We start from the raw sequence: 283,520 nt of genomic DNA, 5'->3' as shown, positions 1-283,520 counted from the left end.
AAGGGTCTAGTCCTAAATGTCCAAGTACAGAGTAGAGGGGTGAAAGCTAGCTCTTCACCCCTATGGGTGCCTAACCCTTTATGCAAAGAGTGCAAATAGTTAGCCGTATGCCTTAAGCCTACCCAGCACTTGTGCCCATGCCTTAAGCCAAGCCAGCACTTGTGCCCATGCCTTAAGCCTAGCCAGCACTTGTGCCCATGCCTTAAGCCTTAGCCAGCACTTGTGCCCATGCCTTAAGCCTTAGCCAGCACTTGTGCCCATGCCTTAAGCCTTAGTCAGCACTTGTGCCCATGCCTTAAGCCTTAGCCAGCACTTGTGCCCATGCCTTAAGCCTTAGCCAGCACTTGTGCCCATGCCTTAAGCCTTAGCCAGCACTTGTGCCCATGCCTTAAGCCTTAGCCAGCACTTTTGCCAATGCCTTAAGCCTTAGCCAGCACTTGTGCCCATGCCTTAAGCCTTAGCCAGCACTTGTGCCCATGCCTTAAGCCTTAGCCAGCACTTGTGCTCATGCCTTAAGCCTTAGCCAGCACTTGTGCCCATGCCTTAAGCCTTAGCCAGCACTTGTGCCCATGCCTTAAGCCTTAGCCAGCACTTGTGCCCATGCCTTAAGCCTTAGCCAGCACTTGTGCCCATGCCTTATGCCTAGCCAGCCCTTGTGCCCATGCCTTATGCCTAGCCAGCACTTGTGCCCATGCCTTATGCCTAGCTAGCACTTTTGCCCATGCCTTATGCCTAGCCAGCACTTGTGCCCATGCCTTATGCCTAGCCAGCACTTGTGCCCATGCCTTAAGCCTAGCCAGCACTTGTGCGCATGCCTTAAGCCTAGCCAGCACTTGTGCCGTTGCCTTAAGCCTTAGCCAGCACTTGTGCCCATGCCTTAAGCCTTAGCCAGCACTTATGCCCATGCCTTAAGCCTTAGCCAGTACTTGTGCCTATGCCTTAAGTCTTAGCCATTACTTGTGCCCATGCCTTATGCCTAGCCAGCACTTGTGCCCATGCCTTATGCCTAGCCAGCACTTGTGCCCATGCCTTATGCCTAGCCAGCACTTGTGCCCATGCCTTATGCTTAGCCAGCACTTGTGCCCATGCCTTATGCCTAGCCAGCACTTGTGCGTATGCCTTATGCCTAGCCAGCACTTTTGCCCATGCCTTATGCCTAGCCAGCACTTGTGCCCATGCCTTATGCCTAGCCAGCACTTGGGCCCATGCCTTATGCCTAGCCAGCACTTGTGCCCATGCCTTATGCCTAGTCAGCACTTGTGCCCATGCCTTAAGCCTAGCCAGCACTTGTGCCCATGCCGTAAGCCTAGCCAGCACTTGTGCCATTGCCTTAAGCCTTAGCCAGCACTTGTGCCCATGCCTTAAGCCTTAGCCAGCACTTGTGCCCATGCCTTAAGCCTTAGCCAGCACTTGTGCCCATGCCTTAAGCCTTAGCCAGCACTTGTGCCCTTGCCTTATGCCTAGCCAGCACTTGTGCCCATGCCTTATGCCTAGCCAGCACTTGTGCCCATGCCTTATGCCTAGCCAGCACTTGTGCGCATGCCTTATGCCTAGCCAGCACTTGTGCGCATGCCTTATGCCTAGCCAGCACTTGTGCCCATGCCTTATGCCTAGCCAGCACTTGTGCCCATGCCTTATGCCTAGCCAGCACTTGGGCCCATGCCTTATGCCTAGCCAGCACTTGTGCCCATGCCTTATGCCTAGCCAGCACTTGGGCCCATGCCTTATGCCTAGCCAGCACTTGTGCCCATGCCTTAAGCCTTAGCCAGCACTTTTGAGCCCCTTGCATGTTTTTCTGTCTTTAGTTACATGATGGTTATGCACACAGGGCAGGCTTTACGCTCTTCGCTCTTGTCCCGTCTGAATGCGCATGCACGACTGTAATTAGGGAAGAAGGCATTACCCATTTACGGAGGACAGACAAGAAGTGCCTGGTCGCTTGGAGCATGGGGTTATGGAGAGGCTCCGCACTGTACAACAAAGGATCTAGTCCCAAATGTCCAAGTACAGAGTAGAGGGGTGAAAGCTAGCTCTTCACCCCTATGGGTGCCTAACCCTTTATGCAAAGAGTGCAAAGAGTTAGACGTATGCCTTAAGCCTACCCAGCACTTGTGCCCATGCCTTAAGCCTAGCCAGCACTTGTGCCCATGCCTTAAGCCTAGCCGGCACTTGTGCCCATGCCTTAAGCCTTAGCCAGCACTTGTGCCCTTGCCTTATGCCTAGCCAGCACTTGTGCCCATGCCTTATGCCTAGCCAGCACTTGTGCCCATGCCTTATGCCTAGCCAGCACTTGTGCGCATGCCTTATGCCTAGCCAGCACTTGTGCGCATGCCTTATGCCTAGCCAGCACTTGTGCCCATGCCTTATGCCTAGCCAGCACTTGTGCCCATGCCTTATGCCTAGCCAGCACTTGGGCCCATGCCTTATGCCTAGCCAGCACTTGTGCCCATGCCTTATGCCTAGCCAGCACTTGGGCCCATGCCTTATGCCTAGCCAGCACTTGTGCCCATGCCTTAAGCCTTAGCCAGCACTTTTGAGCCCCTTGCATGTTTTTCTGTCTTTAGTTACATGATGGTTATGCACACAGGGCAGGCTTTACGCTCTTCGCTCTTGTCCCGTCTGAATGCGCATGCACGACTGTAATTGGGGAAGAAGGCATTACCCATTTACGGAGGACAGACAAGAAGTGCCTGGTCGCTTGGAGCATGGGGTTATGGAGAGGCTCCGCACTGTACAACAAAGGATCTAGTCCTAAATGTCCAAGTACAGAGTAGAGGGGTGAAAGCTAGCTCTTCACCCCTATGGGTGCCTAACCCTTTATGCAAAGAGTGCAAAGAGTTAGCCGTATGCCTTAAGCCTAGCCAGCACTTGTGCCCATGCCTTAAGCCTAGCCAGCACTTGTGCCCATGCCTTAAGCCTAGCCAGCACTTGTGCCCATGCCTTAAGCCTTAGCCAGCACTTGTGCCCATGCCTTAAGCCTTAGCCAGCACTTGTGCCCATGCCTTATGCCTAGCCAGCACTTGTGCCCATGCCTTATGCCTAGCCAGCACTTGTGCTCATGCCTTAAGCCTAGCCAGCACTTGTGCCCATGCCTTAAGCTTAGCCAGCACTTGTGCCGTTGCCTTAAGCCTAGCCACCACTTGTGCCGTTGCCTTAAGCATAGCCAGCACTTGTGCCCATGCCTTAAGCCTTAGCCAGCACTTGTGCCCATGCCTTAAGCCTTAGCCAGCACTTGTGCCCATGCCTTAAGCCTTAGCCAGCACTTGTGCCCATGCCTTATGCCTAGCCAGCACTTGTGCCCATGCCTTATGCCTAGCCAGCACTTGTGCTCATGCCTTAAGCCTGGCCAGCACTTGTGCCCATGCCTTAAGCTTAGCCAGCACTTGTGCCGTTGCCTTAAGCCTAGCCACCACTTGTGCCGTTGCCTTAAGCATAGCCAGCACTTGTGCCCATGCCTTAAGCCTAGCCAGTACTTGTGCCCATGCCTTAAGCCTTAGCCAGCACTTGTGCCCATGCCTTATGCCTAGCCAGCACTTGTGCCCATGCCTTATGCCTAGCCAGCACTTGTGCCCATGCCTTAAGCCTTAGCCAGCACTTGTGCCCATGCCTTAAGCCTTAGCCAGCACTTGTGCCCATGCCTTAAGCCTAGCCAGCACTTGTGCCCAGGCCTTAAGCCTAGCCAGCACTTGTGCCCAGGCTTAAGCCTTGTCCAGCACTTGTTCCAAGGCCTTAAGCCTTAGCCAGCACTTGTGCCCATGCCTTAAGCCTTAGCCAGCACTTGTGCCCATACCTTAAGCCTTAGCCAGCACTTGTGCCCATGCCTTAAGCCTAGCCAGTACTTGTGCCCATGCCTTAAGCCTTAGCCAGCACTTGTGCCCATGCCTTATGCCTAGCCAGCACTTGTGCCCATGCCTTATGCCTAGCCAGCACTTGTGCCCATGCCTTAAGCCTTAGCCAGCACTTGTGCCCATGCCTTAAGCCTTAGCCAGCACTTGTGCCCATGCCTTAAGCCTAGCCAGCACTTGTGCCCAGGCCTTAAGCCTAGCCAGCACTTGTGCCCAGGCTTAAGCCTTGTCCAGCACTTGTTCCAAGGCCTTAAGCCTTAGCCAGCACTTGTGCCCATGCCTTAAGCCTTAGCCAGCACTTGTGCCCATACCTTAAGCCTTAGCCAGCACTTGTGCCCATGTCTTATGGCTAGCCAGCACTTGTGCCCATGCCTTATGCCTAGCCAGCACTTGTGCCCATGCCTTATGCCTAGCCAGCACTTGTGCCCATGCCTTATGCCTAGCCAGCACTTGTCCCATGCCTTATGCCTAGCCAGCACTTGTGCCCATAACTTAAGCCTAGCCAGCACTTGTGCCGTTGCCTTAAGCATAGCCAGCACTTGTGCCGTTGCCTTAAGCATAGCCAGCACTTGTGCCGTTGCCTTAAGCCTAGCCAGCACTTGTGCTCATGCCTTAAGCCTAGCCAGCACTTGTGCCCATGCCTTAAGCCTAACCAGCACTTGTGCCCATGCCTTAAGCCTAGCCAGCACTTGTGCCGTTGCCTTAAGCATAGCCAGCACTTGTGCCGTTGCCTTAAGCCTTAGCCAGCACTTGTGCCCATGCCTTAAGCCTTAGCCAGCACTTGTGCCCATGCCTTAAGCCTTAGCCAGCACTTGTGCCCATGCCTTATGCCTAGCCAGCACTTGTGCCCATGCCTTATGCCTAGCCAGCACTTGTGCCCATGCCTTATGCCTAGCCAGCACTTGTGCCCATGCCTTAAGCCTTAGCCAGCACTTGTGCCCATGCCTTAAGCCTTAGCCAGCACTTGTGCCCATGCCTTAAGCCTTAGCCAGCACTTGTGCCCATGCCTTAAGCCTTAGCCAGCACTTGTGCCCATGCCTTAAGCCTTAGCCAGCACTTGTGCCCATGCCTTAAACCTTAGCCAGCACTTGTGCCCATGCCTTAAGCCTAGCCAGCACTTGTGCCGTTGCCTTAAGCATAGCCAGCACTTGTGCCGTTGCCTTAAGCCTAGCCAGCACTTGTGCCCATGACTTAAGCCTAGCCAGCACTTGTGCCCATGCCTTAAGTCTTAGCCAGCACTTGTGCCCATCCCTTAAGCCTTAGCCAGCACTTTTGAGCCCCTTGCATGTTTATCTGTCTTTAGTTACATGATGGTTATGCACACAGGGCAGGCTTTACGCTCTTCGCTCTTGTCCCGTCTGAATGCGCATGCACGACTGTAATTGGGGAAGAAGGCATTACCCATTTACGGAGGACAGACAAGAAGTGCCTGGTCGCTTGGAGCATGGGGTTATGGAGAGGCTCCGCACTGTACAACAAAGGATCTAGTCCTAAATGTCCAAGTACAGAGTAGAGGGGTGAAAGCTAGCTCTTCACCCCTATGGGTGCCTAACCCTTTATGCAAAGAGTGCAAAGAGTTAGCCGTATGCCTTAAGCCTAGCCAGCACTTGTGCCCATGCCTTAAGCCTAGCCAGCACTTGTGCCCATGCCTTAAGCCTAGCCAGCACTTGTGCCCATGCCTTAAGCCTTAGCCAGCACTTGTGCCCATGCCTTAAGCCTTAGCCAGCACTTGTGCCCATGCCTTATGCCTAGCCAGCACTTGTGCCCATGCCTTATGCCTAGCCAGCACTTGTGCTCATGCCTTAAGCCTAGCCAGCACTTGTGCCCATGCCTTAAGCTTAGCCAGCACTTGTGCCGTTGCCTTAAGCCTAGCCACCACTTGTGCCGTTGCCTTAAGCATAGCCAGCACTTGTGCCCATGCCTTAAGCCTTAGCCAGCACTTGTGCCCATGCCTTAAGCCTTAGCCAGCACTTGTGCCCATGCCTTAAGCCTTAGCCAGCACTTGTGCCCATGCCTTATGCCTAGCCAGCACTTGTGCCCATGCCTTATGCCTAGCCAGCACTTGTGCTCATGCCTTAAGCCTGGCCAGCACTTGTGCCCATGCCTTAAGCTTAGCCAGCACTTGTGCCGTTGCCTTAAGCCTAGCCACCACTTGTGCCGTTGCCTTAAGCATAGCCAGCACTTGTGCCCATGCCTTAAGCCTAGCCAGTACTTGTGCCCATGCCTTAAGCCTTAGCCAGCACTTCTGCCCATGCCTTAAGCCTTAGCCAGCACTTGTGCCCATGCCTTAAGCCTTAGCCAGCACTTGTGCCCATGCCTAAAGCCTTAGCCAGCACTTGTGCCCATGCCTTAAGCCTTAGCCAGCACTTGTGCCCATGCCTTATGCCTAGCCAGCACTTGTGCCCATGCCTTATGCCTAGCCAGCACTTGTGCCCATGCCTTATGCCTAGCCAGCACTTGTGCCCATGCCTTAAGCCTTAGCCAGCACTTGTGCCCATGCCTTAAACCTTAGCCAGCACTTGTGCCCATGTCTTATACCTAGCCAGCACTTGTGCCCATGCCTTATGCCTAGCCAGCACTTGTGCCCATGCCTTAAGCCTAGCCAGCACTTGTGCCGTTGCCTTAAGCATAGCCAGCACTTGTGCCGTTGCCTTAAGCCTTAGCCAGCACTTGTGCCCATGCCTTAAGCCTTAGCCAGCACTTGTGCCCATGCCTTAAGCCTTAGCCAGCACTTGTGCCCATGCCTTATGCCTAGCCAGCACTTGTGCCCATGCCTTATGCCTAGCCAGCACTTGTGCCCATGCCTTATGCCTAGCCAGCACTTGTGCCCATGCCTTAAGCCTTAGCCAGCACTTGTGCCCATGCCTTAAGCCTTAGCCAGCACTTGTGCCCATGCCTTAAGCCTTAGCCAGCACTTGTGCCCATGCCTTAAGCCTTAGCCAGCACTTGTGCCCATGCCTTAAGCCTTAGCCAGCACTTGTGCCCATGCCTTAAACCTTAGCCAGCACTTGTGCCCATGCCTTAAGCCCAGCCAGCACTTGTGCCGTTGCCTTAAGCATAGCCAGCACTTGTGCCGTTGCCTTAAGCCTAGCCAGCACTTGTGCCCATGCCTTAAGCCTAGCCAGCACTTGTGCCCATGCCTTAAGTCTTAGCCAGCACTTGTGCCCATCCCTTAAGCCTTAGCCAGCACTTTTGAGCCCCTTGCATGTTTATCTGTCTTTAGTTACATGATGGTTATGCACACAGGGCAGGCTTTACGCTCTTCGCTCTTGTCCCGTCTGAATGCGCATGCACGACTGTAATTGGGGAAGAAGGCATTACCCATTTACGGAGGACAGACAAGAAGTGCCTGGTCGCTTGGAGCATGGGGTTATGGAGAGGCTCCGCACTGTACAACAAAGGATCTAGTCCTAAATGTCCAAGTACAGAGTAGAGGGGTGAAAGCTAGCTCTTCACCCCTATGGGTGCCTAACCCTTTATGCAAAGAGTGCAAAGAGTTAGCCGTATGCCTTAAGCCTAGCCAGCACTTGTGCCCATGCCTTAAGCCTAGCCAGCACTTGTGCCCATGCCTTAAGCCTAGCCAGCACTTGTGCCCATGCCTTAAGCCTTAGCCAGCACTTGTGCCCATGCCTTAAGCCTTAGCCAGCACTTGTGCCCATGCCTTATGCCTAGCCAGCACTTGTGCCCATGCCTTATGCCTAGCCAGCACTTGTGCTCATGCCTTAAGCCTAGCCAGCACTTGTGCCCATGCCTTAAGCTTAGCCAGCACTTGTGCCGTTGCCTTAAGCCTAGCCACCACTTGTGCCGTTGCCTTAAGCATAGCCAGCACTTGTGCCCATGCCTTAAGCCTTAGCCAGCACTTGTGCCCATGCCTTAAGCCTTAGCCAGCACTTGTGCCCATGCCTTAAGCCTTAGCCAGCACTTGTGCCCATGCCTTATGCCTAGCCAGCACTTGTGCCCATGCCTTATGCCTAGCCAGCACTTGTGCTCATGCCTTAAGCCTGGCCAGCACTTGTGCCCATGCCTTAAGCTTAGCCAGCACTTGTGCCGTTGCCTTAAGCCTAGCCACCACTTGTGCCGTTGCCTTAAGCATAGCCAGCACTTGTGCCCATGCCTTAAGCCTAGCCAGTACTTGTGCCCATGCCTTAAGCCTTAGCCAGCACTTCTGCCCATGCCTTAAGCCTTAGCCAGCACTTGTGCCCATGCCTTAAGCCTTAGCCAGCACTTGTGCCCATGCCTAAAGCCTTAGCCAGCACTTGTGCCCATGCCTTAAGCCTTAGCCAGCACTTGTGCCCATGCCTTATGCCTAGCCAGCACTTGTGCCCATGCCTTATGCCTAGCCAGCACTTGTGCCCATGCCTTATGCCTAGCCAGCACTTGTGCCCATGCCTTAAGCCTTAGCCAGCACTTGTGCCCATGCCTTAAACCTTAGCCAGCACTTGTGCCCATGTCTTATACCTAGCCAGCACTTGTGCCCATGCCTTATGCCTAGCCAGCACTTGTGCCCATGCCTTATGCCTAGCCAGCACTTGTGCCCATGCCTTATGCCTAGCCAGCACTTGTGCCCATGCCTTATGCCTAGCCAGCACTTGTGCCCATAACTTAAGCCTAGCCAGCACTTGTGCCGTTGCCTTAAGCATAGCCAGCACTTGTGCCGTTGCCTTAAGCCTAGCCAGCACTTGTGCTCATGCCTTAAGCCTAGCCAGCACTTGTGCCCATGCCTTAAGCCTAGCCAGCACTTGTGCCCATGCCTTAAGCCTAGCCAGCACTTGTGCCGTTGCCTTAAGCATAGCCAGCACTTGTGCCGTTGCCTTAAGCCTTAGCCAGCACTTGTGCCCATGCCTTAAGCCTTAACCAGCACTTGTGCCCATGCCTTAAGCCTTAGCCAGCACTTGTGCCCGTGCCTTATGCCTAGCCAGCACTTGTGCCCATGCCTTATGCCTAGCCAGCACTTGTGCCCATGCCTTATGCCTAGCCAGCACTTGTGCCCATGCCTTATGCCTAGCCAGCACTTGTGCCCATGCCTTATGCCTAGCCAGCACTTGTGCCCATGCCTTAAGCCTTAGCCAGCACTTGTGCCCATGCCTTAAGCCTTAGCCAGCACTTGTGCCCATGCCTTAAGCCTAGCCAGCACTTGTGCCCAGGCCTTAAGCCTAGCCAGCACTTGTGCCCAGGCTTAAGCCTTGTCCAGCACTTGTTCCAAGGCCTTAAGCCTTAGCCAGCACTTGTGCCCATGCCTCAAGCCTTAGCCAGCACTTGTGCCCATGCCTTAAGCCTTAGCCAGCACTTGTGCCCATGTCTTATGGCTAGCCAGCACTTGTGCCCATGCCTTATGCCTAGCCAGCACTTGTGCCCATGCCTTATGCCTAGCCAGAACTTGTGCCCATGCCTTATGCCTAGCCAGCACTTGTACCCATGCCTTAAGCCTAGCCATCTCTTGTGCCCATGCCTTAAGCCTAGCCATCACTTGTGCCGTTGCCTTAAGCCTAGCCAGCACTTGTGCCGTTGCCTTAAGCCTCAGCCAGCACTTGTGCCCATGCCTTAAGCGTAGCCAGTACTTGTGCCCATGCCTTAAGCCTTAGCCAGCACTTGTGCCCATGCCTTAAGCCTTAGCCAGCACTTGTGCCCATGCCTTAAGCCTTAGCCAGCACTCGTGCCCATGCCTTAAGCCTAGCCAGCACTTGTGCCCAGGCCTTAAGCCTAGCCAGCACTTGTGCCCATGCCTTAAGCCTTAGCCAGCACTTGTGCCCATGCCTTAAGCCTTAGCCAGCACTCGTGCCCATGCCTTAAGCCTAGCCAGCACTTGTGCCCAGGCCTTAAGCCTAGCCAGCACTTGTGCCCAGGCTTAAGCCTTGTCCAGCACTTGTGCCAAGGCCTTAAGCCTTAGCCAGCACTTGTGCCCATGCCTTAAGCCTTAGCCAGCACTTGTGCCCATGCCTTAAGCCTTAGCCAGCACTTGTGCCCATGTCTTATGGCTAGCCAGCACTTGTGCCCATGCCTTATGCCTAGCCAGCACTTGTGCCCATGCCTTATGCCTAGCCAGCACTTGTACCCATGCCTTAAGCCTAGCCATCTCTTGTGCCCATGCCTTAAGCCTAGCCATCACTTGTGCCGTTGCCTTAAGCCTTAGCCAGCACTTGTGCCCATGCCTTAAGCGTAGCCAGCACTTGTGCCCATGCCTTAAGCCTTAGCCAGCACTTGTGCCCATGCCTTAAGCCTTAGCCAGCACTTGTGCCCATGCCTTAAGCCTTAGCCAGCACTTGTGCCCATGCCTTAAGCCTTAGCCAGCACTTGTGCCCATGCCTTAAGCCTTAGCCAGCACTTGTGCCCATGCCTTATGCCTTAGCCAGCACTTGTGCCCATGCCTTATGCCTAGCCAGCACTTGTGCCCATGCCTTATGCCTAGCCAGCACTTGTGCTCATGCCTTAAGCCTAGCCAGCACTTGTGCCCATGCCTTAAGCTTAGCCAGCACTTGTGCCGTTGCCTTAAGCCTAGCCACCACTTGTGCCGTTGCCTTAAGCATAGCCAGCACTTGTGCCCATGCCTTATGCCTAGCCAGCACTTGTGCCCATGCCTTATGCCTAGCCAGCACTTGTGCCCATGCCTTATGCCTAGCCAGCACTTGTGCCCATGCTTTAAGCCTTAGCCAGCACTTGTGCCCATGCCTTAAACCTTAGCCAGCACTTGTGCCCATGTCTTATACCTAGCCAGCACTTGTGCCCATGCCTTATGCCTAGCCAGCACTTGTGCCCATGCCTTATGCCTAGCCAGCACTTGTGCCCATGCCTTATGCCTAGCCAGCACTTGTGCCCATGCCTTATGCCTAGCCAGCACTTGTGCCCATGCCTTATGCCTAGCCAGCACTTGTGCCCATAACTTAAGCCTAGCCAGCACTTGTGCCGTTGCCTTAAGCCTAGCCAGCACTTGTGCTCATGCCTTAAGCCTAGCCAGCACTTGTGCCCATGCCTTAAGCCTAGCCAGCACTTGTGGCCATGCCTTAAGCCTAGCCAGCACTTGTGCCGTTGCCTTAAGCCTTAGCCAGCACTTGTGCCCATGCCTTAAGCATAGCCAGCACTTGTGCCGTTGCCTTAAGCCTTAGCCAGCACTTGTGCCCATGCCTTAAGCCTTAGCCAGCACTTGTGCCCATGCCTTAAGCCTTAGCCAGCACTTTTGAGCCCCTTGCATGTTTTTCTGTCTTTAGTTACATGATGGTTATGCACACAGGGCAGGCTTTACGCTCTTCGCTCTTGTCCCGTCTGAATGCGCATGCACGACTGTAATTGGGGAAGAAGGCATTACCCATTTACGGAGGACAGACAAGAAGTGCCTGGTCGCTTGGAGCATGGGGTTATGGAGAGGCTCCGCACTGTACAACAAAGGATCTAGTCCTAAATGTCCAAGTACAGAGTAGAGGGGTGAAAGCTAGCTCTTCACCCCTATGGGTGCCTAACCCTTTATGCAAAGAGTGCAAAGAGTTAGCCGTATGCCTTAAGCCTAGCCAGCACTTGTGCCCATGCCTTAAGCCTTAGCCAGCACTTGTGCCCATGCCTTAAGCCTTAGCCAGCACTTGTGCCCATGCCTTAAGCCTAGCCAGCACTTGTGCCCAGGCCTTAAGCCTAGCCAGCACTTGTGCCCAGGCTTAAGCCTTGTCCAGCACTTGTGCCAAGGCCTTAGGCCTTAGCCAGCACTTGTGCCCATGCCTTAAGCCTTAGCCAGCACTTGTGCCCATGCCTTAAGCCTTAGCCAGCACTTGTGCCCATGCCTTAAGCCTTAGCCAGCACTTGTGCCCATGTCTTATGGCTAGCCAGCACTTGTGCCCATGCCTTATGCCTAGCCAGCACTTGTGCCCATGCCTTATGCCTTGCCAGCACTTGTGCCCATGCCTAATGCCTAGCCAGCACTTGTACCCATGCCTTAAGCCTAGCCATCTCTTGTGCCCATGCCTTAAGCCTAGCCATCACTTGTGCCGTTGCCTTAAGCCTAGCCAGCACTTGTGCCATTGCCTTAAGCCTTAGCCAGCACTTGTGCCCATGACTTAAGCCTAGCCAGTACTTGTGCCCATGCCTTAAGCCTTAGCCAGCACTTGTGCCCATGCCTTAAGCCTTAGCCAGCACTTGTGCCCATGCCTTAAGCCTTAGCCAGCACTTGTGCCCATGCCTTATGCCTAGCCAGCACTTGTGCCCATGCCTTATGCCTAGCCAGCACTTGTGCTCATGCCTTAAGCCTAGCCAGCACTTGTGCCCATGCCTTAAGCTTAGCCAGCACTTGTGCCGTTGCCTTAAGCCTAGCCACCACTTGTGCCGTTGCCTTAAGCATAGCCAGCACTTGTGCCCATGCCTTAAGCCTAGCCAGTACTTGTGCCCATGCCTTAAGCCTTAGCCAGCACTCGTGCCCATGCCTTAAGCCTTAGCCAGCACTTGTGCCCATGCCTTAAGCCTTAGCCAGCACTTGTGCCCATGCCTAAAGCCTTAGCCAGCACTTGTGCCCATGCCTTAAGCCTTAGCCAGCACTTGTGCCCATGCCTTATGCCTAGCCAGCACTTGTGCCCATGCCTTATGCCTAGCCAGCACTTGTGCCCATGCCTTATGCCTAGCCAGCACTTGTGCCCATGCCTTAAGCCTTAGCCAGCACTTGTGCCCATGTTTTATACCTAGCCAGCACTTGTGCCCATGCCTTATGCCTAGCCAGCACTTGTGCCCATGCCCTATGCCTAGCCAGCACTTGTGCCCATGCCTTATGCCTAGCCAGCACTTGTGCCCATGCCTTATGCCTAGCCAGCACTTGTGCCCATAACTTAAGCCTAGCCAGCACTTGTGCCGTTGCCTTAAGCATAGCCAGCACTTGTGCCATTGCCTTAAGCCTAGCCAGCACTTGTGCTCATGCCTTAAGCCTAGCCAGCACTTGTGCCCATGCCTTAAGCCTAGCCAGCACTTGTGCCCATGCCTTAAGCCTAGCCAGCACTTGTGCCGTTGCCTTAAGCATAGCCAGCACTTGTGCCGTTGCCTTAAGCCTTAACCAGCACTTGTGCCCATGCCTTAAGCCTTAGCCAGCACTTGTGCCCATGCCTTAAGCCTTAGCCAGCACTTGTGCCCATGCCTTATGCCTAGCCAGCACTTGTGCCCATGCCTTATGCCTAGCCAGCACTTGTGCCCATGCCTTATGCCTAGCCAGCACTTGTACCCATGCCTTAAGCCTTAGCCAGCACTTGTGCCCATGCCTTAAGCCTTAGCCAGCACTTGTGCCCATGCCTTATGCCTAGCCAGCACTTGTGCCCATGCCTTATGCCTAGCCAGCACTTGTGCTCATGCCTTAAGCCTGGCCAGCACTTGTGCCCATGCCTTAAGCTTAGCCAGCACTTGTGCCGTTGCCTTAAGCCTAGCCACCACTTGTGCCGTTGCCTTAAGCATAGCCAGCACTTGTGCCCATGCCTTAAGCCTAGCCAGTACTTGTGCCCATGCCTTAAGCCTTAGCCAGCACTTCTGCCCATGCCTTAAGCCTTAGCCAGCACTTGTGCCCATGCCTTAAGCCTTAGCCAGCACTTGTGCCCATGCCTAAAGCCTTAGCCAGCACTTGTGCCCATGCCTTAAGCCTTAGCCAGCACTTGTGCCCATGCCTTATGCCTAGCCAGCACTTGTGCCCATGCCTTATGCCTAGCCAGCACTTGTGCCCATGCCTTATGCCTAGCCAGCACTTGTGCCCATGCCTTAAGCCTTAGCCAGCACTTGTGCCCATGCCTTAAACCTTAGCCAGCACTTGTGCCCATGTCTTATACCTAGCCAGCACTTGTGCCCATGCCTTATGCCTAGCCAGCACTTGTGCCCATGCCTTAAGCCTAGCCAGCACTTGTGCCGTTGCCTTAAGCATAGCCAGCACTTGTGCCGTTGCCTTAAGCCTTAGCCAGCACTTGTGCCCATGCCTTAAGCCTTAGCCAGCACTTGTGCCCATGCCTTAAGCCTTAGCCAGCACTTGTGCCCATGCCTTATGCCTAGCCAGCACTTGTGCCCATGCCTTATGCCTAGCCAGCACTTGTGCCCATGCCTTATGCCTAGCCAGCACTTGTGCCCATGCCTTAAGCCTTAGCCAGCACTTGTGCCCATGCCTTAAGCCTTAGCCAGCACTTGTGCCCATGCCTTAAGCCTTAGCCAGCACTTGTGCCCATGCCTTAAGCCTTAGCCAGCACTTGTGCCCATGCCTTAAGCCTTAGCCAGCACTTGTGCCCATGCCTTAAACCTTAGCCAGCACTTGTGCCCATGCCTTAAGCCCAGCCAGCACTTGTGCCGTTGCCTTAAGCATAGCCAGCACTTGTGCCGTTGCCTTAAGCCTAGCCAGCACTTGTGCCCATGCCTTAAGCCTAGCCAGCACTTGTGCCCATGCCTTAAGTCTTAGCCAGCACTTGTGCCCATCCCTTAAGCCTTAGCCAGCACTTTTGAGCCCCTTGCATGTTTATCTGTCTTTAGTTACATGATGGTTATGCACACAGGGCAGGCTTTACGCTCTTCGCTCTTGTCCCGTCTGAATGCGCATGCACGACTGTAATTGGGGAAGAAGGCATTACCCATTTACGGAGGACAGACAAGAAGTGCCTGGTCGCTTGGAGCATGGGGTTATGGAGAGGCTCCGCACTGTACAACAAAGGATCTAGTCCTAAATGTCCAAGTACAGAGTAGAGGGGTGAAAGCTAGCTCTTCACCCCTATGGGTGCCTAACCCTTTATGCAAAGAGTGCAAAGAGTTAGCCGTATGCCTTAAGCCTAGCCAGCACTTGTGCCCATGCCTTAAGCCTAGCCAGCACTTGTGCCCATGCCTTAAGCCTAGCCAGCACTTGTGCCCATGCCTTAAGCCTTAGCCAGCACTTGTGCCCATGCCTTAAGCCTTAGCCAGCACTTGTGCCCATGCCTTATGCCTAGCCAGCACTTGTGCCCATGCCTTATGCCTAGCCAGCACTTGTGCTCATGCCTTAAGCCTAGCCAGCACTTGTGCCCATGCCTTAAGCTTAGCCAGCACTTGTGCCGTTGCCTTAAGCCTAGCCACCACTTGTGCCGTTGCCTTAAGCATAGCCAGCACTTGTGCCCATGCCTTAAGCCTTAGCCAGCACTTGTGCCCATGCCTTAAGCCTTAGCCAGCACTTGTGCCCATGCCTTAAGCCTTAGCCAGCACTTGTGCCCATGCCTTATGCCTAGCCAGCACTTGTGCCCATGCCTTATGCCTAGCCAGCACTTGTGCTCATGCCTTAAGCCTGGCCAGCACTTGTGCCCATGCCTTAAGCTTAGCCAGCACTTGTGCCGTTGCCTTAAGCCTAGCCACCACTTGTGCCGTTGCCTTAAGCATAGCCAGCACTTGTGCCCATGCCTTAAGCCTAGCCAGTACTTGTGCCCATGCCTTAAGCCTTAGCCAGCACTTCTGCCCATGCCTTAAGCCTTAGCCAGCACTTGTGCCCATGCCTTAAGCCTTAGCCAGCACTTGTGCCCATGCCTAAAGCCTTAGCCAGCACTTGTGCCCATGCCTTAAGCCTTAGCCAGCACTTGTGCCCATGCCTTATGCCTAGCCAGCACTTGTGCCCATGCCTTATGCCTAGCCAGCACTTGTGCCCATGCCTTATGCCTAGCCAGCACTTGTGCCCATGCCTTAAGCCTTAGCCAGCACTTGTGCCCATGCCTTAAACCTTAGCCAGCACTTGTGCCCATGTCTTATACCTAGCCAGCACTTGTGCCCATGCCTTATGCCTAGCCAGCACTTGTGCCCATGCCTTATGCCTAGCCAGCACTTGTGCCCATGCCTTATGCCTAGCCAGCACTTGTGCCCATGCCTTATGCCTAGCCAGCACTTGTGCCCATAACTTAAGCCTAGCCAGCACTTGTGCCGTTGCCTTAAGCATAGCCAGCACTTGTGCCGTTGCCTTAAGCCTAGCCAGCACTTGTGCTCATGCCTTAAGCCTAGCCAGCACTTGTGCCCATGCCTTAAGCCTAGCCAGCACTTGTGCCCATGCCTTAAGCCTAGCCAGCACTTGTGCCGTTGCCTTAAGCATAGCCAGCACTTGTGCCGTTGCCTTAAGCCTTAGCCAGCACTTGTGCCCATGCCTTAAGCCTTAACCAGCACTTGTGCCCATGCCTTAAGCCTTAGCCAGCACTTGTGCCCGTGCCTTATGCCTAGCCAGCACTTGTGCCCATGCCTTATGCCTAGCCAGCACTTGTGCCCATGCCTTATGCCTAGCCAGCACTTGTGCCCATGCCTTATGCCTAGCCAGCACTTGTGCCCATGCCTTATGCCTAGCCAGCACTTGTGCCCATGCCTTAAGCCTTAGCCAGCACTTGTGCCCATGCCTTAAGCCTTAGCCAGCACTTGTGCCCATGCCTTAAGCCTAGCCAGCACTTGTGCCCAGGCCTTAAGCCTAGCCAGCACTTGTGCCCAGGCTTAAGCCTTGTCCAGCACTTGTTCCAAGGCCTTAAGCCTTAGCCAGCACTTGTGCCCATGCCTCAAGCCTTAGCCAGCACTTGTGCCCATGCCTTAAGCCTTAGCCAGCACTTGTGCCCATGTCTTATGGCTAGCCAGCACTTGTGCCCATGCCTTATGCCTAGCCAGCACTTGTGCCCATGCCTTATGCCTAGCCAGAACTTGTGCCCATGCCTTATGCCTAGCCAGCACTTGTACCCATGCCTTAAGCCTAGCCATCTCTTGTGCCCATGCCTTAAGCCTAGCCATCACTTGTGCCGTTGCCTTAAGCCTAGCCAGCACTTGTGCCGTTGCCTTAAGCCTCAGCCAGCACTTGTGCCCATGCCTTAAGCGTAGCCAGTACTTGTGCCCATGCCTTAAGCCTTAGCCAGCACTTGTGCCCATGCCTTAAGCCTTAGCCAGCACTTGTGCCCATGCCTTAAGCCTTAGCCAGCACTCGTGCCCATGCCTTAAGCCTAGCCAGCACTTGTGCCCAGGCCTTAAGCCTAGCCAGCACTTGTGCCCATGCCTTAAGCCTTAGCCAGCACTTGTGCCCATGCCTTAAGCCTTAGCCAGCACTCGTGCCCATGCCTTAAGCCTAGCCAGCACTTGTGCCCAGGCCTTAAGCCTAGCCAGCACTTGTGCCCAGGCTTAAGCCTTGTCCAGCACTTGTGCCAAGGCCTTAAGCCTTAGCCAGCACTTGTGCCCATGCCTTAAGCCTTAGCCAGCACTTGTGCCCATGCCTTAAGCCTTAGCCAGCACTTGTGCCCATGTCTTATGGCTAGCCAGCACTTGTGCCCATGCCTTATGCCTAGCCAGCACTTGTGCCCATGCCTTATGCCTAGCCAGCACTTGTACCCATGCCTTAAGCCTAGCCATCTCTTGTGCCCATGCCTTAAGCCTAGCCATCACTTGTGCCGTTGCCTTAAGCCTTAGCCAGCACTTGTGCCCATGCCTTAAGCGTAGCCAGCACTTGTGCCCATGCCTTAAGCCTTAGCCAGCACTTGTGCCCATGCCTTAAGCCTTAGCCAGCACTTGTGCCCATGCCTTAAGCCTTAGCCAGCACTTGTGCCCATGCCTTAAGCCTTAGCCAGCACTTGTGCCCATGCCTTAAGCCTTAGCCAGCACTTGTGCCCATGCCTTATGCCTTAGCCAGCACTTGTGCCCATGCCTTATGCCTAGCCAGCACTTGTGCCCATGCCTTATGCCTAGCCAGCACTTGTGCTCATGCCTTAAGCCTAGCCAGCACTTGTGCCCATGCCTTAAGCTTAGCCAGCACTTGTGCCGTTGCCTTAAGCCTAGCCACCACTTGTGCCGTTGCCTTAAGCATAGCCAGCACTTGTGCCCATGCCTTATGCCTAGCCAGCACTTGTGCCCATGCCTTATGCCTAGCCAGCACTTGTGCCCATGCCTTATGCCTAGCCAGCACTTGTGCCCATGCTTTAAGCCTTAGCCAGCACTTGTGCCCATGCCTTAAACCTTAGCCAGCACTTGTGCCCATGTCTTATACCTAGCCAGCACTTGTGCCCATGCCTTATGCCTAGCCAGCACTTGTGCCCATGCCTTATGCCTAGCCAGCACTTGTGCCCATGCCTTATGCCTAGCCAGCACTTGTGCCCATGCCTTATGCCTAGCCAGCACTTGTGCCCATGCCTTATGCCTAGCCAGCACTTGTGCCCATAACTTAAGCCTAGCCAGCACTTGTGCCGTTGCCTTAAGCCTAGCCAGCACTTGTGCTCATGCCTTAAGCCTAGCCAGCACTTGTGCCCATGCCTTAAGCCTAGCCAGCACTTGTGGCCATGCCTTAAGCCTAGCCAGCACTTGTGCCGTTGCCTTAAGCCTTAGCCAGCACTTGTGCCCATGCCTTAAGCATAGCCAGCACTTGTGCCGTTGCCTTAAGCCTTAGCCAGCACTTGTGCCCATGCCTTAAGCCTTAGCCAGCACTTGTGCCCATGCCTTAAGCCTTAGCCAGCACTTTTGAGCCCCTTGCATGTTTTTCTGTCTTTAGTTACATGATGGTTATGCACACAGGGCAGGCTTTACGCTCTTCGCTCTTGTCCCGTCTGAATGCGCATGCACGACTGTAATTGGGGAAGAAGGCATTACCCATTTACGGAGGACAGACAAGAAGTGCCTGGTCGCTTGGAGCATGGGGTTATGGAGAGGCTCCGCACTGTACAACAAAGGATCTAGTCCTAAATGTCCAAGTACAGAGTAGAGGGGTGAAAGCTAGCTCTTCACCCCTATGGGTGCCTAACCCTTTATGCAAAGAGTGCAAAGAGTTAGCCGTATGCCTTAAGCCTAGCCAGCACTTGTGCCCATGCCTTAAGCCTTAGCCAGCACTTGTGCCCATGCCTTAAGCCTTAGCCAGCACTTGTGCCCATGCCTTAAGCCTAGCCAGCACTTGTGCCCAGGCCTTAAGCCTAGCCAGCACTTGTGCCCAGGCTTAAGCCTTGTCCAGCACTTGTGCCAAGGCCTTAGGCCTTAGCCAGCACTTGTGCCCATGCCTTAAGCCTTAGCCAGCACTTGTGCCCATGCCTTAAGCCTTAGCCAGCACTTGTGCCCATGCCTTAAGCCTTAGCCAGCACTTGTGCCCATGTCTTATGGCTAGCCAGCACTTGTGCCCATGCCTTATGCCTAGCCAGCACTTGTGCCCATGCCTTATGCCTTGCCAGCACTTGTGCCCATGCCTAATGCCTAGCCAGCACTTGTACCCATGCCTTAAGCCTAGCCATCTCTTGTGCCCATGCCTTAAGCCTAGCCATCACTTGTGCCGTTGCCTTAAGCCTAGCCAGCACTTGTGCCATTGCCTTAAGCCTTAGCCAGCACTTGTGCCCATGACTTAAGCCTAGCCAGTACTTGTGCCCATGCCTTAAGCCTTAGCCAGCACTTGTGCCCATGCCTTAAGCCTTAGCCAGCACTTGTGCCCATGCCTTAAGCCTTAGCCAGCACTTGTGCCCATGCCTTATGCCTAGCCAGCACTTGTGCCCATGCCTTATGCCTAGCCAGCACTTGTGCTCATGCCTTAAGCCTAGCCAGCACTTGTGCCCATGCCTTAAGCTTAGCCAGCACTTGTGCCGTTGCCTTAAGCCTAGCCACCACTTGTGCCATTGCCTTAAGCATAGCCAGCACTTGTGCCCATGCCTTAAGCCTAGCCAGTACTTGTGCCCATGCCTTAAGCCTTAGCCAGCACTCGTGCCCATGCCTTAAGCCTTAGCCAGCACTTGTGCCCATGCCTTAAGCCTTAGCCAGCACTTGTGCCCATGCCTAAAGCCTTAGCCAGCACTTGTGCCCATGCCTTAAGCCTTAGCCAGCACTTGTGCCCATGCCTTATGCCTAGCCAGCACTTGTGCCCATGCCTTATGCCTAGCCAGCACTTGTGCCCATGCCTTATGCCTAGCCAGCACTTGTGCCCATGCCTTAAGCCTTAGCCAGCACTTGTGCCCATGTTTTATACCTAGCCAGCACTTGTGCCCATGCCTTATGCCTAGCCAGCACTTGTGCCCATGCCCTATGCCTAGCCAGCACTTGTGCCCATGCCTTATGCCTAGCCAGCACTTGTGCCCATGCCTTATGCCTAGCCAGCACTTGTGCCCATAACTTAAGCCTAGCCAGCACTTGTGCCGTTGCCTTAAGCATAGCCAGCACTTGTGCCATTGCCTTAAGCCTAGCCAGCACTTGTGCTCATGCCTTAAGCCTAGCCAGCACTTGTGCCCATGCCTTAAGCCTAGCCAGCACTTGTGCCCATGCCTTAAGCCTAGCCAGCACTTGTGCCGTTGCCTTAAGCATAGCCAGCACTTGTGCCGTTGCCTTAAGCCTTAACCAGCACTTGTGCCCATGCCTTAAGCCTTAGCCAGCACTTGTGCCCATGCCTTAAGCCTTAGCCAGCACTTGTGCCCATGCCTTATGCCTAGCCAGCACTTGTGCCCATGCCTTATGCCAAGCCAGCACTTGTGCCCATGCCTTATGCCTAGCCAGCACTTGTACCCATGCCTTAAGCCTTAGCCAGCACTTGTGCCCATGCCTTAAGCCTTAGCCAGCACTTGTGCCCATGCCTTAAGCCTTAGCCAGCACTTGTGCCCATGCCTTAAACCTTAGCCAGCACTTGTGCCCATGCCTTAAGCCTAGCCAGCACTTGTGCCCATGCCTTAAGCCTAGCCAGCACTTGTGCCGTTGCCTTAAGCATAGCCAGCACTTGTGCCGTTGCCTTAAGCCTAGCCAGCACTTGTGCCCATGCCTTAAGCCTAGCCAGCACTTGTGCCCATGCCTTAAGCCTAGCCAGCACTTGTGACGTTGCCTTAAGCATAGCCAGCACTTGTGCCGTTGCCTTAAGCCTAGCCAGCACTTGTGCTCATGCCTTATGCCTAGCCAGCACTTGTGCCCATGCCTTAAGCCTTAGCCGGCACTTGTGCCCATGCCTTAAGCCTTAGCCAGCACTTGTGCCCATGCCTTAAGCCTTAGCCAGCACTTGTGCCCATGCCTTAAGCCTTAGCTAGCACTTGTGCCCATGCCTTAAGCCTTAGCCAGCACTTGTGCCCATGCCTAAAGCCTTAGCCAGCACTTGTGCCCATGCCTAAAGCCTTAGCCAGCACTTGTGCCCATGCCTTATGCCTAGCCAGCACTTGTGCCCATGCCTTATGCCTAGCCAGCACTTGTGCCCATGCCTTATGCCTAGCCAGCACTTGTGCCCATGCCTTAAGCCTTAGCCAGCACTTGTGCCCATGCCTTAAACCTTAGCCAGCACTTGTGCCCATGCCTTAAGCCTTAGCCAGCACTTGTGCCCATGCCTTAAACCTTAGCCAGCACTTGTGCCCATGTCTTATACCTAGCCAGCACTTGTGCCCATGCCTTATGCCTAGCCAGCACTTGTGCCCATGCCTTATGCCTAGCCAGCACTTGTGCCCATGCCTTATGCCTAGCCAGCACTTGTGCCCATGCCTTATGCCTAGCCAGCACTTGTGCCCATGCCTTATGCCTAGCCAGCACTTGTGCCCATAACTTAAGCCTAGCCAGCACTTGTGCCGTTGCCTTAAGCCTAGCCAGCACTTGTGCTCATGCCTTAAGCCTAGCCAGCACTTGTGCCCATGCCTTAAGCCTAGCCAGCACTTGTGGCCATGCCTTAAGCCTAGCCAGCACTTGTGCCGTTGCCTTAAGCCTTAGCCAGCACTTGTGCCCATGCCTTAAGCATAGCCAGCACTTGTGCCGTTGCCTTAAGCCTTAGCCAGCACTTGTGCCCATGCCTTAAGCCTTAGCCAGCACTTGTGCCCATGCCTTAAGCCTTAGCCAGCACTTTTGAGCCCCTTGCATGTTTTTCTGTCTTTAGTTACATGATGGTTATGCACACAGGGCAGGCTTTACGCTCTTCGCTCTTGTCCCGTCTGAATGCGCATGCACGACTGTAATTGGGGAAGAAGGCATTACCCATTTACGGAGGACAGACAAGAAGTGCCTGGTCGCTTGGAGCATGGGGTTATGGAGAGGCTCCGCACTGTACAACAAAGGATCTAGTCCTAAATGTCCAAGTACAGAGTAGAGGGGTGAAAGCTAGCTCTTCACCCCTATGGGTGCCTAACCCTTTATGCAAAGAGTGCAAAGAGTTAGCCGTATGCCTTAAGCCTAGCCAGCACTTGTGCCCATGCCTTAAGCCTTAGCCAGCACTTGTGCCCATGCCTTAAGCCTTAGCCAGCACTTGTGCCCATGCCTTAAGCCTAGCCAGCACTTGTGCCCAGGCCTTAAGCCTAGCCAGCACTTGTGCCCAGGCTTAAGCCTTGTCCAGCACTTGTGCCAAGGCCTTAGGCCTTAGCCAGCACTTGTGCCCATGCCTTAAGCCTTAGCCAGCACTTGTGCCCATGCCTTAAGCCTTAGCCAGCACTTGTGCCCATGCCTTAAGCCTTAGCCAGCACTTGTGCCCATGTCTTATGGCTAGCCAGCACTTGTGCCCATGCCTTATGCCTAGCCAGCACTTGTGCCCATGCCTTATGCCTTGCCAGCACTTGTGCCCATGCCTAATGCCTAGCCAGCACTTGTACCCATGCCTTAAGCCTAGCCATCTCTTGTGCCCATGCCTTAAGCCTAGCCATCACTTGTGCCGTTGCCTTAAGCCTAGCCAGCACTTGTGCCATTGCCTTAAGCCTTAGCCAGCACTTGTGCCCATGACTTAAGCCTAGCCAGTACTTGTGCCCATGCCTTAAGCCTTAGCCAGCACTTGTGCCCATGCCTTAAGCCTTAGCCAGCACTTGTGCCCATGCCTTAAGCCTTAGCCAGCACTTGTGCCCATGCCTTATGCCTAGCCAGCACTTGTGCCCATGCCTTATGCCTAGCCAGCACTTGTGCTCATGCCTTAAGCCTAGCCAGCACTTGTGCCCATGCCTTAAGCTTAGCCAGCACTTGTGCCGTTGCCTTAAGCCTAGCCACCACTTGTGCCGTTGCCTTAAGCATAGCCAGCACTTGTGCCCATGCCTTAAGCCTAGCCAGTACTTGTGCCCATGCCTTAAGCCTTAGCCAGCACTCGTGCCCATGCCTTAAGCCTTAGCCAGCACTTGTGCCCATGCCTTAAGCCTTAGCCAGCACTTGTGCCCATGCCTAAAGCCTTAGCCAGCACTTGTGCCCATGCCTTAAGCCTTAGCCAGCACTTGTGCCCATGCCTTATGCCTAGCCAGCACTTGTGCCCATGCCTTATGCCTAGCCAGCACTTGTGCCCATGCCTTATGCCTAGCCAGCACTTGTGCCCATGCCTTAAGCCTTAGCCAGCACTTGTGCCCATGTTTTATACCTAGCCAGCACTTGTGCCCATGCCTTATGCCTAGCCAGCACTTGTGCCCATGCCCTATGCCTAGCCAGCACTTGTGCCCATGCCTTATGCCTAGCCAGCACTTGTGCCCATGCCTTATGCCTAGCCAGCACTTGTGCCCATAACTTAAGCCTAGCCAGCACTTGTGCCGTTGCCTTAAGCATAGCCAGCACTTGTGCCATTGCCTTAAGCCTAGCCAGCACTTGTGCTCATGCCTTAAGCCTAGCCAGCACTTGTGCCCATGCCTTAAGCCTAGCCAGCACTTGTGCCCATGCCTTAAGCCTAGCCAGCACTTGTGCCGTTGCCTTAAGCATAGCCAGCACTTGTGCCGTTGCCTTAAGCCTTAACCAGCACTTGTGCCCATGCCTTAAGCCTTAGCCAGCACTTGTGCCCATGCCTTAAGCCTTAGCCAGCACTTGTGCCCATGCCTTATGCCTAGCCAGCACTTGTGCCCATGCCTTATGCCTAGCCAGCACTTGTGCCCATGCCTTATGCCTAGCCAGCACTTGTACCCATGCCTTAAGCCTTAGCCAGCACTTGTGCCCATGCCTTAAGCCTTAGCCAGCACTTGTGCCCATGCCTTAAGCCTTAGCCAGCACTTGTGCCCATGCCTTAAACCTTAGCCAGCACTTGTGCCCATGCCTTAAGCCTAGCCAGCACTTGTGCCCATGCCTTAAGCCTAGCCAGCACTTGTGCCGTTGCCTTAAGCATAGCCAGCACTTGTGCCGTTGCCTTAAGCCTAGCCAGCACTTGTGCCCATGCCTTAAGCCTAGCCAGCACTTGTGCCCATGCCTTAAGCCTAGCCAGCACTTGTGACGTTGCCTTAAGCATAGCCAGCACTTGTGCCGTTGCCTTAAGCCTAGCCAGCACTTGTGCTCATGCCTTATGCCTAGCCAGCACTTGTGCCCATGCCTTAAGCCTTAGCCGGCACTTGTGCCCATGCCTTAAGCCTTAGCCAGCACTTGTGCCCATGCCTTAAGCCTTAGCCAGCACTTGTGCCCATGCCTTAAGCCTTAGCTAGCACTTGTGCCCATGCCTTAAGCCTTAGCCAGCACTTGTGCCCATGCCTAAAGCCTTAGCCAGCACTTGTGCCCATGCCTAAAGCCTTAGCCAGCACTTGTGCCCATGCCTTATGCCTAGCCAGCACTTGTGCCCATGCCTTATGCCTAGCCAGCACTTGTGCCCATGCCTTATGCCTAGCCAGCACTTGTGCCCATGCCTTAAGCCTTAGCCAGCACTTGTGCCCATGCCTTAAACCTTAGCCAGCACTTGTGCCCATGTCTTATACCTAGCCAGCACTTGTGCCCATGTCTTATGCCTAGCCAGCACTTGTGCCCATGCCTTATGCCTAGCCAGCACTTGTGCCCATGCCTTATGCCTAGCCAGCACTTGTGCCCATGCCTTATGCCTAGCCAGCACTTGTGCCCATAACTTAAGCCTAGCCAGCACTTGTGCCGTTGCCTTAAGCATAGCCAGCACTTGTGCCGTTGCCTTAAGCCTAGCCAGCACTTGTGCTCATGCCTTATGCCTAGCCAGCACTTGTGCCCATGCCTTAAGCCTTAGCCAGCACTTGTGCCCATGCCTTAAGCCTTAGCCAGCACTTGTGCCCATGCCTTAAGCCTTAGCCAGCACTTGTGCCCATGCCTTAAGCCTTAGCCAGCACTTGTGCCCATGCCTTAAGCCTTAGCCAGCACTTGTGCCCATGCCTTAAACCTTAGCCAGCACTTGTGCCCATGCCTTAAGCCTTAGCCAGCACTTGTGCCCATGTCTTATGGCTAGCCAGCACTTGTGCCCATGCCTTATGCCTAGCCAGCACTTGTGCCCATGCCTTATGCCTTGCCAGCACTTGTGCCCATGCCTAATGCCTAGCCAGCACTTGTACCCATGCCTTAAGCCTAGCCATCTCTTGTGCCCATGCCTTAAGCCTAGCCATCACTTGTGCCGTTGCCTTAAGCCTAGCCAGCACTTGTGCCCATGCCTTAAGCCTTAGCCAGCACTTGTGCCCATGCCTTAAGCCTTAGCCAGCACTTGTGCCCATGCCTTATGCCTAGCCAGCACTTGTGCCCATGCCTTATGCCTAGCCAGCACTTGTGCTCATGCCTTAAGCCTAGCCAGCACTTGTGCCCATGCCTTAAGCTTAGCCAGCACTTGTGCCGTTGCCTTAAGCCTAGCCACCACTTGTGCCGTTGCCTTAAGCATAGCCAGCACTTGTGCCCATGCCTTAAGCCTAGCCAGTACTCGTGCCCATGCCTTAAGCTTTAGCCAGCACTCGTGCCCATGCCTTAAGCCTTAGCCAGCACTTGTGCCCATGCCTAAAGCCTTAGCCAGCACTTGTGCCCATGCCTTAAGCCTTAGCCAGCACTTGTGCCCATGCCTTATGCCTAGCCAGCACTTGTGCCCATGCCTTATGCCTAGCCAGCACTTGTGCCCATGCCTTATGCCTAGCCAGCACTTGTGCCCATGCCTTAAGCCTAGCCAGTACTTGTGCCCATGCCTTAAGCCTTAGCCAGCACTCGTGCCCATGCCTTAAGCCTTAGCCAGCACTTGTGCCCATGCCTTAAGCCTTAGCCAGCACTTGTGCCCATGCCTAAAGCCTTAGCCAGCACTTGTGCCCATGCCTTAAGCCTTAGCCAGCACTTGTGCCCATGCCTTATGCCTAGCCAGCACTTGTGCCCATGCCTTATGCCTAGCCAGCACTTGTGCCCATGCCTTATGCCTAGCCAGCACTTGTGCCCATGCCTTATGCCTAGCCAGCACTTGTGCCCATAACTTAAGCCTAGCCAGCACTTGTGCCGTTGCCTTAAGCATAGCCAGCACTTGTGCCGTTGCCTTAAGCCTAGCCAGCACTTGTGCTCATGCCTTAAGCCTAGCCAGCACTTGTGCCCATGCCTTAAGCCTAGCCAGCACTTGTGCCCATGCCTTAAGCCTAGCCAGCACTTGTGCCGTTGCCTTAAGCATAGCCAGCACTTGTGCCGTTGCCTTAAGCCTTAGCCAGCACTTGTGCCCATGCCTTAAGCCTTAGCCAGCACTTGTGCCCATGCCTTAAGCCTTAGCCAGCACTTGTGCCCATGCCTTATGCCTAGCCAGCACTTGTGCCCATGCCTTATGCCTAGCCAGCACTTGTGCCCATGCCTTAAGCCTTAGCCAGCACTTGTGCCCATGCCTTAAGCCTTAGCCAGCACTTGTGCCCATGCCTTAAGCCTTAGCCAGCACTTGTGCCCATGCCTTAAGCCTTAGCCAGCACTTGTGCCCATGCCTTAAGCCTTAGCCAGCACTTGTGCCCATGCCTTAAACCTTAGCCAGCACTTGTGCCCATGCATTAAGCCTAGCCAGCACTTGTGCCCATGCCTTAAGCCTAGCCAGCACTTGTGCCGTTGCCTTAAGCATAGCCAGCACTTGTGCCGTTGCCTTAAGCCTAGCCAGCACTTGTGCCCATGCCTTAAGCCTAGCCAGCACTTGTGCCCATGCCTTAAGCCTAGCCAGCACTTGTGCCGTTGCCTTAAGCATAGCCAGCACTTGTGCCGTTGCCTTAAGCCTAGCCAGCACTTGTGCTCATGCCTTATGCCTAGCCAGCACTTGTGCCCATGCCTTAAGCCTTAGCCAGCACTTGTGCCCATGCCTTAAGCCTTAGCCAGCACTTGTGCCCATGCCTTAAGCCTTAGCCAGCACTTGTGCCCATGCCTTAAGCCTTAGCTAGCACTTGTGCCCATGCCTTAAGCCTTAGCCAGCACTTGTGCCCATGCCTAAAGCCTTAGCCAGCACTTGTGCCCATGCCTAAAGCCTTAGCCAGCACTTGTGCCCATGACTTATGCCTAGCCAGCACTTGTGCCCATGCCTTATGCCTAGCCAGCACTTGTGCCCATGCCTTATGCCTAGCCAGCACTTGTGCCCATGCCTTAAGCCTTAGCCAGCACTTGTGCCCATGCCTTAAACCTTAGCCAGCACTTGTGCCCATGTCTTATACCTAGCCAGCACTTGTGCCCATGTCTTATGCCTAGCCAGCACTTGTGCCCATGCCTTATGCCTAGCCAGCACTTGTGCCCATGCCTTATGCCTAGCCAGCACTTGTGCCCATGCCTTATGCCTAGCCAGCACTTGTGCCCATAACTTAAGCCTAGCCAGCACTTGTGCCGTTGCCTTAAGCATAGCCAGCACTTGTGCCGTTGCCTTAAGCCTAGCCAGCACTTGTGCTCATGCCTTATGCCTAGCCAGCACTTGTGCCCATGCCTTAAGCCTTAGCCAGCACTTGTGCCCATGCCTTAAGCCTTAGCCAGCACTTGTGCCCATGCCTTAATCCTTAGCCAGCACTTGTGCCCATGCCTTAAGCCTTAGCCAGCACTTGTGCCCATGCCTTAAGCCTTAGCCAGCACTTGTGCCCATGCCTTAAACCTTAGCCAGCACTTGTGCCCATGCCTTAAGCCTTAGCCAGCACTTGCGCCCATGTTTTAAGCCTTAGCCAGCACTTGTGCCCATGCCTTAAGCCTTAGCCAGCACTTGTGCCCATGCCTTAAGCCTTAGCCAGCACTTGTGCCCATGCCTTATGCCTAGCCAGCAATTGTGCCCATGCCTTATGCCTAGCCAGCACTTGTGCTCATGCCTTAAGCCTAGCCAGCACTTGTGCCCATGCCTTAAGCTTAGCCAGCACTTGTGCCGTTGCCTTAAGCCTAGCCACCACTTGTGCCATTGCCTTAAGCATAGCCAGCACTTGTGCCCATGCCTTAAGCCTAGCCAGTACTTGTGCCCATGCCTTAAGCCTTAGCCAGCACTCGTGCCCATGCCTTAAGCGTTAGCCAGCACTTGTGCCCATGCCTTAAGCCTTAGCCAGCACTTGTGCCCATGCCTAAAGCCTTAGCCAGCACTTGTGCCCATGCCTTAAGCCTTAGCCAGCACTTGTGCCCATGCCTTATGCCTAGCCAGCACTTGTGCCCATGCCTTATGCCTAGCCAGCACTTGTGCCCATGCCTTATGCCTAGCCAGCACTTGTGCCCATGCCTTAAGCCTTAGCCAGCACTTGTGCCCATGTTTTATACCTAGCCAGCACTTGTGCCCATGCCTTATGCCTAGCCAGCACTTGTGCCCATGCCTTATGCCTAGCCAGCACTTGTGCCCATGCCTTATGCCTAGCCAGCACTTGTGCCCATGCCTTATGCCTAGCCAGCACCTGTGCCCATAACTTAAGCCTAGCCAGCACTTGTGCCGTTGCCTTAAGCATAGCCAGCACTTGTGCCGTTGCCTTAAGCCTAGCCAGCACTTGTGCTCATGCCTTAAGCCTAGCCAGCACTTGTGCCCATGCCTTAAGCCTAGCCAGCACTTGTGCCCATGCCTTAAGCCTAGCCAGCACTTGTGCCGTTGCCTTAAGCATAGCCAGCACTTGTGCCGTTGCCTTAAGCCTTAACCAGCACTTGTGCCCATGCCTTAAGCCTTAGCCAGCACTTGTGCCCATGCCTTAAGCCTTAGCCAGCACTTGTGCCCATGCCTTATGCCTAGCCAGCACTTATGCCCATGCCTTATGCCTAGCCAGCACTTGTGCCCATGCCTTAAGCCTTAGCCAGCACTTGTGCCCATGCCTTAAGCCTTAGCCAGCACTTGTGCCCATGCCTTAAGCCTTAGCCAGCACTTGTGCCCATGCCTTAAGCCTTAGCCAGCACTTGTGCCCATGCCTTAAGCCTTAGCCAGCACTTGTGCCCATGCCTTAAACCTTAGCCAGCACTTGTGCCCATGCCTTAAGCCTAGCCAGCACTTGTGCCCATGCCTTAAGCCTTAGCCAGCACTTGTGCCCATGCCTTAAACCTTAGCCAGCACTTGTGCCCATGCCTTAAGCCTAGCCAGCACTTGTGCCGTTGCCTTAAGCATAGCCAGCACTTGTGCCGTTGCCTTAAGCCTAGCCAGCACTTGTGCTCATGCCTTATGCCTAGCCAGCACTTGTGCCCATGCCTCAAGCCTTAGCCGGCACTTGTGCCCATGCCTTAAGCCTTAGCCAGCACTTGTGCCCATGCCTTAAGCCTTAGCCAGCACTTGTGCCCATGCCTTAAGCCTTAGCTAGCACTTGTGCCCATGCCTTAAGCCTTAGCCAGCACTTGTGCCCATGCCTAAAGCCTTAGCCAGCACTTGTGCCCATGCCTAAAGCCTTAGCCAGCACTTGTGCCCATGCCTTATGCCTAGCCAGCACTTGTGCCCATGCCTTATGCCTAGCCAGCACTTGTGCCCATGCCTTATGCCTAGCCAGCACTTGTGCCCATGCCTTAAGCCTTAGCCAGCACTTGTGCCCATGCCTTAAACCTTAGCCAGCACTTGTGCCCATGTCTTATACCTAGCCAGCACTTGTGCCCATGTCTTATGCCTAGCCAGCACTTGTGCCCATGCCTTATGCCTAGCCAGCACTTGTGCCCATGCCTTATGCCTAGCCAGCACTTGTGCCCATGCCTTATGCCTAGCCAGCACTTGTGCCCATAACTTAAGCCTAGCCAGCACTTGTGCCGTTGCCTTAAGCATAGCCAGCACTTGTGCCGTTGCCTTAAGCCTAGCCAGCACTTGTGCTCATGCCTTATGCCTAGCCAGCACTTGTGCCCATGCCTTAAGCCTTAGCCAGCACTTGTGCCCATGCCTTAAGCCTTAGCCAGCACTTGTGCCCATGCCTTAAGCCTTAGCCAGCACTTGTGCCCATGCCTTAAGCCTTAGCCAGCACTTGTGCCCATGCCTTAAGCCTTAGCCAGCACTTGTGCCCATGCCTTAAACCTTAGCCAGCACTTGTGCCCATGCCTTAAGCCTTAGCCAGCACTTGTGCCCATGTCTTATGGCTAGCCAGCACTTGTGCCCATGCCTTATGCCTAGCCAGCACTTGTGCCCATGCCTTATGCCTTGCCAGCACTTGTGCCCATGCCTAATGCCTAGCCAGCACTTGTACCCATGCCTTAAGCCTAGCCATCTCTTGTGCCCATGCCTTAAGCCTAGCCATCACTTGTGCCGTTGCCTTAAGCCTAGCCAGCACTTGTGCCGTTGCCTTAAGCCTTAGCCAGCACTTGTGCCCATGACTTAAGCCTAGCCAGTACTTGTGCCCATGCCTTAAGCCTTAGCCAGCACTTGTGCCCATGCCTTAAGCCTTAGCCAGCACTTGTGCCCATGCCTTAAGCCTTAGCCAGCACTTGTGCCCATGCCTTATGCCTAGCCAGCACTTGTGCCCATGCCTTATGCCTAGCCAGCACTTGTGCTCATGCCTTAAGCCTAGCCAGCACTTGTGCCCATGCCTTAAGCTTAGCCAGCACTTGTGCCGTTGCCTTAAGCCTAGCCACCACTTGTGCCGTTGCCTTAAGCATAGCCAGCACTTGTGCCCATGCCTTAAGCCTAGCCAGTACTTGTGCCCATGCCTTAAGCCTTAGCCAGCACTCGTGCCCATGCCTTAAGCCTTAGCCAGCACTTGTGCCCATGCCTTAAGCCTTAGCCAGCACTTGTGCCCATGCCTAAAGCCTTAGCCAGCACTTGTGCCCATGCCTTAAGCCTTAGCCAGCACTTGTGCCCATGCCTTATGCCTAGCCAGCACTTGTGCCCATGCCTTAAGCCTAGCCAGTACTTGTGCCCATGCCTTAAGCCTTAGCCAGCACTCGTGCCCATGCCTTAAGCCTTAGCCAGCACTTGTGCCCATGCCTTCAGCCTTAGCCAGCACTTGTGCCCATGCCTAAAGCCTTAGCCAGCACTTGTGCCCATGCCTTAAGCCTTAGCCAGCACTTGTGCCCATGCCTTATGCCTAGCCAGCACTTGTGCCCATGCCTTATGCCTAGCCATCACTTGTGCCCATGCCTTATGCCTAGCCAGCACTTGTGCCCATGCCTTATGCCTAGCCAGCACTTGTGCCCATAACTTAAGCCTAGCCAGCACTTGTGCCGTTGCCTTAAGCATAGCCAGCACTTGTGCCGTTGCCTTAAGCCTAGCCAGCACTTGTGCTCATGCCTTAAGCCTAGCCAGCACTTGTGCCCATGCCTTAAGCCTAGCCAGCACTTGTGCCCATGCCTTAAGCCTAGCCAGCACTTGTGCCGTTGCCTTAAGCATAGCCAGCACTTGTGCCGTTGCCTTAAGCCTTAGCCAGCACTTGTGCCCATGCCTTAAGCCTTAGCCAGCACTTGTGCCCATGCCTTAAGCCTTAGCCAGCACTTGTGCCCATGCCTTATGCCTAGCCAGCACTTGTGCCCATGCCTTATGCCTAGCCAGCACTTGTGCCCATGCCTTAAGCCTTAGCCAGCACTTGTGCCCATGCCTTAAGCCTTAGCCAGCACTTGTGCCCATGCCTTAAGCCTTAGCCAGCACTTGTGCCCATGCCTTAAGCCTTAGCCAGCACTTGTGCCCATGCCTTAAGCCTTAGCCAGCACTTGTGCCCATGCCTTAAACCTTAGCCAGCACTTGTGCCCATGCCTTAAGCCTAGCCAGCACTTGTGCCCATGCCTTAAGCCTAGCCAGCACTTGTGCCGTTGCCTTAAGCATAGCCAGCACTTGTGCCGTTGCCTTAAGCCTAGCCAGCACTTGTGCCCATGCCTTAAGCCTAGCCAGCACTTGTGCCCATGCCTTAAGCCTAGCCAGCACTTGTGCCGTTGCCTTAAGCATAGCCAGCACTTGTGCCGTTGCCTTAAGCCTAGCCAGCACTTGTGCTCATGCCTTATGCCTAGCCAGCACTTGTGCCCATGCCTTAAGCCTTAGCCAGCACTTGTGCCCATGCCTTAAGCCTTAGCCAGCACTTGTGCCCATGCCTTAAGCCTTAGCCAGCACTTGTGCCCATGCCTTAAGCCTTAGCTAGCACTTGTGCCCATGCCTTAAGCCTTAGCCAGCACTTGTGCCCATGCCTAAAGCCTTAGCCAGCACTTGTGCCCATGCCTAAAGCCTTAGCCAGCACTTGTGCCCATGCCTTATGCCTAGCCAGCACTTGTGCCCATGCCTTATGCCTAGCCAGCACTTGTGCCCATGCCTTATGCCTAGCCAGCACTTGTGCCCATGCCTTAAGCCTTAGCCAGCACTTGTGCCCATGCCTTAAACCTTAGCCAGCACTTGTGCCCATGTCTTATACCTAGCCAGCACTTGTGCCCATGTCTTATGCCTAGCCAGCACTTGTGCCCATGCCTTATGCCTAGCCAGCACTTGTGCCCATGCCTTATGCCTAGCCAGCACTTGTGCCCATGCCTTATGCCTAGCCAGCACTTGTGCCCATAACTTAAGCCTAGCCAGCACTTGTGCCGTTGCCTTAAGCATAGCCAGCACTTGTGCCGTTGCCTTAAGCCTAGCCAGCACTTGTGCTCATGCCTTATGCCTAGCCAGCACTTGTGCCCATGCCTTAAGCCTTAGCCAGCACTTGTGCCCATGCCTTAAGCCTTAGCCAGCACTTGTGCCCATGCCTTAAGCCTTAGCCAGCACTTGTGCCCATGCCTTAAGCCTTAGCCAGCACTTGTGCCCATGCCTTAAGCCTTAGCCAGCACTTGTGCCCATGCCTTAAACCTTAGCCAGCACTTGTGCCCATGCCTTAAGCCTTAGCCAGCACTTGCGCCCATGTTTTAAGCCTTAGCCAGCACTTGTGCCCATGCCTTAAGCCTTAGCCAGCACTTGCGCCCATGTTTTAAGCCTTAGCCAGCACTTGCGCCCATGCCTTAAGCCTTAGCCAGCACTTGTGCCCATGCCTTAAACCTTAGCCAGCACTTGTGCCCATGCCTTAAGCCTTAGCCAGCACTTGTGCCCATGTTTTAAGCCTTAGCCAGCACTTGTGCCCATGCCTTAAGCCTTAGCCAGCACTTGCGCCCATGTTTTAAGCCTTAGCCAGCACTTGCGCCCATGCCTTAAGCCTTAGCCAGCACTTGTGCCCATGCCTTATGCCTAGCCAGCACTTGTGCCCATGCCTTAAGCCTTAGCCAGCACTTGTGCCCATGCTTTAAGCCTTAGCCAGCACTTGTGCCCATGCCTTAAGCCTTAGCCAGCACTTGTGCCCATGCCTTAAGCCTTAGCCAGCACTTGTGCCCATGCCTTAAGCCTTAGCCAGCACTTGTGCCCATGCCTTAAGCCTTAGCCAGCACTTGTGCCCATGCATTAAGCCTTAGCCAGCACTTGTGCCCATGCCTTAAGCCTTAGCCAGCACTTGTGCCCATGCCTTAAGCCTTAGCCAGCACTTGTGCCCATGCCTTAAGCCTTAGCCAGCACTTGTGCCCATGCCTTATGCCTAGCCAGCACTTGTGCCCATGCCTTATGCCTAGCCAGCACTTGTGCCCATGCCTTATGCCTAGCCAGCACTTGTGCCCATGCCTTATGCCTAGCCAGCACTTGTGCCCATGCCTTATGCCTAGCCAGCACTTGTGCCCATGCCTTATGCCTAGCCAGCACTTGTGCCCATGCCTTATGCCTAGCCAGCACTTGTGCCCATGCCTTATGCTTAGCCAGCACTTGTGCCCATGCCTTAAGCTCTAGCCAGCACTTGTGCCCATGTCTTAAGCTTTAGCCAGCACTTGTGCCCATGTCTTAAGCCTTAGCCAGCACTTGTGCCCATGCCTAAAGCCTCAGCCAGCACTTGTGCCCATGCCTAATGCCTCAGCCAGCACTTGTGCCCATGCCTTATGCCTAGCCAGCACTTGTGCCCATGCCTTATGCCTAGCCAGCACTTGTGCCCATGCCTTATGCCTAGCCAGCACTTGTGCCCATGCCTTATGCCTAGCCAGCACTTGTGCCCATGCCTTATGCCTAGCCAGCACTTGTGCCCATGCCTTAAGCCTAGCCAGCACTTGTGCCCATGCCTTAAGCCTTAGCCAGCACTTGTGCCCATGCCTTAAGCCTTAGCCAGCACTTGTGCCCATGCCTAAAGCCTCAGCCAGCAATTGTGCCCATGCCTAATGCATCAGCCAGCACTTGTGCCCATGCCTAAAGCCTTAGCCAGCACTTGTGCCCATGTCTTAAGCCTTAGCCAGCACTTATACCCATGCCTTAAGCCTTAACCAGCAATTGTGCCCATGCCTTAAGCCTTAGCCAGCACTTGTGCCCATGCCTTATGCCTAGCCAGCACTTGTGCCCATGCCTTAAGCCTTAGCCAGCACTTGTGCTCATGCCTTAAGCCTTAGCCAGCACTTGTGCACATGTTTTAAGCCATAGCCAGCACTTGTGCCCATGCCTTATGCCTAGCCAGCACTTGTGCCCATGTTTTAAGCCTTAGCCAGAACTTGTGCCCATGCCTTAAGCCTTAGCCAGCACTTGTGCTTATGCCTAGCCAGCACTTGTGCCCATGCCTTAAGCCTTAGCCAGCACTTGTGCCCATGCTTTAAGCCTTAGCCAGCACTTGTGCCCATGCCTTAAGCCTTAGCCAGCACTTGTGCCCATGTTTTAAGCCTTAGCCAGAACTTGTGCCCATGCCTTAAGCCTTAGCCAGCACTTGTGCTTATGCCTAGCCAGCATTTGTGCCCATGCCTTAAGCCTTAGCCAGCACTTGTGCCCATGCTTTAAGCCTTAGCCAGCACTTGTGCCCATGCCTTAAGCCTAAGCCAGCACTTGTGCCCATGCCTTAAGCCTTAGCCAGCACTTGTGCCCATGCCTTAAGCCTAGCCAGCACTTGTGCCCATGCCTTAAGCCTTAGCCAGCACTTGTGCCCATGCCTTAAGCCTTAGCCAGCACTTGTGCCCATGCCTTAAGCCTTAGCCAGCACTTGTGCCCATGCCTTAAGCCTTAGCCAGCAATTGTGCCCATGTCTTATGCATAGCCAGCACTTGTGCCCATGCCTTATGCCTAGCTAGCACTTGTGCCCATGCCTTATGCCTAGCCAGCACTTGTGCCCATGCCTTATGCCTAGCCAGCACTTGTGCCCATGCCTTAAGCCTTAGCCAGCACTTGTGCCCATGCCTTAAGCCTTAGCCAGCACTTGTGCCCATGCCTTAAGCCTTAGCCAGCACTTGTGCCCATGCCTTAAGCCTTAGCCAGCACTTGTGCCCATGCCTTAAGCCTTAGCCAGCACTTGTGCCCATGCCTTAAGCCTTAGCCAGCACTTGTGCCCATGCCTTAAGCCTTAGCCAGCACTTTTGAGCCCCTTGCATGTTTGTTTTTCTGTCTTTAGTTGCATGATGGTTATGCACACAGGGCAGGCTTTACGCTCTTCGCTCTTGTCCCGTCTGAATGCACATGCAAGACTGTAATTAGGGAAGAAGGCATTACCCATTTACGGAGGACAGACAAGAAGTGCCTGGTCGCTTGGAGCATGGGGTTATGGAGAGGCTCCGCACTGTACAACAAAGGATCTTTTCCTAAATGTCCAAGTACAGAGTAGAGGGGTGAAAGCTAGCTCTTCACCCATATGGGTGCCTAACCCTTTATGCAAAGAGTGCAAAGAGTTAGCCGTATGCCTTAAGCCTACCCAGCACTTGTGCCCATGCCTTAAGCCTAGCCAGCACTTGTGCCCATGCCTTAAGCCTAGCCAGCACTTGTGCCCATGCCTTAAGCCTTAGCCAGCACTTGTGCCCATGCCTTAAGCCTTAGCCAGCACTTGTGCCCATGCCTTAAGCCTTAGCCAGCACTTGTGCCTATGCCTTATGCCTAGCCAGCACTTGTGCCCATGCCTTATGCCTAGCCAGCACTTGTGCCCATGCCTTATGCCTAGCCAGCACTTGTGCCCATGCCTTATGCCTAGCCAGCACTTGTGCCCATGCCTTATGCCTAGCCAGCACTTGTGCGTATGCCTTATGCCTAGCCAGCACTTTTGCCCATGCCTTATGCCTAGCCAGCACTTGTGCCCATGCCTTATGCCTAGCCAGCACTTGGGCCTATGCCTTATACCTAGCCAGCACTTGTGCCCATGCCTTATGCCTAGCCAGCACTTGTGCCCATGCCTTAAGCCTAGCCAGCACTTGTGCCCATGCCTTAAGCCTAGCCAGCACTTGTGCCATTGCCTTAAGCCTTAGCCAGCACTTGTGCCCATGCCTTAAGCCTTAGCCAGCACTTGTGCCCATGCCTTAAGCCTTAGCCAGCACTTGTGCCCATGCCTTAAGCCTTAGCCAGCACTTGTGCCCATGCCTTAAGCCTTAGCCAGCACTTGTGCCCATGCCTTAAGCCTTAGCCAGCACTTGTGCCCTTGCCTTATGCCTAGCCAGCACTTGTGCCCATGCCTTATGCCTAGCCAGCACTTGTGCCCATGCCTTATGCCTAGCCAGCACTTGTGCGCATGCCTTATGCCTAGCCAGCACTTGTGCGCATGCCTTATGCCTAGCCAGCACTTGTGCCCATGCCTTATGACTAGCCAGCACTTGTGCCCATGCCTTATGCCTAGCCAGAACTTGGGCCCATGCCTTATGCCTAGCCAGCACTTGTGCCCATGCCTTATGCCTAGCCAGCACTTGGGCCCATGCCTTATGCCTAGCCAGCACTTGTGCCCATGCCTTAAGCCTTAGCCAGCACTTTTGAGCCCCTTGCATGTTTGTTTTTCTGTCTTTAGTTACATGATGGTTATGCACACAGGGCAGGCTTTAAGCTCTTCGCTCTTGTCCCGTCTGAATGCGCATGCACGACTGTAATTAGGGAAGAAGGCATTACCCATTTATGGAGGACAGACAAGAAGTGCCTGGTCGCTTGGAGCATGGGGTTATGGAGAGGCTCCGCACTGTACAACAAAGGATCTAGTCCTAAATGTCCAAGTACAGAGTAGAGGGGTGAAAGCTAGCTCTTCACCCCTATGGGTGCCTAACCCTTTAAGCAAAGAGTGCAAAGAGTTAGCCGTATGCCTTAAGCCTACCCAGCACTTGTGCCCATGCCTTAAGCCTAGTCAGCACTTGTGCCCATGCCTTAAGCCTAGCCAGCACTTGTGCCCATGCCTTATGCCTAGCCAGCACTTGTGCCCATGCCTTAAGCCTAGCCAGCACTTGTGCCCATGCCTTAAGCCTAGCCAGCACTTGTGCCCATGCCTTATGCCTAGCCAGCACTTGTGCCCATGCCTTATGCCTAGCCAGCACTTGTGCCCATGCCTTATGCCTAGCCAGCACTTGTGCCCACGCCATATGCCTAGCCAGCACTTGTGCGCATGCCTTACGCCTAGCCAGCACTTGTGCCCATGCCTTATGCCTAGCCAGCACTTGTGCCCATGCCTTATGCCTAGCCAGCTCTTGGGCCCATGCCTTATGCCTAGCCAGCACTTGTGCCCATGCCTTATGCCTAGCCAGCACTTGTGCCCATGCCTTAAGCCTAGCCAGCACTTGTGCCCATGCCTTAAGCCTAGCCAGCACTTGTGCCATTGCCTTAAGCCTTAGCCAGCACTTGTGCCCATGCCTTAAGCCTTAGCCAGCACTTGTGCCCATGCCTTAAGCCTTAGCCAGCACATGTGCCCATGCCTTAAGCCTTAGCCAGCACTTTTGCCCATGCCTTAAGCCTTAGCCAGCACTTGTGCCCTTGCCTTATGCCTAGCCAGCACTTGTGCCCATGCCTTATGCCTAGCCAGCACTTGTGCCCATGCCTTATGCCTAGCCAGCACTTGTGCCCATGCCTTATGCCTAGCCAGCACTTGTGCGCATGCCTTATGCCTAGCCAGCACTTGTGCCCATGCCTTATGCCTAGCCAGCACTTTTGCCCATGCCTTATGCCTAGCCAGCACTTGTGCCCATGCCTTATGCCTAGCCAGCACTTGTGCCCATGCCTTAAGCCTAGCCAGCACTTGTGCCCATGCCTTAAGCCTAGCCAGCACTTGTGCCCATGCCTTAAGCCTAGCCAGCACTTGTGCCCATGCCTTAAGCCTAGCCAGCACTTGTGCCGTTGCCTTAAGCCTTAGCCAGCACTTGTGCCCATGCCTTATGCCTTAGCCAGCACTTGTGCCCATGCCTTTGCCTAGCCAGCACTTGTGCCCATGCCTTATGCCCAGCCAGCACTTGTGCCCATGCCTTATGCCTAGCCAGCACTTGTGCCCATGCCTTATGCCTAGCCAGCACTTGTGCCCATGCCTTATGCCTAGCCAGCACTTGTGCCCATGCCTTATGCCTAGCCAGCACTTGTGCCCATGCCTTATGCCTAGCCAGCACTTGGGCCCATGCCTTATGCCTAGCCAGCACTTGTGCCCATGCCTTATGCCTAGCCAGCACTTGTGCCCATGCCTTAAGCCTAGCCAGCACTTGTGCCCATGCCTTAAGCCTAGCCAGCACTTGTGCCCATGCCTTAAGCCTAGCCAGCACTTGTGCCATTGCCTTAAGCCTCAGCCAGCACTTGTGCCCATGCCTTAAGCCTTAGCCAGCACTTGTGCCCATGCCTTAAGCCTTAGCCAGCACTTGTGCCCATGCCTTAGGCCTTAGCCAGCACTTGTGCCCATGCCTTAAGCCTTAGCCAGCACTTGTGCCCATGACTTATGCCTAGCCAGCACTTGTGCCCATGCCTTATGCCAGCCAGCACTTGTGCCCATGCCTTATGCCTAGCCAGCACTTGTGCCCATGCCTTATGCCTAGCCAGCACTTTTGCCCATGCCTTATGCCTTGCCAGAACTTGTGCCCATGCCTTATGCCTAGCCAGCACTTGTGCCCATGCCTTAAGCCTTAGCCAGCACTTGTGCCCATGCCTTAAGCCTTAGCCAGCACTTGTGCCCATGCCTTAAGCCTTAGCCAGCACTTGTGCCCATGCCTTAAGCCTTAGCCAGCACTTGTGCCCATGCCTTAAGCCTTAGCCAGCACTTGTGCCCATGCCTTAAGCCTTAGCCAGCACTTGTGCCCATGCCTTAAGCCTTAGCCAGCACTTGTGCCCATGCCTTAAGCCTTAGCCAGCACTTGTGCCCATGCCTTATGCATAGCCAGCACTTGTGCCCATTCCTTATGCCTAGCCAGCACTTGTGCCCATGACTTATGCCTAGCCAGCACTTGTGCCCATGCTTTATGCCTAGCCAGCACTTGTGCCCATGCCTTAAGCCTTAGCCAGCAACTGTGCCCATGCCTTAAGCCTTAGCCAGCACTTGTGCCCATGCCTTATGCCTTAGCCAGCACTTGTGCCCATGCCTTATGCCTTAGCCAGCACTTGTGCCCATGCCTTATGCCTTAGCCAGCACTTGTGCCCATTCCTTACACCTTAGTCAGCACTTGTGCCCATGCCTTAAGCATTAGCCAGCACTTGTGCCCATGCCTAAAGCCTTAGCCAGCACTTGTGCCCATGCCTTAAGCCTCAGCCAGCACTTGTGCCCATGCCTAAAGCCTCAGCCAGCACTTGTACCCATGCCTAAAGCCTCAGCCAGCACTTGTGCCCATGCCTAATGCCTCAGCCAGCACTTGTGCCCATGCCTAAAGCCTCAGCCAGCACTTGTGCCCGTGCCTAAAGCCTCAGCCAGCACTTGTGCCCATGCCTAAAGCCTCAGCCAGCACTTGTGCCCATGCCTTAAGCCTTAACCAGCACTTGTGCCCATGCCTTAAGCCTTAGCCAGCACTTGTGCCCATGCCTTAAGCCTTAGCCAGCACTTGTGCCCATGCTTTAAGCCTTAGCCAGCACTTGTGCCCATGCCTAAAGCATCAGCCAGCACTTGTGCCCATGCCTAAAGCCTTAGCCAGCACTTGTGCCCATGCCTTAAGCCTTAGCCAGCACTTGTGCCCATGTTTTAAGCCTTAGCCAGCACTTGTGCCCATGCCTTAAGCCTTAGCCAGCACTTGCGCCCATGTTTTAAGCCTTAGCCAGCACTTGTGCCCATGCCTTAAGCCTTAGCCAGCACTTGTGCCCATGCCTTAAGCCTTAGCCAGCACTTGTGCCCATGCCTTAAGCCTTAGCCATCACTTGTGCCCATGCCTTAAGCCTTAGCCAGCACTTGTGCCCATGCCTTATGCCTAGCCAGCACTTGTGCCCATGCCTTATGCCTAGCCAGCACTTGTGCCCATGCCTTATGCCTAGCCAGCACTTGTGCCCATGCTTTATGGCTAGCCAGCACTTGTGCCCATGCCTTAAGCCTTAGCCAGCACATGTGCCCATGCCTTAAGCCTTAGCCAGCACTTGTGCCCATGCCTTATGCCTTAGCCAGCACTTGTGCCCATGCCTTATGCCTTAGCCAGCACTTGTGCCCATGCCTTATGCCTTAGCCAGCACTTGTGCCCATGCCTTACACCTTAGTCAGCACTTGTGCCCATGCCTTAAGCATTAGCCAGCACTTGTGCTTATGCCTAGCCAGCACTTGTGCCCATGCCTTAAGCCTTAGCCAGCACTTGTGCCCATGCCTTAAGCCTTAGCCAGCACTTGTGCCCATGCCTTAAGCCTTAGCCAGCACTTGTGCTTATGCCTAGCCAGCACTTGTGCCCATGCCTTAAGCCTTAGCCAGCACTTGTGCCCATGCCTTAAGCCTTAGCCAGCACTTGTGCCCATGCCTTAAGCCTAAGCCAGCACTTGTGCCCATGCCTTAAGCCTTTGCCAGCACTTGTGCCCATGCCTTAAGCCTTAGCCAGCACTTGTGCCCATGCCTTAAGCCTTAGCCAGCACTTGTGCCCATGCCTTAAGCCTTAGCCAGCAATTGTGCCCATGTGTTATGCCTAGCCAGCACTTGTGCCCATGCCTTATGCCTAGCTAGCACTTGTGCCCATGCCTTATGCCTAGCCAGCACTTGTGTCCATGCCTTAGGCCTAGCCAGCACTTGTGCCCATGACTTAAGCCTTAGCCAGCACTTGTGCTTATGCCTAGCCAGCACTTGTGCCCATGCCTTAAGCCTTAGCCAGCACTTGTGCCCATGCCTTAAGCCTTAGCCAGCACTTGTGCCCATGCCTTAAGCCTTAGCCAGCACTTGTGCCCATGCCTTAAGCCTTAGCCAGGACTTGTGCCCATGCCTTAAGCCTTAGCCAGCACTTGTGCCCATGCCTTAAGCCTTAGCCAGCACTTGTGCCCATGCCTTAAGCCTTAGCCAGCACTTGTGCCCATGCCTTAAGCCTTAGCCAGCACTTGTGCCCATGCCTTAAGCCTAAGCCAGCACTTGTGCCCATGCCTTAAGCCTTAGCCAGCACTTGTGCCCATGCCTTAAGCCTTAGCCAGCACTTGTGTTCATGCCTTAATCCTTAGCCAGCACTTGTGCCCATGCCTTAAGCCTTAGCCAGCAATTGTGCCCATGTCTTATGCCTAGCCAGCACTTGTGCCCATGCCTTATGCCTAGCTAGCACTTGTGCCCATGCCTTATGCCTAGCCAGCACTTGTGCCCATGCCTTAGGCCTAGCCAGCACTTGTGCCCATGCCTTAAGCCTTAGCCAGCACTTGTGCTTATGCCTAGCCAGCACTTGTGCCCATGCCTTAAGCCTTAGCCAGCACTTGTGCCCATGCCTTAAGCCTTAGCCAGCACTTGTGCCCATGCCTTAAGCCTTAGCCAGCACTTGTGCTTATGCCTAGCCAGCACTTGTGCCCATGCCTTAAGCCTTAGCCAGCACTTGTGCCCATGCCTTAAGCCTAAGCCAGCACTTGTGCCCATGCCTTAAGCCTTAGCCAGCACTTGTGCCCATGCCTTAAGCCTTAGCCAGCACTTGTGCCCATGCCTTAAGCCTTAGCCAGCACTTGTGCCCATGCCTTAAGCCTTAGCCAGCAATTGTGCCCCTGTCTTATGCCTAGCCAGCACTTGTGCCCATGCCTTATGCCTAGCTAGCACTTGTGCCCATGCCTTATGCCTAGCCAGTACTTGTGCCCATGCCTTAGGCCTAGCCAGCACTTGTGCCCATGCCTTAAGCCTTAGCCAGCACTTGTGCCCATGCCTTAAGCCTTAGCTAGCACTTGTGCCCATGCCTTAAGCCTTAGCCAGCACTTGTGCCCATGCCTTAAGCCTTAGCCAGCACTTGTGCCCATGCCTTAAGCCTTAGCCAGCACTTGTGCCCATGCCTTAAGCCTTAGCCAGCACTTGTGCCCATGCATTAAGCCTTAGCCAGCACTTGTGCCCATGCCTTAAGCCTTAGCCAGCACTTGTGCCCATGCCTTAAGCCTTAGCCAGCACTTGTGCCCATGCCTTAAGCCTTAGCCAGCACTTGTGCCCATGCCTTATGCCTAGCCAGCACTTGTGCCCATGCCTTATGCCTAGCCAGCACTTGTGCCCATGCCTTATGCCTAGCCAGCACTTGTGCCCATGCCTTATGCCTAGCCAGCACTTGTGCCCATGCCTTATGCCTAGCCAGCACTTGTGCCCATGCCTTATGCCTAGCCAGCACTTGTGCCCATGCCTTATGCCTAGCCAGCACTTGTGCCCATGCCTTATGCTTAGCCAGCACTTGTGCCCATGCCTTAAGCTCTAGCCAGCACTTGTGCCCATGTCTTAAGCTTTAGCCAGCACTTGTGCCCATGTCTTAAGCCTTAGCCAGCACATGTGCCCATGCCTAAAGCCTCAGCCAGCACTTGTGCCCATGCCTAATGCCTCAGCCAGCACTTGTGCCCATGCCTTATGCCTAGCCAGCACTTGTGCCCATGCCTTATGCCTAGCCAGCAATTGTGCCCATGCCTTATGCCTAGCCAGCACTTGTGCTTATGCCTAGCCAGCACTTGTGCCCATGCCTTAAGCCTTAGCCAGCACTTGTGCCCATGCCTTAAGCCTTAGCCAGCACTTGTGCCCATGCCTTAAGCCTAAGCCAGCACTTGTGCCCATGCCTTAAGCCTTTGCCAGCACTTGTGCCCATGCCTTAAGCCTTAGCCAGCACTTGTGCCCATGCCTTAAGCCTTAGCCAGCACTTGTGCCCATGCCTTAAGCCTTAGCCAGCAATTGTGCCCATGTGTTATGCCTAGCCAGCACTTGTGCCCATGCCTTATGCCTAGCTAGCACTTGTGCCCATGCCTTATGCCTAGCCAGCACTTGTGTCCATGCCTTAGGCCTAGCCAGCACTTGTGCCCATGACTTAAGCCTTAGCCAGCACTTGTGCTTATGCCTAGCCAGCACTTGTGCCCATGCCTTAAGCCTTAGCCAGCACTTGTGCCCATGCCTTAAGCCTTAGCCAGCACTTGTGCCCATGCCTTAAGCCTTAGCCAGCACTTGTGCCCATGCCTTAAGCCTTAGCCAGGACTTGTGCCCATGCCTTAAGCCTTAGCCAGCACTTGTGCCCATGCCTTAAGCCTTAGCCAGCACTTGTGCCCATGCCTTAAGCCTTAGCCAGCACTTGTGCCCATGCCTTAAGCCTTAGCCAGCACTTGTGCCCATGCCTTAAGCCTAAGCCAGCACTTGTGCCCATGCCTTAAGCCTTAGCCAGCACTTGTGCCCATGCCTTAAGCCTTAGCCAGCACTTGTGTTCATGCCTTAATCCTTAGCCAGCACTTGTGCCCATGCCTTAAGCCTTAGCCAGCAATTGTGCCCATGTCTTATGCCTAGCCAGCACTTGTGCCCATGCCTTATGCCTAGCTAGCACTTGTGCCCATGCCTTATGCCTAGCCAGCACTTGTGCCCATGCCTTAGGCCTAGCCAGCACTTGTGCCCATGCCTTAAGCCTTAGCCAGCACTTGTGCTTATGCCTAGCCAGCACTTGTGCCCATGCCTTAAGCCTTAGCCAGCACTTGTGCCCATGCCTTAAGCCTTAGCCAGCACTTGTGCCCATGCCTTAAGCCTTAGCCAGCACTTGTGCTTATGCCTAGCCAGCACTTGTGCCCATGCCTTAAGCCTTAGCCAGCACTTGTGCCCATGCCTTAAGCCTAAGCCAGCACTTGTGCCCATGCCTTAAGCCTTAGCCAGCACTTGTGCCCATGCCTTAAGCCTTAGCCAGCACTTGTGCCCATGCCTTAAGCCTTAGCCAGCACTTGTGCCCATGCCTTAAGCCTTAGCCAGCAATTGTGCCCCTGTCTTATGCCTAGCCAGCACTTGTGCCCATGCCTTATGCCTAGCTAGCACTTGTGCCCATGCCTTATGCCTAGCCAGTACTTGTGCCCATGCCTTAGGCCTAGCCAGCACTTGTGCCCATGCCTTAAGCCTTAGCCAGCACTTGTGCCCATGCCTTAAGCCTTAGCTAGCACTTGTGCCCATGCCTTAAGCCTTAGCCAGCACTTGTGCCCATGCCTTAAGCCTTAGCCAGCACTTGTGCCCATGCCTTAAGCCTTAGCCAGCACTTGTGCCCATGCCTTAAGCCTTAGCCAGCACTTGTGCCCATGCATTAAGCCTTAGCCAGCACTTGTGCCCATGCCTTAAGCCTTAGCCAGCACTTGTGCCCATGCCTTAAGCCTTAGCCAGCACTTGTGCCCATGCCTTAAGCCTTAGCCAGCACTTGTGCCCATGCCTTATGCCTAGCCAGCACTTGTGCCCATGCCTTATGCCTAGCCAGCACTTGTGCCCATGCCTTATGCCTAGCCAGCACTTGTGCCCATGCCTTATGCCTAGCCAGCACTTGTGCCCATGCCTTATGCCTAGCCAGCACTTGTGCCCATGCCTTATGCCTAGCCAGCACTTGTGCCCATGCCTTATGCCTAGCCAGCACTTGTGCCCATGCCTTATGCTTAGCCAGCACTTGTGCCCATGCCTTAAGCTCTAGCCAGCACTTGTGCCCATGTCTTAAGCTTTAGCCAGCACTTGTGCCCATGTCTTAAGCCTTAGCCAGCACATGTGCCCATGCCTAAAGCCTCAGCCAGCACTTGTGCCCATGCCTAATGCCTCAGCCAGCACTTGTGCCCATGCCTTATGCCTAGCCAGCACTTGTGCCCATGCCTTATGCCTAGCCAGCAATTGTGCCCATGCCTTATGCCTAGCCAGCACTTGTGCCCATGCCTTATGCCTAGCCAGCACTTGTGCCCATGCCTTATGCCTAGCCAGCACTTGTGCCCATGCCTTAAGCCTAGCCAGCACTTGTGCCCATGCCTTAAGCCTTAGCCAGCACTTGTGCCCATGCCTTAAGCCTTAGCCAGCACTTGTGCCCATGCCTTAAGCCTCAGCCAGCACTTGTGCCCATGCCTAAAGCCTCAGCCAGCAATTGTGCCCATGCCTAATGCATCAGCCAGCACTTGTGCCCATGCCTAAAGCCATAGCCAGCACTTGTGCCCATGTCTTAAGCCTTAGCCAGCACTTATACCCATGCCTTAAGCCTTAACCAGCAATTGTGCCCATGCCTTAAGCCTTAGCCAGCACTTGTGCCCATGCCTTATGCCTAGCCAGCACTTGTGCCCATGCCTTAAGCCTTAGCCAGCACTTGTGCTCATGCCTTAAGCCTTAGCCAGCACTTGTGCCCATGTTTTAAGCCATAGCCAGCACTTGTGCCCATGCCTTATGCCTAGCCAGCACTTGTGCCCATGTTTTAAGCCTTAGCCAGAACTTGTGCCCATGCCTTAAGCCTTAGCCAGCACTTGTGCTTATGCCTAGCCAGCACTTGTGCCCATGCCTTAAGCCTTAGCCAGCACTTGTGCCCATGCTTTAAGCCTTAGCCAGCACTTGTGCCCATGCCTTAAGCCTTAGCCAGCACTTGTGCCCATGTTTTAAGCCTTAGCCAGAACTTGTGCCCATGCCTTAAGCCTTAGCCAGCACTTGTGCTTATGCCTAGCCAGCACTTGTGCCCATGCCTTAAGCCTTAGCCAGCACTTGTGCCCATGCTTTAAGCCTTAGCCAGCACTTGTGCCCATGCCTTAAGCCTAAGCCAGCACTTGTGCCCATGCCTTAAGCCTTAGCCAGCACTTGTGCCCATGCCTTAAGCCTAGCCAGCACTTGTGCCCATGCCTTAAGCCTTAGCCAGCACTTGTGCCCATGCCTTAAGCCTTAGCCAGCACTTGTGCCCATGCCTTAAGCCTTAGCCAGCACTTGTGCCCATGCCTTAAGCCTTAGCCAGCAATTGTGCCCATGTCTTATGCATAGCCAGCACTTGTGCCCATGCCTAAAGCCTCAGCCAGCAATTGTGCCCATGCCTAATGCATCAGCCAGCACTTGTGCCCATGCCTAAAGCCTTAGCCAGCACTTGTGCCCATGTCTTAAGCCTTAGCCAGCACTTATACCCATGCCTTAAGCCTTAACCAGCAATTGTGCCCATGCCTTAAGCCTTAGCCAGCACTTGTGCCCATGCCTTATGCCTAGCCAGCACTTGTGCCCATGCCTTAAGCCTTAGCCAGCACTTGTGCTCATGCCTTAAGCCTTAGCCAGCACTTGTGCCCATGTTTTAAGCCATAGCCAGCACTTGTGCCCATGCCTTATGCCTAGCCAGCACTTGTGCCCATGTTTTAAGCCTTAGCCAGAACTTGTGCCCATGCCTTAAGCCTTAGCCAGCACTTGTGCTTATGCCTAGCCAGCACTTGTGCCCATGCCTTAAGCCTTAGCCAGCACTTGTGCCCATGCTTTAAGCCTTAGCCAGCACTTGTGCCCATGCCTTAAGCCTTAGCCAGCACTTGTGCCCATGTTTTAAGCCTTAGCCAGAACTTGTGCCCATGCCTTAAGCCTTAGCCAGCACTTGTGCTTATGCCTAGCCAGCACTTGTGCCCATGCCTTAAGCCTTAGCCAGCACTTGTGCCCATGCTTTAAGCCTTAGCCAGCACTTGTGCCCATGCCTTAAGCCTAAGCCAGCACTTGTGCCCATGCCTTAAGCCTTAGCCAGCACTTGTGCCCATGCCTTAAGCCTAGCCAGCACTTGTGCCCATGCCTTAAGCCTTAGCCAGCACTTGTGCCCATGCCTTAAGCCTTAGCCAGCACTTGTGCCCATGCCTTAAGCCTTAGCCAGCACTTGTGCCCATGCCTTAAGCCTTAGCCAGCAATTGTGCCCATGTCTTATGCATAGCCAGCACTTGTGCCCATGCCTTATGCCTAGCTAGCACTTGTGCCCATGCCTTATGCCTAGCCAGCACTTGTGCCCATGCCTTATGCCTAGCCAGCACTTGTGCCCATGCCTTAAGCCTTAGCCAGCACTTGTGCCCATGCCTTAAGCCTTAGCCAGCACTTGTGCCCATGCCTTAAGCCTTAGCCAGCACTTGTGCCCATGCCTTAAGCCTTAGCCAGCACTTGTGCCCATGCCTTAAGCCTTAGCCAGCACTTGTGCCCATGCCTTAAGCCTTAGCCAGCACTTGTGCCCATGCCTTAAGCCTTAGCCAGCACTTTTGAGCCCCTTGCATGTTTGTTTTTCTGTCTTTAGTTGCATGATGGTTATGCACACAGGGCAGGCTTTACGCTCTTCGCTCTTGTCCCGTCTGAATGCACATGCACGACTGTAATTAGGGAAGAAGGCATTACCCATTTACGGAGGACAGACAAGAAGTGCCTGGTCGCTTGGAGCATGGGGTTATGGAGAGGCTCCGCACTGTACAACAAAGGATCTTTTCCTAAATGTCCAAGTACAGAGTAGAGGGGTGAAAGCTACCTCTTCACCCATATGGGTGCCTAACCCTTTATGCAAAGAGTGCAAAGAGTTAGCCGTATGCCTTAAGCCTACCCAGCACTTGTGCCCATGCCTTAAGCCTAGCCAGCACTTGTGCCCATGCCTTAAGCCTAGCCAGCACTTGTGCCCATGCCTTAAGCCTTAGCCAGCACTTGTGCCCATGCCTTAAGCCTTAGCCAGCACTTGTGCCCATGCCTTAAGCCTTAGCCAGCACTTGTGCCTATGCCTTATGCCTAGCCAGCACTTGTGCCCATGCCTTATGCCTAGCCAGCACTTGTGCCCATGCCTTATGCCTAGCCAGCACTTGTGCCCATGCCTTATGCCTAGCCAGCACTTGTGCCCATGCCTTATGCCTAGCCAGCACTTGTGCGTATGCCTTATGCCTAGCCAGCACTTTTGCCCATGCCTTATGCCTAGCCAGCACTTGTGCCCATGCCTTATGCCTAGCCAGCACTTGGGCCTATGCCTTATACCTAGCCAGCACTTGTGCCCATGCCTTATGCCTAGCCAGCACTTGTGCCCATGCCTTAAGCCTAGCCAGCACTTGTGCCCATGCCTTAAGCCTAGCCAGCACTTGTGCCATTGCCTTAAGCCTTAGCCAGCACTTGTGCCCATGCCTTAAGCCTTAGCCAGCACTTGTGCCCATGCCTTAAGCCTTAGCCAGCACTTGTGCCCATGCCTTAAGCCTTAGCCAGCACTTGTGCCCATGCCTTAAGCCTTAGCCAGCACTTGTGCCCATGCCTTAAGCCTTAGCCAGCACTTGTGCCCTTGCCTTATGCCTAGCCAGCACTTGTGCCCATGCCTTATGCCTAGCCAGCACTTGTGCCCATGCCTTATGCCTAGCCAGCACTTGTGCGCATGCCTTATGCCTAGCCAGCACTTGTGCGCATGCCTTATGCCTAGCCAGCACTTGTGCCCATGCCTTATGACTAGCCAGCACTTGTGCCCATGCCTTATGCCTAGCCAGAACTTGGGCCCATGCCTTAAGCCTTAGCCAGCACTTGTGCCCATGCCTTAAGCCTTAGCCAGCACTTGTGCCCATGCCTTAAGCCTAGCCAGCACTTGTGCCCATGCCTTAAGCCTAGCCAGCACTTGTGCCATTGCCTTAAGCCTCAGCCAGCACTTGTGCCCATGCCTTAAGCCTTAGCCAGCACTTGTGCCCATGCCTTAAGCCTTAGCCAGCACTTGTGCCCATGCCTTAGGCCTTAGCCAGCACTTGTGCCCATGCCTTAAGCCTTAGCCAGCACTTGTGCCCATGACTTATGCCTAGCCAGCACTTGTGCCCATGCCTTATGCCAGCCAGCACTTGTGCCCATGCCTTATGCCTAGCCAGCACTTGTGCCCATGCCTTATGCCTAGCCAGCACTTTTGCCCATGCCTTATGCCTTGCCAGAACTTGTGCCCATGCCTTATGCCTAGCCAGCACTTGTGCCCATGCCTTAAGCCTTAGCCAGCACTTGTGCCCATGCCTTAAGCCTTAGCCAGCACTTGTGCCCATGCCTTAAGCCTTAGCCAGCACTTGTGCCCATGCCTTAAACCTTAGCCAGCACTTGTGCCCATGCCTTAAGCCTTAGCCAGCACTTGTGCCCATGCCTTAAGCCTTAGCCAGCACTTGTGCCCATGCCTTAAGCCTTAGCCAGCACTTGTGCCCATGCCTTAAGCCTTAGCCAGCACTTGTGCCCATGCCTTATGCCTAGCCAGCACTTGTGCCCATGCCTTATGCCTAGCCAGCACTTGTGCCCATGACTTATGCCTAGCCAGCACTTGTGCCCATGCTTTATGCCTAGCCAGCACTTGTGCCCATGCCTTAAGCCTTAGCCAGCAACTGTGCCCATGCCTTAAGCCTTAGCCAGCACTTGTGCCCATGCCTTATGCCTTAGCCAGCACTTGTGCCCATGCCTTATGCCTTAGCCAGCACTTGTGCCCATGCCTTATGCCTTAGCCAGCACTTGTGCCCATTCCTTACACCTTAGTCAGCACTTGTGCCCATGCCTTAAGCATTAGCCAGCACTTGTGCCCATGCCTAAAGCCTTAGCCAGCACTTGTGCCCATGCCTTAAGCCTCAGCCAGCACTTGTGCCCATGCCTAAAGCCTCAGCCAGCACTTGTACCCATGCCTAAAGCCTCAGCCAGCACTTGTGCCCATGCCTAATGCCTCAGCCAGCACTTGTGCCCATGCCTAAAGCCTCAGCCAGCACTTGTGCCCATGCCTAAAGCCTCAGCCAGCACTTGTGCCCATGCCTTAAGCCTTAACCAGCACTTGTGCCCATGCCTTAAGCCTTAGCCAGCACTTGTGCCCATGCCTTAAGCCTTAGCCAGCACTTGTGCCCATGCTTTAAGCCTTAGCCAGCACTTGTGCCCATGCCTAAAGCATCAGCCAGCACTTGTGCCCATGCCTAAAGCCTTAGCCAGCACTTGTGCCCATGCCTTAAGCCTTAGCCAGCACTTGTGCCCATGTTTTAAGCCTTAGCCAGCACTTGTGCCCATGCCTTAAGCCTTAGCCAGCACTTGCGCCCATGTTTTAAGCCTTAGCCAGCACTTGTGCCCATGCCTTAAGCCTTAGCCAGCACTTGTGCCCATGCCTTAAGCCTTAGCCAGCACTTGTGCCCATGCCTTAAGCCTTAGCCATCACTTGTGCCCATGCCTTAAGCCTTAGCCAGCACTTGTGCCCATGCCTTATGCCTAGCCAGCACTTGTGCCCATGCCTTATGCCTAGCCAGCACTTGTGCCCATGCCTTATGCCTAGCCAGCACTTGTGCCCATGCTTTATGGCTAGCCAGCACTTGTGCCCATGCCTTAAGCCTTAGCCAGCACATGTGCCCATGCCTTAAGCCTTAGCCAGCACTTGTGCCCATGCCTTATGCCTTAGCCAGCACTTGTGCCCATGCCTTATGCCTTAGCCAGCACTTGTGCCCATGCCTTATGCCTTAGCCAGCACTTGTGCCCATGCCTTACACCTTAGTCAGCACTTGTGCCCATGCCTTAAGCATTAGCCAGCACTTGTGCTTATGCCTAGCCAGCACTTGTGCCCATGCCTTAAGCCTTAGCCAGCACTTGTGCCCATGCCTTAAGCCTTAGCCAGCACTTGTGCCCATGCCTTAAGCCTTAGCCAGCACTTGTGCTTATGCCTAGCCAGCACTTGTGCCCATGCCTTAAGCCTTAGCCAGCACTTGTGCCCATGCCTTAAGCCTTAGCCAGCACTTGTGCCCATGCCTTAAGCCTAAGCCAGCACTTGTGCCCATGCCTTAAGCCTTTGCCAGCACTTGTGCCCATGCCTTAAGCCTTAGCCAGCACTTGTGCCCATGCCTTAAGCCTTAGCCAGCACTTGTGCCCATGCCTTAAGCCTTAGCCAGCAATTGTGCCCATGTGTTATGCCTAGCCAGCACTTGTGCCCATGCCTTATGCCTAGCTAGCACTTGTGCCCATGCCTTATGCCTAGCCAGCACTTGTGTCCATGCCTTAGGCCTAGCCAGCACTTGTGCCCATGACTTAAGCCTTAGCCAGCACTTGTGCTTATGCCTAGCCAGCACTTGTGCCCATGCCTTAAGCCTTAGCCAGCACTTGTGCCCATGCCTTAAGCCTTAGCCAGCACTTGTGCCCATGCCTTAAGCCTTAGCCAGCACTTGTGCCCATGCCTTAAGCCTTAGCCAGGACTTGTGCCCATGCCTTAAGCCTTAGCCAGCACTTGTGCCCATGCCTTAAGCCTTAGCCAGCACTTGTGCCCATGCCTTAAGCCTTAGCCAGCACTTGTGCCCATGCCTGAAGCCTTAGCCAGCACTTGTGCCCATGCCTTAAGCCTAAGCCAGCACTTGTGCCCATGCCTTAAGCCTTAGCCAGCACTTGTGCCCATGCCTTAAGCCTTAGCCAGCACTTGTGTTCATGCCTTAAGCCTTAGCCAGCACTTGTGCCCATGCCTTAAGCCTTAGCCAGCACTTGTGCCCATGCCTGAAGCCTTAGCCAGCACTTGTGCCCATGCCTTAAGCCTAAGCCAGCACTTGTGCCCATGCCTTAAGCCTTAGCCAGCACTTGTGCCCATGCCTTAAGCCTTAGCCAGCACTTGTGTTCATGCCTTAAGCCTTAGCCAGCACTTGTGCCCATGCCTTAAGCCTTAGCCAGCAATTGTGCCCATGTCTTATGCCTAGCCAGCACTTGTGCCCATGCCTTAAGCCTAAGCCAGCACTTGTGCCCATGCCTTAAGCCTTTGCCAGCACTTGTGCCCATGCCTTAAGCCTTAGCCAGCACTTGTGCCCATGCCTTAAGCCTTAGCCAGCACTTGTGCCCATGCCTTAAGCCTTAGCCAGCAATTGTGCCCATGTGTTATGCCTAGCCAGCACTTGTGCCCATGCCTTATGCCTAGCTAGCACTTGTGCCCATGCCTTATGCCTAGCCAGCACTTGTGTCCATGCCTTAGGCCTAGCCAGCACTTGTGCCCATGACTTAAGCCTTAGCCAGCACTTGTGCTTATGCCTAGCCAGCACTTGTGCCCATGCCTTAAGCCTTAGCCAGCACTTGTGCCCATGCCTTAAGCCTTAGCCAGCACTTGTGCCCATGCCTTAAGCCTTAGCCAGCACTTGTGCCCATGCCTTAAGCCTTAGCCAGGACTTGTGCCCATGCCTTAAGCCTTAGCCAGCACTTGTGCCCATGCCTTAAGCCTTAGCCAGCACTTGTGCCCATGCCTTAAGCCTTAGCCAGCACTTGTGCCCATGCCTGAAGCCTTAGCCAGCACTTGTGCCCATGCCTTAAGCCTAAGCCAGCACTTGTGCCCATGCCTTAAGCCTTAGCCAGCACTTGTGCCCATGCCTTAAGCCTTAGCCAGCACTTGTGTTCATGCCTTAAGCCTTAGCCAGCACTTGTGCCCATGCCTTAAGCCTTAGCCAGCAATTGTGCCCATGTCTTATGCCTAGCCAGCACTTGTGCCCATGCCTTATGCCTAGCTAGCACTTGTGCCCATGCCTTATGCCTAGCCAGCACTTGTGCCCATGCCTTAGGCCTAGCCAGCACTTGTGCCCATGCCTTAAGCCTTAGCCAGCACTTGTGCTTATGCCTAGCCAGCACTTGTGCCCATGCCTTAAGCCTTAGCCAGCACTTGTGCCCATGCCTTAAGCCTTAGCCAGCACTTGTGCCCATGCCTTAAGCCTTAGCCAGCACTTGTGCTTATGCCTAGCCAGCACTTGTGCCCATGCCTTAAGCCTTAGCCAGCACTTGTGCCCATGCCTTAAGCCTAAGCCAGCACTTGTGCCCATGCCTTAAGCCTTAGCCAGCACTTGTGCCCATGCCTTAAGCCTTAGCCAGCACTTGTGCCCATGCCTTAAGCCTTAGCCAGCACTTGTGCCCATGCCTTAAGCCTTAGCCAGCAATTGTGCCCCTGTCTTATGCCTAGCCAGCACTTGTGCCCATGCCTTATGCCTAGCTAGCACTTGTGCCCATGCCTTATGCCTAGCCAGCACTTGTGCCCATGCCTTAGGCCTAGCCAGCACTTGTGCCCATGCCTTAAGCCTTAGCCAGCACTTGTGCCCATGTTTTAAGCCTTAGCCAGCACTTGTGCCCATGCCTTAAGCCTTAGCCAGCACTTGCGCCCATGTTTTAAGCCTTAGCCAGCACTTGTGCCCATGCCTTAAGCCTTAGCCAGCACTTGTGCCCATGCCTTAAGCCTTAGCCAGCACTTGTGCCCATGCCTTAAGCCTTAGCCATCACTTGTGCCCATGCCTTAAGCCTTAGCCAGCACTTGTGCCCATGCCTTATGCCTAGCCAGCACTTGTGCCCATGCCTTATGCCTAGCCAGCACTTGTGCCCATGCCTTATGCCTAGCCAGCACTTGTGCCCATGCTTTATGGCTAGCCAGCACTTGTGCCCATGCCTTAAGCCTTAGCCAGCACATGTGCCCATGCCTTAAGCCTTAGCCAGCACTTGTGCCCATGCCTTATGCCTTAGCCAGCACTTGTGCCCATGCCTTATGCCTTAGCCAGCACTTGTGCCCATGCCTTATGCCTTAGCCAGCACTTGTGCCCATGCCTTACACCTTAGTCAGCACTTGTGCCCATGCCTTAAGCATTAGCCAGCACTTGTGCTTATGCCTAGCCAGCACTTGTGCCCATGCCTTAAGCCTTAGCCAGCACTTGTGCCCATGCCTTAAGCCTTAGCCAGCACTTGTGCCCATGCCTTAAGCCTTAGCCAGCACTTGTGCTTATGCCTAGCCAGCACTTGTGCCCATGCCTTAAGCCTTAGCCAGCACTTGTGCCCATGCCTTAAGCCTTAGCCAGCACTTGTGCCCATGCCTTAAGCCTAAGCCAGCACTTGTGCCCATGCCTTAAGCCTTTGCCAGCACTTGTGCCCATGCCTTAAGCCTTAGCCAGCACTTGTGCCCATGCCTTAAGCCTTAGCCAGCACTTGTGCCCATGCCTTAAGCCTTAGCCAGCAATTGTGCCCATGTGTTATGCCTAGCCAGCACTTGTGCCCATGCCTTATGCCTAGCTAGCACTTGTGCCCATGCCTTATGCCTAGCCAGCACTTGTGTCCATGCCTTAGGCCTAGCCAGCACTTGTGCCCATGACTTAAGCCTTAGCCAGCACTTGTGCTTATGCCTAGCCAGCACTTGTGCCCATGCCTTAAGCCTTAGCCAGCACTTGTGCCCATGCCTTAAGCCTTAGCCAGCACTTGTGCCCATGCCTTAAGCCTTAGCCAGCACTTGTGCCCATGCCTTAAGCCTTAGCCAGGACTTGTGCCCATGCCTTAAGCCTTAGCCAGCACTTGTGCCCATGCCTTAAGCCTTAGCCAGCACTTGTGCCCATGCCTTAAGCCTTAGCCAGCACTTGTGCCCATGCCTTAAGCCTTAGCCAGCACTTGTGCCCATGCCTTAAGCCTAAGCCAGCACTTGTGCCCATGCCTTAAGCCTTAGCCAGCACTTGTGCCCATGCCTTAAGCCTTAGCCAGCACTTGTGTTCATGCCTTAATCCTTAGCCAGCACTTGTGCCCATGCCTTAAGCCTTAGCCAGCAATTGTGCCCATGTCTTATGCCTAGCCAGCACTTGTGCCCATGCCTTATGCCTAGCTAGCACTTGTGCCCATGCCTTATGCCTAGCCAGCACTTGTGCCCATGCCTTAGGCCTAGCCAGCACTTGTGCCCATGCCTTAAGCCTTAGCCAGCACTTGTGCTTATGCCTAGCCAGCACTTGTGCCCATGCCTTAAGCCTTAGCCAGCACTTGTGCCCATGCCTTAAGCCTTAGCCAGCACTTGTGCCCATGCCTTAAGCCTTAGCCAGCACTTGTGCTTATGCCTAGCCAGCACTTGTGCCCATGCCTTAAGCCTTAGCCAGCACTTGTGCCCATGCCTTAAGCCTAAGCCAGCACTTGTGCCCATGCCTTAAGCCTTAGCCAGCACTTGTGCCCATGCCTTAAGCCTTAGCCAGCACTTGTGCCCATGCCTTAAGCCTTAGCCAGCACTTGTGCCCATGCCTTAAGCCTTAGCCAGCAATTGTGCCCCTGTCTTATGCCTAGCCAGCACTTGTGCCCATGCCTTATGCCTAGCTAGCACTTGTGCCCATGCCTTATGCCTAGCCAGTACTTGTGCCCATGCCTTAGGCCTAGCCAGCACTTGTGCCCATGCCTTAAGCCTTAGCCAGCACTTGTGCCCATGCCTTAAGCCTTAGCTAGCACTTGTGCCCATGCCTTAAGCCTTAGCCAGCACTTGTGCCCATGCCTTAAGCCTTAGCCAGCACTTGTGCCCATGCCTTAAGCCTTAGCCAGCACTTGTGCCCATGCCTTAAGCCTTAGCCAGCACTTGTGCCCATGCATTAAGCCTTAGCCAGCACTTGTGCCCATGCCTTAAGCCTTAGCCAGCACTTGTGCCCATGCCTTAAGCCTTAGCCAGCACTTGTGCCCATGCCTTAAGCCTTAGCCAGCACTTGTGCCCATGCCTTATGCCTAGCCAGCACTTGTGCCCATGCCTTATGCCTAGCCAGCACTTGTGCCCATGCCTTATGCCTAGCCAGCACTTGTGCCCATGCCTTATGCCTAGCCAGCACTTGTGCCCATGCCTTATGCCTAGCCAGCACTTGTGCCCATGCCTTATGCCTAGCCAGCACTTGTGCCCATGCCTTATGCCTAGCCAGCACTTGTGCCCATGCCTTATGCTTAGCCAGCACTTGTGCCCATGCCTTAAGCTCTAGCCAGCACTTGTGCCCATGTCTTAAGCTTTAGCCAGCACTTGTGCCCATGTCTTAAGCCTTAGCCAGCACATGTGCCCATGCCTAAAGCCTCAGCCAGCACTTGTGCCCATGCCTAATGCCTCAGCCAGCACTTGTGCCCATGCCTTATGCCTAGCCAGCACTTGTGCCCATGCCTTATGCCTAGCCAGCACTTGTGCCCATGCCTTATGCCTAGCCAGCACTTGTGCCCATGCCTTATGCCTAGCCAGCACTTGTGCCCATGCCTTATGCCTAGCCAGCACTTGTGCCCATGCCTTAAGCCTAGCCAGCACTTGTGCCCATGCCTTAAGCCTTAGCCAGCACTTGTGCCCATGCCTTAAGCCTTAGCCAGCACTTGTGCCCATGCCTTAAGCCTCAGCCAGCACTTGTGCCCATGCCTAAAGCCTCAGCCAGCAATTGTGCCCATGCCTAATGCATCAGCCAGCACTTGTGCCCATGCCTAAAGCCTTAGCCAGCACTTGTGCCCATGTCTTAAGCCTTAGCCAGCACTTATACCCATGCCTTAAGCCTTAACCAGCAATTGTGCCCATGCCTTAAGCCTTAGCCAGCACTTGTGCCCATGCCTTATGCCTAGCCAGCACTTGTGCCCATGCCTTAAGCCTTAGCCAGCACTTGTGCTCATGCCTTAAGCCTTAGCCAGCACTTGTGCCCATGTTTTAAGCCATAGCCAGCACTTGTGCCCATGCCTTATGCCTAGCCAGCACTTGTGCCCATGTTTTAAGCCTTAGCCAGAACTTGTGCCCATGCCTTAAGCCTTAGCCAGCACTTGTGCTTATGCCTAGCCAGCACTTGTGCCCATGCCTTAAGCCTTAGCCAGCACTTGTGCCCATGCTTTAAGCCTTAGCCAGCACTTGTGCCCATGCCTTAAGCCTTAGCCAGCACTTGTGCCCATGTTTTAAGCCTTAGCCAGAACTTGTGCCCATGCCTTAAGCCTTAGCCAGCACTTGTGCTTATGCCTAGCCAGCACTTGTGCCCATGCCTTAAGCCTTAGCCAGCACTTGTGCCCATGCTTTAAGCCTTAGCCAGCACTTGTGCCCATGCCTTAAGCCTAAGCCAGCACTTGTGCCCATGCCTTAAGCCTTAGCCAGCACTTGTGCCCATGCCTTAAGCCTAGCCAGCACTTGTGCCCATGCCTTAAGCCTTAGCCAGCACTTGTGCCCATGCCTTAAGCCTTAGCCAGCACTTGTGCCCATGCCTTAAGCCTTAGCCAGCACTTGTGCCCATGCCTTAAGCCTTAGCCAGCAATTGTGCCCATGTCTTATGCATAGCCAGCACTTGTGCCCATGCCTTATGCCTAGCTAGCACTTGTGCCCATGCCTTATGCCTAGCCAGCACTTGTGCCCATGCCTTATGCCTAGCCAGCACTTGTGCCCATGCCTTAAGCCTTAGCCAGCACTTGTGCCCATGCCTTAAGCCTTAGCCAGCACTTGTGCCCATGCCTTAAGCCTTAGCCAGCACTTGTGCCCATGCCTTAAGCCTTAGCCAGCACTTGTGCCCATGCCTTAAGCCTTAGCCAGCACTTGTGCCCATGCCTTAAGCCTTAGCCAGCACTTGTGCCCATGCCTTAAGCCTTAGCCAGCACTTTTGAGCCCCTTGCATGTTTGTTTTTCTGTCTTTAGTTGCATGATGGTTATGCACACAGGGCAGGCTTTACGCTCTTCGCTCTTGTCCCGTCTGAATGCACATGCACGACTGTAATTAGGGAAGAAGGCATTACCCATTTACGGAGGACAGACAAGAAGTGCCTGGTCGCTTGGAGCATGGGGTTATGGAGAGGCTCCGCACTGTACAACAAAGGATCTTTTCCTAAATGTCCAAGTACAGAGTAGAGGGGTGAAAGCTACCTCTTCACCCATATGGGTGCCTAACCCTTTATGCAAAGAGTGCAAAGAGTTAGCCGTATGCCTTAAGCCTACCCAGCACTTGTGCCCATGCCTTAAGCCTAGCCAGCACTTGTGCCCATGCCTTAAGCCTAGCCAGCACTTGTGCCCATGCCTTAAGCCTTAGCCAGCACTTGTGCCCATGCCTTAAGCCTTAGCCAGCACTTGTGCCCATGCCTTAAGCCTTAGCCAGCACTTGTGCCTATGCCTTATGCCTAGCCAGCACTTGTGCCCATGCCTTATGCCTAGCCAGCACTTGTGCCCATGCCTTATGCCTAGCCAGCACTTGTGCCCATGCCTTATGCCTAGCCAGCACTTGTGCCCATGCCTTATGCCTAGCCAGCACTTGTGCGTATGCCTTATGCCTAGCCAGCACTTTTGCCCATGCCTTATGCCTAGCCAGCACTTGTGCCCATGCCTTATGCCTAGCCAGCACTTGGGCCTATGCCTTATACCTAGCCAGCACTTGTGCCCATGCCTTATGCCTAGCCAGCACTTGTGCCCATGCCTTAAGCCTAGCCAGCACTTGTGCCCATGCCTTAAGCCTAGCCAGCACTTGTGCCATTGCCTTAAGCCTTAGCCAGCACTTGTGCCCATGCCTTAAGCCTTAGCCAGCACTTGTGCCCATGCCTTAAGCCTTAGCCAGCACTTGTGCCCATGCCTTAAGCCTTAGCCAGCACTTGTGCCCATGCCTTAAGCCTTAGCCAGCACTTGTGCCCATGCCTTAAGCCTTAGCCAGCACTTGTGCCCTTGCCTTATGCCTAGCCAGCACTTGTACCCATGCCTTATGCCTAGCCAGCACTTGTGCCCATGCCTTATGCCTAGCCAGCACTTGTGCGCATGCCTTATGCCTAGCCAGCACTTGTGCGTATGCCTTATGCCTAGCCAGCACTTGTGCCCATGCCTTATGACTAGCCAGCACTTGTGCCCATGCCTTATGCCTAGCCAGAACTTGGGCCCATGCCTTAAGCCTTAGCCAGCACTTGTGCCCATGCCTTAAGCCTTAGCCAGCACTTGTGCCCATGCCTTAAGCCTAGCCAGCACTTGTGCCCATGCCTTAAGCCTAGCCAGCACTTGTGCCATTGCCTTAAGCCTCAGCCAGCACTTGTGCCCATGCCTTAAGCCTTAGCCAGCACTTGTGCCCATGCCTTAAGCCTTAGCCAGCACTTGTGCCCATGCCTTAGGCCTTAGCCAGCACTTGTGCCCATGCCTTAAGCCTTAGCCAGCACTTGTGCCCATGACTTATGCCTAGCCAGCACTTGTGCCCATGCCTTATGCCAGCCAGCACTTGTGCCCATGCCTTATGCCTAGCCAGCACTTGTGCCCATGCCTTATGCCTAGCCAGCACTTTTGCCCATGCCTTATGCCTTGCCAGAACTTGTGCCCATGCCTTATGCCTAGCCAGCACTTGTGCCCATGCCTTAAGCCTTAGCCAGCACTTGTGCCCATGCCTTAAGCCTTAGCCAGCACTTGTGCCCATGCCTTAAGCCTTAGCCAGCACTTGTGCCCATGCCTTAAACCTTAGCCAGCACTTGTGCCCATGCCTTAAGCCTTAGCCAGCACTTGTGCCCATGCCTTAAGCCTTAGCCAGCACTTGTGCCCATGCCTTAAGCCTTAGCCAGCACTTGTGCCCATGCCTTAAGCCTTAGCCAGCACTTGTGCCCATGCCTTATGCCTAGCCAGCACTTGTGCCCATGCCTTATGCCTAGCCAGCACTTGTGCCCATGACTTATGCCTAGCCAGCACTTGTGCCCATGCTTTATGCCTAGCCAGCACTTGTGCCCATGCCTTAAGCCTTAGCCAGCAACTGTGCCCATGCCTTAAGCCTTAGCCAGCACTTGTGCCCATGCCTTATGCCTTAGCCAGCACTTGTGCCCATGCCTTATGCCTTAGCCAGCACTTGTGCCCATGCCTTATGCCTTAGCCAGCACTTGTGCCCATTCCTTACACCTTAGTCAGCACTTGTGCCCATGCCTTAAGCATTAGCCAGCACTTGTGCCCATGCCTAAAGCCTTAGCCAGCACTTGTGCCCATGCCTTAAGCCTCAGCCAGCACTTGTGCCCATGCCTAAAGCCTCAGCCAGCACTTGTACCCATGCCTAAAGCCTCAGCCAGCACTTGTGCCCATGCCTAATGCCTCAGCCAGCACTTGTGCCCATGCCTAAAGCCTCAGCCAGCACTTGTGCCCATGCCTAAAGCCTCAGCCAGCACTTGTGCCCATGCCTTAAGCCTTAACCAGCACTTGTGCCCATGCCTTAAGCCTTAGCCAGCACTTGTGCCCATGCCTTAAGCCTTAGCCAGCACTTGTGCCCATGCTTTAAGCCTTAGCCAGCACTTGTGCCCATGCCTAAAGCATCAGCCAGCACTTGTGCCCATGCCTAAAGCCTTAGCCAGCACTTGTGCCCATGCCTTAAGCCTTAGCCAGCACTTGTGCCCATGTTTTAAGCCTTAGCCAGCACTTGTGCCCATGCCTTAAGCCTTAGCCAGCACTTGCGCCCATGTTTTAAGCCTTAGCCAGCACTTGTGCCCATGCCTTAAGCCTTAGCCAGCACTTGTGCCCATGCCTTAAGCCTTAGCCAGCACTTGTGCCCATGCCTTAAGCCTTAGCCATCACTTGTGCCCATGCCTTAAGCCTTAGCCAGCACTTGTGCCCATGCCTTATGCCTAGCCAGCACTTGTGCCCATGCCTTATGCCTAGCCAGCACTTGTGCCCATGCCTTATGCCTAGCCAGCACTTGTGCCCATGCTTTATGGCTAGCCAGCACTTGTGCCCATGCCTTAAGCCTTAGCCAGCACATGTGCCCATGCCTTAAGCCTTAGCCAGCACTTGTGCCCATGCCTTATGCCTTAGCCAGCACTTGTGCCCATGCCTTATGCCTTAGCCAGCACTTGTGCCCATGCCTTATGCCTTAGCCAGCACTTGTGCCCATGCCTTACACCTTAGTCAGCACTTGTGCCCATGCCTTAAGCATTAGCCAGCACTTGTGCTTATGCCTAGCCAGCACTTGTGCCCATGCCTTAAGCCTTAGCCAGCACTTGTGCCCATGCCTTAAGCCTTAGCCAGCACTTGTGCCCATGCCTTAAGCCTTAGCCAGCACTTGTGCTTATGCCTAGCCAGCACTTGTGCCCATGCCTTAAGCCTTAGCCAGCACTTGTGCCCATGCCTTAAGCCTTAGCCAGCACTTGTGCCCATGCCTTAAGCCTAAGCCAGCACTTGTGCCCATGCCTTAAGCCTTTGCCAGCACTTGTGCCCATGCCTTAAGCCTTAGCCAGCACTTGTGCCCATGCCTTAAGCCTTAGCCAGCACTTGTGCCCATGCCTTAAGCCTTAGCCAGCAATTGTGCCCATGTGTTATGCCTAGCCAGCACTTGTGCCCATGCCTTATGCCTAGCTAGCACTTGTGCCCATGCCTTATGCCTAGCCAGCACTTGTGTCCATGCCTTAGGCCTAGCCAGCACTTGTGCCCATGACTTAAGCCTTAGCCAGCACTTGTGCTTATGCCTAGCCAGCACTTGTGCCCATGCCTTAAGCCTTAGCCAGCACTTGTGCCCATGCCTTAAGCCTTAGCCAGCACTTGTGCCCATGCCTTAAGCCTTAGCCAGCACTTGTGCCCATGCCTTAAGCCTTAGCCAGGACTTGTGCCCATGCCTTAAGCCTTAGCCAGCACTTGTGCCCATGCCTTAAGCCTTAGCCAGCACTTGTGCCCATGCCTTAAGCCTTAGCCAGCACTTGTGCCCATGCCTGAAGCCTTAGCCAGCACTTGTGCCCATGCCTTAAGCCTAAGCCAGCACTTGTGCCCATGCCTTAAGCCTTAGCCAGCACTTGTGCCCATGCCTTAAGCCTTAGCCAGCACTTGTCTTCATGCCTTAAGCCTTAGCCAGCACTTGTGCCCATGCCTTAAGCCTTAGCCAGCAATTGTGCCCATGTCTTATGCCTAGCCAGCACTTGTGCCCATGCCTTATGCCTAGCTAGCACTTGTGCCCATGCCTTATGCCTAGCCAGCACTTGTGCCCATGCCTTAGGCCTAGCCAGCACTTGTGCCCATGCCTTAAGCCTTAGCCAGCACTTGTGCTTATGCCTAGCCAGCACTTGTGCCCATGCCTTAAGCCTTAGCCAGCACTTGTGCCCATGCCTTAAGCCTTAGCCAGCACTTGTGCCCATGCCTTAAGCCTTAGCCAGCACTTGTGCTTATGCCTAGCCAGCACTTGTGCCCATGCCTTAAGCCTTAGCCAGCACTTGTGCCCATGCCTTAAGCCTAAGCCAGCACTTGTGCCCATGCCTTAAGCCTTAGCCAGCACTTGTGCCCATGCCTTAAGCCTTAGCCAGCACTTGTGCCCATGCCTTAAGCCTTAGCCAGCACTTGTGCCCATGCCTTAAGCCTTAGCCAGCAATTGTGCCCCTGTCTTATGCCTAGCCAGCACTTGTGCCCATGCCTTATGCCTAGCTAGCACTTGTGCCCATGCCTTATGCCTAGCCAGCACTTGTGCCCATGCCTTAGGCCTAGCCAGCACTTGTGCCCATGCCTTAAGCCTTAGCCAGCACTTGTGCCCATGCCTTAAGCCTTAGCTAGCACTTGTGCCCATGCCTTAAGCCTTAGCCAGCACTTGTGCCCATGCCTTAAGCCTTAGCCAGCACTTGTGCCCATGCCTTAAGCCTTAGCCAGCACTTGTGCCCATGCCTTAAGCCTTAGCCAGCACTTGTGCCCATGCCTTAAGCCTTAGCCAGCACTTGTGCCCATGCCTTAAGCCTTAGCCAGCACTTGTGCCCATGCCTTAAGCCTTAGCCAGCACTTTTGAGCCCCTTGCATGTTTGTTTTTCTGTCTTTAGTTACATGATGGTTATTCACACAGGGCATGCTTTACGCTCTTCGCTCTTGTCCCGTCTGAATGCGCATGCACAACTGTAATTATGGAAGAAGGCATTACCCATTTACGGAGGACAGACAAGAAGTGCCTGGTCGCTTGGAGCATGGGGTTATGGAGAGGCTCCGCACTGTACAACAAAGGATCTAGTCCTAAATGTCCAAGTACAGAGTAGAGGGGTGAAAGCTAGCTCTTCACCCCTATGGGTGCCTAACCCTTTATGCAAAGAGTGCAAATAGTTAGCCGTATGCCTTAAGCCTACCCAGCACTTGTGCCCATGCCTTAAGCCTAGCCAGCACTTGTGCCCATGCCTTAAGCCTTAGCCAGCACTTGTGCCCATGCCTTAAGCCTTAGCCAGCACTTGTGCCCATGCCTTAAGCCTTAGTCAGCACTTGTGCCCATGCCTTAAGCCTTAGCCAGCACTTGTGCCCATGCCTTAAGCCTTAGCCAGCACTTGTGCCCATGCCTTAAGCCTTAGCCAGCACTTGTGCCCATGCCTTAAGCCTTAGCCAGCACTTTTGCCAATGCCTTAAGCCTTAGCCAGCACTTGTGCCCATGCCTTAAGCCTTAGCCAGCACTTGTGCCCATGCCTTAAGCCTTAGCCAGCACTTGTGCTCATGCCTTAAGCCTTAGCCAGCACTTGTGCCCATGCCTTAAGCCTTAGCCAGCACTTGTGCCCATGCCTTAAGCCTTAGCCAGCACTTGTGCCCATGCCTTAAGCCTTAGCCAGCACTTGTGCCCATGCCTTATGCCTAGCCAGCACTTGTGCCCATGCCTTATGCCTAGCCAGCACTTGTGCCCATGCCTTATGCCTAGCTAGCACTTTTGCCCATGCCTTATGCCTAGCCAGCACTTGTGCCCATGCCTTATGCCTAGCCAGCACTTGTGCCCATGCCTTAAGCCTAGCCAGCACTTGTGCGCATGCCTTAAGCCTAGCCAGCACTTGTGCCGTTGCCTTAAGCCTTAGCCAGCACTTGTGCCCATGCCTTAAGCCTTAGCCAGCACTTATGCCCATGCCTTAAGCCTTAGCCAGTACTTGTGCCTATGCCTTAAGTCTTAGCCATTACTTGTGCCCATGCCTTATGCCTAGCCAGCACTTGTGCCCATGCCTTATGCCTAGCCAGCACTTGTGCCCATGCCTTATGCCTAGCCAGCACTTGTGCCCATGCCTTATGCTTAGCCAGCACTTGTGCCCATGCCTTATGCCTAGCCAGCACTTGTGCGTATGCCTTATGCCTAGCCAGCACTTTTGCCCATGCCTTATGCCTAGCCAGCACTTGTGCCCATGCCTTATGCCTAGCCAGCACTTGGGCCCATGCCTTATGCCTAGCCAGCACTTGTGCCCATGCCTTATGCCTAGTCAGCACTTGTGCCCATGCCTTAAGCCTAGCCAGCACTTGTGCCCATGCCGTAAGCCTAGCCAGCACTTGTGCCATTGCCTTAAGCCTTAGCCAGCACTTGTGCCCATGCCTTAAGCCTTAGCCAGCACTTGTGCCCATGCCTTAAGCCTTAGCCAGCACTTGTGCCCATGCCTTAAGCCTTAGCCAGCAATTGTGCCCATGTCTTATGCCTAGCCAGCACTTGTGCCCATGCCTTATGCCTAGCTAGCACTTGTGCCCATGCCTTATGCCTAGCCAGCACTTGTGCCCATGCCTTAGGCCTAGCCAGCACTTGTGCCCATGCCTTAAGCCTTAGCCAGCACTTGTGCCCATGCCTTAAGCCTTAGCCAGCACTTGTGCCCATGCCTTAAGCCTTAGCCAGCACTTGTGCCCATGCCTTAAGCCTTAGCCAGCACTTGTGCCCATGCCTTAAGCCTTAGCCAGCACTTTTGAGCCCCTTGCATGTTTGTTTTTCTGTCTTTAGTTACATGATGGTTATTCACACAGGGCAGGCTTTACGCTCTTCGCTCTTGTCCCGTCTGAATGCGCATGCACAACTGTAATTAGGGAAGAAGGCATTACCCATTTACGGAGGACAGACAAGAAGTGCCTGGTCGCTTGGAGCATGGGGTTATGGAGAGGCTCCGCACTGTACAACAAAGGATCTAGTCCTAAATGTCCAAGTACAGAGTAGAGGGGTGAAAGCTAGCTCTTCACCCCTATGGGTGCCTAACCCTTTATGCAAAGAGTGCAAATAGTTAGCCGTATGCCTTAAGCCTACCCAGCACTTGTGCCCATGCCTTAAGCCAAGCCAGCACTTGTGCCCATGCCTTAAGCCTAGCCAGCACTTGTGCCCATGCCTTAAGCCTTAGCCAGCACGTGTGCCCATGCCTTAAGCCTTAGCCAGCACTTGTGCCCATGCCTTAAGCCTTAGTCAGCACTTGTGCCCATGCCTTAAGCCTTAGCCAGCACTTGTGCCCATGCCTTAAGCCTTAGCCAGCACTTGTGCCCATGCCTTAAGCCTTAGCCAGCACTTGTGCCCATGCCTTAAGCCTTAGCCAGCACTTGTGCCCATGCCTTAAGCCTTAGCCAGCACTTTTGCCAATGCCTTAAGCCTTAGCCAGCACTTGTGCCCATGCCTTAAGCCTTAGCCAGCACTTGTGCCCATGCCTTAAGCCTTAGCCAGCACTTGTGCTCATGCTTTAAGCCTTAGCCAGCACTTGTGCCCATGCCTTAAGCCTTAGCCAGCACTTGTGCCCATGCCTTAAGCCTTAGCCAGCACTTGTGCCCATGCCTTAAGCCTTAGCCAGCACTTGTGCCCATGCCTTATGCCTAGCCAGCACTTGTGCCCATGCCTTATGCCTAGCCAGCACTTGTGCCCATGCCTTATGCCTAGCTAGCACTTTTGCCCATGCCTTATGCCTAGCCAGCACTTGTGCCCATGCCTTATGCCTAGCCAGCACTTGTGCCCATGCCTTAAGCCTAGCCAGCACTTGTGCGCATGCCTTAAGCCTAGCCAGCACTTGTGCCGTTGCCTTAAGCCTTAGCCAGCACTTGTGCCCATGCCTTAAGCCTTAGCCAGCACTTATGCCCATGCCTTAAGCCTTAGCCAGTACTTGTGCCTATGCCTTAAGTCTTAGCCATTACTTGTGCCCATGCCTTATGCCTAGCCAGCACTTGTGCCCATGCCTTATGCCTAGCCAGCACTTGTGCCCATGCCTTATGCCTAGCCAGCACTTGTGCCCATGCCTTATGCTTAGCCAGTACTTGTGCCCATGCCTTATGCCTAGCCAGCACTTGTGCGTATGCCTTATGCCTAGCCAGCACTTTTGCCCATGCCTTATGCCTAGCCAGCACTTGTGCCCATGCCTTATGCCTAGCCAGCACTTGGGCCCATGCCTTATGCCTAGCCAGCACTTGTGCCCATGCCTTATGCCTAGTCAGCACTTGTGCCCATGCCTTAAGCCTAGCCAGCACTTGTGCCCATGCCGTAAGCCTAGCCAGCACTTGTGCCATTGCCTTAAGCCTTAGCCAGCACTTGTGCCCATGCCTTAAGCCTTAGCCAGCACTTGTGCCCATGCCTTAAGCCTTAGCCAGCACTTGTGCCCATGCCTTAAGCCTTAGCCAGCACTTGTGCCCTTGCCTTATGCCTAACCAGCACTTGTGCCCATGCCTTATGCCTAGCCAGCACTTGTGCCCATGCCTTATGCCTAGCCAGCACTTGTGCGCATGCCTTATGCCTAGCCAGCACTTGTGCGCATGCCTTATGCCTAGCCAGCACTTGTGCCCATGCCTTATGCCTAGCCAGCACTTGTGCCCATGCCTTATGCCTAGCCAGCACTTGGGCCCATGCCTTATGCCTAGCCAGCACTTGTGCCCATGCCTTATGCCTAGCCAGCACTTGGGCCCATGCCTTATGCCTAGCCAGCACTTGTGCCCATGCCTTAAGCCTTAGCCAGCACTTTTGAGCCCCTTGCATGTTTTTCTGTCTTTAGTTACATGATGGTTATGCACACAGGGCAGGCTTTACGCTCTTCGCTCTTGTCCCGTCTGAATGCGCATGCACGACTGTAATTAGGGAAGAAGGCATTACCCATTTACGGAGGACAGACAAGAAGTGCCTGGTCGCTTGGAGCATGGGGTTATGGAGAGGCTCCGCACTGTACAACAAAGGATCTAGTCCCAAATGTCCAAGTACAGAGTAGAGGGGTGAAAGCTAGCTCTTCACCCCTATGGGTGCCTAACCCTTTATGCAAAGAGTGCAAAGAGTTAGACGTATGCCTTAAGCCTACCCAGCACTTGTGCCCATGCCTTAAGCCTAGCCAGCACTTGTGCCCATGCCTTAAGCCTAGCCGGCACTTGTGCCCATGCCTTAAGCCTTAGCCAGCACTTGTGCCCATGCCTTAAGCCTTAGCCAGCACTTGTGCCCATGCCTTAAGCCTTAGTCAGCACTTTTGCCCATGCCTTAAGCCTTAGCCAGCACTTGTGCTTAAGCCTTAGCCAGCACTTGTGCCCATGCCTTAAGCCTTAGCCAGCACTTGTGCCCATGCCTTAAGCCTTAGCCAGCACTTGTGCCCATGCCTTAAGCCTTAGCCAGCACTTGTGCCCATGCCTTATGCCTAGCCAGCACTTGTGCCCATGCCTTATGCCTAGCCAGCACTTGTGCCCATGCCTTATGCCTAGCTAGCACTTTTGCCCATGCCTTATGCCTAGCCAGCACTTGTGCCCATGCCTTATGCCTAGCCAGCACTTGTGCCCATGCCTTAAGCCTAGCCAGCACTTGTGCCCATGCCTTAAGCCTAGCCAGCACGTGTGCCGTTGCCTTAAGCCTTAGCCAGCACTTGTGCCCATGCCTTAAGCCTTAGCCAGCACTTGTGCCCATGCCTTAAGCCTTAGCCAGCACTTGTGCCTATGCCTTAAGTCTTAGCCATTACTTGTGCCCATGCCTTATGCCTAGCCAGCACTTGTGCCCATGCCTTATGCCTAGCCAGCACTTGTGCCCATGCCTTATGCCTAGCCAGCACTTGTGCCCATGCCTTATGCCTAGCCAGCACTTGTGCGCATGCCTTATTCCTAGCCAGCACTTGGGCCCATGCCTTATGCCTAGCCAGCACTTGTGCCCATGCCTTATACCTAGCCAGCACTTGGGCCCATGCCTAGCCAGCACTTGTGCCCATGCCTTATGCCTAGCCAGCACATGTGCCCATGCCTTAAGCCTAGCCAGCACTTGTGCCCATGCCTTAAGCCTAGCCAGCACTTGTGCCATTGCCTTAAGCCTTAGCCAGCACTTGTGCCCATGCCTTAAGCCTTAGCCAGCACTTGTGCCCATGCCTTAAGCCTTAGCCAGCACTTGTGCCCATGCCTTAAGCCTTAGCCAGCACTTGTGCCCTTGCCTTATGCCTAGCCAGCACTTGTGCCCATGCCTTATGCCTAGCCAGCACTTGTGCCCATGCCTTATGCCTAGCCAGCACTTGTGCCCATGCCTTATGCCTAGCCAGCACTTGTGCGCATGCCTTATGCCTAGCCAGCACTTGTGCCCATGCCTTATGCCTAGCCAGCACTTTTGCCCATGCCTTATGCCTAGCCAGCACTTGTGCCCATGCCTTATGCCTAGCCAGCACTTGTGCCCATGCCTTAAGCCTAGCCAGCACTTGTGCCCATGCCTTAAGCCTAGCCAGCACTTGTGCCCATGATTTAAACCTAGCCAGCACTTGTGCCCATGCCTTAAGCCTAGCCAGCACTTGTGCCGTTGCCTTAAGCCTTAGCCAGCACTTGTGCCCATGCCTTATGCCTTAGCCAGCACTTGTGCCCATGCCATATGCCTAGCCAGCACTTGTGCCCATGCCTTATGCCTAGCCAGCACTTGTGCCCATGCCTTATGCCTAGCCAGCACTTGTGCCCATGCCTTATGCCTAGCCAGCACTTGTGCCCATGCCTTATGCCTAGCCAGCACTTGTGCCCATGCCTTATGCCTAGCCAGCACTTGTGCCCATGCCTTATGCCTAGCCAGCACTTGTGCGCATGCCTTATGCCTAGCCAGCACTTGTGCCCATGCCTTATGCCTAGCCAGCACTTGTGCCCATGCCTTATGCCTAGCCAGCACTTGGGCCCATGCCTTATGCCTAGCCAGCACTTGTGCCCATGCCTTATGCCTAGCCAGCACTTGTGCCCATGCCTTAAGCCTAGCCAGCACTTGTGCCCATGCCTTAAGCCTAGCCAGCACTTGTGCCCATGCCTTAAGCCTAACCAGCACTTGTGCCATTGCCTTAAGCCTTAGCCAGCACTTGTGCCCATGCCTTAAGCCTTAGCCAGCACTTGTGCCCATGCCTTAAGCCTTAGCCAGCACTTGTGCCCATGCCTTAGGCCTTAGCCAGCACTTGTGCCCATGCCCTAAGCCTTAGCCAGCACTTGTGCCCATGACTTATGCCTAGCCAGCACTTGTGCCCATGACTTATGCCAGCCAGCACTTGTGCCCATGCCTTATGCCTAGCCAGCACTTGTGCCCATGCCTTATGCCTAGCCAGCACTTTTGCCCATGCCTTATGCCTAGCCAGAACTTGTGCCCATGCCTTATGCCTTAGCCAGCACTTGTGCCCATGCCTTAAGCCTAACCAGCACTTGTGCCATTGCCTTAAGCCTTAGCCAGCACTTGTGCCCATGCCTTAAGCCTTAGCCAGCACTTGTGCCCATGCCTTAAGCCTTGGCCAGCACTTGTGCCCATGCCTTAAGCCTTAGCCAGCACTTGTGCCCATGCCTTATGCCTAGCCAGCACTTGTGCCCATGCCTTATGCCTAGCCAGCACTTGTGCCCATGCCTTATGCCTAGCTAGCACTTTTGCCCATGCCTTATGCCTAGCCAGCACTTGTGCCCATGCCTTATGCCTAGCCAGCACTTGTGCCCATGCCTTAAGCCTAGCCAGCACTTGTGCGCATGCCTTAAGCCTAGCCAGCACTTGTGCCGTTGCCTTAAGCCTTAGCCAGCACTTGTGCCCATGCCTTAAGCCTTAGCCAGCACTTATGCCCATGCCTTAAGCCTTAGCCAGTACTTGTGCCTATGCCTTAAGTCTTAGCCATTACTTGTGCCCATGCCTTATGCCTAGCCAGCACTTGTGCCCATGCCTTATGCCTAGCCAGCACTTGTGCCCATGCCTTATGCCTAGCCAGCACTTGTGCGTATGCCTTATGCCTAGCCAGCACTTGTGCGCATGCCTTATGCCTAGCCAGCACTTGTGCCCATGCCTTATGACTAGCCAGCACTTGTGCCCATGCCTTATGCCTAGCCAGAACTTGGGCCCATGCCTTATGCCTAGCCAGCACTTGTGCCCATGCCTTATGCCTAGCCAGCACTTGGGCCCATGCCTTATGCCTAGCCAGCACTTGTGCCCATGCCTTAAGCCTTAGCCAGCACTTTTGAGCCCCTTGCATGTTTGTTTTTCTGTCTTTAGTTACATGATGGTTATGCACACAGGGCAGGCTTTAAGCTCTTCGCTCTTGTCCCGTCTGAATGCGCATGCACGACTGTAATTAGGGAAGAAGGCATTACCCATTTATGGAGGACAGACAAGAAGTGCCTGGTCGCTTGGAGCATGGGGTTATGGAGAGGCTCCGCACTGTACAACAAAGGATCTAGTCCTAAATGTCCAAGTACAGAGTAGAGGGGTGAAAGCTAGCTCTTCACCCCTATGGGTGCCTAACCCTTTAAGCAAAGAGTGCAAAGAGTTAGCCGTATGCCTTAAGCCTACCCAGCACTTGTGCCCATGCCTTAAGCCTAGTCAGCACTTGTGCCCATGCCTTAAGCCTAGCCAGCACTTGTGCCCATGCCTTATGCCTAGCCAGCACTTGTGCCCATGCCTTAAGCCTAGCCAGCACTTGTGCCCATGCCTTAAGCCTAGCCAGCACTTGTGCCCATGCCTTATGCCTAGCCAGCACTTGTGCCCATGCCTTATGCCTAGCCAGCACTTGTGCCCATGCCTTATGCCTAGCCAGCACTTGTGCCCACGCCATATGCCTAGCCAGCACTTGTGCGCATGCCTTACGCCTAGCCAGCACTTGTGCCCATGCCTTATGCCTAGCCAGCACTTGTGCCCATGCCTTATGCCTAGCCAGCTCTTGGGCCCATGCCTTATGCCTAGCCAGCACTTGTGCCCATGCCTTATGCCTAGCCAGCACTTGTGCCCATGCCTTAAGCCTAGCCAGCACTTGTGCCCATGCCTTAAGCCTAGCCAGCACTTGTGCCATTGCCTTAAGCCTTAGCCAGCACTTGTGCCCATGCCTTAAGCCTTAGCCAGCACTTGTGCCCATGCCTTAAGCCTTAGCCAGCACATGTGCCCATGCCTTAAGCCTTAGCCAGCACTTTTGCCCATGCCTTAAGCCTTAGCCAGCACTTGTGCCCTTGCCTTATGCCTAGCCAGCACTTGTGCCCATGCCTTATGCCTAGCCAGCACTTGTGCCCATGCCTTATGCCTAGCCAGCACTTGTGCCCATGCCTTATGCCTAGCCAGCACTTGTGCGCATGCCTTATGCCTAGCCAGCACTTGTGCCCATGCCTTATGCCTAGCCAGCACTTTTGCCCATGCCTTATGCCTAGCCAGCACTTGTGCCCATGCCTTATGCCTAGCCAGCACTTGTGCCCATGCCTTAAGCCTAGCCAGCACTTGTGCCCATGCCTTAAGCCTAGCCAGCACTTGTGCCCATGCCTTAAGCCTAGCCAGCACTTGTGCCCATGCCTTAAGCCTAGCCAGCACTTGTGCCGTTGCCTTAAGCCTTAGCCAGCACTTGTGCCCATGCCTTATGCCTTAGCCAGCACTTGTGCCCATGCCTTTGCCTAGCCAGCACTTGTGCCCATGCCTTATGCCCAGCCAGCACTTGTGCCCATGCCTTATGCCTAGCCAGCACTTGTGCCCATGCCTTATGCCTAGCCAGCACTTGTGCCCATGCCTTATGCCTAGCCAGCACTTGTGCCCATGCCTTATGCCTAGCCAGCACTTGTGCCCATGCCTTATGCCTAGCCAGCACTTGGGCCCATGCCTTATGCCTAGCCAGCACTTGTGCCCATGCCTTATGCCTAGCCAGCACTTGTGCCCATGCCTTAAGCCTAGCCAGCACTTGTGCCCATGCCTTAAGCCTAGCCAGCACTTGTGCCCATGCCTTAAGCCTAGCCAGCACCTGTGCCATTGCCTTAAGCCTCAGCCAGCACTTGTGCCCATGCCTTAAGCCTTAGCCAGCACTTGTGCCCATGCCTTAAGCCTTAGCCAGCACTTGTGCCCATGCCTTAGGCCTTAGCCAGCACTTGTGCCCATGCCTTAAGCCTTAGCCAGCACTTGTGCCCATGACTTATGCCTAGCCAGCACTTGTGCCCATGCCTTATGCCAGCCAGCACTTGTGCCCATGCCTTATGCCTAGCCAGCACTTGTGCCCATGCCTTATGCCTAGCCAGCACTTTTGCCCATGCCTTATGCCTTGCCAGAACTTGTGCCCATGCCTTATGCCTAGCCAGCACTTGTGCCCATGCCTTAAGCCTTAGCCAGCACTTGTGCCCATGCCTTAAGCCTTAGCCAGCACTTGTGCCCATGCCTTAAGCCTTAGCCAGCACTTGTGCCCATGCCTTAAGCCTTAGCCAGCACTTGTGCCCATGCCTTAAGCCTTAGCCAGCACTTGTGCCCATGCCTTAAGCCTTAGCCAGCACTTGTGCCCATGCCTTAAGCCTTAGCCAGCACTTGTGCCCATGCCTTAAGCCTTAGCCAGCACTTGTGCCCATGCCTTATGCCTAGCCAGCACTTGTGCCCATGCCTTATGCCTAGCCAGCACTTGTGCCCATGACTTATGCCTAGCCAGCACTTGTGCCCATGCTTTATGCCTAGCCAGCACTTGTGCCCATGCCTTAAGCCTTAGCCAGCAACTGTGCCCATGCCTTAAGCCTTAGCCAGCACTTGTGCCCATGCCTTATGCCTTAGCCAGCACTTGTGCCCATGCCTTATGCCTTAGCCAGCACTTGTGCCCATGCCTTATGCCTTAGCCAGCACTTGTGCCCATGCCTTACACCTTAGTCAGCACTTGTGCCCATGCCTTAAGCATTAGCCAGCACTTGTGCCCATGCCTAAAGCCTTAGCCAGCACTTGTGCCCATGCCTTAAGCCTCAGCCAGCACTTGTGCCCATGCCTAAAGCCTCAGCCAGCACTTGTACCCATGCCTAAAGCCTCAGCCAGCACTTGTGCCCATGCCTAATGCCTCAGCCAGCACTTGTGCCCATGCCTAAAGCCTCAGCCAGCACTTGTGCCCATGCCTAAAGCCTCAGCCAGCACTTGTGCCCATGCCTTAAGCCTTAACCAGCACTTGTGCCCATGCCTTAAGCCTTAGCCAGCACTTGTGCCCATGCCTTAAGCCTTAGCCAGCACTTGTGCCCATGCTTTAAGCCTTAGCCAGCACTTGTGCCCATGCCTAAAGCATCAGCCAGCACTTGTGCCCATGCCTAAAGCCTTAGCCAGCACTTGTGCCCATGCCTTAAGCCTTAGCCAGCACTTGTGCCCATGTTTTAAGCCTTAGCCAGCACTTGTGCCCATGCCTTAAGCCTTAGCCAGCACTTGCGCCCATGTTTTAAGCCTTAGCCAGCACTTGTGCCCATGCCTTAAGCCTTAGCCAGCACTTGTGCCCATGCCTTAAGCCTTAGCCAGCACTTGTGCCCATGCCTTAAGCCTTAGCCATCACTTGTGCCCATGCCTTAAGCCTTAGCCAGCACTTGTGCCCATGCCTTATGCCTAGCCAGCACTTGTGCCCATGCCTTATGCCTAGCCAGCACTTGTGCCCATGCCTTATGCCTAGCCAGCACTTGTGCCCATGCTTTATGGCTAGCCAGCACTTGTGCCCATGCCTTAAGCCTTAGCCAGCACATGTGCCCATGCCTTAAGCCTTAGCCAGCACTTGTGCCCATGCCTTATGCCTTAGCCAGCACTTGTGCCCATGCCTTATGCCTTAGCCAGCACTTGTGCCCATGCCTTATGCCTTAGCCAGCACTTGTGCCCATGCCTTACACCTTAGTCAGCACTTGTGCCCATGCCTTAAGCATTAGCCAGCACTTGTGCTTATGCCTAGCCAGCACTTGTGCCCATGCCTTAAGCCTTAGCCAGCACTTGTGCCCATGCCTTAAGCCTTAGCCAGCACTTGTGCCCATGCCTTAAGCCTTAGCCAGCACTTGTGCTTATGCCTAGCCAGCACTTGTGCCCATGCCTTAAGCCTTAGCCAGCACTTGTGCCCATGCCTTAAGCCTTAGCCAGCACTTGTGCCCATGCCTTAAGCCTAAGCCAGCACTTGTGCCCATGCCTTAAGCCTTAGCCAGCACTTGTGCCCATGCCTTAAGCCTTAGCCAGCACTTGTGCCCATGCCTTAAGCCTTAGCCAGCAATTGTGCCCATGTGTTATGCCTAGCCAGCACTTGTGCCCATGCCTTATGCCTAGCTAGCACTTGTGCCCATGCCTTATGCCTAGCCAGCACTTGTGTCCATGCCTTAGGCCTAGCCAGCACTTGTGCCCATGACTTAAGCCTTAGCCAGCACTTGTGCTTATGCCTAGCCAGCACTTGTGCCCATGCCTTAAGCCTTAGCCAGCACTTGTGCCCATGCCTTAAGCCTTAGCCAGCACTTGTGCCCATGCCTTAAGCCTTAGCCAGCACTTGTGCCCATGCCTTAAGCCTTAGCCAGGACTTGTGCCCATGCCTTAAGCCTTAGCCAGCACTTGTGCCCATGCCTTAAGCCTTAGCCAGCACTTGTGCCCATGCCTTAAGCCTTAGCCAGCACTTGTGCCCATGCCTTAAGCCTTAGCCAGCACTTGTGCCCATGCCTTAAGCCTAAGCCAGCACTTGTGCCCATGCCTTAAGCCTTAGCCAGCACTTGTGCCCATGCCTTAAGCCTTAGCCAGCACTTGTGTCCATGCCTTAAGCCTTAGCCAGCACTTGTGCCCATGCCTTAAGCCTTAGCCAGCAATTGTGCCCATGTCTTATGCCTAGCCAGCACTTGTGCCCATGCCTTATGCCTAGCTAGCACTTGTGCCCATGCCTTATGCCTAGCCAGCACTTGTGCCCATGCCTTAGGCCTAGCCAGCACTTGTGCCCATGCCTTAGGCCTAGCCAGCACTTGTGCCCATGCCTTATGCCTAGCCAGTACTTGTGCCCATGCCTTAGGCCTAGCCAGCACTTGTGCCCATGCCTTAAGCCTTAGCCAGCACTTGTGCCCATGCCTTAAGCCTTAGCTAGCACTTGTGCCCATGCCTTAAGCCTTAGCCAGCACTTGTGCCCATGCCTTAAGCCTTAGCCAGCACTTGTGCCCATGCCTTAAGCCTTAGCCAGCACTTGTGCCCATGCCTTAAGCCTTAGCCAGCACTTGTGCCCATGCATTAAGCCTTAGCCAGCACTTGTGCCCATGCCTTAAGCCTTAGCCAGCACTTGTGCCCATGCCTTAAGCCTTAGCCAGCACTTGTGCCCATGCCTTAAGCCTTAGCCAGCACTTGTGCCCATGCCTTATGCCTAGCCAGCACTTGTGCCCATGCCTTATGCCTAGCCAGCACTTGTGCCCATGCCTTATGCCTAGCCAGCACTTGTGCCCATGCCTTATGCCTAGCCAGCACTTGTGCCCATGCCTTATGCCTAGCCAGCACTTGTGCCCATGCCTTATGCCTAGCCAGCACTTGTGCCCATGCCTTATGCCTAGCCAGCACTTGTGCCCATGCCTTATGCTTAGCCAGCACTTGTGCCCATGCCTTAAGCTCTAGCCAGCACTTGTGCCCATGTCTTAAGCTTTAGCCAGCACTTGTGCCCATGTCTTAAGCCTTAGCCAGCACATGTGCCCATGCCTAAAGCCTCAGCCAGCACTTGTGCCCATGCCTAATGCCTCAGCCAGCACTTGTGCCCATGCCTTATGCCTAGCCAGCACTTGTGCCCATGCCTTATGCCTAGCCAGCACTTGTGCCCATGCCTTATGCCTAGCCAGCACTTGTGCCCATGCCTTATGCCTAGCCAGCACTTGTGCCCATGCCTTATGCCTAGCCAGCACTTGTGCCCATGCCTTAAGCCTAGCCAGCACTTGTGCCCATGCCTTAAGCCTTAGCCAGCACTTGTGCCCATGCCTTAAGCCTTAGCCAGCACTTGTGCCCATGCCTTAAGCCTCAGCCAGCACTTGTGCCCATGCCTAAAGCCTCAGCCAGCAATTGTGCCCATGCCTAATGCATCAGCCAGCACTTGTGCCCATGCCTAAAGCCTTAGCCAGCACTTGTGCCCATGTCTTAAGCCTTAGCCAGCACTTATACCCATGCCTTAAGCCTTAACCAGCAATTGTGCCCATGCCTTAAGCCTTAGCCAGCACTTGTGCCCATGCCTTATGCCTAGCCAGCACTTGTGCCCATGCCTTAAGCCTTAGCCAGCACTTGTGCTCATGCCTTAAGCCTTAGCCAGCACTTGTGCCCATGTTTTAAGCCATAGCCAGCACTTGTGCCCATGCCTTATGCCTAGCCAGCACTTGTGCCCATGTTTTAAGCCTTAGCCAGAACTTGTGCCCATGCCTTAAGCCTTAGCCAGCACTTGTGCTTATGCCTAGCCAGCACTTGTGCCCATGCCTTAAGCCTTAGCCAGCACTTGTGCCCATGCTTTAAGCCTTAGCCAGCACTTGTGCCCATGCCTTAAGCCTTAGCCAGCACTTGTGCCCATGTTTTAAGCCTTAGCCAGAACTTGTGCCCATGCCTTAAGCCTTAGCCAGCACTTGTGCTTATGCCTAGCCAGCACTTGTGCCCATGCCTTAAGCCTTAGCCAGCACTTGTGCCCATGCTTTAAGCCTTAGCCAGCACTTGTGCCCATGCCTTAAGCCTAAGCCAGCACTTGTGCCCATGCCTTAAGCCTTAGCCAGCACTTGTGCCCATGCCTTAAGCCTAGCCAGCACTTGTGCCCATGCCTTAAGCCTTAGCCAGCACTTGTGCCCATGCCTTAAGCCTTAGCCAGCACTTGTGCCCATGCCTTAAGCCTTAGCCAGCACTTGTGCCCATGCCTTAAGCCTTAGCCAGCAATTGTGCCCATGTCTTATGCATAGCCAGCACTTGTGCCCATGCCTTATGCCTAGCTAGCACTTGTGCCCATGCCTTATGCCTAGCCAGCACTTGTGCCCATGCCTTATGCCTAGCCAGCACTTGTGCCCATGCCTTAAGCCTTAGCCAGCACTTGTGCCCATGCCTTAAGCCTTAGCCAGCACTTGTGCCCATGCCTTAAGCCTTAGCCAGCACTTGTGCCCATGCCTTAAGCCTTAGCCAGCACTTGTGCCCATGCCTTAAGCCTTAGCCAGCACTTGTGCCCATGCCTTAAGCCTTAGCCAGCACTTGTGCCCATGCCTTAAGCCTTAGCCAGCACTTTTGAGCCCCTTGCATGTTTGTTTTTCTGTCTTTAGTTGCATGATGGTTATGCACACAGGGCAGGCTTTACGCTCTTCGCTCTTGTCCCGTCTGAATGCACATGCACGACTGTAATTAGGGAAGAAGGCATTACCCATTTACGGAGGACAGACAAGAAGTGCCTGGTCGCTTGGAGCATGGGGTTATGGAGAGGCTCCGCACTGTACAACAAAGGATCTTTTCCTAAATGTCCAAGTACAGAGTAGAGGGGTGAAAGCTACCTCTTCACCCATATGGGTGCCTAACCCTTTATGCAAAGAGTGCAAAGAGTTAGCCGTATGCCTTAAGCCTACCCAGCACTTGTGCCCATGCCTTAAGCCTAGCCAGCACTTGTGCCCATGCCTTAAGCCTAGCCAGCACTTGTGCCCATGCCTTAAGCCTTAGCCAGCACTTGTGCCCATGCCTTAAGCCTTAGCCAGCACTTGTGCCCATGCCTTAAGCCTTAGCCAGCACTTGTGCCTATGCCTTATGCCTAGCCAGCACTTGTGCCCATGCCTTATGCCTAGCCAGCACTTGTGCCCATGCCTTATGCCTAGCCAGCACTTGTGCCCATGCCTTATGCCTAGCCAGCACTTGTGCCCATGCCTTATGCCTAGCCAGCACTTGTGCGTATGCCTTATGCCTAGCCAGCACTTTTGCCCATGCCTTATGCCTAGCCAGCACTTGTGCCCATGCCTTATGCCTAGCCAGCACTTGGGCCTATGCCTTATACCTAGCCAGCACTTGTGCCCATGCCTTATGCCTAGCCAGCACTTGTGCCCATGCCTTAAGCCTAGCCAGCACTTGTGCCCATGCCTTAAGCCTAGCCAGCACTTGTGCCATTGCCTTAAGCCTTAGCCAGCACTTGTGCCCATGCCTTAAGCCTTAGCCAGCACTTGTGCCCATGCCTTAAGCCTTAGCCAGCACTTGTGCCCATGCCTTAAGCCTTAGCCAGCACTTGTGCCCATGCCTTAAGCCTTAGCCAGCACTTGTGCCCATGCCTTAAGCCTTAGCCAGCACTTGTGCCCTTGCCTTATGCCTAGCCAGCACTTGTACCCATGCCTTATGCCTAGCCAGCACTTGTGCCCATGCCTTATGCCTAGCCAGCACTTGTGCGCATGCCTTATGCCTAGCCAGCACTTGTGCGTATGCCTTATGCCTAGCCAGCACTTGTGCCCATGCCTTATGACTAGCCAGCACTTGTGCCCATGCCTTATGCCTAGCCAGAACTTGGGCCCATGCCTTAAGCCTTAGCCAGCACTTGTGCCCATGCCTTAAGCCTTAGCCAGCACTTGTGCCCATGCCTTAAGCCTAGCCAGCACTTGTGCCCATGCCTTAAGCCTAGCCAGCACTTGTGCCATTGCCTTAAGCCTCAGCCAGCACTTGTGCCCATGCCTTAAGCCTTAGCCAGCACTTGTGCCCATGCCTTAAGCCTTAGCCAGCACTTGTGCCCATGCCTTAGGCCTTAGCCAGCACTTGTGCCCATGCCTTAAGCCTTAGCCAGCACTTGTGCCCATGACTTATGCCTAGCCAGCACTTGTGCCCATGCCTTATGCCAGCCAGCACTTGTGCCCATGCCTTATGCCTAGCCAGCACTTGTGCCCATGCCTTATGCCTAGCCAGCACTTTTGCCCATGCCTTATGCCTTGCCAGAACTTGTGCCCATGCCTTATGCCTAGCCAGCACTTGTGCCCATGCCTTAAGCCTTAGCCAGCACTTGTGCCCATGCCTTAAGCCTTAGCCAGCACTTGTGCCCATGCCTTAAGCCTTAGCCAGCACTTGTGCCCATGCCTTAAACCTTAGCCAGCACTTGTGCCCATGCCTTAAGCCTTAGCCAGCACTTGTGCCCATGCCTTAAGCCTTAGCCAGCACTTGTGCCCATGCCTTAAGCCTTAGCCAGCACTTGTGCCCATGCCTTAAGCCTTAGCCAGCACTTGTGCCCATGCCTTATGCCTAGCCAGCACTTGTGCCCATGCCTTATGCCTAGCCAGCACTTGTGCCCATGACTTATGCCTAGCCAGCACTTGTGCCCATGCTTTATGCCTAGCCAGCACTTGTGCCCATGCCTTAAGCCTTAGCCAGCAACTGTGCCCATGCCTTAAGCCTTAGCCAGCACTTGTGCCCATGCCTTATGCCTTAGCCAGCACTTGTGCCCATGCCTTATGCCTTAGCCAGCACTTGTGCCCATGCCTTATGCCTTAGCCAGCACTTGTGCCCATTCCTTACACCTTAGTCAGCACTTGTGCCCATGCCTTAAGCATTAGCCAGCACTTGTGCCCATGCCTAAAGCCTTAGCCAGCACTTGTGCCCATGCCTTAAGCCTCAGCCAGCACTTGTGCCCATGCCTAAAGCCTCAGCCAGCACTTGTACCCATGCCTAAAGCCTCAGCCAGCACTTGTGCCCATGCCTAATGCCTCAGCCAGCACTTGTGCCCATGCCTAAAGCCTCAGCCAGCACTTGTGCCCATGCCTAAAGCCTCAGCCAGCACTTGTGCCCATGCCTTAAGCCTTAACCAGCACTTGTGCCCATGCCTTAAGCCTTAGCCAGCACTTGTGCCCATGCCTTAAGCCTTAGCCAGCACTTGTGCCCATGCTTTAAGCCTTAGCCAGCACTTGTGCCCATGCCTAAAGCATCAGCCAGCACTTGTGCCCATGCCTAAAGCCTTAGCCAGCACTTGTGCCCATGCCTTAAGCCTTAGCCAGCACTTGTGCCCATGTTTTAAGCCTTAGCCAGCACTTGTGCCCATGCCTTAAGCCTTAGCCAGCACTTGCGCCCATGTTTTAAGCCTTAGCCAGCACTTGTGCCCATGCCTTAAGCCTTAGCCAGCACTTGTGCCCATGCCTTAAGCCTTAGCCAGCACTTGTGCCCATGCCTTAAGCCTTAGCCATCACTTGTGCCCATGCCTTAAGCCTTAGCCAGCACTTGTGCCCATGCCTTATGCCTAGCCAGCACTTGTGCCCATGCCTTATGCCTAGCCAGCACTTGTGCCCATGCCTTATGCCTAGCCAGCACTTGTGCCCATGCTTTATGGCTAGCCAGCACTTGTGCCCATGCCTTAAGCCTTAGCCAGCACATGTGCCCATGCCTTAAGCCTTAGCCAGCACTTGTGCCCATGCCTTATGCCTTAGCCAGCACTTGTGCCCATGCCTTATGCCTTAGCCAGCACTTGTGCCCATGCCTTATGCCTTAGCCAGCACTTGTGCCCATGCCTTACACCTTAGTCAGCACTTGTGCCCATGCCTTAAGCATTAGCCAGCACTTGTGCTTATGCCTAGCCAGCACTTGTGCCCATGCCTTAAGCCTTAGCCAGCACTTGTGCCCATGCCTTAAGCCTTAGCCAGCACTTGTGCCCATGCCTTAAGCCTTAGCCAGCACTTGTGCTTATGCCTAGCCAGCACTTGTGCCCATGCCTTAAGCCTTAGCCAGCACTTGTGCCCATGCCTTAAGCCTTAGCCAGCACTTGTGCCCATGCCTTAAGCCTAAGCCAGCACTTGTGCCCATGCCTTAAGCCTTTGCCAGCACTTGTGCCCATGCCTTAAGCCTTAGCCAGCACTTGTGCCCATGCCTTAAGCCTTAGCCAGCACTTGTGCCCATGCCTTAAGCCTTAGCCAGCAATTGTGCCCATGTGTTATGCCTAGCCAGCACTTGTGCCCATGCCTTATGCCTAGCTAGCACTTGTGCCCATGCCTTATGCCTAGCCAGCACTTGTGTCCATGCCTTAGGCCTAGCCAGCACTTGTGCCCATGACTTAAGCCTTAGCCAGCACTTGTGCTTATGCCTAGCCAGCACTTGTGCCCATGCCTTAAGCCTTAGCCAGCACTTGTGCCCATGCCTTAAGCCTTAGCCAGCACTTGTGCCCATGCCTTAAGCCTTAGCCAGCACTTGTGCCCATGCCTTAAGCCTTAGCCAGGACTTGTGCCCATGCCTTAAGCCTTAGCCAGCACTTGTGCCCATGCCTTAAGCCTTAGCCAGCACTTGTGCCCATGCCTTAAGCCTTAGCCAGCACTTGTGCCCATGCCTGAAGCCTTAGCCAGCACTTGTGCCCATGCCTTAAGCCTAAGCCAGCACTTGTGCCCATGCCTTAAGCCTTAGCCAGCACTTGTGCCCATGCCTTAAGCCTTAGCCAGCACTTGTGTTCATGCCTTAAGCCTTAGCCAGCACTTGTGCCCATGCCTTAAGCCTTAGCCAGCAATTGTGCCCATGTCTTATGCCTAGCCAGCACTTGTGCCCATGCCTTATGCCTAGCTAGCACTTGTGCCCATGCCTTATGCCTAGCCAGCACTTGTGCCCATGCCTTAGGCCTAGCCAGCACTTGTGCCCATGCCTTAAGCCTTAGCCAGCACTTGTGCTTATGCCTAGCCAGCACTTGTGCCCATGCCTTAAGCCTTAGCCAGCACTTGTGCCCATGCCTTAAGCCTTAGCCAGCACTTGTGCCCATGCCTTAAGCCTTAGCCAGCACTTGTGCTTATGCCTAGCCAGCACTTGTGCCCATGCCTTAAGCCTTAGCCAGCACTTGTGCCCATGCCTTAAGCCTAAGCCAGCACTTGTGCCCATGCCTTAAGCCTTAGCCAGCACTTGTGCCCATGCCTTAAGCCTTAGCCAGCACTTGTGCCCATGCCTTAAGCCTTAGCCAGCACTTGTGCCCATGCCTTAAGCCTTAGCCAGCAATTGTGCCCCTGTCTTATGCCTAGCCAGCACTTGTGCCCATGCCTTATGCCTAGCTAGCACTTGTGCCCATGCCTTATGCCTAGCCAGCACTTGTGCCCATGCCTTAGGCCTAGCCAGCACTTGTGCCCATGCCTTAAGCCTTAGCCAGCACTTGTGCCCATGCCTTAAGCCTTAGCTAGCACTTGTGCCCATGCCTTAAGCCTTAGCCAGCACTTGTGCCCATGCCTTAAGCCTTAGCCAGCACTTGTGCCCATGCCTTAAGCCTTAGCCAGCACTTGTGCCCATGCCTTAAGCCTTAGCCAGCACTTGTGCCCATGCCTTAAGCCTTAGCCAGCACTTGTGCCCATGCCTTAAGCCTTAGCCAGCACTTGTGCCCATGCCTTAAGCCTTAGCCAGCACTTTTGAGCCCCTTGCATGTTTGTTTTTCTGTCTTTAGTTACATGATGGTTATTCACACAGGGCATGCTTTACGCTCTTCGCTCTTGTCCCGTCTGAATGCGCATGCACAACTGTAATTATGGAAGAAGGCATTACCCATTTACGGAGGACAGACAAGAAGTGCCTGGTCGCTTGGAGCATGGGGTTATGGAGAGGCTCCGCACTGTACAACAAAGGATCTAGTCCTAAATGTCCAAGTACAGAGTAGAGGGGTGAAAGCTAGCTCTTCACCCCTATGGGTGCCTAACCCTTTATGCAAAGAGTGCAAATAGTTAGCCGTATGCCTTAAGCCTACCCAGCACTTGTGCCCATGCCTTAAGCCTAGCCAGCACTTGTGCCCATGCCTTAAGCCTTAGCCAGCACTTGTGCCCATGCCTTAAGCCTTAGCCAGCACTTGTGCCCATGCCTTAAGCCTTAGTCAGCACTTGTGCCCATGCCTTAAGCCTTAGCCAGCACTTGTGCCCATGCCTTAAGCCTTAGCCAGCACTTGTGCCCATGCCTTAAGCCTTAGCCAGCACTTGTGCCCATGCCTTAAGCCTTAGCCAGCACTTTTGCCAATGCCTTAAGCCTTAGCCAGCACTTGTGCCCATGCCTTAAGCCTTAGCCAGCACTTGTGCCCATGCCTTAAGCCTTAGCCAGCACTTGTGCTCATGCCTTAAGCCTTAGCCAGCACTTGTGCCCATGCCTTAAGCCTTAGCCAGCACTTGTGCCCATGCCTTAAGCCTTAGCCAGCACTTGTGCCCATGCCTTAAGCCTTAGCCAGCACTTGTGCCCATGCCTTATGCCTAGCCAGCACTTGTGCCCATGCCTTATGCCTAGCCAGCACTTGTGCCCATGCCTTATGCCTAGCTAGCACTTTTGCCCATGCCTTATGCCTAGCCAGCACTTGTGCCCATGCCTTATGCCTAGCCAGCACTTGTGCCCATGCCTTAAGCCTAGCCAGCACTTGTGCGCATGCCTTAAGCCTAGCCAGCACTTGTGCCGTTGCCTTAAGCCTTAGCCAGCACTTGTGCCCATGCCTTAAGCCTTAGCCAGCACTTATGCCCATGCCTTAAGCCTTAGCCAGTACTTGTGCCTATGCCTTAAGTCTTAGCCATTACTTGTGCCCATGCCTTATGCCTAGCCAGCACTTGTGCCCATGCCTTATGCCTAGCCAGCACTTGTGCCCATGCCTTATGCCTAGCCAGTAGGGTTGAGCGAAACGGGTCGAACATTTTCAAAAGTCGCCGACTTTTGGCTAAGTCGGGGTTTCATGAAACCCGATCCGACCCCTGTGCGGGGTCGGCCATGCGGTACGCGACTTTCGCGCCAAAGTCGCGTTTCAATGACGCGAAAAGCGCCATTTCTCAGCCAATGAAGGTAAACGCAGAGTGTGGGCAGCGTGATGACATAGGTCCTGGTCCCCACCATCTTAGAGAAGGGCATTGCAGTGATTGGCTTGCTGTCTGCGACGTCACAGGGGCTATAAAGAGGCGTTCCCGCCGACCGCCATCTTACTGCTGCTGATCTGAGCTTAGGGAGAGGTTGCTGCCGCTTTGTCAGAAGCAGGGATAGCGTTAGGCAGGGTCCATTAACCACAAAACCGCTTGTGCTGCAGCGATTTGCACTGTCCAACACCACCCTCGGTGTGCAGGGACAGTGGAATTTTTTTTTTTTTTTTTTTTCCCCTCAGCGCTGTAGCTCATTGGGCTGCCCTAGAAGGCTCCCTGATAGCTGCATTGCTGTGTGTACGCCGCTGTGCAAACCAACTGCTTTTTTCAAAGCACAAATCCTCTTGTTCCTTCCTTTCTGCACAGCTATCTTTTTTGTTTGTCCACACTTTTTATTTCATTTGTGCATCAGTCCACTCCTTATTGCTGCCTGCCATACCTGGCTGAGATTACTGCAGGCAGGGAGATAGTAGCTGCCTGCCATACCTGGCTGAGATTACTGCAGGCAGGGAGATAGTAATTGTAGGACATTCCCTGTTTTTTTTTTTTTTTTTTTTTTGGTGGGAGATTAAGATTGGCAATTTGGCATTTCTGCTAGAGTGCCATCCCTGTGTGTGCCATCTCTCTCACATAGTGGGCCATAGAAAGCCTTTTCATTTTTCTGTATTTTTTTTTGTGGGGTGTATAAATTCTCCCTGATAAAAATACAGTGGGAGATTAATATTGGCCTTTGGGCTTGTGTGCCAGTCCTGAGTGTGCCATCTCTCTCACAAATAGTGGGCCATAGAAAGCCTATTTTATTTTTTTTTGGGTTTTATAAATTCTCCCTGAAAAAAAGGGAGATTAATATTGGCCTCTGGGCTTCTGTGCCAGTCCTGAGCGTGCCATCTGTGCCAGTCCTGAGCGTCCCATCTCTCTCACAAATAGTGGGCCATAGAAAGCCTATTTAATTTTTTTTTTGGTTTTATAAATTTTCCCTGAAAAAAGGGAGATTAATATTGGCCTCTGGGCTTGTGTGCCAGTTGTGAGCGTGCCATCTGTGCCAGTCCTGAGCGTGCCATCTCTCTCACAAATAGTGGGCCATAGAAAGCCTATTTAATTTTTTTTTTGGTTTTATAAATTTTCCCTGAAAAAAGGGAGATTAATATTGGCCTCTGGGCTTGTGTGCCAGTTGTGAGCGTGCCATCTGTGCCAGTCCTGAGCGTGCCATCTCTCTCACAAATAGTGGGCCATAGAAAGCCTATTTAATTTTTTTTTTGGTTTTATAAATTTTCCCTGAAAAAAGGGAGATTAATATTGGCCTCTGGGCTTGTGTGCCAGTTGTGAGCGTGCCATCTGTGCCAGTCCTGAGCGTGCCATCTCTCTCACAAATAGTGGGCCATAGAAAGCCTATTTAAATATTTTTTTGGTTTTATAAATTCTCCCAGAAAAAAAGGGAGATTAATATTGGCCTCTGGGCTTCTGTGCCAGTCCTGAGCGTGCCATCTGTGCCAGTCCTGAGCGTCCCATCTCTCTCACAAATAGTGGGCCATAGAAAGCCTATTTTATTTTTTTTTTGGGTTTCAGAAATTCTCCCTGGAAAAAAAAAGGGAGATTAATATTGCCCTTTGGGCTTGTGTGCCAGTACTAAGCGTTCCATCTCTCTCTCTCTCTCAGTCAGTGGGCCATAGAACGCATATTTTTGGTTTTATTTGTTTTCTAAATTCTCCCTGAAAAAATCATTTTATTTTATTTGGTTTCTAAATTCTTCCTGATAAAATCATATTTTTTTTATTATTTTTATTTCTAAAGTCTCCCTGAAAAAAAAAAAAAAAAAAAACAACCAAAAAAACAGTGGGAGATTAATATTGGCCTTTCTGCTTGTGTGCCAGTCTTGACTCCTGGGTGTGCCATCTCTCTCTCTCTCTCTCTCTCTCTCTCTCTCTCTCTCTCTCTCTCTCTCCAATTGTGGTCCATAGAAAGCCTATATTTTTTTTCCTTGATTTGGGTTCTAAAATCTACCAGAGAAAATAACTACATCAATCATTGGTAGAAAAATATTGGCCTCTGGGTTTGTGTGCCACTCCTGACTCCTGTGTGCGTCATCTCTCAGTCAGTGGGCCATAGAACGCCTATTTTTGGTTTTATTTGTTTTCTAAATTCTCCCTGAAAAAATCATTTTATTTTATTTGGTTTCTAAATTCTTCCTGATAAAATCATATTTTTTTTATTATTTTTTTTTCTAAAGTCTCCCTGAAAAAAAAAAAAAAAAAAACAACCAAAAAAAACAGTGGGAGATTAATATTGGCCTTTCTGCTTGTGTGCCAGTCTTGACTCCTGGGTGCGTCATCTCTCAGTCAGTGGGCCATAGAACGCCTATTTTTGGTTTTATTTGTTTTCTAAATTCTCCCTGAAAAAATCATTTTATTTTATTTGGTTTCTAAATTCTTCCTGATAAAATCATATTTTTTTTATTATTTTTTTTTCTAAAGTCTCCCTGAAAAAAAAAAAAAAAAAAACAACCAAAAAAAACAGTGGGAGATTAATATTGGCCTTTCTGCTTGTGTGCCAGTCTTGACTCCTGGGTGTGCCATCTCTCTCTCTCTCTCTCTCCAATTGTGGTCCATAGAAAGCCTACATTTTTTTTCCTTGATTTGGGTTCCAAAATCTACCAGAGAAAATAACTCCATCAATCATTGGTAGAAAAATATTGGCCTCTGGGCTTGTGTGCCACTCCTGATTCCTGTGTGCGTCATCTCTCACTCAGTGGCCCATAGAAAGCATATAGTTTGTTACATTTGTTTTCTAAATTCTCCCTGCAAAAATCTATTTTTTTTTTTTTGGGGGGTTTCTAAAGTGTTCCTGAAAAAAATAAAAATAAAAAAAAAATAATAGTGTGACATTAATATTAACATTTGTGCTTCAGTGACAGTCCTGCGTGTGGGGCATCTCTCTAATTTGCAGCCACCAAAAAAAGAGTGTGTAACATTGGGCCTGATTTTCGCTGTGGTCTCACCAACCTGTAAAGGGGTAGCTAAATCATACAGAAGTTATAGCTCACCGTGTAAGTTGTGTGACTGCAACAAATAACGTTAGTTTGGTTACGTTTTTAAAACAATGAGGAAGTCTAGTGGAAGAGGTCGTGGCCGGGGGCGTTCATTGTCAGCTGGTAATGAGGGTAGTGGTAGTGGTGGAGCATCAGGTGGTCGTGGGGGAAAAAATATTGCACCTAAGTCTGGAGCTGTGGAGCCAGGTTCGTCGTCCGGCTACACAAGGCCTCGAACGCTCCCTTTTCTGGGATTAGGAAAACCGCTTTTAAAGCCGGAGCAGCAAGAGCAAGTTTTGGCTTATCTTGCTGACTCAGCCTCTAGCTCTTTTGCCTCATCTCGTGAAACTGGTAAAAGTAAAAGCAGCGCGTCGTTAGTGGATGTTCACGGTCAGGGACAAGTCACTTCCTTGTCCTCTTCAGCAAAAACAACAACAGAGAAGAATGCAGCAGGCGACACAACGGGTTACTCCATGGAGCTCTTTACACATACCGTCCCTGGCTTAGAAAGTGAAGCAGTTAACAGTCCATGCCCATTACAAATTGAATCTGACATGGAGTGCACTGACGCACAGCCACAGCCAGACTACTATGCTGGTCCTTTGACTCAGACCACAACATTGCCCTCGCAGGGTGCTGATCAAGAATCAGACCCTGATGAGACTATGTTGCCCCATCACGAACGCTATACCACCGAACGACACGGTGACACAGACGAAGTTGCGCAGGAGGTACAAGAAGAGTTATTAGATGACCCAGTTCTTGACCCCGATTGGCAGCCATTGGGGGAACAGGGTGCAGGCGGCAGCAGTTCTGAAGCAGAGGAGGAGGAGGGGCCGCAGCAGGCATCAACATCGCCACAGGTTCCATCTGCCGGGCCCGTATCTTGCCCAAAACGCGTGGCAAAGCCAAAACCTGGTGGAGGACAGCGTGGCCATCCGGTTAAAGCTCAGTCTGCAATGCCTGAAAAGGTATCCGATGCTAGAAAGAGTGCAGTCTGGCATTTTTTTAAACAACATCCAATTGATCAGCGCAAAGTCATCTGTCAAAAATGTTCTACTTCCTTAAGCAGAGGTCAGAATCTGAAAAGTCTCAATACTAGTTGCATGCATAGACATTTAACCACCATGCATTTGAAAGCTTGGACTAACTACCAAACGTCCCTTAAGGTTGTTGCACCCTCGGCCAATGAAGCTAGTCATCAACGCAACATCCCTTCCGGCAGTGTAGGACCACCATTTAGCGCACCACCTGCTGTATCTGTGCAGGTATCTTTGCCAGGCCAAAGCAGTCAGGGTCAGGGAATCACCAGTTTCGTAGTAGGAAACACTGCATCTAGGGCACCGGCGGCAACAATACCATCTCCCACCGTCTCTCAGTCTGCCATGTCCACCGGCACCCCCGCTAGTTCCACGATCTCCAGCTCTCCAGTCCAGCTCACCCTACATGAGACTATGGTTAGAAAAAGGAAATACTTAGCCTCGCATCCGCGTACACAGGGTTTGAACGCCCACATAGCTAGACTAATCTCGTTAGAGATGATGCCCTACCGGTTAGTTGAAAGCGAAGCTTTCAAAGACCTGATGGACTACGCTGTACCACGCTACGAGCTACCCAGTCGACACTTTTTTTCCAGAAAAGCCATCCCAGCCCTCCACCAGCATGTTAAAGAGCGCATCGTCCATGCACTCAGGCAATCTGTGAGCACAAAGGTGCACCTGACAACAGATGCATGGACCAGTAGGCATGGCCAGGGACGTTACGTGTCCATCACGGCACACTGGGTAAATGTGGTGGATTCAGGGTCCACAGGGGACAGCAAGTTTGGGACAGTTCTGCCTAGCCCACGGTCTAGTAAACAGTTGTCTGTAGCCGTTCGCACCCCCTCCTCCTCCTCCTCCTCGTCCTCCTGCAGAAGCAAGAGCTCGTCCACAGACCGCAGTCGCACAAACACTCCATCCGCACCTGCCACTGTTGCACACCAGGTCTCCCATTATGGGGCAGCTACTGGCATACGTCAGCAGGCTGTATTGGCTATGAAGTGTTTGGGCGACAATAGACACACCGCGGAAGTTCTGTCCGAGTTCTTGCAGCAAGAAACGCAGTCGTGGCTGGGCACTGTAGATCTTGAGGCAGGCAAGGTAGTGAGTGATAACGGAAGGAATTTCATGGCTGCCATCTCCCTTTCCCAACTGAAACACATTCCTTGCCTGGCTCACACCTTAAACCTGGTGGTGCAGTGCTTCCTGAAAAGTTATCCGGGGTTATCCGACCTGCTCCTCAAAGTGCGTGGACTTTGCGCACATATCCGCCGTTCGCCTGTACACTCCAGCCGTATGCAGACCTATCAGCGTTCTTTGAACCTTCCCCAGCATCGCCTAATCATAGACGTTGCAACAAGGTGGAACTCAACACTGCACATGCTTCAGAGACTGTGCGAACAGAGGCGGGCTGTTATGTTTTTGTGGGAGGATACACATACACGGGCAGGCAGTAGGATGGCAGACATGGAGTTGTCAGGTGTGCAGTGGTCGAAGATTCAAGACATGTGTCAAGTCCTTCAGTGTTTTGAGGAATGCACACGGCTGGTTAGTGCAGACAACGCCATAATAAGCATGAGCATCCCCCTAATGCGTCTGCTGATGCAAAGTTTGACGCACATAAAGGATCAGGCGTCTGCACCAGAGGAAGAGGAAAGCCTTGATGACAGTCAGCGATTGTCTGGTCAGGGCAGTGTACATGACGAGGTACCGGGCGAAGAGGAGGTGGAGGATGAGGAGGATGATGGGGATGAGTATATTTTTAATGAGGAAGCTTTCCCGGGGGCACGGGAAATTGGTGGCGTGGCAAGGCCGGGTTCTGGTTTTTTGAGGGACACAAGTGACGTAGATTTGCCTGCAACTGCCCCTCAACCAAGCACAACCGCAGATTTGACAACGGGAACTTTGGCCCACATGGCGGATTATGCCTTGCGTATCCTCAAAAGGGACACACGCATTACAAAAATGATGAACGATGACGATTACTGGTTGGCCTGCCTCCTTGATCCTCGCTATAAAGGCAAATTGCAAAATATTATGCCACATGAGAACTTGGAACTAATATTAGCAACAAAACAATCAACTCTTGTTGACCGTTTGCTTCTGGCATTCCCTGCACACAGCGCCCGTGATCGTTCTCACACGAGCTCCAGGGGCCAGCAGACCAGAGGTGTTAGAGGGGCAGAAATCAGAAGTGGCGTTGGACAGAGGGGTTTTCTGACCAGGTTGTGGAGTGATTTTTCTATGACCGCAGACAGGACAGGTACTGCAGCATCAATTCAAAGTGACAGGAGACAACATTTGTCCAGTATGGTTACAAACTATTTTTCATCCCTTATCGACGTTCTCCCTCAACCGTCATTCCCATTTGATTACTGGGCATCCAAATTAGACACCTGGCCAGAATTGGCAGAATATGCATTGCAGGAGCTTGCTTGCCCGGCAGCTAGTGTCCTATCAGAAAGAGTATTCAGTGCTGCAGGTTCAATACTAACAGAAAAAAGGACTCGTCTGGCTACCCAAAATGTAGATGATCTAACCTTCATTAAAATGAACCACAACTGGATTTCAAAATCTTTTGCCCCACCCTGCCCGGCTGACACCTAGCTTTCCTATGAAAAGGTCTTGCCTGTGGACTATTCTGAATGACTTTTCCAATCTCGTAATTTTCTTCACCTGATTGTCCAGCATACGACATGTTTCCACCTCACGAAATGGCCAAACTCCCCACACGGGGCCGTGCTATCGCCACTTTGCGCTTGGACCCTTGAGAGTGCTGTTTGTCTGAAGAGGTGGGTGTGGCCGCTTTTGGTCGACGGCACTGCCACTGGGTCCCTCATAGTACAATAAAGTGTCTCTGGCGGTGGTGGTGCGCACCCAACGTCAGACACACCGTTGTAATATGAGGGGCCCTGTGCCTGTACCGCCGGCCACAAGACAGTTCCCCCCCCCAGCTCAAACAGTGCTCTACCACTAGCAAAATTATCTCTCACAGCTTCACCAATGTGTAGTCTAGCCGCTGACATCCTTCAATGCCTGGCACTGACAATACCATTGTTTTGACATTTTTGTTATGTTAGGCCTTCGAAGCCTGTCTGCGGTCCCTTCTTTCTACAACTACTACACTGACCAGGCCACTGCTGGCCGTGTTACCCTGGAACCAATTTAAAAGTGCCTACAGTCAGCCCAATTTTGTTATGTTAGGCCTTCGAAGACTGTCTGCCGTCACTCCTTCCACTAGACTTCCACTGACCATACACTGCTGCCCATGTACCCCTGGAACCAATTTAAAGTGCCTACAGCCAGCCCAATTTTGTTATGTTAGGCCTTCGAAGCCTGTCTGCGGTCACTCCTTCCACTAGACTTCCACTGACCAGACCACTGCTGCCCGTGTACCCCTGGAACCAATTTAAAAGTGCCTACAGCCATGTGTTATTATTTTAGGCCTTCGATGCCTGTCTGCGGTCACTCCTTCCACTAGGCCTCCACTGACCACACCACTGCTGCCCGTGTACCCCTGGAACCAATTTAAAATTGCCTACAGCCAGCCCAATTTTTTTATTTTAGGCCTTCGATGCCTGTCTGCGGTCCATTCTTTCAACTACTACTACACTGACCAGGTCACTGCTGCCCGTGTACCCCTGGAACCAATTTAAAATTGCCTACAGCCAGCCCAATTTTTTTATTTTAGGCCTTCGATGCCTGTCTGCGGTCCATTCTTTCAACTACTACTACACTGACCAGGTCACTGCTGCCCGTGTACCCCTGGAACCAATTTAAAATTGCCTACAGCCAGCCCAATTTTTTTATTTTAGGCCTTCGATGCCTGTCTGCGGTCCATTCTTTCAACTACTACTACACTGACCAGGTCACTGCTGCCCGTGTACCCCTGGAACCAATTTAAAATTGCCTACAGCCATGTGTTATTATTTTAGGCCTTCGATGCCTGTCTGCGGTCACTCCTTCCACTAGGCCTCCACTGACCACACCACTGCTGCCCGTGTACCCCTGGAACCAATTTAAAATTGCCTACAGCCAGCCCAATTTTTTTATTTTAGGCCTTCGATGCCTGTCTGCGGTCCATTCTTTCAACTACTACTACACTGACCAGGTCACTGCTGCCCGTGTACCCCTGGAACCAATTTAAAATTGCCTACAGCCATGTGTTATTATTTTAGGCCTTCGATGCCTGTCTGCGGTCACTCCTTCCACTAGGCCTCCACTGACCACACCACTGCTGCCCGTGTACCCCTGGAACCAATTTAAAATTGCCTACAGCCAGCCCAATTTTTTTATTTTAGGCCTTCGATGCCTGTCTGCGGTCCATTCTTTCAACTACTACTACACTGACCAGGTCACTGCTGCCCGTGTACCCCTGGAACCAATTTAAAATTGCCTACAGCCAGCCCAATTTTTTTATTTTAGGCCTTCGATGCCTGTCTGCGGTCCATTCTTTCAACTACTACTACACTGACCAGGTCACTGCTGCCCGTGTACCCCTGGAACCAATTTAAAATTGCCTACAGCCAGCCCAATTTTTTTATTTTAGGCCTTCGATGCCTGTCTGCGGTCCATTCTTTCAACTACTACTACACTGACCAGGTCACTGCTGCCCGTGTACCCCTGGAACCAATTTAAAATTGCCTACAGCCAGCCCAATTTTTTTATTTTAGGCCTTCGATGCCTGTCTGCGGTCCATTCTTTCAACTACTACTACACTGACCAGGTCACTGCTGCCCGTGTACCCCTGGAACCAATTTAAAATTGCCTACAGCCATGTGTTATTATTTTAGGCCTTCGATGCCTGTCTGCGGTCACTCCTTCCACTAGGCCTCCACTGACCACACCACTGCTGCCCGTGTACCCCTGGAACCAATTTAAAATTGCCTACAGCCAGCCCAATTTTTTTATTTTAGGCCTTCGATGCCTGTCTGCGGTCCATTCTTTCAACTACTACTACACTGACCAGGTCACTGCTGCCCGTGTACCCCTGGAACCAATTTAAAATTGCCTACAGCCAGCCCAATTTTTTTATTTTAGGCCTTCGATGCCTGTCTGCGGTCCATTCTTTCAACTACTACTACACTGACCAGGTCACTGCTGCCCGTGTACCCCTGGAACCAATTTAAAAGTGCCTACAGCCAGCCCAAGTTTGTTATGTTAGGCCTTCGATGCCTGTCTGCGGTCCATTCTTTCAACTACTACTACACTGACCAGGTCACTGCTGCCCGTGTACCCCTGGAACCAATTTAAAATTGCCTACAGCCAGCCCAATTTTTTTATTTTAGGCCTTCGATGCCTGTCTGCGGTCCATTCTTTCAACTACTACTACACTGACCAGGTCACTGCTGCCCGTGTACCCCTGGAACCAATTTAAAATTGCCTACAGCCAGCCCAATTTTTTTATTTTAGGCCTTCGATGCCTGTCTGCGGTCCATTCTTTCAACTACTACTACACTGACCAGGTCACTGCTGCCCGTGTACCCCTGGAACCAATTTAAAATTGCCTACAGCCAGCCCAATTTTTTTATTTTAGGCCTTCGATGCCTGTCTGCGGTCCATTCTTTCAACTACTACTACACTGACCAGGTCACTGCTGCCCGTGTACCCCTGGAACCAATTTAAAATTGCCTACAGCCAGCCCAATTTTTTTATTTTAGGCCTTCGATGCCTGTCTGCGGTCCATTCTTTCAACTACTACTACACTGACCAGGTCACTGCTGCCCGTGTACCCCTGGAACCAATTTAAAATTGCCTACAGCCATGTGTTATTATTTTAGGCCTTCGATGCCTGTCTGCGGTCACTCCTTCCACTAGGCCTCCACTGACCACACCACTGCTGCCCGTGTACCCCTGGAACCAATTTAAAATTGCCTACAGCCAGCCCAATTTTTTTATTTTAGGCCTTCGATGCCTGTCTGCGGTCCATTCTTTCAACTACTACTACACTGACCAGGTCACTGCTGCCCGTGTACCCCTGGAACCAATTTAAAATTGCCTACAGCCAGCCCAATTTTTTTATTTTAGGCCTTCGATGCCTGTCTGCGGTCCATTCTTTCAACTACTACTACACTGACCAGGTCACTGCTGCCCGTGTACCCCTGGAACCAATTTAAAAGTGCCTACAGCCAGCCCAAGTTTGTTATGTTAGGCCTTCGATGCCTGTCTGCGGTCCATTCTTTCAACTACTACTACACTGACCAGGTCACTGCTGCCCGTGTACCCCTGGAACCAATTTAAAATTGCCTACAGCCAGCCCAATTTTTTTATTTTAGGCCTTCGATGCCTGTCTGCGGTCCATTCTTTCAACTACTACTACACTGACCAGGTCACTGCTGCCCGTGTACCCCTGGAACCAATTTAAAATTGCCTACAGCCATGTGTTATTATTTTAGGCCTTCGATGCCTGTCTGCGGTCACTCCTTCCACTAGGCCTCCACTGACCACACCACTGCTGCCCGTGTACCCCTGGAACCAATTTAAAATTGCCTACAGCCAGCCCAATTTTTTTATTTTAGGCCTTCGATGCCTGTCTGCGGTCCATTCTTTCAACTACTACTACACTGACCAGGTCACTGCTGCCCGTGTACCCCTGGAACCAATTTAAAATTGCCTACAGCCAGCCCAATTTTTTTATTTTAGGCCTTCGATGCCTGTCTGCGGTCCATTCTTTCAACTACTACTACACTGACCAGGTCACTGCTGCCCGTGTACCCCTGGAACCAATTTAAAATTGCCTACAGCCAGCCCAATTTTTTTATTTTAGGCCTTCGATGCCTGTCTGCGGTCCATTCTTTCAACTACTACTACACTGACCAGGTCACTGCTGCCCGTGTACCCCTGGAACCAATTTAAAATTGCCTACAGCCAGCCCAATTTTTTTATTTTAGGCCTTCGATGCCTGTCTGCGGTCCATTCTTTCAACTACTACTACACTGACCAGGTCACTGCTGCCCGTGTACCCCTGGAACCAATTTAAAATTGCCTACAGCCATGTGTTATTATTTTAGGCCTTCGATGCCTGTCTGCGGTCACTCCTTCCACTAGGCCTCCACTGACCACACCACTGCTGTCCGTGTACCCCTGGAACCAATTTAAAATTGCCTACAGCCATGTGTTATTATTTTAGGCCTTCGATGCCTGTCTGCGGTCACTCCTTCCACTAGGCCTCCACTGACCACACCACTGCTGTCCGTGTACCCCTGGAACCAATTTAAAATTGCCTACAGCCATGTGTTATTATTTTAGGCCTTCGATGCCTGTCTGCGGTCACTCCTTCCACTAGACTTCCACTGACCAGACCACTGCTGCCCGTGTACCCCTGGAACCAATTTAAAAGTGCCTACAGCCAGCCCAAGTTTGTTATGTTAGGCCTTCGATGCCTGTCTGCGGTCACTCCTTCCACTAGGCCTCCACTGACCACACCACTGCTGCCCGTGTACCCCTGGAACCAATTTAAAATTGCCTACAGCCAGCCCAATTTTTTTATTTTAGGCCTTCGATGCCTGTCTGCGGTCCATTCTTTCAACTACTACTACACTGACCAGGTCACTGCTGCCCGTGTACCCCTGGAACCAATTTAAAATTGCCTACAGCCAGCCCAATTTTTTTATTTTAGGCCTTCGATGCCTGTCTGCGGTCCATTCTTTCAACTACTACTACACTGACCAGGTCACTGCTGCCCGTGTACCCCTGGAACCAATTTAAAATTGCCTACAGCCATGTGTTATTATTTTAGGCCTTCGATGCCTGTCTGCGGTCACTCCTTCCACTAGGCCTCCACTGACCACACCACTGCTGTCCGTGTACCCCTGGAACCAATTTAAAATTGCCTACAGCCATGTGTTATTATTTTAGGCCTTCGATGCCTGTCTGCGGTCACTCCTTCCACTAGGCCTCCACTGACCACACCACTGCTGTCCGTGTACCCCTGGAACCAATTTAAAATTGCCTACAGCCATGTGTTATTATTTTAGGCCTTCGATGCCTGTCTGCGGTCCATTCTTTCAACTACTACTACACTGACCAGGGCACTGCTGGCCGTGTACCCCTGGAACCAATTTAAAATTGCCTACAGCCAGCCCAATTTTTTTATTTTAGGCCTTCGATGCCTGTCTGCGGTCCATTCTTTCAACTACTACTACACTGACCAGGTCACTGCTGCCCGTGTACCCCTGGAACCAATTTAAAATTGCCTACAGCCATGTGTTATTATTTTAGGCCTTCGATGCCTGTCTGCGGTCACTCCTTCCACTAGGCCTCCACTGACCACACCACTGCTGTCCGTGTACCCCTGGAACCAATTTAAAATTGCCTACAGCCATGTGTTATTATTTTAGGCCTTCGATGCCTGTCTGCGGTCACTCCTTCCACTAGGCCTCCACTGACCACACCACTGCTGTCCGTGTACCCCTGGAACCAATTTAAAATTGCCTACAGCCATGTGTTATTATTTTAGGCCTTCGATGCCTGTCTGCGGTCCATTCTTTCAACTACTACTACACTGACCAGGGCACTGCTGGCCGTGTACCCCTGGAACCAATTTAAAATTGCCTACAGCCAGCCCAATTTTTTTATTTTAGGCCTTCGATGCCTGTCTGCGGTCCATTCTTTCAACTACTACTACACTGACCAGGTCACTGCTGCCCGTGTACCCCTGGAACCAATTTAAAATTGCCTACAGCCATGTGTTATTATTTTAGGCCTTCGATGCCTGTCTGCGGTCACTCCTTCCACTAGGCCTCCACTGACCACACCACTGCTGTCCGTGTACCCCTGGAACCAATTTAAAATTGCCTACAGCCATGTGTTATTATTTTAGGCCTTCGATGCCTGTCTGCGGTCACTCCTTCCACTAGGCCTCCACTGACCACACCACTGCTGTCCGTGTACCCCTGGAACCAATTTAAAATTGCCTACAGCCATGTGTTATTATTTTAGGCCTTCGATGCCTGTCTGCGGTCACTCCTTCCACTAGACTTCCACTGACCAGACCACTGCTGCCCGTGTACCCCTGGAACCAATTTAAAAGTGCCTACAGCCAGCCCAAGTTTGTTATGTTAGGCCTTCGATGCCTGTCTGCGGTCACTCCTTCCACTAGGCCTCCACTGACCACACCACTGCTGTCCGTGTACCCCTGGAACCAATTTAAAATTGCCTACAGCCATGTGTTATTATTTTAGGCCTTCGATGCCTGTCTGCGGTCCATTCTTTCAACTACTACTACACTGACCAGGGCACTGCTGGCCGTGTACCCCTGGAACCAACATCAGAAAATATAAAAATAAGTATTTTGCTTATAAAAAAGAAAATACTGGTGAGATATCAAATGCAGACATTTTAACATTAAAAACAAACACACAACTCTAATCTGGTACAGTACTAAAAATGGCCACCAGCTACAATTACTTTCTCCTGCAAGTAGTTAACTGAAAGTTTTTTTAAATTGAAAACACACATATGGCATCCACCGAGTGTTGTCCTGTCGCGTCTTCTTTATATTATTGCCGAGAAGATGCAAAATAATGAAAATAATAAAATCATTAATTACCAAAATAATAGAGAAAGTCAACACCACATTGCAAATAAACATTCATTCCAAATAAAGAAGCAGGGCGCGTCCGAGGGTGAGTATATACCTAATAAGAATATAATCACCCTCGGACGCGCAATGCTTATTTCCAACAGCCTTCCTTCCTAAGAATCAGCCCTTCCGTCGTGTAGAGAGACGTTGTGTTACACTCCAAGGTGTTCCCCAGGTTGCCTTTCCTGAGCTTCGATCTTCCGGCTCTCGTTTAGTAGTTCTTGGAAACTACTCTGCATTAGGCCTTCAAATTGGGTATGGGGTGTAGAGAGATGGTGTGTTCCACTCCAAGGTGTTCCCCAGGTTGCCTTTCCTGAGCTTCGATCTTCCGGCTCTCGTTTAGTAGTTGTTGGAAACTACGCTGCATTAGGCCTTCAAATTGGGTATGGGGTGTAGCGAGAGGGTGTGTTACACTCCAAGGTGTTCCCCAGGTTGCCTTTCCTGAGCTTCGATCTTCCGGCTCTCGTTTAGTAGTTCTTGGAAACTACACTGCATTAGGCCTTCAAATTGGGTATGGGGTGTAGAGAGAGGGTGTGTTACACTCTAAGGTGTTCCCCAGGTTTCCTTGCCATTGCTTCGGTCTTCCGACTCTCGTTTAGTAGTTGTAGAAAAGTACACTGCATTAGGCCATACAAAATGGGTATGGGGTGGAGAGAGATGGTGTGTTACACTCCAAGGTGTTCCCCAGGTTGCCTTTCCTGAGCTTCTATCTTCAGGCTCTCATTAAATTGTGGTTAAATGGAACAACTGCATTTGGCGTACTAGTTGGTTTGGGGCCTACTATCGGTGTCTGCCACTCCTTGCTGTTCTCCTCCACTGAACAAAGCTGTGCCGCCTGTTTACTACGGTTGCCAATTTTGAACTGCATTTCGACTACTTACTGATTTGGCCCTACTCTCTGTGTCAGCCTCTCATTCCAGTTGTCCTCCACTGCAATGCCCCCTGGTTATTCCTGTGTTACCAATTTTGAACTGCATTTAGCCCACTTTCTTCTTTGGGCCTATATCTGTGTTTCCACTTCATCGTGCCCATTGCCCAGCCAGTGATAGATGAGTCTGCTGGTACATTGACCCATAACGCAACATTCCCCGTGCACGCTACACAACAACATTGTGACCCTGCTGAAAGTCAGGTTGCTCTTCCCGCATACCATACCACCTTACACGGGGACAAAGAGGAAGGTGCAGATGAAAGTGCAGGTTCCTTCATCAGGTGGGGGGAGGAATACTAGTTGGCGACGTCACTGGCACAGGGCCTCTCATAGTACGCAAAAGTGTTGCTGCCGGTGGGAGGCGCCCCCGCCGTGCAAACACACCGCTGTACTTTGAGGGGCCCTGTGCCAGTGCCAATGCCAACGAGTGGGCCCCCCCTGCTTGCTCAGGTTCACAGCACTTGCAAAGTTGAAATACTTACCTCTCCCTGCTCCACTGCCGTGACGTGGTCCAGATTTCCTGGGCCCACTAATTACTTGAACCAGCCCTACCCCCCACAACTTTAGCCAAATGACCCCCAATTTCAAATGCCTTCCAATTATTATAAGGTAAATTACGCTTGACAAGCTTCATTAAGAAGAATGGATGGTTTTGACATTAAAATGGCCACTCTAGGTGTTTTCCTGGCCCCCACTCACTGCCGACTATGCTGCCCCATTGACTTGCATTGGGTTTCGTGTTTCGGTCGATCCCGACTTTACGTCATAATCGGCCGATTTCACTCGACCCGACTTTGGACATAGTCGGGTTTCGCAAAACCCGGCTCGACTCTAAAAAGGTCAAGGTCGCTCAACTCTACTAGCCAGCACTTGTGCCCATGCCTTATGCTTAGCCAGCACTTGTGCCCATGCCTTATGCCTAGCCAGCACTTGTGCGTATGCCTTATGCCTAGCCAGCACTTTTGCCCATGCCTTATGCCTAGCCAGCACTTGTGCCCATGCCTTATGCCTAGCCAGCACTTGGGCCCATGCCTTATGCCTAGCCAGCACTTGTGCCCATGCCTTATGCCTAGTCAGCACTTGTGCCCATGCCTTAAGCCTAGCCAGCACTTGTGCCCATGCCGTAAGCCTAGCCAGCACTTGTGCCATTGCCTTAAGCCTTAGCCAGCACTTGTGCCCATGCCTTAAGCCTTAGCCAGCACTTGTGCCCATGCCTTAAGCCTTAGCCAGCACTTGTGCCCATGCCTTAAGCCTTAGCCAGCAATTGTGCCCATGTCTTATGCCTAGCCAGCACTTGTGCCCATGCCTTATGCCTAGCTAGCACTTGTGCCCATGCCTTATGCCTAGCCAGCACTTGTGCCCATGCCTTAGGCCTAGCCAGCACTTGTGCCCATGCCTTAAGCCTTAGCCAGCACTTGTGCCCATGCCTTAAGCCTTAGCCAGCACTTGTGCCCATGCCTTAAGCCTTAGCCAGCACTTGTGCCCATGCCTTAAGCCTTAGCCAGCACTTGTGCCCATGCCTTAAGCCTTAGCCAGCACTTTTGAGCCCCTTGCATGTTTGTTTTTCTGTCTTTAGTTACATGATGGTTATTCACACAGGGCAGGCTTTACGCTCTTCGCTCTTGTCCCGTCTGAATGCGCATGCACAACTGTAATTAGGGAAGAAGGCATTACCCATTTACGGAGGACAGACAAGAAGTGCCTGGTCGCTTGGAGCATGGGGTTATGGAGAGGCTCCGCACTGTACAACAAAGGATCTAGTCCTAAATGTCCAAGTACAGAGTAGAGGGGTGAAAGCTAGCTCTTCACCCCTATGGGTGCCTAACCCTTTATGCAAAGAGTGCAAATAGTTAGCCGTATGCCTTAAGCCTACCCAGCACTTGTGCCCATGCCTTAAGCCAAGCCAGCACTTGTGCCCATGCCTTAAGCCTAGCCAGCACTTGTGCCCATGCCTTAAGCCTTAGCCAGCACGTGTGCCCATGCCTTAAGCCTTAGCCAGCACTTGTGCCCATGCCTTAAGCCTTAGTCAGCACTTGTGCCCATGCCTTAAGCCTTAGCCAGCACTTGTGCCCATGCCTTAAGCCTTAGCCAGCACTTGTGCCCATGCCTTAAGCCTTAGCCAGCACTTGTGCCCATGCCTTAAGCCTTAGCCAGCACTTGTGCCCATGCCTTAAGCCTTAGCCAGCACTTTTGCCAATGCCTTAAGCCTTAGCCAGCACTTGTGCCCATGCCTTAAGCCTTAGCCAGCACTTGTGCCCATGCCTTAAGCCTTAGCCAGCACTTGTGCTCATGCTTTAAGCCTTAGCCAGCACTTGTGCCCATGCCTTAAGCCTTAGCCAGCACTTGTGCCCATGCCTTAAGCCTTAGCCAGCACTTGTGCCCATGCCTTAAGCCTTAGCCAGCACTTGTGCCCATGCCTTATGCCTAGCCAGCACTTGTGCCCATGCCTTATGCCTAGCCAGCACTTGTGCCCATGCCTTATGCCTAGCTAGCACTTTTGCCCATGCCTTATGCCTAGCCAGCACTTGTGCCCATGCCTTATGCCTAGCCAGCACTTGTGCCCATGCCTTAAGCCTAGCCAGCACTTGTGCGCATGCCTTAAGCCTAGCCAGCACTTGTGCCGTTGCCTTAAGCCTTAGCCAGCACTTGTGCCCATGCCTTAAGCCTTAGCCAGCACTTATGCCCATGCCTTAAGCCTTAGCCAGTACTTGTGCCTATGCCTTAAGTCTTAGCCATTACTTGTGCCCATGCCTTATGCCTAGCCAGCACTTGTGCCCATGCCTTATGCCTAGCCAGCACTTGTGCCCATGCCTTATGCCTAGCCAGCACTTGTGCCCATGCCTTATGCTTAGCCAGCACTTGTGCCCATGCCTTATGCCTAGCCAGCACTTGTGCGTATGCCTTATGCCTAGCCAGCACTTTTGCCCATGCCTTATGCCTAGCCAGCACTTGTGCCCATGCCTTATGCCTAGCCAGCACTTGGGCCCATGCCTTATGCCTAGCCAGCACTTGTGCCCATGCCTTATGCCTAGTCAGCACTTGTGCCCATGCCTTAAGCCTAGCCAGCACTTGTGCCCATGCCGTAAGCCTAGCCAGCACTTGTGCCATTGCCTTAAGCCTTAGCCAGCACTTGTGCCCATGCCTTAAGCCTTAGCCAGCACTTGTGCCCATGCCTTAAGCCTTAGCCAGCACTTGTGCCCATGCCTTAAGCCTTAGCCAGCACTTGTGCCCTTGCCTTATGCCTAACCAGCACTTGTGCCCATGCCTTATGCCTAGCCAGCACTTGTGCCCATGCCTTATGCCTAGCCAGCACTTGTGCGCATGCCTTATGCCTAGCCAGCACTTGTGCGCATGCCTTATGCCTAGCCAGCACTTGTGCCCATGCCTTATGCCTAGCCAGCACTTGTGCCCATGCCTTATGCCTAGCCAGCACTTGGGCCCATGCCTTATGCCTAGCCAGCACTTGTGCCCATGCCTTATGCCTAGCCAGCACTTGGGCCCATGCCTTATGCCTAGCCAGCACTTGTGCCCATGCCTTAAGCCTTAGCCAGCACTTTTGAGCCCCTTGCATGTTTTTCTGTCTTTAGTTACATGATGGTTATGCACACAGGGCAGGCTTTACGCTCTTCGCTCTTGTCCCGTCTGAATGCGCATGCACGACTGTAATTAGGGAAGAAGGCATTACCCATTTACGGAGGACAGACAAGAAGTGCCTGGTCGCTTGGAGCATGGGGTTATGGAGAGGCTCCGCACTGTACAACAAAGGATCTAGTCCCAAATGTCCAAGTACAGAGTAGAGGGGTGAAAGCTAGCTCTTCACCCCTATGGGTGCCTAACCCTTTATGCAAAGAGTGCAAAGAGTTAGACGTATGCCTTAAGCCTACCCAGCACTTGTGCCCATGCCTTAAGCCTAGCCAGCACTTGTGCCCATGCCTTAAGCCTAGCCGGCACTTGTGCCCATGCCTTAAGCCTTAGCCAGCACTTGTGCCCATGCCTTAAGCCTTAGCCAGCACTTGTGCCCATGCCTTAAGCCTTAGTCAGCACTTTTGCCCATGCCTTAAGCCTTAGCCAGCACTTGTGCTTAAGCCTTAGCCAGCACTTGTGCCCATGCCTTAAGCCTTAGCCAGCACTTGTGCCCATGCCTTAAGCCTTAGCCAGCACTTGTGCCCATGCCTTAAGCCTTAGCCAGCACTTGTGCCCATGCCTTATGCCTAGCCAGCACTTGTGCCCATGCCTTATGCCTAGCCAGCACTTGTGCCCATGCCTTATGCCTAGCTAGCACTTTTGCCCATGCCTTATGCCTAGCCAGCACTTGTGCCCATGCCTTATGCCTAGCCAGCACTTGTGCCCATGCCTTAAGCCTAGCCAGCACTTGTGCCCATGCCTTAAGCCTAGCCAGCACGTGTGCCGTTGCCTTAAGCCTTAGCCAGCACTTGTGCCCATGCCTTAAGCCTTAGCCAGCACTTGTGCCCATGCCTTAAGCCTTAGCCAGCACTTGTGCCTATGCCTTAAGTCTTAGCCATTACTTGTGCCCATGCCTTATGCCTAGCCAGCACTTGTGCCCATGCCTTATGCCTAGCCAGCACTTGTGCCCATGCCTTATGCCTAGCCAGCACTTGTGCCCATGCCTTATGCCTAGCCAGCACTTGTGCGCATGCCTTATTCCTAGCCAGCACTTGGGCCCATGCCTTATGCCTAGCCAGCACTTGTGCCCATGCCTTATACCTAGCCAGCACTTGGGCCCATGCCTAGCCAGCACTTGTGCCCATGCCTTATGCCTAGCCAGCACATGTGCCCATGCCTTAAGCCTAGCCAGCACTTGTGCCCATGCCTTAAGCCTAGCCAGCACTTGTGCCATTGCCTTAAGCCTTAGCCAGCACTTGTGCCCATGCCTTAAGCCTTAGCCAGCACTTGTGCCCATGCCTTAAGCCTTAGCCAGCACTTGTGCCCATGCCTTAAGCCTTAGCCAGCACTTGTGCCCATGCCTTAAGCCTTAGCCAGCACTTGTGCCCTTGCCTTATGCCTAGCCAGCACTTGTGCCCATGCCTTATGCCTAGCCAGCACTTGTGCCCATGCCTTATGCCTAGCCAGCACTTGTGCCCATGCCTTATGCCTAGCCAGCACTTGTGCGCATGCCTTATGCCTAGCCAGCACTTGTGCCCATGCCTTATGCCTAGCCAGCACTTTTGCCCATGCCTTATGCCTAGCCAGCACTTGTGCCCATGCCTTATGCCTAGCCAGCACTTGTGCCCATGCCTTAAGCCTAGCCAGCACTTGTGCCCATGCCTTAAGCCTAGCCAGCACTTGTGCCCATGATTTAAACCTAGCCAGCACTTGTGCCCATGCCTTAAGCCTAGCCAGCACTTGTGCCGTTGCCTTAAGCCTTAGCCAGCACTTGTGCCCATGCCTTATGCCTTAGCCAGCACTTGTGCCCATGCCATATGCCTAGCCAGCACTTGTGCCCATGCCTTATGCCTAGCCAGCACTTGTGCCCATGCCTTATGCCTAGCCAGCACTTGTGCCCATGCCTTATGCCTAGCCAGCACTTGTGCCCATGCCTTATGCCTAGCCAGCACTTGTGCCCATGCCTTATGCCTAGCCAGCACTTGTGCCCATGCCTTATGCCTAGCCAGCACTTGTGCGCATGCCTTATGCCTAGCCAGCACTTGTGCCCATGCCTTATGCCTAGCCAGCACTTGTGCCCATGCCTTATGCCTAGCCAGCACTTGGGCCCATGCCTTATGCCTAGCCAGCACTTGTGCCCATGCCTTATGCCTAGCCAGCACTTGTGCCCATGCCTTAAGCCTAGCCAGCACTTGTGCCCATGCCTTAAGCCTAGCCAGCACTTGTGCCCATGCCTTAAGCCTAACCAGCACTTGTGCCATTGCCTTAAGCCTTAGCCAGCACTTGTGCCCATGCCTTAAGCCTTAGCCAGCACTTGTGCCCATGCCTTAAGCCTTAGCCAGCACTTGTGCCCATGCCTTAGGCCTTAGCCAGCACTTGTGCCCATGCCCTAAGCCTTAGCCAGCACTTGTGCCCATGACTTATGCCTAGCCAGCACTTGTGCCCATGACTTATGCCAGCCAGCACTTGTGCCCATGCCTTATGCCTAGCCAGCACTTGTGCCCATGCCTTATGCCTAGCCAGCACTTTTGCCCATGCCTTATGCCTAGCCAGAACTTGTGCCCATGCCTTATGCCTTAGCCAGCACTTGTGCCCATGCCTTAAGCCTAACCAGCACTTGTGCCATTGCCTTAAGCCTTAGCCAGCACTTGTGCCCATGCCTTAAGCCTTGGCCAGCACTTGTGCCCATGCCTTAAGCCTTAGCCAGCACTTGTGCCCATGCCTTATGCCTAGCCAGCACTTGTGCCCATGCCTTATGCCTAGCCAGCACTTGTGCCCATGCCTTATGCCTAGCTAGCACTTTTGCCCATGCCTTATGCCTAGCCAGCACTTGTGCCCATGCCTTATGCCTAGCCAGCACTTGTGCCCATGCCTTAAGCCTAGCCAGCACTTGTGCGCATGCCTTAAGCCTAGCCAGCACTTGTGCCGTTGCCTTAAGCCTTAGCCAGCACTTGTGCCCATGCCTTAAGCCTTAGCCAGCACTTATGCCCATGCCTTAAGCCTTAGCCAGTACTTGTGCCTATGCCTTAAGTCTTAGCCATTACTTGTGCCCATGCCTTATGCCTAGCCAGCACTTGTGCCCATGCCTTATGCCTAGCCAGCACTTGTGCCCATGCCTTATGCCTAGCCAGCACTTGTGCGTATGCCTTATGCCTAGCCAGCACTTGTGCGCATGCCTTATGCCTAGCCAGCACTTGTGCCCATGCCTTATGACTAGCCAGCACTTGTGCCCATGCCTTATGCCTAGCCAGAACTTGGGCCCATGCCTTATGCCTAGCCAGCACTTGTGCCCATGCCTTATGCCTAGCCAGCACTTGGGCCCATGCCTTATGCCTAGCCAGCACTTGTGCCCATGCCTTAAGCCTTAGCCAGCACTTTTGAGCCCCTTGCATGTTTGTTTTTCTGTCTTTAGTTACATGATGGTTATGCACACAGGGCAGGCTTTAAGCTCTTCGCTCTTGTCCCGTCTGAATGCGCATGCACGACTGTAATTAGGGAAGAAGGCATTACCCATTTATGGAGGACAGACAAGAAGTGCCTGGTCGCTTGGAGCATGGGGTTATGGAGAGGCTCCGCACTGTACAACAAAGGATCTAGTCCTAAATGTCCAAGTACAGAGTAGAGGGGTGAAAGCTAGCTCTTCACCCCTATGGGTGCCTAACCCTTTAAGCAAAGAGTGCAAAGAGTTAGCCGTATGCCTTAAGCCTACCCAGCACTTGTGCCCATGCCTTAAGCCTAGTCAGCACTTGTGCCCATGCCTTAAGCCTAGCCAGCACTTGTGCCCATGCCTTATGCCTAGCCAGCACTTGTGCCCATGCCTTAAGCCTAGCCAGCACTTGTGCCCATGCCTTAAGCCTAGCCAGCACTTGTGCCCATGCCTTATGCCTAGCCAGCACTTGTGCCCATGCCTTATGCCTAGCCAGCACTTGTGCCCATGCCTTATGCCTAGCCAGCACTTGTGCCCACGCCATATGCCTAGCCAGCACTTGTGCGCATGCCTTACGCCTAGCCAGCACTTGTGCCCATGCCTTATGCCTAGCCAGCACTTGTGCCCATGCCTTATGCCTAGCCAGCTCTTGGGCCCATGCCTTATGCCTAGCCAGCACTTGTGCCCATGCCTTATGCCTAGCCAGCACTTGTGCCCATGCCTTAAGCCTAGCCAGCACTTGTGCCCATGCCTTAAGCCTAGCCAGCACTTGTGCCATTGCCTTAAGCCTTAGCCAGCACTTGTGCCCATGCCTTAAGCCTTAGCCAGCACTTGTGCCCATGCCTTAAGCCTTAGCCAGCACATGTGCCCATGCCTTAAGCCTTAGCCAGCACTTTTGCCCATGCCTTAAGCCTTAGCCAGCACTTGTGCCCTTGCCTTATGCCTAGCCAGCACTTGTGCCCATGCCTTATGCCTAGCCAGCACTTGTGCCCATGCCTTATGCCTAGCCAGCACTTGTGCCCATGCCTTATGCCTAGCCAGCACTTGTGCGCATGCCTTATGCCTAGCCAGCACTTGTGCCCATGCCTTATGCCTAGCCAGCACTTTTGCCCATGCCTTATGCCTAGCCAGCACTTGTGCCCATGCCTTATGCCTAGCCAGCACTTGTGCCCATGCCTTAAGCCTAGCCAGCACTTGTGTCCATGCCTTAAGCCTAGCCAGCACTTGTGCCCATGCCTTAAGCCTAGCCAGCACTTGTGCCCATGCCTTAAGCCTAGCCAGCACTTGTGCCGTTGCCTTAAGCCTTAGCCAGCACTTGTGCCCATGCCTTATGCCTTAGCCAGCACTTGTGCCCATGCCTTTGCCTAGCCAGCACTTGTGCCCATGCCTTATGCCCAGCCAGCACTTGTGCCCATGCCTTATGCCTAGCCAGCACTTGTGCCCATGCCTTATGCCTAGCCAGCACTTGTGCCCATGCCTTATGCCTAGCCAGCACTTGTGCCCATGCCTTATGCCTAGCCAGCACTTGTGCCCATGCCTTATGCCTAGCCAGCACTTGGGCCCATGCCTTATGCCTAGCCAGCACTTGTGCCCATGCCTTATGCCTAGCCAGCACTTGTGCCCATGCCTTAAGCCTAGCCAGCACTTGTGCCCATGCCTTAAGCCTAGCCAGCACTTGTGCCCATGCCTTAAGCCTAGCCAGCACCTGTGCCATTGCCTTAAGCCTCAGCCAGCACTTGTGCACATGCCTTAAGCCTTAGCCAGCACTTGTGCCCATGCCTTAAGCCTTAGCCAGCACTTGTGCCCATGCCTTAGGCCTTAGCCAGCACTTGTGCCCATGCCTTAAGCCTTAGCCAGCACTTGTGCCCATGACTTATGCCTAGCCAGCACTTGTGCCCATGCCTTATGCCAGCCAGCACTTGTGCCCATGCCTTATGCCTAGCCAGCACTTGTGCCCATGCCTTATGCCTAGCCAGCACTTTTGCCCATGCCTTATGCCTTGCCAGAACTTGTGCCCATGCCTTATGCCTAGCCAGCACTTGTGCCCATGCCTTAAGCCTTAGCCAGCACTTGTGCCCATGCCTTAAGCCTTAGCCAGCACTTGTGCCCATGCCTTAAGCCTTAGCCAGCACTTGTGCCCATGCCTTAAGCCTTAGCCAGCACTTGTGCCCATGCCTTAAGCCTTAGCCAGCACTTGTGCCCATGCCTTAAGCCTTAGCCAGCACTTGTGCCCATGCCTTAAGCCTTAGCCAGCACTTGTGCCCATGCCTTAAGCCTTAGCCAGCACTTGTGCCCATGCCTTATGCCTAGCCAGCACTTGTGCCCATGCCTTATGCCTAGCCAGCACTTGTGCCCATGACTTATGCCTAGCCAGCACTTGTGCCCATGCTTTATGCCTAGCCAGCACTTGTGCCCATGCCTTAAGCCTTAGCCAGCAACTGTGCCCATGCCTTAAGCCTTAGCCAGCACTTGTGCCCATGCCTTATGCCTTAGCCAGCACTTGTGCCCATGCCTTATGCCTTAGCCAGCACTTGTGCCCATGCCTTATGCCTTAGCCAGCACTTGTGCCCATGCCTTACACCTTAGTCAGCACTTGTGCCCATGCCTTAAGCATTAGCCAGCACTTGTGCCCATGCCTAAAGCCTTAGCCAGCACTTGTGCCCATGCCTTAAGCCTCAGCCAGCACTTGTGCCCATGCCTAAAGCCTCAGCCAGCACTTGTACCCATGCCTAAAGCCTCAGCCAGCACTTGTGCCCATGCCTAATGCCTCAGCCAGCACTTGTGCCCATGCCTAAAGCCTCAGCCAGCACTTGTGCCCATGCCTAAAGCCTCAGCCAGCACTTGTGCCCATGCCTTAAGCCTTAACCAGCACTTGTGCCCATGCCTTAAGCCTTAGCCAGCACTTGTGCCCATGCCTTAAGCCTTAGCCAGCACTTGTGCCCATGCTTTAAGCCTTAGCCAGCACTTGTGCCCATGCCTAAAGCATCAGCCAGCACTTGTGCCCATGCCTAAAGCCTTAGCCAGCACTTGTGCCCATGCCTTAAGCCTTAGCCAGCACTTGTGCCCATGTTTTAAGCCTTAGCCAGCACTTGTGCCCATGCCTTAAGCCTTAGCCAGCACTTGCGCCCATGTTTTAAGCCTTAGCCAGCACTTGTGCCCATGCCTTAAGCCTTAGCCAGCACTTGTGCCCATGCCTTAAGCCTTAGCCAGCACTTGTGCCCATGCCTTAAGCCTTAGCCATCACTTGTGCCCATGCCTTAAGCCTTAGCCAGCACTTGTGCCCATGCCTTATGCCTAGCCAGCACTTGTGCCCATGCCTTATGCCTAGCCAGCACTTGTGCCCATGCCTTATGCCTAGCCAGCACTTGTGCCCATGCTTTATGGCTAGCCAGCACTTGTGCCCATGCCTTAAGCCTTAGCCAGCACATGTGCCCATGCCTTAAGCCTTAGCCAGCACTTGTGCCCATGCCTTATGCCTTAGCCAGCACTTGTGCCCATGCCTTATGCCTTAGCCAGCACTTGTGCCCATGCCTTATGCCTTAGCCAGCACTTGTGCCCATGCCTTACACCTTAGTCAGCACTTGTGCCCATGCCTTAAGCATTAGCCAGCACTTGTGCTTATGCCTAGCCAGCACTTGTGCCCATGCCTTAAGCCTTAGCCAGCACTTGTGCCCATGCCTTAAGCCTTAGCCAGCACTTGTGCCCATGCCTTAAGCCTTAGCCAGCACTTGTGCTTATGCCTAGCCAGCACTTGTGCCCATGCCTTAAGCCTTAGCCAGCACTTGTGCCCATGCCTTAAGCCTTAGCCAGCACTTGTGCCCATGCCTTAAGCCTAAGCCAGCACTTGTGCCCATGCCTTAAGCCTTAGCCAGCACTTGTGCCCATGCCTTAAGCCTTAGCCAGCACTTGTGCCCATGCCTTAAGCCTTAGCCAGCAATTGTGCCCATGTGTTATGCCTAGCCAGCACTTGTGCCCATGCCTTATGCCTAGCTAGCACTTGTGCCCATGCCTTATGCCTAGCCAGCACTTGTGTCCATGCCTTAGGCCTAGCCAGCACTTGTGCCCATGACTTAAGCCTTAGCCAGCACTTGTGCTTATGCCTAGCCAGCACTTGTGCCCATGCCTTAAGCCTTAGCCAGCACTTGTGCCCATGCCTTAAGCCTTAGCCAGCACTTGTGCCCATGCCTTAAGCCTTAGCCAGCACTTGTGCCCATGCCTTAAGCCTTAGCCAGGACTTGTGCCCATGCCTTAAGCCTTAGCCAGCACTTGTGCCCATGCCTTAAGCCTTAGCCAGCACTTGTGCCCATGCCTTAAGCCTTAGCCAGCACTTGTGCCCATGCCTTAAGCCTTAGCCAGCACTTGTGCCCATGCCTTAAGCCTAAGCCAGCACTTGTGCCCATGCCTTAAGCCTTAGCCAGCACTTGTGCCCATGCCTTAAGCCTTAGCCAGCACTTGTGTCCATGCCTTAAGCCTTAGCCAGCACTTGTGCCCATGCCTTAAGCCTTAGCCAGCAATTGTGCCCATGTCTTATGCCTAGCCAGCACTTGTGCCCATGCCTTATGCCTAGCTAGCACTTGTGCCCATGCCTTATGCCTAGCCAGCACTTGTGCCCATGCCTTAGGCCTAGCCAGCACTTGTGCCCATGCCTTAAGCCTTAGCCAGCACTTGTGCTTATGCCTAGCCAGCACTTGTGCCCATGCCTTAAGCCTTAGCCAGCACTTGTGCCCATGCCTTAAGCCTTAGCCAGCACTTGTGCCCATGCCTTAAGCCTTAGCCAGCACTTGTGCTTATGCCTAGCCAGCACTTGTGCCCATGCCTTAAGCCTTAGCCAGCACTTGTGCCCATGCCTTAAGCCTAAGCCAGCACTTGTGCCCATGCCTTAAGCCTTAGCCAGCACTTGTGCCCATGCCTTAAGCCTTAGCCAGCACTTGTGCCCATGCCTTAAGCCTTAGCCAGCACTTGTGCCCATGCCTTAAGCCTTAGCCAGCAATTGTGCCCATGTCTTATGCCTAGCCAGCACTTGTGCCCATGCCTTATGCCTAGCTAGCACTTGTGCCCATGCCTTATGCCTAGCCAGCACTTGTGCCCATGCCTTAGGCCTAGCCAGCACTTGTGCCCATGCCTTAAGCCTTAGCCAGCACTTGTGCCCATGCCTTAAGCCTTAGCTAGCACTTGTGCCCATGCCTTAAGCCTTAGCCAGCACTTGTGCCCATGCCTTAAGCCTTAGCCAGCACTTGTGCCCATGCCTTAAGCCTTAGCCAGCACTTGTGCCCATGCCTTAAGCCTTAGCCAGCACTTGTGCCCATGCCTTAAGCCTTAGCCAGCACTTGTGCCCATGCCTTAAGCCTTAGCCAGCACTTGTGCCCATGCCTTAAGCCTTAGCCAGCACTTTTGAGCCCCTTGCATGTTTGTTTTTCTGTCTTTAGTTACATGATGGTTATTCACACAGGGCATGCTTTACGCTCTTCGCTCTTGTCCCGTCTGAATGCGCATGCACAACTGTAATTAGGGAAGAAGGCATTACCCATTTACGGAGGACAGACAAGAAGTGCCTGGTCGCTTGGAGCATGGGGTTATGGAGAGGCTCCGCACTGTACAACAAAGGATCTAGTCCTAAATGTCCAAGTACAGAGTAGAGGGGTGAAAGCTAGCTCTTCACCCCTATGGGTGCCTAACCCTTTATGCAAAGAGTGCAAATAGTTAGCCGTATGCCTTAAGCCTACCCAGCACTTGTGCCCATGCCTTAAGCCAAGCCAGCACTTGTGCCCATGCCATAAGCCTAGCCAGCACTTGTGCCCATGCCTTAAGCCTTAGCCAGCACTTGTGCCCATGCCTTAAGCCTTAGCCAGCACTTGTGCCCATGCCTTAAGCCTTAGTCAGCACTTGTGCCCATGCCTTAAGCCTTAGCCAGCACTTGTGCCCATGCCTTAAGCCTTAGCCAGCACTTGTGCCCATGCCTTAAGCCTTAGCCAGCACTTGTGCCCATGCCTTAAGCCTTAGCCAGCACTTTTGCCAATGCCTTAAGCCTTAGCCAGCACTTGTGCCCATGCCTTAAGCCTTAGCCAGCACTTGTGCCCATGCCTTAAGCCTTAGCCAGCACTTGTGCTCATGCCTTAAGCCTTAGCCAGCACTTGTGCCCATGCCTTAAGCCTTAGCCAGCACTTGTGCCCATGCCTTAAGCCTTAGCCAGCACTTGTGCCCATGCCTTAAGCCTTAGCCAGCACTTGTGCCCATGCCTTATGCCTAGCCAGCACTTGTGCCCATGCCTTATGCCTAGCCAGCACTTGTGCCCATGCCTTATGCCTAGCTAGCACTTTTGCCCATGCCTTATGCCTAGCCAGCACTTGTGCCCATGCCTTATGCCTAGCCAGCACTTGTGCCCATGCCTTAAGCCTAGCCAGCACTTGTGCGCATGCCTTAAGCCTAGCCAGCACTTGTGCCGTTGCCTTAAGCCTTAGCCAGCACTTGTGCCCATGCCTTAAGCCTTAGCCAGCACTTATGCCCATGCCTTAAGCCTTAGCCAGTACTTGTGCCTATGCCTTAAGTCTTAGCCATTACTTGTGCCCATGCCTTATGCCTAGCCAGCACTTGTGCCCATGCCTTATGCCTAGCCAACACTTGTGCCCATGCCTTATGCCTAGCCAGCACTTGTGCCCATGCCTTATGCTTAGCCAGCACTTGTGCCCATGCCTTATGCCTAGCCAGCACTTGTGCGTATGCCTTATGCCTAGCCAGCACTTTTGCCCATGCCTTATGCCTAGCCAGCACTTGTGCCCATGCCTTATGCCTAGCCAGCACTTGGGCCCATGCCTTATGCCTAGCCAGCACTTGTGCCCATGCCTTATGCCTAATCAGCACTTGTGCCCATGCCTTAAGCCTAGCCAGCACTTGTGCCCATGCCGTAAGCCTAGCCAGCACTTGTGCCATTGCCTTAAGCCTTAGCCAGCACTTGTGCCCATGCCTTAAGCCTTAGCCAGCACTTGTGCCCATGCCTTAAGCCTTAGCCAGCACTTGTGCCCATGCCTTAAGCCTTAGCCAGCAATTGTGCCCATGTCTTATGCCTAGCCAGCACTTGTGCCCATGCCTTATGCCTAGCTAGCACTTGTGCCCATGCCTTATGCCTAGCCAGCACTTGTGCCCATGCCTTAGGCCTAGCCAGCACTTGTGCCCATGCCTTAAGCCTTAGCCAGCACTTGTGCCCATGCCTTAAGCCTTAGCTAGCACTTGTGCCCATGCCTTAAGCCTTAGCCAGCACTTGTGCCCATGCCTTAAGCCTTAGCCAGCACTTGTGCCCATGCCTTAAGCCTTAGCCAGCACTTGTGCCCATGCCTTAAGCCTTAGCCAGCACTTGTGCCCATGCCTTAAGCCTTAGCCAGCACTTGTGCCCATGCCTTAAGCCTTAGCCAGCACTTGTGCCCATGCCTTAAGCCTTAGCCAGCACTTGTGCCCATGCCTTAAGCCTTAGCCAGCACTTGTGCCCTTGCCTTATGCCTAGCCAGCACTTGTGCCCATGCCTTATGCCTAGCCAGCACTTGTGCCCATGCCTTATGCCTAGCCAGCACTTGTGCGCATGCCTTATGCCTAGCCAGCACTTGTGCGCATGCCTTATGCCTAGCCAGCACTTGTGCCCATGCCTTATGCCTAGCCAGCACTTGTGCCCATGCCTTATGCCTAGCCAGCCCTTGGGCCCATGCCTTATGCCTAGCCAGCACTTGTGCCCATGCCTTATGCCTAGCCAGCACTTGGGCCCATGCCTTATGCCTAGCCAGCACTTGTGCCCATGCCTTAAGCCTTAGCCAGCACTTTTGAGCCCCTTGCATGTTTTTCTGTCTTTAGTTACATGATGGTTATGCACACAGGGCAGGCTTTACGCTCTTCGCTCTTGTCCCGTCTGAATGCGCATGCACGACTGTAATTAGGGAAGAAGGCATTACCCATTTACGGAGGACAGACAAGAAGTGCCTGGTCGCTTGGAGCATGGGGTTATGGAGAGGCTCCGCACTGTACAACAAAGGATCTAGTCCCAAATGTCCAAGTACAGAGTAGAGGGGTGAAAGCTAGCTCTTCACCCCTATGGGTGCCTAACCCTTTATGCAAAGAGTGCAAAGAGTTAGACGTATGCCTTAAGCCTACCCAGCACTTGTGCCCATGCCTTAAGCCTAGCCAGCACTTGTGCCCATGCCTTAAGCCTAGCCGGCACTTGTGCCCATGCCTTAAGCCTTAGCCAGCACTTGTGCCCATGCCTTAAGCCTTAGCCAGCACTTGTGCCCATGCCTTAAGCCTTAGTCAGCACTTTTGCCCATGCCTTAAGCCTTAGCCAGCACTTGTGCTTAAGCCTTAGCCAGCACTTGTGCCCATGCCTTAAGCCTTAGCCAGCACTTGTGCCCATGCCTTAAGCCTTAGCCAGCACTTGTGCCCATGCCTTAAGCCTTAGCCAGCACTTGTGCCCATGCCTTATGCCTAGCCAGCACTTGTGCCCATGCCTTATGCCTAGCCAGCACTTGTGCCCATGCCTTATGCCTAGCTAGCACTTTTGCCCATGCCTTATGCCTAGCCAGCACTTGTGCCCATGCCTTATGCCTAGCCAGCACTTGTGCCCATGCCTTAAGCCTAGCCAGCACTTGTGCCCATGCCTTAAGCCTAGCCAGCACGTGTGCCGTTGCCTTAAGCCTTAGCCAGCACTTGTGCCCATGCCTTAAGCCTTAGCCAGCACTTGTGCCCATGCCTTAAGCCTTAGCCAGCACTTGTGCCTATGCCTTAAGTCTTAGCCATTACTTGTGCCCATGCCTTATGCCTAGCCAGCACTTGTGCCCATGCCTTATGCCTAGCCAGCACTTGTGCCCATGCCTTATGCCTAGCCAGCACTTGTGCCCATGCCTTATGCCTAGCCAGCACTTGTGCGCATGCCTTATTCCTAGCCAGCACTTGGGCCCATGCCTTATGCCTAGCCAGCACTTGTGCCCATGCCTTATACCTAGCCAGCACTTGGGCCCATGCCTAGCCAGCACTTGTGCCCATGCCTTATGCCTAGCCAGCACATGTGCCCATGCCTTAAGCCTAGCCAGCACTTGTGCCCATGCCTTAAGCCTAGCCAGCACTTGTGCCATTGCCTTAAGCCTTAGCCAGCACTTGTGCCCATGCCTTAAGCCTTAGCCAGCACTTGTGCCCATGCCTTAAGCCTTAGCCAGCACTTGTGCCCATGCCTTAAGCCTTAGCCAGCACTTGTGCCCATGCCTTAAGCCTTAGCCAGCACTTGTGCCCTTGCCTTATGCCTAGCCAGCACTTGTGCCCATGCCTTATGCCTAGCCAGCACTTGTGCCCATGCCTTATGCCTAGCCAGCACTTGTGCCCATGCCTTATGCCTAGCCAGCACTTGTGCGCATGCCTTATGCCTAGCCAGCACTTGTGCCCATGCCTTATGCCTAGCCAGCACTTTTGCCCATGCCTTATGCCTAGCCAGCACTTGTGCCCATGCCTTATGCCTAGCCAGCACTTGTGCCCATGCCTTAAGCCTAGCCAGCACTTGTGCCCATGCCTTAAGCCTAGCCAGCACTTGTGCCCATGATTTAAACCTAGCCAGCACTTGTGCCCATGCCTTAAGCCTAGCCAGCACTTGTGCCGTTGCCTTAAGCCTTAGCCAGCACTTGTGCCCATGCCTTATGCCTTAGCCAGCACTTGTGCCCATGCCATATGCCTAGCCAGCACTTGTGCCCATGCCTTATGCCTAGCCAGCACTTGTGCCCATGCCTTATGCCTAGCCAGCACTTGTGCCCATGCCTTATGCCTAGCCAGCACTTGTGCCCATGCCTTATGCCTAGCCAGCACTTGTGCCCATGCCTTATGCCTAGCCAGCACTTGTGCCCATGCCTTATGCCTAGCCAGCACTTGTGCGCATGCCTTATGTCTAGCCAGCACTTGTGCCCATGCCTTATGCCTAGCCAGCACTTGTGCCCATGCCTTATGCCTAGCCAGCACTTGGGCCCATGCCTTATGCCTAGCCAGCACTTGTGCCCATGCCTTATGCCTAGCCAGCACTTGTGCCCATGCCTTAAGCCTAGCCAGCACTTGTGCCCATGCCTTAAGCCTAGCCAGCACTTGTGCCCATGCCTTAAGCCTAACCAGCACTTGTGCCATTGCCTTAAGCCTTAGCCAGCACTTGTGCCCATGCCTTAAGCCTTAGCCAGCACTTGTGCCCATGCCTTAAGCCTTAGCCAGCACTTGTGCCCATGCCTTAGGCCTTAGCCAGCACTTGTGCCCATGCCTTAAGCCTTAGCCAGCACTTGTGCCCATGACTTATGCCTAGCCAGCACTTGTGCCCATGCCTTATGCCTAGCCAGCACTTTTGCCCATGCCTTATGCCTAGCCAGCACTTTTGCCCATGCCTTATGCCTAGCCAGAACTTGTGCCCATGCCTTATGCCTTAGCCAGCACTTGTGCCCATGCCTTAAGCCTAACCAGCACTTGTGCCCATGCCTTAAGCCTTAGCCAGCACTTGTGCCCATGCCTTAAGCCTTAGCCAGCACTTGTGCCCATGCCTTAAGCCTTAGCCAGCACTTGTGCCCATGCCTTAAGCCTTAGCCAGCACTTGTGCCCATGCCTTATGCCTAGCCAGCACTTGTGCCCATGCCTTATGCCTAGCCAGCACTTGTGCCCATGCCTTATGCCTAGCTAGCACTTTTGCCCATGCCTTATGCCTAGCCAGCACTTGTGCCCATGCCTTATGCCTAGCCAGCACTTGTGCCCATGCCTTAAGCCTAGCCAGCACTTGTGCGCATGCCTTAAGCCTAGCCAGCACTTGTGCCGTTGCCTTAAGCCTTAGCCAGCACTTGTGCCCATGCCTTAAGCCTTAGCCAGCACTTATGCCCATGCCTTAAGCCTTAGCCAGTACTTGTGCCTATGCCTTAAGTCTTAGCCATTACTTGTGCCCATGCCTTATGCCTAGCCAGCACTTGTGCCCATGCCTTATGCCTAGCCAGCACTTGTGCCCATGCCTTATGCCTAGCCAGCACTTGTGCCCATGCCTTATGCTTAGCCAGCACTTGTGCCCATGCCTTATGCCTAGCCAGCACTTGTGCGTATGCCTTATGCCTAGCCAGCACTTTTGCCCATGCCTTATGCCTAGCCAGCACTTGTGCCCATGCCTTATGCCTAGCCAGCACTTGGGCCCATGCCTTATGCCTAGCCAGCACTTGTGCCCATGCCTTATGCCTAGTCAGCACTTGTGCCCATGCCTTAAGCCTAGCCAGCACTTGTGCCCATGCCGTAAGCCTAGCCAGCACTTGTGCCATTGCCTTAAGCCTTAGCCAGCACTTGTGCCCATGCCTTAAGCCTTAGCCAGCACTTGTGCCCATGCCTTAAGCCTTAGCCAGCACTTGTGCCCATGCCTTAAGCCTTAGCCAGCAATTGTGCCCATGTCTTATGCCTAGCCAGCACTTGTGCCCATGCCTTATGCCTAGCTAGCACTTGTGCCCATGCCTTATGCCTAGCCAGCACTTGTGCCCATGCCTTAGGCCTAGCCAGCACTTGTGCCCATGCCTTAAGCCTTAGCCAGCACTTGTGCCCATGCCTTAAGCCTTAGCTAGCACTTGTGCCCATGCCTTAAGCCTTAGCCAGCACTTGTGCCCATGCCTTAAGCCTTAGCCAGCACTTGTGCCCATGCCTTAAGCCTTAGCCAGCACTTGTGCCCATGCCTTAAGCCTTAGCCAGCACTTGTGCCCATGCCTTAAGCCTTAGCCAGCACTTGTGCCCATGCCTTAAGCCTTAGCCAGCACTTGTGCCCATGCCTTAAGCCTTAGCCAGCACTTTTGAGCCCCTTGCATGTTTGTTTTTCTGTCTTTAGTTACATGATGGTTATTCACACAGGGCAGGCTTTACGCTCTTCGCTCTTGTCCCGTCTGAATGCGCATGCACAACTGTAATTAGGGAAGAAGGCATTACCCATTTACGGAGGACAGACAAGAAGTGCCTGGTCGCTTGGAGCATGGGGTTATGGAGAGGCTCCGCACTGTACAACAAAGGATCTAGTCCTAAATGTCCAAGTACAGAGTAGAGGGGTGAAAGCTAGCTCTTCACCCCTATGGGTGCCTAACCCTTTATGCAAAGAGTGCAAATAGTTAGCCGTATGCCTTAAGCCTACCCAGCACTTGTGCCCATGCCTTAAGCCAAGCCAGCACTTGTGCCCATGCCTTAAGCCTAGCCAGCACTTGTGCCCATGCCTTAAGCCTTAGCCAGCACTTGTGCCCATGCCTTAAGCCTTAGCCAGCACTTGTGCCCATGCCTTAAGCCTTAGTCAGCACTTGTGCCCATGCCTTAAGCCTTAGCCAGCACTTGTGCCCATGCCTTAAGCCTTAGCCAGCACTTGTGCCCATGCCTTAAGCCTTAGCCAGCACTTGTGCCCATGCCTTAAGCCTTAGCCAGCACTTTTGCCAATGCCTTAAGCCTTAGCCAGCACTTGTGCCCATGCCTTAAGCCTTAGCCAGCACTTGTGCCCATGCCTTAAGCCTTAGCCAGCACTTGTCCTCATGCCTTAAGCCTTAGCCAGCACTTGTGCCCATGCCTTAAGCCTTAGCCAGCACTTGTGCCCATGCCTTAAGCCTTAGCCAGCACTTGTGCCCATGCCTTAAGCCTTAGCCAGCACTTGTGCCCATGCCTTATGCCTAGCCAGCCCTTGTGCCCATGCCTTATGCCTAGCCAGCACTTGTGCCCATGCCTTATGCCTAGCTAGCACTTTTGCCCATGCCTTATGCCTAGCCAGCACTTGTGCCCATGCCTTATGCCTAGCCAGCACTTGTGCCCATGCCTTAAGCCTAGCCAGCACTTGTGCGCATGCCTTAAGCCTAGCCAGCACTTGTGCCGTTGCCTTAAGCCTTAGCCAGCACTTGTGCCCATGCCTTAAGCCTTAGCCAGCACTTATGCCCATGCCTTAAGCCTTAGCCAGTACTTGTGCCTATGCCTTAAGTCTTAGCCATTACTTGTGCCCATGCCTTATGCCTAGCCAGCACTTGTGCCCATGCCTTATGCCTAGCCAGCACTTGTGCCCATGCCTTATGCCTAGCCAGCACTTGTGCCCATGCCTTATGCTTAGCCAGCACTTGTGCCCATGCCTTATGCCTAGCCAGCACTTGTGCGTATGCCTTATGCCTAGCCAGCACTTTTGCCCATGCCTTATGCCTAGCCAGCACTTGTGCCCATGCCTTATGCCTAGCCAGCACTTGGGCCCATGCCTTATGCCTAGCCAGCACTTGTGCCCATGCCTTATGCCTAGTCAGCACTTGTGCCCATGCCTTAAGCCTAGCCAGCACTTGTGCCCATGCCGTAAGCCTAGCCAGCACTTGTGCCATTGCCTTAAGCCTTAGCCAGCACTTGTGCCCATGCCTTAAGCCTTAGCCAGCACTTGTGCCCATGCCTTAAGCCTTAGCCAGCACTTGTGCCCATGCCTTAAGCCTTAGCCAGCACTTGTGCCCTTGCCTTATGCCTAGCCAGCACTTGTGCCCATGCCTTATGCCTAGCCAGCACTTGTGCCCATGCCTTATGCCTAGCCAGCACTTGTGCGCATGCCTTATGCCTAGCCAGCACTTGTGCGCATGCCTTATGCCTAGCCAGCACTTGTGCCCATGCCTTATGCCTAGCCAGCACTTGTGCCCATGCCTTATGCCTAGCCAGCACTTGGGCCCATGCCTTATGCCTAGCCAGCACTTGTGCCCATGCCTTATGCCTAGCCAGCACTTGGGCCCATGCCTTATGCCTAGCCAGCACTTGTGCCCATGCCTTAAGCCTTAGCCAGCACTTTTGAGCCCCTTGCATGTTTTTCTGTCTTTAGTTACATGATGGTTATGCACACAGGGCAGGCTTTACGCTCTTCGCTCTTGTCCCGTCTGAATGCGCATGCACGACTGTAATTAGGGAAGAAGGCATTACCCATTTACGGAGGACAGACAAGAAGTGCCTGGTCGCTTGGAGCATGGGGTTATGGAGAGGCTCCGCACTGTACAACAAAGGATCTAGTCCCAAATGTCCAAGTACAGAGTAGAGGGGTGAAAGCTAGCTCTTCACCCCTATGGGTGCCTAACCCTTTATGCAAAGAGTGCAAAGAGTTAGACGTATGCCTTAAGCCTACCCAGCACTTGTGCCCATGCCTTAAGCCTAGCCAGCACTTGTGCCCATGCCTTAAGCCTAGCCGGCACTTGTGCCCATGCCTTAAGCCTTAGCCAGCACTTGTGCCCATGCCTTAAGCCTTAGCCAGCACTTGTGCCCATGCCTTAAGCCTTAGTCAGCACTTTTGCCCATGCCTTAAGCCTTAGCCAGCACTTGTGCTTAAGCCTTAGCCAGCACTTGTGCCCATGCCTTAAGCCTTAGCCAGCACTTGTGCCCATGCCTTAAGCCTTAGCCAGCACTTGTGCCCATGCCTTAAGCCTTAGCCAGCACTTGTGCCCATGCCTTATGCCTAGCCAGCACTTGTGCCTATGCCTTATGCCTAGCCAGCACTTGTGCCCATGCCTTATGCCTAGCTAGCACTTTTGCCCATGCCTTATGCCTAGCCAGCACTTGTGCCCATGCCTTATGCCTAGCCAGCACTTGTGCCCATGCCTTAAGCCTAGCCAGCACTTGTGCCCATGCCTTAAGCCTAGCCAGCACGTGTGCCGTTGCCTTAAGCCTTAGCCAGCACTTGTGCCCATGCCTTAAGCCTTAGCCAGCACTTGTGCCCATGCCTTAAGCCTTAGCCAGCACTTGTGCCTATGCCTTAAGTCTTAGCCATTACTTGTGCCCATGCCTTATGCCTAGCCAGCACTTGTGCCCATGCCTTATGCCTAGCCAGCACTTGTGCCCATGCCTTATGCCTAGCCAGCACTTGTGCCCATGCCTTATGCCTAGCCAGCACTTGTGCGCATGCCTTATTCCTAGCCAGCACTTGGGCCCATGCCTTATGCCTAGCCAGCACTTGTGCCCATGCCTTATACCTAGCCAGCACTTGGGCCCATGCCTAGCCAGCACTTGTGCCCATGCCTTATGCCTAGCCAGCACATGTGCCCATGCCTTAAGCCTAGCCAGCACTTGTGCCCATGCCTTAAGCCTAGCCAGCACTTGTGCCATTGCCTTAAGCCTTAGCCAGCACTTGTGCCCATGCCTTAAGCCTTAGCTAGCACTTGTGCCCATGCCTTAAGCCTTAGCCAGCACTTGTGCCCATGCCTTATGCCTAGCCAGCACTTGGGCCCATGCCTTATGCCTAGCCAGCACTTGTGCCCATGCCTTAAGCCTTAGCCAGCACTTTTGAGCCCCTTGCATGTTTTTCTGTCTTTAGTTACATGATGGTTATGCACACAGGGCAGGCTTTACGCTCTTCGCTCTTGTCCCGTCTGAATGCGCATGCACGACTGTAATTAGGGAAGAAGGCATTACCCATTTACGGAGGACAGACAAGAAGTGCCTGGTCGCTTGGAGCATGGGGTTATGGAGAGGCTCCGCACTGTACAACAAAGGATCTAGTCCCAAATGTCCAAGTACAGAGTAGAGGGGTGAAAGCTAGCTCTTCACCCCTATGGGTGCCTAACCCTTTATGCAAAGAGTGCAAAGAGTTAGACGTATGCCTTAAGCCTACCCAGCACTTGTGCCCATGCCTTAAGCCTAGCCAGCACTTGTGCCCATGCCTTAAGCCTAGCCGGCACTTGTGCCCATGCCTTAAGCCTTAGCCAGCACTTGTGCCCATGCCTTAAGCCTTAGCCAGCACTTGTGCCCATGCCTTAAGCCTTAGTCAGCACTTTTGCCCATGCCTTAAGCCTTAGCCAGCACTTGTGCTTAAGCCTTAGCCAGCACTTGTGCCCATGCCTTAAGCCTTAGCCAGCACTTGTGCCCATGCCTTAAGCCTTAGCCAGCACTTGTGCCCATGCCTTAAGCCTTAGCCAGCACTTGTGCCCATGCCTTATGCCTAGCCAGCACTTGTGCCTATGCCTTATGCCTAGCCAGCACTTGTGCCCATGCCTTATGCCTAGCTAGCACTTTTGCCCATGCCTTATGCCTAGCCAGCACTTGTGCCCATGCCTTATGCCTAGCCAGCACTTGTGCCCATGCCTTAAGCCTAGCCAGCACTTGTGCCCATGCCTTAAGCCTAGCCAGCACGTGTGCCGTTGCCTTAAGCCTTAGCCAGCACTTGTGCCCATGCCTTAAGCCTTAGCCAGCACTTGTGCCCATGCCTTAAGCCTTAGCCAGCACTTGTGCCTATGCCTTAAGTCTTAGCCATTACTTGTGCCCATGCCTTATGCCTAGCCAGCACTTGTGCCCATGCCTTATGCCTAGCCAGCACTTGTGCCCATGCCTTATGCCTAGCCAGCACTTGTGCCCATGCCTTATGCCTAGCCAGCACTTGTGCGCATGCCTTATTCCTAGCCAGCACTTGGGCCCATGCCTTATGCCTAGCCAGCACTTGTGCCCATGCCTTATACCTAGCCAGCACTTGGGCCCATGCCTAGCCAGCACTTGTGCCCATGCCTTATGCCTAGCCAGCACATGTGCCCATGCCTTAAGCCTAGCCAGCACTTGTGCCCATGCCTTAAGCCTAGCCAGCACTTGTGCCATTGCCTTAAGCCTTAGCCAGCACTTGTGCCCATGCCTTAAGCCTTAGCCAGCACTTGTGCCCATGCCTTAAGCCTTAGCCAGCACTTGTGCCCATGCCTTAAGCCTTAGCCAGCACTTGTGCCCATGCCTTAAGCCTTAGCCAGCACTTGTGCCCTTGCCTTATGCCTAGCCAGCACTTGTGCCCATGCCTTATGCCTAGCCAGCACTTGTGCCCATGCCTTATGCCTAGCCAGCACTTGTGCCCATGCCTTATGCCTAGCCAGCACTTGTGCGCATGCCTTATGCCTAGCCAGCACTTGTGCCCATGCCTTATGCCTAGCCAGCACTTTTGCCCATGCCTTATGCCTAGCCAGCACTTGTGCCCATGCCTTATGCCTAGCCAGCACTTGTGCCCATGCCTTAAGCCTAGCCAGCACTTGTGCCCATGCCTTAAGCCTAGCCAGCACTTGTGCTTAAGCCTTAGCCAGCACTTGTGCCCATGCCTTAAGCCTTAGCCAGCACTTGTGCCCATGCCTTAAGCCTTAGCCAGCACTTGTGCCCATGCCTTAAGCCTTAGCCAGCACTTGTGCCCATGCCTTATGCCTAGCCAGCACTTGTGCCTATGCCTTATGCCTAGCCAGCACTTGTGCCCATGCCTTATGCCTAGCTAGCACTTTTGCCCATGCCTTATGCCTAGCCAGCACTTGTGCCCATGCCTTATGCCTAGCCAGCACTTGTGCCCATGCCTTAAGCCTAGCCAGCACTTGTGCCCATGCCTTAAGCCTAGCCAGCACGTGTGCCGTTGCCTTAAGCCTTAGCCAGCACTTGTGCCCATGCCTTAAGCCTTAGCCAGCACTTGTGCCCATGCCTTAAGCCTTAGCCAGCACTTGTGCCTATGCCTTAAGTCTTAGCCATTACTTGTGCCCATGCCTTATGCCTAGCCAGCACTTGTGCCCATGCCTTATGCCTAGCCAGCACTTGTGCCCATGCCTTATGCCTAGCCAGCACTTGTGCCCATGCCTTATGCCTAGCCAGCACTTGTGCGCATGCCTTATTCCTAGCCAGCACTTGGGCCCATGCCTTATGCCTAGCCAGCACTTGTGCCCATGCCTTATACCTAGCCAGCACTTGGGCCCATGCCTAGCCAGCACTTGTGCCCATGCCTTATGCCTAGCCAGCACATGTGCCCATGCCTTAAGCCTAGCCAGCACTTGTGCCCATGCCTTAAGCCTAGCCAGCACTTGTGCCATTGCCTTAAGCCTTAGCCAGCACTTGTGCCCATGCCTTAAGCCTTAGCCAGCACTTGTGCCCATGCCTTAAGCCTTAGCCAGCACTTGTGCCCATGCCTTAAGCCTTAGCCAGCACTTGTGCCCATGCCTTAAGCCTTAGCCAGCACTTGTGCCCTTGCCTTATGCCTAGCCAGCACTTGTGCCCATGCCTTATGCCTAGCCAGCACTTGTGCCCATGCCTTATGCCTAGCCAGCACTTGTGCCCATGCCTTATGCCTAGCCAGCACTTGTGCGCATGCCTTATGCCTAGCCAGCACTTGTGCCCATGCCTTATGCCTAGCCAGCACTTTTGCCCATGCCTTATGCCTAGCCAGCACTTGTGCCCATGCCTTATGCCTAGCCAGCACTTGTGCCCATGCCTTATGCCTAGCCAGCACTTGTGCCCATGCCTTAAGCCTAGCCAGCACTTGTGCCCATGATTTAAACCTAGCCAGCACTTGTGCCCATGCCTTAAGCCTAGCCAGCACTTGTGCCGTTGCCTTAAGCCTTAGCCAGCACTTGTGCCCATGCCTTATGCCTTAGCCAGCACTTGTGCCCATGCCATATGCCTAGCCAGCACTTGTGCCCATGCCTTATGCCTAGCCAGCACTTGTGCCCATGCCTTATGCCTAGCCAGCACTTGTGCCCATGCCTTATGCCTAGCCAGCACTTGTGCCCATGCCTTATGCCTAGCCAGCACTTGTGCCCATGCCTTATGCCTAGCCAGCACTTGTGCCCATGCCTTATGCCTAGCCAGCACTTGTGCGCATGCCTTATGCCTAGCCAGCACTTGTGCCCATGCCTTATGCCTAGCCAGCACTTGTGCCCATGCCTTATGCCTAGCCAGCACTTGGGCCCATGCCTTATGCCTAGCCAGCACTTGTGCCCATGCCTTATGCCTAGCCAGCACTTGTGCCCATGCCTTAAGCCTAGCCAGCACTTGTGCCCATGCCTTAAGCCTAGCCAGCACTTGTGCCCATGCCTTAAGCCTAACCAGCACTTGTGCCATTGCCTTAAGCCTTAGCCAGCACTTGTGCCCATGCCTTAAGCCTTAGCCAGCACTTGTGCCCATGCCTTAAGCCTTAGCCAGCACTTGTGCCCATGCCTTAGGCCTTAGCCAGCACTTGTGCCCATGCCTTAAGCCTTAGCCAGCACTTGTGCCCATGACTTATGCCTAGCCAGCACTTGTGCCCATGACTTATGCCAGCCAGCACTTGTGCCCATGCCTTATGCCTAGCCAGCACTTGTGCCCATGCCTTATGCCTAGCCAGCACTTTTGCCCATGCCTTATGCCTAGCCAGAACTTCTGCCCATGCCTTATGCCTTAGCCAGCACTTGTGCCCATGCCTTAAGCCTAACCAGCACTTGTGCCATTGCCTTAAGCCTTAGCCAGCACTTGTGCCCATGCCTTAAGCCTTAGCCAGCACTTGTGCCCATGCCTTAAGCCTTAGCCAGCACTTGTGCCCATGCCTTAAGCCTTAGCCAGCACTTGTGCCCATGCCTTAAGCTTTAGCCAGCACTTGTGCCCATGCCTTAAGCCTTAGCCAGCACTTGTGCCCATGCCTTAAGCCTTAGCCAGCACTTGTGCCCATGCCTTAAGCCTTAGCCAGCACTTGTGCCCATGCCTTAAGCCTTAGCCAGCACTTGTGCCCATGCCTTAAGCCTTAGCCAGCACTTGTGCCCATGCCTTAAGCCTTAGCCAGCACTTGTGCCCATGCCTTATGCCTAGCCAGCACTTGTGCCCATGCCTTATGCCTAGCCAGCACTTGTGCCCATGCCTTATGCCTAGCCAGCACTTGTGCCCATGCTTTATGCCTAGCCAGCACTTGTGCCCATGCCTTAAGCCTTAGCCAGCACTTGTGCCCATGCCTTAAGCCTTAGCCAGCACTTGTGCCCATGCCTTATGCCTTAGCCAGCACTTGTGCCCATGCCTTACACCTTAGTCAGCACTTGTGCCCATGCCTTATGCCTTAGCCAGCACTTGTGCCCATGCCTTATGCCTTAGCCAGCACTTGTGCCCATGCCTTACACCTTAGTCAGCACTTGTGCCCATGCCTTAAGCATTAGCCAGCACTTGTGCCCATGCCTTAAGCCTTAGCCAGCACTTGTGCCCATGCCTTAAGCCTCAGCCAGCACTTGTGCCCATGCCTTAAGCCTAGCCGGCACTTGTGCCCATGCCTTAAGCCTTAGCCAGCACTTGTGCCCATGCCTTAAGCCTTAGCCAGCACTTGTGCCCATGCATTAAGCCTTAGTCAGCACTTGTGCCCATGCCTTAAGCCTTAGCCAGCACTTGTGCCCATGCCTTAAGCCTTAGCCAGCACTTGTGCCCATGCCTTAAGCCTTAGTCAGCACTTTTGAAAATGCCTTAAGCCTTAGCCAGCACTTGTGCTTAAGCCTTAGCCAGCACTTGTGCCCATGCCTTAAGCCTTAGCCAGCACTTGTGCCCATGCCTTAAGCCTTAGCCAGCACTTGTGCCCATGCCTTAAGCCTTAGCCAGCACTTGTGCCCATGCCTTATGCCTAGCCAGCACTTGTGCCCATGCCTTATGCCTAGCCAGCACTTGTGCCCATGCCTTATGCCTAGCTAGCACTTTTGCCCATGCCTTATGCCTAGCCAGCACTTGTGCCCATGCCTTAAGCCTAGCCAGCACTTGTGCCCATGCCTTAAGCCTAGCCAGCACTTGTGCCATTGCCTTAAGCCTTAGCCAGCACTTGTGCCCATGCCTTAAGCCTTAGCCAGCACTTGTGCCCATGCCTTAAGCCTTAGCCAGCACTTGTGCCTATGCCTTAAATCTTAGCCATTACTTGTGCCCATGCCTTATGCCTAGCCAGCACTTGTGCCCATGCCTTATGCCTAGCCAGCACTTGTGCCCATGCCGTATGCCTAGCCAGCACTTGTGCCCATGCCTTATGCCTAGCCAGCACTTGTGCCCATGCCTTATGCCTAGCCAGCACTTGTGCGCATGCCTTATGCCTAGCCAGCACTTGTGCCCATGCCTTATGCCTAGCCAGCACTTGTGCCCATGCCTTATGCCTAGCCAGCACTTGGGCCCATGCCTAGCCAGCACTTGTGCCCATGCATTATGCCTAGCCAGCACATGTGCCCATGCCTTAAGCCTAGCCAGCACTTGTGCCCATGCCTTAAGCCTAGCCAGCACTTGTGCCATTGCCTTAAGCCTTAGCCAGCACTTGTGCCCATGCCTTAAGCCTTAGCCAGCACTTGTGCCCATGCCTTAAGCCTTAGCCAGCACTTGTGCCCATGCCTTAAGCCTTGGCCAGCACTTGTGCCCATGCCTTAAGCCTTAGCCAGCACTTGTGCCCATGCCTTAAGCCTTAGCCAGCACTTGTGCCCATGCCTTATGCCTAGCCAGCACTTGTGCCCATGCCTTATGCCTAGCCAGCACTTGTGCCCATGCCTTATGCCTAGCCAGCACTTGTGCCCATGCCTTATGCCTAGCCAGCACTTGTGCCCATGCCTTATGCCTAGCCAGCACTTGTGCCCATGCCTTATGCCTAGCCAGCACTTGTGCGCATGCCTTATGCCTAGCCAGCACTTGTGCACATGCCTTATGCCTAGCCAGCACTTGTGCCCATGCCTTATGCCTAGCCAGCACTTTTGCCCATGCCTTATGCCTAGCCAGCACTTGTGCCCATGCCTTATGCCTAGCCAGCACTTGTGCCCATGCCTTAAGCCTAGCCAGCACTTGTGCCCATGCCTTAAGCCTAGCCAGCACTTGTGCCCATGCCTTAAGCCTAGCCAGCACTTGTGCCCATGCCTTAAGCCTAGCCAGCACTTGTGCCGTTGCCTTAAGCCTTAGCCAGCACTTGTGCCCATGCCTTATGCCTTAGCCAGCACTTGTGCCCATGCCTTATGCCTAGCCAGCACTTGTGCCCATGCCTTATGCCTAGCCAGCACTTGTGCCCATGCCTTATGCCTAGCCAGCACTTGTGCGCATGACTTATGCCTAGCCAGCACTTGTGCCCATGCCTTATGCCTAGCCAGCACTTGTGCCCATGCCTTATGCCTAGCCAGCACTTGGGCCCATGCCTTATGCCTAGCCAGCACTTGTGCCCATGCCTTATGCCTAGCCAGCACTTGTGCCCATGCCTTAAGCCTAGCCAGCACTTGTGCCCATGCCTTAAGCCTAGCCAGCACTTGTGCCCATGCCTTACGCCTAACCAGCACTTGTGCCATTGCCTTAAGCCTTAGCCAGCACTTGTGCCCATGCCTTAAGCATTAGCCAGCACTTTTGCCCATCCCTTAAGCCTTAGCCAGCACTTGTGCCCATGCCTTAGGCCTTAGCCAGCACTTGTGCCCATGCCTTAAGCCTTAGCCAGCACTTGTGCCCATGACTTATGCCTAGCCAGCACTTGTGCCCATGACTTATGCCAGCCAGCACTTGTGCCCATGCCTTATGCCTAGCCAGCACTTGTGCCCATGCCTTATGCCTAGACAGCACTTTTGCCCATGCCTTATGCCTAGCCAGAACTTGTGCCCATGCCTTATGCCTTACCCAGCACTTGTGCCCATGCCTTAAGCCTAACCAGCACTTGTGCCATTGCCTTAAGCCTTAGCCAGCACTTGTGCCATTGCCTTAAGCCTTAGCCAGCACTTGTGCCCATGCCTTAAGCCTTAGCCAGCACTTGTGCCCATGCCTTAAGCCTTAGCCAGCACTTGTGCCCATGCCTTAAGCTTTAGCCAGCACTTGTGCCCATGCCTTAAGCCTTAGCCAGCACTTGTGCCCATGCCTTAAGCCTTAGCCAGCACTTGTGCCCATGCCTTAAGCCTTAGCCAGCACTTGTGCCCATGCCTTAAGCCTTAGCCAGCACTTGTGCCCATGCCTTAAGCCATAGCCAGCACTTGTGCCCATGCCTTAAGCCTTAGCCAGCACTTGTGCCCATGCATTATGCCTAGCCAGCACTTGTGCCCATGCCTTATGCCTAGCCAGCACTTGTGCCCATGCCTTATGCCTAGCCAGCACTTGTGCCCATGCTTTATGCCTAGCCAGCACTTGTGCCCATGCCTTAAGCCTTAGCCAGCACTTGTGCCCATGCCTTAAGCCTTAGCCAGCACTTGTGCCCATGCCTTATGCCTTAGCCAGCACTTGTGCCCATGCCTTACACCTTAGTCAGCACTTGTGCCCATGCCTTATGCCTTAGCCAGCACTTGTGCCCATGCCTTATGCCTTAGCCAGCACTTGTGCCCATGCCTTACACCTTAGTCAGCACTTGTGCCCATGCCTTAAGCATTAGCCAGCACTTGTGCCCATGCCTTAAGCCTTAGCCAGCACTTTTGCCCATGCCTTAAGCCTCAGCCAGCACTTGTGCCCATGCCTAAAGCCTCAGCCAGCACTTGTACCCATGCCTAAAGCCTCAGCCAGCACTTGTGCCCATGCCTAATGCCTCAGCCAGCACTTGTGCCCATGCCTAAAGCCTCAGCCAGCACTTGTGACCATGCCTTAAGCCTTAACCAGCACTTGTGCCCATGCCTTAAGCCTTAGCCAGCACTTGTGCCCATGCCTTAAGCCTTAGCCAACACTTGTGCCCATGCTTTAAGCCTTAGCCAGCACTTGTGCCCATGCCTAAAGCATCAGCCAGCACTTGTGCCCATGCCTAAAGCCTTAGCCAGCACTTGTGCCCATGCCTTAAGCCTTAGCCAGCACTTGTGCTCATGTTTTAAGCCTTAGCCAGCACTTGTGCCCATGCCTTAAGCCTTAGCAAAGCACTTGCGCCCATGTTTTAAGCCTTAGCCAGCACTTGTGCCCATGCCTTAAGCCTTAGCCAGCACTTGTGCCCATGCTTTAAGCCTTAGCCAGTACTTGTGCCCATGCCTTAAGCCCTAGCCAGCACTTGTGCCCATGCCTTATGCCTAGCCAGCACTTGTGCCCATGCCTTATGCCTAGCCAGCACTTGTGCCCATGCTTTATGCCTAGCCAGCACTTGTGCCCATGCCTTAAGCCTTACCAGCACTTGTGCCCATGCCTTAAGCCTTAGCCAGCACTTGTGCCAATGCCTTATGCCTTAGCCAGCACTTGTGCCCATGCCTTATGCCTTAGCCAGCACTTGTGCCCATGCTTTATGCCTTAACCAGCACTTGTGCCCATGCCTTACACCTTAGTCAGCACTTGTGCCCATGCCTTAAGCATTAGCCAGCACTTGTGCCCATGCCTTAAGCCTTAGCCAGCACTTGTGCCCATGCCTTAAGCCTCAGCCAGCACTTGTGCCCATGCCTAAAGCATCAGCCAGCACTTGTACCCATGCCTAAAGCCTCAGCCAGCACTTGTGCCCATGCCTAATGCCTCAGCCAGCACTTGTGCCCATGCCTAAAGCCTCAGCCAGCACTTGTGCCCATGCCTTAAGCCTTAACCAGCACTTGTGCCCATGCCTTAAGCCTTAGCCAGCACTTGTGCCCATGCCTTAAGCCTTAGCCAGCACTTGTACCCATGCTTTAAGCCTTAGCCAGCACTTGTGCCCATGCCTAAAGCATCAGCCAGCACTTGTGCCCATGCCTAAAGCCTTAGCCAGCACTTGTGCCCATGCCTTAAGCCTTAGCCAGCACTTGTGCCCATGTTTTAAGCCTTAGCCAGCACTTGTGCCCATGTTTTAAGCCTTAGCCAGCACTTGTGCCCATGCCTTAAGCCTTAGCCAGCACTTGCGCCCATGTTTTAAGCCTTAGCCAGCACTTGTGCCCATGCCTTAAGCCTTAGCCAGCACTTGTGCCCATGCCTTATGCCTAGCCAGCACTTGTGCCCATGCCTTAAGCCTTAGCCAGCACTTGTGCCCATGCTTTAAGCCTTAGCCAGCACTTGTGCCCATGCCTTAAGCCTTAGCCAGCACTTGTGCCCATTCCTTAAGCCTTAGCCAGCCCTTGTGCCCATGCCTTAAGCCTTAGCCAGCACTTGTTCCCATGCCTTAAGCCTTAGCCAGCACTTGTGCCCATGCCTTAAGCCTTAGCCAGCACTTGTGCCCATGCCTTAAGCCTTAGCCAGCACTTGTACCCATGCCTTAAGCCTTAGCCAGCACTTGTGCCCATGCCTTAAGCCTTAGCCAGCACTTGTGCCCATGCCTTATGCCTAGCCAGCACTTGTGCGCATGCCTTATGCCTAGCCAGCACTTGTGCCCATGCCTTATGCCTAGCCAGCACTTGTGCCCATGCCTTATGCCTAGCCAGCACTTGTGCCCATGCCTTATGCCTAGCCAGCACTTGTGCCCATGCCTTATGCCTAGCCAGCACTTCTGCCCATGCCTTATGCCTAGCCAGCACTTGTGCCCATGCCTTAAGCCTAGCCAGCACTTGTGCCCATGCCTTAAGCCTTAGCCAGCACTTGTGCCCATGCCTTAAGCCTTAGCCAGCACTTGTGCCCATGCCTTAAGCCTCAGCCAGCACTTGTGCCCATGCCTTAAGCCTAGCCAGCACTTGTGCCCATGCCTTAAGCTTTAGCCAGCACTTGTGCCCATGCCTTAAGCCTCAGCCAGCACTTGCGCCCATGCCTAAAGCCTCAGCCAGCACTTGTGCCCATGCATAATGCCTCAGCCAGCACTTGTGCCCATGCCTTATGCCTAGCCAGCACTTGTGCCCATGCCTTATGCCTAGCCAGCACTTGTGCCCATGCCTTATGCCTAGCCAGCACTTGTGCCCATGCCTTATGCCTAGCCAGCACTTTTGCCCATGCCTTATGCCTAGCCAGCACTTGTGCCCATGCCTTAAGCCTAGCCAGCACTTGTACCCATGCCTTAAGCCTTAGCCAGCACTTGTGCCCATGCCTTAAGCCTTAGCCAGCACTTGTGCCCATGCCTTAAGCCTCAGCCAGCACTTATGCCCATGCCTAAAGCCTCAGCCAGCACTTGAGCCCATGCCTTAAGCCTTAGACAGCACTTGTGCCCATGCCTTAAGCCTTAGCCAGCACTTGTGCCCATGCCTTATGCCTAGCCAGCACTTGTGCCCATGCCTTATGCCTAGCCAGCACTTGTGCCCATGCCTTATGCCTAGCTAGCACTTGTGCCCATGCCGTATGCCTAGCCAGCACTTGTGCCCATGCCTTATGCCTAGCCAGCACTTGTGCCCATGCCTTAAGCTTAGCCAGCACTTGTGCCCATGCCTTAAGCTTTAGCCAGCACTTGTGCCCATGCCTTAAGCCTCAGCGAGCACTTGTGCCCATGCCTAAAGCCTCAGCCAGCACTTGTGCCCATGCCTAATGCCTCAGCCAGCACTTGTGCCCATGCCTTATGCCTAGCCAGCACTTGTGCCCATGCCTTATGCCTAGCCAGCACTTGTGCCCATGCCTTATGCCTAGCCAGCACTTGTGCCCATGCCTTATGCCTAGCCAGCACTTGTGCCCATGCCTTAAGCCTAGCCAGCACTTGTGCCCATGCCTTAAGCCTTAGCCAGCACTTGTGCCCATGCCTTAAGCCTTAGCCAGCACTTGTGCCCATGCCTTAAGCCTCAGCCAGCACTTGTGCCCATGCCTAAAGCCTCAGCCAGCAATTGTGCCCATGCCTAATGCCTCAGCCAGCACTTGTGCCCATGCCTAAAGCCTTAGCCAGCACTTGTGCCCATGCCTTAAGCCTTAGCCAGCACTTATACCCATGCCTTAAGCCTTAACCAGCACTTGTACCCATGCCTTAAGCCTTAGCCAGCACTTGTGCCCATGCCTTATGCCTAGCCAGCACTTGTGCCCATGCCTTAAGCCTTAGCCAGCACTTGTGCCCATGCCTTAAGCCTTAGCCAGCACTTGTGCCCATGTTTTAAGCCTTAGCCAGCACTTGTGCCCATGCCTTAAGCCTTAGCCAGCACTTGTGCCCATGCCTTAAGCCTTAGCCAGCACTTGTGCTTATGCCTTAACCAGCACTTGTGCAAATGCCTTAAGCCTTAGCCAGCACTTGTGCCCATGCCTTAAGCCTTAGCCAGCACTTGTGCCTATGCCTTAAGCCTAAGCCAGCACTTGTGCCCATGCCTTAAGCCTTAGCCAGCACTTGTGCCCATGCCTAAAGCCTTAGCCAGCTCTTGTGCCCATGCCTTATGCCTAGCCAGCACTTGTGCCCATGCCTTATGCCTAGCCAGCACTTGTGCCCATGCCTTATGCCTAGCCAGCACTTGTGCCCATGCCTTATGCCTAGCCAGCACTTGTGCCCATGCCTTAAGCCTAGCCAGCACTTGTGCCCATGCCTTAAGCCTAGCCAGCACTTGTGCCCATGCCTTATGCCTAGCCAGCACTTGTGCCCATGCCTTAAGCCTAGCCAGCACTTGTGCCCATGCCTTAAGCCTTAGCCAGCACTTGTGCCCATGCCTTAACTCTTAGCCAGCACTTGTGCCCATGCCTTAAGCCTTAGCCAGCAATTGTGCCCAAGTCTTATGCCTAGCCAGCACTTGTGCCCATGCCTTATGCCTAGCTAGCACTTGAGCCCATGCCCTATGCCTAACCAGCACTTGTGCCCATGCCTTATGCCTAGCCAGCACTTGTGCCCATGCCTTAAGCCTTAGCCAGCACTTGTGCCCATGCCTTAAGCCTTAGCCAGCACTTGTGCTCATGCCTTAAGCCTTAGCCAGCACTTGTGCCCATGCCTTAAGCCTTAGCCAGCACTTTTGAGCCCCTTGCATGTTTGTTTTTCTGTCTTTAGTTACATGATGGTTATGCACACAGGGCAGGCTTTACGCTCTTCGCTCTTGTCCCGTCTGAATGCGCATGCACGACTGTAATTACGGAAGAAGGCATTACCCATTTACGGAGGACAGACAAGAAGTGCCTGGTCGCTTGGAGCATGGGGTTATGGAGAGGCTCCGCACTGTACAACAAAGGATCAAGTCCTAAATGTCCAAGTACAGAGTAGAGGGGTGAAAGCTAGCTCTTCACCCCTATAGGTGCCTAACCCTTTATGCAAAGAGTGCAAAGAGTTAGCCGTATGCCTTAAGCCTAGCCAGCACTTGTGCCCATGCCTTAAGCCTAGCCAGCACTTGTGCCCATGCCTTAAGCCTAGCCAGCACTTGTGCCCATGCCTTAAACCTTAGCCAGCACTTGTGCCCATGCCTTAAGCCTTAGCCAGCACTTGTGCCCATGCCTTAAGCCTTAGTCAGCACTTGTGCCCATGCCTTAAGCCTTAGCCAGCACTTGTGCCCATGCCTTAAGCCTTAGCCAGCACTTGTGCCCATGCCTTAAGCCTAGCCAGCACTTGTGCCCATGCCTTAAGCCAAGCCAGCACTTGTGCCCATGCCTTAAGCCTTAGCCAGCACTTGTGCCCATGCCTTAAGCCTTAGCCAGCACTTGTGCCCATGCCTTATGCCTAGCCAGCACTTGTGCCCATGCCTTATGCCTAGCCAGCACTTGTGCGCATGCCTTATGCCTAGCCAGCACTTGTGCCCATGCCTTATGCCTAGCCAGCACTTGTGCCCATGCCTTATGCCTAGCCAGCACTTGGGCCCATGCCTTATGCCTAGCCAGCACTTGTGCCCATGCCTTATGCCTAGCCAGCACTTGTGCCCATGCCTTAAGCCTAGCCAGCACTTGTGCCCATGCCTTAAGCCTAGCCAGCACTTGTGCCATTGCCTTAAGCCTAAGCCAGCACTTGTGCCCATGCCTTAAGCCTTAGCCAGCACTTGTGCCCATGCCTTAAGCCTTACCCAGCACTTGTGCCCATGCCTTAGGCCTTAGCCAGCACTTGTGCCCATGCCTTAGGCCTTAGCCAGCACTTGTGCCCATGCCTTAAGCCTTAGCCAGCACTTGTGCCCATGACTTATGCCTAGCCAGCACTTGTGCCCATGCCTTATGCCAGCCAGCACTTGTGCCCATGCCTTATGCCTAGCCAGCACTTGTGCCCATTCCTTATGCCTAGCCAGTACTTTTGCCCATGCCTTATGCCTAGCCAGAACATGTGCCCATGCCTTATGCCTAGCCAGCACTTGTGCCCATGCCTTAAGCCTTAGCCAGCACTTGTGCCCATACCTTAAGCCTTAGCCAGCACTTGTGCCCATGCCTTAAGCCTTAGCCAGCACTTGTGCCCATTCCTTAAGCCTTAGCCAGCACTTGTGCCCTTGCCTTATGCCTAGCCAGCACTTGTGCCCATGCCTTATGCCTAGCCAGCACTTGTGCCCATGCCTTATCCCTAGCCAGCACTTGTGCGCATGCCTTATGCCTAGCCAGCACTTGTGCCCATGCCTTATACCTAGCCAGCACTTTTGCCCATGCCTTATGCCTAGCCTGCACTTGTGCCCATGCCTTATGCCTAACCAGCACTTGTGCTCATGCCTTAAGCCTAGCCAGCAATTGTGCCCATGCCTTAAGCCTTAGCCAGCACTTGTGCCCATGCCTTAAGCCTAGCCAGCACTTGTGCCCATGCCCTAACCCTAGCCAGCACTTGTGCCCATGCCCTAACCCTAGCCAGCACTTGTGCCGTTGCCTTAAGCCTTAGCCAGCACTTGTGCCCATGCCTTATGCCTAGCCAGCACTTTTGCCCATGCCTTATGCCTAGCCAGCACTTGTGCCCATGCCTTATGCCTAGCCAGCACTTGTGCCCATGCCTTAAGCCTAGCCAGCACTTGTGCCCATGCCTTACGCCTAGCCAGCATTTGTGCCCATGCCTTAAGCCTAGCCAGCACTTGTGCCCATGCCTTAAGCCTAGCCAGCACTTGTGCCCATGCCTTAAGCCTAGCCAGCACTTGTGCCCATGCCTTAAGCCTAGCCAGCACTTGAGCCCATGCCTCAAGCCTAGCCAGCACTTGTGCCCATGCCTTAAGCCTTACCCAGCACTTGTGCCCATGCCTTAAGCCTTAGCCAGCACTTGTGCCCATGCCTTAAGCCTTAGCCAGCACTTGTGCCCATGCCTTAAGCCTTAGCCAGCACTTGTGCCCATGCCATAAGCCTTAGCCAGCACTTGTGCCCATGCCTTAAGCCTTAGCCAGCACTTGTGCCCATGCCTTAAGCCTAGCCATCACTTGTGCCCATGCCTTATGCCTAGCCAGCACTTGTGCCCATGCCTTATGCCTAGCCAGGACTTGTGCCCATGCCTTATGCCTAGCTAGCACTTGTGCCCATGCCTTATGCCTAGCCAGCACTTGTGCCCATGCCTTAAGCCTGGCCAGCACTTCTGCCCATGCCTTAAGCCTAGCCAGCACTTGTGCCCATGCCTTAAGCCTTAGCCAGCACTTGTGCCCATGACTTAAGTCTAGCCAGCACTTGTGCCCATGCCTTAAGTCTTAGCCAGCACTTGTGCCCATGCCTTAAACCTTAGCCAGCACTTGTGCCCATTCTTTAGCCTTAGCCAACACTTGTGCCCATGCCTTAAGCCTTAGCCAGCACTTGTGCCCATGCCTTAAGCCTTAGCCAGCACTTGTGCCCATGCCTTATGCCTTAGCCAGCACTTGTGCCCATGCCTTATGCCTTAGCCAGCACTTGTGCCCATGCCTTATGCCTAGCCAGCACTTGTGCCCATGCCTTATGCCTAGCCAGCACTTGTGCCCATGCTTTATGCCTAGCCAGCACTTGTGCCCATGCCTTAAGCCTTAGCCAGCACTTGTGCCCATGCCTTAAGCCTTAGCCAGCACTTGTGCCCATGCCTTATGCCTTAGCCAGCACTTGTGCCCATGCCTTACACCTTAGTCAGCACTTGTGCCCATGCCTTATGCCTTAGCCAGCACTTGTGCCCATGCCTTATGCCTTAGCCAGCACTTGTGCCCATGCCTTACACCTTAGTCAGCACTTGTGCCCATGCCTTAAGCATTAGCCAGCACTTGTGCCCATGCCTTAAGCCTTAGCCAGCACTTGTGCCCATGCCTTAAGCCTCAGCCAGCACTTGTGCCCATGCCTTAAGCCTAGCCGGCACTTGTGCCCATGCCTTAACCCTTAGCCAGCACTTGTGCCCATGCCTTAAGCCTTAGCCAGCACTTGTGCCCATGCATTAAGCCTTAGTCAGCACTTGTGCCCATGCCTTAAGCCTTAGCCAGCACTTGTGCCCATGCCTTAAGCCTTAGCCAGCACTTGTGCCCATGCCTTAAGCCTTAGTCAGCACTTTTGCCCATGCCTTAAGCCTTAGCCAGCACTTGTGCTTAAGCCTTAGCCAGCACTTGTGCCCATGCCTTAAGCCTTAGCCAGCACTTGTGCCCATGCCTTAAGCCTTAGCCAGCACTTGTGCCCATGCCTTAAGCCTTAGCCAGCACTTGTGCCCATGCCTTATGCCTAGCCAGCACTTGTGCCCATGCCTTATGCCTAGCCAGCACTTGTGCCCATGCCTTATGCCTAGCTAGCACTTTTGCCCATGCCTTATGCCTAGCCAGCACTTGTGCCCATGCCTTAAGCCTAGCCAGCACTTGTGCCCATGCCTTAAGCCTAGCCAGCACTTGTGCCGTTGCCTTAAGCCTTAGCCAGCACTTGTGCCCATGCCTTAAGCCTTAGCCAGCACTTGTGCCCATGCCTTAAGCCTTAGCCAGCACTTGTGCCTATGCCTTAAGTCTTAGCCATTACTTGTGCCCATGCCTTATGCCTAGCCAGCACTTGTGCCCATGCCTTATGCCTAGCCAGCACTTGTGCCCATGCCTTATGCCTAGCCAGCACTTGTGCCCATGCCTTATGCCTAGCCAGCACTTGTGCCCATGCCTTAAGCCTTAGCCAGCACTTGTGCGCATGCCTTATGCCTAGCCAGCACTTGTGCCCATGCCTTATGCCTAGCCAGCACTTGTGCCCATGCCTTATGCCTAGCCAGCACTTGGGCCCATGCCTAGCCAGCACTTGTGCCCATGCCTTATGCCTAGCCAGCACATGTGCCCATGCCTTAAGCCTAGCCACCACTTGTGCCCATGCCTTAAGCCTAGCCAGCACTTGTGCCCATGCCTTAAGCCTTAGCCAGCACTTGTGCCCATGCCTTAAGCCTTAGCCAGCACTTGTGCCCATGCCTTAAGCCTTAGCCAGCACTTGTGCCCATGCCTTAAGCCTTAGCCAGCACTTGTGCCCATGCCTTAAGCCTTAGCCAGCACTTGTGCCCATGCCTTAAGCCTTAGCCAGCACTTGTGCCCATGCCTTATGCCTAGCCAGCACTTGTGCCCATGCCTTATGCCTAGCCAGCACTTGTGCCCATGCCTTATGCCTAGCCAGCACTTGTGCCCATGCCTTATGCCTAGCCAGCACTTGTGCCCATGCCTTATGCCTAGCCAGCACTTGTGCCCATGCCTTATGCCTAGCCAGCACTTGTGCGCATGCCTTATGCCTAGCCAGCACTTGTGCCCATGCCTTATGCCTAGCCAGCACTTGTGCCCATGCCTTATGCCTAGCCAGCACTTTTGCCCATGCCTTATGCCTAGCCAGCACTTGTGCCCATGCCTTATGCCTAGCCAGCACTTGTGCCCATGCCTTAAGCCTAGCCAGCACTTGTGCCCATGCCTTAAGCCTAGCCAGCACTTGTGCCCATGCCTTAAGCCTAGCCAGCACTTGTGCCCATGCCTTAAGCCTAGCCAGCACTTGTGCCGTTGCCTTAAGCCTTAGCCAGCACTTGTGCCCATGCCTTATGCCTTAGCCAGCACTTGTGCCCATGCCTTATGCCTAGCCAGCACTTGTGCCCATGCCTTATGCCTAGCCAGCACTTGTGCCCATGCCTTATGCCTAGCCAGCACTTGTGCCCATGCCTTATGCCTAGCCAGCACTTGTGCCCATGCCTTATGCCTAGCCAGCACTTGTGCCCATGCCTTATGCCTAGCCAGCACTTGTGCGCATGCCTTATGCCTAGCCAGCACTTGTGCCCATGCCTTATGCCTAGCCAGCACTTGTGCCCATGCCTTATGCCTAGCCAGCACTTGGGCCCATGCCTTATGCCTAGCCAGCACTTGTGCCCATGCCTTATGCCTAGCCAGCACTTGTGCCCATGCCTTAAGCCTAGCCAGCACTTGTGCCCATGCCTTAAGCCTAGCCAGCACTTGTGCCCATGCCTTAAGCCTAACCAGCACTTGTGCCATTGCCTTAAGCCTTAGCCAGCACTTGTGCCCATGCCTTAAGCCTTAGCCAGCACTTTTGCCCATGCCTTAAGCCTTAGCCAGCACTTGTGCCCATGCCTTAGGCCTTAGCCAGCACTTGTGCCCATGCCTTAAGCCTTAGCCAGCACTTGTGCCCATGACTTATGCCTAGCCAGCACTTGTGCCCATGACTTATGCCAGCCAGCACTTGTGCCCATGCCTTATGCCTAGCCAGCACTTGTGCCCATGCCTTATGCCTAGACAGCACTTTTGCCCATGCCTTCTGCCTAGCCAGAACTTGTGCCCATGCCTTATGCCTTAGCCAGCACTTGTGCCCATGCCTTAAGCCTAACCAGCACTTGTGCCATTGCCTTAAGCCTTAGCCAGCACTTGTGCCATTGCCTTAAGCCTTAGCCAGCACTTGTGCCCATGCCTTAAGCCTTAGCCAGCACTTGTGCCCATGCCTTAAGCCTTAGCCAGCACTTGTGCCCATGCCTTAAGCTTTAGCCAGCACTTGTGCCCATGCCTTAAGCCTTAGCCAGCACTTGTGCCCATGCCTTAAGCCTTAGCCAGCACTTGTGCCCATGCCTTAAGCCTTAGCCAGCACTTGTGCCCATGCCTTAAGCCTTAGCCAGCACTTGTGCCCATGCCTTAAGCCATAGCCAGCACTTGTGCCCATGCCTTAAGCCTTAGCCAGCACTTGTGCCCATGCCTTATGCCTAGCCAGCACTTGTGCCCATGCCTTATGCCTAGCCAGCACTTGTGCCCATGCCTTATGCCTAGCCAGCACTTGTGCCCATGCTTTATGCCTAGCCAACACTTGTGCCCATGCCTTAAGCCTTAGCCAGCACTTGTGCCCATGCCTTAAGCCTTAGCCAGCACTTGTGCCCATGCCTTATGCCTAAGCCAGCACTTGTGCCCATGCCTTACACCTTAGTCAGCACTTGTGCCCATGCCTTATGCCTTAGCCAGCACTTGTGCCCATGCCTTATGCCTTAGCCAGCACTTGTGCCCATGCCTTACACCTTAGTCAGCACTTGTGCCCATGCCTTAAGCATTAGCCAGCACTTGTGCCCATGCCTTAAGCCTTAGCCAGCACTTTTGCCCATGCCTTAAGCCTCAGCCAGCACTTGTGCCCATGCCTAAAGCCTCAGCCAGCACTTGTACCCATGCCTAAAGCCTCAGCCAGCACTTGTGCCCATGCCTAATGCCTCAGCCAGCACTTGTGCCCATGCCTAAAGCCTCAGCCAGCACTTGTGACCATGCCTTAAGCCTTAACCAGCACTTGTGCCCATGCCTTAAGCCTTAGCCAGCACTTGTGCCCATGCCTTAAGCCTTAGCCAACACTTGTGCCCATGCTTTAAGCCTTAGCCAGCACTTGTGCCCATGCCTAAAGCATCAGCCAGCACTTGTGCCCATGCCTAAAGCCTTAGCCAGCACTTGTGCCCATGCCTTAAGCCTTAGCCAGCACTTGTGCCCATGTTTTAAGCCTTAGCCAGCACTTGTGCCCATGCCTTAAGCCTTAGCAAAGCACTTGCGCCCATGTTTTAAGCCTTAGCCAGCACTTGTGCCCATGCCTTAAGCCTTAGCCAGCACTTGTGCCCATGCTTTAAGCCTTAGCCAGTACTTGTGCCCATGCCTTAAGCCTTAGCCAGCACTTGTGCCCATGCCTTATGCCTAGCCAGCACTTGTGCCCATGCCTTATGCCTAGCCAGCACTTGTGCCCATGCTTTATGCCTAGCCAGCACTTGTGCCCATGCCTTAAGCCTTACCAGCACTTGTGCCCATGCCTTAAGCCTTAGCCAGCACTTGTGCCCATGCCTTATGCCTTAGCCAGCACTTGTGCCCATGCCTTATGCCTTAGCCAGCACTTGTGCCCATGCCTTATGCCTTAGCCAGCACTTGTGCCCATGCCTTACACCTTAGTCAGCACTTGTGCCCATGCCTTAAGCATTAGCCAGCACTTGTGCCCATGCCTTAAGCCTTAGCCAGCACTTGTGCCCATGCCTTAAGCCTCAGCCAGCACTTGTGCCCATACCTAAAGCCTCAGCCAGCACTTGTACCCATGCCTAAAGCCTCAGCCAGCACTTGTGCCCATGCCTAATGCCTCAGCCAGCACTTGTGCCCATGCGTAAAGCCTCAGCCAGCACTTGTGCCCATGCCTTAAGCCTTAACCAGCACTTGTGCCCATGCCTTAAGCCTTAGCCAGCACTTGTGCCCATGCCTTAAGCCTTAGCCAGCACTTGTACCCATGCTTTAAGCCTTAGCCAGCACTTGTGCCCATGCCTAAAGCATCAGCCAGCACTTGTGCCCATGCCTAAAGCCTTAGCCAGCACTTGTGCCCATGCCTTAAGCCTTAGCCAGCACTTGTGCCCATGTTTTAAGCCTTAGCCAGCACTTGTGCCCATGTTTTAAGCCTTAGCCAGCACTTGTGCCCATTCCTTAAGCCTTAGCCAGCACTTGCGCCCATGTTTTAAGCCTTAGCCAGCACTTGTGCCCATGCCTTAAGCCTTAGCCAGCACTTGTGCCCATGCCTTATGCCTAGCCAGCACTTGTGCCCATGCCTTAAGCCTTAGCCAGCACTTGTGCCCATGCTTTAAGCCTTAGCCAGCACTTGTGCCCATGCCTTAAGCCTTAGCCAGCACTTGTGCCCATTCCTTAAGCCTTAGCCAGCCCTTGTGCCCATTCCTTAAGCCTTAGCCAGCACTTGTTCCCATGCCTTAAGCCTTAGCCAGCACTTGTGCCCATGCCTTAAGCCTTAGCCAGCACTTGTGCCCATGCCTTAAGCCTTAGCCAGCACTTGTGCCCATGCCTTAAGCCTTAGCCAGCACTTGTGCCCATGCCTTAAGCCTTAGCCAGCACTTGTGCCCATGCCTTATGCCTAGCCAGCACTTGTGCCCATGCCTTATGCCTAGCCAGCACTTGTGCCCATGCCTTATGCCTAGCCAGCACTTGTGCCCATGCCTTATGCCTAGCCAGCACTTGTGCCCATGCCTTATGCCTAGCCAGCACTTGTGCCCATGCCTTATGCCTAGCCATCACTTCTGCCCATACCTTATGCCTAGCCAGCACTTGTGCCCATGCCTTAAGCCTAGCCAGCACTTGTGCCCATGCCTTAAGCCTTAGCCAGCACTTGTGCCCATGCCTTAAGCCTCAGCCAGCACTTGTGCCCATGCCTTAAGCCTCAGCCAGCACTTGTGCCCATGCCTTAAGCCTAGCCAGCACTTGTGCCCATGCCTTAAGCGTTAGCCAGCACTTGTGCCCATGCCTTAAGCCTTAGCCAGCACTTGTGCCCATGCCTTATGCCTAGCCAGCACTTGTGCCCATGCCTTATGCCTAGCCAGCACTTCTGCCCATGCCTTATGCCTAGCCAGCACTTGTGCCCATGCCTTAAGCCTAGCCAGCACTTGTGCCCATGCCTTAAGCCTTAGCCAGCACTTGTGCCCATGCCTTAAGCCTTAGCCAGCACTTGTGCCCATGCCTTAAGCCTCAGCCAGCACTTGTGCCCATGCCTTAAGCCTAGCCAGCACTTGTGCCCATGCCTTAACCTTTAGCCAGCACTTGTGCCCATGCCTTAAGCCTCAGCCAGCACTTGCGCCCATGCCTAAAGCCTCAGCCAGCACTTGTGCCCATGCATAATGCCTCAGCCAGCACTTGTGCCCATGCCTTATGCCTAGCCAGCACTTGTGCCCATGCCTTATGCCTAGCCAGCACTTGTGCCCATGCCTTATGCCTAGCCAGCACTTGTGCCCATGCCTTATGCCTAGCCAGCACTTTTGCCCATGCCTTATGCCTAGCCAGCACTTGTGCCCATGCCTTAAGCCTAGCCAGCACTTGTGCCCATGCCTTAAGCCTTAGCCAGCACTTGTGCCCATGCCTTAAGCCTTAGCCAGCACTTGTGCCCATGCCTTAAGCCTCAGCCAGCACTTATGCCCATGCCTAAAGCCTCAGCCAGCACTTGAGCCCATGCCTTAAGCCTTGGACAGCACTTGTGCCCATGCCTTAAGCCTTAGCCAGCACTTGTGCCCATGCCTTATGCCTAGCCAGCACTTGTGCCCATGCCTTATGCCTAGCCAGCACTTGTGCCCATGCCTTATGCCTAGCTAGCACTTGTGCCCATGCCGTATGCCTAGCCAGCACTTGTGCCCATGCCTTATGCCTAGCCAGCACTTGTGCCCATGCCTTAAGCTTAGCCAGCACTTGTGCCCATGCCTTAAGCTTTAGCCAGCACTTGTGCCCATGCCTTAAGCCTCAGCGAGCACTTGTGCCCATGCCTAAAGCCTCAGCCAGCACTTGTGCCCATACCTAATGCCTCAGCCAGCACTTGTGCCCATGCCTTATGCCTAGCCAGCACTTGTGCCCATGCCTTATGCCTAGCCAGCACTTGTGCCCATGCCTTATGCCTAGCCAGCACTTGTGCCCATGCCTTACGCCTAGCCAGCACTTGTGCCCATGCCTTAAGCCTAGCCAGCACTTGTGCCCATGCCTTAAGCCTTAGCCAGCACTTGTGCCCATGCCTTAAGCCTTAGCCAGCACTTGTGCCCATGCCTTAAGCCTCAGCCAGCACTTGTGCCCATGCCTAAAGCCTCAGCCAGCAATTGTGCCCATGCCTAATGCCTCAGCCAGCACTTGTGCCCATGCCTAAAGCCTTAGCCAGCACTTGTGCCCATGCCTTAAGCCTTAGCCAGCACTTATACCCATGCCTTAAGCCTTAACCAGCACTTGTACCCATGCCTTAAGCCTTAGCCAGCACTTGTGCCCATGCCTTATGCCTAGCCAGCACTTGTGCCCATGCCTTAAGCCTTAGCCAGCACTTGTGCCCATGCCTTAAGCCTTAGCCAGCACTTGTGCCCATGTTTTAAGCCTTAGCCAGCACTTGTGCCCATGCCTTAAGCCTTAGCCAGCACTTGTGCCCATGCCTTAAGCCTTAGCCAGCACTTGTGCTTATGCCTTAACCAGCACTTGTGCAAATGCCTTAAGCCTTAGCCAGCACTTGTGCCCATGCCTTAAGCCTTAGCCAGCACTTGTGCCTATGCCTTAAGCCTAAGCCAGCACTTGTGCCCATGCCTTAAGCCTTAGCCAGCACTTGTGCCCATGCCTAAAGCCTTAGCCAGCTCTTGTGCCCATGCCTTATGCCTAGCCAGCACTTGTGCCCATGCCTTATGCCTAGCCAGCACTTGTGCCCATGCCTTATGCCTAGCCAGCACTTGTGCCCATGCCTTATGCCTAGCCAGCACTTGTGCCCATGCCTTAAGCCTAGCCAGCACTTGTGCCCATGCCTTAAGCCTAGCCAGCACTTGTGCCCATGCCTTATGCCTAGCCAGCACTTGTGCCCATGCCTTAAGCCTAGCCAGCACTTGTGCCCATGCCTTAAGCCTTAGCCAGCACTTGTGCCCATGCCTTAACTCTTAGCCAGCACTTGTGCCCATGCCTTAAGCCTTAGCCAGCAATTGTGCCCAAGTCTTATGCCTAGCCAGCACTTGTGCCCATGCCTTATGCCTAGCTAGCACTTGAGCCCATGCCCTATGCCTAACCAGCACTTGTGCCCATGCCTTATGCCTAGCCAGCACTTGTGCCCATGCCTTAAGCCTTAGCCAGCACTTGTGCCCATGCCTTAAGCCTTAGCCAGCACTTGTGCTCATGCCTTAAGCCTTAGCCAGCACTTGTGCCCATGCCTTAAGCCTTAGCCAGCACTTTTGAGCCCCTTGCATGTTTGTTTTTCTGTCTTTAGTTACATGATGGTTATGCACACAGGGCAGGCTTTACGCTCTTCGCTCTTGTCCCGTCTGAATGCGCATGCACGACTGTAATTACGGAAGAAGGCATTACCCATTTACGGAGGACAGACAAGAAGTGCCTGGTCGCTTGGAGCATGGGGTTATGGAGAGGCTCCGCACTGTACAACAAAGGATCTAGTCCTAAATGTCCAAGTACAGAGTAGAGGGGTGAAAGCTAGCTCTTCACCCCTATAGGTGCCTAACCCTTTATGCAAAGAGTGCAAAGAGTTAGCCGTATGCCTTAAGCCTAGCCAGCACTTGTGCCCATGCCTTAAGCCTAGCCAGCACTTGTGCCCATGCCTTAAGCCTAGCCAGCACTTGTGCCCATGCCTTAAACCTTAGCCAGCACTTGTGCCCATGCCTTAAGCCTTAGCCAGCACTTGTGCCCATGCCTTAAGCCTTAGTCAGCACTTGTGCCCATGCCTTAAGCCTTAGCCAGCACTTGTGCCCATGCCTTAAGCCTTAGCCAGCACTTGTGCCCATGCCTTAAGCCTAGCCAGCACTTGTGCCCATGCCTTAAGCCAAGCCAGCACTTGTGCCCATGCCTTAAGCCTTAGCCAGCACTTGTGCCCATGCCTTAAGCCTTAGCCAGCACTTGTGCCCATGCCTTATGCCTAGCCAGCACTTGTGCCCATGCCTTATGCCTAGCCAGCACTTGTGCGCATGCCTTATGCCTAGCCAGCACTTGTGCCCATGCCTTATGCCTAGCCAGCACTTGTGCCCATGCCTTATGCCTAGCCAGCACTTGGGCCCATGCCTTATGCCTAGCCAGCACTTGTGCCCATGCCTTATGCCTAGCCAGCACTTGTGCCCATGCCTTAAGCCTAGCCAGCACTTGTGCCCATGCCTTAAGCCTAGCCAGCACTTGTGCCATTGCCTTAAGCCTAAGCCAGCACTTGTGCCCATGCCTTAAGCCTTAGCCAGCACTTGTGCCCATGCCTTAAGCCTTACCCAGCACTTGTGCCCATGCCTTAGGCCTTAGCCAGCACTTGTGCCCATGCCTTAGGCCTTAGCCAGCACTTGTGCCCATGCCTTAAGCCTTAGCCAGCACTTGTGCCCATGACTTATGCCTAGCCAGCACTTGTGCCCATGCCTTATGCCAGCCAGCACTTGTGCCCATGCCTTATGCCTAGCCAGCACTTGTGCCCATTCCTTATGCCTAGCCAGTACTTTTGCCCATGCCTTATGCCTAGCCAGAACATGTGCCCATGAATTATGCCTAGCCAGCACTTGTGCCCATGCCTTAAGCCTTAGCCAGCACTTGTGCCCATGCCTTAAGCCTTAGCCAGCACTTGTGCCCATGCCTTAAGCCTTAGCCAGCACTTGTGCCCATGCCTTAAGCCTTAGCCAGCACTTGTGCCCTTGCCTTATGCCTAGCCAGCACTTGTGCCCATGCCTTATGCCTAGCCAGCACTTGTGCCCATGCCTTATGCCTAGCCAGCACTTGTGCGCATGCCTTATGCCTAGCCAGCAATTGTGCCCATGCCTTAAGCCTAGCCAGCACTTGTGCCCATGCCTTAAGCCTAGCCAGCACTTGTGCCCTTGCCCTAACCCTAGCCAGCACTTGTGCCCATGCCCTAACCCTAGCCAGCACTTGTGCCGTTGCCTTAAGCCTTAGCCAGCACTTGTGCCCATGCCTTATGCCTAGCCAGCACTTTTGCCCATGCCTTATGCCTAGCCAGCACTTGTGCCCATGCCTTATGCCTAGCCAGCACTTGTGCCCATGCCTTAAGCCTAGCCAGCACTTGTGCCCATGCCTTACGCCTAGCCAGCATTTGTGCCCATGCCTTAAGCCTAGCCAGCACTTGTGCCCATGCCTTAAGCCTAGCCAGCACTTGTGCCCATGCCTTAAGCCTAGCCAGCACTTGTGCCCATGCCTTAAGCCTAGCCAGCACTTGAGCCCATGCCTCAAGCCTAGCCAGCACTTGTGCCCATGCCTTAAGCCTTACCCAGCACTTGTGCCCATGCCTTAAGCCTTAGCCAGCACTTGTGCCCATGCCTTAAGCCTTAGCCAGCACTTGTGCCCATGCCTTAAGCCTTAGCCAGCACTTGTGCCCATGCCATAAGCCTTAGCCAGCACTTGTGCCCATGCCTTAAGCCTTAGCCAGCACTTGTGCCCATGCCTTAAGCCTAGCCATCACTTGTGCCCATGCCTTATGCCTAGCCAGCACTTGTGCCCATGCCTTATGCCTAGCCAGGACTTGTGCCCATGCCTTATGCCTAGCTAGCACTTGTGCCCATGCCTTATGCCTAGCCAGCACTTGTGCCCATGCCTTAAGCCTGGCCAGCACTTCTGCCCATGCCTTAAGCCTAGCCAGCACTTGTGCAGTTGCCTTAAGCCTAGCTAGCACTTGTGCCCATGACTTATGTCTAGCCAGCACTTGTGCCCATGCCTTAAGTCTTAGCCAGCACTTGTGCCCATGCCTTAAACCTTAGCCAGCACTTGTGCCCATTCTTTAGCCTTAGCCAACACTTGTGCCCATGCCTTAAGCCTTAGCCAGCACTTGTGCCCATGCCTTAAGCCTTAGCCAGCACTTGTGCCCATGCCTTATGCCTTAGCCAGCACTTGTGCCCATGCCTTATGCCTTAGCCAGCACTTGTGCCCATGCCTTATGCCTAGCCAGCACTTGTGCCCATGCCTTATGCCTAGCCAGCACTTGTGCCCATGCTTTATGCCTAGCCAGCACTTGTGCCCATGCCTTAAGCCTTAGCCAGCACTTGTGCCCATGCCTTAAGCCTTAGCCAGCGCTTGTGCCCATGCCTTATGCCTTAGCCAGCACTTGTGCCCATGCCTTACACCTTAGTCAGCACTTGTGCCCATGCCTTATGCCTTAGCCAGCACTTGTGCCCATGCCTTATGCCTTAGCCAGCACTTGTGCCCATGCCTTACACCTTAGTCAGCACTTGTGCCCATGCCTTAAGCATTAGCCAGCACTTGTGCCCATGCCTTAAGCCTTAGCCAGCACTTGTGCCCATGCCTTAAGCCTCAGCCAGCACTTGTGCCCATGCCTTAAGCCTAGCCGGCACTTGTGCCCATGCCTTAACCCTTAGCCAGCACTTGTGCCCATGCCTTAAGCCTTAGCCAGCACTTGTGCCCATGCATTAAGCCTTAGTCAGCACTTGTGCCCATGCCTTAAGCCTTAGCCAGCACTTGTGCCCATGCCTTAAGCCTTAGCCAGCACTTGTGCTTATGCCTTAAGCCTTAGTCAGCACTTTTGCCCATGCCTTAAGCCTTAGCCAGCACTTGTGCTTAAGCCTTAGCCAGCACTTGTGCCCATGCCTTAAGCCTTAGCCAGCACTTGTGCCCATGCCTTAAGCCTTAGCCAGCACTTGTGCCCATGCCTTAAGCCTTAGCCAGCACTTGTGCCCATGCCTTATGCCTAGCCAGCACTTGTGCCCATGCCTTATGCCTAGCCAGCACTTGTGCCCATGCCTTATGCCTAGCTAGCACTTTTGCCCATGCCTTATGCCTAGCCAGCACTTGTGCCCATGCCTTAAGCCTAGCCAGCACTTGTGCCCATGCCTTAAGCCTAGCCAGCACTTGTGCCGTTGCCTTAAGCCTTAGCCAGCACTTGTGCCCATGCCTTAAGCCTTAGCCAGCACTTGTGCCCATGCCTTAAGCCTTAGCCAGCACTTGTGCCTATGCCTTAAGTCTTAGCCATTACTTGTGCCCATGCCTTATGCCTAGCCAGCACTTGTGCCCATGCCTTATGCCTAGCCAGCACTTGTGCCCATGCCTTATGCCTAGCCAGCACTTGTGCCCATGCCTTATGCCTAGCCAGCACTTGTGCCCATGCCTTAAGCCTTAGCCAGCACTTGTGCGCATGCCTTATGCCTAGCCAGCACTTGTGCCCATGCCTTATGCCTAGCCAGCACTTGTGCCCATGCCTTATGCCTAGCCAGCACTTGGGCCCATGCCTAGCCAGCACTTGTGCCCATGCCTTATGCCTAGCCAGCACATGTGCCCATGCCTTAAGCCTAGCCACCACTTGTGCCCATGCCTTAAGCCTAGCCAGCACTTGTGCCATTGCCTTAAGCCTTAGCCAGCACTTGTGCCCATGCCTTAAGCCTTAGCCAGCACTTGTGCCCATGCCTTAAGCCTTAGCCAGCACTTGTGCCCATGCCTTAAGCCTTAGCCAGCACTTGTGCCCATGCCTTAAGCCTTAGCCAGCACTTGTGCCCATGCCTTAAGCCTTAGCCAGCACTTGTGCCCATGCCTTATGCCTAGCCAGCACTTGTGCCCATGCCTTATGCCTAGCCAGCACTTGTGCCCATGCCTTATGCCTAGCCAGCACTTGTGCCCATGCCTTATGCCTAGCCAGCACTTGTGCCCATGCCTTATGCCTAGCCAGCACTTGTGCCCATGCCTTATGCCTAGCCAGCACTTGTGCGCATGCCTTATGCCTAGCCAGCACTTGTGCCCATGCCTTATGCCTAGCCAGCACTTGTGCCCATGCCTTATGCCTAGCCAGCACTTTTGCCCATGCCTTATGCCTAGCCAGCACTTGTGCCCATGCCTTATGCCTAGCCAGCACTTGTGCCCATGCCTTAAGCCTAGCCAGCACTTGTGCCCATGCCTTAAGCCTAGCCAGCACTTGTGCCCATGCCTTAAGCCTAGCCAGCACTTGTGCCCATGCCTTAAGCCTAGCCAGCACTTGTGCCGTTGCCTTAAGCCTTAGCCAGCACTTGTGCCCATGCCTTATGCCTTAGCCAGCACTTGTGCCCATGCCTTATGCCTAGCCAGCACTTGTGCCCATGCCTTATGCCTAGCCAGCACTTGTGCCCATGCCTTATGCCTAGCCAGCACTTGTGCCCATGCCTTATGCCTAGCCAGCACTTGTGCCCATGCCTTATGCCTAGCCAGCACTTGTGCCCATGCCTTATGCCTAGCCAGCACTTGTGCGCATGCCTTATGCCTAGCCAGCACTTGTGCCCATGCCTTATGCCTAGCCAGCACTTGTGCCCATGCCTTATGCCTAGCCAGCACTTGGGCCCATGCCTTATGCCTAGCCAGCACTTGTGCCCATGCCTTATGCCTAGCCAGCACTTGTGCCCATGCCTTAAGCCTAGCCAGCACTTGTGCCCATGCCTTAAGCCTAGCCAGCACTTGTGCCCATGCCTTAAGCCTAACCAGCACTTGTGCCATTGCCTTAAGCCTTAGCCAGCACTTGTGCCCATGCCTTAAGCCTTAGCCAGCACTTTTGCCCATGCCTTAAGCCTTAGCCAGCACTTGTGCCCATGCCTTAGGCCTTAGCCAGCACTTGTGCCCATGCCTTAAGCCTTAGCCAGCACTTGTGCCCATGACTTATGCCTAGCCAGCACTTGTGCCCATGACTTATGCCAGCCAGCACTTGTGCCCATGCCTTATGCCTAGCCAGCACTTGTGCCCATGCCTTATGCCTAGACAGCACTTTTGCCCATGCCTTATGCCTAGCCAGAACTTGTGCCCATGCCTTATGCCTTAGCCAGCACTTGTGCCCATGCCTTAAGCCTAACCAGCACTTGTGCCATTGCCTTAAGCCTTAGCCAGCACTTGTGCCATTGCCTTAAGCCTTAGCCAGCACTTGTGCCCATGCCTTAAGCCTTAGCCAGCACTTGTGCCCATGCCTTAAGCCTTAGCCAGCACTTGTGCCCATGCCTTAAGCTTTAGCCAGCACTTGTGCCCATGCCTTAAGCCTTAGCCAGCACTTGTGCCCATGCCTTAAGCCTTAGCCAGCACTTGTGCCCATGCCTTAAGCCTTAGCCAGCACTTGTGCCCATGCCTTAAGCCTTAGCCAGCACTTGTGCCCATGCCTTAAGCCATAGCCAGCACTTGTGCCCATGCCTTAAGCCTTAGCCAGCACTTGTGCCCATGCCTTATGCCTAGCCAGCACTTGTGCCCATGCCTTATGCCTAGCCAGCACTTGTGCCCATGCCTTATGCCTAGCCAGCACTTGTGCCCATGCTTTATGCCTAGCCAGCACTTGTGCCCATGCCTTAAGCCTTAGCCAGCACTTGTGCCCATGCCTTAAGCCTTAGCCAGCACTTGTGCCCATGCCTTATGCCTAAGCCAGCACTTGTGCCCATGCCTTACACCTTAGTCAGCACTTGTGCCCATGCCTTATGCCTTAGCCAGCACTTGTGCCCATGCCTTATGCCTTAGCCAGCACTTGTGCCCATGCCTTACACCTTAGTCAACACTTGTGCCCATGCCTTAAGCATTAGCCAGCACTTGTGCCCATGCCTTAAGCCTTAGCCAGCACTTTTGCCCATGCCTTAAGCCTCAGCCAGCACTTGTGCCCATGCCTAAAGCCTCAGCCAGCACTTGTACCCATGCCTAAAGCCTCAGCCAGCACTTGTGCCCATGCCTAATGCCTCAGCCAGCACTTGTGCCCATGCCTAAAGCCTCAGCCAGCACTTGTGACCATGCCTTAAGCCTTAACCAGCACTTGTGCCCATGCCTTAAGCCTTAGCCAGCACGTGTGCCCATGCCTTAAGCCTTAGCCAACACTTGTGCCCATGCTTTAAGCCTTAGCCAGCACTTGTGCCCATGCCTAAAGCATCAGCCAGCACTTGTGCCCATGCCTAAAGCCTTAGCCAGCACTTGTGCCCATGCCTTAAGCCTTAGCCAGCACTTGTGCCCATGTTTTAAGCCTTAGCCAGCGCTTGTGCCCATGCCTTAAGCCTTAGCAAAGCACTTGCGCCCATGTTTTAAGCCTTAGCCAGCACTTGTGCCCATGCCTTAAGCCTTAGCCAGCACTTGTGCCCATGCTTTAAGCCTTAGCCAGTACTTGTGCCCATGCCTTAAGCCTTAGCCAGCACTTGTGCCCATGCCTTATGCCTAGCCAGCACTTGTGCCCATGCCTTATGCCTAGCCAGCACTTGTGCCCATGCTTTATGCCTAGCCAGCACTTGTGCCCATGCCTTAAGCCTTACCAGCACTTGTGCCCATGCCTTAAGCCTTAGCCAGCACTTGTGCCCATGCCTTATGCCTTAGCCAGCACTTGTGCCCATGCCTTATGCCTTAGCCAGCACTTGTGCCCATGCCTTATGCCTTAGCCAGCACTTGTGCCCATGCCTTACACCTTAGTCAGCACTTGTGCCCATGCCTTAAGCATTAGCCAGCACTTGTGCCCATGCCTTAAGCCTTAGCCAGCACTTGTGTCCATGCCTTAAGCCTCAGCCAGCAATTGTGCCCATACCTAAAGCCTCAGCCAGCACTTGTACCCATGCCTAAAGCCTCAGCCAGCACTTGTGCCCATGCCTAATGCCTCAGCCAGCACTTGTGCCCATGCCTAAAGCCTCAGCCAGCACTTGTGCCCATGCCTTAAGCCTTAACCAGCACTTGTGCCCATGCCTTAAGCCTTAGCCAGCACTTGTGCCCATGCCTTAAGCCTTAGCCAGCACTTGTACCCATGCTTTAAGCCTTAGCCAGCACTTGTGCCCATGCCTAAAGCATCAGCCAGCACTTGTGCCCATGCCTAAAGCCTTAGCCAGCACTTGTGCCCATGCCTTAAGCCTTAGCCAGCACTTGTGCCCATGTTTTAAGCCTTAGCCAGCACTTGTGCCCATGTTTTAAGCCTTAGCCAGCACTTGTGCCCATGCCTTAAGCCTTAGCCAGCACTTGCGCCCATGTTTTAAGCCTTAGCCAGCACTTGTGCCCATGCCTTAAGCCTAAGCCAGCACTTGTGCCCATGCCTTATGCCTAGCCAGCACTTGTGCCCATGCCTTAAGCCTTAGCCAGCACTTGTGCCCATGCTTTAAGCCTTAGCCAGCACTTGTGCCCATGCCTTAAGCCTTAGCCAGCACTTGTGCCCATTCCTTAAGCCTTAGCCAGCCCTTGTGCCCATTCCTTAAGCCTTAGCCAGCACTTGTTCCCATGCCTTAAGCCTTAGCCAGCACTTGTGCCCATGCCTTAAGCCTTAGCCAGCACTTGTGCCCATGCCTTATGCCTAGCCAGCACTTGTGCCCATGCCTTATGCCTAGCCAGCACTTGTGCCCATGCCTTATGCCTAGCTAGCACTTTTGCCCATGCCTTATGCCTAGCCAGCACTTGTGCCCATGCCTTAAGCCTAGCCAGCACTTGTGCCCATGCCTTAAGCCTAGCCAGCACTTGTGCCGTTGCCTTAAGCCTTAGCCAGCACTTGTGCCCATGCCTTAAGCCTTAGCCAGCACTTGTGCCCATGCCTTAAGCCTTAGCCAGCACTTGTGCCTATGCCTTAAGTCTTAGCCATTACTTGTGCCCATGCCTTATGCCTAGCCAGCACTTGTGCCCATGCCTTATGCCTAGCCAGCACTTGTGCCCATGCCTTATGCCTAGCCAGCACTTGTGCCCATGCCTTATGCCTAGCCAGCACTTGTGCCCATGCCTTAAGCCTTAGCCAGCACTTGTGCGCATGCCTTATGCCTAGCCAGCACTTGTGCCCATGCCTTATGCCTAGCCAGCACTTGTGCCCATGCCTTATGCCTAGCCAGCACTTGGGCCCATGCCTAGCCAGCACTTGTGCCCATGCCTTATGCCTAGCCAGCACATGTGCCCATGCCTTAAGCCTAGCCACCACTTGTGCCCATGCCTTAAGCCTAGCCAGCACTTGTGCCATTGCCTTAAGCCTTAGCCAGCACTTGTGCCCATGCCTTAAGCCTTAGCCAGCACTTGTGCCCATGCCTTAAGCCTTAGCCAGCACTTGTGCCCATGCCTTAAGCCTTAGCCAGCACTTGTGCCCATGCCATAAGCCTTAGCCAGCACTTGTGCCCATGCCTTAAGCCTTAGCCAGCACTTGTGCCCATGCCTTATGCCTAGCCAGCACTTGTGCCCATGCCTTATGCCTAGCCAGCACTTGTGCCCATGCCTTATGCCTAGCCAGCACTTGTGCCCATGCCTTATGCCTAGCCAGCACTTGTGCCCATGCCTTATGCCTAGCCAGCACTTGTGCCCATGCCTTATGCCTAGCCAGCACTTGTGCGCATGCCTTATGCCTAGCCAGCACTTGTGCCCATGCCTTATGCCTAGCCAGCACTTGTGCCCATGCCTTATGCCTAGCCAGCACTTTTGCCCATGCCTTATGCCTAGCCAGCACTTGTGCCCATGCCTTATGCCTAGCCAGCACTTGTGCCCATGCCTTAAGCCTAGCCAGCACTTGTGCCCATGCCTTAAGCCTAGCCAGCACTTGTGCCCATGCCTTAAGCCTAGCCAGCACTTGTGCCCATGCCTTAAGCCTAGCCAGCACTTGTGCCGTTGCCTTAAGCCTTAGCCAGCACTTGTGCCCATGCCTTATGCCTTAGCCAGCACTTGTGCCCATGCCTTATGCCTAGCCAGCACTTGTGCCCATGCCTTATGCCTAGCCAGCACTTGTGCCCATGCCTTATGCCTAGCCAGCACTTGTGCCCATGCCTTATGCCTAGCCAGCACTTGTGCCCATGCCTTATGCCTAGCCAGCACTTGTGCCCATGCCTTATGCCTAGCCAGCACTTGTGCGCATGCCTTATGCCTAGCCAGCACTTGTGCCCATGCCTTATGCCAAGCCAGCACTTGTGCCCATGCCTTATGCCTAGCCAGCACTTGGGCCCATGCCTTATGCCTAGCCAGCACTTGTGCCCATGCCTTATGCCTAGCCAGCACTTGTGCCCATGCCTTAAGCCTAGCCAGCACTTGTGCCCATGCCTTAAGCCTAGCCAGCACTTGTGCCCATGCCTTAAGCCTAACCAGCACTTGTGCCATTGCCTTAAGCCTTAGCCAACACTTGTGCCCATGCCTTAAGCCTTAGCCAGCACTTTTGCCCATGCCTTAAGCCTTAGCCAGCACTTGTGCCCATGCCTTAGGCCTTAGCCAGCACTTGTGCCCATGCCTTAAGCCTTAGCCAGCACTTGTGCCCATGACTTATGCCTAGCCAGCACTTGTGCCCATGACTTATGCCAGCCAGCACTTGTGCCCATGCCTTATGCCTAGCCAGCACTTGTGCCCATGCCTTATGCCTAGACAGCACTTTTGCCCATGCCTTATGCCTAGCCAGAACTTGTGCCCATGCCTTATGCCTTAGCCAGCACTTGTGCCCATGCCTTAAGCCTAACCAGCACTTGTGCCATTGTCTTAAGCTTTAGCCAGCACTCGTGCCATTGCCTTAAGCCTTAGCCAGCACTTGTGCCCATGCCTTAAGCCTTAGCCAGCACTTGTGCCCATGCCTTAAGCCTTAGCCAGCACTTGTGCCCATGCCTTAAGCTTTAGCCAGCACTTGTGCCCATGCCTTAAGCCTTAGCCAGCACTTGTGCCCATGCCTTAAGCCTTAGCCAGCACTTGTGCCCATGCCTTAAGCCTTAGCCAGCACTTGTGCCCATGCCTTAAGCCTTAGCCAGCACTTGTGCCCATGCCTTAAGCCATAGCCAGCACTTGTGCCCATGCCTTAAGCCTTAGCCAGCACTTGTGCCCATGCCTTATGCCTAGCCAGCACTTGTGCCCATGCCTTATGCCTAGCCAGCACTTGTGCCCATGCCTTATGCCTAGCCAGCACTTGTGCCCATGCTTTATGCCTAGCCAGCACTTGTGCCCATGCCTTAAGCCTTAGCCAGCACTTGTGCCCATGCCTTAAGCCTTAGCCAGCACTTGTGCCCATGCCTTATGCCTAAGCCAGCACTTGTGCCCATGCCTTACACCTTAGTCAGCACTTGTGCCCATGCCTTATGCCTTAGCCAGCACTTGTGCCCATGCCTTATGCCTTAGCCAGCACTTGTGCCCATGCCTTACACCTTAGTCAACACTTGTGCCCATGCCTTAAGCATTAGCCAGCACTTGTGCCCATGCCTTAAGCCTTAGCCAGCACTTTTGCCCATGCCTTAAGCCTCAGCCAGCACTTGTGCCCATGCCTAAAGCCTCAGCCAGCACTTGTACCCATGCCTAAAGCCTCAGCCAGCACTTGTGCCCATGCCTAATGCCTCAGCCAGCACTTGTGCCCATGCCTAAAGCCTCAGCCAGCACTTGTGACCATGCCTTAAGCCTTAACCAGCACTTGTGCCCATGCCTTAAGCCTTAGCCAGCACGTGTGCCCATGCCTTAAGCCTTAGCCAACACTTGTGCCCATGCTTTAAGCCTTAGCCAGCACTTGTGCCCATGCCTAAAGCATCAGCCAGCACTTGTGCCCATGCCTAAAGCCTTAGCCAGCACTTGTGCCCATGCCTTAAGCCTTAGCCAGCACTTGTGCCCATGTTTTAAGCCTTAGCCAGCGCTTGTGCCCATGCCTTAAGCCTTAGCAAAGCACTTGCGCCCATGTTTTAAGCCTTAGCCAGCACTTGTGCCCATGCCTTAAGCCTTAGCCAGCACTTGTGCCCATGCTTTAAGCCTTAGCCAGTACTTGTGCCCATGCCTTAAGCCTTAGCCAGCACTTGTGCCCATGCCTTATGCCTAGCCAGCACTTGTGCCCATGCCTTATGCCTAGCCAGCACTTGTGCCCATGCTTTATGCCTAGCCAGCACTTGTGCCCATGCCTTAAGCCTTACCAGCACTTGTGCCCATGCCTTAAGCCTTAGCCAGCACTTGTGCCCATGCCTTATGCCTTAGCCAGCACTTGTGCCCATGCCTTATGCCTTAGCCAGCACTTGTGCCCATGCCTTATGCCTTAGCCAGCACTTGTGCCCATGCCTTACACCTTAGTCAGCACTTGTGCCCATGCCTTAAGCATTAGCCAGCACTTGTGCCCATGCCTTAAGCCTTAGCCAGCACTTGTGTCCATGCCTTAAGCCTCAGCCAGCAATTGTGCCCATACCTAAAGCCTCAGCCAGCACTTGTACCCATGCCTAAAGCCTCAGCCAGCACTTGTGCCCATGCCTAATGCCTCAGCCAGCACTTGTGCCCATGCCTAAAGCCTCAGCCAGCACTTGTGCCCATGCCTTAAGCCTTAACCAGCACTTGTGCCCATGCCTTAAGCCTTAGCCAGCACTTGTGCCCATGCCTTAAGCCTTAGCCAGCACTTGTACCCATGCTTTAAGCCTTAGCCAGCACTTGTGCCCATGCCTAAAGCATCAGCCAGCACTTGTGCCCATGCCTAAAGCCTTAGCCAGCACTTGTGCCCATGCCTTAAGCCTTAGCCAGCACTTGTGCCCATGTTTTAAGCCTTAGCCAGCACTTGTGCCCATGTTTTAAGCCTTAGCCAGCACTTGTGCCCATGCCTTAAGCCTTAGCCAGCACTTGCGCCCATGTTTTAAGCCTTAGCCAGCACTTGTGCCCATGCCTTAAGCCTAAGCCAGCACTTGTGCCCATGCCTTATGCCTAGCCAGCACTTGTGCCCATGCCTTAAGCCTTAGCCAGCACTTGTGCCCATGCTTTAAGCCTTAGCCAGCACTTGTGCCCATGCCTTAAGCCTTAGCCAGCACTTGTGCCCATTCCTTAAGCCTTAGCCAGCCCTTGTGCCCATTCCTTAAGCCTTAGCCAGCACTTGTTCCCATGCCTTAAGCCTTAGCCAGCACTTGTGCCCATGCCTTAAGCCTTAGCCAGCACTTGTGCCCATGCCTTAAGCCTTAGCCAGCACTTGTGCCCATGCCTTAAGCCTTAGCCAGCACTTGTGCCCATGCCTTAAGCCTTAGCCAGCACTTGTGCCCATGCCTTATGCCTAGCCAGCACTTGTGCCCATGCCTTATGCCTAGCCAGCACTTGTGCCCATGCCTTATGCCTAGCCAGAACTTGTGCCCATGCCTTATGCCTAGCCAGCACTTGTGCCCATGCCTTATGCCTAGCCAGCACTTGTGCCCATGCCTTATGCCTAGCCAGCACTTCTGCCCATACCTTATGCCTAGCCAGCACTTGTGCCCATGCCTTAAGCCTAGCCAGCACTTGTGCCCATGCCTTAAGCCTTAGCCAGCACTTGTGCCCATGCCTTAAGCCTCAGCCAGCACTTGTGCCCATGCCTTAAGCCTCAGCCAGCACTTGTGCCCATGCCTTAAGCCTAGCCAGCACTTGTGCCCATGCCTTAAGCTTTAGCCAGCACTTGTGCCCATGCCTTAAGCCTCAGCCAGCACTTGCGCCCATGCCTAAAGCCTCAGCCAGCACTTGTGCCCATGCCTAATGCCTCAGCCAGCACTTGTGCCCATGCCTTATGCCTAGCCAGCACTTGTGCCCATGCCTTATGCCTAGCCAGCACTTGTGCCCATGCCTTATGCCTAGCCAGCACTTGTGCCCATGCCTTATTCCTAGCCAGCACTTTTGCCCATGCCTTATGCCTAGCCAGCACTTGTGCCCATGCCTTAAGCCTAGCCAGCACTTGTGCCCATGCCTTAAGCCTTAGCCAGCACTTGTGCCCATGCCTTAAGCCTTAGCCAGCACTTGTGCCCATGCCTTAAGCCTCAGCCAGCACTTGTGCCCATGCCTAAAGCCTCAGCCAGCACTTGAGCCCATGCCTTAAGCCTTAGACAGCACTTGTGCCCATGCCTTAAGCCTTAGCCAGCACTTGTGCCCATGCCTTAAGCCTTAGCCAGCACTTGTGCCCATGTTTTAAGCCTTAGCCAGCACTTGTGCCCATGCCTTAAGCCTTAGCCAGCACTTGTGCCCATGCCTTAAGCCTTAGCCAGCACTTGTGCTTATGCCTTAACCAGCACTTGTGCAAATGCCTTAAGCCTTAGCCAGCACTTGTGCCCATGCCTTAAGCCTTAGCCAGCACTTGTGCCTATGCCTTAAGCCTAAGCCAGCACTTGTGCCCATGCCTTAAGCCTTAGCCAGCACTTGTGCCCATGCCTAAAGCCTTAGCCAGCACTTGTGCCCATGCCTTATGCCTAGCCAGCACTTGTGCCCATGCCTTATGCCTAGCCAGCACTTGTGCCCATGCCTTATGCCTAGCCAGCACTTGTGCCCATGCCTTATGCCTAGCCAGCACTTGTGCCCATGCCTTATGCCTAGCCAGCACTTGTGCCCATGCCTTAAGCTTAGCCAGCACTTGTGCCCATGCCTTAAGCTTTAGCCAGCACTTGTGCCCATGCCTTAAGCCTCAGCGAGCACTTGTGCCCATGCCTAAAGCCTCAGCCAGCACTTGTGCCCATGCCTAATGCCTCAGCCAGCACTTGTGCCCATGCCTTATGCCTAGCCAGCACTTGTGCCCATGCCTTATGCCTAGCCAGCACTTGTGCCCATGCCTTATGCCTAGCCAGCACTTGTGCCCATGCCTTATGCCTAGCCAGCACTTGTGCCCATGCCTTAAGCCTTAGCCAGCACTTGTGCCCATGCCTTAAGCCTTAGCCAGCACTTGTGCCCATGCCTTAAGCCTAAGCCAGCACTTGTGCCCATGCCCAAAGCCTCAGCCAGCAATTGTGCCCATGCCTAATGCCTCAGCCAGCACTTGTGCCCATGCCTAAAGCCTTAGCCAGCACTTGTGCCCATGCCTTAAGCCTTAGCCAGCACTTATACCCATGCCTTAAGCCTTAACCAGCACTTGTACCCATGCCTTAAGCCTTAGCCAGCACTTGTGCCCATGCCTTATGCCTAGCCAGCACTTGTGCCCATGCCTTAAGCCTTAGCCAGCACTTGTGCCCATGCCTTAAGCCTTAGCCAGCACTTGTGCCCATGTTTTAAGCCTTAGCCAGCACTTGTGCCCATGCCTTAAGCCTTAGCCAGCACTTGTGCCCATGCCTTAAGCCTTAGCCAGCACTTGTGCTTATGCCTTAACCAGCACTTGTGCAAATGCCTTAAGCCTTAGCCAGCACTTGTGCCCATGCCTTAAGCCTTAGCCAGCACTTGTGCCTATGCCTTAAGCCTAAGCCAGCACTTGTGCCCATGCCTTAAGCCTTAGCCAGCACTTGTGCCCATGCCTAAAGCCTTAGCCAGCACTTGTGCCCATGCCTTATGCCTAGCCAGCACTTGTGCCCATGCCTTATGCCTAGCCAGCACTTGTGCCCATGCCTTATGCCTAGCCAGCACTTGTGCCCATGCCTTATGCCTAGCCAGCACTTGTGCCCATGCCTTAAGCCTAGCCAGCACTTGTGCCCATGCCTTAAGCCTAGCCAGCACTTGTGCCCATGCCTTATGCCTAGCCAGCACTTGTGCCCATGCCTTAAGCCTAGGCAGCACTTGTGCCCATGCCTTAAGCCTTAGCCAGCACTTGTGCCCATGCCTTAACTTTTAGCCAGCACTTGTGCCCATGCCTTAAGCCTTAGCCAGCAATTGTGCCCAAGTCTTATGCCTAGCCAGCACTTGTGCCCATGCCTTATGCCTAGCTAGCACTTGAGCCCATGCCCTATGCCTAGCCAGCACTTGTGCCCATGCCTTATGCCTAGCCAGCACTTGTGCCCATGCCTTAAGCCTTAGCCAGCACTTGTGCCCATGCCTTAAGCCTTAGCCAGCACTTGTGCTCATGCCTTAAGCCTTAGCCAGCACTTGTGCCCATGCCTTAAGCCTTAGCCAGCACTTTTGAGCCCCTTGCATGTTTGTTTTTCTGTCTTTAGTTACATGATGGTTATGCACACAGGGCAGGTTTTACGCTCTTCGCTCTTGTCCCGTCTGAATGCGCATGCACGACTGTAATTACGGAAGAAGGCATTACCCATTTACGGAGGACAGACAAGAAGTGCCTGGTCGCTTGGAGCATGGGGTTATGGAGAGGCTCCGCACTGTACAACAAAGGATCTAGTCCTAAATGTCCAAGTACAGAGTAGAGGGGTGAAAGCTAGCTCTTCACCCCTATAGGTGCCTAACCCTTTATGCAAAGAGTGCAAAGAGTTAGCCGTATGCCTTAAGCCTAGCCAGCACTTGTGCCCATGCCTTAAGCCTAGCCAGCACTTGTGCCCATGCCTTAAGCCTAGCCAGCACTTGTGCCCATGCCTTAAGCCTAGCCAGCACTTGTGCCCATGCCTTAAGCCAAGCCAGCACTTGTGCCCATGCCTTAAGCCTTAGCCAGCACTTGTGCCCATGCCTTAAGCCTTAGCCAGCACTTGTGCCCATGCCTTAAGCCTTAGCCAGCACTTGTGCCCATGCCTTAAGCCTTAGCCAGCACTTGTGCCCATGCCTTAAGCCTTAGCCAGCACTTTTGCCCATGCCTTAAGCCTTAGCCAGCACTTGTGCCCATGCCTTAAGCCTTAGCCAGCACTTGTGCCCATGCCTTAAGCCTTAGCCAGCACTTGTGCCAATGCCTTAAGCCTTAGCCAGCACTTGTGCCCATGCCTTAAGCCTTAGCCAGCACTTGTGCCCATGCCTTATGCCTAGCCAGCACTTGTGCCCATGCCTTATGCCTAGCCAGCACTTGTGCCCATGCCTTATGCCTAGCTAGCACTTTTGCCCATGCCTTATGCCTAGCCAGCACTTGTGCCCATGCCTTATGCCTAGCCAGCACTTTTGCCCATGCCTTAAACCTAGCCAGCACTTGTGCCCATGCCTTAAGCCTAGCCAGCACTTGTGCCGTTGCCTTAAGCCTTAGCCAGCACTTGTGCCCATGCCTTAAGCCTTAGCCAGCACTTGTGCCCATGCCTTAAGCCTTAGCCAGCACTTGTGCCCATGCCTTAAGCCTTAGCCAGCACTTGTGCCTATGCCTTAAGTCTTAGCCATTACTTGTGCCCATGCCTTATGCCTAGCCAGCACTTGTGCCCATGCCTTATGCCTAGCCAGCACTTGTGCCCATGCCTTATGCCTAGCCAGCACTTGTGCCCATGCCTTATGCCTAGCCAGCACTTGTGCCCATGCCTTATGCCTAGCCAGCACTTGTGCCCATGCCTTATGCCTAGCCAGCACTTGTGCGCATGCCTTATGCCTAGCCAGCACTTGTGCCCATGCCTTATGCCTAGCCAGCACTTGTGCCCATGCCTTATGCCTAGCCAGCACTTGGGCCCATGCCTTATGCCTAGCCAGCACTTGTGCCCATGCCTTATGCCTAGCCAGCACTTGTGCCCATGCCTTAAGCCTAGCCAGCACTTGTGCCCATGCCTTAAGCCTAGCCAGCACTTGTGCCATTGCCTTAAGCTTTAGCCAACACTTGTGCCCATGCCTTAAGCCTTAGCCAGCACTTGTGCCCATGCCTTAAGCCTTACCCAGCACTTGTGCCCATGCCTTAGGCCTTAGCCAGCACTTGTGCCCATGCCTTAGGCCTTAGCCAGCACTTGTGCCCATGCCTTAAGCCTTAGCCAGCACTTGTGCCCATGACTTATGCCTAGCCAGCACTTGTGCCCATGCCTTATGCCAGCCAGCACTTGTGCCCATGCCTTATGCCTAGCCAGCACTTGTGCCCATTCCTTATGCCTAGCCAGTACTTTTGCCCATGCCTTATGCCTAGCCAGAACATGTGCCCATGCCTTATGCCTAGCCAGCACTTGTGCCCATGCCTTAAGCCTTAGCCAGCACTTGTGCCCATGCCTTAAGCCTTAGCCAGCACTTGTGCCCATGCCTTAAGCCTTAGCCAGCACTTGTGCCCATGCCTTAAGCCTTAGCCAGCACTTGTGCCCTTGCCTTATGCCTAGCCAGCACTTGTGCCCATGCCTTATGCCTAGCCAGCACTTGTGCCCATGCCTTATGCCTAGCCAGCACTTGTGCGCATGCCTTATGCCTAGCCAGCACTTGTGCCCATGCCTTATGCCTAGCCAGCACTTTTGCCCATGCCTTATGCCTAGCCTGCACTTGTGCCCATGCCTTATGCCTAACCAGCACTTGTGCTCATGCCTTAAGCCTAGCCAGCAATTGTGCCCATGCCTTAAGCCTAGCCAGCACTTGTGCCCATGCCTTAAGCCTAGCCAGCACTTGTGCCCATGCCCTAACCCTAGCCAGCACTTGTGCCCATGCCCTAACCCTAGCCAGCACTTGTGCCGTTGCCTTAAGCCTTAGCCAGCACTTGTGCCCATGCCTTATGCCTAGCCAGCACTTTTGCCCATGCCTTATGCCTAGCCAGCACTTGTGCCCATGCCTTATGCCTAGCCAGCACTTGTGCCCATGCCTTAAGCCTAGCCAGCACTTGTGCCCATGCCTTACGCCTAGCCAGCATTTGTGCCCATGCCTTAAGCCTAGCCAGCACTTGTGCCCATGCCTTAAGCCTAGCCAGCACTTGTGCCCATGCCTTAAGCCTAGCCAGCACTTGTGCCCATGCCTTAAGCCTAGCCAGCACTTGAGCCCATGCCTCAAGCCTAGCCAGCACTTGTGCCCATGCCTTAAGCCTTACCCAGCACTTGTGCCCATGCCTTAAGCCTTAGCCAGCACTTGTGCCCATGCCTTAAGCCTTAGCCAGCACTTGTGCCCATGCCTTAAGCCTTAGCCAGCACTTGTGCCCATGCCTTAAGCCTTAGCCAGCACTTGTGCCCATGCCTTAAGCCTTAGCCAGCACTTGTGCCCATGCCTTAAGCCTAGCCATCACTTGTGCCCATGCCTTATGCCTAGCCAGCACTTGTGCCCATGCCTTATGCCTAGCCAGGACTTGTGCCCATGCCTTATGCCTAGCTAGCACTTGTGCCCATGCCTTATGCCTAGCCAGCACTTGTGCCCATGCCTTAAGCCTGGCCAGCACTTCTGCCCATGCCTTAAGCCTAGCCAGCACTTGTGCAGTTGCCTTAAGCCTAGCTAGCACTTGTGCCCATGACTTAAGTCTAACCAGCACTTGTGCCCATGCCTTAAGTCTTAGCCAGCACTTGTGCCCATGCCTTAAACCTTAGCCAGCACTTGTGCCCATTCTTTAGCCTTAGCCAACACTTGTGCCCATGCCTTAAGCCTTAGCCAGCACTTGTGCCCATGCCTTAAGCCTTAGCCAGCACTTGTGCCCATGCCTTATGCCTTAGCCAGCACTTGTGCCCATGCCTTATGCCTAGCTAGCACTTGTGCCCATGCCTTATGCCTAGCCTGCACTTGTGCCCATGCCTTATGCCTAGCCAGCACTTGTACCCATGCCTTATGGCTAGCCAGCACTTGTGCCCATCGCTTATGCCTAGCCAGCACTTGTGCCCATGCCTTAAGAATAGCCAGCACTTGTGCCGTTGCCTTAAGCCTAGCCAGCACTTGTGCCCATGCTTTAAGCCTAGCCAGCACTTGTGCCCATGCTTTAAGCCTTAGCCAGCACTTGTGCCCATGCCTTAAGCCTTAGCCAGCACTTGTGCCCATGCCTTAAGTCTTAACCAGCACTTGTGCCCATGCATTAAGCTTTAGCCAGCACTTGTGCCCATGCTTTAGCGTAAGCCAGCACTTGTGCCCATGCCTTAAGCCTTAGCCAGCACTTGTGCCCATGCCTTAAGCCTTAGCCAGCACTTGTGCCCATGCCTTACGCCTTAGCCAGCACATGTGCCCATGCCTTAAGCTTTAGCCAGCACTTGTGCCCATGCCTTAAGCCTTTGCCAGCACTTGTGCCCATGCCTTAAGCCTTTGCCAGCACTTGTGCCCATGCCTTAAGCCTTAGCCAGCACTTGTGCCCATGCCTTAAGCCTTAGCCAGCACTTGTGCCCATGCCTTAAGCCTTAGCCAGCACTTGTGCCCATGCCTTAAGCCTTAGCCAGAACTTGTGCCCATGCCTTAAGACTTAGCCAGCACTTGTGCCCATGCCTTAAGCCTTAGCCAGCACTTGTGCCCATGCCTTAAGCCTTAGCCAGCACTTGTGCCCATGCCTTAAGCCTTAGCCAGCACTTGTGCCCATGCCTTAAGCCTTAGCCAGGACTTGTGCCCATGCCTTAAGCCTTAGCCAGCACTTGTGCCCATGCCTTAAGCCTTAGCCAGCACTTGTGCCCATGCCTTAAGCCTTAGCCAGCACTTGTGCCCATGCCTTAAGCCTTAGCCAGCACTTGTGCCCATGCCTTAAAGGGAACCTGTCACCTGAATTTGGCCAGACAGGTTTGCGGTCATATGGTCGGGGTTTTCGGGTGTTTGATTCACCCTTTCCTTACCCGCTGGCTGCATGCTGGACGCAATATTGGATTGAAGATCATTCTCTGTCCTCCGTAGTACACGCCTGCGCAAGGCGCAAGATTGCCTTGCGCAGGCGTGTACTACGGAGGACACAGCATGAACTTCAACCCAATATTGCGGCCAGCATGCAGCTAGCGGGTAAGGAAAGGGTGAATCAAAAACCCGAAAACCCCGCCCATATGACCGCAAACCTGTCCCGCCAAATTCAGGTGACAGGTTCCCTTTAAGCCTTAGCCAGCACTTTTGCCCATGCCTTAAGCCTTAGCCAGCACTTGTGCCCATGCCTTAAGCCTTAGCCAGCACTTGTGCCCATGCCTTAAGCCTTAGCCAGCACTTGTGCCAATGCCTTAAGCCTTAGCCAGCACCTGTGCCCATGCCTTAAGCCTTAGCCAGCACTTTTACCCATGCCTTATGTCTAGCCAGCACTTGTGCCGTTGCCTTAAGCCTTAGCCAGCACTTGTGCCCATGCCTTAAGCCTTAGCCAGCACTTGTGCCCATGCCTTAAGCCTTAGCCAGCACTTGTGCCCATGCCTTAAGCCTTAGCCAGCACTTGTGCCTATGCCTTAAGTCTTAGCCATTACTTGTGCCCATGCCTTATGCCTAGCCAGCACTTGTGCCCATGCCTTATGCCTAGCCAGCACTTGTGCCCATGCCTTATGCCTAGCCAGCACTTGTGCCCATGCCTTATGCCTAGCCAGCACTTGTGCCCATGCCTTATGCCTAGCCAGCACTTGTGCGCATGCCTTATGCCTAGCCAGCACTTGTGCCCATGCCTTATGCCTAGCCAGCACTTGTGCCCATGCCTTATGCCTAGCCAGCACTTGGGCCCATGCCTTATGCCTAGCCAGCACTTGGGCCCATGCCTTATGCCTAGCCAGCACTTGTGCCCATGCCTTATGCCTAGCCAGCACTTGTGCCCATGCCTTAAGCCTAGCCAGCACTTGTGCCCATGCCTTAAGCCTAGCCAGCACTTGTGCCATTGCCTTAAGCCTTAGCCAACACTTGTGCCCATGCCTTAAGCCTTAGCCAGCACTTGTGCCTATGCCTTAGGCCTTAGCCAGCACTTGTGCCCATGCCTTAAGCCTTAGCCAGCACTTGTGCCCATGACTTATGCCTAGCCAGCACTTGTGCCCATGCCTTATGCCAGCCAGCACTTGTGCCCATGCCTTATGCCTAGCCAGCACTTGTGCCCATTCCTTATGCCTAGCCAGTACTTTTGCCCATGCCTTATGCCTAGCCAGCACTTGTGCCCATGCCTTAAGCCTTAGCCAGCACTTGTGCCCATGCCTTAAGCCTTAGCCAGCACTTGTGCCCATGCCTTAAGCCTTAGCCAGCACTTGTGCCCATGCCTTAAGCCTTAGCCAGCACTTGTGCCCTTGCCTTATGCCTAGCCAGCACTTGTGCCCATGCCTTATGCCTAGCCAGCACTTGTGCCCATGCCTTATGCCTAGCCAGCACTTGTGCCCATGCCTTATGCCTAGCCAGCACTTGTGCGCATGCCTTATGCCTAGCCAGCACTTGTGCCCATGCCTTATGCCTAGCCAGCACTTTTGCCCATGCCTTATGCCTAGCCTGCACTTGTGCCCATGCCTTATGCCTAACCAGCACTTGTGCCCATGCCTTAAGCCTAGCCAGCAATTGTGCCCATGCCTTAAGCCTAGCCAGCACTTGTGCCCATGCCTTAAGCCTAGCCAGCACTTGTGCCCATGCCCTAACCCTAGCCAGCACTTGTGCCCATGCCCTAACCCTAGCCAGCACTTGTGCCGTTGCCTTAAGCCTTAGCCAGCACTTGTGCCCATGCTTTATGCCTAGCCAGCACTTTTGCCCATGCCTTATGCCTAGCCAGCACTTGTGCCCATGCCTTATGCCTAGCCAGCACTTGTGCCCATGCCTTAAGCCTAGCCAGCACTTGTGCCCATGCCTTACGCCTAGCCAGCATTTGTGCCCATGCCTTAAGCCTAGCCAGCACTTGTGCCCATGCCTTAAGCCTTAGCCAGCACTTGTGCCCATGCCTTAAGCCTAGCCAGCACTTGAGCTCATGCCTCAAGCCTAGCCAGCACTTGTGCCCATGCCTTAAGCCTTAGCCAGCACTTGTGCCCATGCCTTAAGCCTTAGCCAGCACTTGTGCCCATGCCTTAAGCCTTAGCCAGCACTTGTGCCCATGCCTTAAGCCTTAGCCAGCACTTGTGCCCATGCCTTAAGCCTTAGCCAGCACTTGTGCCCATGCCTTAAGCCTTAGCCAGCACTTGTGCCCATGCCTTAAGCCTAGCCATCACTTGTGCCCATGCCTTATGCCTAGCCAGCACTTGTGCCCATGCCTTATGCCTAGCCAGGACTTTTGCCCATGCCTTATGCCTAGCTAGCACTTGTGCCCATGCCTTATGCCTAGCCGGCACTTGTGCCCATGCCTTAAGCCTGGCCAGCACTTCTGCCCATGCCTTAAGCCTAGCCAGCACTTGTGCAGTTGCCTTAAGCCTAGCTAGCACTTGTGCCCATGACTTAAGTCTAGCCAGCACTTGTGCCCATGCCTTAAGTCTTAGCCAGCACTTGTGCCCATGCCTTAAACCTTAGCCAGCACTTGTGCCCATTCTTTAGCCTTAGCCAACACTTGTGCCCATGCCTTAAGCCTTAGCCAGCACTTGTGCCCATGCCTTAAGCCTTAGCCAGCACTTGTGCCCATGCCTTATGCCTTAGCCAGCACTTGTGCCCATGCCTTATGCCTAGCTAGCACTTGTGCCCATGCCTTATGCCTAGCCAGCACTTGTGCCCATGCCTTATGCCTAGCCAGCACTTGTGCCCATGCCTTATGGCTAGCCAGAACTTGTGCCCATCGCTTATGCCTAGCCAGCACTTGTGCCCATGCCTTAAGAATAGCCAGCACTTGTGCCCATGCCTTAAGAATAGCCAGCACTTGTGCCGTGGCCTTAAGCCTAGCCAGCACTTGTGCCCATGCTTTAAGCCTAGCCAGCATTTGTGCCCATGCTTTAAGCCTTAGCCAGCACTTGTGCCCATGCCTTAAGCCTTAGCCAGCACTTGTGCCCATGCCTTAAGTCTTAACCAGCACTTGTGCCCTTGCCTTATGCCTAGCCAGCACTTGTGCCCATGCCTTATGCCTAGCCAGCACTTGTGCCCATGCCTTATGCCTAGCCAGCACTTGTGCCCATGCCTTATGCCTAGCCAGCACTTGTGCGCATGCCTTATGCCTAGCCAGCACTTGTGCCCATGCCTTATGCCTAGCCAGCACTTTTGCCCATGCCTTATGCCTAGCCTGCACTTGTGCCCATGCCTTATGCCTAACCAGCACTTGTGCCCATGCCTTAAGCCTAGCCAGCACTTGTGCCCATGCCTTATGCCTAGCCAGGACTTTTGCCCATGCCTTATGCCTAGCTAGCACTTGTGCCCATGCCTTATGCCTAGCCAGCACTTGTGCCCATGCCTTAAGCCTGGCCAGCACTTCTGCCCATGCCTTAAGCCTAGCCAGCACTTGTGCAGTTGCCTTAAGCCTAGCTAGCACTTGTGCCCATGACTTAAGTCTAGCCAGCACTTGTGCCCATGCCTTAAGTCTTAGCCAGCACTTGTGCCCATGCCTTAAACCTTAGCCAGCACTTGTGCCCATTCTTTAGCCTTAGCCAACACTTGTGCCCATGCCTTAAGCCTTAGCCAGCACTTGTGCCCATGCCTTAAGCCTTAGCCAGCACTTGTGCCCATGCCTTATGCCTTAGCCAGCACTTGTGCCCATGCCTTATGCCTAGCTAGCACTTGTGCCCATGCCTTATGCCTAGCCAGCACTTGTGCCCATGCCTTATGCCTAGCCAGCACTTGTGCCCATGCCTTATGGCTAGCCAGAACTTGTGCCCATCGCTTATGCCTAGCCAGCACTTGTGCCCATGCCTTAAGAATAGCCAGCACTTGTGCCCATGCCTTAAGAATAGCCAGCACTTGTGCCGTGGCCTTAAGCCTAGCCAGCACTTGTGCCCATGCTTTAAGCCTAGCCAGCATTTGTGCCCATGCTTTAAGCCTTAGCCAGCACTTGTGCCCATGCCTTAAGCCTTAGCCAGCACTTGTGCCCATGCCTTAAGTCTTAACCAGCACTTGTGCCCATGCATTAAGCTTTAGCCAGCACTTGTGCCCATGCTTTAGCCTAAGCCAGCACTTGTGCCCATGCCTTAAGCCTTAGCCAGCACTTGTGCCCATGCCTTAAGCCTTAGCCAGCACTTGTGCCCATGCCTTAAGCCTTAGCCAGCACATGTGCCCATGCCTTAAGCTTTAGCCAGCACTTGTGCCCATGCCTTAAGCCTTTGCCAGCACTTGTGCCCATGCCTTAAGCCTTTGCCAGCACTTGTGCCCATGCCTTAAGCCTTAGCCAGCACTTGTGCCCATGCCTTAAGCCTTAGCCAGCACTTGTGCCCATGCCTTAAGCCTTAGCCAGCACTTGTGCCCATGCCTTAAGCCTTAGCCAGCACTTGTGCCCATGCCTTAAGACTTAGCCAGCACTTGTGCCCATGCCTTAAGCCTTAGCCAGCACTTGTGCCCATGCCTTAAGCCTTAGCCAGCACTTGTGCCCATGCCTTAAGCCTTAGCCAGCACTTGTGCCCATGCCTTAAGCCTTAGCCAGGACTTGTGCCCATGCCTTAAGCCTTAGCCAGCACTTGTGCCCATGCATTAAGCTTTAGCCAGCACTTGTGCCCATGCTTTAGCCTAAGCCAGCACTTGTGCCCATGCCTTAAGCCTTAGCCAGCACTTGTGCCCATGCCTTAAGCCTTAGCCAGCACTTGTGCCCATGCCTTAAGCCTTAGCCAGCACATGTGCCCATGCCTTAAGCTTTAGCCAGCACTTGTGCCCATGCCTTAAGCCTTTGCCAGCACTTGTGCCCATGCCTTAAGCCTTTGCCAGCACTTGTGCCCATGCCTTAAGCCTTAGCCAGCACTTGTGCCCATGCCTTAAGCCTTAGCCAGCACTTGTGCCCATGCCTTAAGCCTTAGCCAGCACTTGTGCCCATGCCTTAAGCCTTAGCCAGCACTTGTGCCCATGCCTTAAGTTTTAGCCAGCACTTGTGCCCATGCCTTAAGCCTTAGCCAGCACTTGTGCCCATGCCTTAAGCCTTAGCCAGCACTTGTGCCCATGCCTTAAGCCTTAGCCAGCACTTGTGCCCATGCCTTAAGCCTTAGCCAGGACTTGTGCCCATGCCTTAAGCCTTAGCCAGCACTTGTGCCCATGCCTTAAGCCTTAGCCAGCACTTGTGCCCATGCCTTAAGCCTTAGCCAGCACTTGTGCCCATGCCTTAAGCCTTAGCCAGCACTTGTGCCCATGCCTTAAAGGGAACCTGTCACCTGAATTTGGCCAGACAGGTTTGCGGTCATATGGTCGGGGTTTTCGGGTGTTTGATTCACCCTTTCCTTACCCGCTGGCTGCATGCTGGACGCAATATTGGATTGAAGATCATTCTCTGTCCTCCGTAGTACACGCCTGCGCAAGGCGCAAGATTGCCTTGCGCAGGCGTGTACTACGGAGGACACAGCATGAACTTCAACCCAATATTGCGGCCAGCATGCAGCTAGCGGGTAAGGAAAGGGTGAATCAAAAACCCGAAAACCCCGCCCATATGACCGCAAACCTGTCCCGCCAAATTCAGGTGACAGGTTCCCTTTAAGCCTTAGCCAGCACTTGTGCCCATGCCTTAAGCCTTAGCCAGCACTTGTGCCCATGCCATAAGCCTTAGCCAGCACTTGTGCCCATGCCTTAAGCCTTAGCCAGCACTTGTGCCCATGCCTTAAGCCTTAGCCAGCACTTGTGCCCATGCCTTAAGCCTTAGCCAGCACTTGTGCCCATGCCTTAAGCCTTAGCCAGCATTTGTGCCCATGCCTTAAGCCTTAGCCAGCACTTGTGCCCATTCCTTATGCCTAGCCAGCACTTGTGACCATGCCTTACGCCAAGCCAGCACTTGTGCCCATGCCTTAAGCCTTAGCCAGCACTTGTGCCCATGCCTTAAGCCTAGCCAGCACTTGTGCCCATGCCTTAAGCCTTAGCCAGCACTTGTGCCCATGCTTTAAGCCTTAGCCAGCACTTGTGCCCATGCCTTAAGCCTTAGCCAGCACTTGTGCCCATGCCTTAAGCCTTAGCCAGCACTTGTGCCCATGCCTTAAGCCTTAGCCAGCACTTGTGCCCATGCCTTAAGCCTTAGCCAGCACTTGTGCCCATGCCTTAAGCCTTAGCCAGCACTTGTGCCCATGCCTTAAGCCTTAGCCAGCACTTGTGCCCATGCCTTAAGCCTTAGCCAGCACTTGTGCCCATGCCTTAAGCCTTAGCCAGCACTTGTGCCCATGCCTTAAGCCTTAGCCAGCACTTTTGAGCCCCTTGCATGTTTGTTTTTCTGTCTTTAGTTACATGATGGTTATGCACACAGGGCAGGCTTTACGCTCTTCGCTCTTGTCCCGTCTGAATGCGCATGCACGACTGTAATTACGGAAGAAGGCATTACCCATTTACGGAGGACAGACAAGAAGTGCCTGGTCGCTTGGAGCATGGGGTTATGGAGAGGCTCCGCACTGTACAACAAAGGATCTAGTCCTAAATGTCCAAGTACAGAGTAGAGGGGTGAAAGCTAGCTCTTCACCCCTATGGGTGCCTAACCCTTTATGCAAAGAGTGCAAAGAGTTAGCCGTATGCCTTAAGCCTAGCCAGCACTTGTGCCCATGCCTTAAGCCTAGCCAGCACTTGTGCCCATGCCTTAAGCCTAGCTAGCACTTGTGCTAATGCCTTAAGCCTTAGCCAGCACTTGTGCCCATGCCTTAAGCCTTAGCCAGCACTTGTGCCCATGCCTTAAGCCTTAGCCAGCACTTGTGCCCATGCCTTAAGCCTTAGCCAGCACTTGTGCCCATGCATTAAGCCTTAGCCAGCACTTGTGCCCATGCCTTAAGCCTTAGCCAGCACTTGTGCCCATGCCTTAAGTCTAGCCAGCACTTGTGCCCATGCCTTAAGCCTAGCCAGCACTTGTGCCCATGCCTTAAGCCTTAGCCAGCACTTGTGCCCATGCCTTAAGCCTTAGCCAGCACTTGTGCCCATGCCTTAAGCCTTAGCCAGCACTTGTGCCCATGCCTTAAGCCTTAGCCAGCACTTGTGCCCATGCCTTAAGCCTTAGCCAGCACTTGTGCCCATGCCTTAAGCCTTAGCCAGCACTTGTGCCCATGCCTTAAGCCTTAGCCAGCACTTGTACCCATGCCTTAAGCCTTAGCCAGCACTTGTGCCCATGCCTTAAGCCTTAGCCAGCACTTGTGCCCATGCCTTATGCCTAGCCAGCAATTGTGCCCATGCCTTAAGCCTTAGCCAGCACTTGTGCCCATGCCTTATGCCTAGCCAGCACTTGTGCCCATGCCTTATGCCTAGCCAGCACTTTTGCCCATGCCTTATGCCTAGCCAGCACTTGTGTCCATGCCTTAAGCCTAGCCAGCACTTGTGCCCATGCCTTAAGCCTAGCCAGCACTTGTGCCGTTGCCTTAAGCCTTAGCCAGCACTTGTGCCCATGCCTTAAGCCTTAGCCAGCACTTGTGCCCATGCCTTAGCCAGCACTTGTGCCTATGCCTTAAGTCTTAGCCAGCACTTGTGCCCTTGCCTTATGCCTAGCCAGCACTTGTGCCCATGCCTTATGCCTAGCCAGCACTTGTGCCCATGCCTTATGCCTAGCCAGCACTTGTGCCCATGCCTTAAGCCTAGCCAGCACTTGTGCCCATGCCTTAAGCCTAGCCAGCACTTGTGCCGTTGTCTTAAGCCTTAGCCAGCACTTGTGCCCATGCCTTAAGCCTTAGCCAGCACTTGTGCCCATGCCTTAGGCCTTAGCCAGCACTTGTGCCCATGCCTTAGGCCTTAGCCAGCACTTGTGCCCATGCCTTATGCCTAGCCAGCACTTGTGCCCATGCCTTATGCCTAGCCAGCACTTGTGCCCATGCCTTATGCCTAGCCAGCACTTGTGCCGTTGCCTTAAGCCTTAGCCAGCACTTGTGCCCATGCCTTATGCCTAGCCAGCACTTGTGCCCATGCCTTATGCCTAGCCAGCACTTGTGCCCATGCCTTATGCCTAGCCAGCACTTGTGCCCATGCCTTAAGCCTAGCCAGCACTTGTGCCCATGACTTACGCCTGGCCAGCACTTGTGCCCATGCCTTAAGCCTAGCTAGCACTTGTGCCCATGCCTTATGCCTAGCCAGCACTTGTGCCCATGCCTTAAGCCTGGCCAGCACTTCTGCCCATGCCTTTTGCATAGCCAGCACTTGTGCCTTTGCCTTAAGCCTAGCTAGCATTTGTGCCCATGCCTTAAGCCTAGCCAGCACTTGTGCCCATGCCTTAAGCCTTAGCCAGCACTTGTGCCCATGCCTTAAGTCTTAGCCAGCACTTGTGCCCATGCCTTAAGCCTTAGCCAGCACTTGTGCCAATTCTTTAGCCTTAGCCAACACTTGTGCCCATGCCTTAAGCCTTAGCCAGCACTTGTGCCCATGCCTTAAGCCTTAGCCAGCACTTGTGCCCATGCCTTATGCCTTAGCCAGCACTTGTGCCCATGCCTTATGCCTAGCTAGCACTTGTGCCCATGCCTTATGCCTAGCCAGCACTTGTGCCCATGCCTTATGCCTAGCCAGCACTTGTGCCCATGCCTTATGCCTAGCCAGCACTTGTGCCCATGCCTTATGGCTAGCAAGCACTTGTGCCCATCGCTTATGCCTGGCCAGCACTTGTGCCCATGCCTTAAGCCTAGCCAGCACTTGTGCCGTTGCCTTAAGCCTAGCCAGCACTTGTGCCCGTGCCTTAAGCCTAGCCAGCACTTGTGCCCATGCCTTAAGCCTTAGCCAGCACATGTGCCCATGCCTTAAGTCTTAACCAGCACTTGTGCCCATGCATTAAGCTTTAGCCAGCACTTGTGCCCATGCTTTAGCCTTAGCCAGCACTTGTGCCCATGCCTTAAGCCTTAGCCAGCACTTGTGCCCATGCCTTAAGCCTTAGCCAGCACTTGTGCCCATGCCTTAAGCCTTAGCCAGCACATGTGCCCATGCCTTAAGCCTTAGCCAGCACTTGTGCCCATGCCTTAAGCCTTAGCCAGCACTTGTGCCCATGCCTTAAGCCTTAGCCAGCACTTGTGCCCATGCCTTATGCCTAGCCAGCACTTGTGCCCATGCCTTATGCCTAGCCAGCACTTGTGCCCATGCCTTAAGCCTAGCCAGCACTTGTGCCCATGCCTTAAGCCTAGCCAGCACTTGTGCCATTGCCTTAAGCCTTAGCCAGCACTTGTGCCCATGCCTTAAGCCTTAGCCAGCACTTGTGCCCATGCCTTAAGCCTTACCCAGCACTTGTGCCCATGCCTTAGGCCTTAGCCAGCACTTGTGCCCATGCCTTAAGCCTTAGCCAGCACTTGTGCCCATGACTTATGCCTAGCCAGCACTTGTGCCCATGCCTTATGCCAGCCAGCACTTGTGCCCATGCCTTATGCCTAGCCAGCACTTGTGCCCATTCCTTATGCCTAGCCAGTACTTTTGCCCATGCCTTATGCCTAGCCAGAACATGTGCCCATGCCTTATGCCTAGCCAGCACTTGTGCCCGTGCCTTAAGCCTTAGCCAGCACTTGTGCCCATGCCTTAAGCCTTAGCCAGCACTTGTGCCCATGCCTTAAGCCTTAGCCAGCACTTGTGCCCATGCCTTAAGCCTTAGCCAGCACTTGTGCCCTTGCCTTATGCCTAGCCAGCACTTGTGCCCATGCCTTATGCCTAGCCAGCACTTGTGCCCATGCCTTATGCCTAGCCAGCACTTGTGCCCATGCCTTATGCCTAGCCAGCACTTGTGCGCATGCCTTATGCCTAGCCAGCACTTGTGCCCATGCCTTATGCCTAGCCAGCACTTTTGCCCATGCCTTATGCCTAGCCTGCACTTGTGCCCATGCCTTATGCCTAACCAGCACTTGTGCCCATGCCTTAAGCCTAGCCAGCAATTGTGCCCATGCCTTAAGCCTAGCCAGCACTTGTGCCCATGCCTTAAGCCTAGTCAGCACTTGTGCCCATGCCCTAACCCTAGCCAGCACTTGTGCCCATGCCCTAACCCTAGCCAGCACTTGTGCCGTTGCCTTAAGCCTTAGCCAGCACTTGTGCCCATGCCTTATGCCTAGCCAGCACTTTTGCCCATGCCTTATGCCTAGCCAGCACTTGTGCCCATGCCTTATGCCTAGCCAGCACTTGTGCCCATGCCTTAAGCCTAGCCAGCACTTGTGCCCATGTCTTACGCCTAGCCAGCATTTGTGCCCATGCCTTAAGCCTAGCCAGCACTTGTGCCCATGCCTTAAGCCTTAGCCAGCACTTGTGCCCATGCCTTAAGCCTAGCCAGCACTTGAGCCCATGCCTCAAGCCTAGCCAGCACTTGTGCCCATGCCTTAAGCCTTAGCCAGCACTTGTGCCCATGCCTTAAGCCTTAGCCAGCACTTGTGCCCATGCCTTAAGCCTTAGCCAGCACTTGTGCCCATGCCTTAAGCCTTAGCCAGCACTTGTGCCCATGCCTTAAGCCTTAGCCAGCACTTGTGCCCATGCCTTAAGCCTTAGCCAGCACTTGTGCCCATGCCTTAAGCCTAGCCATCACTTGTGCCCATGCCTTATGCCTAGCCAGCACTTGTGCCCATGCCTTATGCCTAGCCAGGACTTGTGCCCATGCCTTATGCCTAGCTAGCACTTGTGCCCATGCCTTATGCCTAGCCAGCACTTGTGCCCATGCCTTAAGCCTGGCCAGCACTTCTGCCCATGCCTTAAGCCTAGCCAGCACTTGTGCAGTTGCCTTAAGCCTAGCTAGCACTTGTGCCCATGACTTAAGTCTAGCCAGCACTTGTGCCCATGCCTTAAGTCTTAGCCAGCACTTGTGCCCATGCCTTAAACCTTAGCCAGCACTTGTGCCCATTCTTTAGCCTTAGCCAACACTTGTGCCCATGCCTTAAGCCTTAGCCAGCACTTGTGCCCATGCCTTAAGCCTTAGCCAGCACTTGTGCCCATGCCTTATGCCTTAGCCAGCACTTGTGCCCATGCCTTATGCCTAGCTAGCACTTGTGCCCATGCCTTATGCCTAGCCAGCACTTGTGCCCATGCCTTATGCCTAGCCAGCACTTGTGCCCATGCCTTATGGCTAGCCAGCACTTGTGCCCATCGCTTATGCCTAGCCAGCACTTGTGCCCATGAATTAAGAATAGCCAGCACTTGTGCCGTTGCCTTAAGCCTAGCCAGCACTTGTGCCCATGTTTTAAGCCTAGCCAGCACTTGTGCCCATGCTTTAAGCCTTAGCCAGCACTTGTGCCCATGCCTTAAGCCTTAGCCAGCACTTGTGCCCATGCCTTAAGTCTTAACCAGCACTTGTGCCCATGCATTAAGCCTTAGCCAGCACTTGTGCCCATGCTTTAGCCTAAGCCAGCACTTGTGCCCATGCTTTATCCTAAGCCAGCACTTGTGCCCATGCCTTAAGCCTTAGCCAGCACTTGTGCCCATGCCTTAAGCCTTAGCCAGCACTTGTGCCCATGCCTTAAGCCTTAGCCAGCACTTGTGCCCATGCCTTAAGCCTTAGCCAGCACATGTGCCCATGCCTTAAGCTTTAGCCAGCACTTGTGCCCATGCCTTAAGCCTTTGCCAGCAGTTGTGCCCATGCCTTAAGCCTTTGCCAGCACTTGTGCCCATGCCTTAAGCCTTAGCCAGCACTTGTGCCCATGCCTTAAGCCTTAGCCAGCACTTGTCCCCATGCCTTAAGCCTTAGCCAGCACATGTGCCCATGCCTTAAGCTTTAGCCAGCACTTGTACCCATGCCTTAAGCCTTAGCCAGCACTTGTGCCCATGCCTTAAGCCTTAGCCAGCACTTGTGCCCATGCCTTAAGCCTTAGCCAGCACTTGTGCCCATGCCTTAAGCCTTAGCCAGCACATGTGCCCATGCCTTAAGCTTTAGCCAGCACTTGTGCCCATGCCTTAAGCCTTTGCCAGCAGTTGTGCCCATGCCTTAAGCCTTTGCCAGCACTTGTGCCCATGCCTTAAGCCTTAGCCAGCACTTGTGCCCATGCCTTAAGCCTTAGCCAGCACTTGTCCCCATGCCTTAAGCCTTAGCCAGCACTTGTGCCCATGCCTTAAGACTTAGCCAGCACTTGTGCCCATGCCTTAAGCCTTAGCCAGCACTTGTGCCCATGCCTTAAGCCTTAGCCAGCACTTGTGCCCATGCCTTAAGCCTTAGCCAGCACTTGTGCCCATGCCTTAAGCCTTAGCCAGGACTTGTGCCCATGCCTTAAGCCTTAGCTAGCACTTGTGCCCATGCCTTAAGCCTTAGCCAGCACTTGTGCCCATGCCTTAAGCCTTAGCCAGCACTTGTGCCCATGCCTTAAGCCTTAGCCAGCACTTGTGCCCATGCCTTAAAGGGAACCTGTCACCTGAATTTGGCCAGACAGGTTTGCGGTCATATGGTCGGGGTTTTCGGGTGTTTGATTCACCCTTTCCTTACCCGCTGGCTGCATGCTGGACGCAATATTGGATTGAAGATCATTCTCTGTCCTCCGTAGTACACGCCTGCGCAAGGCGCAAGATTGCCTTGCGCAGGCGTGTACTACGGAGGACACAGCATGAACTTCAACCCAATATTGCGGCCAGCATGCAGCTAGCGGGTAAGGAAAGGGTGAATCAAAAACCCGAAAACCCCGCCCATATGACCGCAAACCTGTCCCGCCAATTTCAGGTGACAGGTTCCCTTTAAGCCTTAGCCAGCACTTGTGCCCATGCCTTAAGCCTTAGCCAGCACTTGTGCCCATGCCTTAAGCCTTAGCCAGCACTTGTGCCCATGCCTTAAGCCTAAGCCAGCACTTTTGCCAATGCCTTAAGCCTTAGCCAGCACTTGTGCCCATGCCTTAAGCCTTAGCCAGCACTTGTGCCCATGCCTTAAGCCTTAGCCAGCACTTGTGCTCATGCCTTAAGCCTTAGCCAGCACTTGTGCCCATGCCTTAAGCCTTAGCCAGCACTTGTGCCCATGCCTTAAGCCTTAGCCAGCACTTGTGCCCATGCCTTAAGCCTTAGCCAGCACTTGTGTCCATGCCTTATGCCTAGCCAGCACTTGTGCCCATGCCTTATGCCTAGCCAGCACTTGTGCCCATGCCTTATGCCTAGCTAGCACTTTTGCCCATGCCTTATGCCTAGCCAGCACTTGTGCCCATGCCTTATGCCTAGCCAGCACTTGTGCCCATGCCTTAAGCCTAGCCAGCACTTGTGCGCATGCCTTAAGCCTAGCCAGCACTTGTGCCGTTGCCTTAAGCCTTAGCCAGCACTTGTGCCCATGCCTTAAGCCTTAGCCAGCACTTATGCCCATGCCTTAAGCCTTAGCCAGTACTTGTGCCTATGCCTTAAGTCTTAGCCATTACTTGTGCCCATGCCTTATGCCTAGCCAGCACTTGTGCCCATGCCTTATGCCTAGCCAGCACTTGTGCCCATGCCTTATGCCTAGCCAGCACTTGTGCCCATGCCTTATGCTTAGCCAGCACTTGTGCCCATGCCTTATGCCTAGCCAGCACTTGTGCGTATGCCTTATGCCTAGCCAGCACTTTTGCCCATGCCTTATGCCTAGCCAGCACTTGTGCCCATGCCTTATGCCTAGCCAGCACTTGGGCCCATGCCTTATGCCTAGCCAGCACTTGTGCCCATGCCTTATGCCTAGTCAGCACTTGTGCCCATGCCTTAAGCCTAGCCAGCACTTGTGCCCATGCCGTAAGCCTAGCCAGCACTTGTGCCATTGCCTTAAGCCTTAGCCAGCACTTGTGCCCATGCCTTAAGCCTTAGCCAGCACTTGTGCCCATGCCTTAAGCCTTAGCCAGCACTTGTGCCCATGCCTTAAGCCTTAGCCAGCACTTGTGCCCTTGCCTTATGCCTAGCCAGCACTTGTGCCCATGCCTTATGCCTAGCCAGCACTTGTGCCCATGCCTTATGCCTAGCCAGCACTTGTGCGCATGCCTTATGCCTAGCCAGCACTTGTGCGCATGCCTTATGCCTAGCCAGCACTTGTGCCCATGCCTTATGCCTAGCCAGCACTTGTGCCCATGCCTTATGCCTAGCCAGCACTTGGGCCCATGCCTTATGCCTAGCCAGCACTTGTGCCCATGCCTTATGCCTAGCCAGCACTTGGGCCCATGCCTTATGCCTAGCCAGCACATGTGCCCATGCCTTAAGCCTTAGCCAGCACTTTTGAGCCCCTTGCATGTTTTTCTGTCTTTAGTTACATGATGGTTATGCACACAGGGCAGGCTTTACGCTCTTCGCTCTTGTCCCGTCTGAATGCGCATGCACGACTGTAATTAGGGAAGAAGGCATTACCCATTTACGGAGGACAGACAAGAAGTGCCTGGTCGCTTGGAGCATGGGGTTATGGAGAGGCTCCGCACTGTACAACAAAGGATCTAGTCCCAAATGTCCAAGTACAGAGTAGAGGGGTGAAAGCTAGCTCTTCACCCCTATGGGTGCCTAACCCTTTATGCAAAGAGTGCAAAGAGTTAGACGTATGCCTTAAGCCTACCCAGCACTTGTGCCCATGCCTTAAGCCTAGCCAGCACTTGTGCCCATGCCTTAAGCCTAGCCGGCACTTGTGCCCATGCCTTAAGCCTTAGCCAGCACTTGTGCCCATGCCTTAAGCCTTAGCCAGCACTTGTGCCCATGCCTTAAGCCTTAGTCAGCACTTTTGCCCATGCCTTAAGCATTAGCCAGCACTTGTGCTTAAGCCTTAGCCAGCACTTGTGCCCATGCCTTAAGCCTTAGCCAGCACTTGTGCCCATGCCTTAAGCCTTAGCCAGCACTTGTGCCCATGCCTTAAGCCTTAGCCAGCACTTGTGCCCATGCCTTATGCCTAGCCAGCACTTGTGCCCATGCCATATGCCTAGCCAGCACTTGTGCCCATGCCTTATGCCTAGCTAGCACTTTTGCCCATGCCTTATGCCTAGCCAGCACTTGTGCCCATGCCTTATGCCTAGCCAGCACTTGTGCCCATGCCTTAAGCCTAGCCAGCACTTGTGCCCATGCCTTAAGCCTAGCCAGCACGTGTGCCGTTGCCTTAAGCCTTAGCCAGCACTTGTGCCCATGCCTTAAGCCTTAGCCAGCACTTGTGCCCATGCCTTAAGCCTTAGCCAGCACTTGTGCCTATGCCTTAAGTCTTAGCCATTACTTGTGCCCATGCCTTATGCCTAGCCAGCACTTGTGCCCATGCCTTATGCCTAGCCAGCACTTGTGCCCATGCCTTATGCCTAGCCAGCACTTGTGCCCATGCCTTATGCCTAGCCAGCACTTGTGCGCATGCCTTATTCCTAGCCAGCACTTGGGCCCATGCCTTATGCCTAGCCAGCACTTGTGCCCATGCCTTATACCTAGCCAGCACTTGGGCCCATGCCTAGCCAGCACTTGTGCCCATGCCTTATGCCTAGCCAGCACATGTGCCCATGCCTTAAGCCTAGCCAGCACTTGTGCCCATGCCTTAAGCCTAGCCAGCACTTGTGCCATTGCCTTAAGCCTTAGCCAGCACTTGTGCCCATGCCTTAAGCCTTAGCCAGCACTTGTGCCCATGCCTTAAGCCTTAGCCAGCACTTGTGCCCATGCCTTAAGCCTTAGCCAGCACTTGTGCCCATGCCTTAAGCCTTAGCCAGCACTTGTGCCCTTGCCTTATGCCTAGCCAGCACTTGTGCCCATGCCTTATGCCTAGCCAGCACTTGTGCCCATGCCTTATGCCTAGCCAGCACTTGTGCGCATGCCTTATTCCTAGCCAGCACTTGGGCCCATGCCTTATGCCTAGCCAGCACTTGTGCCCATGCCTTATGCCTAGCCAGCACTTGTGCGCATGCCTTATTCCTAGCCAGCACTTGTGCCATTGCCTTAAGCCTTAGCCAGCACTTGTGCCCATGCCTTAAGCCTTAGCCAGCACTTGTGCCCATGCCTTAAGCCTTAGCCAGCACTTGTGCCCATGCCTTAAGCCTTAGCCAGCACTTGTGCCCATGCCTTAAGCCTTAGCCAGCACTTGTGCCCTTGCCTTATGCCTAGCCAGCACTTGTGCCCATGCCTTATGCCTAGCCAGCACTTGTGCCCATGCCTTATGCCTAGCCAGCACTTGTGCCCATGCCTTATGCCTAGCCAGCACTTGTGCGCATGCCTTATGCCTAGCCACCACTTGTGCCCATGCCTTATGCCTAGCCAGCACTTTTGCCCATGCCTTATGCCTAGCCAGCACTTGTGCCCATGCCTTATGCCTAGCCAGCACTTGTGCCCATGCCTTAAGCCTAGCCAGCACTTGTGCCCATGCCTTAAGCCTAGCCAGCACTTGTGCCCATGATTTAAACCTAGCCAGCACTTGTGCCCATGCCTTAAGCCTAGCCAGCACTTGTGCCGTTGCCTTAAGCTTTAGCCAGCACTTGTGCCCATGCCTTATGCCTTAGCCAGCACTTGTGCCCATGCCATATGCCTAGCCAGCACTTGTGCCCATGCCTTATGCCTAGCCAGCACTTGTGCCCATGCCTTATGCCTAGCCAGCACTTGTGCCCATGCCTTATGCCTAGCCAGCACTTGTGCCCATGCCTTAAGCCTTAGCCAGCACTTGTGCCCATGCCTTAAGCCTTAGCCAGCACTTGTGCCCATGCCTTAAGCCTTAGCCAGCACTTGTGCCCATGCCTTAGGCCTTAGCCAGCACTTGTGCCCATGCCTTAAGCCTTAGCCAGCACTTGTGCCCATGACTTATGCCTAGCCAGCACTTGTGCCCATGACTTATGCCAGCCAGCACTTGTGCCCATGCCTTATGCCTAGCCAGCACTTGTGCCCATGCCTTATGCCTAGCCAGCACTTTTGCCCATGCCTTATGCCTAGCCAGAACTTGTGCCCATGCCTTATGCCTTAGCCAGCACTTGTGCCCATGCCTTAAGCCTAACCAGCACTTGTGCCATTGCCTTAAGCCTTAGCCAGCACTTGTGCCCATGCCTTAAGCCTTAGCCAGCACTTGTGCCCATGCCTTAAGCCTTAGCCAGCACTTGTGCCCATGCCTTAAGCCTTAGCCAGCACTTGTGCCCATGCCTTAAGCTTTAGCCAGCACTTGTGCCCATGCCTTAAGCCTTAGCCAGCACTTGTGCCCATGCCTTAAGCCTTAGCCAGCACTTGTGCCCATGCCTTAAGCCTTAGCCAGCACTTGTGCCCATGCCTTAAGCCTTAGCCAGCACTTGTGCCCATGCCTTAAGCCTTAGCCAGCACTTGTGCCCATGCCTTAAGCCTTAGCCAGCACTTGTGCCCATGCCTTATGCCTAGCCAGCACTTGTGCCCATGCCTTATGCCTAGCCAGCACTTGTGCCCATGCCTTATGCCTAGCCAGCACTTGTGCCCATGCTTTATGCCTAGCCAGCACTTGTGCCCATGCCTTAAGCCTTAGCCAGCACTTGTGCCCATGCCTTAAGCCTTAGCCAGCACTTGTGCCCATGCCTTATGCCTTAGCCAGCACTTGTGCCCATGCCTTACACCTTAGTCAGCACTTGTGCCCATGCCTTATGCCTTAGCCAGCACTTGTGCCCATGCCTTATGCCTTAGCCAGCACTTGTGCCCATGCCTTACACCTTAGTCAGCACTTGTGCCCATGCCTTAAGCATTAGCCAGCACTTGTGCCCATGCCTTAAGCCTTAGCCAGCACTTGTGCCCATGCCTTAAGCCTCAGCCAGCACTTGTGCCCATGCCTTAAGCCTAGCCGGCACTTGTGCCCATGCCTTAAGCCTTAGCCAGCACTTGTGCCCATGCCTTAAGCCTTAGCCAGCACTTGTGCCCATGCATTAAGCCTTAGTCAGCACTTGTGCCCATGCCTTAAGCCTTAGCCAGCACTTGTGCCCATGCCTTAAGCCTTAGCCAGCACTTGTGCCCATGCCTTAAGCCTTAGTCAGCACTTTTGAAAATGCCTTAAGCCTTAGCCAGCACTTGTGCTTAAGCCTTAGCCAGCACTTGTGCCCATGCCTTAAGCCTTAGCCAGCACTTGTGCCCATGCCTTAAGCCTTAGCCAGCACTTGTGCCCATGCCTTAAGCCTTAGCCAGCACTTGTGCCCATGCCTTATGCCTAGCCAGCACTTGTGCCCATGCCTTATGCCTAGCCAGCACTTGTGCCCATGCCTTATGCCTAGCTAGCACTTTTGCCCATGCCTTATGCCTAGCCAGCACTTGTGCCCATGCCTTAAGCCTAGCCAGCACTTGTGCCCATGCCTTAAGCCTAGCCAGCACTTGTGCCGTTGCCTTAAGCCTTAGCCAGCACTTGTGCCCATGCCTTAAGCCTTAGCCAGCACTTGTGCCCATGCCTTAAGCCTTAGCCAGCACTTGTGCCTATGCCTTAAGTCTTAGCCATTACTTGTGCCCATGCCTTATGCCTAGCCAGCACTTGTGCCCATGCCTTATGCCTAGCCAGCACTTGTGCCCATGCCGTATGCCTAGCCAGCACTTGTGCCCATGCCTTATGCCTAGCCAGCACTTGTGCCCATGCCTTATGCCTAGTCAGCACTTGTGCGCATGCCTTATGCCTAGCCAGCACTTGTGCCCATGCCTTATGCCTAGCCAGCACTTGTGCCCATGCCTTATGCCTAGCCAGCACTTGGGCCCATGCCTAGCCAGCACTTGTGCCCATGCCTTATGCCTAGCCAGCACATGTGCCCATGCCTTAAGCCTAGCCAGCACTTGTGCCCATGCCTTAAGCCTAGCCAGCACTTGTGCCATTGCCTTAAGCCTTAGCCAGCACTTGTGCCCATGCCTTAAGCCTTAGCCAGCACTTGAGCCCATGCCTTAAGCCTTAGCCAGCACTTGTGCCCATGCCTCAAGCCTTGGCCAGCACTTGTGCCCATGCCTTAAGCCTTAGCCAGCACTTGTGCCCATGCCTTAAGCCTTAGCCAGCACTTGTGCCCATGCCTTATGCCTAGCCAGCACTTGTGCCCATGCCTTATGCCTAGCCAGCACTTGTGCCCATGCCTTATGCCTAGCCAGCACTTGTGCCCATGCCTTATGCCTAGCCAGCACTTGTGCCCATGCCTTATGCCTAGCCAGCACTTGTGCCCATGCCTTATGCCTAGCCAGCACTTGTGCGCATGCCTTATGCCTAGCCAGCACTTGTGCCCATGCCTTATGCCTAGCCAGCACTTGTGCCCATGCCTTATGCCTAGCCAGCACTTTTGCCCATGCCTTATGCCTAGCCAGCACTTGTGCCCATGCCTTATGCCTAGCCAGCACTTGTGCCCATGCCTTAAGCCTAGCCAGCACTTGTGCCCATGCCTTAAGCCTAGCCAGCACTTGTGCCCATGCCTTAAGCCTAGCCAGCACTTGTGCCCATGCCTTATGCCTAGCCAGCACTTGTGCCGTTGCCTTAAGCCTTAGCCAGCACTTGTGCCCATGCCTTATGCCTTAGCCAGCACTTGTGCCCATGCCTTATGCCTAGCCAGCACTTGTGCCCATGCCATATGCCTAGCCAGCACTTGTGCCCATTCCTTATGCCTAGCCAGCACTTGTGCCCATGCCTTATGCCTAGCCAGCACTTGTGCCCATGCCTTATGCCTAGCCAGCACTTGTGCCCATGCCTTATGCCTAGCCAGCACTTGTGCGCATGCCTTATGCCTAGCCAGCACTTGTGCCCATGCCTTATGCCTAGCCAGCACTTGTGCCCATGCCTTATGCCTAGCCAGCACTTGGGCCCATGCCTTATGCCTAGCCAGCACTTGTGCCCATGCCTTATGCCTAGCCAGCACTTGTGCCCATGCCTTAAGCCTAGCCAGCACTTGTGCCCATGCCTTAAGCCTAGCCAGCACTTGTGCCCATGCCTTAAGCCTAACCAGCACTTGTGCCATTGCCTTAAGCCTTAGCCAGCACTTGTGCCCATGCCTTAAGCCTTAGCCAGCACTTTTGCCCATGCCTTAAGCCTTAGCCAGCACTTGTGCCCATGCCTTAGGCCTTAGCCAGCACTTGTGCCCATGCCTTAAGCCTTAGCCAGCACTTCTGCCCATGACTTATGCCTAGCCAGCACTTGTGCCCATGACTTATGCCAGCCAGCACTTGTGCCCATGCCTTATGCCTAGCCAGCACTTGTGCCCATGCCTTATGCCTAGACAGCACTTTTGCCCATGCCTTATGCCTAGCCAGAACTTGTGCCCATGCCTTATGCCTTACCCAGCACTTGTGCCCATGCCTTAAGCCTAACCAGCACTTGTGCCATTGCCTTAAGCCTTAGCCAGCACTTGTGCCATTGCCTTAAGCCTTAGCCAGCACTTGTGCCCATGCCTTAAGCCTTAGCCAGCACTTGTGCCCATGCCTTAAGCCTTAGCCAGCACTTGTGCCCATGCCTTAAGCTTTAGCCAGCACTTGTGCCCATGCCTTAAGCCTTAGCCAGCACTTGTGCCCATGCCTTAAGCCTTAGCCAGCACTTGTGCCCATGCCTTAAGCCTAGCCAGCACTTGTGCCCATGCCTTAAGCCTAGCCAGCACTTGTGCCCATGCCTTAAGCCTAACCAGCACTTGTGCCATTGCCTTAAGCCTTAGCCAGCACTTGTGCCCATGCCTTAAGCCTTAGCCAGCACTTTTGCCCATGCCTTAAGCCTTAGCCAGCACTTGTGCCCATGCCTTAGGCCTTAGCCAGCACTTGTGCCCATGCCTTAAGCCTTAGCCAGCACTTCTGCCCATGACTTATGCCTAGCCAGCACTTGTGCCCATGACTTATGCCAGCCAGCACTTGTGCCCATGCCTTATGCCTAGCCAGCACTTGTGCCCATGCCTTATGCCTAGACAGCACTTTTGCCCATGCCTTATGCCTAGCCAGAACTTGTGCCCATGCCTTATGCCTTACCCAGCACTTGTGCCCATGCCTTAAGCCTAACCAGCACTTGTGCCATTGCCTTAAGCCTTAGCCAGCACTTGTGCCATTGCCTTAAGCCTTAGCCAGCACTTGTGCCCATGCCTTAAGCCTTAGCCAGCACTTGTGCCCATGCCTTAAGCCTTAGCCAGCACTTGTGCCCATGCCTTAAGCTTTAGCCAGCACTTGTGCCCATGCCTTAAGCCTTAGCCAGCACTTGTGCCCATGCCTTAAGCCTTAGCCAGCACTTGTGCCCATGCCTTAAGCCTTAGCCAGCACTTGTGCCCATGCCTTAAGCCTTAGCCAGCACTTGTGCCCATGCCTTAAGCCATAGCCAGCACTTGTGCCCATGCCTTAAGCCTTAGCCAGCACTTGTGCCCATGCCTTATGCCTAGCCAGCACTTGTGCCCATGCCTTATGCCTAGCCAGCACTTGTGCCCATGCCTTATGCCTAGCCAGCACTTGTGCCCATGCTTTATGCCTAGCCAGCACTTGTGCCCATGCCTTAAGCCTTAGCCAGCACTTGTGCCCATGCCTTAAGCCTTAGCCAGCACTTGTGCCCATGCCTTATGCCTTAGCCAGCACTTGTGCCCATGCCTTACGCCTTAGTCAGCACTTGTGCCCATGCCTTATGCCTTAGCCAGCACTTGTGCCCATGCCTTATGCCTTAGCCAGCACTTGTGCCCATGCCTTACACCTTAGTCAGCACTTGTGCCCATGCCTTAAGCATTAGCCAGCACTTGTGCCCATGCCTTAAGCCTTAGCCAGCACTTTTGCCCATGCCTTAAGCCTCAGCCAGCACTTGTGCCCATGCCTAAAGCCTCAGCCAGCACTTGTACCCATGCCTAAAGCCTCAGCCAGCACTTGTGCCCATGCCTAATGCCTCAGCCAGCACTTGTGCCCATGCCTAAAGCCTCAGCCAGCACTTGTGACCATGCCTTAAGCCTTAACCAGCACTTGTGCCCATGCCTTAAGCCTTAGCCAGCACTTGTGCCCATGCCTTAAGCCTTAGCCAACACTTGTGCCCATGCTTTAAGCCTTAGCCAGCACTTGTGCCCATGCCTAAAGCATCAGCCAGCACTTGTGCCCATGCCTAAAGCCTTAGCCAGCACTTGTGCCCATGCCTTAAGCCTTAGCCAGCACTTGTGCCCATGTTTTAAGCCTTAGCCAGCACTTGTGCCCATGCCTTAAGCCTTAGCAAAGCACTTGCGCCCATGTTTTAAGCCTTAGCCAGCACTTGTGCCCATGCCTTAAGCCTTAGCCAGCACTTGTGCCCATGCTTTAAGCCTTAGCCAGTACTTGTGCCCATGCCTTAAGCCTTAGCCAGCACTTGTGCCCATGCCTTATGCCTAGCCAGCACTTGTGCCCATGCCTTATGCCTAGCCAGCACTTGTGCCCATGCTTTATGCCTAGCCAGCACTTGTGCCCATGCCTTAAGCCTTACCAGCACTTGTGCCCATGCCTTAAGCCTTAGCCAGCACTTGTGCCCATGCCTTATGCCTTAGCCAGCACTTGTGCCCATGCCTTATGCCTTAGCCAGCACTTGTGCCCATGCCTTATGCCTTAGCCAGCACTTGTGCCCATGCCTTACGCCTTAGTCAGCACTTGTGCCCATGCCTTATGCCTTAGCCAGCACTTGTGCCCATGCCTTACACCTTAGTCAGCACTTGTGCCCATGCCTTAAGCATTAGCCAGCACTTGTGCCCATGCCTTAAGCCTTAGCCAGCACTTGTGCCCATGCCTTATGCCTTAGCCAGCACTTGTGCCCATGCCTTATGCCTTAGCCAGCACTTGTGCCCATGCCTTATGCCTTAGCCAGCACTTGTGCCCATGCCTTACGCCTTAGTCAGCACTTGTGCCCTTGCCTTAAGCATTAGCCAGCACTTGTGCCCATGCCTTAAGCCTTAGCCAGCACTTGTGCCCATGCCTTAAGCCTCAGCCAGCACTTGTGCCCATGCCTAAAGCCTCAGCCAGCACTTGTACCCATGCCTAAAGCCTCAGCCAGCACTTGTGCCCATGCCTAATGCCTCAGCCAGCACTTGTGCCCATGCCTAAAGCCTCAGCCAGCACTTGTGCCCATGCCTTAAGCCTTAACCAGCACTTGTGCCCATGCCTTAAGCCTTAGCCAGCACTTGTGCCCATGCCTTAAGCCTTAGCCAGCACTTGTACCCATGCTTTAAGCCTTAGCCAGCACTTGTGCCCATGCCTAAAGCATCAGCCAGCACTTGTGCCCATGCCTAAAGCCTTAGCCAGCACTTGTGCCCATGCCTTAAGCCTTAGCCAGCACTTGTGCCCATGTTTTAAGCCTTAGCCAGCACTTGTGCCCATGTTTTAAGCCTTAGCCAGCACTTGTGCCCATGCCTTAAGCCTTAGCCAGCACTTGCGCCCATGTTTTAAGCCTTAGCCAGCACTTGTGCCCATGCCTTAAGCCTTAGCCAGCACTTGTGCCCATGCCTTATGCCTAGCCAGCACTTGTGCCCATGCCTTAAGCCTTAGCCAGCACTTGTGCCCATGCTTTAAGCCTTAGCCAGCACTTGTGCCCATGCCTTAAGCCTTAGCCAGCACTTGTGCCCATTCCTTAAGCCTTAGCCAGCCCTTGTGCCCATGCCTTAAGCCTTAGCCAGCACTTGTTCCCATGCCTTAAGCCTTAGCCAGCACTTGTGCCCATGCCTTAAGCCTTAGCCAGCACTTGTGCCCATGCCTTAAGCCTTAGCCAGCACTTGTACCCATGCCTTAAGCCTTAGCCAGCACTTGTGCCCATGCCTTAAGCCTTAGCCAGCACTTGTGCCCATGCCTTATGCCTAGCCAGCACTTGTGCGCATGCCTTATGCCTAGCCAGCACTTGTGCCCATGCCTTATGCCTAGCCAGCACTTGTGCCCATGCCTTATGCCTAGCCAGCACTTGTGCCCATGCCTTATGCCTAGCCAGCACTTGTGCCCATGCCTTATGCCTAGCCAGCACTTCTGCCTATGCCTTATGCCTAGCCAGCACTTGTGCCCATGCCTTAAGCCTAGCCAGCACTTGTGCCCATGCCTTAAGCCTTAGCCAGCACTTGTGCCCATGCCTTAAGCCTTAGCCAGCACTTGTGCCCATGCCTTAAGCCTCAGCCAGCACTTGTGCCCATGCCTTAAGCCTAGCCAGCACTTGTGCCCATGCCTTAAGCTTTAGCCAGCACTTGTGCCCATGCCTTAAGCCTCAGCCAGCACTTGCGCCCATGCCTAAAGCCTCAGCCAGCACTTGTGCCCATGCATAATGCCTCAGCCAGCACTTGTGCCCATGCCTTATGCCTAGCCAGCACTTGTGCCCATGCCTTATGCCTAGCCAGCACTTGTGCCCATGCCTTATGCCTAGCCAGCACTTGTGCCCATGCCTTATGCCTAGCCAGCACTTTTGCCCATGCCTTATGCCTAGCCAGCACTTGTGCCCATGCCTTAAGCCTAGCCAGCACTTGTGCCCATGCCTTAAGCCTAGCCAGCACTTGTGCCCATGCCTTATGCCTAGCTAGCACTTGTGCCCATGCCGTATGCCTAGCCAGCACTTGTGCCCATGCCTTATGCCTAGCCAGCACTTGTGCCCATGCCTTAAGCTTAGCCAGCACTTGTGCCCATGCCTTAAGCTTTTGCCAGCACTTGTGCCCATGCCTTAAGCCTCAGCGAGCACTTGTGCCCATGCCTAATGCCTCAGCCAGCACTTGTGCCCATGCCTAATGCCTCAGCCAGCACTTGTGCCCATGCCTTATGCCTAGCCAGCACTTGTGCCCATGCCTTATGCCTAGCCAGCACTTGTGCCCATGCCTTATGCCTAGCCAGCACTTGTGCCCATGCCTTATGCCTAGCCAGCACTTGTGCCCATGCCTTAAGCCTAGCCAGCACTTGTGCCCATGCCTTAAGCCTTAGCCAGCACTTGTGCCCATGCCTTAAGCCTTAGCCAGCACTTGTGCCCATGCCTTAAGCCTCAGCCAGCACTTGTGCCCATGCCTAAAGCCTCAGCCAGCAATTGTGCCCATGCCTAATGCCTCAGCCAGCACTTGTGCCCATGCCTAAAGCCTTAGCCAGCACTTGTGCCCATGCCTTAAGCCTTAGCCAGCACTTATACCCATGCCTTAAGCCTTAACCAGCACTTGTACCCATGCCTTAAGCCTTAGCCAGCACTTGTGCCCATGCCTTATACCTAGCCAGCACTTGTGCCCATGCCTTAAGCCTTAGCCAGCACTTGTGCCCATGCCTTAAGCCTTAGCCAGCACTTGTGCCCATGTTTTAAGCCTTAGCCAGCACTTGTGCCCATGCCTTAAGCCTTAGCCAGCACTTGTGCCCATGCCTTAAGCCTTAGCCAGCACTTGTGCTTATGCCTTAACCAGCACTTGTGCAAATGCCTTAAGCCTTAGCCAGCACTTGTGCCCATGCCTTAAGCCTTAGCCAGCACTTGTGCCTATGCCTTAAGCCTAAGCCAGCACTTGTGCCCATGCCTTAAGCCTTAGCCAGCACTTGTGCCCATGCCTTACACCTTAGTCAGCACTTGTGCCCATGCCTTAAGCATTAGCCAGCACTTGTGCCCATGCCTTAAGCCTTAGCCAGCACTTGTGCCCATGCCTTAAGCCTCAGCCAGCACTTGTGCCCATGCCTTAAGCCTAGCCGGCACTTGTGCCCATGCCTTAACCCTTAGCCAGCACTTGTGCCCATGCCTTAAGCCTTAGCCAGCACTTGTGCCCATGCATTAAGCCTTAGTCAGCACTTGTGCCCATGCCTTAAGCCTTAGCCAGCACTTGTGCCCATGCCTTAAGCCTTAGCCAGCACTTGTGCCCATGCCTTAACTCTTAGCCAGCACTTGTGCCCATGCCTTACACCTTAGTCAGCACTTGTGCCCATGCCTTACACCTTAGTCAGCACTTGTGCCCATGCCTTAAGCATTAGCCAGCACTTGTGCCCATGCCTTAAGCCTTAGCCAGCACTTGTGCCCATGCCTTAAGCCTCAGCCAGCACTTGTGCCCATGCCTTAAGCCTAGCCGGCACTTGTGCCCATGCCTTAACCCTTAGCCAGCACTTGTGCCCATGCCTTAAGCCTTAGCCAGCACTTGTGCCCATGCATTAAGCCTTAGTCAGCACTTGTGCCCATGCCTTAAGCCTTAGCCAGCACTTGTGCCCATGCCTTAAGCCTTAGCCAGCACTTGTGCCCATGCCTTAAGCTTAGCCAGCACTTGTGCCCATGCCTTAAGCTTTTGCCAGCACTTGTGCCCATGCCTTAAGCCTCAGCGAGCACTTGTGCCCATGCCTAATGCCTCAGCCAGCACTTGTGCCCATGCCTAATGCCTCAGCCAGCACTTGTGCCCATGCCTTATGCCTAGCCAGCACTTGTGCCCATGCCTTATGCCTAGCCAGCACTTGTGCCCATGCCTTATGCCTAGCCAGCACTTGTGCCCATGCCTTATGCCTAGCCAGCACTTGTGCCCATGCCTTAAGCCTAGCCAGCACTTGTGCCCATGCCTTAAGCCTTAGCCAGCACTTGTGCCCATGCCTTAAGCCTTAGCCAGCACTTGTGCCCATGCCTTAAGCCTCAGCCAGCACTTGTGCCCATGCCTAAAGCCTCAGCCAGCAATTGTGCCCATGCCTAATGCCTCAGCCAGCACTTGTGCCCATGCCTAAAGCCTTAGCCAGCACTTGTGCCCATGCCTTAAGCCTTAGCCAGCACTTATACCCATGCCTTAAGCCTTAACCAGCACTTGTACCCATGCCTTAAGCCTTAGCCAGCACTTGTGCCCATGCCTTATACCTAGCCAGCACTTGTGCCCATGCCTTAAGCCTTAGCCAGCACTTGTGCCCATGCCTTAAGCCTTAGCCAGCACTTGTGCCCATGTTTTAAGCCTTAGCCAGCACTTGTGCCCATGCCTTAAGCCTTAGCCAGCACTTGTGCCCATGCCTTAAGCCTTAGCCAGCACTTGTGCTTATGCCTTAACCAGCACTTGTGCAAATGCCTTAAGCCTTAGCCAGCACTTGTGCCCATGCCTTAAGCCTTAGCCAGCACTTGTGCCTATGCCTTAAGCCTAAGCCAGCACTTGTGCCCATGCCTTAAGCCTTAGCCAGCACTTGTGCCCATGCCTTACACCTTAGTCAGCACTTGTGCCCATGCCTTAAGCATTAGCCAGCACTTGTGCCCATGCCTTAAGCCTTAGCCAGCACTTGTGCCCATGCCTTAAGCCTCAGCCAGCACTTGTGCCCATGCCTTAAGCCTAGCCGGCACTTGTGCCCATGCCTTAACCCTTAGCCAGCACTTGTGCCCATGCCTTAAGCCTTAGCCAGCACTTGTGCCCATGCATTAAGCCTTAGTCAGCACTTGTGCCCATGCCTTAAGCCTTAGCCAGCACTTGTGCCCATGCCTTAAGCCTTAGCCAGCACTTGTGCCCATGCCTTAACTCTTAGCCAGCACTTGTGCCCATGCCTTAAGCCTTAGCCAGCAATTGTGCCCAAGTCTTATGCCTAGCCAGCACTTGTGCCCATGCCTTATGCCTAGCTAGCACTTGAGCCCATGCCCTATGCCTAACCAGCACTTGTGCCCATGCCTTATGCCTAGCCAGCACTTGTGCCCATGCCTTAAGCCTTAGCCAGCACTTGTGCCCATGCCTTAAGCCTTAGCCAGCACTTGTGCTCATGCCTTAAGCCTTAGCCAGCACTTGTGCCCATGCCTTAAGCCTTAGCCAGCACTTTTGAGCCCCTTGCATGTTTGTTTTTCTGTCTTTAGTTACATGATGGTTATGCACACAGGGCAGGCTTTACGCTCTTCGCTCTTGTCCCGTCTGAATGCGCATGCACGACTGTAATTACGGAAGAAGGCATTACCCATTTACGGAGGACAGACAAGAAGTGCCTGGTCGCTTGGAGCATGGGGTTATGGAGAGGCTCCGCACTGTACAACAAAGGATCTAGTCCTAAATGTCCAAGTACAGAGTAGAGGGGTGAAAGCTAGCTCTTCACCCCTATAGGTGCCTAACCCTTTATGCAAAGAGTGCAAAGAGTTAGCCGTATGCCTTAAGCCTAGCCAGCACTTGTGCCCATGCCTTAAGCCTAGCCAGCACTTGTGCCCATGCCTTAAGCCTAGCCAGCACTTGTGCCCATGCCTTAAACCTTAGCCAGCACTTGTGCCCATGCCTTAAGCCTTAGCCAGCACTTGTGCCCATGCCTTAAGCCTAGCCAGCACTTGTGCCCATGCCTTAAGCCAAGCCAGCACTTGTGCCCATGCCTTAAGCCTTAGCCAGCACTTGTGCCCATGCCTTAAGCCTTAGCCAGCACTTGTGCCCATGCCTTATGCCTAGCCAGCACTTGTGCCCACACCTTATGCCTAGCCAGCACTTGTGCGCATGCCTTATGCCTAGCCAGCACTTGTGCCCATGCCTTATGCCTAGCCAGCACTTGTGCCCATGCCTTATGCCTAGCCAGCACTTGGGCCCATGCCTTATGCCTAGCCAGCACTTGTGCCCATGCCTTATGCCTAGCCAGCACTTGTGCCCATGCCTTAAGCCTTGCCAGCACTTGTGCCCATGCCTTAAGCCTAGCCAGCACTTGTGCCATTGCCTTAAGCCTTAGCCAGCACTTGTGCCCATGCCTTAAGCCTTAGCCAGCACTTGTGCCCATGCCTTAAGCCTTACCCAGCACTTGTGCCCATGCCTTAGGCCTTAGCCAGCACTTGTGCCCATGCCTTAGGCCTTAGCCAGCACTTGTGCCCATGCCTTAAGCCTTAGCCAGCACTTGTGCCCATGACTTATGCCTAGCCAGCACTTGTGCCCATGCCTTATGCCAGCCAGCACTTGTGCCCATGCCTTATGCCTAGCCAGCACTTGTGCCCATTCCTTATGCCTAGCCAGTACTTTTGCCCATGCCTTATGCCTAGCCAGAACATGTGCCCATGCCTTATGCCTAGCCAGCACTTGTGCCCATGCCTTAAGCCTTAGCCAGCACTTGTGCCCATGCCTTAAGCCTTAGCCAGCACTTGTGCCCATGCCTTAAGCCTTAGCCAGCACTTGTGCCCATGCCTTAAGCCTTAGCCAGCACTTGTGCCCTTGCCTTATGCCTAGCCAGCACTTGTGCCCATGCCTTATGCCTAGCCAGCACTTGTGCCCATGCCTTATGCCTAGCCAGCACTTGTGCGCATGCCTTATGCCTAGCCAGCACTTGTGCCCATGCCTTATACCTAGCCAGCACTTTTGCCCATGCCTTATGCCTAGCCTGCACTTGTGCCCATGCCTTATGCCTAACCAGCACTTGTGCTCATGCCTTAAGCCTAGCCAGCAATTGTGCCCATGCCTTAAGCCTAGCCAGCACTTGTGCCCATGCCTTAAGCCTAGCCAGCACTTGTGCCCATGCCCTAACCCTAGCCAGCACTTGTGCCCATGCCCTAACCCTAGCCAGCACTTGTGCCGTTGCCTTAAGCCTTAGCCAGCACTTGTGCCCATGCCTTATGCCTAGCCAGCACTTTTGCCCATGCCTTATGCCTAGCCAGCACTTGTGCCCATGCCTTATGCCTAGCCAGCACTTGTGCCCATGCCTTAAGCCTAGCCAGCACTTGTGCCCATGCCTTACGCCTAGCCAGCATTTGTGCCCATGCCTTAAGCCTAGCCAGCACTTGTGCCCATGCCTTAAGCCTAGCCAGCACTTGTGCCCATGCCTTAAGCCTAGCCAGCACTTGTGCCCATGCCTTAAGCCTAGCCAGCACTTGAGCCCATGCCTCAAGCCTAGCCAGCACTTGTGCCCATGCCTTAAGCTTTACCCAGCACTTGTGCCCATGCCTTAAGCCTTAGCCAGCACTTGTGCCCATGCCTTAAGCCTTAGCCAGCACTTGTGCCCATGCCTTAAGCCTTAGCCAGCACTTGTGCCCATGCCATAAGCCTTAGCCAGCACTTGTGCCCATGCCTTAAGCCTTAGCCAGCACTTGTGCCCATGCCTTAAGCCTAGCCATCACTTGTGCCCATGCCTTATGCCTAGCCAGGACTTGTGCCCATGCCTTATGCCTAGCTAGCACTTGTGCCCATGCCTTATGCCTAGCCAGCACTTGTGCCCATGCCTTAAGCCTGGCCAGCACTTCTGCCCATGCCTTAAGCCTAACCAGCACTTGTGCAGTTGCCTTAAGCCTAGCTAGCACTTGTGCCCATGACTTAAGTCTAGCCAGCACTTGTGCCCATGCCTTAAGTCTTAGCCAGCACTTGTGCCCATGCCTTAAACCTTAGCCAGCACTTGTGCCCATTCTTTAGCCTTAGCCAACACTTGTGCCCATGCCTTAAGCCTTAGCCAGCACTTGTGCCCATGCCTTAAGCCTTAGCCAGCACTTGTGCCCATGCCTTATGCCTTAGCCAGCACTTGTGCCCATGCCTTATGCCTAGCTAGCACTTGTGCCCATGCCTTATGCCTAGCCTGCACTTGTGCCCATGCCTTATGCCTAGCCAGCACTTGTACCCATGCCTTATGGCTAGCCAGCACTTGTGCCCATCGCTTATGCCTAGCCAGCACTTGTGCCCATGCCTTAAGAATAGCCAGCACTTGTGCCGTTGCCTTAAGCCTAGCCAGCACTTGTGCCCATGCTTTAAGCCTAGCCAGCACTTGTGCCCATGCTTTAAGCCTTAGCCAGCACTTGTGCCCATGCCTTAAGCCTTAGCCAGCACTTGTGCCCATGCCTTAAGTCTTAACCAGCACTTGTGCCCATGCATTAAGCTTTAGCCAGCACTTGTGCCCATGCTTTAGCCTAAGCCAGCACTTGTGCCCATGCCTTAAGCCTTAGCCAGCACTTGTGCCCATGCCTTAAGCCTTAGCCAGCACTTGTGCCCATGCCTTAAGCCTTAGCCAGCACATGTGCCCATGCCTTAAGCTTTAGCCAGCACTTGTGCCCATGCCTTAAGCCTTTGCCAGCACTTGTGCCCATGCCTTAAGCCTTTGCCAGCACTTTTGCCCATGCCTTAAGCCTTAGCCAGCACTTGTGCCCATGCCTTAAGCCTTAGCCAGCACTTGTGCCCATGCCTTAAGCCTTAGCCAGCACTTGTGCCCATGCCTTAAGCCTTAGCCAGAACTTGTGCCCATGCCTTAAGACTTAGCCAGCACTTGTGCCCATGCCTTAAGCCTTAGCCAGCACTTGTGCCCATGCCTTAAGCCTTAGCCAGCACTTGTGCCCATGCCTTAAGCCTTAGCCAGCACTTGTGCCCATGCCTTAAGCCTTAGCCAGGACTTGTGCCCATGCCTTAAGCCTTAGCCAGCACTTGTGCCCATGCCTTAAGCCTTAGCCAGCACTTGTGCCCATGCCTTAAGCCTTAGCCAGCACTTGTGCCCATGCCTTAAAGGGAACCTGTCACCTGAATTTGGCCAGACAGGTTTGCGGTCATATGGTCGGGGTTTTCGGGTGTTTGATTCACACTTTCCTTACCCGCTGGCTGCATGCTGGACGCAATATTGGATTGAAGATCATTCTCTGTCCTCCGTAGTACACGCCTGCGCAAGGCGCAAGATTGCCTTGCGCAGGCGTGTACTACGGAGGACACAGCATGAACTTCAACCCAATATTGCGGCCAGCATGCAGCTAGCGGGTAAGGAAAGGGTGAATCAAAAACCCGAAAACCCCGCCCATATGACCGCAAACCTGTCCCGCCAAATTCAGGTGACAGGTTCCCTTTAAGCCTTAGCCAGCACTTGTGCCCATGCCTTAAGCCTTAGCCAGCACTTGTGCCCATGCCTTAAGCCTTAGCCAGCACTTGTGCCCATGCCTTAAGCCTTAGCCAGCACTTGTGCCCATGCCTTAAGCCTTAGCCAGCACTTTTGCCCATGCCTTAAGCCTTAGCCAGCACTTGTGCCCATGCCTTAAGCCTTAGCCAGCACTTGTGCCCATGCCTTAAGCCTTAGCCAGCACTTGTGCCAATGCCTTAAGCCTTAGCCAGCACTTGTGCCCATGCCTTAAGCCTTAGCCAGCACTTGTGCCCATGCCTTATGCCTAGCCAGCACTTGTGCCCATGCCTTATGCCTAGCCAGCACTTGTGCCCATGCCTTATGCCTAGCCAGCACTTGTGCCCATGCCTTATGCCTTAGCCAGCACTTGTGCCCATGCCTTATGCCTTAGCCAGCACTTGTTCCCATGCCTTACACCTTAGTCAGCACTTGTGCCCATGCCTTAAGCATTAGCCAGCACTTGTGCCCATGCCTTAAGCCTTAGCCAGCACTTGTGCCCATGCCTTAAGCCTCAGCCAGCACTTGTGCCCATGCCTTAAGCCTAGCCGGCACTTGTGCCCATGCCTTAACCCTTAGCCAGCACTTGTGCCCATGCCTTAAGCCTTAGCCAGCACTTGTGCCCATGCATTAAGCCTTAGTCAGCACTTGTGCCAATGCCTTAAGCCTTAGCCAGCACTTGTGCCCATGCCTTAAGCCTTAGCCAGCACTTGTGCCCATGCCTTAAGCCTTAGTCAGCACTTTTGTCCATGCCTTAAGCCTTAGCCAGCACTTGTGCTTAAGCCTTAGCCAGCACTTGTGCCCATGCCTTAAGCCTTAGCCAGCACTTGTGCCCATGCCTTAAGCCTTAGCCAGCACTTGTGCCCATGCCTTAAGCCTTAGCCAGCACTTGTGCCCATGCCTTATGCCTAGCCAGCACTTGTGCCCATGCCTTATGCCTAGCCAGCACTTGTGCCCATGCCTTATGCCTAGCTAGCACTTTTGCCCATGCCTTATGCCTAGCCAGCACTTGTGCCCATGCCTGAAGCCTAGCCAGCACTTGTGCCCATGCCTTAAGCCTAGCCAGCACTTGTGCCGTTGCCTTAAGCCTTAGCCAGCACTTGTGCCCATGCCTTAAGCCTTAGCCAGCACTTGTGCCCATGCCTTAAGCCTTAGCCAGCACTTGTGCCTATGCCTTAAGTCTTAGCCATTACTTGTGCCCATGCCTTATGCCTAGCCAGCACTTGTGACCATGCCTTATGCCTAGCCAGCACTTGTGCCCATGCCTTATGCCTAGCCAGCACTTGTGCCCATGCCTTATGCCTAGCCAGCACTTGTGCCCATGCCTTATGCCTAGCCAGCACTTGTGCGCATGCCTTATGCCTAGCCAGCACTTGTGCCCATGCCTTATGCCTAGCCAGCACTTGTGCCCATGCCTTATGCCTAGCCAGCACTTGGGCCCATGCCTAGCCAGCACTTGTGCCCATGCCTTATGCCTAGCCAGCACATGTGCCCATGCCTTAAGCCTAGCCAGCACTTGTGCCCATGCCTTAAGCCTAGCCAGCACTTGTGCCATTGCCTTAAGCCTTAGCCAGCACTTGTGCCCATGCCTTAAGCCTTAGCCAGCACTTGTACCCATGCCTTAAGCCTTAGCCAGCACTTGTGCCCATGCCTTAAGCCTTAGCCAGCACTTGTGCCCATGCCATAAGCCTTAGCCAGCACTTGTGCCCATGCCTTAAGCCTTAGCCAGCACTTGTGCCCATGCCTTAAGCCTAGCCATCACTTGTGCCCATGCCTTATGCCTAGCCAGGACTTGTGCCCATGCCTTATGCCTAGCTAGCACTTGTGCCCATGCCTTATGCCTAGCCAGCACTTGTGCCCATGCCTTAAGCCTGGCCAGCACTTCTGCCCATGCCTTAAGCCTAACCAGCACTTGTGCAGTTGCCTTAAGCCTAGCTAGCACTTGTGCCCATGACTTAAGTCTAGCCAGCACTTGTGCCCATGCCTTAAGTCTTAGCCAGCACTTGTGCCCATGCCTTAAACCTTAGCCAGCACTTGTGCCCATTCTTTAGCCTTAGCCAACACTTGTGCCCATGCCTTAAGCCTTAGCCAGCACTTGTGCCCATGCCTTAAGCCTTAGCCAGCACTTGTGCCCATGCCTTATGCCTTAGCCAGCACTTGTGCCCATGCCTTATGCCTAGCTAGCACTTGTGCCCATGCCTTATGCCTAGCCTGCACTTGTGCCCATGCCTTATGCCTAGCCAGCACTTGTACCCATGCCTTATGGCTAGCCAGCACTTGTGCCCATCGCTTATGCCTAGCCAGCACTTGTGCCCATGCCTTAAGAATAGCCAGCACTTGTGCCGTTGCCTTAAGCCTAGCCAGCACTTGTGCCCATGCTTTAAGCCTTAGCCAGCACTTGTGCCCATGCCTTAAGCCTTAGCCAGCACTTGTGCCCATGCCTTAAGTCTTAACCAGCACTTGTGCCCATGCATTAAGCTTTAGCCAGCACTTGTGCCCATGCTTTAGCCTAAGCCAGCACTTGTGCCCATGCCTTAAGCCTTAGCCAGCACTTGTGCCCATGCCTTAAGCCTTAGCCAGCACTTGTGCCCATGCCTTAAGCCTTAGCCAGCACATGTGCCCATGCCTTAAGCTTTAGCCAGCACTTGTGCCCATGCCTTAAGCCTTTGCCAGCACTTGTGCCCATGCCTTAAGCCTTTGCCAGCACTTTTGCCCATGCCTTAAGCCTTAGCCAGCACTTGTGCCCATGCCTTAAGCCTTAGCCAGCACTTGTGCCCATGCCTTAAGCCTTAGCCAGCACTTGTGCCCATGCCTTAAGCCTTAGCCAGAACTTGTGCCCATGCCTTAAGACTTAGCCAGCACTTGTGCCCATGCCTTAAGCCTTAGCCAGCACTTGTGCCCATGCCTTAAGCCTTAGCCAGCACTTGTGCCCATGCCTTAAGCCTTAGCCAGCACTTGTGCCCATGCCTTAAGCCTTAGCCAGGACTTGTGCCCATGCCTTAAGCCTTAGCCAGCACTTGTGCCCATGCCTTAAGCCTTAGCCAGCACTTGTGCCCATGCCTTAAGCCTTAGCCAGCACTTGTGCCCATGCCTTAAAGGGAACCTGTCACCTGAATTTGGCCAGACAGGTTTGCGGTCATATGGTCGGGGTTTTCGGGTGTTTGATTCACACTTTCCTTACCCGCTGGCTGCATGCTGGACGCAATATTGGATTGAAGATCATTCTCTGTCCTCCGTAGTACACGCCTGCGCAAGGCGCAAGATTGCCTTGCGCAGGCGTGTACTACGGAGGACACAGCATGAACTTCAACCCAATATTGCGGCCAGCATGCAGCTAGCGGGTAAGGAAAGGGTGAATCAAAAACCCGAAAACCCCGCCCATATGACCGCAAACCTGTCCCGCCAAATTCAGGTGACAGGTTCCCTTTAAGCCTTAGCCAGCACTTGTGCCCATGCCTTAAGCCTTAGCCAGCACTTGTGCCCATGCCTTAAGCCTTAGCCAGCACTTGTGCCCATGCCTTAAGCCTTAGCCAGCACTTGTGCCCATGCCTTAAGCCTTAGCCAGCACTTTTGCCCATGCCTTAAGCCTTAGCCAGCACTTGTGCCCATGCCTTAAGCCTTAGCCAGCACTTGTGCCCATGCCTTAAGCCTTAGCCAGCACTTGTGCCAATGCCTTAAGCCTTAGCCAGCACTTGTGCCCATGCCTTAAGCCTTAGCCAGCACTTGTGCCCATGCCTTATGCCTAGCCAGCACTTGTGCCCATGCCTTATGCCTAGCCAGCACTTGTGCCCATGCCTTATGCCTAGCCAGCACTTGTGCCCATGCCTTATGCCTTAGCCAGCACTTGTGCCCATGCCTTATGCCTTAGCCAGCACTTGTTCCCATGCCTTACACCTTAGTCAGCACTTGTGCCCATGCCTTAAGCATTAGCCAGCACTTGTGCCCATGCCTTAAGCCTTAGCCAGCACTTGTGCCCATGCCTTAAGCCTCAGCCAGCACTTGTGCCCATGCCTTAAGCCTAGCCGGCACTTGTGCCCATGCCTTAACCCTTAGCCAGCACTTGTGCCCATGCCTTAAGCCTTAGCCAGCACTTGTGCCCATGCATTAAGCCTTAGTCAGCACTTGTGCCAATGCCTTAAGCCTTAGCCAGCACTTGTGCCCATGCCTTAAGCCTTAGCCAGCACTTGTGCCCATGCCTTAAGCCTTAGTCAGCACTTTTGTCCATGCCTTAAGCCTTAGCCAGCACTTGTGCTTAAGCCTTAGCCAGCACTTGTGCCCATGCCTTAAGCCTTAGCCAGCACTTGTGCCCATGCCTTAAGCCTTAGCCAGCACTTGTGCCCATGCCTTAAGCCTTAGCCAGCACTTGTGCCCATGCCTTATGCCTAGCCAGCACTTGTGCCCATGCCTTATGCCTAGCCAGCACTTGTGCCCATGCCTTATGCCTAGCTAGCACTTTTGCCCATGCCTTATGCCTAGCCAGCACTTGTGCCCATGCCTGAAGCCTAGCCAGCACTTGTGCCCATGCCTTAAGCCTAGCCAGCACTTGTGCCGTTGCCTTAAGCCTTAGCCAGCACTTGTGCCCATGCCTTAAGCCTTAGCCAGCACTTGTGCCCATGCCTTAAGCCTTAGCCAGCACTTGTGCCTATGCCTTAAGTCTTAGCCATTACTTGTGCCCATGCCTTATGCCTAGCCAGCACTTGTGACCATGCCTTATGCCTAGCCAGCACTTGTGCCCATGCCTTATGCCTAGCCAGCACTTGTGCCCATGCCTTATGCCTAGCCAGCACTTGTGCCCATGCCTTATGCCTAGCCAGCACTTGTGCGCATGCCTTATGCCTAGCCAGCACTTGTGCCCATGCCTTATGCCTAGCCAGCACTTGTGCCCATGCCTTATGCCTAGCCAGCACTTGGGCCCATGCCTAGCCAGCACTTGTGCCCATGCCTTATGCCTAGCCAGCACATGTGCCCATGCCTTAAGCCTAGCCAGCACTTGTGCCCATGCCTTAAGCCTAGCCAGCACTTGTGCCATTGCCTTAAGCCTTAGCCAGCACTTGTGCCCATGCCTTAAGCCTTAGCCAGCACTTGTACCCATGCCTTAAGCCTTAGCCAGCACTTGTGCCCATGCCTTAAGCCTTAGCCAGCACTTGTGCCCATGCCTTAAGCCTTAGCCAGCACTTGTGCCCATGCCTTAAGCCTTAGCCAGCACTTGTGCCCATGCCTTATGCCTAGCCAGCACTTGTGCCCATGCCTTATGCCTAGCCAGCACTTGTGCCCATGCCTTATGCCTAGCCAGCACTTGTGCCCATGCCTTATGCCTAGCCAGCACTTGTGCCCATGCCTTATGCCTAGCCAGCACTTGTGCCCATGCCTTATGCCTAGCCAGCACTTGTGCGCATGCCTTATGCCTAGCCAGCACTTGTGCCCATGCCTTATGCCTAGCCAGCACTTGTGCCCATGCCTTATGCCTAGCCAGCACTTTTGCCCATGCCTTATGCCTAGCCAGCACTTGTGCCCATGCCTTATGCCTAGCCAGCACTTGTGCCCATGCCTTAAGCCTAGCCAGCACTTGTGCCCATGCCTTAAGCCTAGCCAGCACTTGTGCCCATGCCTTAAGCCTAGCCAGCACTTGTGCCCATGCCTTAAGCCTAGCCAGCACTTGTGCCGTTGCCTTAAGCCTTAGCCAGCACTTGTGCCCATGCCTTATGCCTTAACCAGCACTTGTGCCCATGCCTTATGCCTAGCCAGCACTTGTGCCCATGCCTTATGCCTAGCCAGCACTTGTGCCCATGCCTTATGCCTAGCCAGCACTTGTGCCCATGCCTTATGCCTAGCCAGCACTTGTGCCCATGCCTTATGCCTAGCCAGCACTTGTGCCCATGCCTTATGCCTAGCCAGCACTTGTGCGCATGCCTTATGCCTAGCCAGCACTTGTGCCCATGCCTTTTGCCTAGCCAGCACTTGTGCCCATGCCTTATGCCTAGCCAGCACTTGGGCCCATGCCTTATGCCTAGCCAGCACTTGTGCCCATGCCTTATGCCTAGCCAGCACTTGTGCCCATGCCTTAAGCCTAGCCAGCACTTGTGCCCATGCCTTAAGCCTAGCCAGCACTTGTGCCCATGCCTTAAGCCTAACCAGCACTTGTGCCATTGCCTTAAGCCTTAGCCAGCACTTGTGCCCATGCCTTAAGCCTTAGCCAGCACTTTTGCCCATGCCTTAAGCCTTAGCCAGCACTTGTGCCCATGCCTTAGGCCTTAGCCAGCACTTGTGCCCATGCCTTAAGCCTTAGCCAGCACTTGTGCCCATGACTTATGCCTAGCCAGCACTTGTGCCCATGACTTATGCCAGCCAGCACTTGTGCCCATGCCTTATGCCTAGCCAGCACTTGTGCCCCTGCCTTATGCCTAGACAGCACTTTTGCCCATGCCTTATGCCTAGCCAGAACTTGTGCCCATGCCTTATGCCTTAGCCAGCACTTGTGCCCATGCCTTAAGCCTAACCAGCACTTGTGCCATTGCCTTAAGCCTTAGCCAGCACTTGTGCCATTGCCTTAAGCCTTAGCCAGCACTTGTGCCCATGCCTTAAGCCTTAGCCAGCACTTGTGCCCATGCCTTAAGCCTTAGCCAGCACTTGTGCCCATGCCTTAAGCTTTAGCCAGCACTTGTGCCCATGCCTTAAGCCTTAGCCAGCACTTGTGCCCATGCCTTAAGCCTTAGCCAGCACTTGTGCCCATGCCTTAAGCCTTAGCCAGCACTTGTGCCCATGCCTTAAGCCTTAGCCAGCACTTGTGCCCATGCCTTAAGCCATAGCCAGCACTTGTGCCCATGCCTTAAGCCTTAGCCAGCACTTGTGCCCATGCCTTATGCCTAGCCAGCACTTGTGCCCATGCCTTATGCCTAGCCAGCACTTGTGCCCATGCCTTATGCCTAGCCAGCACTTGTGCCCATGCTTTATGCCTAGCCAGCACTTGTGCCCATGCCTTAAGCCTTAGCCAGCACTTGTGCCCATGCCTTAAGCCTTAGCCAGCACTTGTGCCCATGCCTTATGCCTTAGCCAGCACTTGTGCCCATGCCTTACACCTTAGTCAGCACTTGTGCCCATGCCTTATGCCTTAGCCAGCACTTGTGCCCATGCCTTATGCCTTAGCCAGCACTTGTGCCCATGCCTTACACCTTAGTCAGCACTTGTGCCCATGCCTTAAGCATTAGCCAGCACTTGTGCCCATGCCTTAAGCCTTAGCCAGCACTTTTGCCCATGCCTTAAGCCTCAGCCAGCACTTGTGCCCATGCCTAAAGCCTCAGCCAGCACTTGTACCCATGCCTAAATCCTCAGCCAGCACTTGTGCCCATGCCTAATGCCTCAGCCAGCACTTGTGCCCATGCCTAATGCCTCAGCCAGCACTTGTGCCCATGCCTAAAGCCTCAGCCAGCACTTGTGACCATGCCTTAAGCCTTAACCAGCACTTGTGCCCATGCCTTAAGCCTTAGCCAGCACTTGTGCCCATGCCTTAAGCCTTAGCCAACACTTGTGCCCATGCTTTAAGCCTTAGCCAGCACTTGTGCCCATGCCTAAAGCATCAGCCAGCACTTGTGCCCATGCCTAAAGCCTTAGCCAGCACTTGTGCCCATGCCTTAAGCCTTAGCCAGCACTTGTGCCCATGTTTTAAGCCTTAGCCAGCACTTGTGCCCATGCCTTAAGCCTTAGCAAAGCACTTGCGCCCATGTTTTAAGCCTTAGCCAGCACTTGTGCCCATGCCTTAAGCCTTAGCCAGCACTTGTGCCCATGCTTTAAGCCTTAGCCAGTACTTGTGCCCATGCCTTAAGCCTTAGCCAGCACTTGTGCCCATGCCTTATGCCTAGCCAGCACTTGTGCCCATGCCTTATGCCTAGCCGGCACTTGTGCCCATGCTTTATGCCTAGCCAGCACTTGTGCCCATGCCTTAAGCCTTACCAGCACTTGTGCCCATGCCTTAAGCCTTAGCCAGCACTTGTGCCCATGCCTTATGCCTTCGCCAGCACTTGTGCCCATGCCTTATGCCTTAGCCAGCACTTGTGCCCATGCCTTATGCCTTAGCCAGCACTTGTGCCCATGCCTTACACCTTAGTCAGCACTTGTGCCCATGCCTTAAGCATTAGCCAGCACTTGTGCCCATGCCTTAAGCCTTAGCCAGCACTTGTGCCCATGCCTTAAGCCTCAGCCAGCACTTGTGCCCATGCCTAAAGCCTCAGCCAGCAGTTGTACCCATGCCTAAAGCCTCAGCCAGCACTTGTGCCCATGCCTAATGCCTCAGCCAGCACTTGTGCCCATGCCTAAAGCCTCAGCCAGCAGTTGTACCCATGCCTAAAGCCTTAGCCAGCACTTGTGCCCATGCCTTAAGCCTTAGCCAGCACTTGTGCCCATGTTTTAAGCCTTAGCCAGCACTTGTGCCCATGTTTTAAGCCTTAGCCAGCACTTGTGCCCATGCCTTAAGCCTTAGCCAGCACTTGCGCCCATGTTTTAAGCCTTAGCCAGCACTTGTGCCCATGCCTTAAGCCTTAGCCAGCACTTGTGCCCATGCCTTATGCCTAGCCAGCACTTGTGCCCATGCCTTAAGCCTTAGCCAGCACTTGTGCCCATGCTTTAAGCCTTAGCCAGCACTTGTGCTCATGCCTTAAGCCTTAGCCAGCACTTGTGCCCATTCCTTAAGCCTTAGCCAGCCCTTGTGCCCATGCCTTAAGCCTTAGCCAGCACTTGTTCCCATGCCTTAAGCCTTAGCCAGCACTTGTGCCCATGCCTTAAGCCTTAGCCAGCACTTGTGCCCATGCCTTAAGCCTTAGCCAGCACTTGTGCCCATGCCTTAAGCCTTAGCCAGCACTTGTGCCCATGCCTTAAGCCTTAGCCAGCACTTGTGCCCATGCCTTATGCCTAGCCAGCACTTGTGCCCATGCCTTATGCCTAGCCAGCACTTGTGCCCATGCCTTATGCCTAGCCAGCACTTGTGCCCATGCCTTATGCCTAGCCAGCACTTGTGCCCATGCCTTATGCCTAGCCAGCACTTGTGCCCATGCCTTATGCCTAGCCAGCACTTCTGCCCATACCTTATGCCTAGCCAGCACTTGTGCCCATGCCTTAAGCCTAGCCAGCACTTGTGCCCATGCCTTAAGCCTTAGCCAGCACTTGTGCCCATGCCTTAAGCCTCAGCCAGCACTTGTGCCCATGCCTTAAGCCTCAGCCAGCACTTGTGCCCATGCCTTAAGCCTAGCCAGCACTTGTGCCCATGCCTTAAGCTTTAGCCAGCACTTGTGCCCATGCCTTAAGCCTCAGCCAGCACTTGCGCCCATGCCTAAAGCCTCAGCCAGCACTTGTGCCCATGCCTAATGCCTCAGCCAGCACTTGTGCCCATGCCTTATGCCTAGCCAGCACTTGTGCCCATGCCTTATGCCTAGCCAGCACTTGTGCCCATGCCTTATGCCTAGCCAGCACTTGTGCCCATGCCTTATGCCTAGCCAGCACTTTTGCCCATGCCTTATGCCTAGCCAGCACTTGTGCCCATGCCTTAAGCCTAGCCAGCACTTGTGCCCATGCCTTAAGCCTTAGCCAGCACTTGTGCCCATGCCTTAAGCCTTAGCCAGCACTTGTGCCCATGCCTTAAGCCTCAGCCAGCACTTGTGCCCATGCCTAAAGCCTCAGCCAGCACTTGAGCCCATGCCTTAAGCCTTAGACAGCACTTGTGCCCATGCCTTAAGCCTTAGCCAGCACTTGTGCCCATGCCTTAAGCCTTAGCCAGCACTTGTGCCCATGTTTTAAGCCTTAGCCAGCACTTGTGCCCATGCCTTAAGCCTTAGCCAGCACTTGTGCCCATGCCTTAAGCCTTAGCCAGCACTTGTGCTTATGCCTTAACCAGCACTTGTGCAAATGCCTTAAGCCTTAGCCAGCACTTGTGCCCATGCCTTAAGCCTTAGCCAGCACTTGTGCCTATGCCTTAAGCCTAAGCCAGCACTTGTGCCCATGCCTTAAGCCTTAGCCAGCACTTGTGCCCATGCCTAAAGCCTTAGCCAGCACTTGTGCCCATGCCTTATGCCTAGCCAGCACTTGTGCCCATGCCTTATGCCTAGCCAGCACTTGTGCCCATGCCTTATGCCTAGCCAGCACTTGTGCCCATGCCTTATGCCTAGCCAGCACTTGTGCCCATGCCTTATGCCTAGCCAGCACTTGTGCCCATGCCTTAAGCTTAGCCAGCACTTGTGCCCATGCCTTAAGCTTTAGCCAGCACTTGTGCCCATGCCTTAAGCCTCAGCGAGCACTTGTGCCCATGCCTAAAGCCTCAGCCAGCACTTGTGCCCATGCCTAATGCCTCAGCCAGCACTTGTGCCCATGCCTTATGCCTAGCCAGCACTTGTGCCCATGCCTTATGCCTAGCCAGCACTTGTGCCCATGCCTTATGCCTAGCCAGCACTTGTGCCCATGCCTTATGCCTAGCCAGCACTTGTGCCCATGCCTTAAGCCTTAGCCAGCACTTGTGCCCATGCCTTAAGCCTTAGCCAGCACTTGTGCCCATGCCTTAAGCCTCAGCCAGCACTTGTGCCCATGCCTAAAGCCTCAGCCAGCAATTGTGCCCATGCCTAATGCCTCAGCCAGCACTTGTGCCCATGCCTAAAGCCTTAGCCAGCACTTGTGCCCATGCCTTAAGCCTTAGCCAGCACTTATACCCATGCCTTAAGCCTTAACCAGCACTTGTACCCATGCCTTAAGCCTTAGCCAGCACTTGTGCCCATGCCTTATGCCTAGCCAGCACTTGTGCCCATGCCTTAAGCCTTAGCCAGCACTTGTGCCCATGCCTTAAGCCTTAGCCAGCACTTGTGCCCATGTTTTAAGCCTTAGCCAGCACTTGTGCCCATGCCTTAAGCCTTAGCCAGCACTTGTGCCCATGCCTTAAGCCTTAGCCAGCACTTGTGCTTATGCCTTAACCAGCACTTGTGCAAATGCCTTAAGCCTTAGCCAGCACTTGTGCCCATGCCTTAAGCCTTAGCCAGCACTTGTGCCTATGCCTTAAGCCTAAGCCAGCACTTGTGCCCATGCCTTAAGCCTTAGCCAGCACTTGTGCCCATGCCTAAAGCCTTAGCCAGCACTTGTGCCCATGCCTTATGCCTAGCCAGCACTTGTTCCCATGCCTTATGCCTAGCCAGCACTTGTGCCCATGCCTTATGCCTAGCCAGCACTTGTGCCCATGCCTTATGCCTAGCCAGCACTTGTGCCCATGCCTTAAGCCTAGCCAGCACTTGTGCCCATGCCTTAAGCCTAGCCAGCACTTGTGCCCATGCCTTATGCCTAGCCAGCACTTGTGCCCATGCCTTAAGCCTAGCCAGCACTTGTGCCCATGCCTTAAGCCTTAGCCAGCACTTGTGCCCATGCCTTAAGCCTTAGCCAGCACTTGTGCCCATGCCTTATGCCTTCGCCAGCACTTGTGCCCATGCCTTATGCCTTAGCCAGCACTTGTGCCCATGCCTTATGCCTTAGCCAGCACTTGTGCCCATGCCTTACACCTTAGTCAGCACTTGTGCCCATGCCTTAAGCATTAGCCAGCACTTGTGCCCATGCCTTAAGCCTTAGCCAGCACTTGTGCCCATGCCTTAAGCCTCAGCCAGCACTTGTGCCCATGCCTAAAGCCTCAGCCAGCACTTGTACCCATGCCTAAAGCCTCAGCCAGTACTTGTGCCCATGCCTAATGCCTCAGCCAGCACTTGTGCCCATGCCTAAAGCTTCAGCCAGCACTTGTGCCCATGCCTTAAGCCTTAACCAGCACTTGTGCCCATGCCTTAAGCCTTAGCCAGCACTTGTGCCCATGCCTTAAGCCTTAGCCAGCACTTGTACCCATGCTTTAAGCCTTAGCCAGCACTTGTGCCCATGCCTAAAGCATCAGCCAGCACTTGTGCCCATGCCTAAAGCCTTAGCCAGCACTTGTGCCCATGCCTTAAGCCTTAGCCAGCACTTGTGCCCATGTTTTAAGCCTTAGCCAGCACTTGTGCCCATGTTTTAAGCCTTAGCCAGCACTTGTGCCCATGCCTTAAGCCTTAGCCAGCACTTGCGCCCATGTTTTAAGCCTTAGCCAGCACTTGTGCCCATGCCTTAAGCCTTAGCCAGCACTTGTGCCCATGCCTTATGCCTAGCCAGCACTTGTGCCCATGCCTTAAGCCTTAGCCAGCACTTGTGCCCATGCTTTAAGCCTTAGCCAGCACTTGTGCTCATGCCTTAAGCCTTAGCCAGCACTTGTGCCCATTCCTTAAGCCTTAGCCAGCCCTTGTGCCCATGCCTTAAGCCTTAGCCAGCACTTGTTCCCATGCCTTAAGCCTTAGCCAGCACTTGTGCCCATGCCTTAAGCCTTAGCCAGCACTTGTGCCCATGCCTTAAGCCTTAGCCAGCACTTGTGCCCATGCCTTAAGCCTTAGCCAGCACTTGTGCCCATGCCTTAAGCCTTAGCCAGCACTTGTGCCCATGCCTTATGCCTAGCCAGCACTTGTGCCCATGCCTTATGCCTAGCCAGCACTTGTGCCCATGCCTTATGCCTAGCCAACACTTGTGCCCATGCCTTATGCCTAGCCAGCACTTGTGCCCATGCCTTATGCCTAGCCAGCACTTGTGCCCATGCCTTATGCCTAGCCAGCACTTCTGCCCATACCTTATGCCTAGCCAGCACTTGTGCCCATGCCTTAAGCCTAGCCAGCACTTGTGCCCATGCCTTAAGCCTTAGCCAGCACTTGTGCCCATGCCTTAAGCCTCAGCCAGCACTTGTGCCCATGCCTTAAGCCTCAGCCAGCACTTGTGCCCATGCCTTAAGCCTAGCCAGCACTTGTGCCCATGCCTTAAGCTTTAGCCAGCACTTGTGCCCATGCCTTAAGCCTCAGCCAGCACTTGCGCCCATGCCTAAAGCCTCAGCCAGCACTTGTGCCCATGCCTAATGCCTCAGCCAGCACTTGTGCCCATGCCTTATGCCTAGCCAGCACTTGTGCCCATGCCTTATGCCTAGCCAGCACTTGTGCCCATGCCTTATGCCTAGCCAGCACTTGTGCCCATGCCTTATGCCTAGCCAGCACTTTTGCCCATGCCTTATGCCTAGCCAGCACTTGTGCCCATGCCTTAAGCCTAGCCAGCACTTGTGCCCATGCCTTAAGCCTTAGCCAGCACTTGTGCCCATGCCTTAAGCCTTAGCCAGCACTTGTGCCCATGCCTTAAGCCTCAGCCAGCACTTGTGCCCATGCCTAAAGCCTCAGCCAGCACTTGAGCCCATGCCTTAAGCCTTAGACAGCACTTGTGCCCATGCCTTAAGCCTTAGCCAGCACTTGTGCCCATGCCTTAAGCCTTAGCCAGCACTTGTGCCCATGTTTAAGCCTTAGCCAGCACTTGTGCCCATGCCTTAAGCCTTAGCCAGCACTTGTGCCCATGCCTTAAGCCTTAGCCAGCACTTGTGCTTATGCCTTAACCAGCACTTGTGCAAATGCCTTAAGCCTTAGCCAGCACTTGTGCCCATGCCTTAAGCCTTAGCCAGCACTTGTGCCTATGCCTTAAGCCTAAGCCAGCACTTGTGCCCATGCCTTAAGCCTTAGCCAGCACTTGTGCCCATGCCTAAAGCCTTAGCCAGCACTTGTGCCCATGCCTTATGCCTAGCCAGCACTTGTGCCCATGCCTTATGCCTAGCCAGCACTTGTGCCCATGCCTTATGCCTAGCCAGCACTTGTGCCCATGCCTTATGCCTAGCCAGCACTTGTGCCCATGCCTTATGCCTAGCCAGCACTTGTGCCCATGCCTTAAGCTTAGCCAGCACTTGTGCCCATGCCTTAAGCTTTAGCCAGCACTTGTGCCCATGCCTTAAGCCTCAGCGAGCACTTGTGCCCATGCCTAAAGCCTCAGCCAGCACTTGTGCCCATGCCTAATGCCTCAGCCAGCACTTGTGCCCATGCCTTATGCCTAGCCAGCACTTGTGCCCATGCCTTATGCCTAGCCAGCACTTGTGCCCATGCCTTATGCCTAGCCAGCACTTGTGCCCATGCCTTATGCCTAGCCAGCACTTGTGCCCATGCCTTAAGCCTTAGCCAGCACTTGTGCCCATGCCTTAAGCCTTAGCCAGCACTTGTGCCCATGCCTTAAGCCTCAGCCAGCACTTGTGCCCATGCCTAAAGCCTCAGCCAGCAATTGTGCCCATGCCTAATGCCTCAGCCAGCACTTGTGCCCATGCCTAAAGCCTTAGCCAGCACTTGTGCCCATGCCTTAAGCCTTAGCCAGCACTTATACCCATGCCTTAAGCCTTAACCAGCACTTGTACCCATGCCTTAAGCCTTAGCCAGCACTTGTGCCCATGCCTTATGCCTAGCCAGCACTTGTGCCCATGCCTTAAGCCTTAGCCAGCACTTGTGCCCATGCCTTAAGCCTTAGCCAGCACTTGTGCCCATGTTTTAAGCCTTAGCCAGCACTTGTGCCCATGCCTTAAGCCTTAGCCAGCACTTGTGCCCATGCCTTAAGCCTTAGCCAGCACTTGTGCTTATGCCTTAACCAGCACTTGTGCAAATGCCTTAAGCCTTAGCCAGCACTTGTGCCCATGCCTTAAGCCTTAGCCAGCACTTGTGCCTATGCCTTAAGCCTAAGCCAGCACTTGTGCCCATGCCTTAAGCCTTAGCCAGCACTTGTGCCCATGCCTAAAGCCTTAGCCAGCACTTGTGCCCATGCCTTATGCCTAGCCAGCACTTGTTCCCATGCCTTATGCCTAGCCAGCACTTGTGCCCATGCCTTATGCCTAGCCAGCACTTGTGCCCATGCCTTATGCCTAGCCAGCACTTGTGCCCATGCCTTAAGCCTAGCCAGCACTTGTGCCCATGCCTTAAGCCTAGCCAGCACTTGTGCCCATGCCTTATGCCTAGCCAGCACTTGTGCCCATGCCTTAAGCCTAGCCAGCACTTGTGCCCATGCCTTAAGCCTTAGCCAGCACTTGTGCCCATGCCTTAAGCCTTAGCCAGCACTTGTGCCCATGCCTTATGCCTTCGCCAGCACTTGTGCCCATGCCTTATGCCTTAGCCAGCACTTGTGCCCATGCCTTATGCCTTAGCCAGCACTTGTGCCCATGCCTTACACCTTAGTCAGCACTTGTGCCCATGCCTTAAGCATTAGCCAGCACTTGTGCCCATGCCTTAAGCCTTAGCCAGCACTTGTGCCCATGCCTTAAGCCTCAGCCAGCACTTGTGCCCATGCCTAAAGCCTCAGCCAGCACTTGTACCCATGCCTAAAGCCTCAGCCAGCACTTGTGCCCATGCCTAATGCCTCAGCCAGCACTTGTGCCCATGCCTAAAGCCTCAGCCAGCACTTGTGCCCATGCCTTAAGCCTTAACCAGCACTTGTGCCCATGCCTTAAGCCTTAGCCAGCACTTGTGCCCATGCCTTAAGCCTTAGCCAGCACTTGTACCCATGCTTTAAGCCTTAGCCAGCACTTGTGCCCATGCCTTAAGCCTTAGCCAGCACTTGTGCCCATGCCTTAAGCCTTAGCCAGCACTTGTGCCCATGCCTTAAGCCTTAGCCAGCACTTGTGCCCATGCCTTAAGCCTTAGCCAGCACTTGTGCCCATGCCTTAAGCCTTAGCCAGCACTTGTGCCCATGTTTTAAGCCTTAGCCAGCACTTGTGCCCATGTTTTAAGCCTTAGCCAGCACTTGTGCCCATGCCTTAAGCCTTAGCCAGCACTTGCGCCCATGTTTTAAGCCTTAGCCAGCACTTGTGCCCATGCCTTAAGCCTTAGCCAGCACTTGTGCCCATGCCTTATGCCTAGCCAGCACTTGTGCCCATGCCTTAAGCCTTAGCCAGCACTTGTGCCCATGCTTTAAGCCTTAGCCAGCACTTGTGCTCATGCCTTAAGCCTTAGCCAGCACTTGTGCCCATTCCTTAAGCCTTAGCCAGCCCTTGTGCCCATGCCTTAAGCCTTAGCCAGCACTTGTTCCCATGCCTTAAGCCTTAGCCAGCACTTGTGCCCATGCCTTAAGCCTTAGCCAGCACTTGTGCCCATGCCTTAAGCCTTAGCCAGCACTTGTGCCCATGCCTTAAGCCTTAGCCAGCACTTGTGCCCATGCCTTAAGCCTTAGCCAGCACTTGTGCCCATGCCTTATGCCTAGCCAGCACTTGTGCCCATGCCTTATGCCTAGCCAGCACTTGTGCCCATGCCTTATGCCTAGCCAGCACTTGTGCCCATGCCTTATGCCTAGCCAGCACTTGTGCCCATGCCTTATGCCTAGCCAGCACTTGTGCCCATGCCTTATGCCTAGCCAGCACTTCTGCCCATACCTTATGCCTAGCCAGCACTTGTGCCCATGCCTTAAGCCTAGCCAGCACTTGTGCCCATGCCTTAAGCCTTAGCCAGCACTTGTGCCCATGCCTTAAGCCTCAGCCAGCACTTGTGCCCATGCCTTAAGCCTCAGCCAGCACTTGTGCCCATGCCTTAAGCCTAGCCAGCACTTGTGCCCATGCCTTAAGCTTTAGCCAGCAATTGTGCCCATGCCTTAAGCCTCAGCCAGCACTTGCGCCCATGCCTAAAGCCTCAGCCAGCACTTGTGCCCATGCCTAATGCCTCAGCCAGCACTTGTGCCCATGCCTTATGCCTAGCCAGCACTTGTGCCCATGCCTTATGCCTAGCCAGCACTTGTGCCCATGCCTTATGCCTAGCCAGCACTTGTGCCCATGCCTTATGCCTAGCCAGCACTTTTGCCCATGCCTTATGCCTAGCCAGCACTTGTGCCCATGCCTTAAGCCTAGCCAGCACTTGTGCCCATGCCTTAAGCCTTAGCCAGCACTTGTGCCCATGCCTTAAGCCTTAGCCAGCACTTGTGCCCATGCCTTAAGCCTCAGCCAGCACTTGTGCCCATGCCTAAAGCCTCAGCCAGCACTTGAGCCCATGCCTTAAGCCTTAGACAGCACTTGTGCCCATGCCTTAAGCCTTAGCCAGCACTTGTGCCCATGCCTTAAGCCTTAGCCAGCACTTGTGCCCATGTTTTAAGCCTTAGCCAGCACTTGTGCCCATGCCTTAAGCCTTAGCCAGCACTTGTGCCCATGCCTTAAGCCTTAGCCAGCACTTGTGCTTATGCCTTAACCAGCACTTGTGCAAATGCCTTAAGCCTTAGCCAGCACTTGTGCCCATGCCTTAAGCCTTAGCCAGCACTTGTGCCTATGCCTTAAGCCTAAGCCAGCACTTGTGCCCATGCCTTAAGCCTTAGCCAGCACTTGTGCCCATGCCTAAAGCCTTAGCCAGCACTTGTGCCCATGCCTTATGCCTAGCCAGCACTTGTGCCCATGCCTTATGCCTAGCCAGCACTTGTGCCCATGCCTTATGCCTAGCCAGCACTTGTGCCCATGCCTTATGCCTAGCCAGCACTTGTGCCCATGCCTTATGCCTAGCCAGCACTTGTGCCCATGCCTTAAGCTTAGCCAGCACTTGTGCCCATGCCTTAAGCTTTAGCCAGCACTTGTGCCCATGCCTTAAGCCTCAGCGAGCACTTGTGCCCATGCCTAAAGCCTCAGCCAGCACTTGTGCCCATGCCTAATGCCTCAGCCAGCACTTGTGCCCATGCCTTATGCCTAGCCAGCACTTGTGCCCATGCCTTATGCCTAGCCAGCACTTGTGCCCATGCCTTATGCCTAGCCAGCACTTGTGCCCATGCCTTATGCCTAGCCAGCACTTGTGCCCATGCCTTAAGCCTTAGCCAGCACTTGTGCCCATGCCTTAAGCCTTAGCCAGCACTTGTGCCCATGCCTTAAGCCTCAGCCAGCACTTGTGCCCATGCCTAAAGCCTCAGCCAGCAATTGTGCCCATGCCTAATGCCTCAGCCAGCACTTGTGCCCATGCCTAAAGCCTTGGCCAGCACTTGTGCCCATGCCTTAAGCCTTAGCCAGCACTTATACCCATGCCTTAAGCCTTAACCAGCACTTGTACCCATGCCTTAAGCCTTAGCCAGCACTTGTGCCCATGCCTTATGCCTAGCCAGCACTTGTGCCCATGCCTTAAGCCTTAGCCAGCACTTGTGCCCATGCCTTAAGCCTTAGCCAGCACTTGTGCCCATGTTTTAAGCCTTAGCCAGCACTTGTGCCCATGCCTTAAGCCTTAGCCAGCACTTGTGCCCATGCCTTAAGCCTTAGCCAGCACTTGTGCTTATGCCTTAACCAGCACTTGTGCAAATGCCTTAAGCCTTAGCCAGCACTTGTGCCCATGCCTTAAGCCTTAGCCAGCACTTGTGCCTATGCCTTAAGCCTAAGCCAGCACTTGTGCCCATGCCTTAAGCCTTAGCCAGCACTTGTGCCCATGCCTAAAGCCTTAGCCAGCACTTGTGCCCATGCCTTATGCCTAGCCAGCACTTGTTCCCATGCCTTATGCCTAGCCAGCACTTGTGCCCATGCCTTATGCCTAGCCAGCACTTGTGCCCATGCCTTATGCCTAGCCAGCACTTGTGCCCATGCCTTAAGCCTAGCCAGCACTTGTGCCCATGCCTTAAGCCTAGCCAGCACTTGTGCCCATGCCTTATGCCTAGCCAGCACTTGTGCCCATGCCTTAAGCCTAGCCAGCACTTGTGCCCATGCCTTAAGCCTTAGCCAGCACTTGTGCCCATGCCTTAACTTTTAGCCAGCACTTGTGCCCATGCCTTAAGCCTTAGCCAGCAATTGTGCCCAAGTCTTATGCCTAGCCAGCACTTGTGCCCATGCCTTATGCCTAGCTAGCACTTGAGCCCATGCCCTATGCCTAGCCAGCACTTGTGCCCATGCCTTATGCCTAGCCAGCACTTGTGCCCATGCCTTAAGCCTTAGCCAGCACTTGTGCCCATGCCTTAAGCCTTAGCCAGCACTTGTGCTCATGCCTTAAGCCTTAGCCAGCACTTGTGCCCATGCCTTAAGCCTTAGCCAGCACTTTTGAGCCCCTTGCATGTTTGTTTTTCTGTCTTTAGTTACATGATGGTTATGCACACAGGGCAGGCTTTACGCTCTTCGCTCTTGTCCCGTCTGAATGCGCATGCACGACTGTAATTACGGAAGAAGGCATTACCCATTTACGGAGGACAGACAAGAAGTGCCTGGTCGCTTGGAGCATGGGGTTATGGAGAGGCTCCGCACTGTACAACAAAGGATCTAGTCCTAAATGTCCAAGTACAGAGTAGAGGGGTGAAAGCTAGCTCTTCACCCCTATAGGTGCCTAACCCTTTATGCAAAGAGTGCAAAGAGTTAGCCCTATGCCTTAAGCCTAGCCAGCACTTGTGCCCATGCCTTAAGCCTAGCCAGCACTTGTGCCCATGCCTTAAGCCTAGCCAGCACTTGTGCCCATGCCTTAAACCTTAGCCAGCACTTGTGCCCATGCCTTAAGCCTTAGCCAGCACTTGTGCCCATGCCTTAAGCCTTAGTCAGCACTTGTGCCCATGCCTTAAGCCTTAGCCAGCACTTGTGCCCATGCCTTAAGCCTTAGCCAGCACTTGTGCCCATGCCTTAAGCCTAGCCAGCACTTGTGCCCATGCCTTAAGCCAAGCCAGCACTTGTGCCCATGCCTTAAGCCTTAGCCAGCACTTGTGCCCATGCCTTAAGCCTTAGCCAGCACTTGTGCCCATGCCTTAAGCCTTAGCCAGCACTTGTGCCCATGCCTTAAGCCTTAGCCAGCACTTGTGCCCATGCCTTAAGCCTTAGCCAGCACTTTTGCCCATGCCTTAAGCCTTAGCCAGCACTTGTGCCCATGCCTTAAGCCTTAGCCAGCACTTGTGCCCATGCCTTAAGCCTTAGCCAGCACTTGTGCCAATGCCTTAAGCCTTAGCCAGCACTTGTGCCCATGCCTTAAGCCTTAGCCAGCACTTGTGCCCATGCCTTATGCCTAGCCAGCACTTGTGCCCATGCCTTATGCCTAGCCAGCACTTGTGCCCATGCCTTATGCCTAGCTAGCACTTTTGCCCATGCCTTATGCCTAGCCAGCACTTGTGCCCATGCCTTATGCCTAGCCAGCACTTTTGCCCATGCCTTAAACCTAGCCAGCACTTGTGCCCATGCCTTAAGCCTAGCCAGCACTTGTGCCGTTGCCTTAAGCCTTAGCCAGCACTTGTACCCATGCCTTAAGCCTTAGCCAGCACTTGTGCCCATGCCTTAAGCCTTAGCCAGCACTTGTGCCCATGCCTTAAGCCTTAGCCAGCACTTGTGCCTATGCCTTAAGTCTTAGCCATTACTTGTGCCCATGCCTTATGCCTAGCCAGCACTTGTGCCCATGCCTTATGCCTAGCCAGCACTTGTGCCCATGCCTTATGCCTAGCCAGCACTTGTGCCCATGCCTTATGCCTAGCCAGCACTTGTGCCCATGCCTTATGCCTAGCCAGCACTTGTGCCCATGCCTTATGCCTAGCCAGCACTTGTGCGCATGCCTTATGCCTAGCCAGCACTTGTGCCCATGCCTTATGCCTAGCCAGAACTTGTGCCCATGCCTTATGCCTAGCCAGCACTTGGGCCCATGCCTTATGCCTAGCCAGCACTTGTGCCCATGCCTTATGCCTAGCCAGCACTTGTGCCCATGCCTTAAGCCTAGCCAGCACTTGTGCCCATGCCTTAAGCCTAGCCAGCACTTGTGCCATTGCCTTAAGCCTTAGCCAGCACTTGTGCCCATGCCTTAAGCCTTAGCCAGCACTTGTGCCCATGCCTTAAGCCTTACCCAGCACTTGTGCCCATGCCTTAGGCCTTAGCCAGCACTTGTACCCATGCCTTAGGCCTTAGCCAGCACTTGTGCCCATGCCTTAAGCCTTAGCCAGCACTTGTGCCCATGACTTATGCCTAGCCAGCACTTGTGCCCATGCCTTATGCCAGCCAGCACTTGTGCCCATGCCTTATGCCTAGCCAGCACTTGTGCCCATTCCTTATGCCTAGCCAGTACTTTTGCCCATGCCTTATGCCTAGCCAGAACATGTGCCCATGCCTTATGCCTAGCCAGCACTTGTGCCCATGCCTTAAGCCTTAGCCAGCACTTGTGCCCATGCCTTAAGCCTTAGCCAGCACTTGTGCCCATGCCTTAAGCCTTAGCCAGCACTTGTGCCCATGCCTTAAGCCTTAGCCAGTACTTGTGCCCTTGCCTTATGCCTAGCCAGCACTTGTGCCCATGCCTTATGCCTAGCCAGCACTTGTGCCCATGCCTTATGCCTAGCCAGCACTTGTGCGCATGCCTTATGCCTAGCCAGCACTTGTGCCCATGCCTTATGCCTAGCCAGCACTTTTGCCCATGCCTTATGCCTAGCCTGCACTTGTGCCCATGCCTTATGCCTAACCAGCACTTGTGCTCATGCCTTAAGCCTAGCCAGCAATTGTGCCCATGCCTTAAGCCTAGCCAGCACTTGTGCCCATGCCTTAAGCCTAGCCAGCACTTGTGCCCATGCCCTAACCCTAGCCAGCACTTGTGCCCATGCCCTAACCCTAGCCAGCACTTGTGCCGTTGCCTTAAGCCTTAGCCAGCACTTGTGCCCATGCCTTATGCCTAGCCAGCACTTTTGCCCATGCCTTATGCCTAGCCAGCACTTGTGCCCATGCCTTATGCCTAGCCAGCACTTGTGCCCATGCCTTAAGCCTAGCCAGCACTTGTGCCCATGCCTTACGCCTAGCCAGCATTTGTGCCCATGCCTTAAGCCTAGCCAGCACTTGTGCCCATGCCTTAAGCCTAGCCAGCACTTGTGCCCATGCCTTAAGCCTAGCCAGCACTTGTGCCCATGCCTTAAGCCTAGCCAGCACTTGAGCCCATGCCTCAAGCCTAGCCAGCACTTGTGCCCATGCCTTAAGCCTTACCCAGCACTTGTGCCCATGCCTTAAGCCTTAGCCAGCACTTGTGCCCATGCCTTAAGCCTAGCCAGCACTTGTGCCCATGCCTTATGCCTAGCCAGCACTTTTGCCCATGCCTTATGCCTAGCCTGCACTTGTGCCCATGCCTTATGCCTAACCAGCACTTGTGCTCATGCCTTAAGCCTAGCCAGCAATTGTGCCCATGCCTTAAGCCTAGCCAGCACTTGTGCCCATGCCTTAAGCCTAGCCAGCACTTGTGCCCATGCCCTAACCCTAGCCAGCACTTGTGCCCATGCCCTAACCCTAGCCAGCACTTGTGCCGTTGCCTTAAGCCTTAGCCAGCACTTGTGCCCATGCCTTAAGTCTTAACCAGCACTTGTGCCCATGCATTAAGCTTTAGCCAGCACTTGTGCCCATGCTTTAGCCTAAGCCAGCACTTGTGCCCATGCCTTAAGCCTTAGCCAGCACTTGTGCCCATGCCTTATGCCTAGCCAGCACTTGTGCGCATGCCTTATGCCTAGCCAGCACTTGTGCCCATGCCTTATGCCTAGCCAGCACTTTTGCCCATGCCTTATGCCTAGCCTGCACTTGTGCCCATGCCTTATGCCTAACCAGCACTTGTGCTCATGCCTTAAGCCTAGCCAGCAATTGTGCCCATGCCTTAAGCCTAGCCAGCACTTGTGCCCATGCCTTAAGCCTAGCCAGCACTTGTGCCCATGCCCTAACCCTAGCCAGCACTTGTGCCCATGCCCTAACCCTAGCCAGCACTTGTGCCGTTGCCTTAAGCCTTAGCCAGCACTTGTGCCCATGCCTTATGCCTAGCCAGCACTTTTGCCCATGCCTTATGCCTAGCCAGCACTTGTGCCCATGCCTTATGCCTAGCCAGCACTTGTGCCCATGCCTTAAGCCTAGCCAGCACTTGTGCCCATGCCTTACGCCTAGCCAGCATTTGTGCCCATGCCTTAAGCCTAGCCAGCACTTGTGCCCATGCCTTAAGCCTAGCCAGCACTTGTGCCCATGCCTTAAGCCTAGCCAGCACTTGTGCCCATGCCTTAAGCCTAGCCAGCACTTGAGCCCATGCCTCAAGCCTAGCCAGCACTTGTGCCCATGCCTTAAGCCTTACCCAGCACTTGTGCCCATGCCTTAAGCCTTAGCCAGCACTTGTGCCCATGCCTTAAGTCTTAACCAGCACTTGTGCCCATGCATTAAGCTTTAGCCAGCACTTGTGCCCATGCTTTAGCCTAAGCCAGCACTTGTGCCCATGCCTTAAGCCTTAGCCAGCACTTGTGCCCATGCCTTAAGCCTTAGCCAGCACTTGTGCCCATGCCTTACGCCTTAGCCAGCACATGTGCCCATGCCTTAAGCTTTAGCCAGCACTTGTGCCCATGCCTTAAGCCTTTGCCAGCACTTGTGCCCATGCCTTAAGCCTTTGCCAGCACTTGTGCCCATGCCTTAAGCCTTAGCCAGCACTTGTGCCCATGCCTTAAGCCTTAGCCAGCACTTGTGCCCATGCCTTAAGCCTTAGCCAGCACTTGTGCCCATGCCTTAAGCCTTAGCCAGAACTTGTGCCCATGCCTTAAGACTTAGCCAGCACTTGTGCCCATGCCTTAAGCCTTAGCCAGCACTTGTGCCCATGCCTTAAGCCTTAGCCAGCACTTGTGCCCATGCCTTAAGCCTTAGCCAGCACTTGTGCCCATGCCTTAAGCCTTAGCCAGGACTTGTGCCCATGCCTTAAGCCTTAGCCAGCACTTGTGCCCATGCCTTAAGCCTTAGCCAGCACTTGTGCCCATGCCTTAAGCCTTAGCCAGCACTTGTGCCCATGCCTTAAGCCTTAGCCAGCACTTGTGCCCATGCCTTAAAGGGAACCTGTCACCTGAATTTGGCCAGACAGGTTTGCGGTCATATGGTCGGGGTTTTCGGGTGTTTGATTCACCCTTTCCTTACCCGCTGGCTGCATGCTGGACGCAATATTGGATTGAAGATCATTCTCTGTCCTCCGTAGTACACGCCTGCGCAAGGCGCAAGATTGCCTTGCGCAGGCGTGTACTACGGAGGACACAGCATGAACTTCAACCCAATATTGCGGCCAGCATGCAGCTAGCGGGTAAGGAAAGGGTGAATCAAAAACCCGAAAACCCCGCCCATATGACCGCAAACCTGTCCCGCCAAATTCAGGTGACAGGTTCCCTTTAAGCCTTAGCCAGCACTTGTGCCCATGCCTTAAGCCTTAGCCAGCACTTGTGCCCATGCCTTAAGCCTTAGCCAGCACTTGTGCCCATGCCTTAAGCCTTAGCCAGCACTTGTGCCCATGCCTTAAGCCTTAGCCAGCACTTTTGCCCATGCCTTAAGCCTTAGCCAGCACTTGTGCCCATGCCTTAAGCCTTAGCCAGCACTTGTGCCCATGCCTTAAGCCTTAGCCAGCACTTGTGCCAATGCCTTAAGCCTTAGCCAGCACTTGTGCCCATGCCTTAAGCCTTAGCCAGCACTTGTGCCCATGCCTTATGCCTAGCCAGCACTTGTGCCGTTGCCTTAAGCCTTAGCCAGCACTTGTGCCCATGCCTTAAGCCTTAGCCAGCACTTGTGCCCATGCCTTAAGCCTTAGCCAGCACTTGTGCCCATGCCTTAAGCCTTAGCCAACACTTGTGCCTATGCCTTAAGTCTTAGCCATTACTTGTGCCCATGCCTTATGCCTAGCCAGCACTTGTGCCCATGCCTTATGCCTAGCCAGCACTTGTGCCCATGCCTTATGCCTAGCCAGCACTTGTGCCCATGCCTTATGCCTAGCCAGCACTTGTGCCCATGCCTTATGCCTAGCCAGCACTTGTGCGCATGCCTTATGCCTAGCCAGCACTTGTGCCCATGCCTTATGCCTAGCCAGCACTTGTGCCCATGCCTTATGCCTAGCCAGCACTTGGGCCCATGCCTTATGCCTAGCCAGCACTTGTGCCCATGCCTTATGCCTAGCCAGCACTTGTGCCCATGCCTTAAGCCTAGCCAGCACTTGTGCCCATGCCTTAAGCCTAGCCAGCACTTGTGCCATTGCCTTAAGCCTTAGCCAGCACTTGTGCCCATGCCTTAAGCCTTAGCCAGCACTTGTGCCCATGCCTTAGGCCTTAGCCAGCACTTGTGCCCATGCCTTAAGCCTTAGCCAGCACTTGTGCCCATGACTTATGCCTAGCCAGCACTTGTGCCCATGCCTTATGCCAGCCAGCACTTGTGCCCATGCCTTATGCCTAGCCAGCACTTGTGCCCATTCCTTATGCCTAGCCAGTACTTTTGCCCATGCCTTATGCCTAGCCAGCACTTGTGCCCATGCCTTAAGCCTTAGCCAGCACTTGTGCCCATGCCTTAAGCCTTAGCCAGCACTTGTGCCCATGCCTTAAGCCTTAGCCAGCACTTGTGCCCATGCCTTAAGCCTTAGCCAGCACTTGTGCCCTTGCCTTATGCCTAGCCAGCACTTGTGCCCATGCCTTATGCCTAGCCAGCACTTGTGCCCATGCCTTATGCCTAGCCAGCACTTGTGCCCATGCCTTATGCCTAGCCAGCACTTGTGCGCATGCCTTATGCCTAGCCAGCACTTGTGCCCATGCCTTATGCCTAGCCAGCACTTTTGCCCATGCCTTATGCCTAGCCTGCACTTGTGCCCATGCCTTATGCCTAACCAGCACTTGTGCCCATGCCTTAAGCCTAGCCAGCAATTGTGCCCATGCCTTAAGCCTAGCCAGCACTTGTGCCCATGCCTTAAGCCTAGCCAGCACTTGTGACCATGCCCTAACCCTAGCCAGCACTTGTGCCCATGCCCTAACCCTAGCCAGCACTTGTGCCGTTGCCTTAAGCCTTAGCCAGCACTTGTGCCCATGCTTTATGCCTAGCCAGCACTTTTGCCCATGCCTTATGCCTAGCCAGCACTTGTGCCCATGCCTTATGCCTAGCCAGCACTTGTGCCCATGCCTTAAGCCTAGCCAGCACTTGTGCCCATGCCTTACGCCTAGCCAGCATTTGTGCCCATGCCTTAAGCCTAGCCAGCACTTGTGCCCATGCCTTAAGCCTTAGCCAGCACTTGTGCCCATGCCTTAAGCCTAGCCAGCACTTGAGCTCATGCCTCAAGCCTAGCCAGCACTTGTGCCCATGCCTTAAGCCTTAGCCAGCACTTGTGCCCATGCCTTAAGCCTTAGCCAGCACTTGTGTCCATGCCTTAAGCCTTAGCCAGCACTTGTGCCCATGCCTTAAGCCTTAGCCAGCACTTGTGCCCATGCCTTAAGCCTTAGCCAGCACTTGTGCCCATGCCTTAAGCCTTAGCCAGCACTTGTGCCCATGCCTTAAGCCTAGCCATCACTTGTGCCCATGCCTTATGCCTAGCCAGCACTTGTGCCCATGCCTTATGCCTAGCCAGGACTTTTGCCCATGCCTTATGCCTAGCTAGCACTTGTGCCCATGCCTTATGCCTAGCCAGCACTTGTGCCCATGCCTTAAGCCTGGCCAGCACTTCTGCCCATGCCTTAAGCCTAGCCAGCACTTGTGCAGTTGCCTTAAGCCTAGCTAGCACTTGTGCCCATGACTTAAGTCTAGCCAGCACTTGTGCCCATGCCTTAAGTCTTAGCCAGCACTTGTGCCCATGCCTTAAACCTTAGCCAGCACTTGTGCCCATTCTTTAGCCTTAGCCAACACTTGTGCCCATGCCTTAAGCCTTAGCCAGCACTTGTGCCCATGCCTTAAGCCTTAGCCAGCACTTGTGCCCATGCCTTATGCCTTAGCCAGCACTTGTGCCCATGCCTTATGCCTAGCTAGCACTTGTGCCCATGCCTTATGCCTAGCCAGCACTTGTGCCCATGCCTTATGCCTAGCCAGCACTTGTGCCCATGCCTTATGGCTAGCCAGCACTTGTGCCCATCGCTTATGCCTAGCCAGCACTTGTGCCCATGCCTTAAGAATAGCCAGCACTTGTGCCGTGGCCTTAAGCCTAGCCAGCACTTGTGCCCATGCTTTAAGCCTAGCCAGCACTTGTGCCCATGCTTTAAGCCTTAGCCAGCACTTGTGCCCATGCCTTAAGCCTTAGCCAGCACTTGTGCCCATGCCTTAAGTCTTAACCAGCACTTGTGCCCATGCATTAAGCTTTAGCCAGCACTTGTGCCCATGCTTTAGCCTAAGCCAGCACTTGTGCCCATGCCTTAAGCCTTAGCCAGCACTTGTGCCCATGCCTTAAGCCTTAGCCAGCACTTGTGCCCATGCCTTAAGCCTTAGCCAGCACATGTGCCCATGCCTTAAGCTTTAGCCAGCACTTGTGCCCATGCCTTAAGCCTTTGCCAGCACTTGTGCCCATGCCTTAAGCCTTTGCCAGCACTTGTGCCCATGCCTTAAGCCTTAGCCAGCACTTGTGCCCATGCCTTAAGCCTTAGCCAGCACTTGTGCCCATGCCTTAAGCCTTAGCCAGCACTTGTGCCCATGCCTTAAGCCTTAGCCAGCACTTGTGCCCATGCCTTAAGACTTAGCCAGCACTTGTGCCCATGCCTTAAGCCTTAGCCAGCACTTGTGCCCATGCCTTAAGCCTTAGCCAGCACTTGTGCCCATGCCTTAAGCCTTAGCCAGCACTTGTGCCCATGCCTTAAGCCTTAGCCAGCACTTGTGCCCATGCCTTAAGCCTTAGCCAGCACTTGTGCCCATGCCTTAAGCCTTAGCCAGCACTTGTGCCCATGCCTTAAAGGGAACCTGTCACCTGAATTTGGCCAGACAGGTTTGCGGTCATATGGTCGGGGTTTTCGGGTGTTTGATTCACCCTTTCCTTACCCGCTGGCTGCATGCTGGACGCAATATTGGATTGAAGATCATTCTCTGTCCTCCGTAGTACACGCCTGCGCAAGGCGCAAGATTGCCTTGCGCAGGCGTGTACTACGGAGGACACAGCATGAACTTCAACCCAATATTGCGGCCAGCATGCAGCTAGCGGGTAAGGAAAGGGTGAATCAAAAACCCAAAAACCCCGCCCATATGACCGCAAACCTGTCCCGCCAAATTCAGGTGACAGGTTCCCTTTAAGCCTTAGCCAGCACTTGTGCCCATGCCTTAAGCCTTAGCCAGCACTTGTGCCCATGCCATAAGCCTTAGCCAGCACTTGTGCCCATGCCTTAAGCCTTAGCCAGCACTTGTGCCCATGCCTTAAGCCTTAGCCAGCACTTGTGCCCATGCCTTAAGCCTTAGCCAGCACTTGTGCCCATGCCTTAAGCCTTAGCCAGCATTTGTGCCCATGCCTTAAGCCTTAGCCAGCACTTGTGCCCATTCCTTATGCCTAGCCAGCACTTGTGCCCATGCCTTACGCCAAGCCAGCACTTGTGCCCATGCCTTAAGCCTTAGCCAGCACTTGTGCCCATGCCTTAAGCCTAGCCAGCACTTGTGCCCATGCCTTAAGCCTTAGCCAGCACTTGTGCCCATGCTTTAAGCCTTAGCCAGCACTTGTGCCCATGCCTAAAGCCTTAGCCAGCACTTGTGCCCATGCCTTAAGCCTTAGCCAGCACTTGTGCCCATGCCTTAAGCCTTAGCCAGCACTTGTGCCCATGCCTTAAGCCTTAGCCAGCACTTGTGCCCATGCCTTAAGCCTTAGCCAGCACTTGTGCCCATGCCTTAAGCCTTAGCCAGCACTTGTGCCCATGCCTTAAGCCTTAGCCAGCACTTGTGCCCATGCCTTAAGCCTTAGCCAGCACTTGTGCCCATGCCTTAAGCCTTAGCCAGCACTTTTGAGCCCCTTGCATGTTTGTTTTTCTGTCTTTAGTTACATGATGGTTATGCACACAGGGCAGGCTTTACGCTCTTCGCTCTTGTCCCGTCTGAATGCGCATGCACGACTGTAATTACGGAAGAAGGCATTACCCATTTACGGAGGACAGACAAGAAGTGCCTGGTCGCTTGGAGCATGGGGTTATGGAGAGGCTCCGCACTGTACAACAAAGGATCTAGTCCTAAATGTCCAAGTACAGAGTAGAGGGGTGAAAGCTAGCTCTTCACCCCTATGGGTGCCTAACCCTTTATGCAAAGAGTGCAAAGAGTTAGCCGTATGCCTTAAGCCTAGCCAGCACTTGTGCCCATGCCTTAAGCCTAGCCAGCACTTGTGCCCATGCCTTAAGCCTAGCTAGCACTTGTGCTAATGCCTTAAGCCTTAGCCAGCACTTGTGCCCATGCCTTAAGCCTTAGCCAGCACTTGTGCCCATGCCTTAAGCCTTAGCCAGCACTTGTGCCCATGCCTTAAGCCTTAGCCAGCACTTGTGCCCATGCCTTAAGCCTTAGCCAGCACTTGTGCCCATGCCTTAAGCCTTAGCCAGCACTTATGCCCATGCCTTAAGTCTAGCCAGCACTTGTGCCCATGCCTTAAGCCTAGCCAGCACTTGTGCCCATGCCTTAAGCCTTAGCCAGCACTTGTGCCCATGCCTTAAGCCTTAGCCAGCACTTGTGCCCATGCCTTAAGCCTTAGCCAGGACTTGTGCCCATGCCTTAAGCCTTAGCCAGCACTTGTGCCCATGCCTTAAGCCTTAGCCAGCACTTGTGCCCATGCCTTAAGCCTTAGCCAGCACTTGTGCCCATGCCTTAAGCCTTAGCCAGCACTTGTACCCATGCCTTAAGCCTTAGCCAGCACTTGTGCCCATGCCTTAAGCCTTAGCCAGCACTTGTGCCCATGCCTTATGCCTAGCCAGCAATTGTGCCCATGCCTTAAGCCTTAGCCAGCACTTGTGCCCATGCCTTATGCCTAGCCAGCACTTGTGCCCATGCCTTATGCCTAGCCAGCACTTTTGCCCATGCCTTATGCCTAGCCAGCACTTGTGTCCATGCCTTAAGCCTAGCCAGCACTTGTGCCCATGCCTTAAGCCTAGCCAGCACTTGTGCCGTTGCCTTAAGCCTTAGCCAGCACTTGTGCCCATGCCTTAAGCCTTAGCCAGCACTTGTGCCCATGCCTTAGCCAGCACTTGTGCCTATGCCTTAAGTCTTAGCCAGCACTTGTGCCCTTGCCTTATGCCTAACCAGCACTTGTGCCCATGCCTTATGCCTAGCCAGCACTTGTGCCCATGCCTTATGCCTAGCCAGCACTTGTGCCCATGCCTTAAGCCTAGCCAGCACTTGTGCCCATGCCTTAAGCCTAGCCAGCACTTGTGCCGTTGTCTTAAGCCTTAGCCAGCACTTGTGCCCATGCCTTAAGCCTTAGCCAGCACTTGTGCCCATGCCTTAGGCCTTAGCCAGCACTTGTGCCCATGCCTTAGGCCTTAGCCAGCACTTGTGCCCATGCCTTATGCCTAGCCAGCACTTGTGCCCATGCCTTATGCCTAGCCAGCACTTGTGCCCATGCCTTATGCCTAGCCAGCACTTGTGCCGTTGCCTTAAGCCTTAGCCAGCACTTGTGCCCATGCCTTATGCCTAGCCAGCACTTGTGCCCATGCCTTATGCCTAGCCAGCACTTGTGCCCATGCCTTATGCCTAGCCAGCACTTGTGCCCATGCCTTAAGCCTAGCCAGCACTTGTGCCCATGACTTACGCCTGGCCAGCACTTGTGCCCATGCCTTAAGCCTAGCTAGCACTTGTGCCCATGCCTTATGCCTAGCCAGCACTTGTGCCCATGCCTTAAGCCTGGCCAGCACTTCTGCCCATGCCTTTTGCATAGCCAGCACTTGTGCCTTTGCCTTAAGCCTAGCTAGCATTTGTGCCCATGCCTTAAGCCTAGCCAGCACTTGTGCCCATGCCTTAGGCCTTAGCCAGCACTTGTGCCCATGCCTTAAGTCTTAGCCAGCACTTGTGCCCATGCCTTAAGCCTTAGCCAGCACTTGTGCCAATTCTTTAGCCTTAGCCAACACTTGTGCCCATGCCTTAAGCCTTAGCCAGCACTTGTGCCCATGCCTTAAGCCTTAGCCAGCACTTGTGCCCATGCCTTATGCCTTAGCCAGCACTTGTGCCCATGCCTTATGCCTAGCTAGCACTTGTGCCCATGCCTTATGCCTAGCCAGCACTTGTGCCCATGCCTTATGCCTAGCCAGCACTTGTGCCCATGCCTTATGCCTAGCCAGCACTTGTGCCCATGCCTTATGGCTAGCAAGCACTTGTGCCCATCGCTTATGCCTGGCCAGCACTTGTGCCCATGCCTTAAGCCTAGCCAGCACTTGTGCCGTTGCCTTAAGCCTAGCCAGCACTTGTGCCCGTGCCTTAAGCCTAGCCAGCACTTGTGCCCATGCCTTAAGCCTTAGCCAGCACTTGTGCCCATGCCTTAAGTCTTAACCAGCACTTGTGCCCATGCATTAAGCTTTAACCAGCACTTGTGCCCATGCTTTAGCCTTAGCCAGCACTTGTGCCCATGCCTTAAGCCTTAGCCAGCACTTGTGCCCATGCCTTAAGCCTTAGCCAGCACTTGTGCCCATGCCTTAAGCCTTAGCCAGCACATGTGCCCATGCCTTAAGCCTTAGCCAGCACTTGTGCCCATGCCTTAAGCCTTAGCCAGCACTTGTGCCCATGCCTTAAGCCTTAGCCAGCACTTGTGCCCATGCCTTAAGCCTTAGCCAGCACTTGTGCCCATGCCTTAAGCCTTAGCCAGCACTTGTGCCCATGCCTTATGCCTAGCCAGCACTTGGGCCCATGCCTTATGCCTAGCCAGCACTTGTGCCCATGCCTTATGCCTAGCCAGCACTTGTGCCCATGCCTTAAGCCTAGCCAGCACTTGTGCCCATGCCTTAAGCCTAGCCAGCACTTGTGCCATTGCCTTAAGCCTTAGCCAGCACTTGTGCCCATGCCTTAAGCCTTAGCCAGCACTTGTGCCCATGCCTTAAGCCTTACCCAGCACTTGTGCCCATGCCTTAGGCCTTAGCCAGCACTTGTGCCCATGCCTTAAGCCTTAGCCAGCACTTGTGCCCATGACTTATGCCTAGCCAGCACTTGTGCCCATGCCTTATGCCAGCCAGCACTTGTGCCCATGCCTTATGCCTAGCCAGCACTTGTGCCCATTCCTTATGCCTAGCCAGTACTTTTGCCCATGCCGTATGCCTAGCCAGAACATGTGCCCATGCCTTATGCCTAGCCAGCACTTGTGCCCGTGCCTTAAGCCTTAGCCAGCACTTGTGCCCATGCCTTAAGCCTTAGCCAGCACTTGTGCCCATGCCTTAAGCCTTAGCCAGCACTTGTGCCCATGCCTTAAGCCTTAGCCAGCACTTGTGCCCTTGCCTTATGCCTAGCCAGCACTTGTGCCCATGCCTTATGCCTAGCCAGCACTTGTGCCCATGCCTTATGCCTAGCCAGCACTTGTGCCCATGCCTTATGCCTAGCCAGCACTTGTGCGCATGCCTTATGCCTAGCCAGCACTTGTGCCCATGCCTTATGCCTAGCCAGCACTTTTGCCCATGCCTTATGCCTAGCCTGCACTTGTGCCCATGCCTTATGCCTAACCAGCACTTGTGCCCATGCCTTAAGCCTAGCCAGCAATTGTGCCCATGCCTTAAGCCTAGCCAGCACTTGTGCCCATGCCTTAAGCCTAGCCAGCACTTGTGCCCATGCCCTAACCCTAGCCAGCACTTGTGCCCATGCCCTAACCCTAGCCAGCACTTGTGCCCATGCCTTAAGCCTAGCCAGCACTTGTGCCCATGCCTTAAGCCTTAGCCAGCACTTGTGCCCATGCCTTAAGCCTTAGCCAGCACTTGTGCCCATGCCTTAAGCCTTAGCCAGGACTTGTGCCCATGCCTTAAGCCTTAGCCAGCACTTGTGCCCATGCCTTAAGCCTTAGCCAGCACTTGTGCCCATGCCTTAAGCCTTAGCCAGCACTTGTGCCCATGCCTTAAGCCTTAGCCAGCACTTGTACCCATGCCTTAAGCCTTAGCCAGCACTTGTGCCCATGCCTTAAGCCTTAGCCAGCACTTGTGCCCATGCCTTATGCCTAGCCAGCAATTGTGCCCATGCCTTAAGCCTTAGCCAGCACTTGTGCCCATGCCTTATGCCTAGCCAGCACTTGTGCCCATGCCTTATGCCTAGCCAGCACTTTTGCCCATGCCTTATGCCTAGCCAGCACTTGTGTCCATGCCTTAAGCCTAGCCAGCACTTGTGCCCATGCCTTAAGCCTAGCCAGCACTTGTGCCGTTGCCTTAAGCCTTAGCCAGCACTTGTGCCCATGCCTTAAGCCTTAGCCAGCACTTGTGCCCATGCCTTAGCCAGCACTTGTGCCTATGCCTTAAGTCTTAGCCAGCACTTGTGCCCTTGCCTTATGCCTAACCAGCACTTGTGCCCATGCCTTATGCCTAGCCAGCACTTGTGCCCATGCCTTATGCCTAGCCAGCACTTGTGCCCATGCCTTAAGCCTAGCCAGCACTTGTGCCCATGCCTTAAGCCTAGCCAGCACTTGTGCCGTTGTCTTAAGCCTTAGCCAGCACTTGTGCCCATGCCTTAAGCCTTAGCCAGCACTTGTGCCCATGCCTTAGGCCTTAGCCAGCACTTGTGCCCATGCCTTAGGCCTTAGCCAGCACTTGTGCCCATGCCTTATGCCTAGCCAGCACTTGTGCCCATGCCTTATGCCTAGCCAGCACTTGTGCCCATGCCTTATGCCTAGCCAGCACTTGTGCCGTTGCCTTAAGCCTTAGCCAGCACTTGTGCCCATGCCTTATGCCTAGCCAGCACTTGTGCCCATGCCTTATGCCTAGCCAGCACTTGTGCCCATGCCTTATGCCTAGCCAGCACTTGTGCCCATGCCTTAAGCCTAGCCAGCACTTGTGCCCATGACTTACGCCTGGCCAGCACTTGTGCCCATGCCTTAAGCCTAGCTAGCACTTGTGCCCATGCCTTATGCCTAGCCAGCACTTGTGCCCATGCCTTAAGCCTGGCCAGCACTTCTGCCCATGCCTTTTGCATAGCCAGCACTTGTGCCTTTGCCTTAAGCCTAGCTAGCATTTGTGCCCATGCCTTAAGCCTAGCCAGCACTTGTGCCCATGCCTTAGGCCTTAGCCAGCACTTGTGCCCATGCCTTAAGTCTTAGCCAGCACTTGTGCCCATGCCTTAAGCCTTAGCCAGCACTTGTGCCAATTCTTTAGCCTTAGCCAACACTTGTGCCCATGCCTTAAGCCTTAGCCAGCACTTGTGCCCATGCCTTAAGCCTTAGCCAGCACTTGTGCCCATGCCTTATGCCTTAGCCAGCACTTGTGCCCATGCCTTATGCCTAGCTAGCACTTGTGCCCATGCCTTATGCCTAGCCAGCACTTGTGCCCATGCCTTATGCCTAGCCAGCACTTGTGCCCATGCCTTATGCCTAGCCAGCACTTGTGCCCATGCCTTATGGCTAGCAAGCACTTGTGCCCATCGCTTATGCCTGGCCAGCACTTGTGCCCATGCCTTAAGCCTAGCCAGCACTTGTGCCGTTGCCTTAAGCCTAGCCAGCACTTGTGCCCGTGCCTTAAGCCTAGCCAGCACTTGTGCCCATGCCTTAAGCCTTAGCCAGCACTTGTGCCCATGCCTTAAGTCTTAACCAGCACTTGTGCCCATGCATTAAGCTTTAACCAGCACTTGTGCCCATGCTTTAGCCTTAGCCAGCACTTGTGCCCATGCCTTAAGCCTTAGCCAGCACTTGTGCCCATGCCTTAAGCCTTAGCCAGCACTTGTGCCCATGCCTTAAGCCTTAGCCAGCACATGTGCCCATGCCTTAAGCCTTAGCCAGCACTTGTGCCCATGCCTTAAGCCTTAGCCAGCACTTGTGCCCATGCCTTAAGCCTTAGCCAGCACTTGTGCCCATGCCTTAAGCCTTAGCCAGCACTTGTGCCCATGCCTTAAGCCTTAGCCAGCACTTGTGCCCATGCCTTATGCCTAGCCAGCACTTGGGCCCATGCCTTATGCCTAGCCAGCACTTGTGCCCATGCCTTATGCCTAGCCAGCACTTGTGCCCATGCCTTAAGCCTAGCCAGCACTTGTGCCCATGCCTTAAGCCTAGCCAGCACTTGTGCCATTGCCTTAAGCCTTAGCCAGCACTTGTGCCCATGCCTTAAGCCTTAGCCAGCACTTGTGCCCATGCCTTAAGCCTTACCCAGCACTTGTGCCCATGCCTTAGGCCTTAGCCAGCACTTGTGCCCATGCCTTAAGCCTTAGCCAGCACTTGTGCCCATGACTTATGCCTAGCCAGCACTTGTGCCCATGCCTTATGCCAGCCAGCACTTGTGCCCATGCCTTATGCCTAGCCAGCACTTGTGCCCATTCCTTATGCCTAGCCAGTACTTTTGCCCATGCCGTATGCCTAGCCAGAACATGTGCCCATGCCTTATGCCTAGCCAGCACTTGTGCCCGTGCCTTAAGCCTTAGCCAGCACTTGTGCCCATGCCTTAAGCCTTAGCCAGCACTTGTGCCCATGCCTTAAGCCTTAGCCAGCACTTGTGCCCATGCCTTAAGCCTTAGCCAGCACTTGTGCCCTTGCCTTATGCCTAGCCAGCACTTGTGCCCATGCCTTATGCCTAGCCAGCACTTGTGCCCATGCCTTATGCCTAGCCAGCACTTGTGCCCATGCCTTATGCCTAGCCAGCACTTGTGCGCATGCCTTATGCCTAGCCAGCACTTGTGCCCATGCCTTATGCCTAGCCAGCACTTTTGCCCATGCCTTATGCCTAGCCTGCACTTGTGCCCATGCCTTATGCCTAACCAGCACTTGTGCCCATGCCTTAAGCCTAGCCAGCAATTGTGCCCATGCCTTAAGCCTAGCCAGCACTTGTGCCCATGCCTTAAGCCTAGCCAGCACTTGTGCCCATGCCCTAACCCTAGCCAGCACTTGTGCCCATGCCCTAACCCTAGCCAGCACTTGTGCCGTTGCCTTAAGCCTTAGCCAGCACTTGTGCCCATGCCTTATGCCTAGCCAGCACTTTTGCCCATGCCTTATGCCTAGCCAGCACTTGTGCCCATGCCTTATGCCTAGCCAGCACTTGTGCCCATGCCTTAAGCCTAGCCAGCACTTGTGCCCATGCCTTACGCCTAGCCAGCATTTGTGCCCATGCCTTAAGCCTAGCCAGCACTTGTGCCCATGCCTTAAGCCTAGCCAGCACTTGTGCCCATGCCTTAAGCCTAGCCAGCACTTGAGCCCATGCCTCAAGCCTAGCCAGCACTTGTGCCCATGCCTTAAGCCTTAGCCAGCACTTGTGCCCATGCCTTAAGCCTTAGCCAGCACTTGTGCCCATGCCTTAAGCCTTAGCCAGCACTTGTGCCCATGCCTTAAGCCTTAGCCAGCATTTGTGCCCATGCCTTAAGCCTTAGCCAGCACTTGTGCCCATGCCTTAAGCCTTAGCCAGCACTTGTGCCCATGCCTTAAGCCTAGCCATCACTTTTGCCCATGCCTTATGCCTAGCCAGCACTTGTGCCCATGCCTTATGCATAGCCAGGACTTGTGCCCATGCCTTATGCCTAGCTAGCACTTGTGCCCATGCCTTATGCCTAGCCAGCACTTGTGCCCATGCCTTAAGCCTGGCCAGCACTTCTGCCCATGCCTTAAGCCTAGCCAGCACTTGTGCAGTTGCCTTAAGCCTAGCTAGCACTTGTGCCCATGACTTAAGTCTAGCCAGCACTTGTGCCCATGCCTTAAGTCTTAGCCAGCACTTGTGCCCACGCCTTAAACCTTAGCCAGCACTTGTGCCCATTCTTTAGCCTTAGCCAACACTTGTGCCCATGCCTTAAGCCTTAGCCAGCACTTGTGCCCATGCCTTAAGCCTTAGCCAGCACTTGTGCCCATGCCTTATGCCTTAGCCAGCACTTGTGCCCATGCCTTATGCCTAGCTAGCACTTGTGCCCATGCCTTATGCCTAGCCAGCACTTGTGCCCATGCCTTATGCCTAGCCAGCACTTGTGCCCATGCCTTATGGCTAGCCAGCACTTGTGCCCATCGCTTATGCCTAGCCAGCACTTGTGCCCATGCCTTAAGAATAGCCAGCACTTGTGCCGTTGCCTTAAGCCTAGCCAGCACTTGTGCCCATGTTTTAAGCCTAGCCAGCACTTGTGCCCATGCTTTAAGCCTTAGCCAGCACTTGTGCCCATGCCTTAAGCCTTAGCCAGCACTTGTGCCCATGCCTTAAGTCTTAACCAGCACTTGTGCCCATGCATTAAGCTTTAGCCAGCACTTGTGCCCATGCTTTAGCCTAAGCCAGCACTTGTGCCCATGCTTTAGCCTAAGCCAGCACTTGTGCCCATGCCTTAAGCCTTAGCCAGCACTTGTGCCCATGCCTTAAGCCTTAGCCAGCACTTGTGCCCATGCCTTAAGCCTTAGCCAGCACTTGTGCCCATGCCTTAAGCCTTAGCCAGCACATGTGCCCATGCCTTAAGCTTTAGCCAGCACTTGTGCCCATGCCTTAAGCCTTTGCCAGCAGTTGTGCCCATGCCTTAAGCCTTTGCCAGCACTTGTGCCCATGCCTTAAGCCTTAGCCAGCACTTGTGCCCATGCCTTAAGCCTTAGCCAGCACTTGTGCCCATGCCTTAAGCCTTAGCCAGCACTTGTGCCCATGCCTTAAGCCTTAGCCAGCACTTGTGCCCATGCCTTAAGACTTAGCCAGCACTTGTGCCCATGCCTTAAGCCTTAGCCAGCACTTGTGCCCATGCCTTAAGCCTTAGCCAGCACTTGTGCCCATGCCTTAAGCCTTAGCCAGCACTTGTGCCCATGCCTTAAGCCTTAGCCAGGACTTGTGCCCATGCCTTAAGCCTTAGCCAGCACTTGTGCCCATGCCTTAAGCCTTAGCCAGCACTTGTGCCCATGCCTTAAGCCTTAGCCAGCACTTGTGCCCATGCCTTAAGCCTTAGCCAGCACTTGTGCCCATGCCTTAAAGGGAACCTGTCACCTGAATTTGGCCAGACAGGTTTGCGGTCATATGGTCGGGGTTTTCGGGTGTTTGATTCACCCTTTCCTTACCCGCTGGCTGCATGCTGGACGCAATATTGGATTGAAGATCATTCTCTGTCCTCAGTAGTACACGCCTGCGCAAGGCGCAAGATTGCCTTGCGCAGGCGTGTACTACGGAGGACACAGCATGAACTTCAACCCAATATTGCGGCCAGCATGCAGCTAGCGGGTAAGGAAAGGGTGAATCAAAAACCCGAAAACCCCGCCCATATGACCGCAAACCTGTCCCGCCAAATTCAGGTGACAGGTTCCCTTTAAGCCTTAGCCAGCACTTGTGCCCATGCCTTAAGCCTTAGCCAGCACTTGTGCCCATGCCTTAAGCCTTAGCCAGCACTTGTGCCCATGCCTTAAGCCTTAGCCAGCACTTGTGCCCATGCCTTAAGCCTTAGCCAGCACTTGTGCCCATGCCTTAAGCCTTAGCCAGCACTTGTGCCCATGCCTTAAGCCTTAGCCAGCACTTGTGCCCATGCCTTAAGCCTTAGCCAGCACTTGTGCCCATGCCTTAAGCCTTAGCCAGCACTTGTGCCCATGCCTTAAGCCTTAGCCAGCACTTGTGCCCATGCCTTAAGCCTTAGCCAGCACTTGTGCCCATGCCTTAAGCCTTAGCCAGCACTTGTGCCCATGCCTTAAGCCTTAGCCAGCACTTGTGCCCATGCCTTAAGCCTTAGCCAGCACTTGTGCCCATGCCTTAAGCCTTAGCCAGCACTTTTGAGCCCCTTGCATGTTTGTTTTTCTGTCTTTAGTTACATGATGGTTATGCACACAGGGCAGGCTTTACGCTCTTCGCTCTTGTCCCGTCTGAATGCGCATGCACGACTGTAATTACGGAAGAAGGCATTACCCATTTACGGAGGACAGACAAGAAGTGCCTGGTCGCTTGGAGCATGGGGTTATGGAGAGGCTCCGCACTGTACAACAAAGGATCTAGTCCTAAATGTCCAAGTACAGAGTAGAGGGGTGAAAGCTAGCTCTTCACCCCTATGGGTGCCTAACCCTTTATGCAAAGAGTGCAAAGAGTTAGCCGTATGCCTTAAGCCTAGCCAGCACTTGTGCCCATGCCTTAAGCCTAGCCAGCACTTGTGCCCATGCCTTAAGCCTAGCTAGCACTTGTGCTAATGCCTTAAGCCTTAGCCAGCACTTGTGCCCATGCCTTAAGCCTTAGCCAGCACTTGTGCCCATGCCTTAAGCCTTAGCCAGCACTTGTGCCCATGCCTTAAGCCTTAGCCAGCACTTTTGCCCATGCCTTAAGCCTTAGCCAGCACTTGTGCCCATGCCTTAAGTCTAGCCAGCACTTGTGCCCATGCCTTAAGCCTAGCCAGCACTTGTGCCCATGCCTTAAGCCTTAGCCAGCACTTGTGCCCATGCCTTAAGCCTTAGCCAGCACTTGTGCCCATGCCTTAAGCCTTAGCCAGCACTTGTGCCCATGCCTTAAGCCTTAGCCAGCACTTGTGCCCATGCCTTAAGCCTTAGCCAGCACTTGTGCCCATGCCTTAAGCCTTAGCCAGCACTTGTGCCCATGCCTTAAGCCTTAGCCAGCACTTGTACCCATGCCTTAAGCCTTAGCCAGCACTTGTGCCCATGCCTTAAGCCTTAGCCAGCACTTGTGCCCATGCCTTATGCCTAGCCAGCACTTGTGCCCATGCCTTAAGCCTTAGCCAGCACTTGTGCCCATGCCTTATGCCTAGCCAGCACTTGTGCCCATGCCTTATGCCTAGCCAGCACTTTTGCCCATGCCTTATGCCTAGCCAGCACTTGTGCCCATGCCTTAAGCCTAGCCAGCAATTGTGCCCATGCCTTAAGCCTAGCCAGCACTTGTGCCCATGCCTTAAGCCTAGCCAGCACTTGTGCCCATGCCCTAACCCTAGCCAGCACTTGTGCCCATGCCCTAACCCTAGCCAGCACTTGTGCCGTTGCCTTAAGCCTTAGCCAGCACTTGTGCCCATGCCTTATGCCTAGCCAGCACTTTTGCCCATGCCTTATGCCTAGCCAGCACTTGTGCCCATGCCTTATGCCTAGCCAGCACTTGTGCCCATGCCTTAAGCCTAGCCAGCACTTGTGCCCATGCCTTACGCCTAGCCAGCATTTGTGCCCATGCCTTAAGCCTAGCCAGCACTTGTGCCCATGCCTTAAGCCTAGCCAGCACTTGTGCCCATGCCTTAAGCCTAGCCAGCACTTGTGCCCATGCCTTAAGCCTAGCCAGCACTTGAGCCCATGCCTCAAGCCTAGCCAGCACTTGTGCCCATGCCTTAAGCCTTACCCAGCACTTGTGCCCATGCCTTAAGCCTTAGCCAGCACTTGTGCCCATGCCTTAAGCCTAGCCAGCACTTGTGCCCATGCCTTATGCCTAGCCAGCACTTTTGCCCATGCCTTATGCCTAGCCTGCACTTGTGCCCATGCCTTATGCCTAACCAGCACTTGTGCTCATGCCTTAAGCCTAGCCAGCAATTGTGCCCATGCCTTAAGCCTAGCCAGCACTTGTGCCCATGCCTTAAGCCTAGCCAGCACTTGTGCCCATGCCCTAACCCTAGCCAGCACTTGTGCCCATGCCCTAACCCTAGCCAGCACTTGTGCCGTTGCCTTAAGCCTTAGCCAGCACTTGTGCCCATGCCTTAAGTCTTAACCAGCACTTGTGCCCATGCATTAAGCTTTAGCCAGCACTTGTGCCCATGCTTTAGCCTAAGCCAGCACTTGTGCCCATGCCTTAAGCCTTAGCCAGCACTTGTGCCCATGCCTTATGCCTAGCCAGCACTTGTGCGCATGCCTTATGCCTAGCCAGCACTTGTGCCCATGCCTTATGCCTAGCCAGCACTTTTGCCCATGCCTTATGCCTAGCCTGCACTTGTGCCCATGCCTTATGCCTAACCAGCACTTGTGCTCATGCCTTAAGCCTAGCCAGCAATTGTGCCCATGCCTTAAGCCTAGCCAGCACTTGTGCCCATGCCTTAAGCCTAGCCAGCACTTGTGCCCATGCCCTAACCCTAGCCAGCACTTGTGCCCATGCCCTAACCCTAGCCAGCACTTGTGCCGTTGCCTTAAGCCTTAGCCAGCACTTGTGCCCATGCCTTATGCCTAGCCAGCACTTTTGCCCATGCCTTATGCCTAGCCAGCACTTGTGCCCATGCCTTATGCCTAGCCAGCACTTGTGCCCATGCCTTAAGCCTTAGCCAGCACTTGTGCCCATGCCTTAAGCCTTAGCCAGCACTTGTACCCATGCCTTAAGCCTTAGCCAGCACTTGTGCCCATGCCTTAAGCCTTAGCCAGCACTTGTGCCCATGCCTTATGCCTAGCCAGCACTTGTGCCCATGCCTTAAGCCTTAGCCAGCACTTGTGCCCATGCCTTATGCCTAGCCAGCACTTGTGCCCATGCCTTATGCCTAGCCAGCACTTTTGCCCATGCCTTATGCCTAGCCAGCACTTGTGCCCATGCCTTAAGCCTAGCCAGCAATTGTGCCCATGCCTTAAGCCTAGCCAGCACTTGTGCCCATGCCTTAAGCCTAGCCAGCACTTGTGCCCATGCCCTAACCCTAGCCAGCACTTGTGCCCATGCCCTAACCCTAGCCAGCACTTGTGCCGTTGCCTTAAGCCTTAGCCAGCACTTGTGCCCATGCCTTATGCCTAGCCAGCACTTTTGCCCATGCCTTATGCCTAGCCAGCACTTGTGCCCATGCCTTATGCCTAGCCAGCACTTGTGCCCATGCCTTAAGCCTAGCCAGCACTTGTGCCCATGCCTTACGCCTAGCCAGCATTTGTGCCCATGCCTTAAGCCTAGCCAGCACTTGTGCCCATGCCTTAAGCCTAGCCAGCACTTGTGCCCATGCCTTAAGCCTAGCCAGCACTTGTGCCCATGCCTTAAGCCTAGCCAGCACTTGAGCCCATGCCTCAAGCCTAGCCAGCACTTGTGCCCATGCCTTAAGCCTTACCCAGCACTTGTGCCCATGCCTTAAGCCTTAGCCAGCACTTGTGCCCATGCCTTAAGCCTAGCCAGCACTTGTGCCCATGCCTTATGCCTAGCCAGCACTTTTGCCCATGCCTTATGCCTAGCCTGCACTTGTGCCCATGCCTTATGCCTAACCAGCACTTGTGCTCATGCCTTAAGCCTAGCCAGCAATTGTGCCCATGCCTTAAGCCTAGCCAGCACTTGTGCCCATGCCTTAAGCCTAGCCAGCACTTGTGCCCATGCCCTAACCCTAGCCAGCACTTGTGCCCATGCCCTAACCCTAGCCAGCACTTGTGCCGTTGCCTTAAGCCTTAGCCAGCACTTGTGCCCATGCCTTAAGTCTTAACCAGCACTTGTGCCCATGCATTAAGCTTTAGCCAGCACTTGTGCCCATGCTTTAGCCTAAGCCAGCACTTGTGCCCATGCCTTAAGCCTTAGCCAGCACTTGTGCCCATGCCTTATGCCTAGCCAGCACTTGTGCGCATGCCTTATGCCTAGCCAGCACTTGTGCCCATGCCTTATGCCTAGCCAGCACTTTTGCCCATGCCTTATGCCTAGCCTGCACTTGTGCCCATGCCTTATGCCTAACCAGCACTTGTGCTCATGCCTTAAGCCTAGCCAGCAATTGTGCCCATGCCTTAAGCCTAGCCAGCACTTGTGCCCATGCCTTAAGCCTAGCCAGCACTTGTGCCCATGCCCTAACCCTAGCCAGCACTTGTGCCCATGCCCTAACCCTAGCCAGCACTTGTGCCGTTGCCTTAAGCCTTAGCCAGCACTTGTGCCCATGCCTTATGCCTAGCCAGCACTTTTGCCCATGCCTTATGCCTAGCCAGCACTTGTGCCCATGCCTTATGCCTAGCCAGCACTTGTGCCCATGCCTTAAGCCTAGCCAGCACTTGTGCCCATGCCTTACGCCTAGCCAGCATTTGTGCCCATGCCTTAAGCCTAGCCAGCACTTGTGCCCATGCCTTAAGCCTAGCCAGCACTTGTGCCCATGCCTTAAGCCTAGCCAGCACTTGTGCCCATGCCTTAAGCCTAGCCAGCACTTGAGCCCATGCCTCAAGCCTAGCCAGCACTTGTGCCCATGCCTTAAGCCTTACCCAGCACTTGTGCCCATGCCTTAAGCCTTAGCCAGCACTTGTGCCCATGCCTTAAGTCTTAACCAGCACTTGTGCCCATGCATTAAGCTTTAGCCAGCACTTGTGCCCATGCTTTAGCCTAAGCCAGCACTTGTGCCCATGCCTTAAGCCTTAGCCAGCACTTGTGCCCATGCCTTAAGCCTTAGCCAGCACTTGTGCCCATGCCTTACGCCTTAGCCAGCACATGTGCCCATGCCTTAAGCTTTAGCCAGCACTTGTGCCCATGCCTTAAGCCTTTGCCAGCACTTGTGCCCATGCCTTAAGCCTTTGCCAGCACTTGTGCCCATGCCTTAAGCCTTAGCCAGCACTTGTGCCCATGCCTTAAGCCTTAGCCAGCACTTGTGCCCATGCCTTAAGCCTTAGCCAGCACTTGTGCCCATGCCTTAAGCCTTAGCCAGAACTTGTGCCCATGCCTTAAGACTTAGCCAGCACTTGTGCCCATGCCTTAAGCCTTAGCCAGCACTTGTGCCCATGCCTTAAGCCTTAGCCAGCACTTGTGCCCATGCCTTAAGCCTTAGCCAGCACTTGTGCCCATGCCTTAAGCCTTAGCCAGGACTTGTGCCCATGCCTTAAGCCTTAGCCAGCACTTGTGCCCATGCCTTAAGCCTTAGCCAGCACTTGTGCCCATGCCTTAAGCCTTAGCCAGCACTTGTGCCCATGCCTTAAGCCTTAGCCAGCACTTGTGCCCATGCCTTAAAGGGAACCTGTCACCTGAATTTGGCCAGACAGGTTTGCGGTCATATGGTCGGGGTTTTCGGGTGTTTGATTCACCCTTTCCTTACCCGCTGGCTGCATGCTGGACGCAATATTGGATTGAAGATCATTCTCTGTCCTCCGTAGTACACGCCTGCGCAAGGCGCAAGATTGCCTTGCGCAGGCGTGTACTACGGAGGACACAGCATGAACTTCAACCCAATATTGCGGCCAGCATGCAGCTAGCGGGTAAGGAAAGGGTGAATCAAAAACCCGAAAACCCCGCCCATATGACCGCAAACCTGTCCCGCCAAATTCAGGTGACAGGTTCCCTTTAAGCCTTAGCCAGCACTTGTGCCCATGCCTTAAGCCTTAGCCAGCACTTGTGCCCATGCCTTAAGCCTTAGCCAGCACTTGTGCCCATGCCTTAAGCCTTAGCCAGCACTTGTGCCCATGCCTTAAGCCTTAGCCAGCACTTTTGCCCATGCCTTAAGCCTTAGCCAGCACTTGTGCCCATGCCTTAAGCCTTAGCCAGCACTTGTGCCCATGCCTTAAGCCTTAGCCAGCACTTGTGCCAATGCCTTAAGCCTTAGCCAGCACTTGTGCCCATGCCTTAAGCCTTAGCCAGCACTTGTGCCCATGCCTTATGCCTAGCCAGCACTTGTGCCGTTGCCTTAAGCCTTAGCCAGCACTTGTGCCCATGCCTTAAGCCTTAGCCAGCACTTGTGCCCATGCCTTAAGCCTTAGCCAGCACTTGTGCCCATGCCTTAAGCCTTAGCCAACACTTGTGCCTATGCCTTAAGTCTTAGCCATTACTTGTGCCCATGCCTTATGCCTAGCCAGCACTTGTGCCCATGCCTTATGCCTAGCCAGCACTTGTGCCCATGCCTTATGCCTAGCCAGCACTTGTGCCCATGCCTTATGCCTAGCCAGCACTTGTGCCCATGCCTTATGCCTAGCCAGCACTTGTGCGCATGCCTTATGCCTAGCCAGCACTTGTGCCCATGCCTTATGCCTAGCCAGCACTTGTGCCCATGCCTTATGCCTAGCCAGCACTTGGGCCCATGCCTTATGCCTAGCCAGCACTTGTGCCCATGCCTTATGCCTAGCCAGCACTTGTGCCCATGCCTTAAGCCTAGCCAGCACTTGTGCCCATGCCTTAAGCCTAGCCAGCACTTGTGCCATTGCCTTAAGCCTTAGCCAGCACTTGTGCCCATGCCTTAAGCCTTAGCCAGCACTTGTGCCCATGCCTTAGGCCTTAGCCAGCACTTGTGCCCATGCCTTAAGCCTTAGCCAGCACTTGTGCCCATGACTTATGCCTAGCCAGCACTTGTGCCCATGCCTTATGCCAGCCAGCACTTGTGCCCATGCCTTATGCCTAGCCAGCACTTGTGCCCATTCCTTATGCCTAGCCAGTACTTTTGCCCATGCCTTATGCCTAGCCAGCACTTGTGCCCATGCCTTAAGCCTTAGCCAGCACTTGTGCCCATGCCTTAAGCCTTAGCCAGCACTTGTGCCCATGCCTTAAGCCTTAGCCAGCACTTGTGCCCATGCCTTAAGCCTTAGCCAGCACTTGTGCCCTTGCCTTATGCCTAGCCAGCACTTGTGCCCATGCCTTATGCCTAGCCAGCACTTGTGCCCATGCCTTATGCCTAGCCAGCACTTGTGCCCATGCCTTATGCCTAGCCAGCACTTGTGCGCATGCCTTATGCCTAGCCAGCACTTGTGCCCATGCCTTATGCCTAGCCAGCACTTTTGCCCATGCCTTATGCCTAGCCTGCACTTGTGCCCATGCCTTATGCCTAACCAGCACTTGTGCCCATGCCTTAAGCCTAGCCAGCAATTGTGCCCATGCCTTAAGCCTAGCCAGCACTTGTGCCCATGCCTTAAGCCTAGCCAGCACTTGTGACCATGCCCTAACCCTAGCCAGCACTTGTGCCCATGCCCTAACCCTAGCCAGCACTTGTGCCGTTGCCTTAAGCCTTAGCCAGCACTTGTGCCCATGCTTTATGCCTAGCCAGCACTTTTGCCCATGCCTTATGCCTAGCCAGCACTTGTGCCCATGCCTTATGCCTAGCCAGCACTTGTGCCCATGCCTTAAGCCTAGCCAGCACTTGTGCCCATGCCTTACGCCTAGCCAGCATTTGTGCCCATGCCTTAAGCCTAGCCAGCACTTGTGCCCATGCCTTAAGCCTTAGCCAGCACTTGTGCCCATGCCTTAAGCCTAGCCAGCACTTGAGCTCATGCCTCAAGCCTAGCCAGCACTTGTGCCCATGCCTTAAGCCTTAGCCAGCACTTGTGCCCATGCCTTAAGCCTTAGCCAGCACTTGTGTCCATGCCTTAAGCCTTAGCCAGCACTTGTGCCCATGCCTTAAGCCTTAGCCAGCACTTGTGCCCATGCCTTAAGCCTTAGCCAGCACTTGTGCCCATGCCTTAAGCCTTAGCCAGCACTTGTGCCCATGCCTTAAGCCTAGCCATCACTTGTGCCCATGCCTTATGCCTAGCCAGCACTTGTGCCCATGCCTTATGCCTAGCCAGGACTTTTGCCCATGCCTTATGCCTAGCTAGCACTTGTGCCCATGCCTTATGCCTAGCCAGCACTTGTGCCCATGCCTTAAGCCTGGCCAGCACTTCTGCCCATGCCTTAAGCCTAGCCAGCACTTGTGCAGTTGCCTTAAGCCTAGCTAGCACTTGTGCCCATGACTTAAGTCTAGCCAGCACTTGTGCCCATGCCTTAAGTCTTAGCCAGCACTTGTGCCCATGCCTTAAACCTTAGCCAGCACTTGTGCCCATTCTTTAGCCTTAGCCAACACTTGTGCCCATGCCTTAAGCCTTAGCCAGCACTTGTGCCCATGCCTTAAGCCTTAGCCAGCACTTGTGCCCATGCCTTATGCCTTAGCCAGCACTTGTGCCCATGCCTTATGCCTAGCTAGCACTTGTGCCCATGCCTTATGCCTAGCCAGCACTTGTGCCCATGCCTTATGCCTAGCCAGCACTTGTGCCCATGCCTTATGGCTAGCCAGCACTTGTGCCCATCGCTTATGCCTAGCCAGCACTTGTGCCCATGCCTTAAGAATAGCCAGCACTTGTGCCGTGGCCTTAAGCCTAGCCAGCACTTGTGCCCATGCTTTAAGCCTAGCCAGCACTTGTGCCCATGCTTTAAGCCTTAGCCAGCACTTGTGCCCATGCCTTAAGCCTTAGCCAGCACTTGTGCCCATGCCTTAAGTCTTAACCAGCACTTGTGCCCATGCATTAAGCTTTAGCCAGCACTTGTGCCCATGCTTTAGCCTAAGCCAGCACTTGTGCCCATGCCTTAAGCCTTAGCCAGCACTTGTGCCCATGCCTTAAGCCTTAGCCAGCACTTGTGCCCATGCCTTAAGCCTTAGCCAGCACATGTGCCCATGCCTTAAGCTTTAGCCAGCACTTGTGCCCATGCCTTAAGCCTTTGCCAGCACTTGTGCCCATGCCTTAAGCCTTTGCCAGCACTTGTGCCCATGCCTTAAGCCTTAGCCAGCACTTGTGCCCATGCCTTAAGCCTTAGCCAGCACTTGTGCCCATGCCTTAAGCCTTAGCCAGCACTTGTGCCCATGCCTTAAGCCTTAGCCAGCACTTGTGCCCATGCCTTAAGACTTAGCCAGCACTTGTGCCCATGCCTTAAGCCTTAGCCAGCACTTGTGCCCATGCCTTAAGCCTTAGCCAGCACTTGTGCCCATGCCTTAAGCCTTAGCCAGCACTTGTGCCCATGCCTTAAGCCTTAGCCAGCACTTGTGCCCATGCCTTAAGCCTTAGCCAGCACTTGTGCCCATGCCTTAAGCCTTAGCCAGCACTTGTGCCCATGCCTTAAAGGGAACCTGTCACCTGAATTTGGCCAGACAGGTTTGCGGTCATATGGTCGGGGTTTTCGGGTGTTTGATTCACCCTTTCCTTACCCGCTGGCTGCATGCTGGACGCAATATTGGATTGAAGATCATTCTCTGTCCTCCGTAGTACACGCCTGCGCAAGGCGCAAGATTGCCTTGCGCAGGCGTGTACTACGGAGGACACAGCATGAACTTCAACCCAATATTGCGGCCAGCATGCAGCTAGCGGGTAAGGAAAGGGTGAATCAAAAACCCAAAAACCCCGCCCATATGACCGCAAACCTGTCCCGCCAAATTCAGGTGACAGGTTCCCTTTAAGCCTTAGCCAGCACTTGTGCCCATGCCTTAAGCCTTAGCCAGCACTTGTGCCCATGCCATAAGCCTTAGCCAGCACTTGTGCCCATGCCTTAAGCCTTAGCCAGCACTTGTGCCCATGCCTTAAGCCTTAGCCAGCACTTGTGCCCATGCCTTAAGCCTTAGCCAGCACTTGTGCCCATGCCTTAAGCCTTAGCCAGCATTTGTGCCCATGCCTTAAGCCTTAGCCAGCACTTGTGCCCATTCCTTATGCCTAGCCAGCACTTGTGCCCATGCCTTACGCCAAGCCAGCACTTGTGCCCATGCCTTAAGCCTTAGCCAGCACTTGTGCCCATGCCTTAAGCCTAGCCAGCACTTGTGCCCATGCCTTAAGCCTTAGCCAGCACTTGTGCCCATGCTTTAAGCCTTAGCCAGCACTTGTGCCCATGCCTAAAGCCTTAGCCAGCACTTGTGCCCATGCCTTAAGCCTTAGCCAGCACTTGTGCCCATGCCTTAAGCCTTAGCCAGCACTTGTGCCCATGCCTTAAGCCTTAGCCAGCACTTGTGCCCATGCCTTAAGCCTTAGCCAGCACTTGTGCCCATGCCTTAAGCCTTAGCCAGCACTTGTGCCCATGCCTTAAGCCTTAGCCAGCACTTGTGCCCATGCCTTAAGCCTTAGCCAGCACTTGTGCCCATGCCTTAAGCCTTAGCCAGCACTTTTGAGCCCCTTGCATGTTTGTTTTTCTGTCTTTAGTTACATGATGGTTATGCACACAGGGCAGGCTTTACGCTCTTCGCTCTTGTCCCGTCTGAATGCGCATGCACGACTGTAATTACGGAAGAAGGCATTACCCATTTACGGAGGACAGACAAGAAGTGCCTGGTCGCTTGGAGCATGGGGTTATGGAGAGGCTCCGCACTGTACAACAAAGGATCTAGTCCTAAATGTCCAAGTACAGAGTAGAGGGGTGAAAGCTAGCTCTTCACCCCTATGGGTGCCTAACCCTTTATGCAAAGAGTGCAAAGAGTTAGCCGTATGCCATAAGCCTAGCCAGCACTTGTGCCCATGCCTTAAGCCTAGCCAGCACTTGTGCCCATGCCTTAAGCCTAGCTAGCACTTGTGCTAATGCCTTAAGCCTTAGCCAGCACTTGTGCCCATGCCTTAAGCCTTAGCCAGCACTTGTGCCCATGCCTTAAGCCTTAGCCAGCACTTGTGCCCATGCCTTAAGCCTTAGCCAGCACTTGTGCCCATGCCTTAAGCCTTAGCCAGCACTTGTGCCCATGCCTTAAGCCTTAGCCAGCACTTATGCCCATGCCTTAAGTCTAGCCAGCACTTGTGCCCATGCCTTAAGCCTAGCCAGCACTTGTGCCCATGCCTTAAGCCTTAGCCAGCACTTGTGCCCATGCCTTAAGCCTTAGCCAGCACTTGTGCCCATGCCTTAAGCCTTAGCCAGGACTTGTGCCCATGCCTTAAGCCTTAGCCAGCACTTGTGCCCATGCCTTAAGCCTTAGCCAGCACTTGTGCCCATGCCTTAAGCCTTAGCCAGCACTTGTGCCCATGCCTTAAGCCTTAGCCAGCACTTGTACCCATGCCTTAAGCCTTAGCCAGCACTTGTGCCCATGCCTTAAGCCTTAGCCAGCACTTGTGCCCATGCCTTATGCCTAGCCAGCAATTGTGCCCATGCCTTAAGCCTTAGCCAGCACTTGTGCCCATGCCTTATGCCTAGCCAGCACTTGTGCCCATGCCTTATGCCTAGCCAGCACTTTTGCCCATGCCTTATGCCTAGCCAGCACTTGTGTCCATGCCTTAAGCCTAGCCAGCACTTGTGCCCATGCCTTAAGCCTAGCCAGCACTTGTGCCGTTGCCTTAAGCCTTAGCCAGCACTTGTGCCCATGCCTTAAGCCTTAGCCAGCACTTGTGCCCATGCCTTAGCCAGCACTTGTGCCTATGCCTTAAGTCTTAGCCAGCACTTGTGCCCTTGCCTTATGCCTAACCAGCACTTGTGCCCATGCCTTATGCCTAGCCAGCACTTGTGCCCATGCCTTATGCCTAGCCAGCACTTGTGCCCATGCCTTAAGCCTAGCCAGCACTTGTGCCCATGCCTTAAGCCTAGCCAGCACTTGTGCCGTTGTCTTAAGCCTTAGCCAGCACTTGTGCCCATGCCTTAAGCCTTAGCCAGCACTTGTGCCCATGCCTTAGGCCTTAGCCAGCACTTGTGCCCATGCCTTAGGCCTTAGCCAGCACTTGTGCCCATGCCTTATGCCTAGCCAGCACTTGTGCCCATGCCTTATGCCTAGCCAGCACTTGTGCCCATGCCTTATGCCTAGCCAGCACTTGTGCCGTTGCCTTAAGCCTTAGCCAGCACTTGTGCCCATGCCTTATGCCTAGCCAGCACTTGTGCCCATGCCTTATGCCTAGCCAGCACTTGTGCCCATGCCTTATGCCTAGCCAGCACTTGTGCCCATGCCTTAAGCCTAGCCAGCACTTGTGCCCATGACTTACGCCTGGCCAGCACTTGTGCCCATGCCTTAAGCCTAGCTAGCACTTGTGCCCATGCCTTATGCCTAGCCAGCACTTGTGCCCATGCCTTAAGCCTGGCCAGCACTTCTGCCCATGCCTTTTGCATAGCCAGCACTTGTGCCTTTGCCTTAAGCCTAGCTAGCATTTGTGCCCATGCCTTAAGCCTAGCCAGCACTTGTGCCCATGCCTTAGGCCTTAGCCAGCACTTGTGCCCATGCCTTAAGTCTTAGCCAGCACTTGTGCCCATGCCTTAAGCCTTAGCCAGCACTTGTGCCAATTCTTTAGCCTTAGCCAACACTTGTGCCCATGCCTTAAGCCTTAGCCAGCACTTGTGCCCATGCCTTAAGCCTTAGCCAGCACTTGTGCCCATGCCTTATGCCTTAGCCAGCACTTGTGCCCATGCCTTATGCCTAGCTAGCACTTGTGCCCATGCCTTATGCCTAGCCAGCACTTGTGCCCATGCCTTATGCCTAGCCAGCACTTGTGCCCATGCCTTATGCCTAGCCAGCACTTGTGCCCATGCCTTATGGCTAGCAAGCACTTGTGCCCATCGCTTATGCCTGGCCAGCACTTGTGCCCATGCCTTAAGCCTAGCCAGCACTTGTGCCGTTGCCTTAAGCCTAGCCAGCACTTGTGCCCGTGCCTTAAGCCTAGCCAGCACTTGTGCCCATGCCTTAAGCCTTAGCCAGCACTTGTGCCCATGCCTTAAGTCTTAACCAGCACTTGTGCCCATGCATTAAGCTTTAACCAGCACTTGTGCCCATGCTTTAGCCTTAGCCAGCACTTGTGCCCATGCCTTAAGCCTTAGCCAGCACTTGTGCCCATGCCTTAAGCCTTAGCCAGCACTTGTGCCCATGCCTTAAGCCTTAGCCAGCACATGTGCCCATGCCTTAAGCCTTAGCCAGCACTTGTGCCCATGCCTTAAGCCTTAGCCAGCACTTGTGCCCATGCCTTAAGCCTTAGCCAGCACTTGTGCCCATGCCTTAAGCCTTAGCCAGCACTTGTGCCCATGCCTTAAGCCTTAGCCAGCACTTGTGCCCATGCCTTATGCCTAGCCAGCACTTGGGCCCATGCCTTATGCCTAGCCAGCACTTGTGCCCATGCCTTATGCCTAGCCAGCACTTGTGCCCATGCCTTAAGCCTAGCCAGCACTTGTGCCCATGCCTTAAGCCTAGCCAGCACTTGTGCCATTGCCTTAAGCCTTAGCCAGCACTTGTGCCCATGCCTTAAGCCTTAGCCAGCACTTGTGCCCATGCCTTAAGCCTTACCCAGCACTTGTGCCCATGCCTTAGGCCTTAGCCAGCACTTGTGCCCATGCCTTAAGCCTTAGCCAGCACTTGTGCCCATGACTTATGCCTAGCCAGCACTTGTGCCCATGCCTTATGCCAGCCAGCACTTGTGCCCATGCCTTATGCCTAGCCAGCACTTGTGCCCATTCCTTATGCCTAGCCAGTACTTTTGCCCATGCCGTATGCCTAGCCAGAACATGTGCCCATGCCTTATGCCTAGCCAGCACTTGTGCCCGTGCCTTAAGCCTTAGCCAGCACTTGTGCCCATGCCTTAAGCCTTAGCCAGCACTTGTGCCCATGCCTTAAGCCTTAGCCAGCACTTGTGCCCATGCCTTAAGCCTTAGCCAGCACTTGTGCCCTTGCCTTATGCCTAGCCAGCACTTGTGCCCATGCCTTATGCCTAGCCAGCACTTGTGCCCATGCCTTATGCCTAGCCAGCACTTGTGCCCATGCCTTATGCCTAGCCAGCACTTGTGCGCATGCCTTATGCCTAGCCAGCACTTGTGCCCATGCCTTATGCCTAGCCAGCACTTTTGCCCATGCCTTATGCCTAGCCTGCACTTGTGCCCATGCCTTATGCCTAACCAGCACTTGTGCCCATGCCTTAAGCCTAGCCAGCAATTGTGCCCATGCCTTAAGCCTAGCCAGCACTTGTGCCCATGCCTTAAGCCTAGCCAGCACTTGTGCCCATGCCCTAACCCTAGCCAGCACTTGTGCCCATGCCCTAACCCTAGCCAGCACTTGTGCCGTTGCCTTAAGCCTTAGCCAGCACTTGTGCCCATGCCTTATGCCTAGCCAGCACTTTTGCCCATGCCTTATGCCTAGCCAGCACTTGTGCCCATGCCTTATGCCTAGCCAGCACTTGTGCCCATGCCTTAAGCCTAGCCAGCACTTGTGCCCATGCCTTACGCCTAGCCAGCATTTGTGCCCATGCCTTAAGCCTAGCCAGCACTTGTGCCCATGCCTTAAGCCTAGCCAGCACTTGTGCCCATGCCTTAAGCCTAGCCAGCACTTGAGCCCATGCCTCAAGCCTAGCCAGCACTTGTGCCCATGCCTTAAGCCTTAGCCAGCACTTGTGCCCATGCCTTAAGCCTTAGCCAGCACTTGTGCCCATGCCTTAAGCCTTAGCCAGCACTTGTGCCCATGCCTTAAGCCTTAGCCAGCATTTGTGCCCATGCCTTAAGCCTTAGCCAGCACTTGTGCCCATGCCTTAAGCCTTAGCCAGCACTTGTGCCCATGCCTTAAGCCTAGCCATCACTTTTGCCCATGCCTTATGCCTAGCCAGCACTTGTGCCCATGCCTTATGCATAGCCAGGACTTGTGCCCATGCCTTATGCCTAGCTAGCACTTGTGCCCATGCCTTATGCCTAGCCAGCACTTGTGCCCATGCCTTAAGCCTGGCCAGCACTTCTGCCCATGCCTTAAGCCTAGCCAGCACTTGTGCAGTTGCCTTAAGCCTAGCTAGCACTTGTGCCCATGACTTAAGTCTAGCCAGCACTTGTGCCCATGCCTTAAGTCTTAGCCAGCACTTGTGCCCACGCCTTAAACCTTAGCCAGCACTTGTGCCCATTCTTTAGCCTTAGCCAACACTTGTGCCCATGCCTTAAGCCTTAGCCAGCACTTGTGCCCATGCCTTAAGCCTTAGCCAGCACTTGTGCCCATGCCTTATGCCTTAGCCAGCACTTGTGCCCATGCCTTATGCCTAGCTAGCACTTGTGCCCATGCCTTATGCCTAGCCAGCACTTGTGCCCATGCCTTATGCCTAGCCAGCACTTGTGCCCATGCCTTATGGCTAGCCAGCACTTGTGCCCATCGCTTATGCCTAGCCAGCACTTGTGCCCATGCCTTAAGAATAGCCAGCACTTGTGCCGTTGCCTTAAGCCTAGCCAGCACTTGTGCCCATGTTTTAAGCCTAGCCAGCACTTGTGCCCATGCTTTAAGCCTTAGCCAGCACTTGTGCCCATGCCTTAAGCCTTAGCCAGCACTTGTGCCCATGCCTTAAGTCTTAACCAGCACTTGTGCCCATGCATTAAGCTTTAGCCAGCACTTGTGCCCATGCTTTAGCCTAAGCCAGCACTTGTGCCCATGCTTTAGCCTAAGCCAGCACTTGTGCCCATGCCTTAAGCCTTAGCCAGCACTTGTGCCCATGCCTTAAGCCTTAGCCAGCACTTGTGCCCATGCCTTAAGCCTTAGCCAGCACTTGTGCCCATGCCTTAAGCCTTAGCCAGCACATGTGCCCATGCCTTAAGCTTTAGCCAGCACTTGTGCCCATGCCTTAAGCCTTTGCCAGCAGTTGTGCCCATGCCTTAAGCCTTTGCCAGCACTTGTGCCCATGCCTTAAGCCTTAGCCAGCACTTGTGCCCATGCCTTAAGCCTTAGCCAGCACTTGTGCCCATGCCTTAAGCCTTAGCCAGCACTTGTGCCCATGCCTTAAGCCTTAGCCAGCACTTGTGCCCATGCCTTAAGACTTAGCCAGCACTTGTGCCCATGCCTTAAGCCTTAGCCAGCACTTGTGCCCATGCCTTAAGCCTTAGCCAGCACTTGTGCCCATGCCTTAAGCCTTAGCCAGCACTTGTGCCCATGCCTTAAGCCTTAGCCAGGACTTGTGCCCATGCCTTAAGCCTTAGCCAGCACTTGTGCCCATGCCTTAAGCCTTAGCCAGCACTTGTGCCCATGCCTTAAGCCTTAGCCAGCACTTGTGCCCATGCCTTAAGCCTTAGCCAGCACTTGTGCCCATGCCTTAAAGGGAACCTGTCACCTGAATTTGGCCAGACAGGTTTGCGGTCATATGGTCGGGGTTTTCGGGTGTTTGATTCACCCTTTCCTTACCCGCTGGCTGCATGCTGGACGCAATATTGGATTGAAGATCATTCTCTGTCCTCAGTAGTACACGCCTGCGCAAGGCGCAAGATTGCCTTGCGCAGGCGTGTACTACGGAGGACACAGCATGAACTTCAACCCAATATTGCGGCCAGCATGCAGCTAGCGGGTAAGGAAAGGGTGAATCAAAAACCCGAAAACCCCGCCCATATGACCGCAAACCTGTCCCGCCAAATTCAGGTGACAGGTTCCCTTTAAGCCTTAGCCAGCACTTGTGCCCATGCCTTAAGCCTTAGCCAGCACTTGTGCCCATGCCTTAAGCCTTAGCCAGCACTTGTGCCCATGCCTTAAGCCTTAGCCAGCACTTGTGCCCATGCCTTAAGCCTTAGCCAGCACTTGTGCCCATGCCTTAAGCCTTAGCCAGCACTTGTGCCCATGCCTTAAGCCTTAGCCAGCACTTGTGCCCATGCCTTAAGCCTTAGCCAGCACTTGTGCCCATGCCTTAAGCCTTAGCCAGCACTTGTGCCCATGCCTTAAGCCTTAGCCAGCACTTGTGCCCATGCCTTAAGCCTTAGCCAGCACTTGTGCCCATGCCTTAAGCCTTAGCCAGCACTTGTGCCCATGCCTTAAGCCTTAGCCAGCACTTGTGCCCATGCCTTAAGCCTTAGCCAGCACTTGTGCCCATGCCTTAAGCCTTAGCCAGCACTTTTGAGCCCCTTGCATGTTTGTTTTTCTGTCTTTAGTTACATGATGGTTATGCACACAGGGCAGGCTTTACGCTCTTCGCTCTTGTCCCGTCTGAATGCGCATGCACGACTGTAATTACGGAAGAAGGCATTACCCATTTACGGAGGACAGACAAGAAGTGCCTGGTCGCTTGGAGCATGGGGTTATGGAGAGGCTCCGCACTGTACAACAAAGGATCTAGTCCTAAATGTCCAAGTACAGAGTAGAGGGGTGAAAGCTAGCTCTTCACCCCTATGGGTGCCTAACCCTTTATGCAAAGAGTGCAAAGAGTTAGCCGTATGCCTTAAGCCTAGCCAGCACTTGTGCCCATGCCTTAAGCCTAGCCAGCACTTGTGCCCATGCCTTAAGCCTAGCTAGCACTTGTGCTAATGCCTTAAGCCTTAGCCAGCACTTGTGCCCATGCCTTAAGCCTTAGCCAGCACTTGTGCCCATGCCTTAAGCCTTAGCCAGCACTTGTGCCCATGCCTTAAGCCTTAGCCAGCACTTTTGCCCATGCCTTAAGCCTTAGCCAGCACTTGTGCCCATGCCTTAAGTCTAGCCAGCACTTGTGCCCATGCCTTAAGCCTAGCCAGCACTTGTGCCCATGCCTTAAGCCTTAGCCAGCACTTGTGCCCATGCCTTAAGCCTTAGCCAGCACTTGTGCCCATGCCTTAAGCCTTAGCCAGCACTTGTGCCCATGCCTTAAGCCTTAGCCAGCACTTGTGCCCATGCCTTAAGCCTTAGCCAGCACTTGTGCCCATGCCTTAAGCCTTAGCCAGCACTTGTGCCCATGCCTTAAGCCTTAGCCAGCACTTGTACCCATGCCTTAAGCCTTAGCCAGCACTTGTGCCCATGCCTTAAGCCTTAGCCAGCACTTGTGCCCATGCCTTATGCCTAGCCAGCACTTGTGCCCATGCCTTAAGCCTTAGCCAGCACTTGTGCCCATGCCTTATGCCTAGCCAGCACTTGTGCCCATGCCTTATGCCTAGCCAGCACTTTTGCCCATGCCTTATGCCTAGCCAGCACTTGTGTCCATGCCTTAAGCCTAGCCAGCACTTGTGCCCATGCCTTAAGCCTAGCCAGCACTTGTGCCGTTGCCTTAAGCCTTAGCCAGCACTTGTGCCCATGCCTTAAGCCTTAGCCAGCACTTGTGCCCATGCCTTAGCCAGCACTTGTGCCCATGCCTTAAGTCTTAGCCAGCACTTGTGCCCTTGCCTTATGCCTAGCCAGCACTTGTGCCCATGCCTTATGCCTAGCCAGCACTTGTGCCCATGCCTTATGCCTAGCCAGCACTTGTGCCCATGCCTTAAGCCTAGCCAGCACTTGTGCCCATGCCTTAAGCCTAGCCAGCACTTGTGCCGTTGTCTTAAGCCTTAGCCAGCACTTGTGCCCATGCCTTAGGCCTTAGCCAGCACTTGTGCCCATGCCTTAGGCCTTAGCCAGCACTTGTGCCCATGCCTTAGGCCTTAGCCAGCACTTGTGCCCATGCCTTATGCCTAGCCAGCACTTGTGCCCATGCCTTATGCCTAGCCAGCACTTGTGCCCATGCCTTATGCCTAGCCAGCACTTGTGCCGTTGCCTTAAGCCTTAGCCAGCACTTGTGCCCATGCCTTATGCCTAGCCAGCACTTGTGCCCATGCCTTATGCCTAGCCAGCACTTGTGCCCATGCCTTATGCCTAGCCAGCACTTGTGCCCATGCCTTAAGCCTAGCCAGCACTTGTGCCCATGACTTACGCCTGGCCAGCACTTGTGCCCATGCCTTAAGCCTAGCTAGCACTTGTGCCCATGCCTTATGCCTAGCCAGCACTTGTGCCCATGCCTTAAGCCTGGCCAGCACTTCTGCCCATGCCTTTTGCCTAGCCAGCACTTGTGCCTTTGCCTTAAGCCTAGCTAGCATTTGTGCCCATGCCTTAAGCCTAGCCAGCACTTGTGCCCATGCCTTAAGCCTTAGCCAGCACTTGTGCCCATGCCTTAAGTCTTAGCCAGCACTTGTGCCCATGCCTTAAGCCTTAGCCAGCACTTGTGCCAATTCTTTAGCCTTAGCCAACACTTGTGCCCATGCCTTAAGCCTTAGCCAGCACTTGTGCCCATGCCTTAAGCCTTAGCCAGCACTTGTGCCCATGCCTTATGCCTTAGCCAGCACTTGTGCCCATGCCTTATGCCTAGCTAGCACTTGTGCCCATGCCTTATGCCTAGCCAGCACTTGTGCCCATGCCTTATGCCTAGCCAGCACTTGTGCCCATGCCTTATGCCTAGCCAGCACTTGTGCCCATGCCTTATGGCTAGCAAGCACTTGTGCCCATCGCTTATGCCTGGCCAGCACTTGTGCCCATGCCTTAAGCCTAGCCAGCACTTGTGCCGTTGCCTTAAGCCTAGCCAGCACTTGTGCCCGTGCCTTAAGCCTAGCCAGCACTTGTGCCCATGCCTTAAGCCTTAGCCAGCACTTGTGCCCATGCCTTAAGTCTTAACCAGCACTTGTGCCCATGCATTAAGCTTTAGCCAGCACTTGTGCCCATGCTTTAGCCTTAGCCAGCACTTGTGCCCATGCCTTAAGCCTTAGCCAGCACTTGTGCCCATGCCTTAAGCCTTAGCCAGCACTTGTGCCCATGCCTTAAGCCTTAGCCAGCACATGTGCCCATGCCTTAAGCCTTAGCCAGCACTTGTGCCCATGCCTTAAGCCTTAGCCAGCACTTGTGCCCATGCCTTAAGCCTTAGCCAGCACTTGTGCCCATGCCTTAAGCCTTAGCCAGCACTTGTGCCCATGCCTTAAGCCTTAGCCAGCACTTGTGCCCATGCCTTAAGCCTTAGCCAGCACTTGTGCCCATGCCTTAAGCCTTAGCCAGCACTTGTGCCCATGCCTTAAGACTTAGCCAGCACTTGTGCCCATGCCTTAAGCCTTAGCCAGCACTTGTGCCCATGCCTTAAGCCTTAGCCAGCACTTGTGCCCATGCCTTAAGCCTTAGCCAGGACTTGTGCCCATACCTTAAGCCTTAGCCAGCACTTGTGCCCATGCCTTAAGCCTTAGCCAGCACTTGTGCCCATGCCTTAAGCCTTAGCCAGCACTTGTGCCCATGCCTTAAGCCTTAGCCATCACTTGTGCCCATGCCTTAAGCCTTAGCCAGCACTTGTGCCCATGCCTTAAGCCTTAGCCAGCACTTTTGCCCATGCCTTAAGCCTTAGCCAGCACTTGTGCCCATGCCTTAAGCCTTAGCCAGCACTTGTGCCCATGCCTTAAGCCTTAGCCAGCACTTGTGCCCATGCCTTAAGCCTTAGCCAGCATTTGTGCCCATGCCTTAAGCCTTAGCCAGCACTTGTGCCCATGCCTTATGCCTAGCCAGCACTTGTGCCCATGCCTTAAGCCTAGCCAGCACTTGTACCCATGCCTTAAGCCTTAGCCAGCACTTATGCCCATGCCTTAAGCCTTAGCCAGCACATGTGCCCATGCCTTAAGCCTTAGCCAGCACTTGTGCCCATGCCTTAAGCCTTAGCCAGCACTTGTGCCCATGCCTTAAGCCTTAGCCAGTAGGGTTGAGCGAAACGGGTCGAACATTTTCAAAAGTCGCCGACTTTTGGCGAAGTCGAGTTTCATGAAACCCGATCCGACCCCTGTGCGTGGTCGGCCATGCGGTACGCGACTTTCGCGCCAAAGTCGCGTTTCAATGACGCGAAAAGCGCCATTTCTCAGCCAATGAAGGTAAACGCAGAGTGTGGGCAGCGTGATGACATAGGTCCTGGTCCCCACCATCTTAGAGAAGGGCATTGCAGTGATTGGCTTGCTGTCTGCGGCGTCACAGGGGCTATAAAGGGGAGTTCCCGCCGACCGCCATGTTACTGCTGCTGATCTGAGCTTAGGGAGAGGTTGCTGCCGCTTCGTCAGAAGCAGGGATAGCGTTAGGCAGGGTCCATTAACCACAAAACCGCTTGTGCTGTAGCGATTTCCACTGCCCAACACCACCTTCGGTGTGCAGGGACAGTGGAAGCTCCTTTTTTTTTTTTTTCCTCAGCGCTGTAGCTCATTGGGCTGCCCTAGAAGGCTCCCTGATAGCTGCATTGCTGTGTGTACGCCGCTGTGCAAACCAACTGCTTTTTTCAAAGCACAAATCCTCTTGTTCCTTCCTTTCTGCACAGCTATCTTGTTTGTTTGTCCACACTTTTTATTTAATTTGTGCATCAGTCCACTCCTTATTGCTGCCTGCCATACCTGGCTGAGATTACTGCAGGGAGATAGTAATTGAAGGACAGTTCCTTTTTTTTTTTTTTTTTTTTTTGTGGGAGATTAAGATTGACATTTCTGCTAGAGTGCCATCTCTGTCTGTGTCATCTCTCACTCAGTGGGCCATAGAAAGCCTATTTATTTTTTTGCTTGATTTGGGTTCCAAAATCTACCAGAAAAAATCACAACATCAATCAGTGGGAGAAAAATATTGGCCTCAGGGCTTGTGTGCCACTCCTTACTCCTGTGTGTGCCATCTCTCACTCAGTGGGCCATAGAAAGCCTATTAATTTTTTTTTGCTTGATTTGGGTTCTAAATTCTACCTGAAAAAATCATTAAATCAATCAGTGGGAGATTAATATTGGCCTTTGGGCTTGTGTGCCAGTCCTAAGCGTGCCATCTCTCTCTCTCTCAGATAGTGGGCCATAGAAAGCCTATTTTTTTATTATTTTATTGGGTTTATAAATTTTCCCTGGAAAAAAAAAAAAAGTGGGAGATTAATATTGGCCTCTGGGCTTGTGTGCCAGTCCTGAGCGTGCCATCTCTCTCACAAATAGTGGGCCATAGAAAGCCTATTTATTTTTTTGGTTGATTTGGGTTCATAATTCTACCTGAAAAAATCAATCAATCAATCAGTGGGAGAAAAATATTGGCCTCAGGGCTTGTGTGCCAATCCTTACTCCTGTGTGTGCCATCTCTCACTCAGTGGGCCATAGAAAGCCTATTAATTTTTTTTGCTTGATTTGGGTTCTAAATTCTACCTGAAAAAATCATTAAATCAATCAGTGGGAGATTAATATTGGCCTTTGGGCTTGTGTGCCAGTCCTAAGCGTGCCATCTCTCTCTCTCAGATAGTGGGCCATAGAAAGCCTATTTTTTTATTATTTTATTGGGTTTATAAATTTTCCCTGGAAAAAAAAAAAGTGGGAGATTAATATTGGCCTCTGGGCTTGTGTGCCAGTCCTGAGCGTGCCATCTCTCTCACAAATAGTGGGCCATAGAAAGCCTATTTATTTTTTTGGTTGATTTGGGTTCATAATTCTACCTGAAAAAATCAATCAATCAATCAGTGGGAGATTAATATTGGCCTTTGGGCTTGTGTGCCAGTCCTAAGCGTGCCATCTCTCTCTCTCAGATAGTGGGCCATAGAAAGCCTATTTATTATTATTTTTTTTATTGGGTTTATAAATTTTCCCTGGAAAAAAAAAAAAATGGGAGATTAATATTGGCCTCTGGGCTTGTGTGCCAGTCCTGAGCGTGCCATCTCTCTCACAAATAGTGGGCCATAGAAAGCCTATTAATTTTTTTGCTTGATTTGGGTTCCAAAATCTACCAAAAAAAATCACTAAATCAATCAGTGGGAGATTAATATTGGCCTCTGGGCTTGTGTGCCACTCCTGACTCCTGTGAGCGTCATCTGTCACTCAGTGGGCCCTAGAAAGCCTATTTTTTGTTTTATTTGTTTTCTAAATTCTCCCTGAAACAATCATTTTATTTTCTTTGGTTTCTAAATTATTCCTGAAAAAAATCATTTTTTTTGTATTTTTTTTTCTCTCAAGTCTCCCTGAAAAAAAAAAAAAAAATCTGTGGGAGATTCATATTGCCCCTTCTGCTTGTGTGCCAGTCTTGACTCCTGGGTGTGCCATCTCTCTCTCTCTCCCCAATTGTGGGCCATAGAAAGCCTATTAATTTTTTTGCTTGATTTGGGTTCCAAAATCTACCAAAAAAAATAACTAAATCAATCGGTGGGAGATTAATATTGGCCTCTGGGCTTGTGTGCCACTCCTGACTCCTGTGTGCGTCCTCTCTCACTCAGTGGGCCCTACAAAGCCTTTTTTTTTTTTTTTTTTCCTAAATTCTCCCTGAAACAATCATTTCATTTTATTTGTTTTATAAATTCTTCTGTAAAAAATAATTTTTTTTTAATTTTTTTTTTTTCTGAAGTCTCCCTTTTAATAAAAACAAACACAAATCAGTGGGAGATAAATATTTACATTTGCGCTTCAGTGACAGTCCTGCGTGTGTGCCATCTCATTTGTTGCCAACAACAACAGAGTGTGTAACATTGTGGCTGATTTTCGTTGTGGTCTCACCCACCTGTAAAGGGGTAGCTAAATCATACTGAAGTTATAGCTCACCATGTAAGTTGTGTGACAGCAACAAATACCGTTCGTTTGGTAACGTTTTTAAAACAATGAGGAAGTCTGGTGGAAGAGGTCGTGGCCGGGGGCGTTCATTGTCAGCTGGTAATGAGGGTAGTGGTAGTGGTGGAGCATCAGGTGGTCGTGGGAAAAAAAATATTGCACCTAAGTCTGGAGCTGTGGAGCCAGGTTCGTCGTCTGGCTACACAAGGCCTCGAACCCTCCCTTTTCTGTGAGTAGGAAAACCGCTTTTAAAGCCAGAGCATCAAGGGCAAGTTTTGGCTTATCTTGCTGACTCAGCCTCTAGCTCTTTTGCCTCCTCTCGTGAAACTGGTAAAAGAAAAAGCAGCGCGTCGTTAGTGGATGTTCACGGTCAGGGACAAGTCGCTTCCTTGTCCTCTTCAGCAAAAACAACAACAGAGAAGAATGCAGCAAGCGACACAACGGGTTACTCCATGGAGCTCTTTACACATACCGTCCCTGGCTTAGAAAGTGAAGCAGTTAACAGTCCATGCCCATTACAAGTTGAATCTGACATGGAGTGCACTGATGCACAGCCACAGCCAGACTACTATGCTGGTCCTTTGACTCAGACCACAACATTGCCCTCGCAGGGTGCTGATCAAGAATCAGACCCTGATGAGACTATGTTGCCCCATCACGAACGCTATACCACCGACCGACACGGTGACACAGACGAAGTTGCACACGAGCTACAAGAAGAGGTAATAGATGACCCAGTTCTTGACCCCGATTGGCAGCCATTGGGGGAACAGGGTGCAGGCGGCAGCAGTTCTGAAGCGGAGGAGGAGGGGCCGCAGCAGGCATCAACATCGCAACAGGTTCCATCTGCCGGGCCCGTATCTTGGCCAAAACGCGTGGCAAAGTCAAAACCTGTTGGAGGACAGCGTGGCCATCCGGTTAAAGCTCAGTCTGCAATGCCTGAAAAGGTATCCGATGCTAGAAAGAGTGCAGTCTGGCATTTTTTTAAACAACATCCAATTGATCAGCACAAAGTAATCTGTCAAAAATGTTCAACTACCTTAAGCAGAGGGCAGAATCTGAAAAGTCTCAATACAAGTTGCATGCATAGACATTTAACCACCATGCATTTGCAAGCTTGGACTAACTACCAAACGTCCCTTAAGGTTGTAGCACCCTCGGCCAATGAAGCTACTCATCAACGCAACATCCCTTCCGGCAGTGTAGGGCCACCATTTTCTGCACCACCTGCAGTATCTGTGCAGGTTTCTTTGCCAGGCCAAAGCAGTCAGGGTCAGGGAATCTCCAGTTTCGTAGTAGGAAACACTGCATCTAGGGCACCGGCGGCAACAATACCATCTCCCACCGTCTCTCAGTCTGCCATGTCCACCGGCACCCCCGCTAGTTCCACGATCTCCAGCTCTCCAGTCCAGCTCACCCTACATGAGACTATGGTTGGAAAAAGGAAGTACTTAGCCTCGCATCCGCGTACACAGGGTTTGAACGCCCACATAGCTAGACTAATCTCGTTAGAGATTATGCCCTACCGGTTAGTTGAAAGCGAAGCTTTCAAAGACCTGATGGACTACGCTGTACCACGCTACGAGCTACCCAGTCGACACTTTTTTTCCAGAAAAGCCATCCCAGCCCTCCACCAGCATGTTAAAGAGCGCATCGTCCATGCACTCAGGCAATCTGTGAGCACAAAGGTGCACCTGACAACAGATGCATGGACCAGTAGGCATGGCCAGGGACGTTACGTGTCCATCACGGCACACTGGGTAAATGTGGTGGATTCAGGGTCCACAGGGGACAGCAAGTTTGGGACAGTTCTGCCTAGCCCACGGTCTAGGAAACAGTTGGCTGTAGCCGTTCGCACCCCCTCCTCCTCCTCCTCCTCCTCGTCCTCCTGCAGAAGCGAGAGCTCGTCCACAGACCTCAGTCGCACAACCACTCCATCCGCAGCTGCCACTGTTGCACACCAGGTCTCCCATTATGGGGCAGCTACTGGCAAACGTCAGCAGGCTGTATTGGCTATGAAGTGTTTGGGCGACAACAGACACACCGCGGAAGTTCTGTCCGAGTTCTTGCAGCAAGAAACGCAGTCGTGGCTGGGCACTGTAGATCTTGAGGCAGGCAAGGTAGTGAGTGATAACGGAAGGAATTTCATGGCTGCCATCTCCCTTTCCCAACTGAAACACATTCCTTGCCTGGCTCACACCTTAAACCTGGTGGTGCAGTGCTTCCTGAAAAGTTATCCGGGGTTATCCGACCTGCTCCTCAAAGTGCGTGGACTTTGCGCACATATTCGCCGTTCGCCTGTACACTCCAGCCGTATGCAGACCTATCAGCGTTCTTTGAACCTTCCCCAGCATCGCCTAATCATAGACATTGTTACAAGGTGGAACTCAACACTGCACATGCTTCAGAGACTGTGCGAACAGAGGCGGGCTGTTATGTTTTTGTGGGAGGATACACATACACGGGCAGGCAGTAGGATGGCAGACATGGAGTTGTCAGGTGTGCAGTGGTCGAAGATTCAAGACATGTGTCAAGTCCTTCAGTGTTTTGAGGAATGCACACGGCTGGTTAGTGCAGACAACGCCATAATAAGCATGAGCATCCCCCTAATGTGTCTGCTGATGCAAAGTTTGACGCACATAAAGGATCAGGCGTCTGCACCAGAGGAAGAGGAAAGCCTTGATGACAGTCAGCCATTGTCTGGTCAGGGCAGTGTACAGGACGAGGTAGCGGGCGAAGAGGAGGTGGAGGATGAGGAGGATGATGGGGATGAGTATATTTTTAATGAGGAAGCTTTCCCGGGGTCATTGGAAATTGGTGGCGTGGCAAGGGCGGGTTCTGGTTTTTTGAGGGACACAAGTGACGTAGATTTGCCTGCAACTGCCCCTCAACCAAGCACAACCGCAGATTTGACAACTGGAACTTTGGCCCACATGGCGGATTATGCCTTGCGTATCCTCAAAAGGGACACACGCATTACAAAAATGATGAACGATGACGATTACTGGTTGGCCTGCCTCCTTGATCCTCGCTATAAAGGCAAATTGCAAAATATTATGCCACATGAGAACTTGGAACTAATATTAGCAACAAAACAATCAACTCTTGTTGACCGTTTGCTTCTGGCATTCCCTGCACACAGCGCCCGTGATCGTTCTCACACGAGCTCCAGGGACCAGCAGACCAGAGGTGTTAGAGGGGCAGAAATCAGAAGTGGCGTTGGCCAGAGGGGTTTTCTGACCAGGTTGTGGAGTGATTTTGCTATGACCGCAGACAGGACAGGTACTGCAGCATCAATTCAAAGTGACAGGAGACAACATTTGTCCAGTATGGTTACAAACTATTTTTCATCCCTTATCGACGTTCTCCCTCAACCGTCATTCCCATTTGATTACTGGGCATCCAAATTAGACACCTGGCCAGAATTGGCAGAATATGCATTGCAGGAGCTTGCTTGCCCGGCAGCTAGTGTCCTATCAGAAAGAGTATTCAGTGCTGCAGGTTCAATACTAACTGAAAAAAGGACTCGTCTGGCTACCCAAAATGTAGATGATCTAACCTTCATTAAAATGAACCACAACTGGATTTCGAAATCTTTTGCCCCACCTTGCCCGGCTGACACCTAACTTTCCTATGAAAAGGTCTTGCCTGTGGACTCTTCTGAATGACTTTTCCAATCTCGTAATTTTCTGCACCTGATTGTCCAGCATACGACATGTTTACTCCTAACAAAATGGCCAAACTCCCCACACGGGGCCGTGGTATCGCCACTTTGCGCCAGCACCCGTGAGAGTGCTGTTTGTCTGAAGAGGTGGGTGTGCCCGCTTTTGGTCGACGGCACTGCCACTGGGTCCCTCATAGTACAATAAAGTGTCTCTGGCGGTGGTGGTGCGCACCCAACGTCAGACACACCATTGTAATATGAGGGGCCCTGGGCCTGTACCGCCGGCCACAAGACAGTTCCCCCCCCCCAGCTCAAACAGTGCTCTACCACTAGCAAAATTATCTCTCACAGCTTCACCAATGTTTAGTCTATGCGCTGACATCCTTCAATGCCTGGCACTGACAATACCATTGTTTTGACATTTTTGTTATGTTAGGCCTTCGAAGCCTGTCTGCGGTCCGTTCTTTCTACAACTACTACACTGACCAGGCCACTGCTGGCCGTGTTCCCCTGGAACCAATTTAAACTTGCCTACAGCCAGCCCAATTTTGTTATGTTAGGCCTTCTTAGCCTGTCTGCCGTCACTCCTTCCACTAGACTTCCACTGACCAGACCACTGTTGCCCGTGTACCCCTGGAACCAATTTTAAATTGCCAACAGCCAAATGTTATTATGTTAGGCCTTTGATGCCTGTCTGCCGTCACTCCTTCCACTAGACTTCCACTGACCAGACCACTGTTGCCCGTGTACCCCTGGAACCAATTTTAAATTGCCAACAGCCCAATGTTATGATGTTAGGCCTTTGATGCCTGTCTGCCGTCACTCCTTCCACTAGGCCTCCACTGACCTGTCTACTGCTGCCCGTGTTCCCATGGAACCAATTGTAAATTGCCTACAGCCAGCCCATTTTATTACGTTAGGCCTTCGAAGCCTGTCTGCGGTCCCTCCTTCCACTAGGCCTCCACTTACCTGTCTACTGCTGCCCGTGTTCCCCTGGAACCAATTTTAAATTGCCTACAGGCAGCCCAATTTATTATGTTAGGCCTTCGAAGCCTGTCTGCGGTCCCTCCTTCCACTAGGCCTCCACTTACCTGTCTACTGCTGCCCGTGTTCCCCTGGAACCAATTTTAAATTGCCTACAGCCAGCCCATTTTATTATGTTAGGCCTTCGAAGCCTGTCTGCGGTCCCTCCTTCCACTAGGCCTCCACTTACCTGTCTACTGCTGCCCGTGTTCCCCTGGAACCAATTTTAAATTGCCTACAGCCAGCCCATTTTATTATGTTAGGCCTTCGAAGCCTGTCTGCGGTCCCTCCTTCCACTAGGCCTCCACTTACCTGTCTACTGCTGCCCGTGTTCCCCTGGAACCAATTTTAAATTGCCTACAGGCAGCCCAATTTATTATGTTAGGGCTTCGAAGCCTGTCTGCGGTCCCTCCTTCCACTAGGCCTCCACTGACCTGTCTACTGCTGCCCGTGTTCCCCTGGAACCAATTTTAAACTGCCTACAGGCAGCCCAATTTATTATGTTAGGGCTTCGAAGCCTGTCTGCGGTCTCTCCTTCCACTAGGCCTCCACTGACCTGTCTACTGCTGCCCGTGTACCCCTTGAACCAACATCATAAAATAAAATAAAAAGTATTTTGCTTATAAAAAAGAAAATACTGGTGAGATATCAAATGCAGACATTTTAACATTAAAAACAAACACACAACTAAAATCTGGTACAGTACTAAAAATGGCCACCAGCTACAGTTACTTTATCCTGCAAGTATTTAACTGAAAGGTTTTTTAAATTGAAAACACAGATATGGCATCCACCGAGTGTTGTCCTGTCGCGTCTTCTTTATATTATTGCCGAGAAGATGCAAAACAATGAAAATAATAAAATCATTAATTACCAAAATAATAGAGAAAGTCAACACCACATTGCAAATAAACATTCATTCCAAATAAAGAAGCAGGGCGCGTCCGAGGGTGTGTATATACCTAATAAGAATATAATCACCCTCGGACGCGCAATGCTTATTTCCAACAGCCTTCCTTCCTAAGAATCAGCCCTTCCGTGGTGTAGAGAGACGTTGTGTTACACTTCAAGGTGTTCCCCAGGTTGTCTTTCCTGAGCTTTGATCTTCCGGCTCTCGTTTAGTAGTTCTTGGAAACTACACTGCATTAGGCCTTCAAATTGGGTATGGGGTGTAGAGAGAGGGTGTGTTACACTCCAAGGTGTTCCCCAGGTTGCCTTTCCTGAGCTTCGATCTTCCGGCTCTCGTTTAGTAGTTGTTGGAAACTACGCTGCATTAGGCCTTCAAAGTGGGTATGGGGTGTAGAGAGAGGGTGTGTTACACTCCAAGGTGTTCCCCAGGTTGCCTTTCCTGAGCTTCGATCTTCCGGCTCTCGTTTAGTAGTTCTTGGAAACTACACTGCATTAGGCCTTCAAATTGGGTATGGGGTGTAGAGAGAGGGTGTGTTACACTCCAAGGTGTTCCCCAGGTTGCCTTTCCTGAGCTTCGATCTTCATGCTCTCGTTTAGTAGTTGTCGGAAACTACGCTGCATTAGGCCTACAAATTGGGTATGGGGTGTAGAGAGAGGGTTTGTTACACTCCAAGGTGTTCCCCAGGTTGCCTTTCCTGAGCTTCGATCTTCCGGCTCTCGTTTAGTAGTTCTTGGAAACTACACTGCATTAGGCCTTCAAATTGGGTATGGGGTGTAGAGAGAGGGTGTGTTACACTCCAAGGTGTTCCCCAGGTTGCCTTTCCTGAGCTTCGATATTCCGGCTCTCGTTTAGTAGTTGTTGGAAACTACACTGCATTAGGCCTACAAATTTGGTATGGGGGAAACATTGGCGCATCTGCGGTCCCTCCTTCCTCTAGGCCTCCACTGACCTGTCTACTGCTGCCCGTGTTCCCCTGGAACCAATTTTAAATTGCCTACAGGCAGCCCAATTTATTATGTTAGGGCCTCGAAGCCTGTCTGCGGTCCCTCCTTCCACTAGGCCTCCACTGACCTGTCTACTGCTGCCCGTGTACCCCTTGAACCAACATCATAAAATTAAAAAAAAAGTATTTTGCTTATAAAAAAGAAAATACTGGTGAGATATCAAATGCAGACATTTTAACATTAAAAACAAACACACAACTAAAATCTGGTACAGTACTAAAAATGGCCACCAGCTACAATTACTTTCTCCTGCAAGTAGTTAACTGAAAGGTTTTTTAAATTGAAAACACAGATATGGCATCCACCGAGTGTTGTCCTGTCGCGTCTTCTTTATATTATTGCCGAGAAGATGCAAAACAATGAAAATAATAAAATCATTAATTACCAAAATAATAGAGAAAGTCAACACCACATTGCAAATAAACATTCATTCCAAATAAAGAAGCAGGGCGCGTCCGAGGGTGAGTATATACCTAATAAGAATATAATCACCCTCGGACGCGCAATGCTTATTTCCAACAGCCTTCCTTCCTAAGAATCAGCCCTTCCGTGGTGTAGAGAGACGTTGTGTTACACTCCAAGGTGTTCCCCAGGTTGCCTTTCCTGAGCTTCGATCTTCCGGCTCTCGTTTAGTAGTTGTTGGAAACTACGCTGCATTAGGCCTTCAAATTGGGTATGGGGTGTAGAGAGAGGGTGTGTTACACTCCAAGGTGTTCCCCAGGTTGCCTTTCCTGAGCTTCGATCTTCCGGCTCTCGTTTAGTAGTTCTTGGAAACTACACTGCATTAGGCCTTCAAATTGGGTATGGGGTGTAGAGAGAGGGTGTGTTACACTCCAAGGTGTTCCCCAGGTTGCCTTTCCTGAGCTTCGATCTTCATGCTCTCGTTTAGTAGTTGTCGGAAATTACGCTGCATTAGGCCTACAAATTGGGTATGGGGTGTAGAGAGAGGGTTTGTTACACTCCAAGGTGTTCCCCAGGTTGCCTTTCCTGAGCTTCGATCTTCCGGCTCTCGTTTAGTAGTTGTTGGAAACTACGCTGCATTAGGCCTTCAAATTGGGTATGGGGTGTAGAGAGAGGGTGTGTTACACTCCAAGGTGTTCCCCAGGTTGCCTTTCCTGAGCTTCGATCTTCCGGCTCTCGTTTAGTAGTTCTTGGAAACTACACTGCATTAGGCCTTCAAATTGGGTATGGGGTGTAGAGAGAGGGTGTGTTACACTCCAAGGTGTTCCCCAGGTTGCCTTTCCTGAGCTTCGATCTTCCGGCTCTCGTTTAGTAGTTCTTGGAAACTACACTGCATTAGGCCTACAAATTGGGTATGGGGTGGAGAGAGATGGTGTGTTACACTCCAAGGTGTTCCCCAGGTTTCCTTGCCATTGCTTCGGTCTTCCGACTCTCGTTTAGTAGTTGTAGAAAAGTACACTGCATTAGGCCTACAAAATGGGTATGGGGTGGAGAGAGATGGTGTGTTACACTCCAAGGTGTTCCCCAGGTTGCCTTTCCTGAGCTTCTATCTTCAGGCTCTCATTAAATTGTGGTTAAATGGAACAACTGCATTTGGCGTACTAGTTGGTTTGGGGCCTACTATCGGTGTCTGCCACTCCTTGCTGTTCTCCTGGTTTCCTGTCCTGAAATTCCATTTTCAGGCTCTCGTTAAGTAGTTGTTAATGTTAGACTGCATTTGGCCTACTAGTTGGGTTGGGGCCTACTATCGGTGTCTGCTACTCCTTGCTGTTCTCCTCCACTGAACCAAGCTGTGCCGCCTGTTTACTACGGTTGCCAATTTTGAACTGCATTTCGACTACTTACTGATTTGGCCCTACTCTCTGTGTCAGCCTCTCATTCCAGTTGTCCTCCACTGCAATGCCCCCTGGTTATTCCTGTGTTACCAATTTTGAACTGCATTTAGCCCACTTTATTCTTTGGGCCTATATCTGTGTTTCCACTTCATTGTGCCCATTGCCCAGCCAGTGATAGATGAGTCTGCTGGTACATTGACCCATAACGCAACATTCCCCGTGCATGCTACACAACAACATTGTGACCCTGCTGAAAGTCAGGTTGCTCTTCCCGCATACCATACCACCTTACACGGGGACAAAGAGGAAGGTGCAGATGAAAGTGCAGGTTCCTTCATCAGGTGGGGGGAGGAATACTAGTTGGCGACGTCACTGGCACAGGGCCTCTCATAGTACGCAAAAGTGTTGCTGCCGGTGGGAGGCGCCCCCGCCGTGCAAACACACCGCTGTACTTTGAGGGGCCCTGTGCCAGTGCCAATGCCAACAAGTGGGCCCCCCCTGCTTGCTTAGGATCACAGCACTTGCAAAGTTGAAATACTTACCTCTCCCTGCTCCACTGCCGTGACGTGGTCCAGATTTCCTGGGCCCACTAATTACTTGAACCAGCCCTACCCCACACAACTTTAGCCAAATGACCCCCAATTTCAAATGCCTTCCAATTATTATAAGGTAAATTACGCTTGACAAGCTTCATTAAGAAGAATGGATGGTTTTGACATTAAAATGGGCACTCTAGGTGTTTTCCTGGCCCCCACTCACTGCCGACTATGCTGCCCCATTGACTTGCATTGGGTTTCGTGTTTCGGTCGATCCCGACTTTTCGCCATAATCGGCCGATTTCACTCGACCCGACTTTTGAGATAGTCGGGTTTCGCGAAACCCGGCACGACTCTAAAAAGGTCAAGGTCGCTCAACTCTATTAGCCAGCACTTGTGCCCATGCCTTAAGCCTTAGCCAGCACTTGTGCCCATGCCTTAAGCCTTAGCCAGCACTTGTGCCCATGCCTTAAGCCTTAGCCAGCACTTGTGCCCATGCCTTAAGCCTTAGCCAGCACTTGTGCCAATGCCTTAAGCCTTAGCCAGCACGTGTGCCCATGCCTTAAGCCTTAGCCAGCACTTGTGCCCATGCCTTAAGCCTTAGCCAGCACTTGTGCCCATGCCTTAAGCCTTAGCCATCACTTGTGCCCATGCCTTAAGCCTTAGCCATCACTTGTGCCCATGCCTTAAGCCTTAGCCAGCACTTGTGCCCATGCCTTAAGCCTTAGCCAGCACTTGTGCCCATGCCTTAAGCCTTAGCCAGCACGTGTGCCCATGCCTTAAGCCTTAGCCAGCACTTGTGCCCATGCCTTATGCCTAGCCAGCACTTGTGCCCATGCCTTATGCCTAGCCAGCACTTGTGCCCATGCCTTATGCCTAGCCAGATCTTGTGCCCATGCCTTAAGCCTAGCCAGCACTTGTGCCCATGCCTTAAGCCTAGCCAGCACTTGTGCCATTGCCTTAAGCCTAGCCAGCACTTGTGCCCATGCTTTAAGCCTAGCCAGCACTTGTGCCCATGCCTTAAGCCTTAGCCAGCACTTGTGCCCATGCATTAAGCCTTAGCCAGCACTTGTGCCCATGCCTTAGGCTTTAGCCAGCACTTGTGCCCATGCCTTAAGCTTTAGCCAGCACTTGTGCCCATGCCTTAAGCCTTAGCCAGCGCTTGTGCCCATGCCTTAAGCCTTAGCCAGCGCTTGTGCCCATGCCTTAAGCCTTAGTCAGCAATCTGAAGATCTGAATGCGAAGACCACGTTTTTTCTACTGGGGTTCCACAAGTACAGGAATCAGCTCAGAAGATTGCTTTTAAAAAGATTTTAAAAAATTTATTCAACCGTCGCACTCGTGTTTGGTGGAACAGGACGTTCCTTGAGAACTACGTTGCCAAAGGCCTGGTGCCTCGTGATCTTCGCATTCAGATCTTTCCATCTTTTCCAGTTGAAGATGACACTATTAGGAGCCGTTGGGAATCAGCATGTAATTTGTGCTCTGTTACCTTCATGCAATTACTTATCGAACTGAATACTAAAAGTCTTGAGAGTTTAAATGTGGAAATTGATGGGATACAAAGTCAATTGCAACAACAGTGTTCCCCTGAGGAAATCAATGAATACAAAATAGAGATGGATAAATGTTTTGTCGAATGGGAAACACAAATTTCTGAAACTAAGACTAAAAAATTTCAGAGGGATTTAAGTGACAAGGAAAATAACAGGATGTTTAGGTGGCAGCATAGAGTGAACTTTAATAAAGAAGAAAAAACACCCTCAGAATATACTACCACGTCTACAGCTAGTACCTCTCTCAGCTCTTTTACTGGGAATGGAAGATATCCCGTGAGGCATGGAAAAAGGAGGTTTGAACCATATCGTCGATTTGATTACAAGAAACGTCCAGATAATGAGAATAATGTGGACACCCAGACGAATACAGCCTCAAAGGTAATCAATCTCTCTAATGTCACTTTAACGAAAGATCAGCTTTCAGTCTTAAATCGTGGCTTGTCATTCTCTCCCTCATCTAGGTTTAATTGTTTTTCTGCTGTAAAAGATCTCCAATTGTTTGCGAGAAAATTAATATACAAAAAAATGTTTTTTGATCATGCCACTGATGATATTTTTCCATCAAAAGCAGAGAAGGAATCACTGAGGGATCTTGAGGATTTTGCGGCAGAGTCTGAAACTAACTTGACGAGTAAGTTCCCTACAAATCTTTTGCCCAGATCTAGAAAATTTCCCCAGATCTCTTCCTTTCCAGAAGTAGATCTATTTGTTCGGTTGGTCACACAGGAGATTCAAAATATCCCTGAGACCGTAAAAAGGGACAATTTGAGTTATGGGGAGAGGAGGGCTTTGAGAGAATTGGAACATTTGGAAGAAGTAACTATCAAACCGTCTGATAAAGGCGGTAATATTGTCATCTGGCCAACGACTATGTATCGAAAAGAGATGAATAGACAACTAAAGACTGACTGCTACCGTAAGCTTACATTCAATCCATTGTCTAAATTTAGGACTGAATTACAAATTATACTGTCGGAGGCTGTTGAGAATGGCATATTGACGAATGAACAAAAGAATGTCCTATGGATTGAAGACCCTACTATTGCAACAATTTATCTTCTTCCGAAGATCCATAAAGATTTATTGACACCACCAGGTAGGCCAATAGTTGCAGGAATAAATAGTATTTGTGACCGATTATGTAAGCTGATTGACCACTATCTTAGACCATTAGTGGATACCCTGCCATCGCACCTCAGGGACACAACTGATGTACTCAAAAGATTGGATGGGATTCAGTTGAAGCCTGATATGTGTCTAGTAACTTGCGACATAGAATCGCTTTACACATCTATTCGCCATGAAGATGGCTTACGTGCAGTTAAATTTTATCTGGACACTAGTGGTTTGGATGGAGGTCTATGTAACTTTATCCTTACTGCATTAAAATTCATTCTGACACACAACTTTTTTATGTTTGAGGAGGCCCTCTACCTACAACTCCAGGGTACAGCTATGGGGGCGTCCTGTGCGCTCTCGTATGCTAATTTGTTCCTGGGGTTGTGGGAGAGGGCCATCTTTCAAACTGACCCGGTTACCCTGTGTGACAAGGCTATTTTTGGGGGCAGGTACATTGATGATGTGCTGTTGATATGGCATGGGACTAATGATGAGCTTGAGGCATTTTTTGTGGATCTAAATAGTAATTACATCAATGTCAGACTGACACATAAATCAAGTAGGACCCAGATCGATTTTCTGGATATCCTCATTCAGGTTGACGAAAATGGCTATTTACAGACAGATCTCTATCGGAAACCTACTTCCACAAATACCCTGTTACATGCTTCATCACAGCATCCAAGACACTTAATCCGGAATATCCCAACAGGACAATTTCTTCGAGCCAGGAGGATATGTTCGAGTGAATCTAGTTTTGAAAAACAAGCTACGGATCTCCGACAACGTTTCTCGGATCGAGGGTATGGATCACAATGTGTCTACCGGGCCTATAAGCATGCACAAACGAGTTGTCGGACTGAATTGCTGAAGAAGAAGAGTTACAGTTCAAATTCAAACCTTAAGGTAAGATTTATCGCAGATTTCCATTCCAGGAGTGATGAAGTGTATAGAATATTAGAGAAACACTGGATGGTTTTGAGGTTGGATAAAACTATTGCGAAAATAGTAGAAAAAACTCCATCTGTGACATATAGGAGGTGTAGTAACCTCCGTGACAAACTTGTACATAGTTACCACAAAAAGGAGAAAGGGAAATATCTATTCAACTCTAGAGGACCTGCATGGGAATGTACGACATGTGACAAATGTGTCGCATGTAAGAACATCTGTGTAGCGAAAGATTTTACTAATTCATCAGGTGACAAGAAATACACTATCACACATTCCATCAATTGCACTACAAAAGGTGTTGTTTACTATGGTACCTGCCCCTGCAATCTTATCTACGTTGGCATGACATCAAGGGAGTTACGTCGCCGCGTACGTGAACATATCCTGGATATTGAGGCTGCAAGTGGGATAAATGATATCAATATTTTGAAAACCATTCCACGCCATTTTAAGGTCTACCATGGCTGTGACTCCTCAAAATTCCAAGTTAGGGGTATAGATAAAGTTTTCCAAGGTATACGTGGTGGCAATTGGAAGAAGCTCCTGGCACAGAGAGAATCTATGTGGATTTTTAAACTCAACACAATAACTCCAAATGGTCTAAATGACCATAACAGCTTTGTACCGTTTCTTCCAACTTAATTCGGCGGATGGCCGTTTTTCTTGAGGTGCTCCTGTTCCGCCTAATATGATGCAACGATTTTTTAGTCATATGTGCATATTCTAGTGTTTTTAATTGTAATGTCTTTTGTGCTTGGATAGAACTGTGTCTATTTATTTTATTATTTTTGATTTATTTCTTCCCTTTACAGAGGCGTTTTTTGTCGTCTTTGGCCTTTACTCACCCTCGTGGTCATTCCACAGGTGCCGGACTGCGGTTGATGTTGTGGCTCTACTTGGATCGTACCACATGAGCTGGTTTTCAGTCGTTATTATGGAGTTATCCAGCATTATATTATATATATATATATATATATATATATATATATATATAATTTTTTTTTTCATTTATTTTTTTGGTTATCTGTATTATAATTTCTTTACTTTTTTACATTTTTTCATGTCTTATTATTTGTAACAACTCTGCTGGCATCACAGCATGGCCTCACATCTCTCACACTATCTTACCCACTGCTCCAGGCCATGATGTGGTTTCTGTTTCATGCCAGCTCCATGTTCTGTGTCTCTGCTCTGTGCATGCTTCATGGCTATGTGCATAGGGGGCCGGCGCCTGAACTCTCTGGTTCTTATAGGAATCAGGTGCATCTGTCTAATCAGTTCCTGACCAATTACCAAGAGGCCTCCTGTATATAATGCAGCTCCACCCTGTGGTCTGGGCCTGTGCAACTTACTCCCTCAGTCAGGTCTTAGCTGCTGAGGTGCCAGGTCCTGTCTCGGTTACTCTTTCTTGTCTGCCACCCAGGGGGGCGTTGTACCCTGGTCTTGTCCTGTGTAGCCACCCAGTGGGGCTTTGTACCCTGGTCTCTGTCTTGTGTACACACCCAGAGGGGCATCATACCCTGGCTTGTGTCTATGTCTCTGTGTCTTGTCTTGTTCCTGACTCTGTCTTAGTCTAGTCCTATTCCACTGTCTGTTTATATCAGTCTTGGTTTGCCTTTTCTGCTCTGTTCGCCACTGTCTGTGGCTCTACTTCTCTTTGCTCAGTTCTACCACAACCTGAGCTTCTGTGTCTCTCAGCTTTTCCCTCAGCTCTGCTCTCTGTAACTTTGCTCTGCACTCTGACCTTGCTTTACACTCTGTGGCTTTGCTCTCAGCTCTACACTCAGACCTTGCTTCGCACTCTCTAGCTTTGCTCTGTGGCTCGGCTCTTTGCAGTTCTATCTGGCTCCGCTCTTTGCGGTTCTATCTGGCTCTGCCTCCTGTGTTTCTGCACTTGGCTCCGTCTCCGCTCTTGGCTCCGCCTCCAGCATCTCCGCTCTTGGCGTTACCTCCAGCGTCTCTGCTCTTGGCTCCGCCTCCAGCGTCTCCGCTCTTGGCTCCGCCTCCAGCGTCTCCGCTCTTGGCTCCGCCTCCAGCGTCTCCGCTCTTGGCTCCGCCTCCAGCGGCTCCACCCTTGGCTCCGCCTCTTGCGGCTCCACCCTTGGCTCCGCCTCTTGCGGCTCCGTCCTTGGCTCTGCCTTCTCCTTCTCTTCTCTCCACCTTCTACTCGTACTCAGCCTCCTGCGTTTCTGTTCTTGGTTCTAGCTCTTGTGCTTTCGCTCTGCATCCGCTCTTGCGGTCTTTCTCTACTTGTTACTTAGTCCTCCTGTCTGAACAGGTTCCAACCTGTTTCACATACCTGCCTGGAGACCGGTCCCTACCGGTTCTTCCTATGTTCCAGCCGTACCCGCCTGCCTACCAGAGAGCCAGCCGTGTCCGCCTGCCCGCCAAAGTCTCTGTTGTACCCGTCTGCCTGCCTGTGTCCCAGCCGTGCCCGCCTGTCAGCCAGAGTGCCAGCCGTGCCCGCTCCGTTCCTTAGTGGGATCAGCAGCCACAGCCAGACATCACCCTGGAGTGGCACCTGGTAGCTTCCTATTGCACAAGTCTGACCTCACCATCAGAGGCTCCAGCGAACACCTAGGAAGCTACTTAGTTACGCCCCTTCCAGGGAAGTTTGGTCTGTGGTCCAGTGGGGCCACACCCCCGTATGCCTGCGCCAACCAGTCTGGGCGCGTGCGTGACATTATTTATTAATTATTATTTTTTAGTTTTTATTCTTATTTATTATTTTCTATTATAGTATGCATTTTTTCACTATTTTGTATTTTTCTCACATGCACATTTCACCACGTCTTTCATATTTGGTGCATTTTGGTACACTGCACATATTACTCATTATATATTGTATTTACATATTATTGTCACATATATATATATATATATATATATATATATATATATATATATATATTGTTTTTCAGGCTGTTTTACATTGGTTTGTACATATTTTCACATTTTACACTTTTTTACCCATTTCTTTGGTCACCTTCGTTTTGTCTTTTTTCTTCTTTACTTTATTTTATTTTTTTAATATTATTCCTCTGCAGTTCCTGCCTTCTCTCATGTGTTATTATTTGGTCCGAGTTAAAATAATCATCCTTGGAATGTGCTGCTATCTTACATCTCTCTATACTCAATGCAGCATGGTTTGGACTGATGCTATAACCATTGTTATCGTGAAGCATCTAGATCCCGCATGTTTGGAATCTAATTAAACAACCCCACAGTTACGGACGCTTCTGGTTGTTATGGACGCTTTGGAACTTATACCTACCTTATGATCGTTTTACTCGGACGTTCTGTTTGTTCCCAAAGACATCTTTTCGGCCGCGGGATCAGCTGTTGTTGACTGTTGCTATGGACACGGCTGCACCTGTGCACTACGTTAGAGCAGGGGTCCCCAACTCCAGTCCTCAAGGCCCACCAACATGTCATGTTTTCAGGATTTCCTTAGTCTTGCCCAGGTAATAATTGCATCACCTGTGCAATGCAAAGGAAATCCTGAAAACATGACCTGTTGGTGGGCCTTGAGGACTGGAGTTGGGGACCCCTGCGTTAGAGTACATGACCCGGACTTTCTTGATGCGATCTTTGTGGATATACTTCCGGTTATACGTGTCTCAACTGCGGCGGTTGTTTTATTTAATTTTCCGTCTGTGGGACATTTATTGTTAGTATTGTGTGCCAATCTGTCGCTGGGTGATTATGCTGTATTATTTTAAATAATATTTACACATGAGAGGCAATGCGCCTCTCAGTCATTGGCCAATGACTAATATAAAATGCCTGGACTCCAGCTATCCACCACCCCTGGACGAAGCTTCCTGTTGCGAAACCCGCGTCGGGTGTGGTTGGTCCCTGGCTCCTGGTTTGTATTTGGTAAGCACTTGCTGATTATTTATTACACATGGACTTTGCTTATGTATCTTGTTTAGGGCAGCCGCATCAGGTGTAAGCCATCTATACTCTTACACTATTTATTGATTGTAATTATCATATGTATGCACCTTATATTTATATTTATGGCTTGCCTGAAGGCTGCTGCCTGCGTTGTTGTTATATATTCCTCTCTCTATGTATATATTGTTACAGATCAATATAGCTGAGTGATTGCATATATGGTCCATTCTTGTCTGTAGCCATACAAACCAGGTTTTTCTCCTGTACTTTACCCCTACTTTTATGTTTGTTGTTTTATTGGTAGTTTATGTAACATTAATAAAGTTGTTGTATTATCACCAACATTGTGGGCAGTGTTTTTGGTGGATATTTGTGATTTGCCTTACATTGGTATATACCATTAGGTTCACTCATTGGTGTTTATGTCACATTTTATGCTAAAAAGTTGTAAAACAAGATTAAAGACAAAAATAAAAAATTTTTGATTTTGAGAAAATTTTTAAATTGCATTAAAAAACAGCAAAAAAACTCATAAAAAAGCTGCATGTGAACATATCCCAAATGTCTACAATGACTTAGTTGCGTAACTGATATGAATGGAAGCAGGGGAACCCTACTTGTTATTGTTGGGGGCCTCTAGGTTCCATTATGTTCAGTTTCGGGATGGAAATTAAAAAAAATAATGGCAGTGGAATTTTCTGCTGCAAATATTTCGTCCATGGAGCTGAGTGAGGTCTAACCAGGTAACCCTTATGATTATAACTATGATGGTGGACCCTAATAGTGGAGGAGAACCTCAGCAGATGACCGCGCTGTTGCTGAAAATAATCTCTATATAAAGACCAATACTGATATTACCGCCATATGGTCAGTGGTAGATACCAGTCCTATGGAACATATAAGAGATCACAACACAGTTATAGATGATGACTTACTGCTGACGTTCTTTCTGATGGAGTCGTTCACTTTTCCCATCTTTTCCATCTGGCCCAGACCGACACAACTTCTTCCACCCAGGACTCACCTGCAGAGAATACAACAAAGACACATTTCACTTCTCACATTCCAGCCCCATCATCATCTATTCCCAACCTGCACAAACTCCTCATCCTGCTGATATCCCAATACTGAGCCGATGCTGCCATATGTGTCCCTATTACTGCCCCTGATACCCCAATACTGAGCCGCTGCTGCCGTATGTGTCCCTATTACTACCCCTGATACCCCAATACTGAGTCGCTGCTGCCGTATGTGTCCCTAATACTGCCCCTGATACCCCAATACTGAGCCGCTGCTGCCATATGTGTCCCTATTACTGCCCCTGATACCCCAATACTGAGCCGCTGCTGTCGTATGTGTCCCTATTACTGCCCCTGATACCCCAATACTGAGCCGCTGCTGTCGTATGTGTCCCTATTACTGCCCCTGATACCCCAATACTGATCCGCTACTGTCATATGTGTCCCTATTACTGCCCCTGATACCCCAATACTGAGCTGCTGCTGTCGTATGTGTCCCTATTACTGCCCCTGATACCCCAATACTGAGCCGCTGCTGTCGTATGTGTCCCTATTACTGCCCCTGATACCCCAATACTGTGCCGCTTCTGCCGTATGTGTCCCTATTACTGCCCCTGATACCCCAATACTGAGCCGCTGCTGCCATATGTGTCCCTATTACTGCCCCTGACACCCCAATACTGAGCCACTGCTGCCGTATGTGTCCCTAATACTGCCCCTGACACTCCAATACTGAGCCTCTGCTGCCGTGTGTCCCTATTACTGCCCCTGATACCCCAATACTGAGCCGCTGCTGCCATATGTGTCCCTATTACTGCACCTGCTGTAAGGTTCTCTGTGCCCTCTAAATTCTAAAGCAACCCTCAAGAATATAGTAATGCCGGGTGCAATTGCCCCAGAAAACAATGCCCACATTTTGCCCCCTTGAAAGTAATATTGCCCTGTGTGTCCCTTTGACAGTCACAGTAACCTGAGTTCCCCTATAACAATACGTGCCCACTTTACATTTAATAATGTCCCGAGTCTCCCCCTTGTACAGCTCCTCTATATACAGTATCATGCTCTGTTATACATAGTATAATGACCACGGCACTGTGTCGAAGCCCCCACACGAAATGCTAACCTCTTAGAAACCCCCAAACTGTATGATGGCCCCCTCACTGTATGATGGCCCCCTCACTGTATGATGGCCATCGCCAGGGTCTGACTGGCCCACCGGAGAATCGGAGGATTCTCCAGTGGGCCCTGGCACTGACACCTGCTGGCATACTGGCCAGCAGCTTCCTAGGGCCCCACTGCTCCAGGGGCCCCCAGCCAGTGTTGTGTCGCTAATGGCAGCACATCCAGCAGCTATGGGGCCCCTGAGTCAGGGGGCCCGTCTGGTGTCAGCTGAGGAGCAGCTGGAGACAGGAACCTGTCCCCACTCCTGAAAAGAAATTAATATTTATGCTTCTCCATGCCCCCATGGGCGTGGAGAGTGAGTATTCTTTTCACATAGCGGGCAGTGTTAGCCTCAGGGTGTGGCTAACACTGACCGCATGTAAATCCTGAGTTGCTGCATTGGGGCCCCGGAGGTGGGCCCCTGCAGGGTTGCTTATCGCTGCAGCTTGGCAGCGAAGCGGAGTGCAGGGATCCGATGCCGTCCTGCTACCTGTCTGCTGCCCAGCACTTCCTGTCTGACACAGCACGTCTGTATGATGTCATCATTCAGCGTGGCTGTTTCAGAGAGAAAGCTGCCGATGCCGAAGATGCTGCTTCCTGGATGTGCTGCGGCTGTGGGGAATGTGGAGATAGGTGAGTGTTGCTGTGTCTCTATTTGCCTGCCTGCGTGAGTGTGTGTGTGGGGGGGTGTTGTGTGTGTATTAGAGATTGGCAATGATATGGGTGATGGAGACAGCAGTGATGGGAATGGTGGGGGAGAATGCAATGTAGGTGGTGGTGGAAAGGATGATGGGGTGGTGGGGGAGGAGGCAATGATGGAGGTGGCAATGATGGAGGTGGTGAAATGTGCAATGATAGGGGTTGTGGGTGAGAAGGCAATGATGGAGGTGGTGATGAGGACAATGATGGAGGTGGAGGGTGGCTGCATTATACTCTATAAGGGAAGCTGCGTTATACTTTGAGGGGGCTACATTATATTCTGTGGGGGCTGCAATATATTCTGTGTGGTGCTGCATTATTCTCTCTTATATTCTGGGGGGCTACATCATACTATATGAGGGGGGCTGCATTATGCCTTATGAGCCGGCTACAGTATATTCCATGGGGGGCTGCATTATAATCTGAGGGGGCAACATGATATTCTGTGTGGAGGGGCTGCATTGTACTGTATGAGGGGGGCTGCATTATACCCTATATGGGTGATACTTTATATTCTATGGGGGGCTGCATTATACCTTATGAGGGTTGCAGTATATTTTGGGGGTGCTGCATTATATTTCAAGAGGGGGGCTGCATTATATTCCATGAGGGGGGCTGCATTATATTCCATGAGGGAGGCTACATTATATTCTATGAGGGGGTTACCCCAACCCCTGCTACATAATTAAGATGTGTACTACCTTATATTAGCATGTGTTAACCACACAATTGGTGGTCTTGTATTTATTTCTATGTAGCTACATAGTAGGCCCCAAAAATGATTTTCTCTGGTGGGCCCAAGTTGCTCCAGTCTGAAAGCTGAATACAGTGGGGCAAAAAAGTATTTAGTCAGTCAGCAATAGTGCAAGTTCCACCACTTAAAAAGATGAGAGGCGTCTGTAATTTACATCATAGGTAGACCTCAACTATGGGAGACAAACTGAGAAAAAAAAAACAGAAAATCACATTGTCTGTTTTTTTAACATTTTATTTGCATATTATGGTGGAAAATAAGTATTTGGTCAGAAACAAAATTTCATCTCAATACTTTGTAATATATCCTTTGTTGGCAATGACAGAGGTCAAACGTTTTCTGTAAGTCTTCACAAGGTTGCCACACACTGTTGTTGGTATATTGGCCCATTCCTCCATGCAGATCTCCTCTAGAGCAGTGATGTTTTTGGCTTTTCGCTTGGCAACACGGACTTTCAACTCCCTCCAAAGGTTTTCTATAGGGTTGAGATCTGGAGACTGGCTAGGCCACTCCAGGACCTTGAAATGCTTCTTACGAAGCCACTCCTTCGTTGCCCTGGCGGTGTGCTTTGGATCATTGTCATGTTGAAAGACCCAGCCACATTTAATCTTCAATGCCCTTGCTGATGGAAGGAGGTTTGCACTCAAAATCTCACGATACATGGCCCCATTCATTCTTTCATGTACCCGGATCAGTCGTCCTGGCCCCTTTGCAGAGAAACAGCCCCAAAGCATGATGTTTCCACCACCATGCTTTACAGTAGGTATGGTGTTTGATGGATGCAACTCAGTATTCTTTTTCCTCCAAACACGACAAGTTGTGTTTCTACCAAACAGTTACAGTTTGGTTTCATCAGACCATAGGACATTCTCCCAAAACTCTTCTGGATCATCCAAATGCTCTCTAGCAAACTTCAGACGGGCCCGGACATGTACTGGCTTAAGCAGTGGGACACGTCTGGCACTGCAGGACCTGAGTCCATGGTGGCGTAGTGTGTTACTTATGGTAGGCCTTGTTACATTGGTCCCAGCTCTCTGCAGTTCATTCACTAGGTCCCCCCGCGTGGTTCTGGGATTTTTGCTCACCGTTCTTGTGATCATTCTGACCCCACGGGGTGGGATTTTGCGTGGAGCCCCAGATCGAGGGAGATTATCAGTGGTCTTGTATGTCTTCCATTTTCTAATTATTGCTCCCACTGTTGATTTCTTCACTCCAAGCTGGTTGGCTATTGCAGATTCAGTCTTCCCAGCCTGGTGCAGGGCTGCAATTTTGTTTCTGGTGTCCTTTGACAGCTCTTTGGTCTTCACCATAGTGGAGTTTGGAGTCAGACTGTTTGAGGGTGTGCACAGGTGTCTTTTTATACTGATAACAAGTTTAAACAGGTGCCATTACTACAGGTAATGAGTGGAGGAAAGAGGAGACTCTTAAAGAAGAAGTTACAGGTCTGTGAGAGCCAGAAATCTTGATTGTTTGTTTCTGACCAAATACTTATTTTCCACCATAATTTGCAAACAAAATGATAAAAAAAAACAGACAATGTGATTTTCTGGATTTTTTTTTCTCAGTTTGTCTCCCATAGTTGAGGTCTACCTATGATGTAAATTACAGACGCCTCTCATCTTTTTAAGTGGTGGAACTTGCACTATTGCTGACTGACTAAATACTTTTTTGCCCCACTGTATGTAGTATATAACCACATATAACATGCAAAACCTGCACTGCACTGACCCAGTGCGAGGATAAGGCAGTGTCCCGATCCATCTTTGGATTCGTGGCACCTCTGTTTACACTTTGATTTAAATGGAGCTTTTTTCCTTTCAGGACTAGCAGGGGTTAATGTCAGTTTCCCTTGCTGGAACCCTGCTGCAACTGCAGAGTGGCTAGGTCAGCTGATGTGGGTGGTGATCACTCCCACCATCCTTTAACCCCTTCATGACCCAGCCTATTTTGACCTTAACACCTTTACCCCCAAGGGTGGTTTGCACGTTAATGACCGGGCCAATTTTTACAATTCTGACCACTGTCCCTTTATGAGGTTATAACTCTGGAACGCTTCAATGGATCCTGGTGATTCTGACATTGTTTTCTCGTGACATATTGTACTTCATGACAATGGTAAAAATTCTTTGATAGTACCTGCGTTTATTTGTGAAAAAAACGGAAATTTGGCGAAGATTATGAAAATTTCGCAATTTTCCAACTTTGAATTTTTATGCAATTAAATCACAGAGATATGTCACACAAAATACTTAATAAGTAACATTTCCCACATGTCTACTTTACATCAGCACAATTTTGGAACCAAAATTTTTTTTTGTTAGGGAGTTATAAGAGTTAAAAGTTGACCAGCAATTTCTCATTTCTACAACACCATTTTATTTTAGGGACCACATCTCATTTGAAGTCATTTTGAGGGGTCTATATGATAGAAAATACCCAAGTGTGACACCATTCTAAAAACTACACCCCTCAAGGTGCTCAAAACCATATTCAAGAAGTTTATTAACCCTTCTGGTGCTTCACAGGAATTTTTTGAATGTTTAAATAAAAATGAACATTTAACTTTTTTTCACAAAAAATTTAATTCAGCTCCAATTTGTTTTATTTTACCAAGGGTAACAGGAGAAAATGGACCCCAAAACTTGTTGTACAATTTGTCCTGAGTACGCTGATACCCCATATGTGGGGGTTAACCACAGTTTGGGCGCATGGCAGAGCTCGGAAGCGAAGGAGTGCCATTTGACTTTTCAATGCAAAATTGACTGGAATTGAGATGGGACGCCATGTTTCGTTTGGAGAGCCCCTGATGTGGCTAAACATTGAAACCCCCCACAAGTGACACCATTTTGGAAAGTAGACCCCCTAAGGAACTTATCTAGAGGTGTGGTGAGCACTTTGACCCACCAAGTGCTTCACAGAAGTTTATAATGTAGAACCATAAAAATAAAAAATCATATTTTTTCACAAAAATTATCTTTTCGCCCCCAATTTTTTATTTTCCCAAGGGTAAGAGAAGAAATTGGACCCCAAAAGTTGTTGTACAATTTGTCCTGAGTACGCTGATAGCCCATATGTGGGGGTAAACCACTGTTTGGGCGGATGGGAGAGCTCGGAAGGGAAGGAGCGCCGTTTGACTTTTCAATGCAAAATTGACAGGAATTGAGATGGGACGCCATGTTGCGTTTGAAGAGCCACTGATGTGCCTAAACATTGAAACCCCCCACAAGTGACACCATTTTGGAAAGTAGACCCCCTAAGGAACTTATCTAGAGGTGTGGTGAGCACTTTGACCCACCAAGTGCTTCACAGAAGTTTATAATGTAGAACCGTAAAAATAAAAAATCATATTTTTTCACAAAAATTATCTTTTCGCCCCCAATTTTTTATTTTACCAAGGGTAAGAGAAGAAATTGGACCCCAAAAGTTGTTGTACAATTTGTCCTGAGTACGCTGATAGCCCATATGTGGGAGTAAACCACTGTTTGGGCGGATGGGAGAGCTCGGAAGGGAAGGAGCGCCGTTTGACTTTTCAATGCAAAATTGACAGGAATTGAGATGGGACGCCATGTTGCGTTTGAAGAGCCACTGATGTGCCTAAACATTGAAACCCCCCACAAGTGACACCATTTTGGAAAGTAGACCCCCTAAGGAACTTATCTAGAGGTGTGGTGAGCACTTTGACCCACCAAGTGCTTCACAGAAGTTTATAATGTAGAACCGTAAAAATAAAAAATCATATTTTTTCACAAAAATTATCTTTTCGCCCCCAATTTTTTATTTTCCCAAGGGTAAGAGAAGAAATTGGACCCCAAAAGTTGTTGTACAATTTGTCCTGAGTACGCTGATACCCCATATGTGGGGGTAAACCACTGTTTGGGCGGATGGGAGAGCTCGGAATGGAAGGAGCGCCGTTTGACTTTTGAAAGCAAAATTGACAGGAATTGAGATAGAACGCCATGTTGCGTTTGAAGAGCCACTGATGTGCCTAAACATTGAAACCCCCCACAAATGACACCATTTTGGAAATTACACCCCCTAAGGAACTTATCTAGAGGTGTGGTGAGCACTTTGACCCACCAAGTGCTTCACAGAAGTTTATAATGCAGAGCCGTAAAAATAGCCCCCAGTTTTGTATTTTCCTGAGGGTAACAGGAGAAATTGGACCCCAAAATTTGTTGCCCAATTTGTCCTGAGTGCGATGATACACCATATGTGGGGGGAACCACTGTTTGGGCACATGGGAGGGCTCAGAAGGGAAGGAGTGCCATTTGAATGCAGACTTAGATGGAATGGTCTGCAGGTGTCACATTGCATTTGCAGAGCCCCTAATGTACCTAAACAGTAGAAACCCCCCACAAGTGACACCATTTTGGAAAGTAGACCCCCTTAGGAACTTATCTAGATGTGTGCTGAGCGCTTTGACCCACCAAGGGCTTCACAGAAGTTTATAATGGAGAGCCGTAAAAATAAAACAAAAATTTTCTTACCACAAAAATTATTTTTTAGCCCCCAGTTTTGTATTTTCCCGAGGGTAACAGGAGAAATTCGACCCCACAATTTGTTGTCCAATTTATCCTGAGTGCGCTGATACCCCATATGTGGGGGGGAACCACTGTTTGGGCGCATGGGAGGGCTCGGAAGGGAAAGAGCTCCATTTGGAATGAGGACTTAGATGGAATGGTCTGCAGGTGTCACATTGCATTTGCAGAGCCCCTAATGTACCTAAACAGTAGAAACCTCCCACAAGTGACACCATTTTGGAAACTAGACCCCCTAAGGAACTCATCTAGATGTGTTGTGATAGCTTTGAACCCCCAAGTGTTTCACTGCAGTTTGTAACGCAGAGCCGTGAAAATTAAAAAAAAAAATCTTTCCCCCCAAAATTATTTTTTAGCCCCCAGTTTTGTATTTTCCCGAGGGTAAGAGGAGAAATTCGACCCCAAAAGTTGTTGTCCAATTTGTCCTGAGTACGCTGATACCCCATATGTTGGGGGAAACCACCGTTTGAGCGCATGGCAGAGCTCGGAAGGGAAGGAGCGCCATTTGGAATGCAGACTTAGATGGAATGGTCTGCAGGTGTCACATTGCATTTGCAGAGCCCCTAATGTACCTAAACAGTAGAAACCCCCCACAAGTGACACCATTTTGGAAAGTAGACCCCCTTAGGAACTTATCTAGATGTGTGCTGAGCGCTTTGACCCACCAAGGGCTTCACAGAAGTTTATAATGGAGAGCCGTAAAAATAAAACAAAAATTTTCTTACCACAAAAATTATTTTTTAGCCCCCAGTTTTGTATTTTCCCGAGGGTAACAGGAGAAATTCGACCCCACAATTTGTTGTCCAATTTATCCTGAGTGCGCTGATACCCCATATGTGGGGGGGAACCACTGTTTGGGCGCATGGGAGGGCTCGGAAGGGAAGGAGCTCCATTTGGAATGAGGACTTAGATGGAATGGTCTGCAGGTGTCACATTGCATTTGCAGAGCCCCTAATGTACCTAAACAGTAGAAACCTCCCACAAGTGACACCATTTTGGAAACTAGACCCCCTAAGGAACTCATCTAGATGTGTTGTGATAGCTTTGAACCCCCAAGTGTTTCACTGCAGTTTGTAACGCAGAGCCGTGAAAATTAAAAAAAAAAATCTTTCCCCCCAAAATTATTTTTTAGCCCCCAGTTTTGTATTTTCCCGAGGGTAAGAGGAGAAATTCGACCCCAAAAGTTGTTGTCCAATTTGTCCTGAGTACGCTGATACCCCATATGTTGGGGGAAACCACCGTTTGAGCGCATGGCAGAGCTCGGAAGGGAAGGAGCGCCATTTGGAATGCATACTTAGATGGAATGGTCTGCAGACGTCACATTGCGTTTGCAGAACCCCTAATGTACCTAAACAGTAGAAACCCCCCACAAGTGACCCCATATTGGAAACTAGACCCCCCAGGGAACTAATCTAGATGTGTTGTGAGAACTTTGAACCCCCAAGTGTTTCACTACAGTTTATAATGCTGAGCCGTGAAAATAAAAAATCTTTTTTTTTCCCACAAAAAATATGTTTTAGCCCCGAGTTTTGTATTTTCCCAAGGGTAACAGGAGAAATTGGACCCCAAAACTTGTTGTCCTATTTGTCCTGAGTACGCTGATACCCCATATGTTGGGGTAAACCCATGTTTGGGCACACGGGAGAGCTCGGAAGGGAAGAAGCACTGTTTTACTTTTTCAACGCAGAATTGGCTGGAATTGAGATCGGACGCCATGTCGCGTTTGGAGAGCCCCTGATGTGCCTAAACAGTGGAAACCCCACAATTATAACTGAAACCCTAATCCAAACACATCCCTAACCCTAATCCCAACAGTAACCCTAACCACACCTCTAACCCAGACATACCCCTAACCCTAATCCCAACCCTATTCCCAACCGTAAATGTAATCTAAACCCTAACTGTAACTTTAGCCCCAACCCAAACTGTAGCCCTAGCCCTAACCCTAACCCTAGCCCTAACCCTAATCCTAACCCTAGCCCTAACCCTAGCCCTAACCTTAGCCCTAACCCTAGCCCTAACCCTAACCCTAGCCCTAGCCCTAACCCTAGCCCTAACCCTAGCCCTAACCCTAGCCCTAACCCTAGCCCTAACCCTAACCCTAGCCCTAACCCTAGCCCTAACCCTAACCCTAGCCCTAACCCTAGCCCTAGCCCTAACCCTAGCCCTAGCCCTAACCCTAACCCTAGCCCTAACCCTAACCCTAACCCTAGCCCTAACCCTAGCCCTAGCCCTAACCCTAACCCTAGCCCTAACCCTAACCCTAGCCCTAACCCTAGCCCTAGCCCTAGCCCTAACCCTAGCCCTAACCCTAGCCCTAACCCTAGCCCTAACTCTAACCCTAGCCCTAATGGGAAAATGGAAATAAATACATTTTTTTAATTTTTCCCTAACTAAGGGGGTGATGAAGGGGGGTTTGATTTACTTTTATAGCGGGTTTTTTAGCGGATTTTTATGATTGGCAGCCGTCACACACTGAAAGACGCTTTTTATTGCAAAAAATGTTTTTTGTGTTATCACATTTTGAGAGCTATAATTTTTCTATATTTTGGTCCACAGAGTCATGTGAGGTCTTGTTTTTTGCGGGACGAGTTGACGTTTTTATTGGTAACATTTTCGGGCACGTGACATTTTTTGATCGCTTTTTATTCCGATTTTTGTGAGGCAGAATGACCAAAAACCAGCTATTCATGAATTTCTTTTGGGGGAGGCGTTTATACCGTTCCGCGTTTGGTAAAATTGATAAAGCAGTTTTATTCTTCGGGTCAGTACAATTACAGCAACACCTCATTTATATAATTTTTTTATGTTTTGGCGCTTTTATACGATAAAAACTATTTTATAGAAAAAATAATTATTTTGGCATCGCTTTATTCTCAGGACTATAACTTTTTTATTTTTTTGCTGATGATGCTGTGTGGCAGCTCGTTTTTTGCGGGACAAGATGACGTTTTCAGCGGTTCCATGGTTATTTATATCTGTCTTTTTGATCGCGTGTTATTCCACTTTTTGTTCGGCGGTATGATAATAAAGCGTTGTTTTTTGCCTCGTTTTTTTTTTTTTTCTTACGGTGTTTACTGAAGGGGTT

Source organism: Ranitomeya imitator, chromosome 6 (genome assembly GCF_032444005.1).
Source record: "Ranitomeya imitator isolate aRanImi1 chromosome 6, aRanImi1.pri, whole genome shotgun sequence".
NCBI classification, from domain to species: domain Eukaryota; kingdom Metazoa; phylum Chordata; class Amphibia; order Anura; family Dendrobatidae; genus Ranitomeya; species Ranitomeya imitator.
Note: the sequence above shows the minus strand (reverse complement) of the source record.